The 286,469-nt window shown below is 39.6% G+C and overlaps 21 protein-coding genes across 26 annotated transcripts; 17 read left to right on the forward strand and 4 right to left on the reverse strand.

Annotated features, from left to right (window-relative positions):
- Positions 1 to 17,340: 17,340 nt before the first annotated feature.
- On the reverse strand, positions 17,341 to 19,105 carry mafbb (v-maf avian musculoaponeurotic fibrosarcoma oncogene homolog Bb). The gene has a single exon (XM_053315455.1). It carries the CDS (start codon positions 18,864 to 18,866, stop codon positions 17,880 to 17,882), a length of 987 nt encoding a protein of 328 aa, XP_053171430.1. The 5' UTR covers positions 18,867 to 19,105; the 3' UTR covers positions 17,341 to 17,879.
- A 3,297-nt stretch (positions 19,106 to 22,402) lies between these two features.
- On the forward strand, positions 22,403 to 25,305 carry si:dkeyp-97e7.9 (DEP domain-containing mTOR-interacting protein). Its single transcript, XM_053315454.1, is given in 12 exon segments — positions 22,403 to 22,485; positions 22,581 to 22,702; positions 22,705 to 22,728; positions 22,731 to 22,757; positions 22,887 to 23,010; positions 23,179 to 23,357; positions 23,578 to 23,790; positions 23,876 to 23,956; positions 23,959 to 24,015; positions 24,131 to 24,201; positions 24,933 to 25,037; positions 25,180 to 25,305. Coding segments are annotated over 12 exon segments (1,212 nt in total).
- A 576-nt stretch (positions 25,306 to 25,881) lies between these two features.
- Positions 25,882 to 29,760, forward strand: adnpa (activity-dependent neuroprotector homeobox a). Its single transcript, XM_053316458.1, has 4 exons — positions 25,882 to 26,249; positions 26,751 to 26,863; positions 27,026 to 27,118; positions 27,210 to 29,760. The coding sequence occupies exons 2-4, from the start codon at positions 26,756 to 26,758 to the stop codon at positions 29,553 to 29,555; spliced, it is 2,547 nt and encodes an 848-aa protein (XP_053172433.1). The 5' UTR covers positions 25,882 to 26,249; positions 26,751 to 26,755; the 3' UTR covers positions 29,556 to 29,760.
- Positions 29,761 to 30,706: 946 nt separating this feature from the next.
- Positions 30,707 to 34,546, forward strand: LOC128355487 (bcl-2-like protein 1). 4 transcript variants are annotated; one of them, XM_053315747.1, is made up of 4 exons: positions 30,714 to 30,817; positions 32,481 to 32,517; positions 32,718 to 33,372; positions 33,842 to 34,546. In XM_053315747.1, exons 3-4 carry the CDS (start codon positions 32,848 to 32,850, stop codon positions 33,980 to 33,982), a joined length of 666 nt encoding a protein of 221 aa, XP_053171722.1. In that variant the 5' UTR covers positions 30,714 to 30,817; positions 32,481 to 32,517; positions 32,718 to 32,847; the 3' UTR covers positions 33,983 to 34,546. The 4 variants fall into 4 exon arrangements, with proteins under 4 accessions (XP_053171724.1, XP_053171722.1, XP_053171726.1 ...); XM_053315750.1 differs by lacking the exon at positions 30,714 to 30,817 and adding an exon at positions 30,993 to 31,021; XM_053315749.1 differs by lacking the exon at positions 32,481 to 32,517 and having other exon boundaries at positions 30,707 to 30,821.
- Positions 34,547 to 37,683: 3,137 nt separating this feature from the next.
- gata1a (GATA binding protein 1a) lies at positions 37,684 to 42,178 on the reverse strand. Its single transcript, XM_053316040.1, has 6 exons — positions 42,113 to 42,178; positions 39,650 to 39,872; positions 39,026 to 39,529; positions 38,385 to 38,530; positions 38,115 to 38,240; positions 37,684 to 37,996 (listed from the first exon to the last, which is right to left on the reverse strand). The coding sequence occupies exons 2-6, from the start codon at positions 39,861 to 39,863 to the stop codon at positions 37,709 to 37,711; spliced, it is 1,278 nt and encodes a 425-aa protein (XP_053172015.1). The 5' UTR covers positions 39,864 to 39,872; positions 42,113 to 42,178; the 3' UTR covers positions 37,684 to 37,708.
- A 4,312-nt stretch (positions 42,179 to 46,490) lies between these two features.
- Positions 46,491 to 49,286, forward strand: si:dkey-13a21.4 (uncharacterized protein LOC494576 homolog). 3 transcript variants are annotated; one of them, XM_053315240.1, is made up of 5 exons: positions 46,491 to 46,570; positions 46,907 to 47,033; positions 47,121 to 47,339; positions 48,248 to 48,373; positions 48,450 to 49,286. In XM_053315240.1, exons 1-5 carry the CDS (start codon positions 46,515 to 46,517, stop codon positions 48,552 to 48,554), a joined length of 633 nt encoding a protein of 210 aa, XP_053171215.1. In that variant the 5' UTR covers positions 46,491 to 46,514; the 3' UTR covers positions 48,555 to 49,286. The 3 variants fall into 3 exon arrangements, with proteins under 3 accessions (XP_053171215.1, XP_053171216.1, XP_053171217.1); XM_053315241.1 differs by having other exon boundaries at positions 48,468 to 49,286; XM_053315242.1 differs by having other exon boundaries at positions 48,496 to 49,286.
- A 148-nt stretch (positions 49,287 to 49,434) lies between these two features.
- Positions 49,435 to 63,458, reverse strand: hcfc1a (host cell factor C1a). Its single transcript, XM_053315239.1, has 28 exons — positions 63,320 to 63,458; positions 61,983 to 62,168; positions 61,271 to 61,419; positions 60,084 to 60,244; positions 59,766 to 59,974; positions 59,422 to 59,506; positions 59,196 to 59,302; positions 58,918 to 59,097; positions 58,570 to 58,812; positions 58,302 to 58,450; positions 58,032 to 58,214; positions 57,715 to 57,930; positions 56,231 to 56,335; positions 55,901 to 56,117; positions 55,400 to 55,536; positions 55,139 to 55,286; positions 54,795 to 55,015; positions 53,853 to 54,591; positions 53,447 to 53,595; positions 53,159 to 53,293; positions 52,762 to 52,969; positions 52,360 to 52,635; positions 52,157 to 52,263; positions 51,921 to 52,055; positions 51,652 to 51,837; positions 51,216 to 51,513; positions 51,044 to 51,107; positions 49,435 to 50,935 (listed from the first exon to the last, which is right to left on the reverse strand). The coding sequence occupies exons 2-28, from the start codon at positions 62,161 to 62,163 to the stop codon at positions 50,896 to 50,898; spliced, it is 5,028 nt and encodes a 1,675-aa protein (XP_053171214.1). The 5' UTR covers positions 62,164 to 62,168; positions 63,320 to 63,458; the 3' UTR covers positions 49,435 to 50,895.
- A 7,955-nt stretch (positions 63,459 to 71,413) lies between these two features.
- On the forward strand, positions 71,414 to 73,148 carry opn1sw2 (opsin 1 (cone pigments), short-wave-sensitive 2). Its single transcript, XM_053316187.1, has 5 exons — positions 71,414 to 71,792; positions 71,906 to 72,074; positions 72,187 to 72,352; positions 72,722 to 72,961; positions 73,047 to 73,148. Exons 1-5 carry the CDS (start codon positions 71,414 to 71,416, stop codon positions 73,146 to 73,148), a joined length of 1,056 nt encoding a protein of 351 aa, XP_053172162.1.
- Positions 73,149 to 77,218: 4,070 nt separating this feature from the next.
- LOC128355827 (blue-sensitive opsin-like) lies at positions 77,219 to 79,760 on the forward strand. The gene is made up of 5 exons (XM_053316190.1): positions 77,219 to 77,597; positions 78,521 to 78,689; positions 78,833 to 78,998; positions 79,092 to 79,331; positions 79,656 to 79,760. The coding sequence occupies exons 1-5, from the start codon at positions 77,219 to 77,221 to the stop codon at positions 79,758 to 79,760; spliced, it is 1,059 nt and encodes a 352-aa protein (XP_053172165.1).
- A 5,952-nt stretch (positions 79,761 to 85,712) lies between these two features.
- Positions 85,713 to 87,564, forward strand: LOC128356047 (red-sensitive opsin). The gene is made up of 6 exons (XM_053316478.1): positions 85,713 to 85,818; positions 86,215 to 86,511; positions 86,631 to 86,799; positions 86,892 to 87,057; positions 87,140 to 87,379; positions 87,466 to 87,564. The coding sequence occupies exons 1-6, from the start codon at positions 85,716 to 85,718 to the stop codon at positions 87,562 to 87,564; spliced, it is 1,074 nt and encodes a 357-aa protein (XP_053172453.1). The 5' UTR covers positions 85,713 to 85,715.
- Positions 87,565 to 89,470: 1,906 nt separating this feature from the next.
- On the forward strand, positions 89,471 to 93,863 carry gnl3l (guanine nucleotide binding protein-like 3 (nucleolar)-like). The gene is made up of 15 exons (XM_053316476.1): positions 89,471 to 89,512; positions 89,601 to 89,644; positions 90,219 to 90,329; positions 90,433 to 90,549; positions 90,647 to 90,730; positions 90,864 to 90,999; positions 91,093 to 91,196; positions 91,342 to 91,486; positions 91,767 to 91,854; positions 91,943 to 92,120; positions 92,208 to 92,350; positions 92,443 to 92,579; positions 93,123 to 93,289; positions 93,415 to 93,589; positions 93,773 to 93,863. Exons 1-15 carry the CDS (start codon positions 89,500 to 89,502, stop codon positions 93,838 to 93,840), a joined length of 1,710 nt encoding a protein of 569 aa, XP_053172451.1. The 5' UTR covers positions 89,471 to 89,499; the 3' UTR covers positions 93,841 to 93,863.
- Positions 93,864 to 94,569: 706 nt separating this feature from the next.
- Positions 94,570 to 103,239, forward strand: tfe3b (transcription factor binding to IGHM enhancer 3b). The gene is made up of 9 exons (XM_053316477.1): positions 94,570 to 94,706; positions 97,253 to 97,478; positions 97,561 to 97,785; positions 98,319 to 98,414; positions 99,317 to 99,428; positions 99,577 to 99,633; positions 99,775 to 99,850; positions 100,033 to 100,180; positions 100,753 to 103,239. The coding sequence occupies exons 2-9, from the start codon at positions 97,287 to 97,289 to the stop codon at positions 101,215 to 101,217; spliced, it is 1,371 nt and encodes a 456-aa protein (XP_053172452.1). The 5' UTR covers positions 94,570 to 94,706; positions 97,253 to 97,286; the 3' UTR covers positions 101,218 to 103,239.
- A 4,258-nt stretch (positions 103,240 to 107,497) lies between these two features.
- cxxc1b (CXXC finger protein 1b) lies at positions 107,498 to 113,942 on the forward strand. Its single transcript, XM_053315471.1, has 14 exons — positions 107,498 to 107,608; positions 108,942 to 109,051; positions 109,142 to 109,242; positions 109,351 to 109,490; positions 109,760 to 109,915; positions 111,196 to 111,342; positions 111,436 to 111,543; positions 111,649 to 111,827; positions 112,387 to 112,594; positions 112,682 to 112,792; positions 112,901 to 112,950; positions 113,044 to 113,140; positions 113,256 to 113,408; positions 113,550 to 113,942. Exons 1-14 carry the CDS (start codon positions 107,606 to 107,608, stop codon positions 113,694 to 113,696), a joined length of 1,710 nt encoding a protein of 569 aa, XP_053171446.1. The 5' UTR covers positions 107,498 to 107,605; the 3' UTR covers positions 113,697 to 113,942.
- A 915-nt stretch (positions 113,943 to 114,857) lies between these two features.
- On the forward strand, positions 114,858 to 128,234 carry mbd1b (methyl-CpG binding domain protein 1b). Its single transcript, XM_053316412.1, has 15 exons — positions 114,858 to 114,943; positions 115,561 to 116,126; positions 116,502 to 116,642; positions 117,045 to 117,186; positions 117,277 to 117,563; positions 117,715 to 117,797; positions 117,914 to 117,954; positions 120,442 to 120,582; positions 120,666 to 120,746; positions 121,153 to 121,245; positions 122,479 to 122,640; positions 122,739 to 122,915; positions 123,041 to 123,112; positions 125,239 to 125,349; positions 126,011 to 128,234. Exons 2-15 carry the CDS (start codon positions 115,753 to 115,755, stop codon positions 126,479 to 126,481), a joined length of 2,376 nt encoding a protein of 791 aa, XP_053172387.1. The 5' UTR covers positions 114,858 to 114,943; positions 115,561 to 115,752; the 3' UTR covers positions 126,482 to 128,234.
- An 8,412-nt stretch (positions 128,235 to 136,646) lies between these two features.
- On the forward strand, positions 136,647 to 141,284 carry ccdc120b (coiled-coil domain containing 120b). Its single transcript, XM_053316306.1, has 9 exons — positions 136,647 to 136,713; positions 137,148 to 137,278; positions 137,867 to 137,968; positions 138,063 to 138,183; positions 138,342 to 138,401; positions 138,700 to 138,853; positions 138,998 to 139,099; positions 139,434 to 140,462; positions 141,188 to 141,284. Exons 1-9 carry the CDS (start codon positions 136,665 to 136,667, stop codon positions 141,282 to 141,284), a joined length of 1,845 nt encoding a protein of 614 aa, XP_053172281.1. The 5' UTR covers positions 136,647 to 136,664.
- Positions 141,285 to 146,030: 4,746 nt separating this feature from the next.
- On the forward strand, positions 146,031 to 152,863 carry LOC128356068 (SRSF protein kinase 2-like). Its single transcript, XM_053316501.1, has 14 exons — positions 146,031 to 146,330; positions 146,407 to 146,515; positions 146,612 to 146,699; positions 147,248 to 147,335; positions 147,534 to 147,640; positions 147,781 to 147,946; positions 148,100 to 148,125; positions 148,234 to 148,290; positions 149,333 to 149,699; positions 149,845 to 149,942; positions 150,811 to 150,918; positions 151,029 to 151,098; positions 151,187 to 151,279; positions 152,371 to 152,863. Exons 1-14 carry the CDS (start codon positions 146,099 to 146,101, stop codon positions 152,553 to 152,555), a joined length of 1,794 nt encoding a protein of 597 aa, XP_053172476.1. The 5' UTR covers positions 146,031 to 146,098; the 3' UTR covers positions 152,556 to 152,863.
- A 604-nt stretch (positions 152,864 to 153,467) lies between these two features.
- Positions 153,468 to 158,231, forward strand: comtb (catechol-O-methyltransferase b). Its single transcript, XM_053316505.1, has 6 exons — positions 153,468 to 153,512; positions 154,714 to 154,885; positions 157,175 to 157,292; positions 157,411 to 157,604; positions 157,688 to 157,819; positions 157,898 to 158,231. Coding segments are annotated over exons 1-6 (798 nt in total). The 5' UTR covers positions 153,468 to 153,510; the 3' UTR covers positions 158,078 to 158,231.
- Positions 158,232 to 161,519: 3,288 nt separating this feature from the next.
- grm6b (glutamate receptor, metabotropic 6b) lies at positions 161,520 to 172,828 on the forward strand. The gene is made up of 10 exons (XM_053316499.1): positions 161,520 to 162,056; positions 165,496 to 165,712; positions 166,449 to 166,584; positions 166,753 to 166,907; positions 167,220 to 167,360; positions 167,458 to 167,658; positions 168,418 to 168,557; positions 169,182 to 169,805; positions 169,884 to 170,195; positions 172,601 to 172,828. Exons 1-10 carry the CDS (start codon positions 161,520 to 161,522, stop codon positions 172,826 to 172,828), a joined length of 2,691 nt encoding a protein of 896 aa, XP_053172474.1.
- Positions 172,829 to 174,593: 1,765 nt separating this feature from the next.
- On the reverse strand, positions 174,594 to 178,417 carry traip (TRAF-interacting protein). The gene is made up of 15 exons (XM_053316507.1): positions 178,297 to 178,417; positions 178,149 to 178,206; positions 177,970 to 178,053; positions 177,834 to 177,873; positions 177,617 to 177,744; positions 177,404 to 177,498; positions 177,041 to 177,154; positions 176,851 to 176,938; positions 176,682 to 176,771; positions 176,508 to 176,596; positions 176,253 to 176,408; positions 176,015 to 176,060; positions 175,819 to 175,923; positions 175,666 to 175,716; positions 174,594 to 174,904 (listed from the first exon to the last, which is right to left on the reverse strand). Exons 1-15 carry the CDS (start codon positions 178,392 to 178,394, stop codon positions 174,797 to 174,799), a joined length of 1,350 nt encoding a protein of 449 aa, XP_053172482.1. The 5' UTR covers positions 178,395 to 178,417; the 3' UTR covers positions 174,594 to 174,796.
- A 1,416-nt stretch (positions 178,418 to 179,833) lies between these two features.
- On the forward strand, positions 179,834 to 185,305 carry mon1a (MON1 secretory trafficking family member A). The gene is made up of 6 exons (XM_053316502.1): positions 179,834 to 179,957; positions 180,434 to 180,585; positions 182,062 to 182,427; positions 182,529 to 183,294; positions 183,401 to 183,548; positions 184,189 to 185,305. The coding sequence occupies exons 2-6, from the start codon at positions 180,462 to 180,464 to the stop codon at positions 184,327 to 184,329; spliced, it is 1,545 nt and encodes a 514-aa protein (XP_053172477.1). The 5' UTR covers positions 179,834 to 179,957; positions 180,434 to 180,461; the 3' UTR covers positions 184,330 to 185,305.
- Positions 185,306 to 189,193: 3,888 nt separating this feature from the next.
- On the forward strand, positions 189,194 to 203,481 carry mst1rb (macrophage stimulating 1 receptor b). Its single transcript, XM_053316498.1, has 20 exons — positions 189,194 to 190,396; positions 193,965 to 194,141; positions 194,220 to 194,342; positions 195,520 to 195,690; positions 195,784 to 195,944; positions 196,605 to 196,740; positions 196,886 to 197,022; positions 197,355 to 197,534; positions 197,750 to 197,849; positions 197,968 to 198,186; positions 198,274 to 198,420; positions 199,722 to 199,875; positions 200,051 to 200,140; positions 200,254 to 200,469; positions 200,556 to 200,636; positions 200,862 to 201,043; positions 201,172 to 201,281; positions 201,460 to 201,625; positions 202,362 to 202,498; positions 203,228 to 203,481. The coding sequence occupies exons 1-20, from the start codon at positions 189,194 to 189,196 to the stop codon at positions 203,457 to 203,459; spliced, it is 4,122 nt and encodes a 1,373-aa protein (XP_053172473.1). The 3' UTR covers positions 203,460 to 203,481.
- Positions 203,482 to 286,469: the final 82,988 nt, after the last annotated feature.

The following is a 286,469-nucleotide window of genomic DNA, read 5'->3' on the forward strand; positions in this document are numbered from 1 at the left end:
TATGAAAAACAGTCAAGAAGTCATTTCTCACAGTTGAGATGTTTCAACCACAGAGTTGTTGGCAGTTCTGCTTGATTAAATGAAACATATAGTATTAGTATAAATAAAATCATTTATATGTTGCTTTTCCGTCAATCAACTAATCAATACAGTTCTACTATAAATACAGTTAAACATGCCTAACTGTACATAAAGTAGTTCAATTTAGCTTCACCAGTGACAATAATCCAATGATATATAACAGCATAATGACATAGAGAAAATTTACTTCTAATTTTGATACTTCGGGTACATTTAACTGATGCTTTTATTCAAGTAACATTTTTAATGTAAGACTTTTACTCATAGTATTTTTACATAGTTGTATTGAATTGTGTCTTCAACCATTGATATTCTTATTGATGGTCACAGAGATAGGTTACCCAATATAAATCAATTTAATGATAATGTTATTGTAGTTTCACTCATATCAATATTGACTGATATTATGTCTTTAGGCTTGTTCTGGCTCTGGTGTCTATTTCAGCAGCAGAAATGTACAAAACAGTTATATTTTAATGTATAATATAACATGTATAATATAACACATATATAATGTATGTATGTGTATATATATATGTATGTGTATATATATATATATATATATATATATATATATATATATATATATATATATACCATTCTCTCACATATTACCACCATTGTATTTACTTGTAGATCAATCCCCTTCAGCTGTGCCATTTTACATAATGAATGCAGAGGCTTTTGATGTGTTTGCCTGGTAGGAGATGCACACACCACAGGAAGAGCCGCCGGCTCTTATATATATATATATATATATATATATATATATATATAAAATACTGCAGTGAACTACAACTTTAGCAATTAATTTAAAAACAAGTTTCAGTGTGAGAAATGTTTTTCATTTACAACATGCCACTTTATCGCCACTGATACTTAATACAGCCTACACTTCAAACTATTACATGGCAATAAGGTAAGAACAGCGGGACCTCCGGCGGCTCTTCCTGTGGTGTGTGCATCTCCTACCAGGCAAACACATCAAAAGCCTCTGCATTCATTATGTAAAATGGCACAGCTGAAGGGGATTGATCTACAAGTAAATACAATGGTGGTAATATGTGAGAGAATGGTATTTGATTTTAATTGGCTGCTGCAAAGCAACCACTGACTGTAATCAAGAAAGCAGTGGGGGATCCACAACACAACAGTCTACACCTATTAGGCTCGGTTCACTGGTGAACAGAAAACATCACATATCCCACTTCACGCACATGACAATTAAAAAAACATATCTATGATTTACTTTTTAATTGTTTGTTTTTCTTGATTTAAAAAAAAGCCTCTTTGCTTACTGGAATATGACTCGTGATGACAGTCAGCAGCAACACTAGCAGGCCTCAGCCACCAGAGAGAGCCCTGCCCTTATTTAAAACCTGCCTCACTCCCTTCACAGAGATGTGCTGGAACTCTGGAAACACAAAAGATGTGTTTCTAGTAAACAGCACCATGTTCATAATTTGTAACCTCAAAGACTTTGCTGAGTTATTGCAATTTAATCCAAAACCAGATTCCCATCTCCATTAATTAAAGATGAGTCAGCTATTGATACTTCCTGGCAGCCTCATTGTTCTTTCTTAAAATGCTACATTTTTAAGTTTGTGTGAACATAGCATGAAGAGACAAACAACCGCTGTCTGATGTCCTCTTCAGGTCACTTATGATCCCCAGAGAGCGCTGGTGGCAGAACCTCTCCTGCTGCATGCTGGGTAAAATCCTTGTGGATGTCAGCATGTCTGACAGTAGGTGTAACATTATATCCTACCAAATATGTGTTAAGCTCTAATCCTGTTAGCAAGCACGAGTGTGCTGTGTGCACACTGACAAATCAAAGCCACACAGGTGTGAAATAACCTTTTAATTGCAGGTGTGTAGAAACAGGGACGACAATAGTGATCATTTGTTTCCAGGAGGTTGCAGTATGTGCTGGACGCCAGTGAAACCGTTGCTGCTAGTTCATGTGAATGTATTTGCAGGATTCCATGTGAATGTTTATATGTGTATGTTGTGTTTATTCCTGTTGTAATTCTTAATGTATGACAGGTGCAGAGAATGTACTGTGTAGCATGACAGCAGTATTTTACACTAAAAGACCCTCCATCACCCCCTCACAGCCCCTCAGAGTCCCATAGGACAGTATAGATCAGGATGATGCAGACAGACAGTGCTCTTCATACAATTGATTATTGGATTTATATACATCAACCATGTACATTTATGGAGGGTCTCTTGGTGCATGGGCATGAATACACAGACTTTACTTCTTCTAACTGTAGCACAATGTATTTGTTATGGCATATTTGTCTTCTAACTGAATAATCAATTACAGAAGTTGAATTTGTGTAAAATGCTTAAACTCCTGGAAATACCGAACAATCAAGTTGGGCTTCTGACACTGACTGACAGAGTCAAATGGCTCTCCTGACGCCGAACATAAACCTTTTAATTACAGCAAACATGGCTGATGAGTTTGAAGCTTGATTACTTGGCCTTCATTAGTCAGATTGTGAGCTATAGTGACTCCCAGAGGTGCAATTTGGGATCTCTAAACACTGCCAGTCTCTGTGTTTTGCAATTACATTTACCCTACAGTGCACCCAAACAGGTGTGTGCACCCGAATACACACATACGCAAGCAGGCCCACGCATGTACACTCACTCTTTTTATTATCAGCCTGAACAAGCAGGGCTGGATGGAGGCATTTCAGTCTGTTCTTTAATTTAGAAAAAGGACCTGACTAAAAGAAAACAATGATAAAATGTGCTTAGTGTGCTGAGTCCTACTTTGTTGAACTGTGCCTGTCATAGTGATTTGTGTTTACTGTGCCATCTTGGCTTTGTTTTCCATCAGGGCGGCTGGTGGTTGTCACTACACCGGGCAGGGAGCGTTCTGCCTCAGGCCACGAGATGCTGATAATGAATGTTCAGCTCATTGGAAAAATAAAGTGTGTCTAAATTATGTGGTCAGGAGCAGGCCGTTGTTTGGGTGAGTGAGTCAGACACAGTGACACGCGCGGACGTTCAGTTTGCACAGCATGTCAGTCACTTCCTGCGCTCTAAATGCTGATGCCAGGCTGCAGTTTGGCTAATGCAGGTGGAAGGTATTGTTGGTAGGCTCTTTGTGCTAAACTGCATGTTGAGCTTTAACACGCTGTCCAGCAGCAGCCTTGCCGCTATTTTTAGATGGGTACAGCTGCTCCTTAGCAGCCACCCCTTTAAACCAGCCATTCACCAGAGATTTATGGCACGAGCACATGAGAAACAGGTGTAGCGTCTTGCCACTTGCTTGTCCGAGTTGTGCAAGCTTAGTTTCTATCAAGCATTACATTTATTTTGATGCCTATTCACAGCCGTTGACACAATCTCTCCGGTATGAAGACTAGCTATCAGAGAAGGATGTCTCATGCTGTTGGACATTTAAACCACAAGTCCTGAGCGTCCAGTGCTGCAGCGATGAGTCAGCCTCTGGTCACAACGCCACCTGAGTCCAACACAAGTTCAACACTTGTGGTGAGCTGCTCCCCCACAGCACCATGTGTCCCAGCATGTAAGCTCAGCATACTGTCTTACATCAGTAAATAACAAGACAGTTTGCTCCTGATGAAAGTGACTCTGTGCTTACTCATATTTATGACCCTGATGAGGACGGAGTAAAGATTGCTAGGACTCTGTGTTTGTACAAAAAAAAAACACAGATTTATCCTTTAGTTTGTTTCCTGTTCCCTTTGCACTGTATCTACAGTCCTGCTCACCACAAACTCAGTCTGACCAGGACTGTCACATGATTACAGTTGTGTAAATTAACAGGAAATTGCTTTGAAGCTACAGTAGGCTGTGTGAGTGTGAATGTGAGTGTGTGTGTGTGTGTGTCTATTTGTTGGGGGTGGGCACTAAATACGCAGCCTCTCCAGCCACACTATAGCAGCTCAGCTTAAGTTTAGCTTATCACTGTCATTTTGTTGTCTGCATTATTCAAAAGGACACCTTATCAGCAGGGCTGACGCATATTAGCCTCCTCCACTGTGTACTCCACACAATGATGTTCTACGCTGTTTCACATTAACTCTGGTGTCTATTTCAGCAGCTCTCTATCCATTTATTGATGCATGTCTTCCATTGATCCGAGCATTGATTTGCTATGCAATCCATTACCCATCTGTCTGTTTCAGCGGGCTTTTAAATGATCCGTCAGATTGAGCTATTAAGGGGAGTAGTGGCGAAGTCCAAAGGTTGGTGATACATTCAGAAAGAGAGGGGCGCTCTGTGTCTTTGTGTGTATGTGTGTGTGGGTATTCGGGGGTTGGGTGCAGGTGTCGTCAGGTATTTTGAAGTGTACTACACTGTGATATGATATTTACACAAAAGTAATAATGTTTTTTTTCGTAGTACTAAGTGAGTATACATGATTAGACTAAAAAGAAAAACAATAAAAATTCAGGGTAGAACCCAACTTATGCAATTTAATTTAAATGAGTTGAATTGTGCTCTTGTTTTCTTTGGCTCTATTGTTCTTCTGTTCTGTATCCTTAAAAACTTAAACAAATGATCAAAAGAACCTGTCAAGCTTGCATTGAATGGTCAGATTGTTAATCTCCTCTACTTTTTGATCAGATAGTTTTCTGATTTAAATCTGAATGTTGTATCAAAGAATCCACAAAAATGAGTTAAAAAAAAGGTTTTTCAAACAGTTGTTGAATGTGGATAAATGATTAACATTTAAAATGCTAATATTTGCACAAATATAGACACTTAATGACATGAAGAACTTAAAAAAGGCTTGGATTGTCCACATCAAGAAGTTGACGCTGATGTGTGTCTAGAAATAGAGAAATTGCAGGACGTCATGTGATAAAAGTGTCTTGACATAAAACCATACAAATAAAACAATAATGGGATGCTTTTGGTGCTCTTCATGTCATTGAGTACATGTGCTTGTGCATATTTTAAACAATGATACATTTTGGTAAACATTCACTTAATTACTTTCTTGCTGGGATTTAGAGGAGAATATAAAAGCTCTGTTTTGTATGCTTTAGTATGTAGCTGGAACCAGGAAGTGATCAGCTAAGCTTAGCATAAAGGCAGGAGGAAGCATGGCTAAACAGCTAGCCTGGCTCTATCAAAAAATAATATTATCCCATCAAAAACTGAACTATAAAAAAGAATATCTGTAAACTTATATAATATATTTTAATGGGAAGCTACATGCTGGTAATATTTATTGGAAGAGTGCAGTGATTTAGCCACAGCTAAGCTAATTGCTCCTGTGTGAGTGTTATCAATCTTCTCATCTAATTCTGAGCAAGAAGCATTTCCAAAATATTGAACCATTATTTTGATGAAATAGTGTGGAAATTTGCTATGGGCTTCACTCTCATAAAAACCTTCCAGAACGCAACTGAATAAACTTAAAAATGCTTTGTCATCAAGCTAAAAACCAGATTGTGTCTCTGACATTTCAGAGATTTTCACCTGACAACAGCAATATTTAGGAAAAACACATCCTTCACACAGCACTCTCCCTTTAAGTTCTATAAAAAATTTTACAGTGATGATTTTTCTTTTCTTCCTTTTTTTTATGTTGAGAAAAGTACGTTGAGATTTTTGATGTTTCGTACTTTCTTGAATTATGGTTGGGTTTTTTCAGGGTAACACTTTAATCTTCCTGTAAAAACACACTTTGAGGAAACAAAGAAAATGCCAGCAGCCAAACATGAATGTGAGGGGCTAAGACGGGGGGGTTTTCAGATTGAGATGCAAGATGGATTCATATATATTCATGAATTCAGTCAGAAAAGTCAAACGGAAGCAGTATGATAATCTTGCAGTAATTGCATTTTTCCCTCCAACTGTTTTTGGCAGAGCTGAGAGCCACATCCTGAGACATGCAACGTGGAGTGTAGTCTCGAGGAGTGTCACAGCGCTTGAACAGTGGATACACTCTGACCCTGTACCTAAGGCCAGTCAATCCACAGCAGGGTCAAGTGGTGGTTATGCCAAATCCACTGGATTCATGGGTGATGGGATGGCTATCATTAGCCCTTGGATGGTCAATTATATGTTTAATTAAGCAAGACAGATATCAGATAATTGAACTATTGACTGGCCTCTCTGAGTCACATTTGTCTTCTGATTCAGGGAGGGCACAGCTGAAGTCATATCACATTTATTTGTGGGGCATGAGATCCTGATGAAAGTGGAAATAAAATCAGGCCCTTTCATTTAGTTGACAGATTCATGTTTTGTCCTGACCTCTGACTGAGGAACTTTTTTTTGTAAAATGTTCTGACTGTGCACTCTTTCTCTTCCAGGCCTCGGGAAATGGCATTACGTGCTTACGCAAAAAAAAAGAAACATCCAAAAGGCCATATTTCAAACTATCAAGCTTTTTTTCATACATGTCAGTCTGCTGGATACATGTCAGCAGCCGTCTGAAAAGTGCTGACACCGCTGCCCTCCTGTCCAGCAGCGCGCTCCCTCTGTGTGAACTTGGATTTAGCTCAAGGGTATAGCCACCCTGCTAATGTGATGTAGCTCCAAGAAGGAAACAAATTGGCCTGACGTCTCATACACTGCCTTGTCTTGATTGTGTGATGGCTTCTACTGCTAATGTGTTACGATGGGTAGACCTGCACGGGGAGGGAGACGGGGTGGGTGCATGTGAGAGAGGGAGAGGGAGAGGGAGGGGGAGAAAGAGAGGGAGGATGGGGGGAAGGGCCTCAGTCTGCAAGATCAGCACAAGTGGAATTGCATTGATTCAGTTAACTGCAGAGTTGGAGCGTGATGTGGAATTCTGTTTATCAAGGGTGGAGTTTACACGATAGACTCCATTTTGATCTTATTTTCTACATCGTATTCATAATCAGTCCCTGCTCTCTCACTTTCAGCGATAAAATATTGCATCAGCTTTACACGCACATCTTATTCCCACCTGGAGTTTCATATGCCGAACAAACCGAACATATGTGTTTCATACTAATGTAACATTTTGATTTAAATAGCCATGTAATATTTTTCCTCCCTATCTTTAAACCCAAAAAAAAAAACCCAAATAGAAAAGCTCCCATTGCTCAGACACGACCATGCTGACAGATGCACATTGTAAACAGCATCATAATCTGTATTAATCTACAGGATCGGATGCAAACAACTGACATAATGTTCTGTAAATCACCAGGAAATATGTCGCACATTTCAAGTAAATACTGACTCATGTTTTTTTATTCACACTGAAGCTATCGGCCCAGAAACGACATCTGCTGAATCTTAACAAACTGCTAAATAAATCTCTAACACTCTCATAATTAAAGGGAATAAAGCACAGAATTTTAACTATGTAAAAGGCTGCATCCTATTAACAAGGAGTGTTTGGTCTTGAAATACATAAACAACACTGTGTACTATTGTTGGAAATGATGAAAAAATATCGTTGTATTTATTATGATGAAATTATCAAATAGAAAGTGAAATGCTCCCTTATAATAGATCTGCATGAAATCAGATCACGGCTGGCGTTTTGTGTATCTGCTTCCACACACAGTCCGTCTACATTTCGAGGGGGATACACATGTTATAAATTAATGAGGCTCTGTCTTAAACATATATTTAAAATAGGATTGGCGATGCATATTCTCTCCTTTTCCTCTCTGCCCCTCTTTTCCCTCTCCTCATTTCTCCGTCTTGCTGTGGGGAATTTGTCTCTAAGGGTTTATCATGACTGCCTCATATTTCCCCCCCTAGTTTGTCATTTTGCTGACCCAGACGCTTTTTCATATTTCAGTATTCTTATCATCCACTGGCAGTAAGATGATCCATTTCACTTATTTCTTAGAAGTGTGACTGTAGCCTAAGTCAATATCTACAGAATGAATTCAGCGAACAGGGGGGCTAGCTGAGGAGGGGGCAGCTAGTTAGCGGAGGTGGTGGTGGTGGTGGTGATACTGGTGGCGCAGGACACTTTTTTTATCCAGAGTCAGCAAGGGTAAAATGTCAAGCATTTCTTAGAGAAGCGGCTCCATAGGATTCCATTCGAAGCTTTAATCTTAATTGAGAGCATCGCACATTGATATTCCATAGGCCTCTTTGCCCTTCGCCTCTCAGCTACTTTCATTTAGAGGACAGCCGTACTGCACTAGAGCATGGGGATTGCTTTGTCAGACAGCCAAGAGGCCAAAGGCAAGGTCAACCTCTCTTTGTAATGGTGGCTCACTATGGAGTGAAGGCTTCACCTCTTTGATGCTGTCACCACTTTTGTGAAACATTTCCAAACCTTCCTAAACTAAAACTTAATGAAATGTCCTGATATAGCCATGGAATATTATACTGAGTTTTTAAAAAATATCATATGAGTAAAGTTAGTTAGTTTCACAGCATCCTGACTTAGAGATCTAAACAAGCTACTTCTTTCCCCCACAGCTGGAGGCCAAACAGAATGATGATTTAATGCAGTGTGGAGTAAAAGAAGATATTTGCATATCAAGCAGTCAGACAGAGTTCACCCCAGCAATCTAAGGGATGATTCAATGATTATCTGAATTTATCGTTTGACTCTAAATACGACCTTTTCAAAGAGGACGAGATCAGTGCCTCGTTGGTGTCGGAAAGCTCCCAGTTTTGTGCCCCAGTGTGGCTCACAATGGGTGCAGTAGCATCCCCCTAATCCTCAAACAAAGGGGGAAGGGACTAACTGGCCCGGCAGATGCAGCGATAAGGCCCATGTCATCAAGTAAGGTGAGGAGAGGAGGAAGGTGTGGGACGGCAATGCTCTCGCCACTCCTGTGGGAAGACTCGTCATGCCACCTTTCCAGAGGTGATGAAAACAGATGGAAATAAAGACTCACTATATACACACACACACACACCCACACCCACACAGAAAGTGTTTACAGCTGAATGCACAGCCCTTATCTGTGGCACTGAGGACCGAGCTCGCCTCCATTTCTCATGCTCCTGCCTCAGCCCGCTGCTGACACAGATATACTGTAAAGAGATAGAAGCACAGATAGGTATGCATGTGCGTGTCAAAGTAGGCCTGAGGGTGAGCCGCTCTGCACAGACAAAGAGTGAAGGGATAACATATGATCCATCTGCCACACACTTTTCTCATTAATCTCAAACATTTAGGTGACATTTTAAAGTGATTTGGGAAGCACCGCCCCAGATAACAAGTTGAAGTCATCGCAGCGAACACAAGTGCTTTTTCTGCTGATGAAACACTGAATCAGGATTAAAGGATTAGTCATTTAAAGATTTGTTTTACTGGCACATACTATGAATAACAGGTTCTTATTGAGGGACTGCCGCTTCTGACAGATTTATCAGCTGATCAGGGCTTGATAAAGCTTCAGAGAAGCTGCTCCTATTTCAAAGTCTTCTCCTCCTGGTTCTGTGGGAAAGCCTAGTGCTACTGCTTTCCACTCCTTCCACCAATCAGCCACAGTAGTTTTTTACCAAATGCCTCAGCTGCCACTGATGAATCAACAATGTTAAGGCTGAAGATCTATCTCGACAACAAAGCAACTGAACTCCTCAGCAGGACATTGGGAAAGAATCTTTAAAGAAAGGGTTCACACTATCTTAGGGATCAATAAAATCCATCTGAGCCAGGCAGTGATACCAGACCTGCCAATAATACATAACCTACTTTGTAACTTGTCAGGAGATGTGAGATCATTGTCCAAAATACAGATTTTGTGTCTGTTTCTTTACATTTTCACATTTAGTCACCCCTTCAGAAAAGCACTTTATTTTAAAAGTCACAATTTGACAATAATTGCAAATTTAGCAATGGATTACATAATCATCATCTTAAAATAATTACTGTCGCTAAGTCATATGGAAAGTTTTATTTAGAGTTACCGAATTACAAAGTTTCATTTTTTTTTTTGTGTGGAAAGAGGATGCGTAAGATCCACAAGAGTCAAGGCTGTTCCTCTCTAAAGGATTTAAATATAGCCTCACATTACTGCTGTCACTCACACACACAGTGCCCTTTTGACCTCGCCTGCACAAAAGAGACTTGAAGCTGACACACTCACTCCAAATGTTTTTCACCCGTACAGCCAAACTGAGACACAAACACATTTTAAGATTGTTTTTTTCTTGGCCTTTGATGTTATCAGTCCGTGGTCTGATCGACAGCCAGGGTATCGTTTGCACTCATTTGTCTGATTTATCTGAGGTTCCATCTGCGCTCCAGCAGCAAGCAGTACTTAAACGTCTGAGAGGCTAACAGATACGGGGTTCCCCCAACAATTGGACAGTTGAACGGCTCTCAACACCTGACAGGCAGGCTGAGGTCAGAGTTTGTTGGGTTACAAGTCAGAGGCCACCAACTTGTGTTGTTGTACAGCTTGGACATGTTAGTGGTGCAGGCCACCACTCGGCCACGTGTGGGCGGTGTGTTCCTTTATACACTTCGCTTTCTCTTCTCTCACACCAGACTGCTGCTAACTCAACAACTGCTGCATGGGTTGCCATGAAATCTGGTACGGATATCTGTGGTGTCCTACGAAGCCTAATTACTCTCAAGTCAAAAATGTCACTTATCCAGTGAAATATGTCAACATCTACTTGATGTATTGCCACGATATTCTGTAAAGGCATTCAAGGTTCCCAGATGATGCATCCTAATGACTTTGGTTATACTCTGACATTTTCTCTAACACCATGACACCACAGCATGAGGATGAAATTGGTGGTTCTAAGTGAAATGTCTCAACATCTATTGGATGGATGACCATTACATTTGGCTCACATTCATGTTCACATAAGGATGAATCACAACCATGTTGGTGCTCCTCTGATTTTTCATCTGGTGTTGTCATCAGGTCAAAATTTGGTTTATAATCAAATATAAGCTAAATTAATAAAATTCCCATCAGTCTTCGCTGTACCTTGTACTTAGATCCAATTAACAATTGCTGGCATGCAAAATTCTAAACTAAAATGGATGAACATTCAACAACTAAACAACATATGAACTATATCTCTGTATAATGTGAAAGGAGCTGCTTGTAGTGATGAACCCACAGAGATCTCTGCAGCTCCTCTCTGAGCGTTTTAGCATCTTGGAGCTTATTGTTTTGATTTTCTGGCCTGCAACTTTTCTCTATTGGTTCACTCTCACCACTCTCATCAACATCATTTCCAGACATAGCAGGCAGCCGTTTTTAGCAAAAAAAATACAAAATGGAGCTACCTAGTGAAAATTGTATATTTTATGTAGGCCTATCTAGCAGCTAAAGCACTACATATTTCCCGAACTGCTAAAGGCCAAAAACACAGCGTGAAACAACAGTTAATATAGGACTTCCATTCACAAGGGAGTCTGAAACAACTCTGTGTGAGTGCTGATGTTGCACTGTATTTTCTGGATATGTAAATGAGCAACTATTTGCTAACAGCTTCACCATATCAACTTATAAGACGCCAGTATGTCAATGTTGTGTTTACAGCAGTTCTGCTGCCCCAAAGTGACCCCCAACAATCTGTTACTGCAGGTTTAACTTCAGAAATCAATAAAAATATAACAATTATTAGTTTATATAGCATTTGTCAACATTAATTTGTTTTCCAATAACCATGAGAGATTTCTGTTTGCAGTGTTCAAGACACAGGAAGCATATTTATGTGTCTGCTTGTAGGTTAGAAAATGATAGCGTCTATCTTAATTGTAGTGAGAAATCTTATCACACCCTCAATAAACTTTGTCGTTTACTTATAACCTTTCATTTAATTTTTTCGAGAAGTTAAGATTTCTTTTTCTTCTGCCGTTAAATCTCAGAACAAAGTACTTCCTGTATCCTGACCACAAAAGGAGCAAACAAGTACATGGGTTCACTGGAGTATAAAAGCCTACATCCCCTTAAATAGATTCCTTATAAGCTCTGTGTTGGCCAATCACAAGCTTCTCTCCCTGACAGTCCGACCACAGCACACAGTTGGTTGTTCCTCAGTTGTTTTAGCAGAGGCTTAACATCGAGCATGATGACAAAGATGGCCAAAGAATCAAAGAATGGGCGTGAGAAGACTGTTCTGCCAAATCCTCCAGCTGCATAGAGGGTAGAGATGGATAGGGCTATGCTAAAATCAGCTGAAAAGAAAAAAAACATACAGTACAGCTCAGAGTTCAGCAAAGGGCTTCTGAGAAACATGGAGGAAGAGTTATGACACAAGAGAAATGTTACCATGACACATTAGTGGGAGAGGGACACACCCAATTCCAAAGAGGCCTGTTAGACTTCACCAGAACGTATGAGACTGCTGCCATTTTCTCATGTCAGCGACACCTGCAGAAGCTCATGAAGACGGGTGTTGAATGGCACATCAGCTGTGACAACTGTGTACTTTCAATTTGAAAACCCGTCATCTTTTTCTTCTTTTTCAATTTTGGTGAATCTGTATTTTATCTACTTTATGTTCACTCAAATATCACATCAGATGTCCAAACTAATTCTAATCGAATTCTTCTCTGCAGGTACATTTCCTTGATACTTTTGACTGTTCTCAACCTCGCGACGCCCTCTACCCAGTCCTCCCCAACCCCCACACACACTGACAGTCAAAACCACTAAAAAACATGCTTTCTTTTTCCCTTTTTCTTACTTTCATTTCCTAACGACAGCTTTAACTGTGTGTTTTCTCATCGGCAGACCTCTTCCCTAAACCCCAAAGTCCCCCTGGATGTGAGTATGTTATATACCAGAGACACAATATGGTCCCTAGGGGCTCGACCTGCTTTCCAGGTTACGTTGAACTCGCCAGGGTGCACATGCTGGTATCTGAGCAGGAGCTGACCCTTAATCAGTAAAACTTTGCCAACAGCAACTGAGAGCCACAATTATCTGCCCTATAGATACTGTAGGTAGGCAGTATACTGGGGGCCAGGGGCTATGGAAGGGGAAGAGGCTGTCAGGGGGGGGAAGAGCCTCAGTTAACCTCTGTGGCTCGTGTTTCTACTGTGCACTAATGGGCGCCTGTCATCATTATGGACAGAAACAGGAGGGCGCCTGCCAGCTGCATGACCCCCATAAAACAGAACAGGAAATCCTAGCAGGGAATGAAAGGAAAAGATATCTCTCTCTTCTGTTAAATAATCCTCCCTCCATTTATTTGCCCCTAGATTTGTGCTGTAAAACTGCAGTGTCACTCTCATTAAGCAGGAGAATATCCCGTGTATCCATCATAGGAATGAACAGCAAGGTGTTGAGGGTGGGGGTATTGGAATGTATGTAAAACAATTAGTCACTTTAAGATGAGTTGCACAGTTCTTTTACCCTTGCTGTGTACGGCAGTAAAAAAAAAACAACCCTGTTTTTCACCTCTGTTAAAATGCTCAAGCTGTGTTTTATAGTGTTTCTGTCACGCTGGGAGGAACCTGTATAATTATTACATACAGTGGTTCACCCTTTGGTCTGTAACCAAAGTCCATGGTCTACAATGTGACAGGACTTTGTCACACGTCTCTCAGTGGTGTCCACTGAAACGTGACAAGCTCTTTATCGGAGGGCCTTCCTATCAGATCCCCAAGAGTTCATGCACACACACGTTGAACACAACGTCCCCAGGAAGCCAGATTCCTTATTGCAGCCAATAAGATAGCAAGGCAAGCTTTATTGTAGTGCTGGGGCTACACATTAATCCACTCTGTTGGATCCTGTAGAGCCCATCATGTGATAACCTCAGTCATTACCAGTAGTACAATCATAATTACTGTGGAATCTTTCAGGATGTGTCATAAAAAAAGTTAAGTCATCATAGTTTATGCAGGAGCTAAAGCAATCAAACAGAGACAGACATGTATAATAAAAGAAAAATCACATCACATGATTGCATTTAAAAACGTGCTTGTGTGAGACAGAACAAGAAAGTACGCAAACACATGAATCTGGATTTGCATAAGCATGTCTGCGTGTGTGTATGTGTGCCATGTCCATGGAGACGTCTGTGTGCGTGTGTGATCACTGCATGATTCACAGTGTCACAACTGTGCGCAGAAACGACTGGACATCCTGAGCGGAAACCACAGCCGTCGAAGCTGCGTTTTCCTGCGACACACAACCTAACACTCTCACAAAGAGTCACTTGACTGGACCCTCATATAGGAAGTGAAAGAGGAAGCCTCTCGTTCATCCTGTCCTCCATCCCAATCTCTGCTCTGCACTTCACGTGAAGCCACTCTCACAGACGATCACCAGTGTAGCCTTTTACTATTGCAAAACAACGGTAAAAGAACTGGCTGGAGCTGGAAATCTCTTGTCATTAGGGGTCAAATGTCTGGTCGGTTGACATTTAGCCACACAAGATTAGTGACAATCATCATTGTGAATTCACTGATTGATCAGCAGTGTGTGTCTGATACAAAAGAATATTTACTTAGCTGATCAACTAATGCTTATTTGATGGACGGTTTTGTATCTAATCTCTGACAGTTTTTGTGACAGTGGGTCAGGAGCTCTTTAACTAGATACTTTGTGTTTAGACAGCCGAGCTGGACCAAACCAACACTGTCCAGGGAAGATGGGTATGATATCACAGATGGAAGTGGTGAGTGATGTTTGACTGTGGGGTCTGTTGGCCCGGCCTTCCCTCATGGTTCGAGGCCTCTGGCTGTGTTCATTGGTGTCAGTGTACGTAGCCTGGCAGCCTGCATTCCTCTGCCTCTCCCCACACAATGGTGACTATCTGCAGCATTCCTCTGTCTGTGTCCTCTGTCTGAGACGAAGCCAGGCCTTGGCAAACCCCAGCACGCAGCCAAGAGGCTGGTACCACATTCAACTGATTCGGATGGACATGTTTAAATGTTTTCACTGAAAACCAGCCATCCATCTCATTATTCTCTGTGAAAAAGCTTCTCGTATCTCGTCTTACTGGACACTATGTAATATATAGGCCTCTGCAGGAGAGATTTTGAAATAATTCATGACATGATGATGCTTCCTCTTTAACCTGCTTCATCATTCCGTACATATTTTTTCTGTGGAATCGTTCCTTCTCTCCGCCTGTTTTTAAAAAATGCAAGCATGTCTATTCTAGACTATTTCCGCCGCTCTTTATCCTTCTCCAGCTATTTTGCTTTCTCTCTTGTTCTGATGCCACAGCCGTGCAGACACCTTTCCCTCCTGCTGACTCAGTAGCCAGCCTCAGGCGCTGTGGCTCGGGGTGTTGGTGGCGGGGAGGAGGGGGTTGGGGGAAGTGCGAGGCTCCCACATCAGGCCCACTAGCCTATCACATGCGAGGGAAAAGAGCTGGCTAATCGTTTCTACAATGGCACCCCTGCACACTGTCACACAGTACCACAAACTGCTCTCCTCGCCAACACTTCTACTGTATTACGCCGCCGTTGCTTATAAATCCACATGTGATGTATGCAAGTGCGCAGAACCCACAACCCTGAACAAAGAAAAGCAGTGTTTGAAAGACTGCACATGCATCGATGTACGTAATGTAAAATGTAAGCGAGCATACAGGAACGTACATACCACGCACTCAGTTTCCTCAAGTATAAAATATTCAAATAGTAAAGATAGGTCAGTCTAAAATGCTGTAAGGTTTTGGAAATCTAAAGCTAATGTTAAGCACACTTTTCAACTGATTATTTCATTTACAGCCATGAAAATTAACAAATTATTTCACTAAACTCATTTAATAACAAAATTTATCAATAAAATTTGATGGTGAATTTTATTTGGTGCACAGCAGACATTTGAGCAGTTTTACTGTTAATGATCATATTTACTCGTACACTTTTAAATTCAGCAAACCTCATTTTAAAATTAAACTATGCCTGTAAACATAGTCTTATGCCATGTATATGAGCCACTAATTAATGATGCTTTCCCATGAAGATTAAAATATAGAGGAGTGTTATTAATCGCTGTAAACATCTGGTTATTTTTCTGCTACATCTTCAATGTTCACAAACGCACTCATCTACATCACATACTCCCAATGTAGTGGGCCGACCTACAGGGATTAGGCCTGTTGTCAGAAAGAAAGTACTTTTGCACCTGTGGTGTGATTTTAGAGCTAATTTCCCCCAACAGAGGGGTGAGGTCAAATCTGTCAGGGGTCAAACATGAAAAGAGAACCTGGTTTTCAGGCTCAAGGGTGGTGTCATTTACAGAGCCACCTGCCCAGCTGAACCCTTGTAAAAAGGGGTGAGAACGGTGAGAAAGTCTATTCTGACAGTTAAAAACTCAACGATTTTCTGCACACGGGCCATCACAGAGGTTATAAACTCAATTTACAATGTGACCACTTATCACACATTATCACCACTGCCCTTGGAACTATTATAGTCATCCAAATATTATTGTAGTCCTGAACTGAGAATGATCTGTGTTCAGGAAATTTGCTTGCGGATTACAAAATGGCACCCGGGCCAAAAAACAAGAAAACATATCAAGTGTAAAAAAAAAAAACCCTTAGGAGCGACGAGCAGTGCGCCGCAGTTGTTGTTCCTCTCTTCCTCTGTCAATGAATGCAGAGGTGATGTGTTTGTCTGAGGAAGAGAGCAGAGGGGAAGCCTGATTTCCACTCCATTTTATCTGTGCCCCACAGCCCCTGCCAGTCAGCCCCCCTGTGCTTTCACATGCCGGGGTCCCACAGGAAGCTGCGCTCCATGAAGGGCAAAGGTCAGGAAAGGAGAGAAAGCCACTCATCCTTTCATTCACCAGCAAACCAACAAATAAGCAGTAATGTGATTGTTACTGTGCTCCTTCATTTGACTGTGGAATACTTTCATTTCGTTTACGAGCACTGAGCATAATGATAAAAAAGAAAACTCTGCTCTGGTGCTTCTAAATATTATGTCACATGATAAGTATGTAGATTTCTAGAAACTAACACTGCATTTATAGAGCATATTTAGATTTTGTGAGATCACGTTATAATTTTAGATTCTCAATTAACAGTGGAGATCATTTTATTTGCTTCTTTTCATCTACACTGTAGACAGAGTAATTTAGTATGTATGTGCCCTGTACACAAATGAATATACGTCCGTACTCTAATTTCCTATATTGTATGCTGATATTGTGTTGTATGCATCTGCTTTTATGCATTAATGAAATGTATAACAATGTGTTTATACTGTGAGTGTGATTATAAGATGTTTGAATAGCTCCCATCTCAAAATTACATAATTACGATAAAAGTACAGACAAAAATGTGCATTTGAAGTTTTTGTAGGATAGTAAATTACGCCATCAGCACCAGACACCATTTTAAAAATTCTCAATAGGTTTATTGATCCATAATAAATGAAAAACATAGTAAAAGAAACACAATTTGCAAAACTGTATATTATCTTAAGAAGAACAAAGAACACATCTGTCCAGCAGAATCAGATTCATAAAAATAATAATAATGTAATTTCTAGCATCATTCTTTCCAGTATGTTTTCTTTGATAAAGAAGCATGAGGCTATAATTTGAGCTACAAAACTAAGCAAACAAAATCACTGATATGAAGATTGAGCAGTAACTTAAGCAAAATGATTAAAAATAAGTTGGATATTAATAAAAGGGAATATTCTTTGATTTCAAGTATATCCTTTCAGACAAAATACATATGCCTGTATAAAATAAAAAAATCTCATACATGTCCTGCATGCATGCTTCAGTGTGATTTTCCATTCATAACTTGTTGCCTAGTTGTATCTATTTAAAATTATTTGAGTGAGATCCTTATGTTCAAACGTCCTTGGGATTGTTTGTTAAGAAGCAAGGCGTGCTGTCAACATAAATGTCTCTGTATGGAAAAGAACCAGTTCTGCGGGCAATTCACCAAACTCACATTGAATACTCGGGTGAGGAAGGGTTGTCACTGGTGGACCCGGTTTCGTGGTAACAGTTTGCACCGGACAGTTTCTCACATTTAAGTTTGTATGCATCCCTCTCACGCACCAGTCTGTTGAGTTCATGTTTCAGATGCTCGACCTGTGACACCAGGCTGGTCTTTTCGTGCTCCAAAATGTGCTTCTGCTGGACGCGCTTGTACCGGCAGGACTGTGCGTAACCTCTGTTTTTCAGGGTCCGGCGCTTCTGCTTGAGACGCATCACTTCATCCTTGCTGAGGCCTCTGAGGAGCCGATTGAGCTCCCTGACGGACATGGAAACCAGCTGGTCGTCTGAGAAATGGGAATCGGCCCCGGCTCTCCTGTCTTGGCGGCTGTGCGGCTGCTGGAGATGGTGGTGCGCACCGATGACCTGCTGGGCCTCCGGCGACTCAGGGGACGCGCACCCCATGTCGTCTTTGAGATAGGGGTCTTGGCAGTGACTGCTTGGGATGCCTTGCATGTCGGGGTGACCCGGGAGCCCCGGGTAGTGCTGGATAGGCTCGCCCAGGTGGCCGTACCCGTCATATTCTGTTGGGAAAGGTGGCGGGTGGTGGCCGTGGGGCGCAGAAGGGTGCCCCTGCTGCGCTGTAGCACCGATGAGGGCCTCCACTGCGTCCTCGGGTGTCAGACCAAAAGCTTGAGGGTACATTTGCTGAGGGTAACCCCCGTTGTTGGGTATCCAGAACGGGTCGCCTCCGGGGTTATTTCTTTGCTCGTTTGGATGGAGGTTTGGTGATGAGGGTACCGAGTTACAAGGTGTGCTGCCGGGGGTGGAGGAGACAGAGTCTGGTCTCTGGAGCTGGCTGCACGGCCCGATGAAGGAACGGTCTATTCCCTGCATCGTCTCCTTCTTTACGCCGAACTTCATCAAGTCAAAGTCGCTGACGAAATCCATGGAGGTTTTCTGCAGTCCCAAATGTGAATGCGCCTCAGCGGTCATAATAAATGGTAAGCTCGTCTCTTCAAAGAGCCCCAAATGTTCACCGCTATTTCATGCAGTCAGTCAAATCGCACTCACAGTAATTCCAAACTTTGATTTCGGCGCAGAAGGGGAAAAAAAACACACGTGCGTAAAAAAAAGGCTCCCAGACGATCAAACTCTGAACAGCGAAGTGATTCTGCACCGCGCAGCCTGTTTTGCTTCTGAAGCCACAAACTAAAAGTCCGCTGATGCCAGAGGACTAGACGCACCTCTGCCTGTTCAGGAGAAGCGCACTTTCTTCATAAAGCTGCATTGGCATTATGTCACGCCTTCCAGACTACACCTCCACGCTCCTCTCCAATCAAAACACGCTCAGGAGGACGATTTGCATAAAAGCTGCTACAATTCTGTTTCCACGAGCTGTTCGTGATGATCATTTGACCAAAACCTATAAATTTCGTGCACAGCAGTTCATATTCCTATCTGCATTTTTTTAGGCCTATTGTTTCACTTGTCCTCCATTTTAATTTAGGCCTATTTATTCTAACGGGTGTTTAGCTTTGTCACAGCGTGTGTGTGCGATCCAGTCAAATACCTACACACCCAGATTTGTCTGGATATTTCTTTTATTATTTTAAAGCAGATTCAACATGTGGGCTCACCTTTGTCTTCAACAAATCTATATTAGATAAAACAGAACCATTTCTATCCGCCTTTATTTGGTGAAATTTGGTTCATATTTATTTCTGAATTCGTGGTGGTTTAAACATGTTTGTGATGGTTTCACTTGCACAACAAAAAGGAGGCTGCTGTACAATGCATTTGACACTATTGTAGTTGCTGTGTTCTATACGAAGCAAACAGGTAAATACTGACACCTTGTGGCCATTAGTCTACACTGCGGGAGTCCCACTACACGATCGATATCCACTAAAAGCTCTCTCTTGCATGAGTGCATGAGCAGTCTTCATCATTGTTGGATCAATGCTGATGGAAACATTTGTAAGCTGTCATCATATCATAGAGAAAACATATGCACACAGACGGTGCTCCCTGGTGAACTTTCTGTATCAGTTCTTGTCAGCATCTCCCATTTTTGTTGCTCTTTGGATTTGATTAGTTTGTATTGGAGTCACTTTCTACTACTATGAATTATGGACAATGGCCCCATGCTTGTTGACTTGGCAGTGGGTCAGCAACAGGCCCCGACAGGCTCGTCAGGAATACTCATCAAAGTCTGTGAGTGAGTGGGCACTTGAATTGGATGATGGACCCAGAAGTGTTCATGAAGAACTGGAGGAAGGCTTTAACTAAGAATCCCGCCAGGAATCAGCGCCCCCTCTTTCCCTGGTGACACCTCGTCAACACCTCTGACATAATAAATACCTCTGGCATGTTCAGGATCCTCTGCCTGATTCAGGCCTGTCATTCCCCCTTGGTAACACGACTGCACAGGATATTAAAGGGTTTCGGGATGTTCTGCCCTGAGGTGACCCTCTCAGGCAGCGCTTACTACAAAGATAGTGAAAGCTTCACTGGCAAGATAGAAGACACAAGCCAAAACCAATAGAAAGTGCTGTCTGAGAATGGCGAGTCATTATCTCAGTTGCTTTTATTTGCTGGGAAAAGAGGAACAGAGGAGACTGTGTGACTCAGTAAGGATTTCTCGGAAACAAATTAAAAATGATGCCAGCTGGGCAGGTTGATTCAATGTATGCTAATTAGAGGATGTAAACTTGGATCATTTTTTGCCACGACACGTACATACAGAAACAGACAATTGAAGGAGGCAGAAGGTTTATCCAGCCTGAGAGGAGTGGCTGCCTTACAGGTTAAACTCAGTAGCAGTCCCTCATTAACAAAACACACACCAGACAATATACTGTCATTGACATAAGACAACATTTAAAATGTGACTCAACTAATGCTAACAAGCCACAACATGTGTCTAATAGGAAGCTTAACGTCCATAGATACAACCAACAATACTGATTTCTGTCATTTCATGTTGAAATAAAAATGTCTTTAAATGCTTATGAAGTGCTGCAGTAACACACAACTCTGCGTTAAATTGGACAAACTCAAAAACAACACAACTGCATCCTATAAAAACTGACTAATCAGCACCAACGAACTAATCATTAACACAGGTTAGCACCTGGATTATAGCCCAACTGATTGTGGGTGTTTATAGCCAATATCAATATTTGAAATTTAACGAATTCCACTGTCCATATATTGTCTGATGTTTTTTTCCCCATACATCAAAATAACTAACACATTTGGTTTTGGGTCTTTGGTTATTAAAGAATTGTAACAAAGATACAGTTTGTACTCAAGAGGATATTTTACAGTTACAAAAAGAACTGGCTACTTCTCTTCAATGGCTTTCCTGAAAGATATACCATACACAAGGAGGCTTTCTTCAGACAAGTCACTGTGCTGCAGGACTGCTGCCAAGGCAAGTAAACTGGAAATGAATGTGGCCAAAACAAAATATAGAATACAAACAAAACCAAGTGGATCCAGTAACATCCTCCCTGTACACTCAATAACCAAGTAGAAAAAGTACAACATATTTGAAGTACTTGTGCACAGTCATTGATCAGACTCTAACTTTTAATGAGAACTCAAAGAGCACTTTAAAACAGCTAATCAGCTATTGTTTTTAATCAGGGAGCTGAAGAGCTTTGCATTAGTCGACACATACTTGAATTGGCGGACAGGAGCCTCGTTGAAAGCATCTTATCATTGAACATGACAGCTTGTTACGGCAACTTGAGTGTCAAGAGCAAAAACAAGCGCTTCAAAATTGTTAACATTACAAGGAAGGTGATCAGCGAGTCACAAAAACAACTCTGCAACATATTTGCCAGCGCTGTACACAGGAAGGCTAAACATATAACTGCAGATACTTCACATCCATTACTCAGAGTCTAAGCTGCTGCCCATCTTGCCCTTGATTCAGGGCCTTAGGGGCCAGTCAGAACATACCATAGAGCACACTTTGCTCTATTGTATGTTGTATATTTGTATATTTCTAATAGTGTGTTGCTTCAATCAGGTTCTAAACAAACTCAAACACATCTTTTGCATTCCTGCACAGCAAATTCAGCATCCATTCATTGATCAGCATTCACTGATACCAGTAAATATGAGATATGTTAATAACGGCCTCTCTCTCTCTCTCTCTCTCTCTCTCTCTCTCTCTCTCTCTCTCTCTCTCTCTCTCTCTCTCTCTCTCTCTCTCTCTCTCTCTCTCGACTCTCTCTCTCTCTCTCTCTCTCTCTCTCTCTCTCTCTCTCTCTCTCTCTCTCTCTCTCTCTCTCTCTCTCTCTCTCTCTCTCTCTCTCTCTCTCTCTCTCTCTCTCTCTCTCTCTCTCTCCCTCTCTCTCCCTCTCTCCAGCATGTCTTTGCCTCTCTTTCTCTCTGTTTACACAACATCTCTCTCACTTGACAACTGAGTTCTGTGTGTTTCGGTGGCTGTTTTGTAAACAAAAAGGGACATAACTAACAGTTAGCTTCACTTATGCTCTAGTCCACAGATAACAAACATGGAGAGAACAAGTAGCATTAGGAGAAAAGCCATGGCCAGACAACATAAGGCTGAAGTCATGATTGCTGGAGAACAACTCAGGTATGAAGAGACAGAGGGTGTGTGAGTGTGAAAAGTTGGAAGGTAAGATGTGTGTAAAGTGTGAGGCTTTTGTCTGATTTGAATTACACTTCAAGGTTGAGGCTTCATGATGGAAAACTGATCAAGGAACGACGGTACCACCTGCGCACATATCCTAACTGCTTTGTAGCACAGGAGATCATAGACTGGCTAGTGAGCCACAAGGAAGCCCCGGACCGGCAACAGCAGTCCGCCTCATGCAACACTCATGGATCATGAGATCGTTCACCATGGTAAGAAAGAAGCACTGAAGCAAGGAGATATTAAAGGCCCCTTTGTGGCAGTGAAAAGATTTTTTTTTTATAAAAGCTTCATTTACTCACTCATTTCATGATTTGAAACTGTCTGCTGCCTTTTCATAGTCTGTGATAAGAGGCTGCTGTTCAAGGATGCAAAACTGCTGTACCGCTTCCGCAAGGATGATGGCACATTTTCCCTTCATACAGAGGTGAAGATCTTCATGAGAGGACAACGACTGTATGAAAAGTAAGTGCGGCTGTGTTTGTGCTGAAGTGATCTTGGATGAGTAGGGTCAGCTGACCTCTAAGTGTCAATCATGATCACATATCAGTATGATTCTTAGGTTTGGCTCCTGTAGTGGTAATTCAAATGCTCTTTTTAGTCTGATCTGCAATGTTGTGTCTGTTTCTTTAGTCTGATTGGGGAAAAGAACTCTATTCTGCAGATGAGAGAGGAGCATGGTGTTTGCATATCAGCGCTCTTTTCCCGGCTGCAGCTGATTGACTGGCTCCTTCAGAATGGAGAGCAGAGAGCCGCTGTCGGGGGCCTGGAGCTGTGCCGGGCATTGCAGGAGCATGGCATCATTCAGCACGGTGAGTCCTCATTTGCCCTTTGATGTACGGCACTATAAAATGAGCACGTCAGTGGCTGCTAGCAGCGGGTGGCCAGTCGTGACTTTTGCAAATTCTAAAGCAAATACAGTCATTCACAAAACAAATAATTAAAAAATCCCATTCATTCAAAAATGTTTCCCACTGTTGTTTTGTGCTCTTTGTCTCTCTCTCTCTCTCTCTCTCTCACCCCCACCAACAGTGCTGAAAAAGCATGATTTCTTCGATAGTGGGCTGCTCTATCAGTTCTGCATCAATTTCCGCCGCCGCCGCCGCCTCTCTCAACTTTTACATGAAAGTGAGCAAGACAATGATGAAGGTGTGGCGCCATCGACACAGGAGGACAACCACCATGATAGTCCATTTGTTGTGCGCAAAAACCCACTCCAGGAAGCCAACAATGCTTTCCAGTCAGGTCAGAAACATATTTCTGCATTTTTGTCTGTGTCTGTTAAGTGTGCATGTTACTGGACAATAGATTTACACATAATTTAATTTAGTGGCATCAAATAAAGAGCTGAAACAAGTTACCAGTGGGCGTCGAGGCAGCTTGAACTCCCTTCAGCTTCACTCTGCTGATTTCCTCCTCCTGTCCAGCTGTCTTCAACCTCAGTCCTGAAATGCAATCCTCATCAGGCAAGTATGAACACATGTCTTGCTATATATATATATATATTTCCTGTATTGAGACAAGATTGTGTTTCTTTATCTAAACCTTGGCAGCATATAAATAAGTGATTCTAATGACCTTGCAGTACTTCACAGAACTTTTACATGTGAAGAGTTAATGGCACCTGGAGCACCCTTCATCAAGAGAGTGCTGACGGTGAGTTACTGTAATGATTCAACCTAGGCTATGTAAGAGCTAACATGTATGTCATTCCAAAGATTTTATAGCATTAATTCAATATAAACCTAAATAATAGTGCTGGAAGGCCTGAAAGTGGATAATGCTATTCACAAAATGTAACTAGCCCTTAAAATGGAAAGGTGAGCTTTTGCCTACAGGTCTACTGATATCAACGTACCATCTGTCCTGAAATGGCAAGAAATGACTAACATATTCACGCCCCTTCATACTTCAAACTGGAAATAAGAACTACGTATTTAGAGCTGAAACAATATGTTGATTAATTGATTAGTTGATGGACAGAAAATTAATTGGCAACTATATTTATAATCGACTAATCGTTTTCGAATTCAAGCAAAAATGCCTCAAAATTGGTTCTCAAATTTGAAGAATTGTTGTTTTTCCTTTTCATATGTTACAGTAAATTAAATGTTGCAGATATAGCAGAATTTAGTCAGATAAAAGAAGCAATTTGGAAGACATCACTATGGCCTCTGACAAATTATTAATGCTATTTTCTTTACATTTCATAGTCTAAATAATTAACTGAGATAATAATCATTAGTTGCAGCTCTAAATGTATTGTTTCTTTTTCTTGGGGAGATCATTTTTTATGTGAATTCATGAAGTTTTATTTGCAAAAGTCCATATCATATTATTTCATTTATAGTGGATGAGCAACTTACTGTATTTCATCGTGATCCCAGGTGATAGGAGATGCCCTGGGCTGGGGATTTGTTGTCAGAGGCACTGCTCCCTGTTATGTGCAGGCTGTGGACCCTGGAAGCCCTGCAGCAGCTGGTGGAGTTAAGGTTAGACATATGTTACACACATGGCACTGAAGGAGAATTTAACATTACAAAGAAGAAAGTAGGAGTTGGTAAACAGCACATGTAGGATTTGTCCCACAGAGACAAAAAATAAGACCTATTTCCTTGGCTTCATTGTCTTTAGGTGCGGCAATTTGTGTACCAGGTGAATGGACAGTGTGTTCTCTACCTGGACTACAGGACAGTCTCCAGACTGGTGATGACAGGGCCTCGTACTGTTGTACTGGAAGTTATGGAGCCACTGATATGACATCAAAACATCTGTCTTTAAGTCTCCCTTGTTTTGACATATCTGCATTCTGCTGGAGTTTAAATATAATGTTTATGATTTGTCTTTTCTCCCCCTTCAAATTATAGACATCAGCAATAGCAGAGCATGTGCTCATTTGTGGGAAATGAAAATAATAAATAAATTATTGATCTTGGTTGCAGCAAGAGTATGTCAACTACTAAGCTGTTGCTCCTGCGGTGTTTATCCAGAGCCAAACATTTTGAGCTTGCTCTAGCTTTAAATAAAACACTATATTTATTGCAGTGAATATACAAACTTTTAGCCATGCAGTCATTATCATCTATTTCTCACCCGCATTCCGCGATGACCTGCCTTACTCCGCCTCTGATTGGCTAGTACTCGTTGCCTCAGTTGTTTAGATTGGTTAGGTTTAGGCACGAGGAGTGAGATGATTGGGTCATGGCAAGAAAATCAAAGTCAGAGCCAATTAGAGTAGAGTAAGGGCAGGTCTTGGTAAGGTGCGGTGGGGGGATAGCGCGCCATGATCCAGCTCCCTGCTACGACTTCCGTCTTTTTGTCGTCGCCATTTTGGAATATATGGATAGCTGTTAGCAGGCTGGTTTCACCACCGGTGCACAATTACGCAGCACGTGCGGTGCTGGCCTGTCAGTCATTATATTTTGGGAGTATTACTACGTTCATGAGGTGTGTACGACGTTGTACCGCCTGTAGTGCCTCCGGCTACCTCGCTGCAGCAGGAGAGCAGATGTGACAGCTAACGGTAGCTAGCTCGGCATTAGCTCGGTACTAGCCGTGCAGCTGAGCATCAGCACCGGCTCCGAGGAGAGGGAACATCAGCATCAGTCTGTACGCCCCGACCAGCCCAGTTTAAACCTTTGTTAGACGTTTCATGCAGTAAGGCAGCCTGTGTGAAGCTAGTCTTCACATATAACAACCATAAGGTGAGTGAAACTCAGGGGTTGATTTTGTCTGTTTATATGAAGAAATGAATAACTGTGTATGCAAAGGTTAGCTTTGATGCTAAATAGGTTGACCAAGCAGAGCTAATGTTGGCTAATAACGATAGGGCTAACTTGGTTAGCCTACACCAGCTAACAATATGATCCCATTAACGCAGATATCTGAAAATCATTAGTCATAGTGGAGCAAGGAAGGTCACAGGCTCTCTGTTTCAGCAAGTTAACTTCTGCTTCTTAGTTTGACTGGAAGCATGGTCACTTTAACAGCACCGGGCCTCTGAAGAGTCCTGAACACAGATAATCTGCCAGCATTAGTAAATAGGTTGTGATTTAATGAATGGATGCAAGAGTTGGATGGGCGTATCCCTTGTTTATGAAATTGGTGTTTTATGATGACGTTCACGTTTAAAACGGGGGTAACTAATATTTGTTTGTTGTGAATTTTCTTAAAATGAAGTCAACTGTTTATTATATATTTGTCAGGAGAGATGTATCAACTCCCAGTGAATAACCTTACAAGAATCAGGAGAGCCAGGAAACAAGTGAAGAAAGCACTTGAAGACATTGGACTGGAGTACTGTAAAGAGGCAGCAGAGGTGAGTGTATTTTAGATGCATGTGTTGTGTTGTAGACACTTTTTTAATGAAGTGAGAAACCATTAGATGTTTATAATAGAGCTTATGGGTGATTATTGTTAGTGGTCATGTTTCAAAACACAGTGTTGAAGTGCTTGTGTTTAATCTGCTTTATGTCCACAGGTATTCAAAGAGTTTGGCCCTAATGATCAATTTGTAAAGGGGACATTATGCCTTGATATCTGTGCATGGGATCCATCGTACTCTAAAACACAGGTAAATCTTCTTTTGTGTCTTTTCAAATGTATGTGCCAAAAAATCAGTGTATTTATCTTAATGCTGTCATTTTTTCCCTGATGTCTTTTAGGAATACCGATCAAAGCCATTTTGCTGCACAGAATGCCATTTTTCTTCCAAATACTACTCAGGCTACAAGAATCACTTCCGCACTGTACACAGAAAAATCTTTGAGAACAAAATTCTGCTCAACTGTCCGTACTGCACGTTCACTGCAAGCAAGAGAACTTTGGAGACGCATGTAAAAATATTCCACTTACCAAGTTCAACTCGGCAGAATTATGGGAGCTCACAGGGCCTTGCGCTGCAAAAGAAGGACAAAATGTTTCTTGATAGAGCCAGACAGGGGGATGGCGTGGAGAGAGCGATGTACTATTGCAAAAAATGCACGTTCCGGGACACACTCTACAATGTTGTAAGAAGGCACATCTACAGGGAACATTTTCAGCATATTGTCTCACCATATCTTGGTATGGTTTCCGAATCATCTGTCAAAAATGGTGCTAATTCTGTCAATGGCAACAACATCCTCTGTAAACGCTGCCAGTTTTCCACTCGTAGCTATGAGGCATTAGTGCAGCATGTAATTGAGTACCACGAGCGCATTGGTGCTCAAGTCACCACCATGATTGGACATGCTAATATTATTGTTTCCAGGCCTCAAACCTTACCAGCCGCTTCTCCAAAGGCCCCTATGATGATTAACAGGAGCCACACACTTACAGCTGAGTCTATAGCACAACCAGTAATTGGCTATTTAAAGCCAGCACCCCCTATTGTTAAAAGTCAGTCCTCCATCGCAGCCAGTCAGGTGCGTGTCAAAGTTGCTGGCAGCAACAGCACTGTGGTTGAAAATAATGCTGCTGGGGTAAACACAGCCCAGACACAGAAGTGGAAGATATGTACAGTTTGCAATGAGCTTTTTCCTGAAAATCTCTATAGTGCTCATTTTGAGAGCGCGCACAAGGCAAAGAAAGTTTGGGCACTGGCCAAGTATATCATGAAAATCCACAACTTCACCAGCAAGTGTTTGCTTTGCAACCGGTATCTGCCCAGTGACACACTGCTTAACCACATGTTAATCCATGGGCTCACCTGTCCACAGTGCCACACTAATTTTCACAGTGTTGAGAAAATCATTGAGCATGTGAACCAGACTCACCCTGATGACTTTGTTGGACCTCCTGGTGCATCACCTCTAACCTTTGATCTCACCATCAAACAAGAGAAGTCCAGTAACATACAGCTTGTTGTTCTCACCTTCAACATGAAGGAATCTATCAATGGAAAAGATCAACCCGCATCAGCTCAGAATAGTGTCGTACCTCTGGTCAAGTTAACGGCTCCCAAAATGATAGAGAAGAAGATCGAACCACTCGCAAGAAGTTTCTCTTCACTGCCTTCCAATAGTGAAGTTGGGAAAACTCTGTGTCCACTGTGTTTCACCATCCTCAAAGGTCCCATCTCCGACGCTTTGGCCCTACATCTGAGGGAGCGACACCAAGTGCTCCAAACAATGCATCCCGTTGAAAAAAAGTTGACATACAAGTGCATTCATTGCCTGGGAGTGTACACAAGTAACATGGTAGCTTCCACAATTACACTGCATCTTGTGCAGTGCAGGGCTGTAGGCAGGAACCAGGTAAGCCAAGGCTTCAAGTCCGCTCTCACTCTCAACTCATCTGGGGCTGGATTCCTCAAGCGGCAGCTGCCAACACAGACCATGTCCAACCCCAAGAAGTTAAAACTGACCAAGGACTCAAAGATTTCCTCTACCACCATTGGAAACAAGGCTGACTCTGAAGGCCTCGCTCTGGATCCAAGAAGCTATGAGCACAAGACGTATGAAGCCAGGAAAAATTTCCTGACGGCCTACTTCAACCGGCGACCATACCTCTCACCTCAGGAAGAGGAGAAGCTGTCTGCCAATCTGTGGCTGTGGAAATCTGACATCTCGAGCCACTTTGCAACCAAACGAAGGACATGCGAGAGACATTGTGAGACTGCAAAGGTGCGCGTGCTGCTCGGCTTTGACATGCATGCTCTCAAGAAAGTTAAACACGACTTGATCTTTACAGAGGGCAAGTCTGGTGTTACTTCAGTGGGGAGACCTGGCGTCCTCAAGTCTGGTACTCCAAACACAGACCAAAACAAGCAATGTGAGACACTAAACTGTACCTTAAAGCTCAGTACATGCACTGAGACCATATCCATTGACTCAGACAGTGAACCAGAAATGGTGGATAGACCTACTGAGAATGAAAATGTTGACAACAACCAGCATGAGAATGTAAAATCTCAAGAGCCAGCAGACCTGACAGAAAAGACAGAACCGGTGAACACAGATGATCCCTCAAGAGAAAAGGAGACTTCTTTGCCGGATGAGAAAACAAATGCTTTGATGACTTTCTGTTAAGTGTCCCTGCTTAGCAGTGTGCCTTCGTTGAGTAACAGTTGAGTTTTTTTGGGAGAATACGGAAGACCCAGATTATTTGCATATGAAATAGCCTCAGAGGGAAAGAAACAGTTTCAAGTCACAAACTTTTAGACTAATGGCATGGTCACAAAATATTTCAATTCCAGTTGTTGATCTCATTATCAGTGTTTGAAAGGAGACAAAACAGTTACACTATAGTACACAAGTGTATGGCATATGTACGTGACATTGTATATACTTTATCCATTGTTCTTTGTTAGTTTCCCCATGAATCTGTTATTCACTGGTTAACTCACAGGATTTATGAAGCAAATATGTCAACCTTCTGACTTCCATAGTTGTTTTTTTTTTTTTTTTGTCTCAACTAAGACAATGAACTGTATCATATTGTCATTTCACATTTAGAAAGTGTATTATATGGTAATTGCTTATGTACACGTTTTAATAAATACAATTGTTTAATAAGAATATTGCTGTTTTTTCACCTCTACACAAGTAACACTGTTAAAATGATGTTCTGTTCCAGGTCAATATGAAAACACTTTCAAGAAAACATCTTTTAGGTGAATAACTTTTCAGAAGTTGTCAGTAGAGTGAGAGAATGTGAGAATGTATCAAAGCTTTGCAGACATAGTTTTGTGAAGTGGAATTTATAATCAGCTAGAGGTTAGTTTACTCTTTATCTTTACCATTAACTACTAAGTCACTTCACTTACAATAAGTATGTATACAATATATAACATTAAAAATAATGAAATGCCAGGCTATGGGAGTCTATTAAAATCTGTTTAAATTCAAGCTAAATTAATTAAAATTAAGAAAAATATGTTTTTGCTTTAATTAAGATGTAGTGAGGCAGGTAAAATACTATTATATACACATCCAGCTCAAGTATAACAATATATAAACAATAGAAGAGATATAATATACTATTTTCTGAGTATACAGTGAGTACTGTTTCAGTTATAATAAAACTACATGCTTTTTTCCAGGTATTTTGTTATCATTCCGTGGCGCCACATTTCCGGTCCCTCTCAGCCGCTGATTGGTGTAGGAGCAGGCAGAGACGGGACTTCCGGCTGGTACAGTCACACAATTGGCCAATCGACAGCGTGCATTTACAGTCCAGGCCCCAGAGTCTGTAGCTGCAAAAATGTCCGTATTGTATGTGTATTCACAACTACAGCCTTTAGTTACTCCATAGCTGCACCCTCCAAAGGGAAAACAACATTTAAGCACTTGTAAGTATGACTGTCAACAGTGGTTACCTCATATCACTCCCACGGATGTAGTTTGTGCTCGTTTTTTAGGCGTATTTATAAACCGCTAGTTAGCGCATGTAGCTAAAACTGGAGGCATATCACGTTATAGTTGACTCGTAGCCAGAACTGTAATGTAGATCCAGCTGTGATCAGGCTGCCATCTACACGCACACATCTGGCTCGGTAAAAATCGTAGTTATTTAGTAATGTTAAGCTTCCTGGCTGCTGTTTATCTGATGTTAGTTAGCTCACGGTTAACTTGCTGCTGACGGTGACCAACCCAAACAACATCCACCGATAAAAGTGACGTTAACGGAGAAATACTTAGTGAGCTGTTTACACTGAGCGGAGCAGCTATAAACACCAACTCTTTATTTATCTGACAGTGTATGTGTGACTGCTGCTGGACTGAGAATGATTTAACGTAAATAACTTTCTTTAAGAGCTTTTTTTTGTTTGTTCAAAGTTTGAACTAATATCTCATTTAAAGGCCCATACCAGTGTTTCTGTTGTTTTTTTTAACTTAATGTATTTTTGCTATTTGTAGATTAATTCAGGTTATATTTTATATTTTCCGACTCCTAACAAATCACATGTCACGAAAAGACCAAAACAACACTGAGATGACCTCACTGTCAAGTATTGCCAGTGTAGCCATAGCCTGTTACAGCTGTGCCACAAACAGCTCAGATATCCAAAAACGATATAAAAAACATTATTGAGCCACATTGTTGCTCTCATCATGACATTGTGATAAAAAACATGGACCTTGTAGTTTATTTTGAGTTATTCCCAAGTGAAAGTTGTGCTCATCAAATTCAAAGTTCCCAGTTGTTTTTTAAAATCTTTATTATTATTATTATTAATGACATGTATGTATATTTTAGAGCTGGGTGACATGGATAAAATCAAATACCCCAATATTTTTGACCCAGTGACTCGATATCAATAACCCAACAATGACTATCAGTGATTTCACAGAATATTTACACAATGAGAAGTTTGATAAATAATCATTAGTAATGTGGACATAATGACTAAGTGAGTAAAAGTAAACAATAGAGCAGCTAGAAGAGTCTTAATTTTGCTGCAATACACCAGCGTTTATGCCATATAACTTATTACAATATCCAAAATCTAAGATGATACTTAGACTTTTATTATGATATCAATGTGACGTCAATATATTTCCCAGTCCATATATATATTTCTAATTTGATATTTGAAATGAACTGATGTTTTTGGGCCTCAGACATGGTTGAGTAAGTTGGAGAGGTATTGATATAGACTAACACACTGGCTTTTTGTCTTATGAGAGGGTTAGGGTTACACCTTTTTTGTTTTGTTTACTATTTTCAAATTTATTCCACACAAGTTTGGATACAATTTTCTTACCTATGTAGGGGTCCATTGGTTTCTATTTATGACAGAGTAATGCAGTTCAGACACTTAAATCAATATGCTGTTAAAGTCATAGATTTGACATCCGCTGTGATTTACCACACAAGTGTCAATAGCCTGCTGATAGAAAGTGTATTATATGGTAATTGCTTATGTACATGTTTTAATAAATACAATTGTTAAATAAGAATATTGCTGTTTTTTACACAAGTAACACTGTTAAAATGACGTTCTGTTCCAGGTCAATATGAAAACACTTTCAAGAAAACATCTTTTAGGTGAATAACTTTTCAGAAGTTGTCAGTAGAGTGAGAGAAAAATGTATCAAAGCTTTGCAGACATAGTTGATTCTCACACTGTAATGAACTGGAAATAAAATCTAACCAGAAGATGCTCAAATACAGCATTACCTGCTAAATGTTTTCTCTTGCACAATGTTTGCTTCATGTGCATTTTTCTCATCCATGTTTGCTTCCAGGCTGCTGTTGCTAGCTTCAACATAAGGTGAAGAAGCTCTGATGTGACAGCTGCAGGCTGTGAGGATGGCAGCAGACACAGTGGGGTCCGATTAGACTGGCTGTGTGTTGGAGGTCCACAGTTTGGAAATAATGCCGTACAGTAACAGAGAGCTGGTGGAGTTCTTCATAGGCCACAAGTTGTCTCAGAAGGACTACCCAACCTCTCTGCTGAGGCCCGAGGATGCCAGTGGAAGGACCGAGAAAGACAAGGCCACCACAGCTGCTAGTAATGGCTCCCTGCTCACCAGCAGGAATGGCAGCAGGCAGCTGGGGACATCATCATCCCCTCATGGCGACATAGAGGCTGTGAAGGCAGCGCTTCGGGACTCGGCCGACAAGTTTGAACTGCTCTTCACAGAAGCGTTTAGTGACCTCTCCTCACAGATTGACATCACTCCTGAAACAGCCTACCACAGCTTTAAGAGCGTGATGGACGAAGTGTTCAAGGACGGAGTCAATTGGGGACGTGTAGTGGGCCTCTTCACTTTTGGCGGTGCTATTTGTGTGAAATGCGTCGAGAGGAATATGAGTGACTTGGTTTCCCGCATCGTTGACTGGATGACTATTTACCTGGATGAGCACATCAACCCGTGGATCCAGAGCCAAGGAGGCTGGGTGAGTAGGCAGAGGGATGAACTCAAGATGCTCGTTCATTTATGGAAAACAAAAGAAATACTCCTCAGAAAAAGTAACCTTTTAGTGTCAGATATATATCACCTGCAGGGTTGAAAGTTGGCCCTGAAAAGTTTATAGTCTGCTTCATCATGGAGGAGATTAGATTTAAAGCAGTTATGGTGGATTCCAGTGAGCACCCAGGATACTGACAAAAACAAGGATAACATTAGCAGAATATTACTTTAAACCAGATTAGGATTATATATTAACAATTAAAGCTGTTTATCAAGCAGAATGGTTGTGAGTCTGATGAAAGTTATCTTGCTGTACATTTGTCTCTTTTATTGTATATTCTACATATTGAATGAATCAAAAATGTAACTGATGATCCAAAATACTGCAGGATGTAGAGATCTAGTAACAAAACTCCTCTCCCTCTTTTTGTCTGAATCTTAAATTTCTACTCCAGGACTGCTTCGTTGAGCTTTTCGGGCGTGAGGCAGCCGTAGCGGGAACAACATCTCGGGATTCTCTGAGGAGGTGTCTGCTGGCTGGAGCGGCGCTGCTAATGGGAGTGCTGGTCGGCGTGCTCATTGCTAAGAAACAGTGAAGGTGTCGCATCCTACCCACCGCTGCACAAAGCCCTCGTGTAATGCTACGCCAACATTAAAAAAAAATAAATAAAACCCCCAACAAACTAAACTTAATAGTTAATGTTTACAAAAAGCCCAGTCTGCTTGTGCACTGACAGAATGTGGATTTGGTTGAAGCAGGAGTAAAGCAGTAGGAGTGTCCATCATATGTAGCTTGGTGTGAGCTGATATACTCCTCACCCCGCTTTGTCCTGTGTCTTTTTAATTGTTTTTGTTTTTTTTAACACACAGCAGATTTTCAGTTTTTTTTTTAAAGAGTGTCACTGAAGACTGGAAGTGCTTTAACGAACCTGATAAGCTAAGAGACAGTGACACAGATTCAGCTGGTTTGATGAGACTGCTTTTTTTTTTTTTTTTTCTTTTGGATGTGTTATCCAAGGACCAATTTTTATCACTTAAAATACCAACTTACAGCTGACCGAGAGTATAAGTTATATTTCCTTTTCACTGTGTAATGCTCAGCTCCTTTTTTGTTGGCTGTATTGGAGTTTTAAGCATGCTTCAAAAAAATAAATATATTTATGTTATTCTTTTGTCTTTTGTTTTGTTTGTCTCATAAATTGCATTATACACACTGTATCTCCCAAAGGACTCATATTACATATTTATTTCATGAAAGAAAAGACCATTTCAAACCCAAATTCTTCTCTTCATCAGATACATAGGTATTAGATCTACAACAGGAAGTTTTTACAGGAGCAGATGATGATATTTGGGAGATATAATGCCATATATAGATTGTTTTAACAATGCATACTATCTTGTACATCAGTTCAATACCATCATAATGTGCATCAACAGTGTACATGACAATGTGAGCTACACACACATGAATGAGTGTTATCTCTAAACTGCAGCGTTCAGTCTTTTACATCCTGTGCACACTTGTCAGTTGGGGAAAATGTTGAGTTGCAGTACATAGTTTTATCCATGAGGGGGTGCTTGTGTACCACGTGTTTCAAAAGGAGCATGAAATTACACACAGAGTCATGGTAGTTAAATGAATAATGATTATTTGTAACCTTTAAATAATCTGTTGTTAAAAGTGACACACCCTGGAAACACATGTATGCTCCGATTGAATCTTATTTTATCACCCAGACTTACAAAAGATAAAACACATTATCAGATCACTTGCGTCCACATTAGAAAAGCTTCTTCTACAACCAATGATATCCTATGACAGTCTGAATGGGAAAAAGAGACAAACAATTGAGTAGGAAAGAGAGTGAAGGGCACTAACGGATGGCCCTGAGTGTGAACTGGAGCAGGCCTGTGGTTGCTAATCTATCCCTGTCATTTGTTGCCATTTCCCCAGAGCATAGCTGGCGGCAGCAGCAGATAAACACCAGATAGAGACAGTTAAGGAAAAAGAGTATAAATTATGGACATGCTTGCCAAATTTTTTTTTTTAAATATTTTTTGTCTTTTTTGCGCTCAATTACTTGTTTCGGTGAAGGTTCTGATAACACCTGAGGGGGGAAACATTTCGATTTCAAACATTTCTCTGCTTAAGCGTGATTTAGAGTAAATGTTGAATAGATGGGGGAAATGGATAATGATAGAAAACCCCAAAAAATCTCATTCTGAGACTTCAAAGAGCATCCTTGCATTAAATTCCCATCATCATGCTCCTTGGAGAATTAACATTGGTTGACTGCTAATGAAAGTGAAGAAATTCAACTCAAAATCAACTTTTTTTTCAGGTGTCAAAAAAAAAATAAAAATAAAATCAACATTTCTATCTCAAAGTTCATCACCAGTACTCTCAGAGGTGTGAGTGTGGGTGTCATGCGGTGTCTTGTGTGGGCGGCATGCCCAGATGTTCATTGGGCTCTGCTCAGTAGGCCGAAACCAAATGCATAAATGAAAGTCTTATTTCTCCCTCAAGTCTGCACTCAAGCATGCACAAACCTATGAAAACAAGCTGAGCGACGTGTGTGTGTGTGTATGTGTGTGTTTGTGTGTGTTTGTGTGTGTGTGTTCATTTATAGTCATGTCTCAAGTGAAGTGTTTTAAGTGTGCCCACAGATTATGAAATCAGACTGGGTTGATATGACCCAAACGTGACCCAAATGCTGATACAGAAACTGAACGATTATGAGCAAACAGGTGGAGTGAATGTAGAGGAGTATTGATCTGCTCCTTACAATATGATACTAATAAAACAGCTGTATATATAGTCATAACTCCTTTAAATGTTATGTTAATGTCTATGTTAAAAGTTCTTCAGTGTACGGTGCCCCTCGTAGACTAACTGACAGGGGGTGTGAGAGTGGCGATGCCAGAAGCAGGTGGATGGTTTAGGGTCTGTGGCCTCAGTGATAACTTATCAGTCATCCCCCAGTCCTGAGTGAGCAACCCCAGCCCATAAAACACACACACACACACTACCGTACTGTGTGTACGATGTGGCACTTTAGATAAAGTACTCCCGCTAATGAAATGGCACTTAGAGGCAGTTTTGCAGTTGATGCAAAACTCTGTAAAAGAACTTTACGTAAATAATCTAATCTTGTAATGTTACAAAGATGTGTTTGATCAACATGAAAAGTTATCTCTGGTTCATAGAGTGGGAGAACCTGAATAGAAACAATCACAGTAACCCAACATGACTGAAAACTTAAAATGAGAACTGTTTTTTACACTATACCATGAAACACTCTTTGACTCTTCAGCTTTTTAGGTTTTTGTCTTTGGCCTTTTGGGGAACAAATTAAACTGTGCTGTGATGTGAAGAAACACGTCATGACTTATCATTACGAAGCAAGTTCTTCTCACATTTGCGTTCAAGCATGACATGAGAGCGGAAATTTTATGCATGAAAAAAAATCCCCTCCTTGTGAGCATACAAATAGTTCTGAGTACAATAAATACAAACATGACCTTGTGTGCATGTACGTTTTAACAGTCGCTCATTAACTGGCAGCCGCTTCAGACATAAAAGCAGTTGCACATAAAAGTGTGGCACTTTAGTTGAATGTTTGTCACTTCTGCGGAATGGTGAATTTGCATAACCCGCTATGTACAATTACACTGTCAAAGTGGAGCGCTGCCTGCACAAAGAGACTATTATACCTGTGCAGGGGAGTACAATAACACCACAGATGAGGCTTTGCAGTGGTCAGACCAAAAAAATGAACGGATGAACTAAAAATTCAAATGATATCAAAGACAACAGCCTTCACAACTCCAACCAGTATGAGTCAAACCTTTTATTATTTTCTCTGTAGAACTTCAATTCAATGTTAAATATCAATTCTGGAAATACAAAACAAACCAACACAAAACCAAAATATAATTTCACATTATGAATAATATTAAAGGGGCTAGGACACAGATATGGCAGTCGAATCAGGTATCTCTGTTTGTATTTACAGCTGAGACAATTCCCAATCAGTGTGTTTACATATGTGGCAACCTGAGTAGAGTGGTTTCATCTGACTTAAATCAAACTCTGGATCAAAATATCTACAATATTGGGGTTTCCCCCTTAAAATACAGTGAAAATAAACAGAAAACTTAATTCACATGAAATCCAGTGCAGAAACACATATGTACAAATCCACACAAATAACTGGCAAGCAAGCAAGCGTACTGATTCCTGAATATATATAAAGCATTGCTTGGTAAGAACTTTGTCCCCCCTGCAGTAAAGGTTGTCTGTTTTTTTTTCTTTTTCTTTACACCAGTGTGGGCACCATACCAGTGTTGAGGTGGTGTGTGTAGGGTAAGTTGGCGGAGGCGTGCAGTGGCGACGGTGTTTGGATGAGGTGCGGTGTGTGGCTGTAGGTCAGCAGAGTCCCGTGGCCAAGGGAAAAGGGCCCACAGTTGTCGTCCATAGAGGGTGGCTGGTTCACCTCCGAGTATGACTCCAACATGGCGGCCTTCTTGCTCTTCTTGTTCTTGTTGGACACTTTTCTGTTGCGAGTTTGAATGCCGTCCTTCTTCATGGTGAGGGGCCGGTTGACCTGTGAGGAGAGAGAAATGTGGATGTTTGAATGTTTTACTTCAAAATGGTCCAGATGTAAGACATGGAGCCACGCTGCAGTTTAGGGATGCTTTCATTAACATAGCTAGTGGACTCACATTATGCAGTTTAAAGTAGAGTCCACAGGCGTTACACACAGGTTCTCCATTGGCATTGCGTCTCCACAGTGTTGTTGTGCTTGTGTGACAGTTTGCACACAGTGTGCCTGCCCGCTTGCTGACAATCTGAAACACAGACAAGAAATCATCAGGGTTTCTTTTCCATACAATGAAATGAACTGTTGTTTAATTACTTATTTAAAAAAGAAAGAAGGAAAATATTTTCTTTCATTTAGACACCAAAAGAAGTACCACATCAGTGTGTCATACCAGTCTCTTCTTGGGCCGGATCAAAGGTCTGTTTTGGCCATTCATCTTGTGGTACAGTCCGCACGCGTTGCACAGGTAGTGGCCTGTACCATCCCGGCGCCACAGAGGGGTAGCTGTGGCCCCACAGTTCACACACTCTCTGGCCTCTGTTCAAAAAGCAAAAGTAAACCATTCTTACTTCATGTTTTAGTATAAGGGACAAAACGCCACACACACTTTTTAGAAAAAACTACTTCCAGTAAGTCTTCAGACAATATTTGGAAAGAGATTCTGAACAAACGTCTTACAGTTACTGTTACTGAGGATCCAGTAAACACAGGAGAGTTAATATCTCATTATGGAACAAAGATATTCTCTAGAGATTTGATTGTTTCACATGAGCCCCCCTTAGTAGATGGAGTTTCCCACTTGCCATGTCATTTCTATGACTGTGAAACTCAGTCTAGTTATCTTGAAGATCATGTAATACAATTTAAAGCTCCAGATCAGCCACTTAATGAAACTTGTGGTTTTTTTCTAGAAATCAACCTTCCATCTCAAATATTATTTGTTTAAATTGTTTACCCATCTTTCCTGTTATGTAAATTATGGACATGACAACATACAGACACAGAATATAACATGTCTTGGTGTGCTCTCACCTGGAGTGGATATCCTCATCTTGTTGCGCATTTTAGGGGAGTATGAGGGGCTTATCCAAGCTCCAGGGCTGGAGTAGAGGGCAGAGCTGTAATCCTGAGGCCCACTCATGTACGAGCTATAAGGGCTCAGCATGTGCGGGTGGGAGTGGGATGACGACGTGTACATACTCCCAGCCGCAGGGGTCAGGTTCAGAAAACTGCTGCTGGCCCCTAACCCCCCCAGCGGGCTCATGCGCTCGGCCTTGAGGGCCTCTTGAAGCCGGGGGCTCTCCCTGCCATCTCTACCGGGAGAGGAGTATCCATCTCTGGAGGTGGTGAAGGAGGAGGTGATGCTGGGGGTGTACAGGGAGGTTGGAGTGTGTGAGTGCAGCGGGGTCTTGGTGAGAGGGCTGCTGCTCCAGGTGGAGGGTGGAGGGTTATAGGGTGAGCCCAGGGAGTGGCTGCCCGGCGTGTCCAGCAGCTGGAGGTTGCTGATGAGACTTGGTGAGGTGAACACCTGTCGTACTGTGGACCGAGGGACAGAAGAAGCAAAGTCATCTACAGCTCTCATTAACATTTTGAAAGCATCATGATTGAGTAGGTGGGTGTGATGGAGTGGGAGTGGGAGTGGGTGGGAGCACTGACCCGAGCTGTGTCTGTAGGTGGACGGCGCTCGGCTGTGACTCGGAGTGGAGAAGAAGGAGGGCAGGCTGGTGTAGTCGCTGTCTTGGCCAGAGAAGAAGGCCTCACCCTCTTCTCCTGGAGGCAGCAGGCCTGGCTCAGAGGAGAAAGCGCCCAAATGATCTGAGCTGAGCAGAGATGGAGACACCCAGTGGGACTGTTCTGAGGAATCCTCCATGCTGATAACCTGTGGCAGGACAACCAGACGTGCAGGAATGTGAATAAATAGGTGTTTTTTGGATGTGTGTTAAATGAAACATCAGGTTGATTTAAAAAAAAAACTTTAGTCAGATTATATAAAGGTACGCAGGAATTTAATGCCTCCAGCATCTCTGCTGTCTGATTTTGAACTTTGAACTTTGAGTGAGGCAGATATTTTATCACCACACTCTTCACCTCACAAAAACTAAGAGTGGATTTAGTGATTTCAGGACACCAGGAAAAACGATGTCTTGCTTTATTTTCACCTTTTCTGTGATTGGGAATGCTTGGATTGGCAGTAAGGTAAAACTATTCATTATTAACTATCAATAATAAAACTATTAATACCACACAGTAAAAGCACTGTAAAAAAAGCCCTGCATTTGAATGTTTACTTGAAGTGAAGACTGAGAGAGAGTTATTATCAGCACAGTGTACATAAATGATCTTAACATCTGTTCAGGGTGGAGCTTTTAATTCTAATTATTTTATAAAATACTAGATGTAGCATCATATCTCAACCTGCAATATTACAGTAACATTTATCTGTCTGATAAATGTAGTGGTACAATGTTTCCTCTCAAGTGGAAGTATACAATTGTTGTAAGTATTTTCAGGGTGTTATGAGTTAGAAAAGGAACATAATTCAACATTTTTCATATCTAAACATCATACTAAATATGTGGGTGTTTAGGGCCTCTTTAGTTGGGGAGGCAAGCAGTTGCTTGACTAATGGTTAAGATAAGATAATTCATTATTAATTCTGTAGGGGAGGAATTTGCCGTGTTATAGCAGCAAAGCGGATCAAATGGAAAAAAACAAAAAAAATCTAAAATAAAGTGTACCCCTGACAACAACCGCTATAACTTGAAGTTATCAGGGACAAGATCTCTCGACAGTCGGCTTCTTCAAACTTCCTTTTCTAGGATCCTCATTTGACTGTGGCTGAAAGTAAAAACTAAAAATAAATGGGTCTATAAATGTGGGGACGCAGCCAGTGACCAAACGGTTACTAGTGACCTTTCAACAATAGGTGTGCCAGTTGAAAGAATGCAAAAAAGATATGTCCTCAGGGACGCCCTGCAGGGTGGACAAATAGCACAGCACCCCAACTAAAAAAGAACAACTGTAAGTTGTTGTGGGTTTTTTTTTTTTTTTGGGGGGGGGGCATAGTGTGAACAGGAACCTCCGTTACACTGCTTTAATTATGTAATATACTCACACCAGTCTTCTTAATGTATGAGGTGTGTTTAAATTGTGAATTTGTGAAATTCTAGAGCATAAAGGGCACACTGGAGACTCCTCAAAAAAAGAAACTGACAGTGAAACAAACAAAATGACATGGTGTGAACTACAGTAACGGACACATTGGCTTCATATCTTTAGAGGAAAGAAAAGAGGAAAGAGAAGAGGCTGATAGTGCCTGATAAAGTCTGAGAAAATCTGATAGACTGCATTATTATAATGCTAAATATATCCAGCCCCACTGATACAACACAACCATCATCTCATCTGATTAATAGAAATCTGTTAGACTAGAAATGTGGCTAAAGTAAGAAAGCTCAGTGGAGTGAGACAGCTTTTTAGTGGGAGAGCATCAAATGAGATTGCACTGAGAAAAAAGTAAACAGTAAAAACAGACTGAAATAATCACATTTAGATAGATTCATAATTTAGAATGAATTTTCCTCAGATATCAGCTTTACACAGAAATGATTAATGAACCTGGGGCCTAATGCTTGTTCTTATTGAAGGTTTAATGAGTAGCACACTTATTAGAATTAATACTATTCTTACATAGATACAATATTAAAGTAACCTGATATAAATTGATTCAACTAAGTTATGTAAAAGATTACAGTTAAATACATGCAAGGAGATATGTTAGAGAAAATGAAAATCTAAATAAGGAAAGTTAAATAAAGAAATTAAATTATATAAATAAATAAAATGCTACAGTTTAAGAGAGACTGTCATTTTATTGAGAGGAAAACAGAATCTCTGTCCTGCCAAAGCATATCTTAAGTCCTCACCTCTTGTATCTCCACAAGTCACAGTCAATCAAACAATAAAATACTTGAAGTGATATTAAACCTTCATCAATCCAAGTTTCAAATGCACAAAATATGTATTTGTAACCCAGCTATTCTCTATCAGATCTATGAACCACTGGTGTCCACTGAAGATTAAGAGCGACAGGAAACAAAGAAACGAGGGGTCACCTACCTGAGTGGTCTGAGTGAGGTGAGTTTAGGACTCGGGGGTTAGATTAGTGTAGCCAGGTGGAAGGAGTCTACGTCAGTATGGACTGATGGCTAGAAGAACTTCTCACACCACCAGTGAAGTTTTGGGCTAGGAGACAGTCTGTGGGAGGGGTTGGGGACAACTTTTTTCTTTTTTTTTTTGAAAGACACACCTCTTTGATCCAAACTTGTACAAGGGCAGATGCAGCATATTTACAGCTCTGCATTTTAAAAATGCGTCTAATTCATCTACCAATTTAAAAAAAAAGTTTGAATGTTGGCCTTATGAAGGTCTCATCTGAGGCAAAAGATGAAGGTGTCAGCTTTAAATCTTCCCCTGTCCTTCCTTTATGGCTGTGTCTGATGGTGGTGTAGTAATGATAACATGTTTGTATCTTGAATGATTGCCAGAGGAAGCAGCACATGTTTTAAAAAAAAAAAAAAAAAAAGCATGTGTGTGCAAAATGTGTGCAGTAGATTTATTAGTTTTAATATTTGCACACATACACATATAAATGAAAACCACAGTATGTCACAGAGCTGCTGCTTGATGGGTGCTTTTTGTCTGTTGATGAAATGTGCATACAGTCTCTGATAAGACCAGGCCCACATGGAAAAGAGTTTGACAGACATTTGAACAAAGCAAATATAAAATGCAAAGACTCAATTTCTTTGTGGTCCAGCAAAGCTTAGAGTGGAACACAGTAATGCAAATTGCCAGAGGAGCTGCAATCATGGAGAGAGATATGGTCAGGACACGGCCTGGCCGCGCACAAGCCCCACACTGTCCCAGTCATTTGATAGTCAAAGCAGCCCCCAACTTTCCTCTCTCTTTGTTCACTTACAGTTTTCAGGGAAATCAGGGGAGGAAAACAGTTGGGAAAGAATTGAGGCCTTTTTTTTTATTTTCAACTCTATGCACTTTTTCTACCTTTAAAAAAAAAAACCCAGAGCAGGTGAATTGAAACATCTCCTGAAGGTAGCGAAGGGCAGATAAACTGCATCCGTTAGGCCAGATGCAAATCAATATATAGGTCATCGTAACTGTGGCACACATTTATAATTGAGCCGCCCGTTTCCTTAAAGCTTTTCATGCTTTCTACAGTTACTTGGCATGAAAGTCTCATCCTCTGCCAACAGAAACAAACTGTTGAATATATTATAGTAAAAGCTGGTAAGATCACAGGTTGGAGCGAAGTGGTAGCAACTGGCCAGAATTCAAAGCATTTCATTATATGAGAGGAAAAGGTGACTTGAGGACGTACAAACCTACTGACCTACTCAGAACCACAATCCTAGACACCTCTTTATTTTACATTATTTATATGGCAACAGTTTAAGGTCTCTAAATGTGTGTGCTCTGCTTTCTTTGCATGCAATTGATATTTTCATATGTATACATTGTGCTGCTGTGCTGTGTTACACTGCTGCACAGCCAATCACCCCATGACCAAATATACAGTAACTGATTGTTTTTATTCATTGCATGGCGGCAAGGAGACTACTGTTTATCTTTATTATTAATTAAGCATAATTTTGGCTGTTTTCTTGCCATAACTAGGACCCAGACAGAGTTACAAGTCCTTTGCTTCAAAGTTTGAATGTCAGGTGAACCCTAAATTGTTAGTAAATGTGAATGTGTTTCCAGTTAGCTCTGTGATGCACCGGCAACCTGTGCAGGATGTTTCTCACTTCTCGTCCAGTGCATGCTGGGAAGACTCCAGCATGCCATGACTCTGTAAGCACACATTGAGAAATGCTGGAAAGGTGGAGGGATAAATAGTTTCTAATAGTAATTTATCATATCATCTATCCACAGGAGGTTTATCTCTTTGACACTTATATTTATGCTTTTATCAGCGTGGAGACATTCCTCTGAGGGACGACTGTACACTAAATGAACTGAAAAGAGCGGCGCTTCTCACAGTGAAGCAGCAGTCTGTGTGAATGAGAGTAACATTATGGGTGAAACTGTGAGATGAGTTCTGTGTGGACAGCTGGGCAGGGATGTGGCGGCTGTCACTGTGTGAGCGGGCTGCTCTGCTCTGATAAGACATTATCAAGATGAAAGGAGGAGGCCAGGAATTACATGCCCGCTCTCTGTCATACAGCACCACAGACATACACACAGACCTACAGGACGTTGCAGCATGTCCGTGGTCGTGTATGTCCGCTGGAAAAGGGTACCATACAACCGACACGCAAAGACACACACACACACATGCACAACACGCCTGTTCTTTTGACAGTATCTCAACAGAAACAGTTTGAGCTGACAATGGAACGTCTCGTTGGACAGTTGGGAGGTTGTTACTGGGAGATGGATGGTGTTGTGTGTCACCCGTGGACTTTGGGGACAGCTTTCTAATTCCCAAGAAGCAGGCTTCTGTGTAGGCGGTGGTCTTATCTCTGCCACACAGGGCCTGCAGCGACAGTGGTATACCCAGGAGAACTCTCTCTCTCTCTCTTTCTCTCTCTCTCTCACACACACACAAACATGCACACACACACACACACACAAATAATAACTAATATGTGTGTGCTTTTCTTGGCACATGACTCTGATCCGCACATGATGTTCTGTCTGCCAGCAGTGTGTTATGAGTGTACATCTCTGCAGTGACTAATAAAGTTAGTGGTTGAGCAGCAGTCATCATTAAGACATCATAGCTTTTAATACGGCTGATTTGTGTAATCTCAGTATTGTGATGGCTGCAGACATAGACATGTATACAGAAGCACCTAAGCATATCTGCATGTATATAACTGTGTTTTTCCTCTTTTTTTAAAAAGAAACTTTGTATTTTTAGAGTTTTTGTTTTTTTCTTTAGTGCAGCTGCCTGTTTTATTTCTTGTGTAACATGGGGGCTCGTCGATAACTTTTCAAATTCAATTGATTTGATCTTATCATCCGCATAACATTATTATTTGTGAATAATGGGCTGTTTTATATTACTTTATGTCCATGTCTGTGATTGTCAGTCAATCTCATTATGTTTCTAAACCCTCAACATCAAGTTTTCCTCTAATTTCTCCTTAAGTAGCTTTAAGGCTGTTAAAATGTTCATATTCTACACTGTCTGACAGTATAAACTGCATCAGTTTGTTGATGTTAACTCTGAGTACAATATTCAATCCCAATTCTGTTTTTTAAAAATAGCTGCACTGTTTTTTCAAAATCAATTTATTCTACATTAATTTTGCATAGTTGGATATTGATAATAATTCAGCCTGATATGTTTAGATCTGTACTAAACTTTAAACTAAAGCTTTATTTGTTTCTAATAACAGCATCCGGTCAGTGAGCTCTAAAATCTGTTCATCTGCTGTATAGTTAATACAATAATCGTTAATCTTTTAATATTCATAATATTTGACAGCTTTACTGTGATATTTGCGTAGTGTCGTACTGATGATTTCAAAGATTGAAGTAGTTTATTGAATGCAATAAACGGCTCACTTCTTCCATGCTACTATGGCTGATGGTGAAAACAAACACAATGCAAAATATGTGTGAATATAACCATTTGAATATTTTATATTGTGAGGAGGAAAGTTCTTATTTTAAACATCAAATAAGTTTCACATCAACAAGAAGACTGTTGCGTGAATCAACAGGCATACTGTAGAAAACAGCACCTGGTGACACACCTGAAGGCTATACTGCCCTCTAGTGGGGGATTACAGAAATTAACTAGAATGCGAGTTTTAGTTTTCATTTGAATTAGTCTCAGGCAGTTTCTCTTTTACAATGACTTGAAAGCACTCTATTTATGAATAAAATATGCTACAAGAATGCATAGGAAGTCAAATCTGGACAGATTTCTAGTAAATAACCTGTTTTGTGACTCAGATGACGGGCAAGAGTCAGACATGCGCCAACTAGGCAGAGCAGCTGTCATATGCTGCCTTCAAATGCTATTAAAAAAATATTGTAATAACAACTACAAGGAACATGCAACAAAATCAAAGCGAAAACTGGATTATGTCAGCTAGCTTCAAAACTTTAATTTCCTACAAATATCATGTCTTGATAAAATGATATGGCTTTTAGGTCAACAAAATAAAAGATTGAATGTTTCACTCCCACATTCATTCCTGGGATGGAGGGAAGGCATCGAAACAGGAATATGACCTTCAAGTTGGGAAATAAAAATGATCAACACAAAAAAACAAAAAAACTATTGAAAGGTTGAATAAATAAGAAGTTATGACTTATGAGGGTGTGTGTGTAGGCCTATTGCTGGACAAGAAATCCTTGCTACTTCACTGATTACTGAATACAAAAAAAAGAAAAAGAAAAAGGAAACGGGAATAAAAAGGTTCCCAGCAGCACTTGAAGGCAGCAGCAGCTCAAACCAGGCGGACAGAGAGCAGACGTGAACATGAGCGGAAGAAAAAGCCCAGTTACTCTGAAAATAATCCTCATAGGGAACTCCGGGTAAAGACAATAAACTTCTTTACAAGAAATCTTACTTTACTTATAGAAATCTTTTGATGTACTTGTCCGTCGCTAGTTCTTTCACTTTCATTTTCATTTAGATTGCAGCACCTGTTTGATGTAGTCTACAAATCACAAGTGTATCACTTATTTGCACTCATTTCTCAACGGTAAAGGTTTAACAGCACAGTGACACAGAGGATTACTGTTAAATGTGTGAAGTATGAGATTTGACTGTGTTATACTTTTACCTGGTGTGTATATGTGTTTGTGTGTGTGTGTGTGTGTGTGTGTGTGTGTGTGTGTGTGTGTGTTTGTATGTGTGTGTTTACTCAGGGTGGGAAAATCCTCCTTCATGAACAGATATGTGAATCATCGCTTTACCAACATGTACCGTGCCACCATAGGGACCGACTTCCTGTCCAAATCAGTGAACATAGATGGGGACACAGTCACAATGCAGGTAACTCACCTGTAGCAATAGGACAATTACACGTGCTCCCAGTATGACCTAACTTTGTCTTCAGCATCATGTCTCTGTGTGTCTCAGATCTGGGACACAGCAGGCACAGAGAGGTTCCAGTCTCTGGGCACCCCTCTGTACAGAGGAGTCCACTGCTGCATCCTGGTGTTTGATGTCACATTCAAGGCCAGTTTCTCTGCTCTGGATCAGTGGAGGAAGGAGTTTCTGGTCCAGGGAGAGCCCATGGACCCATCTGACTTCCCTTTCATTGTAGTGGGGAACAAAACTGACCTGAGCAACCGAGAGGTCAGTAAACATGTTGATATTGAAATATTGATCAAAGTATTAATATTGTGAGGAAAAGCTGATGGAAGATATTTCTAGTGAACGCTCCTCTAAAATCCACTCTGGTTAAACTATATATCCTTAGTGAGCTAAATATGGCAAATAACATGTGAGAGGTAATTATTACAGGTTTTAGAAGTTTAACATAACTGTGACCAAGGCAACAAGAACAGTAACTGACTGATAATGCAGCATGCTTGGCTTTAAAAGAGCTATAATAAAATGTATATTAGTCTAATTGTGAACAGAAAACTAGGTTTGTACACAACATATATAATGTGAAATGTTCATGACTCACTCATACAGGTCATATTACCATTTAGAAACCAAGGATTGAAGATGTTTAGTCTCTCAGTTTGAATCACAGCTCAAGATGAAACTGGCAGGTAGTTGATTGAATTATTCTCTGGTTCCAGCTTCCTTAATGTGAAGCTTATGTGTTTTAATCAATGTAAGCCTGAATGTCTTTAGGTTTTGGATTGTTTAGTCAGATTAAACAAGACATTTAAAGACACTTCAGGCTTTCGTAAATGTTAACAGGCCTTCTTAACAGTTTTTTAGACTAATCGATTCATTGAAAAATATAGTTGTCAATAATGAAAACAATCCCACTAGCTTTTAGAGTTGCTCTCCCAAAGTGACCTTTTTTATTTTAGAAGATTTGTCACATTTTCCTAAACGAACTTCATGAACTGTTCTGATGTTAGGAGTGACGTGGGATACAAGATCAGAAATCTACTTCAGGCAAAGACGCATTATTAATGAATTGAGGGTGCTGGAGCTTTAATGTATTACTTTTCTATGTAGTTCTGATATTTTACACATTTCTGACATGAGATGTGCTACCTGCTGTTTGTCTCTCTCTTTAGGTGTCTCACAAAAAGGCACTACAGTGGTGTGAGGAAATAGGAGCTGAGTACTTTGAAGGCAGTGCCAAAGAGGATCTAGATGTGGAGAAACCATTCCTGAGAGCGGCGCAGAGGGGATTACAACAGGTGACTATTTATAGTAGACAAGAGGAAAGACACAACATCCCTCTATGTTTAACATGTTTATTTTTGATGATAAAAGATACATTACTCCCTACAGTACAAAAAACACACATTGGAAAATACAGGACATTTCCAGATAACCTGCGAACAGCTGAGAGAAACTCGCAACAACTGTCAGTGCTGAGAGAGCAGCACTCATCCCAGTGTGGGAGGGAAAGTTCAGAGACACCTCGGCACTGCTGATGATGACCTATCTAACGAGGGTGCAAAAAGAGTGACCCAGCAAAGGTACTGTGGAAGGAAAGGACACAATTGTATACCACATGGAGAGAGGAACAAACTCATTAAATGTTTTTTTTTTTTGAGAACCTTCAGCTTATGGTCTAACTTAAGGCATCACTACTAAAATACACTGCTTTTGCATGCATGTCTAGTTTTGTTCAACAGACACACTGACACGCACAAAATTATGAATGCATATGAAGAGAAAGTTCATTTCTAGAAAGAAATCGGGAGAGAAAAACCCACAAACATGAAGCCAAAAGGTGCGAGCCGTAGAAAAGGCGGCAAGCGAAACCTTTGGCTCGGATCTTCCTGGCCGTTACCATCACAACTGAATCCGCCCTTACAAAGTAGATATACACTCGTGTCCAGTCAGACACCTCCTCCCTGTACAAGTTTGTGTTGTAATGACTCTAGCAGTGATTCAGACTCCTACAGTGAATCAGCTCGACAGAAGCAAATTAGAACAATCAGGGAGACTATATATATTTATATATATATATTTGTTTCTTTTATAAGTAAAGACACAAAAGGCAATCAAGAGATGACCAACATGTAAAAACAGTTTGTTACAGGTAATTATATAAAAGGCCAAGATGTTTTTTTGTTGTTGTTTTGTTTGTTTTATTCTTGCTCTATGAACGAACTAATTTACAAGTGAGTACACTCCGGCTATGTAAGCTTTCTTCCCAAGACATCCCCATTCAAAGACATACGGGTTTAACACATCACAGTTAGCTTGCACACCATCTGTAGTCTGAAATACAGAGTCGTGGAAGGAAAAAAATTAAAATTTATTAAATGGATTCACATACATCAATAGGATAGGGAAAATGTCTACTAATATAATTTGCCATTCTAAAAATTAAAGAAGAGGTGAAATACCACATTCATGAGCATAAAAAGCGTAGGACAACTGGTTGGGATTTTTAAGGGGGAAAAAGGTATGAAAGATCTGATGTTGTCTTCTTCATACACCGTGAAAATTCCATGTTTGGCAAACAAAGAAACACAAGCATTGAGTAAGTTGAAGTAAACAAAAGTAAAAACTCTCCTCTCCCTGGGTCCACTTCAAAGTTCCCTTCAGTCCTATAACCTCTGCGGTTCTACTTTGAACAAATACAAAAGTCTTTCTCTTTCATTACCGTCTGTTAACAACAAGAACATACGACCAACTGAATGAAGGTTTTCTTTTTTAAAAATATAGTGGCAACCTCAACACAGCCACCCATCTTCCCACGAACACAAACTATGGGGATGAACAACAGTTAAAAAAAGTGATGCTTTAAAAATGCACAACATACACATACACACAGGAGGAAAAAAAAAAGCTTAAAAAATACAAAAATAAACTACACAAAAGATCTTCTGCATCATTGCTTGCTAATTTTTTGGGAAGGTTTTGCAAGATTTTTTTTGTGTGTGCTGCAAGTCTCAGTCCTAGCAAAGTCCGTCGTTAATTCTCTACAAATCTCTTCCTTTGTCGTTCTTTTTTTTTGTCCACTTCAAAGTGTCGGCCAACAGTCCTCATCTTGGGGTAAAAAGCGCACAGTGATGACATTACCAGCAGACTGGAGTCCAGTACAACGACAGTACAGACTTGGTTCTCGATGAAGCAAATTTGTTTTGAGCAAAAAAGAAAGGAAAAAATTATGTCCTCTTTCGTTTGAGGACAAGTGCTTTATTTGTTTCCATACCGATTTTTCCTCTCATCTAAACTAATGCCTCCACAGCCTTTTTTTTTCTCAACACTGTACATCATTTCATGTAGTCTCTCTCTACATCCCCCCCCCAGGATTCACAAAACAAAAGACGAAGAAAAAAAAAAAAGGAAAAAAAAAAGGGTAACATTGTTGCGCTCAGGCTGGCTCCCAGTTTGTGAAAGATGTAAATGCTTCTTTATACTGCTCAACTACTGAAACAAGCCAAAAATAGATGTTAAAAGGATGGAAGGGGATGTGACTGAAAAAGATAATGTGCTTCTAAGTTTGTGTTGCTCTAAAAATAGTACGACCAACAGAACGAGGAAGGAGGGTTTTATCTACAGAAACATCTCTCAGATTGACTTTCATCTCGGCTTCATACGGTTGTTCTGCCTCCATTGCTGTCTTGATCTGAGACTTGAGGGTGGAGGATGAGATTAGGATGAGGATGAAGAGGTGGAGGGGTGAAGGTCAGTCTTCCTGATAAAAGGACACCAAGTGGAAAAAGGACAAAAGACTGGGAGGGGTCTCTGGGCAACCTCACTGGTCCGTCCTTGCTTTCTTTGGACCAGCAGCCTTACTGTAAGAGCACACATGAAACCAGAGTAAGTATTGCATGTTTTATTCATCAGTGCCATGTTCATCTCTGGCCTGTGTGCACAGTATGAAGCATGAATACAGTACTTACGTATCGGGAGAGGTGCCTGGTCTTTTGGGGGCCGGTTTTGCAGAGGCAGCGTCTTTACCAGACTCTACAAAGCAGAAACATGGTAAAAAAAGAAGAGAGATCTTTATCTATAATTGCCTTGCTCACTTACTAATAATTGAGTATCATTACTAATGTAAATTAGTCTGCTCACCCTGCAGCCATCGGACTTGGGTGGCGGGACCGTAGCCCTTCTCGTTGCGGGCAGCGATGCGGAAGATGATGGCTGGCTTGGTGGTGTAGTCGATGTGGGCGTTCGAGAGGCTGGACGACTGCACCAGGCAAGAGGGGTTGGGTCCACAGTACACACGCATAAAGGCTAGCTGGGCGGGGGTGGAGGCCTTCGCTTCAGCTGTCTGGTTGCTCTGGATGGCCAGGTACACAGAGTACTCAATGATCTTCCCTGACGTCACCGAGGGTGGCTCCCAGGTCAGATGGGCACCATCTGGGCTCTGTGGGGTGACAAGAAAATGAATATCCTTAGTCATGAAAAGAGCAAGTGTTATTGTCAGCAGGAGTTACTTGGTGTCAAATTATTAATTGGAAAAAAGGAATGACAAGGTGAATAAAAGCTTTACTGGTGTGTTTACCTTGCTGATTTTGATGGCACAAGGTGCACCTGGGAACCCTGGTAGGCAAGTCTTAAACGCAGATATCTCTGAGAAAGATCCACGACCACAAGCGTTGATTCCAGCAACACGGAACTTATAAGCTGTTCCAGGCTGCAGCTCCATTTTCTTCATCTGGCTGTAGTCTGGCATGATGCCAGAGTCATCCTACCAAACCAAAGATATGAGGTTAGATACACTGAACATATCAACATACAGTCATCTAAGCATGAGTCTCCTGAGACACTTACATCTCCTTGAGAATCATCTGCTGGCACATAAAAGTGGGTGACAACCATATTTGTGACTTTAACGATTCCAACATCAAACCACTGGTTCTCTTTCTTTACAACAGGCTTCACTGGGGTTGGCTGAGGAGCTTGTTTCTGCACAGACAGAGTAAAAAACAGTCAAACATTTTCCATTTTTGTTTTCTCTTTAACCTGACTTGACCATCCAGACAGTCAATAACACTATGAGGACTTACCTCTCCCTCAATGCCATTGGCGACTTCCGCTAGAGCAGCTGCTGCTTGCAGCTTGGCTGGACTTGCCACTGATACAGACGGCGCAAACGTACTTGATGGAGCTAGTGCTGTGGAGCAGAAGGTGCCAAAAAAAAGGAAAGAGAGGTCAGTCTAGGGTTTTTCTTTTTACAAAACATCCAAAGTTACTCTCTGAAAAGTCTTACTCTCAGCTGTGGTGCGTGGCAGCAGAGACGCCACAGCACTAGTGACTGCAGCAGCCATCTCATTGTGTCCATTGCTCTCGACAGAAGGATCGTTGAGGCTGTCAGCAGGGGCAAGACCCTCAGTTGGCAAGCTTGTGTCTACGGAGGCCTGCTGGGCAGCAGCCTGAGCCTCCTGCAGCTGCTGCTGCTGCTGGACCAGTGCTGCAAGCTCCTGCTGGGTCAACATGATGGGGATGTTGGTAGGCTGCTGACTCTCTCCAGCTGATTCACTCTCATCTGTAAACATGGAAACTATGTTAGAGTTTATACATACAGCAAGCATGTCAACTTCTTTCCAAACTGCAAAAGTAAAACCAAATGTGCAGTGAAGTCTGACTTTTCAAAAACTATTATTGAACCCACTCATTACAGCTTGCTGGGCAGCCTGGAGGACAGCCTGAATAGCAAGGGCCTGAGCTTCTTCAGTTGCTGCTGCCTGAGCAGCTGCCTCTGCTGCTGCAGTCACAGCCAGCTCCTCGTCCGACAGCCCCGTTACCATCAGCGTGGCTCCCTGGCCCTCAGACATAAGCTCTGAAGGCAGGTTTAAGGCTGTCGCTGCTGCTGCTTCTCCCTGATAAACACATTATAGCATTTCCATCAAATGAAAGCAAAAACGACATTTTAAATTTATGGTCACAAGTGCAATCTGACACAACTGGCCGTGATCGTTTCTTGATCATCATATATAGGAAATGTAAAATGATGGAACAGATTTTCACAAAACAGAGCAAACACTGACTTTGTGTTGCATTGTATTTACCTCTGCTTGTGTCTCCATGGCTGCAGGTCCCTCCTCTGCTGGTGCAGCTTCTGCTGACGCTGTCTCATCAGTCTGCATGGGTTCCTCTGTAGAGCTGGCAGCAGTAGTCACCCCTTCTGTGATTGATGAGATCGACTGGAGAGAAACAAAGACAAAATATTTTGAAGATGACATGTTTCTCTAACATTACACAGTCTGTTTCTGACATGCAGCTCTGAAATGACCACTTGTCAGAATTAGTGTTCAGACAATCTGCTGATTCTGCCAATGAATGAATGTGATTCTTACAGGTACAGAGGGTCCGGGAGCTGGTGTAGATTGAGTAACGGTAGTGATCGCCCTGCCCTGGGTGGTGGTAACCATGGCAGATGCTGCAGTGGAGGAGGCCACTTCTGTGCTGCTGGTGCCTTCTGCTCCCTCCTCCGTCTGTTGGGCTGCTGACAGACACAAAAGTCATCATTTAGACTTGAGTTCAAACCTATAAACTTGTTTCATGCAACACAAGTATCTACAATGTGACAAATCAGCATGTCTAGATGGGACCGTGCTTTTGCCGTTTCTGTTAGAGAAGCAGGAACGTGTTGTGAGATAAGACCGTGATCTTATTTTGCAGACTGGATTTGGGCAGAATCACTTACTTCATGGTGGCTTGTTGTAAATAATCACACAGATATTACAGTACACGTGGCTTTACCTGTGCCTTCGCCTGTCTCCATACTGCAGGTGGCAGTGGTAGCTGTGTTGGTGGTCCCAGTCTCGTGTGTTTCACAGGGTGGGTTTGAGCAAACCCTCTGAACCACGCCTGCTGCTGTGCTGGTCTGTTCTCCTCCCATACTGGAGGTGGCTGTGGACGGGGTGTTGGTGGTCCCTGTCTCGTGGGTTTCACATGGCGGGTTGGAGCACACCCTCTGCACTGTGCCAGTCTGGCCTGCGTTCATGTTAGAAGATGCCTGGGTGGCTGTGTTGGTGGTGCCTGTCACGTGAGTCTCACAAGGTGGGTTGGAGCATACCTGCTGGGTTCCTCCCATGTTAGCCGATGCTGTGGTAGCTGTGTTTGTTGTCCCAGTTTCATGAGTCTCACATGGTGGGTTGGAGCACACGCGCGGTACAGACATGTTCGAAGATGCCGTTGTGGCTGTGTTGGTGGTTCCTGTTTCGTGGGTTTCGCAGGGTGGGTTCGAACACACCTGCCCTGCTCCCATTGCAGCAGAGGAGGTGGTGGCTGTGTTGGTGGTTCCCGTCTCGTGGGTCTCACAGGGCGGGTTAGAGCAGACCAAGGTGACGGTCCCCGAGCCCTCTCCAGCGGCTCCAGCCTCGGTGGAGCTGGGCTGCTCAGAGGTTGGTGATGCCAGGATAGACACTGGTAGATCCTGGACTGGTTGGGCTTCTACACCACTGGGGGTTGTGATCAGAGTCACCTGGGTGGGCTGGTTCTGGGTAAACAAAGCAAAGCAATTTTATAAAATTATACCGCATGTTTCATACTCAAAAAGTCAGAAATCCTTTTACTCACTCTCTATAGATGTTATTCAATTTTTCCTAACAGCAGCTCTGTCAATTAATAAATGAAAGCTCATCGTGCTGATGATGAAATTATTTCATGTTCTAATGACTCTAATGGGCTGCTGGGTCTCACCTGCACTGTGATGGTGGAGGAGGGCAGTGTGGAGGCAGAAGTTAGGCTGGTCTGAGCAGCGGACACAGTTATCGCAGATGGGCTGATGACCTGGCTGGACAAGGTAGCAATGGTTCCCAGTGTGGTGATGGGGGTAACCAGAGATGCATTGGAGCTATCCACAGTGCCCCCAGCCAGGCTAGAAGAGACTGTACCAGTGACCGTCCCAAGAGTGGTGACACCTACAAGGAAGAAAAGTGGCATTTAAGTCTCATATAGATAGACTACATATGCATCAAAATCAATCTCAATGATATCATCCCATAATAAAAACATGATAAATACAAGAACATGATTATTTTTACCAGTAGTCCCCTTGACAACCAGTGTGGTGACAGCAGGCTTGACAGCAGACACGGTCACTGGCGTAACAAGTCGTACACCACCTACTGTGCTCATGGGCACAGTGCGCAAAATAGTTCCCGGCTGCCCAGGAGCACCCTTTAAAACCACCTTAAGACACAATTCAGTATTAGTCTCCTCAGGTGCACCATAAACAGGCAGCTGAAATGCTTTAATATAATCTCTATTATATCTACAAAAGTTGGTGTACAGAAGGAGCTTACCTGTGTCAGTCCCTGCTGGCCAGCTGCTGTGGCAAGTTTGGGCACCGCAGTGATGATTTTACCAGGAGTTCCAGTAGTCATCACCTTTGTGGTGAGGATTGTGATAGGTGTTTTCATTCCTGCACTGCTTGTTACACCTGTGACAACAGCACAAATGCCTGAAATTAGTTTACGTCAGTCAACTCAGGACATATTCCCATAATACCAGACCTTGATTCATGTGCACCTGTAAATTAAGTTCTTGTTGTTTATATCCCTGTTAACTGTCATTGCAAGAAATACATTTTAAAAATGAAATGATCAAACTTGAGACTACATCATCACTAATGCCTTTGTGACAATTACCACTAATCTGAAATACTAACCACCAAGATTATAACAAAATCATTTGATCCAGATGCTTATCTACAATATCATCATTTAGGGCTGATGTCAATCGTGTATATATGTAGGCTGTTGGGTTATGTAGCTGTAACAAATTAAACTTCATTGATTTTGGACCTGTGGCTCCAGGCTGGGTCATGATGGCCGACATGGGGATGGTCTTAATGATTGTGGTGCCCTGTTTAGTGGTGGTAGGAGAGACGCCACTGATGTTGAGGATGGTGGGCTTGTTTCCTGTGCCTCCTGCCTGGGAAGTGGTGATGATGGTTGTGGGCTTTCCATCTGCAGATGTCACCAGCTTCAGAATGGTTCCGGCTGGGAGGGGACCCTTTGTCTGGGGAGAGATGCACACGTTATGCAAACCATCTAGAGAAAGATATCTGGTGCCTGTCTCAGGAGTTTTAAGCAACCACCTGTTTTTTTCCTGCACTCATGCAGATAGCTGACCTGTATGAGCTGTGTGAGAGGGTTAGTGGAAGCCTGGCCTGTAACAGTTGATGTCTGCACTGGCTTGGTTTGTACCACAGACATCATCTTGCCAAGGTTGGAGATCTGCCGACATAGGAGAGAGACTCAAGTTCATGAGTCGCCAGAAAACATCGGACAGTACAGGGAGTTCAGTGGAACAGTGGACCACTAAATCGGTGGCTCTATGAATCATTCTTCACTGGCTTAACTGACTGACAGTCATGCAAAACACTAACATCATGCTCCCTTTTTTTCTAAGTAGAGTTCTCCAACAGTCACTGCAGGCCAACCATAAAGCCTGATTTATGCTTCTGCGTCGGACCGACGGCTTAACTACGCGTAGCCCTCTGTGTCGACGTGGACCCCTACACCGTAGCCTGACGTGCACCTCCAAAAAATCCTAACTACACGTCACGGCAACGCGGACCACAAGGGCTGTGATTGGTCCGGTCAAAACGTCAGTTCTTCCGGCAGTTGCTTTATTTTAATAATGAACAAAAGGTATGTGTTTTCTGTTATTAGCGCAAAGCTACATGCTACTGTGACCGGAAGATAAACAAGGATACAGATAAAGACTCCTCTGAAACCACACACACACACACACACACACACACACACACACACACACACACACACACACACACACACAGACACAGAGAGTCACCCCCTAGCAACGCGTTCCCTCGAAGCAGAACTTCGAAAGGTCAATGACAGAGTAGGGCTGCTCGATTATGAAAAAAATCATAATCACGATTATTCGGGTCAAAATTGAAATCACTATTATTAAAACGATTTTTTTAAACTTTAGAAACATGCTGCATTTCTTGTCCATTCGACTTCATTTTCTCTCCAAGCAGCCGCCTTTTATCTGCCGCTTAACGCAACACACTACAGAAAATGTACAGAGATATTAGTGCTGAGCGTGTTAAGATGACGATAGTTCACACATCACATCCTGGTTTTTAATAATTAGTCAGTAAACTCAGCATCGTCTGACTCAGGCCGGAAACTCTGCACTTTTATTTACAGTTAAAACATTTCGCAGTGTGTTTCAGCTTCTGTCAAACTAAAAGAGCTGCAGCGGCTTCCGGTCTAAGCTTTTCAAAATAAAACTTTTGTGCGCTCTCTCATTATTATTAAAAATCATTCCCCCCGATTTTATTAGTTTTGAGATCGTTAGGCCCCTAAATCGTAATCACGATCAAATTTCGTTTAATTGAGCAGCCTTACGACGGAGTTGGAGCAACAGCGCCGGTCTGACACAGAAGCATAAATCAGGCTTTACTCGCTCCCCGAGTGGTTCAAGCTCAGAGCACGTTGTCACCATCTTGTGACAAACCATAAAAAACAAAATACACACACACAGTGTGTAAAAGCAATTTACAGAACCCATGATTTATGGCATGCGTGTGAAAGCACCAAAGGATGCTCTCTAATATGGTGTTCTGGTATTATTTTCTTACCAGAGTGCCACTGGTGAGGGGACTCTTGACAAGAGTGATGGTCTTGGTGACTCCTCCCACCACAGTGGTTACCACCTGGGCCTGCTGGGCCACTGTGACTGCACCAGACTTGTGCACAGTGATGATGGGTCTGGTGGTGGTGGTGGGAGAGGACCCAGTTGCTGTGCCCACCTGGGCTGCAGCAGTCTTTAGCATCCGGGTTGCTGGGTTACTGACCTACAAGCACAAAATTGTTGTAACAACTGACTTGTTACAACTGACTGTATGATGTTTCACATGCAATACACACAAATGGCATAGTTTAGTGAGATCTGTACCATGACTGGAGATGCCACTTTCATTGTGGTTGTGCCGGGGGAAACCGCTACAGTTTTGAGAATGGTGGCACCTGCAGGAACATTGAGGACAGTGCCTGCAGACGAGGGCGGGATCTTCTGTGTTGCTGCTGCTGCAGCAGCTAAAGCTGCCATGCCACTCATCTGAGGGCTACTTCCAATTGGCTGAGAATGGAAGAAGTAAACAATTGTTGAACACAATTGCTAATCTAATCTTAAACGTATTAAAATGCTCTGCAAAATTACTCATACCGATCCTTGGGTGGTCTGGGCAGGCATTACCATTCGGACACCTGGAGGAAGGGATGTCACAGTGACAGGGGATTTCCCAGGCTGGCTGGGGCGGACTGTGACAACAGATGTACCTGTGGCAGCCTGCGGAGCTGCAACCTTTAATACAGCTGTAAAATAAGGGAAATGAACGTTTAGACTTCATGTGCAGTGCTTTTGCAGCTTTTGCAGCTTTTTACTGTAGTGACAAAGAGGAATTGTAATGAATGATGAGTTACTATGATAATACCTGTCTGTGGTAGGCTCTGAGCAGAGGGTGCTGCAGCAGCTGGTGCGGGGCTCTTTGGAGAGTTCACAGGCTGCGAGGGGCTTGCACTCATGATTGGTGAAGCTGCAGCTGGAGTTGCAGGGATGTCATATTTCTGCAGTTGCAGCAAGTAGGTGTCAGCCGTGGATACGGCACCCCAGCTCACCTCCAGAGAATTTGTGTTGGCACGGACTAACTGCACCCTGGCAGGGGCATGTGGCCGTTCTGGGGGATGAAGAACCAGAAATTTAATATCATTGACATTATTTTACAACCTGAGTCACAGAAGTCACTGATTATGGCAAAAAATAAAAGTTACCGCACACCTACCTGTTTCCAGGTACCAGAGGTCTTTACAACAGACTTGGTTGTTCCAAGCTTTACGATAACCATCACGGCCACTCCAAACATATAGTCTGGAGTTGATTGCCACAGCACAATGGCCAGCACGAGCCCTGGGGATGTTGTCTTCGAGAGTATCCATCAACACTGTCTCCCAACACATCGAGTCTATAAACAAATACGACATAAATATGAACACAACTACAGTCCAACTTATTTAAAACTAAAAGTAAAATGCAGTATAATAAATACAGAGGCAGACATACCTAGATTTAAACAGGCAAGAGTGTTTGTACACTTCCACTCCTTCTCATGTGTGGCCACCTTGACATCATCCATTACCAAAGGAACCCATCCTCCAAAAACATACATCCTGCACAGTGAAAACATTTATCAGTGAGAAGCTGATACGGAGCAGAGACTTTTCTACTGGAAATTCAAACATGTTAAAAATAATTCAAAATTATTAGCAAGGTACAGCAGCTGTCTCACTTGTTTGTGATGGTGGTGGCAGAGTGAAGACTTCTGGGAAGTGGTGCTGTGCCGCTTACTGATGGTTTATTCCATGTCAGGGTATCTGGAGACAATGACAAGCAGTAGGATGTAAAGCAAAAATGCATCAATGTAATCTGACACATGAATTAAGCACCACAGTTTAGGCAAATTTACACACATCATTGTCAAACATCAACTTTGTATACTCCCCTGAGTGTGGGACTCAAAGGTGATTAGGTCCAATCCCCTCTTGCCTGATTGGGTATATACTGATTCTGGCTACTAGTGTGGCTTTGATAATTTAAATAATATCAGTTTTCAATTAGATTTTAGAGACGTACCAATATCAAGTGTCCAAAGATCTCCAAGACGACAACCGCTCATCCCTCCATAGATTATCAGGCGTGATTTCCTGCTTGTCTTTTCTGTGTATACCACAGCTGTGTGGCTCTCACGAGGGGGAGGCAGGACTCCATATGTAATTGGAATATCCCACCCAACCACACTGGAACCCGCACGAAGCTCGAGTGTGTACAGATCATTCAGGTATCTGATAATGAAAAACCCACACATTAGTCACATTCATATTGCTGGTTGAAACACAACCTCAAGCAGTCATATGTCAGAGGGCCCTATCGGCTGCTGGAAAACATCCGTACCTGGGAATGTTGTTTTTTGGGTCTTCACTGTCATTGGCTAATCCACCAAACAGGTAGCATTTGTTGCCCACCAGGGAAAAACTGTGGCCAAGACGAGGACAAGGAGGGGGCCCATTCTTCGGGTTTTTTGCTTTCAATTTTTTCCATTCCCATCTGCTGGCCTAAAACAGACAACAACGTTAAAATTATTAATAAACCAAAGGTTGTCCTCATTCCTTATTCTGATAGTTAGGATTATGTGTCAAAATGGCAGCTTAAAACTTCTTTTTTAAAAGTTGTTTCAATTCTTTCATTTTGTATTTCAGTTTCATTTTATTCTATTTAATTTCCTGATTAATGATTTGAGCTAGGCAAACAAAACGTTATTGGGTCATACCTTCTTTATATCATAAGCACAAAGTTGTGTAACTTTAACTTCCCTCACTGGTCACAGTAAAGCTTTTGCAAGTAGAATAAAAGACATGCTTTAGGTGGAGTGCATAGGCACATAATTAAGGCACAGGATAACTCGTCAAGTCAATAACTTTATTTCATCTCCAGACTTCCCTTCCTCCCAAAAATGTGACGTTTTTGTTTTTATGTGATTGTCTTTAAAGTAGGTGCTGGGTGATTAACTATTTATCCATTTGCTGTAACTTAGTGGACCCTCTTAATTCTTAATTAAGGCATTTTGTAAATCAACTCTGAATAATTTAAGAGAACAATCTCTGAATAAATTACTTCTCTTACTCCAAAAACTTACAACACACTTCTCACTCTGAATTTGACCAATCAGGATTCGTGTTTTCATTCAACCCTGTTCATGAACGTACTATTATTGTTGACAGCTAAACTGAGCTACATTGAGTGCTCTCACATTGTATGCTGTCCTTGTAAATATTTTAACAGCTACAACATATCATTAAACCTATGGGTTTGTCATGTACTTTATGAACCTCTTTTTCATATATTGACAAGCTCAGATGCAGACAGACAAGCTCAAATGTGGCCATGCAAATGTGCAGATAATATCTGATGGCTAAGATCTCGAAACATGAACATGGTACCATGCATATAAAATGTTGTTGTTATGCGTTTTAAGCAAGCTTATCTTTTGTGCTTTAAGATAACAGTTATTTCAAATAAAGCTAAAATATACATTCGTAACTGTAATTGAAAATGGCAGGTTATTTTCCATAGACAGATACCTGTAGTTCATAGAGATCGTTGCTGTACTTTCCATACTCCACCATACCACCAAACACCAGCAATCTTGTGCCATCACAGACAAAACCATAGGCAGCACAACCGGGGGGGATGTCGCCACGGACCGCTGGGATAAACCACTGGTTTGTTGCTTGAAATTTAAAACAATAGTAACAGTGGGAAATCAGTATTATACAAGTATAAAAATAAATGTTTGTGTATATTTACATACATACATACATACATACATAATATAAGTTGATGAAATTCTAACACAAGTTTTATGCTTAGTATAACCTCTAAGCAACTCTCCTGCTCATTATAACATAAATTAAAATCTGCATTTTAGGATGGGGGCACATACAATAGATGTATTGAGTGTCTGTCATATGTGCAGGCAATTGGGGCAGAGGAAATGCTTAAACCAACCAGCATCATCCATTTTATTTTAGCCCGCCTTTTTTAACGTGCATTAAAACCCCTTCTCCAGCAGAGGGGGCCAAACACAACCACAGAGGATCCGCTTGGCCTGCTGAGGCCTGTACGCTACTTAATTTTGCACATCACGGATCTATCTTTTAAAATAAAATTGTGCTCTTTTAAAAGGTGAAGAGTCTGTACAATTATTTTATAATTTTTTTCACATTGTAAAATATGCATTGAGTAAATCATGCTTGCTGTGGACAACAGTTAGATATGTAAAGTTAATCTTACCGGTGTTGTATACATGTAATTCATCCACTATCCCTTCGTTTCCACCGCCAAAGACAACCATGAGCTCCTTAATAGCTACAGCTCTGTGTCCATGTCTGGGCCGGGGGACGGGACCGGACCATCCGAGGACCCGCTTCCACCGCGGCTGCAGGACCGACACCGCGGAACCAGGAGCAGACATGACTTCTGTCGGAGGATAAAAATAATAATAATAATTCATTTAATTTGTACCACACTTTTCATTCATAGTGGAACTTGCTACAGTATTAATAACACAAAACACACATCATAAAGGAGATAATAACAACAATAGTTTAAATGGAAAAAGAACCCATAAATGATCATGTGTTTGCTGAAGTAAAAGGGATATCTTCCCGTTACTGACTGAACAGCTGCAGTAACTTCGCTCACAGTTTTAAAACGGCTCGGATAATGAACACATTCAAAGTCTGGTCAACTTCTATCTTGAAGCTCCTTCGTTTCATCTTTGACACTGAAGTTAAATACTGAAGAATGCATGAAAACCCTCTAGCACTCAAGTTAGTGTGTCAGTTGTTTCCAACCATTGAATTCAACCCATGGAAGCAGCCATCTTGCAGCCAAACAAACCCCCGCTAACGCTACTGCCAGTCTGAAAAATGGCGGAAGCGACTGAAAAAGACAAAAACATGACGGCTAACCAGCTACACGAGCACAGAAATGCATTATAACAAAAAACGCAATCAAACAAATATGTATCGGGCCCACACACAGCTGCATCTCAAGCTTTAAGCCTTAGTTGGAGCCGTTAGGAAGAGTCGGCTGTTTTCATGCTTCTCTGGGAGTCGCCATATTGTAGCTAGTAAGCTATGCTTTCTCCAGAAGCGCTTTACCGCACTTATTAACATTAAACACAGTATTTAAGCTCGCTTGAACACTCTCAATTGTTGTGAAAAACACGCTTCTTAACACCAATGGAACAATTTACTGAAATACACTGTTATTTAAGCACAGTATTAGTGTTCAAACGTATCTTTGCGTTAGCTGCACTCCGTTAGCACTAGCGGCTAGTTGCCGAAGCTAACAGCGTTAGCATCTGTCAGCGCGTCGCCGGGTTTTACAATTAAATGCAATATAATTCTGTTGTGTTTTGACATGCATAAGTTACCTGATACAAACAAAGTTGCAACATAGCTCTTAACTCGCAGCTAAACAGAGTTAAAGTGTATAAACATTAGTGTTATTGTGTTTCATGCCGTATCTGGCCTGGTTCAACAGCTCCCTAAAGAAAAATGGCCGGGCCACAACAAAACACAACAAACTGACTGAGGGCGCACACATTCACACATTTTACCTACTTATTTCGATACAGTAGTCGAAAAAGCACGGATGTGTGGTCTTATCTGGCGGCAATAATCCAAATTCATTCGCTTAGTGAAGAAGTATTTCCTCTCATGCCTGCCTGGAAGCTGCCATCTTCTTGACAACCAGAGGCGGAGGAAGATGGACGAGCTGGCGTCACCCAAAGCAAACATGGCGGCGAACCCGCTCACTAACCGCTTCACACACTAACGCATGCATTGTTTCTGATATTTGACACAAATAACCAGTGGTGGATGCTTTGTATAGGACGGTACTTCAAGGAACAGTTGAAATCTGTATGAAGTAAACGTATTACGAGTTTCAGCAAATTACAAGAAGTTGTGTTACAGCGCTCGGCTTATTGTCCCTTACTAAAGATGGCGACATCCGTACGGGACCCCCTTTTTATTTTAATATTGTAGAGGCTTCTAGTTTCTTTCCGCTCTAAACCTACTTAAATATGCACATAAATGCACAATAATAGTGTTGATGCACTCATTTACAGATTTCGCGCTTACACATATTAAAAGTTGCCACGCCCACATACACCATAAGTGCGCCCTCCACTGACAAAAGTAATATATTACTATATAGGCCTGTTACTTTACTATGCTGGTACTTTACGTAAATGGCACTGTGCATAACTATATATTACTATACATTCCTAAACAGGTACTCTACGTTACTAAAGATTGATATACAGGCACTATACATAACATAACTATATTACTATAGTGGTAGGCTACTAGACACTTTACTATACTGGCACTATGCATTTTATATATTACTTATATTACTGTTACTATGACTATAGCCTACATTACTATATGTTCATCCTTGTAGTCCAAACGGAAATGTCTGTTTCACAATTCCATTTATTTTAAAACTTTCTTTTTAAAAAAATACAGATTGTCAAAAGCAGTAGGCCTACTTTTTTTGTTTTAAGCAAAAGAGAAATAAGAAAGCATTAGGCTATATAATATGGGGATGTGGGGTTATATTTTGCACATTAGGAAGTTCAGTATCCCCACTACATTTCACTGAGTAAGCCCCATCGCTTGTTTTAGATTGCAGGTTGGACTGAATGATATCCGCATAGTTACGGTTATTCCAGTGATCCTGCATACTTGAACCAATATTGGGCACATGAAGATACCACATCCAGAGGAGTAACTACCATTGCACAAAGCTCTCTGTGCTGATGCCAAATGCACATATAAATAACAATAGTGAACAAATATAAATGAATGTGATTCTTGCCTGTTTCCATGAACTTTATGACGTGCTGCCATTTCACTGTTGTTGCATGTGTGGAATATACTAGTTTTTACATTACATGCACTGAAGACCTGTCAACTTCAGAGCTTAGCCCGACTTTCCACTAAAAGTGGGCAAAAAATGTACTATTAATAACAAATTATATTATTATTATTGGTACAATTGCAAATAAGAAAAACACATTTTAATTATGACAAATAAATTGAAGATGACAGTATGCTGCTACTGTCTCATTCAAACGGTTTGGTTTTTGCAATTCCATATTAGTCCCTTAGATGGCAGACTTGTTCTGTTTATGTTTTGCATGTAGTCTGTAGCTCAGTGAGCAAGCTATGTATAAATCCTGCAGGTAAAAATAGAAGATTTTGGTTCTCATCATTAACATATTTTACATGTGTCCAAATGAAAAATATATATTGTGATGGAAAGTCATATAATTAAAAGCTGAAATTAGAATTTTTATTTGATTGTTTTATTTTGAGTATGAAGCTGCAATAGCATTATGATGCCAACACACCACACAATTAATAACGACTGAATGATGAAAAAGTCACAGTGCAAATTAAGACCAGACATCACTTATAATCAGTTTTATTATGCAAAGATTTGCACACTGTATTTATTTGCATTATATTACACGAACATATTTTGTGTGGAAGCAGTTATATGCATATCTACAACAAAACTACAAAACAGATGTTATCTAACAAAGAGGCTGTTTGTATTCTTTTAGTTAACATACAGTGTTCTGTTCATGAGCTTCCTTGTGTCAAGTTTCATGTCAATACAGCACCAATCAGTGCCTAACTGAATGACATGATCATCATGCTAATGAGCATCACAGGAAACTATACCACTTTACAGCATCAAACAACAATCTCTCAAAATTCATGACGACTTGTTAAAACTCAATGATTAGATCAATCTATGGTCAATAATTTATCCATCAATGATAAAATGTGTATATTTATTTATTTCCAAAATGTATTAAACACATTTTTTTAAAAAGTTGTAGGTTGGCTAAATGTGTAGTGACACTTACTCAATTCTATTAAAGGAAATTTATCAAATTTCTTTCTTTCTCCTTTGCTCCTATTTGGCTGGCTGCCTTTACTTTACATTTCACCTTAGTTTTGTACTAACAACAGTCAGGACAAGACAATGACAATGGAAAGGAACTAGAAGGAAGAAACCACAAACTTTAGTACCCATGATCAGTCATTCTCTCACTAAAATGCAATTTGTTTGCTTTTTGCAAAAATGTAGACAGGTTTTTTCTAGGTTTTTAATTCAGTTTGATAATTGATTTCAGTGTCTCCATGCTATATGCTCTGCACTAACAGTTATTTGTGATTTTCTCAAGTTTCGCTGCAGCCAATGTGTGCCACACTTTCCACCATCCACACATTGGTCATAGTATTAAGGTAAGTGGTGTGTGATCACATTATATATTTAATAAGGTGCCCATACAGACGGTCATTTTGCATGTAGGAAAAGCCTCGTGAACCCTGCACATTCATATATGTGAACACAGGAGTAATGTCAGAGCAGGTTACATGTTGTCCAGTTGCTGCTTTTCACAATGTGAGCACACTGAGATATTTGGTCATTGATTAATTGAAAAACAAAATAAAAACAAAAATAACAACAACAACAAAAGCTTCTGCAGTGGGAAACTTACAGGATTTACTTGTCTTGTGATAATGGTGTCTTGACAAATGTAAATGTTATTACAACCCCGATTCCAACAAAGTTGGGTCACTGTGTAAAATGTAAATAAAACCAGAATGCAATGATTTGCAAGTCTCATAAAGTCTCATATTCACAATAGAATATAGAAAATATGAACATGTTTAAACTGAGAAATGTACCCTTTTAAGAAAAAAATAAGGTAATTTTAAATTTGATGGCAGCAACACGTCTGTGTTTACCACTGATGTAGCATCCCCTCTTCTTTTAACAACAGTCTGTACATGTCTGCGATCTGAGGAGACCAGATGCTGGAGGTTTGGAAGAGGAATGTTGTCCCATTCTTGTCAGATACATGATTCTAGCTGCTCAACAGTCTTCTTTGTCAGATGTTTATTTTTATGTATGCACCAAATATTCTCAGTTGGTGAAAGGTCTGGACTGTAGGCAGGCCAGTTCAGCACCCGGACTCCTCTACTACGAAGCCATGCTGTTGTAATAGCTGCAGTAAGTGATTTAGCATTGTCTTGCTGAAATATGCAAGGCCTTCCCTAAAAAAAGACGTATTTTGCTCTAAAACCTATACCATTCAGCATTAATGGTGCCTCTCAGGATGTGCAAGCTGCCCATGCCATAGGCACTAATGCACCCCCATACCATCAGAGATGCAGGCTTTTGACCTGAATGCAAACTGGATGATCCTTCTCCCTTTTAGTCTGGAGGCTGTGGCATCCATGGTTTCCAAAAATAATTTCAAATGACCATAAAACAGTTTTCCACTTCGTCTTAGTCCATCTTAAATGAGCTTTGGCACAGAGAAGACTGCAGTGTTTCATCATAGAGCTTTAACCTCTGTGTTCACAGACAATGATTTCTGAAAGCGTACCTGAGTCTATGCAGTGACTTCCATCTCAGATCACAGGCATCCAATATTGATTTTCGGCCTTGTCCGTTGTGCACATTTCTTTCCAGATTCTCTGAATCTTTTGATGATATTCTCTACTATAAATTATGAGATATTCAAAGTATTTGCAATTTTACATTGAGGAACATTATTCATTATTCAAAGCTCCAAAAACACTAACAAGTGGACCTTGATTTAATTCTTTTATTAAAAGAAAAAAAAAACTATTTAGAACATTGAATTATTTCACTTTGTTCATTGATTTAAGCTTGTTAACATTTTGGTTTTGTGACATAGTTTGCTCAAACCTTACTTGTGAACATAAAATAATCAATCTGGTTGAAAACATGTCAAGGGATTTATTCTGATGTTATGGAAACATATCAAATATCATGGCATGTCATTAAGATAGTGACTGGAAAAGAACACAGTTTAAGCTGAGTCTGCTCACAGAAAAAAATAAGAAATAGCAGCGATATCAGAACTTCCACAAATAATAGTCCATATTTGCCTTTTTTAATGTGTAAGCAGTCTATACAGTTAAAACCTTTACCCCCAAATCCCTTTTAAGCTTATAAGCATCTGTCATATATGCTACTAGGAACAGATTCAAGGAAATGCTTATACCTTCTCTTACAGCATAATGGTCACATAGCCAATTAAACAGTTCATAGTATCATACTGTATGTGTTCAATGGTGATGGAGCTCAGACAAACACCTTGACCTTTTATACCGCGCTGAGCTGCCTGTAAGGGTTTATACATGGTAAGAGCCTTAGGAAACAATCAAGGATGTTGAACACCTAAAGAGATCATGATGTAAATGCCACATTCGTGACATGGATTGAGGATTATGGCAGCAGGAGTTGGAGGTTTACAGGTTTCCACCCACCACATACGTCACAGTTTTGGCAGTGTTTGGCAGAACATCTTCTTGTGGGTTAATTGTGCTATCACATCTATCATATTTTGTTAACATATAGCCAGACAGTTTTAGGGATTTATCATGTTGAGGCACAAGATGAAAGCACACAATGTCTAAATTCTATAAAATGTAATCTTCATATTGTATAGAAGTCATAAGATTACAAATAACACATCATATTCAGAGTCTTGTGCACATACTACTTTAACATTAACAAAAGAATGTTTTTTTTTCTTCAAATGCTATATTTGCAGTAAAACTATAAGGACCTTACCTTTCATGTTGAAGCATGCATCACATAATGTCTATGATGAAAGAATAATGCCAATTAACCTGTTTGCTTGTGTCCCTTGAATCTCAAAACTGTTTAAGCATCAAATACAAAACCTCATTTACCAGCTGAAATATGTATACAATGATTTCAAACTATTTGTTATAGTGATGGTTGCCCAACTTTTTAAATGTCTCATGTTATTGCTTTCAATATTCGTTAGATTTTAATTTTATGCTGGCAGCTGACAGCCATCTAGTTTGGCCTTTGTTTTGTTTGGCATTTTCACTTGAAACTGAACTGTATGTAGCAACCAAGCAATTATGCCAAAACCCAAGACTGAAGTTTGATCTTTAGGCTTACTCTCCCAAATGCGCTATTTTGGCTCCATTGACCTCATATTCCCAATGTTCATGTTTGCTCGTCACAAATAAGACAACTAATAATACCTGAGCAATACATTCAAAATACAAAATGACATATAATGATTCACTTGTCCAGATTATTTGTTTATCTACAGTTATATTTTCAACTTTGTAACTAATGTTATAGATGAAGACTTTTCACACTTTTTATTATTAGCCATTCCCTAGTTAGAGTGAAAAAACCTGTTGTTTACTATATAATACTAATTATAGTATTACACTGAGTTGCCAGTTTATTAGGTACAACTGGCTCAAAATAGTAGTCTACCATAACCAAACGATAAATCCTTCATGAATGTTACAGAGTAGAGTTCAGTTTCTGTTGAACCTGTTTTACAATCTGTGAAACAGGTAAATTGTACTTGTATACTGTGTTTTTCCTCTCATTGATGTAAACAGTTTTGAGCTGAGATCTATACTCAAGATTGGGAATATAATTCAACAGCACCTCAAGCAACAGCACCAAACTGATTATGAAGTTTAATTCATATATTTAAAAACTATTTCAACAAAAGCTGCACATTATAGCCTCTGTTGAACCCTTCACATCCTTTAAAACTTGAATTTACACTAATGTTTTATGGTTACATATTGGCTTCACTTCCTTAAGCAAACAGAATATATGCACCAAACCTTCATGGATACATTTGGCACTCTGTCTGTTCTCCTGAAACACAACAATATCATTCTGATGTTGAAAAACAGATATGCTCTACTTTATGTTGAGATCAATGCACACCGTGGGGTAATCCTTTCTTGATCTTGATACGATAATGAAGGTAGAGCTCATCCATCCTTATACTATCAGTAAGCAGGTTACCAAAGGGCAGACTGAATGTGATTAGCAGTACTAGTACTGATGACTGGATTAGCTGACTTCAAAACAATGTTCTTTCTTTGTAGATTAGATCCCATTGATAGGCACTGAAAGATGAATGCAACTTTAAAGTTTAGTTTAGTGTGCGTATTTGTTTATATCAGTGTGTGTGTGTGTGTGTGTGTGTGTGTGTGTGTGTGTGTGTGTGTGTGTGTGTGTGTGTGTGTGTGTACTGCGTTTCATTCTTTTTGACCAGACATAGCATCTCAGAAATAAGATGAGAGCAGGATAATATCCTGAAATGTCATATTGGCTTCAGTCAGTTTTATATCCCACACATTGAACTACTTATGTTAGTTATGCATATGGCATTGCTTCCTGTGTTTTTGCTGAATAAATCAAGCAATTAATGATTTAATCATTTAATTAATGAAATGTCCAGTCAGCCCATCTTATACATTTACTCACAGTCTTCTGTAATGGACTGTCGTACAGAGCTTCTGGAGGATTTCTGGATCTCCATCGCTCTGGAAACAGACAACATCACGTCTGTCAGCAGCTTCCTGATACCCCAGGACCATCTACGTAGCAACCTAAGGAACCTATATACATGTTCTTTAGATGTACTATGGGTACTGCCATCAAAACACTTCAGTTGCAAGAAACTCCAGTCCCACCTCAACCGCACATTATAATATTAAATAGCAAAACAAAAGTTCAGATGAAAGTGCTCAGCAATGCCATTTTAAGATTGCTGCTTTATACTGTATGTTGATCTTCATGTTCCTATGCATCAACATTTTTTAAAATGTATTCATTTCAAATTCATTCTCTGCCCTGTGATAGAGCTCAATAATATCATGATCAACTTCCTCACACAGACTGATGTATAATGTCCTTCAAGGCATTGTTTTTGCCCCTTTCTATTACACAGTAATCTCAAAATCTTAAGTGCCCAAGGAAGGAGGCAACATGCCAGAAAGGCGACACAAAGACTGTGGTAAACCCGCAGAGTGGATTACAAGGCCAAGATTATCAGATTTAATGTTATTGGAAACCAGATTAGTAGACAAAGACCTGCTGCTCTCTTAGGAATTGGGATTAACCTGTTTAATCATTAGTCTGGATGTCAAGACCAATTGTTCACACGTATCTACGCAGATGCACGGTATACACATTTTTGCATGTGACTTATGATTGTGTGTGTGTTTGTGTGTCCCTTGAGCAAAATCTCAGCAGGCTATGTTCCTACAAAGTTCCAAATCTTGAAATGTGGGCGAAAACACAAATAACACCATATATTTCTCAAATGCTTTCTGTAGTTTTCAATTACCACACCTCATATTATAAAAGTTACAGCTGTTTCCTAAGAGTTGCAGTTGCTGCCAGAGTGGCAGATTGTGACCCCAACAAGCTGTAACATCAGAGTTGCATGCCAAACATTTTCAACCATCCGTGCTGTAATCTCTTGGGCAACACAGACAGAAGTAGAAAATAAATCTAAATTAATTAAATTAATGCATGTAAATCAATTAATTATAAAATCAATTAACTTGTTAATGGGGATAAGTGCTGTTGTGAGGCCCTCTATAAAAGTAAGTCTCCTTGATGAAGACATTAAGGACACTGACATTGCTGCATTCAAGTCTGGTTCTTCAAACTTGTATTGTTTATTTTCATTATATGGTATATGGGATACGTAGGTTGAGTAGCAACATACGCAAGGAAATCACTTCTCAGGTGTGATAGTTTTTGATCAGTAATAATATAAACAGAGCAAAATGAGGGGAAATCGTGGCACGGAACTGCCAGAAGACTTCTGGATACCTGTTGCTCTGGACACCAACAACATCACAGCACTCAGCCCCTTCCTGGTTCCTCAGGACCACTTGGGGAGCACGGCAGTCTTCTATGCCATGGCAGCATTCATGCTTTTTGTATTTGTGGTTGGCACTGGCATCAATGTCCTCACCATTGCATGCACAATGCAATACAAGAAACTTCGGTCCCATCTCAACTACATCCTGGTGAACCTGGCCATGGCAAACCTTCTTGTATCCGGTGTGGGCTCCTTTACTGCTTTCTGCTCCTTTTCAGTGAAATATTTCATCTTCGGACCAACAGGATGCAAAATTGAAGGCTTTTTGGCCACACTTGGTGGTAAGATGTAACGTGTAACTAAGGAACAATGCACACTTTCATGAATACAGCATGGCTCTAAAATATGGAATGATTTGACTAAAAGTTTAAAATGCCTGTTTGTGTCATTCCAGGTATGGTGAGCCTGTGGTCTCTTGCTGTGGTTGCTTTTGAAAGGTGGCTGGTCATCTGCAAGCCACTGGGAAACTTTGTTTTCAAGCCTGACCATGCTATTGCTTGCTGTGCAGTCACCTGGGTCTTTGCACTGATTGCCTCAGTTCCCCCACTGGTTGGGTGGAGCAGGTCAGTACTATACACCAACCCTCAATTTACATTTCTCCCCCTGCAAAGCAATTCATTTTTGTATGGACTAAATGACTAAATTTGCACTATTAAGGATTGTCCTTCTCCCCAGGTACATCCCAGAAGGCCTGCAGTGCTCCTGTGGTCCAGATTGGTACACCACAAACAACAAATACAACAATGAAAGCTATGTGATGTTCCTCTTCGGCTTTTGCTTTTCAGTTCCCTTTGCCACCATTGTCTTCTGCTATGCCCAGCTGCTCATTACACTGAAAATGGTGAGGGGAAAAAAATCACAAAATAGGACATAGAAAGTTTAAATATGCTTAAAACGGTCAAAGAAAAGTTTGCTTGTGTTCTCTTTAGATTGAACTAGATTTCTACTTGAATGCATACCACAGATACAATCAGTGCATCATGACAAATCTATCATACAAACTGATTTAACACTGTACTGTGAAACCTGTTTTAATTGATTTAAAGAGTCGATGTGTATGTTTATCATGCTGTGCCATCAATATAGAGCGGACCCTTACAAGCAAGCATTGCTCTGTAAACCTGCAATCACTACAATCAATGTCCAATGGCTTAGTAAAAATGAATACATCCTGCTCATCATGACACACATCTCCTCTGTCCCTCCACAGGCAGCGAAGGCCCAGGCTGAGTCAGAATCCACCCAGAAAGCAGAGAGGGAGGTGACCAGGATGGTGGTCGTCATGGTGATGGGCTTCTTGGTGTGCTGGATGCCCTACGCTTCCTTTGCTCTCTGGGTTGTCAACAACCGTGGGCAACCCTTTGACCTGAGACTGGCGACCATACCCTCCTGCCTCTCTAAAGCCTCCACAGTCTACAACCCTGTCATCTACATCCTCCTCAATAAACAGGTTGGTTCATTGTTACAGACAGAAGTATTTACTGTAGTATCAATGTAAATTTAAACTATTTATATGATCATTTTCTCTCTTTCAGTTCCGTTCCTGCATGTTGGCAATGCTGGGGATGGGTGGAGGTGAGGAGGAATCGTCAACATCATCATCAGTGACCGAAGTCTCCAAAGTTGGGCCTGCTTAGACTGTGTATCAACACTTCTTTATTTCTCTGTCGCTACCTAGTCATCGATTGTAAATAACTATAAATGTCAATATGTCAATAACAAAATGTCAATATCAATAAGCATATATGCAATGTTGCAATTAAAATCAATTTGCAACTAAATCAAGACATCATGAAAAATCATTCTGCAATGTTAAAAATTAAAAAGAAAATGTAAATGGTATCTCTATGTTCTCAATACTGGAAAAGAAGACATTCACTGGTTTGTACTTATTTTACTCAGTTTCCTATATTGGTATTGTATTGTGAGCCACGTATTATCCTACAGGATCCTGACATGGACAAAAGTCCTGAGTTACAATTAAGTGGCAAGTAAAAAAGAGCAATATGGATTTTCATAGGTCAGTTGAAGCATATTATTTTTCCAGACTTTAAAAAAAGTCCACTCTGGATTTAAAACAGAGCTTCTAACAGAGCTTCGACACAAAACACATAGCCGTGATATTCCAGTATGTCCCTATCCTACTAGTGGAGGCTGTTGGTCCCTGCTTGCTGCCCAGCCAGCCAAGTATCGAATCAAGATGGCTGCGAGGGCTTCTTCCAGGGGTCAGCACACTGGCACAGCCTGTCTGTGTAGCCCTGCACTCTCTGGAAGGAAGCCAGTCCCGTCACTGGTGAAATATTTGTCAGTGGCTTCTACCAGGACACTTAAACCCAATGCCAAATGTCTGGGAGAGGAGGCTAAACAAAGGCAGGTTGAAGGGGAGCAGAGAGAGCCCTATGTGCTCCACCGCCATAGAGAAAATCATACAGTTAGTTAGCGGCAGAGGTCAGTGATGTTGCAGACACAAGCAAGAGGTTGCCATCGTTCAATCAACTGTTTCACATTTCATGTCAGATAAAGGTTAATCACACAACTGATACTACCACTTGTTGACTATGTTGATATTGTTTATCAAAACACTTCAGACACTCATCTTAAATCTCTGACTATATTATTTAATTCCTTATGTAGATTTGTTTTGAGATGTCCTTTTAGAACACATCATTGTCTCATGTTTGATTCATTGAACTGGTTACAACCCAAATCAAGAAGGCAATCTCATTGGTTTCATTTTCTTTTCAAATGTATATATTTGTCAATTTCAATTATTTAAAAGAATTTATGATACCATACAATTCGCCATACCCACTCATATGAACTTCCCTTTTTTCTTTGTTCCTAGATTCTCAAAAGAGGTTGGTAAAAGGTCATTCCAATATAATGCCCCATCAGATTGGAATGACCTCCCTCCTTCTTTGTGTTCTATTACCTCTTTTCATTGTTTCAGGATGTCACTATACTTATAACTTAAAACAAATTGCTCATGTTTTTAATTAATTAATTAATTAATTAATTTATTGTTATTCTTTCTTTCTCCATTTTCGTTATTCCTACTATGTTATTCAATATCTCTATTCTGTTTGTTAGACTTATGTGCACACCAAAAAAAAAAAAAAGGAAACAGGAGGAGGACAAGGAACACCAGATCTGACAGCCCAGGATGGGAGACTGGCAGCAATTATTGGACAGTTATCATTAAGGAATTTGTTCAAGGGATGAGCAATAGAAAACATTAATGAAACACCGGAACAGTTATCGGATGTCCTTGCAAATAGATAAGTGCATGATTTAATGTGTGTGTATGTTAACCCATGATAAACCCACAAGGAAAAGTGAATTATTTTATTCAGTATACATTTTGTAATCAGGCATTTTAAGTTAGCATCAATAAAGATGCTGCATTAAGGTGTAGAGCACTGCCACTCTGCCAACATTTGTGCTTACTAATGGTCTGAGGAAGTTCTAAATTTGTTTGCATTCTGCGAATAAATTTAGGTAAGAACATATTGATTACAGTTTAAGCACAGATTTGTGCATACACACTGTTTGTGAATGAGGCCCATTGTACTAATTTGTAGACCAATAGACTAAATTCTATAAGCTGTAGATATGTTGGATATGGCCATATTTGGGCATGGTTCACTTATGGCATTATCTGTGTGGCTTACTATAAGACTATCATCATGTACTGATTATTCTTTCATTCTCATTGGTCAAGTTTAAATAAACCTTTTCAGCATAGAACATCTTGGACTCCAGTGTACTTTCTCCACTGATTTATGGGCTGCATATTTAAAATCTACAACAGTGAGCACAAAAAAAACCTTCTACATTTAGAAGATTCATGTCAAAGCAATCTTCTAGTATCAAAGTCTGCACAGTGAATCCAAATATCCAACTTAAGCAACAATAAACTTACAAATACATTTTACAGTAAAGCACTCTGTGTTTACGAAATCCATTTACAGACCCCTGATCTATTAGAGGAGTCTAATGGACCAGGGTTCTGTACTCCGATGCAAGTTCAACATTCCCAGAAAATCTTATTAACTGGCAACCAGCTAAGTCAACTAGTTTGACATAGACAACTGATGTGTAGGGGTGAACTGATTGACCAAGTTAAGAGCCCTGTCTTTGCGCACCACTTAATCTGGTCCTCAGTGATGTTCAGGAGGTCATTTGGATGCATTTGGTTCTCAGTAATCAGGGTTGTATTTGTGACCTCCAGTGATTTGATTGGTCAGTGGTTGACAGGTTGCGATGTGAGCCTTTGAAGTCAACCTGCTGCCGGAGCAGGTTAGCTGTTCAGCATAAGTTTCCATGTGATGTACCCTAGTAAGAAGTGAACAACCATCATATGAATGAAAACCCAGAGCTAAACCTGAAGTTACCTCAATAACCCCAACTGCCAAATTTGTAGTACAGGCCCCTAGGGCTCAATTCTACTGGAAAAGAAGTGTAATCATTCCTACAGGATCCTGACATGGACAAAAGTTCCAAGTTACAATAAAGTGACAAATAAAAAAGAGCAATATGGATTTTCATAGGTCAGTTGAAGCATATTATTTTTCCAGTCCACTCTGGATTTAAAAGAGAGCTTCTAACAAAGGGAGGTTGTCTATGACACAAAAGACATAATGATGATTTTAGCTGCAACTTAATGGTGCAAAGTTTATTTCATTCAGTTCAAAATAAAAATGAAAGCTATTGATAGACTCCCATGATTATGAATGCAACATTTGGGTCTGATAGACCTCATAAGTCATTTACTGGTCTAGCATTACTTTAAGTCTTGACATATTCAGAATGGTTTCTTCATCATCCAACAAAATAGTGAAAAAAAACCTCACTCTATAGTTAAGTCATATACTTTTTGGCTATTTATTGTTTCTACATCTTCTTATTCTGTTGTATGATTAAAAGCTGTCATCAATGTTTCACTTACCTGAATATGACTTTTTTCTGTCCCAAACCAGAGCTTTTCAATAGGTACGTGGAATCAGTTTAATTCTATATCATATGTAGGCTACTTTATTCATAGTTCTGATGTTGCTTGTTAAAAACCCTGACTTTTCCACATGACACGCTTGAAGCATGATAAGAAAATGTTGACTGAGCTGGTTGATAACCACCTGACAAAAAAGATATGTGATGAAATTGCGTCATGGTACAGGCCCCAGATATCTCTAAAGCAAACAAGGTAGCTCTTTGAAAATGTTGGCATTGTGCCAAGAGACCAACATAAAATTTGAGATGAACAAATATAACCCAGATTACTGAGAGTAAAATCTAACTGTCAACAACTGACCTGAACATCACTGAGAATCAGATTATGTGATGCACAAACAGAGGGCTCTTAACTTGGCAAATAAGATCATCCTTGCTCTGATGTTTAGATACTAATATCTTTACTAGCTCAATGGTGGTGAATCCTCTAAGAGTGCATGATGTCTGTGCACATACACATGTACATGTGTGTGTAAACCAAAGCTTTAAATCCCTTTCCTGAGCCAATTAAGTTGAGCCTAAGTAATATTCAAAGTTCCTATAAATGCAGCTTTAGCTCCACATCAGACAGACCAACCTCCATTAGAAGACAGTAGAAACCGCAAAATTGCAAATTATTTTTCTAAGTAGAGTGATTTTTTAATATCTTTTTGAAGTTTCTTTTTTATTTAGTTGATACACATACCCATACACAAGAATGAGGGGAAATCGTCCTGTGGAATTGCCAGAAGACTTCTGGATCCCCATCCCTTTGGAAACCAACAACATCACAGCTCTCAGCCCGTTCCTGGTTCCCCAGGATCACCTAGGGAGCACAGGGATCTTTTATGCCATGTCAGCATTAATGTTCTTTCTTTTTGTAGCTGGCACATTCATCAATACCGTCACTATTGCTTGTACAGCTCAGAATAAGAAACTCCGATCTCACCTCAACTACATCCTGGTGAACTTGGCTGTGGCAAACCTCCTCGTCTCTACTGTGGGCTCCTTCACCTGCTTCTACTGCTTTGCCTTCAGATACATGATTCTTGGACCACTGGGATGCAAGATTGAAGGATTTACAGCAACTGTTGGTGGTAAGAAGCATCAGGAGTAATATATATTTTACTAAGTAAAAAGAGAATGCAGTACTACCATAGAGGCAGTAATGTACTGTATGTTATCATGGAGGCAAACATTTTTACACACACGTTTTATACTTATATTTACTATGATGTGTTGCATTAAGACTGCATTCAAGATCAAGTTCAACTTTATTGCCATGTGTATTAAAATAAAAGGAAATACTTGCACTCTGACTTTCTCTCTCTCTGACTTTGCCCTAACAAGACAAGTGTGTCTTGTTAGGGCATAATAACTTTTATTATAAAGCAGGATGTTTTCAGTACTTATTCCCCTAACCTCATTGTTATAATTTTATTCTAAATTCTCTAACAAAATCATGTTATTTTAGCTTTTATAATTATTAAATAAATTCTATTGTGGTTTTATATCTTATCATATCTTATAGCTTATAGCTTTTTTGGTTTAGCTAAGATCTGCACTGTTGGTTTTTCTTGTTGGCTTCAGAACTAAATTTGAGATTTTATTGATCAGTTTTAAAGTTGAGCAGACTCTGCCTATTGCATGTCACACCTTTCAACTATTTATAAACACTCTATTCTAAAATCCTTAGGTGTGTATTACTGTCCAAACTTGTCTAAAACCAAACCTGATGGTCATCCTGCATTAGATCTTCTATTATCGATGTCACCAGTGATAAAAGTCTCATTTGTATAGATAAATACCTGTATCAGGGTTTTATTCCATAATATTAATTAATATTAATGTCACTTAACACTGTAAAACTGTGTTAATGGGTTAGGATTAGGGTTATTTATTCATTGAAAATTAGCCTAATTTTTTTTTTTTTTTTTTTTTACAAATGTGCAATGATATATATTTTAGTGAGGGAAATATAATCAGCCTCAGTCTTGATTTATTTTCTCTCTTCTGTTAGGTATGGTGAGTCTGTGGTCTCTTGCTGTGGTTGCTTTTGAAAGGTGGTTGGTTGTCTGCAAGCCACTGGGAAACTTTGCTTTCAAGGCTCACCATGCTATTGCTTGCTGCGCAATGACTTGGGTCTTTGCTTTAATGGCTGCAGTTCCTCCTCTGGTTGGATGGAGTAGGTCAGTGTTATAGAGCAAACACATGAAGACATATCCAGAAAACTCTTTCTGTTGATATGATTATCTAATAATTGCAGTGCACACAGCAATTGCACAGACACCTACAGTACACATATGTACTGATTGGTTGTCTGTCTCTTCAGGTATATCCCAGAGGGTATGCAGTGCTCCTGTGGACCAGACTGGTATACAACCAACAACAAGTTTAACAATGAGTCCTATGTGATGTTCCTCTTCTGCTTCTGCTTTGCTGTCCCTTTCACTACCATCGTGTTCTGCTACTCACAGCTGCTTATCATGCTGAAAGCGGTAAGCATTGCAATGTGTCCCAGGTTATTTCATGTTTAACTTTTAAAAAAAGAAGAAAAGAAAAGACTGTTGACATCTTCTCTCCCTCCACAGGCAGCAAAGGCCCAGGCTGAGTCAGAATCCACCCAGAAAGCAGAGAGGGAGGTGACCAGGATGGTGGTCGTCATGGTGCTAGGCTTCTTGGTGTGCTGGATGCCCTACGCTTCCTTTGCTCTCTGGGTTGTCAACAACCGTGGGCAACCCTTTGACCTGAGACTGGCGACCATACCCTCCTGCCTCTCTAAAGCCTCCACAGTCTACAACCCTGTCATCTACATCCTCCTCAATAAACAGGTTGGTCCATTGTCACACTATTTTCTCAGATTTAGAAGCTATTTCTTGTCATGATGTTAGCTTTGCATTCACTCTGCTACACTGAATGTTTGAGTTGAAAACAAAAAGGAACAGGCTAGTAGAGCCCTCTGTTGGTCACTTCTGAAAACATACAAAAGGCTTCACCCACCTTTAATTAAAAACGTCAGACTTTTTAAGTTCTTTATTGGATTTTGTGGACATCACAATCATAGTTATGTTGTTACAGCATGTATCACTTTGTATACTGCTTTTATATAACATACACAAAGGACAGCAAACATGCTCATATTGTTTCTCTTTCAGTTCCGCTCAGCTATAAAAGCTCTGCTGGGGATGGGTGGAGGTGGTGATGATGAGTCATCTACAAGTCAATCAGTAACTGAAGTCTCCAAAGTTGGACCTGCATAGGAGAGCCCACGGTTGACTTGAACATTGTAAATAGAACTGAATGGAGAATAATTTGTCAAATGGAATTATATTATTATTACATGTGCAAATGAAAAGTTATGTGCAATGAAAAACGTATAAAAAAATAAAATAAAATACAATAAAATAAAAATGTGTTCAGTCTGAAAATATTGTTTGTTCATGTAGAGTTGAGGATATGTGCTGTTGAGACTGATATTTATGAACTGAGGTCAGTGAAACCCATACTATATTTGCCAGCAAATTCTTATAATTTCTGAGTCATTCTGTGAATTACTTTCAAAAGATGTACTACATCTGTTATGAGGTTTCATGTGTGTAAATAAAAACTGTTGTTTAATATAGAATAAATAAGTGAGCAACAAGTTTGAGAAATTATTACTTACAATGTTAAAACTGCAACACTTTGGGATCAGTTCATCAGACAGTAGAGCTATTAAGATCAATGGGATATATTTAGGAAAAGTAAAGTACATACAGTGCATAAGATTCAATATTATTAACAAGCAAAATGTTTCACATTCAATGTGACACACTGTAAGCTTGCCAAAGTTACAGATGGGTACGTTTTTTTTGGGTCTTTTTTAAAAAGCAGTTATTGGAAGAAAATTGTCCTCACACCCTTTTGACAAAGAGACTCAAGTCAATGCCACATTTCTGCTTCATTTAAACTCTCCAGTTTTTAAATAGTGCTCAATAGAGCCTTAGAACTGCAGCATTTTCTTTCAGCTCAGGGTATACATTTTGAAAGTAAATGTTTCAACAGCATGAAACCATTAGGAGAAAATACACCAATACGAGCATTTCAGAGTATACAACAAGAGCACAACACTCAGAGAGCACACAGGGTAAAACAAACAAACTATCCAAATATTTGACTGGTTCTGTACTGGCACTGAGAAATGTGTTTTAAATAATAGGTGGTTAATTAAAAGACAAACACAGAGTGGTGTCCAACTACTGTTTTCACCATCTGGCACAGCTTCCATTGTCCTGCAGTTCTTCTATTCTTTAAAATCTGAAAGAAATGCCAGGATGGACACAAACGATTTATATTCTGACCTTTCACCCTCATAATTGGCTTCAATATCAAATTTCTGAACCACAAATCACTCATAAATACCTCATCGGTCACAGAGAAATGTGTGTTAATCCTCAGTGAAACTTTCAGAGATCAGAGAGAGCTTAGTCTTTAATATGTATGCTTTTTGTTTATGGTGAAAAACATTTACAATCACACTATGTAATGGTCCTAGTATGAGTGTTTTTTAATTTAATATTTCAGTCGAAAGGAAAAAAGTGTTCAGGGTTTACTGTTCTCTAATGTAAAATTGGGTCAGATATGACCGTGAAAGGTATGCAAGGGTTAAAAGATGTGGCCATGTCCATTATTCGGCCTACAGATGGCGCCACACTTCATAATGAGCCTCCTTCACAGCTACACCATTGCCATGTGTACTTAACTGTACCTGCACAACTGTTAAAATAAAATAAAATAAAATATGGGTACCAGAAAACACTGGTGTTCAATTGTAGTAATTCTGTAAACTACAACCAATTTTTTTATTTAATTTCATATATATTCATTATTTTTTACCTGTGTGTGATGAAGACACACAACTAGTCTCAGATGTGCTTCACAAGTTCACTCATTAACACACACATACACACACACATTTAATATTTGCATACAATGCAAGCATGAATAACTTTTTAATTTAGGACCAGTTTGATCAATGACAATTAAATGCAACAAAGAAATAAAATGTGCATATATGATAAATGGCTCACAGTTTAAAACAGTTTGTCTTCACATGCTAACACAATAAGGTAAAGAGGGTTAGGTGGACAAGATTACCAATTCATCTCTCAGTCTCAGTGTATCACTTAAACAAGTCATAAACATACTTACACATAGAGCAGAAGTTAATGTGAATCAGTAACACAATAAAGGGAAGAGGTATTTCTTTTACCTTTTACCATGGAAGTAAGGAACAATCAAACACAGCTATTTAAAACCTGTCAAAGAAACATGTTTTTCAAGTATTGCAACCAACCCTGTATAGGTAATGTTCATCATGACATTGCATAGAGACATAAATACAGTTCATACAATAAATATGAGCACACAAAGCTATATTGTAACACTTATTTTGAAACATGAGTGTCGCTTTAATGTGAACATTGAATAACATGTTGAATGGAAGTTAATCAGTCAAATCAATACTTGGAACTGTTGACACAATTGCCTCTGGGTTTTTGGCCACCAGTGGTGACCTGTGCAGCAGTGGGAAGCAAAGGAGAGAAAAAAAAGGAAGATTCTGGTCATTACACACACCTAAACAACATAATACACAAGTACACACAAATCTGAGAATAGCATTATTATCTGATGTGAAGTGAACACGAGGAATGCTTTAAGCCACCTAGATCTACATTACCTAATGGAAACAGGAATAGCCTACATGTTGTAGAGGGAAAAGTGTATTTGTAATAAGTATATTACAAACACTATTGTTGACAAATTCAAAAAACAAAATCACTTACCTAACAAAAATCTAAAAAGAGAAGAGCTGGCTGCCTTGAGCACATTTTTACATTCTGAATTTCTGTCATTTACTATGGATTATGACTGTATTAAGAGCTGTTGAGATAACTCCGTTCTTCCCATTCCATTAAAATATAGTCTTCCTTTCAGTCAGTTTTATAGTTTAACACAAAATTTCCAGAAAACTGATGATCTTGACAAGAATATGATGGAGCTAGAGTGTAATCAGCCCTACATTACAATCCTTGTTGTGCATTTCTTTTATATAGTAAACTTTTATCGAACACAAATAGTTCAGATCTAGCAGAATTCCAGATTTAACCTTGAAATGTTAAAGCATCACACAAAAATAAGAATAAAGAGGGCTTTAAATTCACATTTACATACTGAAGTTTAAAAAAACTCTTGATTATTTTTGTCAAAAGGAGCAGTTAGGCTATTTACAGCAATGATGTATGAAACAATAGGAAATTCAGTAAAGCTAAGTACTAATATGCATACAGCTACAGATATATAGGGAAATATTGGGAAGTAGAGGAAACGTTACACATTTCTTCAGTTTCAGGGTCAGTCCTCTTCTTGATGTGAAGTCCTTGTCCCACCTGGAGCTCTTACTAAATGTGCGAGTTACCAGTTACCAATTTACCATAGCATCTTAGTTAACCTCTGTGTTCTCCTGAAGTGAACTGTTATTCCGGACAGATTAAAGTGTTACAGATTGAGCATGCCAGAAGTAATTACTCAGTGTTAATCTGTTTTGAGGAAGAACCTCAGTTGTCCGGATAATGTGCTTTAGTGTGTTGGAGACATGAAAATCCTCACCTTTATTTCACTGGGTCAATTCTGTTCTGTTTAAAGGTCAAAGACTACACTAACACCATGCTGACACTTGCTACTCTACAATGCTTTAATAAAGATAATATCAAGTACAAACTAGTGTAGCTTACATTTCAATATACTAAACTATTTCTTAGATACATATAAGATCACTATTATATATCACTGAACTGTAAGTGAATTACTGAGCCATTCCTCAAGAAAATGACATTATAGTTACATTTGAATCTAACGACCCTGGTAAGTTTGACCGGGAGAAGTGGCGCCGTTTAGATGACGTCTATATAAAGAGACACATTTCCATATTCAGGGGTAGTGGGTTGCCAAAAGTGGATTTTTCTACAGACCACTGTTCACCTCCCACTTCCAACCACGAGTGTCCATAACTATGATTTCAAGTGATCATTTAACCAGTGGTGATTTTAGACCCGTTTTATGGCACCCCTAAATTTGATCTAAGCACCCCTTGAAATAAGCAAATTATTATTGTATTTTTTTATTTGATACAACTTTAATTATTTTGCAAGCCTGTTTATTAAAGATGGGACAAGCACTTATGCTACAGGTTCAAATGGTTTTATTTTAACAGGTCTAATGCACTTTGGATAGTTCTGTCATTAATATTGTCTTTTCCCTAATCTTAGGGTCCTCTCTGTAGAAATCTGATTTATTGATCTGTTTATTCTGAGCCATTATTATAATACATTATAGTAGACCACTCTACTATGTATTGTTGTAATTAATGTTATTCACTGAAATTAATTATTTAGCAGGAGCTTTGAACACTTGCATGGCATTGTATGTCACATTCTCATTAGGAGCTGAGCCCCTCTAAAGGTCTGATCCTAGAATCGCTGCTGATTTTAACCCAAACCATGAACCATTTGTGATATTGCTTTCTGTTGTACACACATAGAGTAGTTGTGTGAGGAATGAAAACGAGCCTGAGAGCAGAGAGAAACCTTGTACTTTCACATCTTCACTTTAAAATTGGTGTGATGGTGGGATTCTGTGTTTCAGAAAGTTACAGTTTTTGAAAGCAGCAATCTGCCATCAGAAAGGGGCTTTTCTGACACTACTAGGTGATCTGACAAGCACTTTGTTTGAAGTATACTTGTATGAAATGATCATTTCTATACAATGACTGCATAATAAATAGATTTTGAGAAGAAAATTATATATTTCTGATATTTTGCTTGGTTAAGTAACATTTTTTCCTAAGATGGATTCAAAATATTTGTAATGAATACCCTCAAATCCAGCCATGCAAATTCAACCTTCCTGACCTACATCAGTTGCTTGGCGTTTGTCTTTACATGCAACACGTGTTGGTGATTATGACACATCCAAAAGACAGACTGAGCTAATAAAGAGGGAAGCAGAGAGTAAAGACATTAATTACGTCTCACAGACAGTAACACATTTCCTAATAACTGGTTGATTTTATCCACTGAAGACACAATATCCTGTTGAGAATACCCAGAAATAAAGATCTTTTACAGGACACAGATATCCCACGGTCACTTTGCCAAAAATTCTGTGCTCAGCATTTAGATGTGAAATTCACCAGTAAGAAAACTATGTAGTGTTCAAATATCCCTAATGTAATCTCTGTAATGTAACTGTAAATATGAAACTTTTGAGTTTCACATTCAACAAATGTGGCCTGTGCTTTAGAGTGAGACAGCAATTAACGAACAGCAGAAAGATTCTGAAAAGGCTTTATGCATTTATGTGTGAGATCTTTCTTATTCCACATATATCAGTTGTTTACCACCTCCACTTTGCCCTTTCCATGAGGACTATGACCTATATGGTTGGATCAAAGTTAAGAAAAATCCTCTGTTCTGAGGTGAACTATCCTTCTGGAGGGATTACAGATGTCTCACTTACCTCAAGTCAACAACTTCGAATAGTTGCGTGAATGTCAACTCGTCCAATTAAGCTGCTTTAACCTGTTCTCTCATGCCAGCCGGGGTCCACCTGTATACCTATCAATACAACATTATATACAACATAAAATTAAGTTGATATGCACAGTTCAAACTTCTGTACTGTTAGGTGTGTTTTTATTTCCCAAATTAACAAATTAAAATAAACATTTGCTCTGGAGTTTAAATGATTATTTGAGAAATAAATTAAATGCTGCTTACAATACTATACTTAATACTAATGTCACCATTCCTACAGATGCAAGAAATAGCTTCAGCAGGACTGAGTGAAGGCATACAGTGCCTAAAATTCCCAATAACGTGTTAGTCAGAGGTCTCACAATTAATCCCAATTTTAGGTGAGTGGAAGGAAATCCGCTTTCAAACAAGATTATTCTGGTATTTTGTGTCTTACCCTAATTAGCTCATAGTTTTAAATACAGTTCAAGTGTATTGCCTTACTGGGTATCACTACAAAGCAATACACTGTGGCTGTAATTTGGTTGAGACTTAATCCTATAAGAGGTCTCTGAAGAATAAGTATAAAAAGCTAAAGTCAGGTGTGTAGCACCAGTCACCCAGAGAGGTTACAAGTGACAGGGACGTCCATTTAAGATCAGAATGACAGAAGAGTGGGGAAAACAGGCGTTTGCAGCCAGGCGACACTATGAAGACTCAACAAGGGGATCTGCCTTTGTTTACACAAACAGCAATCATACAAAAGGTACAGTATTGCCATTTGATCTTATTAATAATTGGATGTGCATGTTCATTTTAAGACTTATAACAATAAATGACGGCAGAACCTCAAACCAGATCAGAGTAAAATAAATCCATCTTTTGCCAGTTGAGTTTTTAATTAGATTCAAATGTAATGATTTATGGCTGTATTTTGCTCACTATTCACACACTGAACCTGTCATCAGAAAGTTGCTATTGTTGATTTGTCAACTTAAACTTTTTAAACTTGGTTGATTGACTGTGTTTGGGAGGTATGTGATTTGTTGGCAGAAAAGTTAGTTCTCTATAGCTTGCAATACTTAACAAAATAAGACAATGAACCACATTAAATTTTAAATTGTGAGACTACATGTGATCTATGTATGTACGTGCTCCCTAGATCCCTTTGAGGGTCCGAATTACCACATTGCTCCTCGATGGGTTTACAACGTATCAACACTCTGGATGCTGATTGTGGTCGTTCTATCAGTCTTCACTAACGGTCTCGTCTTGGTGGCAACAGCAAAGTTCAAGAAACTCCGTCACCCTCTGAACTGGATCTTGGTCAATCTTGCTGTTGCTGATCTTGGAGAGACAGTTTTTGCAAGCACAATCAGTGTATGCAACCAGTATTTTGGTTACTTCATTCTAGGACACCCAATGTGCGTCTTTGAGGGCTACACTGTCTCAGTTTGTGGTGAGTGGTCACGTTTTTCTTTTTCATGAAAAAAGCTGTTTGGTAACAGTTTGCAAAGAGAGGATTCTTGGTCTTACATATTACATTTCCTTTACTGAGTATTGTGCTTCTTTACACAGGCATTGCTGCTCTCTGGTCCCTGACTATCATCTCTTGGGAGAGATGGGTCGTTGTCTGCAAACCTTTTGGAAACGTCAAGTTTGATGCCAAATGGGCCACAGGTGGAATTGTATTTTCCTGGGTCTGGGCAGCTGTATGGTGTGCTCCCCCCATATTTGGATGGAGCAGGTAGCCTGTGTTTTTAGCTTATTGATATTTACATAATAAATATCTGTTGAATTTATCAGTGGACACACAAAGTAAAAGTTGTCTTGCTTCAGGTACTGGCCTCACGGACTGAAGACTTCCTGTGGACCTGATGTATTCAGTGGAAGTGATGACCCTGGTGTCCAGTCCTACATGATTGTTCTCATGATTACATGTTGCTTAATTCCCCTGGCTATCATCATCCTTTGCTACCTTGCCGTCTGGATGGCTATCCGTGCTGTAAGTTATCTTACCTGTTGTTTTATACTTCATAGAAAGCAGCCTTGCAGAATCTTATAATTTGTCCATTTGTCTATCACAGGTTGCCTTGCAGCAGAAGGAATCAGAGTCAACCCAGAAAGCTGAGAGAGAAGTATCCAGAATGGTCGTTGTCATGATCTTGGCATACTGTTTATGTTGGGGACCTTACACCTTTTTTGCCTGCTTTGCTGCGGCAAACCCTGGATATGCTTTCCATCCTCTGGCTGCTGCCATGCCTGCATACTTTGCCAAGAGCGCCACCATCTACAACCCAATTATCTATGTCTTCATGAACCGCCAGGTTGGCACAACAGTCTCATTGTCACATTGATCAACTTCCTCTGTTTGTTTAAATTTTAACAAATTTTTATTCTCTTTCCAATACAGTTCCGCACATGTATCATGCAGCTCTTTGGCAAAGAAGTTGATGATGGCTCTGAAGTATCTACATCAAAGACAGAGGTCTCCTCTGTGGCTCCTGCATAAACCTTCATGTTCTACTTTTTGGAAAACGACCATATGATTTGTACAGTAAATAATTAACTGTTGTCATTGTTATTTGTTTTTTTCTTCTTGTAAATCTAGCTTTCTGGCAAATGAAAAAAACATAAAGCAAATGAATCATTATATCACTAGTCTTCTTCTTTTTATGGGCATAACATCAAACATACTGAAAGTATTCCTTTTGGTGTTTTTTTGAGGAACCACCAGTGCAGAGCTCATTAGATAGTAATGACCCTATCACCCTGTCAGGGGCCCAAAGGTCCACCCCCAGATTCTCTTTGTCATCCATCTCAATGAACTTGGCTGTTAAATGTTACATTATTTTCACAGTTTAAACACAATATTGGCCCTTAAAAACAATTTGATGATGATGAATATTGACTCAAGTAGACTTACCTTTTTGGATTTCACTACCCTGAACTACACCTTTAAAATCAACTGGATCGTAAAAACAAAATCTGTAACCCAGAATCGATTTGGAACTTTATTATAAATTACATGTTTTCAAAATTCTTCCTTTTTTGCTTATGTCCAACTAAACATTTTAATTTATTTTTTTAATTAGATTAGCTAATTTACACAAACAAGTGCTTCTTAGCTGGGTCTCTTATTTACAAGTTTTTCTCCACATAAAAATCTCATTCGGAAAAAAGTAATGTGACGTATTTAATTCATAAAATTTTGAAATTAAAATGGTAATTGAACTGCACTAACCTAGCACCTTTCTAATCTTCCATCCACTCAAATCTTTTTTACACTACAAGTCACATTCACCCATTCTCACACATATTGATACATTGATCGCTGAGGCTGCTACACAGGGAGCATTTTCGGGTTCAATATCTTTCCTAAGGACACAACCACCAGGGGACACATTCAGAGGCAATATTTCAGATTATCATATTACAATTACACAAATACATTAAAGAGAGCACATAAATGAAAAGTCTTAATGGCTTTCATATTAGTGGAATGTTTAATAGTTTGAATATATTATTTGGCTTCATTTTCAAAGATGGAAAAGAGAGGTTTCTGATTAGTGTATGGACATTTGTAGATATGCCATTTGGCTAAATGTATAATATAATAAACAGTACATATTCAAAACAAAAGGAAAAATATGGTTCAATACAAGAAGAAATCAAGTAGCAAATAGCTTCCCATAATTTGGTAGAGGAGGGGCAAGACCAAAATAAATGAAAAACATCTTCAGGGTTTCCTTCACAGAAGGAGCAATTCACATCTATATCTTTTTTGAATCCTTGTAAAAAAAACTTTTGATGGGTAAAATCTGTGAATTATTTTAAAAGATACTTCTTTCATTTTATTATTTATCATAAATCTAGCTGGCAAGTTCCAAATCTTTTTCCAGTCAAGGTTATTAATAAAGGTGTTCCAATAAGTTACCACAAATGGAATTGATACGACATCTTTCTAAAATAATGAGCTTATACGACGATTACTAAATATTGCGTGTTGAAGAGGAACAGGATGCATGGAAATATTGTTTAGAGATACGAGACGTCATTTCTTCAAGTGTCACATGAACGTCAGGTGTGTGTCTGAAGCATAGGTCTGAAGAGAGCGGCAGCTTTCTCGTTGAATCCGTTGTCAGCTGTTACAATATTATAATAACTGTTTGGCAAACACCAGCACACAGATTTGAATTCCTACTGTGTAATTTTTGTATGAAGCCATTTTGTGATAAAATGAGAAAATTCATTTTGACTTAAACGGGATGCCAAAACAGTTTGAGGTGCAGGTGCAGATACCAGTTTTGGAACCAGCTGTTGTGGCCAAAATACAAACTCTTATTTTGACATGTCCCCGGATGTTATGAGTGACGTCACGGTGTGCGCATGTCCACTCTCTAGCCACACACGTGAAGTCGGAGAAGGTGAAGACTCTGCTGTAGCCATGTCAAAAGCTAGTACGTAACTTTTCGAGGTGTACTTGATACTTTCACATAAAATTGAGCGTGAATTACTTAAAATGATGTCGTTTCTTTTGTTTTACAGAACAAAAAAGAGCAAAGCGTCTCGGCTTTTTAGGAAAACAGAAGGTAAGCGCTATCCGACAAATGTTTTCCGAGCTAACTTTGAGTGCTCTCGTCACTCGTGTGCTAACATAATATTCAACGTGTCATGGATCACTAAACTGTGAGTTAGTCCAGCTTATGATACCAAAACGACTCAAATCCCCGAAGGTAATATTATTAGTGATAAACAGTTCCAGGAGTTAGTGTTGCGGACTGGTGCACTGGACAGACAGACATCTACCGAGGTGGAAAATGCACAGTCCCAGCTCCTGTAATCAACATGCTTAGATGTCAATTTAGCATTCAGCAGCACGCTTCTATAAACCATACAAACCATTGTGCAGGGTCAGCAGGTCAAATACTATCACACATACGCTAGATGGTAGTGACATATCAAGTAAGACTTGAGCACACACATAAGTCTAGACAAGGCTAGTAGAGAAACATCTTGTGATAATTCATATTTAGACATCTGCTGACCATGGGGTAAAACATTTTTACTCAAAGTCCGATTTTCAGACAGCTATTATTATTATTAATTGTTCAAAGCTTAAATGAACTGTAAACATTAATACTCAGCATGTTTTCCTGTCTACAGACCAAAGATGGACAAAAAGGAGATGCTTCAGGGCTGACAACGAATAAAGGGCAGTCATCTGTGCAGCATGTCAAGGACCACAGAAAACCAGAGGAAATCAGGAAGCAAAGGGTGACTTTTTAGGAAGTCTTGCCTGTTCTTAGATTATAGTTTGCACTGCAAATTCTTATTATTTTTGGGTTAACCAATTTCTCTCAATATTTTTCCTAATTAGCTTCAGGAACTCCAAGAAAAGCAGAGAATCTCCAGAGAAAGAGAGCTGTTGAAGAGGAGAAATTTGCTAAGCTTTCAGAATGACATCCTACAGCGTCAGAAAGAATTTGAAATTAGGGTAAATGTCTGCCTGTTTAGGGGAAACATCATGAATCACTACATACTACAACATTTCCATTGTTGTGATTTCTCTTTTTTCTTCTTATTGTTCACAGGAGACAGAGATGCAGACTTTGGAGAAGCATGTCAACTTTGAAAATGAGAATTCAAGAAAAGCTTATTACAGAGAATTTAAAAAGGTTTGCAGCTGCTTCATACTTGATGAACATTATCATTTCAGTGTTGTTTTTGTATGAACTGAATTATTTTAGAAATTTGACTTGTTTGGAAATGGACATTGTTTTTTTTCTTTTATTATTATTTTTTTTAAAGGTAGTGGAGGCATCAGATGTGATTTTGGAAGTTTTGGATGCTCGTGACCCTCTCGGCTGCAGATGTCCTCAGGTGGAGCAGGCAGTCATTCAAAGTGGAACCAACAAGAAGATAGTGTTAGTGCTTAATAAAATTGGTAAGTTTGGCAATACAAATTTAAATAGCATACCTTTTAGGAATTGTCTATATATTTATGTCTTGACTTAACATGTTTTTACTGTGTTTGTAGATTTGGTGTCAAAGGAAATTGTGGAAAAGTGGATCAAGTATCTTCGTAATGAGTTTCCTACTGTGGCTTTTAAAGCGTCTACTCAGCAACAGTCCAAGAACTTGGTATGCATTCACACATCTCTATTATGATCATCTTAAATTGTGAATTAAGATTCAATTAATTATAGCTATTACCAATATTTATTATATTAGTATGTTAAATATGAATTTCACATAAACACTATTTTCTGTCTCCCGCTATGGACAGAAACGCAGTAATGTACCAGTGACACAAGCCACAACGGAGCTTCTTAGTAGCAGTGCTTGTATCGGTGCAGATTGCTTGATGAAGCTGCTCGGTAACTACTGTCGCAACCTGGATATAAAGACAGCCATCACTGTAGGTGTTGTAGGTAAGCAAAGCACCACACACAGTAACACAATGCTAACACAAGCAGCACATTTCAGTCTTTGTGTTACATTTGATCCTCAAAATGACTTGTGGAAAGTATGAGTTAAATGTGACTTATAGTGCAGCCTGTGTGAACACCTGTATTGATTAAAATAGGAAAGTATTTGTTCCTTCAGACTTAGAAAATGCAGCTGAAATGTCCTGTGAAGACAAACCTACCTAGATTTTTCTTGTTTACAACGTAATGAGTCCAATAATTTTTGCCACTTGTGGTTTTCTAGGTTTTCCTAACGTGGGAAAGAGCAGTTTGATCAACAGTCTGAAACGCGTCCGAGCGTGTAATGTTGGAGCCACTCCTGGTGTCACCAAGTAAGAATACACTCAACTGTTGATCTGTGCTCCTGTGAAATCTTTCTTGTTTCTTCCCTGTGTTCATAATGACTTTGTTGGATTTCAGGTGCCTTCAACAGGTGCATTTGGACAAACACATTAAGCTGCTAGATTGCCCTGGCATTGTCATGGCGACTTCAACAACTGATGCAGCAATGATTCTTCGTAACTGCGTGAAAATTGAACAGCTTGTAGATCCCCTCCCACCAGTCGAAGCCATCCTGCGACGCTGCAACAAGGAACAGGTATGTTGCCTGCTTTCTAACCATTTGCACATTGATAGATGATGTAAGTCACACACTGTTGTGACATGAATTCTGTTGGGTGTGCAGATCATGGAGCACTATGGAGTGCAAGACTTTCACACAGCTCTGGAGTTCTTGGCATTACTCGCTCGACGTCAAGGCAAACTGAGGAAGGGAGGACTGCCCGACACTGACAAAGCAGCTAAATGTGTCTTACTAGATTGGACAGGGTGGGTAAAATGTAGGATTCTCTATGCTTTACACGTGATAATCAATCATTGTTCTTAGCATTGTGTTAATTTCAGCATGTTGTTTTGTTAAGAGGAAGGATCAGCTACTTCACGCACCCTCCAGAGACACACACTCTTCCCACACACGTCAGCGCTGAGATAGTTACGGAGATGGGTAAAGCTTTTGACTGGGATGAGCTTGAAAAAGGAAATCAGGAGGCTCTCGCAGGTAAAAGAAAACACTCATTTCACCCATATATCAAACTTTTTTTCTCATTTACTTGCAGTAAGAACAATGTCTCAATTACTTAGGACAGACGTCACTGTCAATCATTTTAATTCAGTTACTTTATTACCTAAAGAAATGGCCACTGAACACTTTTTTCTTGTGATAATAGTATGACAGAAGGACAACTGCTGTAATACCATAACAATCAAATACCATGTGTGGAATTTTGCAAGGGTGCACTTGTATGACACACTAATAGACAGGAACAGCCTAGACATATACCAGTTACACCACTGGGAATTATTAAGATTCCCATGTTGTATCAAATTGAATGTACTGAAGCACATTTAGCCCGAAGAACAAAAAAATGTCCAAATGCGTATTGTCTCTCACTTTGATTAGTTTCATATCACTTTCACTGATGAGGACAGGAAAGCAGAGGGTTCCTAAAATGACCTTGACCTTGTAAGATTATCTGGATTGCATTGTTTAAAAGACTTGCAAAGGTGTTTCAAAATTGGATTTGCTTCTGCTGTGTTGCAGTGTCATCTTGTCCTGATGTCCAAATGGGATTCTGCATGGAAACCACTGGAATGACACAAGGTACACACGCTGAACCACCGCCATACCTGGAAATGGAAGGAGAGTCAGTGGAAGAGCCAGAATTTCAAGATGAAACTGAGTGTATGGAGGATGACAATGACCCAGAGGTGTGAAACAGTTCAGTCCCATAGCTCCAGTGTTCACTGAAGTCTAATTTGTTGAGCCTCTGTCTTTCTAAAATGTGATTCATTCAACTCTCGTTATGTCCGATGTTCTGTTCTATTTTAAATAGTTTGGGCCAATGACAGTGGAGATAAAATCTCAGAAGTCAAAGTCTGACTCAGGTGCGAGTGATGCTACACCCAAGGCTCCAAGTTTGAAGGATATCTTGTATGTGGATCCTCTACAGCAGGGCCATGCACTTCTTGCTGCCAGCAAGAAGAGGAAGAAGCAACAGAAAAGAGCTGGTTTGTATAAATATAAGTCTAATCATAAACAAAAACTTGTGTGTGGTGTTTTCAGGTTCTGGATATGAATCTAAAATATAGTTAAAACATTTGGAGTTTAAAATCTTATCACTTTACTTGTTCTGTTTTTAATTATGCAGATTTTAAAGTGATACTTTTTCCCCCTTTTTCTTTAATCTGCAGACAAACTTGCCACCAAACTCTCAGACACCTTGACATCTGCAATGGACTTCTCATTTTCAGACAGTTGATTAAAATAAAAATGTGAAAAGAATGTGTTTTTCCTTCACTGAATGCTGCACCACTTTTCTGTTTATGTAATAAAGATTTCTATGCTCCTGCAAACCTTTGACTTCTTGGAAACCCAATGCCTTTGGTGGATTTTCACTAGGCGGGCTATACTCTGTCTCTGTGTACGAACACCGAAAGTTTTCCCTTTAGTACAAATTGCAGGTATTTTTTGTGTAGTATGTCCTTCTAGTGCACTTGACCCTGATATTCTCACAGCAGGAGACTTGTGTATCCAATATTAACCAGAAAAAAAAAACTATCACAACTTTACATTTAAATACCAAGCTACAGTAAATATAGACTAACATTTTTTTTGTCCCTGTATAGTAAGTGTAAAATGCTAATTATATAGGCCTAAAAAGGATAGAAAATAGCTGCAATTCCCTTTAAACTTTCCTTTTTGTGACCTGCCCAGTGATAAGAAAAACATACTTATCAAAATTAACATATTTACACTGAAGCTGCATAAAGGTGACCACAAAATATTTTTTCTATTGCGATCATGTAACCCTAACCCAAATCACATTAATGAATCAGCCCCCAAATGTAGTATTCCATCATCATAACCGGTAATACACGGTTACGATTTTTCTAGCTTGATGTTACTGAAAATGAGCAAGGGCCAGCGTACCGTAAATGAAACCTCGCTGCTGTCAACAAGTTCCGGGTAACTAGGATGACCTCAGCCCGTTGGACCGAGGTAAACACAGTTAGCCGTGGCTAGCGACTGTTGAAGAGCGCGTATTCACCGAGTTAAAATGGCAAAGAAAACGGAGTATTTCGTGGATTTTTGGATGTGATAACGATAAACAAATCTATATCCACGGTACGTGTTTATTCCTATTTGTCATACATTAATGTAGGGTAGCATTAGCTTGTTGGGAAATTAAAGGGTTCTAGCTGGCTAACGTTAGCTAAGCTACAACTTCCTATTTTTACTTTGCCGTGTCTGTGCCTCAGCAACACGGCTGCTTTCTATTAAAATAACCAAACCCCCTCCACGTGGCTGTTGGTAGTCAGCTTGTTAAGTGTCTACGGTTCAGTTTTTGTCTTTAATTTGTATACACTCAGCGTGTTTATGTGGGCCCATTAGCTAACGCATGACGCGACATTACAGCGCGTCCAAAATAGAGATTACGAAAACAGACATGAGTAAGATACATACACATTGAAGATGCTTGTCTTAATTGCTCCTAGACTGACATGACATAATGGTAGTCAACTTTTTGTGACATAACTCAGTCAGTCAGTACATCAGTTTAGTCTTACACAACTGATCCAGTGGAAGAGACAGTATTGATAGGAAGGTATGCACTCTGCAGAAATGTACACAAAACATCAGCGACAGTCTGTGTGCCAAGGGCTGGCTCACATAAAGTATAGAAGTCATCTCAGATTGTTAAAGAATTACGTTGTTAATAGTGAACAACGTGGTAGTAACCAACGTTCATGCACAGCTGAAGATGATTTCAAGTAGTCAAGCCAAATGCCAAAGATTTTCTAGTTTCTCTTCATAAATTGTGAGGATTGTTTGTATAGTATAGTATGTATAGTTTTGGACTGTTGTTGTGTTGTTTCTGTCATGTCAGGATTTATAACATTGTGATTAATTAACTGTATTTATTGTAGATGAAAAGAAAGATCAATTGTGTTTAACATAACAGCACAGGATCCTGAATAGATCTATATGAGCCTACACAATTTCCCAGAAGAAAAATGTCATAATATCAGAATATAAGAGGATGTACATGTCTGGAAATCTGATAATTATGATTAATTTTTTTTTTATTTTTTTTTAAAGAATTGCTGAGGTTATGGACAGCATAGTACTTGGTTGGAAGTGTTAAGTGTTCAAGGGAATCTAGACTGTGCCTTCGGCAATGGTTTGACACAACCATCTTAAATGACTTAAATGTTGTGACACTCATCCATTAGCGAGAGAGCTTTTATTACAAGCCACTGTCATCAGTTCATGGGGATAATGTCAAGGGGGGCTAGATGATATAAGGGTCAACACGGTATCCATACGATTGTACAGTAATATTAGTTGCTGAACAAATTTAGACCAGGGGAAAGGGATCTTAGAATAGAATAGAAAGTCTTTATTGTCATCGTACAAAGCACAACTAAATTGAGATGCCGTCTTTAAAATGCAGAAACAAAAATGAATAAATAATTACCATTACTTAATGCAGTTTAGTGCATTTATGGTTTTATCACAAAAGCTGTTTTATTAATCTGTTTGTGCGTACTCTCAATGTCCTGTAGCGTTTGCCTGAGGGCAGCAGCTCAAAGAGTGAGTGTCCTGGGTGAGATGGGTCCCTGAGGAAATTGAAATTGATGTGATCAGTCTCATTGACACAGAAAGTAAGATTTCTTTTGACAATGAGCAGCTGACGAAGCATCAGAAAGTTTCACAAGCTGATTAGTGGCGTTGAATAAAATTCTGGTGGAGATGGGGATACTTTGACATTGGACACAAGTTCAGTTGTTTGTGTTTTAATGATCAGACATGTTTCAGTTTAATAATGTAAGCAGCATGTTGTGAGCAGCTGGTTTTGTTAGTGTAGACTCTACATGAAATTGGCTACACTTTAAAGTCAGGCTCATATTTGTTCGCACCACTCAGGACGACAAGGGGAGTCATCTTTGCTGCTGCTGCTGAACCCCCACAAGAGGAAGGTAGCCAGGTAGCGATTGGATCAAAAAAGTCTTTGGGATGACCATTTTTTTTAAAAGAGAGAGAGATAATACTGTATCAGGCTCTCATAAGGTCTCGCAGTCATAACCGCATTGTGTTATACAGTAGGTTGTAATCATAGACTGTATGGTTGTAATTCTAAAACCTGATACTGAGTCAGCATTTTTAGCCTTGAGTGCCCACGCCAGACCAGTATTTTCCAATGTGGTCTTAATTTAAGAGGCTGTGGTTAGCTGAAAGACTAATAACACCCATTAATATCAATCAATATGTCAAATGTGAATGGTGAGGCTGCACAGTGTTTGATTCCTCCATCCATTAATCATTTTTCAGGACGTTTATCCTGATCCAGCTCCCAGTGTATGATTTCTGTTTATAGTTACTGCATGAGTTCTTCAAAAATAGTAAAAGGTGCATCTCTTTGTGAAGAATTTAATACTTAGATCTTATTTTCTGAAATATTTTGGAAGTAACATCTGGATTTGCCTGTAAATCACTAGATTAATAAGGTGAATGATTTTTAAGTTTAAGGTAGTGTTAGAATTTCTAATACCACACAGTATAGTTTGCATGATGCTTTAATAACAACCTAAATTACACGATATAGTATACTTTAAAACACTGGTATGACCCACATATAATGGTCTTTTTGATCTGCTTTGGTTTTACAGCTCCATCCCTAGATCTGGATCTCTTTCCTCAGCCATGTCATCACGTGTGTTGCTGCGGCAGCAGCTGATGCGAGAACAAGCCCAGGAGCAGGAGAGACGTGAGGCCCAGCAGCAGGCCTCTGTTTCTCAGCTCCGGGCCTCTGACTCCACTCCAGCTATCTCTGTCACACTGCCTCCAAATGCGGCCCGTCCACCTCCAGCGCAGGTGCCGGTGGAGGTGCTCAAGGTAACGTTAAGGTTAACCCTTTGTTAACGGTCATGACTTGTGTTTGTATTGCAGTGCCTTTAACAACTGTTTAACCGATCAGGTGCAGACCCACTTGGAGAACCCCACCAAGTACCACATCCAGCAGGCACAGAGGCAGCAGGTGAAGCAGTATCTCTCCACCACTTTGGGCAACAAAGCGGTTACTCAGACGATGGGTGTGTCTCCCGTGCCACAATGCAGTTCTGCCCCTGAAGTTGCCCCCACTGCCAGCAGTGCCCCTAACAGTCCCATGGCTCTGCTCAACATCGGATCCAACAAGGAGGAAGTATGAGAAATTCCTCATTTTATATCAGTGGTTTAAGTTCTCTAGTGTGTGGGTTGTGATTTTTGCTGGCACAGCAGATTACACAGCCTGGATAGTCGCTGCTTTTTTGCAAACTTACACAATTTTTTTTTCTTTTGGAGAAGTTAAATGTCTAACCTTCTGCTCACTTTCAACTTAATTACTTTTTGTTTGTTCTGCAATGATGTGCTCGAAGCTCCCACTGTGATGATGCATGCCTTTTGTCATCGTACTCTTGTTGGCCTGGTGTCACAATATGATGTTAAATACTGCACGGCAGTTTAACGATGCCAGCACTTCTCTTGCATGTGTCTCCACCTTTTGAGATCAGGCCTCTTTAAAACTGTTACATTGGTTTTAAATGTTGAATGTTGACATTCAGTCTTTACAGAAGTCTTTATTTCAAACTCTATATACATACAGTGTAGTACATGTTGATTACTTTCACACATTTAACACTGAGGGCTTCACTCACTTTGTATTTATGCTGTTTTCTCTAATTTGCTTTTATCTAGATTGACGATGTGATCGACGACATCATTAGTCTTGAATCCAGTTTTAATGACGACATCATTACGTTGATTGACTCAGGTCTCCAGCTGCCTAGCACGGTAAGAAGAACCACGCATTTATGTGAGCATAAATACTTCCTTTTTTAAAGTTTCCCTCTTCTTTAACTGCACACTGACAGTGTAATAGAGGATTTCAAGGCAGCTGGATCACTTAATAGCTTTTTACAGACGAAGTGTTTTTTCTGTGAATGGGCGATCTCCTTTATGTGTGGAATGCAGCAGGAATTCAGTGTTGTCGTAGGAGTAAATATATACTTTTGGCACTCGCTTACTATTCGTCACAAAAGTGCTGCCTGGGCGGGGTAAGTGATCAGAGGATACTAGATGGGGAGAAGCGACACAAAGTGGGTTGAGCTCATAAAAAAGTACATTCATTGTAAAGCTTTCAGGGTTAACAAGTCATTTAGGCCAGATAGATAGAAAGCAATCACCTAACTGTTGCCACTGAACAAAAATGAGGATTATGGTGATGCTGTTGGAAGAAAAGAAAAAGAAGCACAGTGAGGTAAATGCATTTTGGGATGTTTTTTTCGTGTGTTTACAGGTATGTCACATTCTAATATAAATGGGTTGAGTTTGAGAAAACATGCTTTATGCTAAAGTAAGTAACTTCTCATGCAAAAAATAGCAGCGTCAATCATGCGACGAGGTTTGTGTTGAAGGCTGTTTTTTTTTATTAGGAGAAATATTTGGAATTGTTGTTATAAAATGTAACAGCTGCTGTATTTGTGTCACTCTTGCTTGTACAACATATAATAACCTTTATGCAATGTGAAAGTAACCAGCTCTGGTTCGGTTTTAAACTGGAGGAAGAACTGGTCGCTCTGCGCTTTTCTAGCTGAAATAGGGAAGACATCCTGTTCACATATTTGCTGCTAGGTTCATGTAAATCAGAGAGCATTTGTTACGTATATATATTTAACCCATTCTGTGTCGTGTAGCTCCCAGGAAATCTGTTGGATGTGTACCATAGCCCTGGAATGGCAGCACCAACTCTCACTGTCAGCAACTCCTGCCCTGCTGATCTTCCAAAAATTAAAAGGGAAATTACCGGTACAGTAAAACACATACTACTTACTTTTATATACAAAGGCCTTTATTGTTTTTTTTTTTTTTTACATGTTCAAGAGAATGTATTTTTGAGTTGGATAATACTTTTGGAATTGTAATATAAAGCACACTAAGAATGTATTTTGTTCAGATTCAGATGCCAAAGCACTTATGAAAGAAAGGCAGAAGAAAGACAACCATAACCTCAGTAAGTCAAAGCTTTGTTTTACATTATTTCAAGCACTTGTGTTTAATGGCATGTAGCCTCCGAACTACATGATTATGCAGTTTTTGCTTTTAGTTTTGTCTCCTACTCCTCTTACATACTGTCGTTCCTGCTTTTCTACAGTTGAGAGGAGGCGGAGATTCAACATCAATGACCGTATAAAGGAACTTGGTACCCTGATACCCAAGTCAAGCGATCCGTAAGTGTGGTCTGATTTTTCTGTGAAAGTTACATTTCTGTTTTCTGAATCACTTAATAAATATGAAAGTATAGTATTTGAATTGAGTCCCTGCAGCTGTTATCTAGTAAAATAGAAGTAATCTCATTTCTGTTTCCTTTCCTCACCGCCTCTGCAATACTTACTGATATTACTGATGACAGCGAGATGCGCTGGAATAAAGGCACCATTCTGAAAGCGTCTGTAGACTACATCAGGAAGCTACAGAAAGAGCAGCAGAGAGCCAAGGATGTCGAGATGCGACAGAAAAAGCTGGAGCAAGCAAACCACAGTTTAATGATGCGCATCCAGGTCAGTATGTGTTGGACAGTCTGTGTAGAAGCAGATATATCCAATTCACAATGCACAGTAATTGGAATTATTTTAAAACTGATGCCTGACAGAAACATTGTAGTTTTATTAAACTCAGATAATTTAGCTGTCGAGCAATATCGGTATTTCACCCTCTGCCAGCACATCAGGATGAGCATGCATGCCGCAAGCACAGCTGATTTACATTACTGCAGAATTAATAGTACACAATTATTAATCCATAAAGGTTGTCTTGTGAATTAAGTGGGAAATGGCTGATGATGACTGTGATTTAAGCCAGCCTCCATGAGTTATTTTGTTTTTATTTTGAACTTAAAATTGATCAGTTTATGTTTTAAGATATTTTTGCAGCATTTTTAGTCCCAGAAATGTGCACTTTGCTCTCCCACACTTTCAAGCTTTAATCAATGCAATGTCTTGCATTTGACAAAGCTTAAATATACCCTTTTTTAAAAGAAGTTATCTTATAGCTGGGAAAGTAAAGACATTTTTCAGTTGTTGCAGGACTTGACATTTGAATGCACATGTGCTGCTTCTTCTCTTCTTTCCAGGAGCTGGAAATGCAGGCACGAGTCCACGGCCTTTCTACAAACAACAGCATCTCATCTAGTCTGAGTTCCGATACCTCTCTGCTTCAGCAGCAGCCAATCCCACAGAGCGGCCAGTCCCTTCCTACCAGCGCGGGAGCCGCCTCCTCCTTTAACCTACTCAGCCTGGGTGCGACAGCTGTTGGACAGCCTCTGCCGACCTCCTTCCTGTCCCCGCCCTCCTCAGACTCTCCTGCGGGAGTCACCATCAGCAGCCCCCTGGACCTGGGCAGCCTGAGCTTTGCAGAGCTAGACGACACCTCCGCCTCAGCACTCTACCCCGACGTGGGCTTGGGAGACATTCTCATGGACGAAGGCTGCACCTTGTCTCCAGAGAGGGGGGACGAGTCGCTGTTTTCTCCTCTGTCACCAGGTGCCTCTAAAACCAGCAGTCGCAGGAGCAGCCTCGATATGGACGAGGACTTGTGATGAGCTCTACATGGTGGTCACACACCAAGAGAGAGACTGTCCATAGGGATAAGAATGTCAGGAAGTGCAGCCTTGCTTCAAATAACGCAAGTCTATTGATAGCACTGTTGAACTGAACTTTATAAAGCAAAGCTAGCAAACATTAAGATCAAAACTAACGAACGTTGCATCAGGAGAAAGTTCTTTGCCATACAGATGAAATTGGAACTGTTCCTGTTTGGAGCTGTTTTAAACGATTATGTCTGGGTTTATAAATGCAATCTTATTAAAAATGGAATTATGGTATAATAGGGACATGCACATAAGCATAAAGAAATTATTACATTCTTAAATAGTTTTTAAGATTTTCTTCAGAGATTTAAGAGGGATATAAAGTTTGTGTGAATTTTATTATGTGCTCATTTATAGGGAAGAAAGCTGTGAGGTTTCTTTTTCATGACATTGGCATGACAAACTGATCGATAGATGCCCATATATATATACATACATACATACATACATACATACATACATACATACATACATACATACATACATACATACATACATATATATATATATATATGTGTATATGTGTGTGTGTGTGTGTGTGTGTGTGTATTCTTTTTTTTTTCAACTGACTGGAATCAGGGTTTGTTAATAGCAGTCTAGCATGCTCATTCTTGTTGGGTTGTTTCACCAGCAGCTACAGAAGGGATCTTTGTAAAGTGAATTGGCACATTGTTGAAATATTGACTTCATATTGTAAATAAGAATATTTTATTTTGAGCAATTTTATTGCACCTTATTTTATGGCAGTCTATGCATTTAATGAAAGCTTTTGTCTGTTTTATTACTATTACACACAGTCAACAGCTAACGCCCGGGATGCATGTATTTGTAATAAACCTTAAGAGCAGCCGAGAATCACTTGCTGCTGCAGCTAGTTAGCCAAAGCAGGACTTCTTCCAGAGTAGCTACGAATTACAAATCAACATTTTTATTTTTTGGAATATATTCAGTGAGTCACTATGAGAAATGCAGAACAATTTTATCCTTTTACAATAGTACTGTAGTTGATCACATATTTTTTTGATACCTGAATAATACTTTGATAAGTAGTTTCTCTTCTCCTGACTAATATCTGTGTTGTCAGTAATTGTCTTCATTAACCTCGGTGATCACTGAGTGATTTTAAATGGTTAGCATGTTCTACCAAGATTGTGGCTTTTTTTTTTTCCTGACCATCAAAATTGATAGAACTAACAATGCATTATCGCTCATTGTAGTATGAACTCAGAGGGCTTCAGCCTTCTTTTACAGCAACCACTATCCTCATGTTATATAGTAAGGTATAACTGTATGCAGTGTGAAACTTTCATTGCATTTATTATTCTTATGAGATTGCCACAAACTTAAGAAAGGCATTTAATTTGTCAGATGCTTAATGCAACCTTATGTACAGTTAATGAATGTGTGTTTTGAAAAAGTACCTGCATATTTGTGTGTCGTTTTGTTTTTTTACACTGATGTACTGTATCTGAGAATTTGCTTTGGCTTAAACACGTCTTTTCAAAGTTATTGATATGCTTGAATTTTAAATTATTTTTGAGCCGTGGTAACATACAAACAAATCAATTGATGCAGCCAAAAAAAAAAGCCTTTTTTTTTTAAAAAAGATCATAATTCTGAGTGACACTGATTAGCATTTACCTTTCAGTGAGGAAAAGTGGCTGATTAAAGGTGTCCTCTCCTGTTATTTCTCAACTTTGAAGGCACATTGTTTTTGAGCTAAAAGCAAATCCACTCCACAGCTCAGTGCCACAAATTGCATTGTTTTTAGCCCCATAAGATTAAATACCAATGGTCAACTTTTTCTGCTCATACTTAACTGCTCTCCATGATATTAACCATGTCTTACCCCTACATCTATTTGAGTGCTAACATGGACTGTTAATCTTCTACGTGATGCAAGTAACATTTGTGTCCTGTCCTTACAACTTGGCTTTCAGAAGATTGTAATAAATAAATGATTCCCACGGGTTCATGTTTGGATGTGATTATTTGCATGCACGGGGATGTTAGTGATAAAGCATTTGAGAGATTTCCATTGCTAAGTCCAGGCACTCAGTAGCCTGAAGGCAGATGTCACAGACGGGACAGTCACAGACGAGACAGTCACACAGGAAGCGTTGGACACTCAGACAGCCGAAGAAGTCGCAGTAGCTGGTGATGGACTTGCAGCCGCACAGAGAGCAAACACACTGGTTGCAGCCTCTCACCGTGGCCATGAAACAGTCCAGTGGGTGGCAGAACAGGCAGGCCAAAAGAAATGAAGCACAAAGGTCTCGTGGAGGGGTAAGGTAGAGATCGAGAAAAGAGAAAGAAGCTTCAGTTGGAGGAAAAAGCTTTAGTAGATAATGTGATAAACAGTGTTACAAGCAACACAGTGTGGTGTCCTTACCCACTCCATCTGATGGCTCAGTGTGGACCGTGGGTTTGAGCTTTTCTTGACTCCTGCTGATGGATGTGATTGGCTGACTCACCTCATAGGCTGTGCAAGCCTCCATGGAAGGTGGCAGCAGGGCACACAGAGGCTGTGGCTGTTTTTTCTTCACAGAGCCTGGGCTACAGATGGATACTACCTGGGTGTCTTTGCTTTTTGGGTAATCATACAAGTTGGATTCAAAGGAGGCCTCTGCATTAGACATACAAATGAACAACACTCGTGAAATGTGTTTTGCAGGGAAATACCCATTAAAGTCAAGTTTACAGGCTAAAGTACCTATTGTTTTATTGGAGAATGCATTCTCAGCAAAGTCACATGAAGATAATTCAGTGTCATCAGTGGAGATATGCTCTAAACTGGAGACTTCAACCAGAGATCCTGTGAGAAGAAATAAGACGGTCTTCATAAATCATAATGATTTTCAAACTTAGCCCAAACAACTGCTATCCATCACTTACAGTATAATCAAACTGGATATACCTGTTTGACCAGCAGTACTGTTGTCAGGTACAGTGTGTGACTCTGAAGCAGTGGTTAGTGAGTTATAGAGCTTTGGTTGATTGCCACGTTCATCATCAGTCTTTTCATTCTTAACTGTGGGATCAAACTTGGCATCCATTGTGGCATCCATTTAAATATGTCATTCAGTGTCTTGGGGAAAAAATGATAAAGATAATCAAGCAGGGCTACAAAAGAGGCCACAAAGAATCAAAATGGTGAAGGAGGACTCCTATTAATATGAGTGCAAATCATTAAAAAAAATTGAGGTAAGATAAAGCATTTTTCTTAAAGTGTAATAATCCACTTATTAGTATTGTAATAAAGAAAATATAACATTAAACTTCACAATTCCGTGTAAATACCACAGACCTGGTGTGGGATCATCAGCTGATGTTTTGCTGTAGCTGAGCTGTTTGTGATGAGTCACTTGGAAAATTACAGCAAAGTTAATCTATTATTAATCTCCAGTTTGGAAACATTTATAATGTAGATGAAAGGCAGCACAGGGATATCCTGACAGCTGTATGAGAATGTGTGTGATCTTGATTTGCTATTTGTTAATAATTCATGTAAAACCTCAAATACATTCCGCTTTATGAAACATTGACATTTGCAGGTGATAACATTTATTTCAGCTACCTGAAATATTTTAGCAAATTTCAAAAGTATTAGTATATGTATACACTAATCAGTGGACAAAGTGAATGAAAATAAATTAAAATGATTTACATTTAATAAACAAATCAATAGTAACAGCATGCATTTAGATTATTACTGCAATGTACAGAAATCATACTGTGTTTATCTCTCCTCGTTGCTTTCTCTAGGTTTAGAGTTTTGTAACAAAGAAATTGTACTTACTTTTCACACCATATTGTAGAAGTTTATGATCAAGCATGAAGCTTTAATCTCACAAACCAGATGCATCCTCTTTTAAAACATTCCCCAACAATCAGCTGTGGTGCTGCATCACACAGGACCGCTCTCCTGTCTCAGCATAATTTCCTCTGGATTTGTGTGTGTGTGTGTGTGTGTGTGTGTGTGTGTGTGTGTGTGTGTGTGTGTGTGTGTGTGTGTGTGTGTGTGTGTGTGTGTCTTTTCATATTTAGAATAGTAAAAAACAGAATCCATAGCAAACATAAACCATTAAATGACATGTTTTCTCATATTCTAAGAAGAAATCTGTGTCTTTTACTTCATCTCTGGAACTCCAGAGCTAACGAGGGTCTGAGGACTGCATCGCTCTGTTTCTGGGCATTTCTTCATCATCAGCCAAGTAACTGTCATCCTTTGGAACTGATGCAGCATATAAACTCATTCTCCCAGACTCTCTGTTTCAGTCTTACTTAAAGATAAAACACAACAATTTGCATATGACACTTTTAATTTGTAGTTCTTGTAGTACTTGTATTGGTAATTGTAATTGTAGTCAGTCTTTGAATACTTTCCTATTCCCCCACCTGATATAGTGAATCATGTTATTGGGAACACTTAACTTTTTTTTAACTTTATTATTATTATAAAGTGCACAACTACCACAGTAGAGACAGCAGAACAGTAGAGCAACATAATGGGGGGGGAATCCCGGACCTATTTCTGCACTGTCATTTTATAGTCAGAGTATGTTTGATTTGGACAGGTAAGATTAGTGCATCCAGGAAGATTTTTATTTCTTTTATCTCAGCTGTTTTTTCATCTGTAGTGAGTGAGTGGGAATTTGTTGGGTTAGGAAGTGTGTTTTGTTTTATGTGTTCATGATTTGGCGCCACCTGCAGTCTTAAAACGGTCTGTCGGTCAGTGTTAGACTGCTTTTCTGCGACACAGACAGGATTTTATTTTATTTCAAAAAATCTTTATTGCGCTCTTGCCTTTGACGACAACATCCGGTCTAAGAATATGAGAAAACAGTGGAGTACAATGGAATTCAATGTTTGATGAAGGCTGATAAACCCTGTAAGTAATGTGCTTTAGACCTAATTTCACAGTCTTAATGTAATCATAATGGTACAATTCTTAAATGGATAATACAGAGGCTTTGGATGGTTATTATTTTTTGTGCCAAAAACAAGACAAATAATAATGATTACAATGTAAATAAAACATTCTTTTAATATATGTTAATGATGAATGATGGCAGGTTAATAAAAAAGAGGAACTTATGGCCTAATAATTTTTCAGTCATTTGTCATTGTGCCCTTAGGATCGTCCTAACTTTTAACCCCCTTATGGCGCCACTGCGTGTGTAAACATCCACACACACACACACACACACACATACACACACACACACACACACACACACAGACTTGTCCTGCTAAAAGTTATTCAATTCCTAAACAATTATTTATAAGATTGACTGATCTTGACAGAGTGCTGCAGAGCCCATGCCAAGCCCAACCTTGTTTGGTAATGTGACATGACATCGCTACTCCAAAGTCTTGTTAACAAACATCTATCTGTTCACTGCCTTTGCCTTAGTTACCTCATCAGATGTCCACTATCCGAAGGTTTCTCATCTTAAAACCTTCAGTGGATTGTAGGCCTACTACTTATTATATATATTATATTATTATATATATTTATTATTATTATTATAATAAACTGTTGGAATAACAATTTTGAAGTTGAGCTTTTTAGAGTGTGGTAGTGGTGATAAAATATGTGTGGCCTTTTCTATCATCAAAGTTTCCCATCCCTGGCTTATGTGAAACTTCAACGTCATAGTGCAGTTGTAGAGGAGGCTATTTATTCACCTGCCAGTGAAAGCTTTTCACTGCAGTACCAGTGAGATGAGATCTGTTGAATCTGTTGAAGGTTAGTCTCACATTTTTAAGTCTCAATTTGACCATTAGTGACCACAACAATTATTAACAATTACAGTTATTTTTAAAGTTATTTTTGCTTTAAAAAATGACTAGCTGGTTGTAGCATGTCAAATGTGAGGATTTCAGGCTTTTCTGTAACATACATGATCGTTAAACTTAATATCTTAGCAAGTTATAACATAGTTTTAAATTAAGCGTTACTATTGTACATATTTAAGTTTTTATTTTAAATATTACTCTACATGGGACTGTGAGAATAAGTTCATCATTTTAGGCCAAGGTCATCGTATGTCTCTCATTTATAGTATGTTGATCAGTGTGCTTTTAAAAAAAAAAAACGCCATTCGCAATACATCCACTAGGTGGCAATATTACAAAATTGGATATCAATGTTCCGTCAGAGAAGAAGAAGAATCGACCAATGACTATTTTACAAATGGTCACGAGTCCAGCCGATTCTGAGCGATGTTATGTCCGCGGAAACGAATCGGTTTACTTAGCTTAGCTGGCTAATAGGCTCGTTGTCTTTCATTGATATTTCCAGAGGAACCTCAGGCTGTACGGAGCTCACATAATGGCAAGTATTTTAAAGAAACTTATATTTTTGTCAAACTCACGATTTGGCTATGTAGCGTTAAGCTAATTGAAGTAGGTCTGTTAAAACACGGCCTAATATACACCCGACATAAGCATGTCTTCCTCTAAGCTTTGGATCGATCCGTCTCATCTCGTTTAAACATAAGCATTGTAAATATTGAATGAGATAAAGGTAAGTAAATGTTAGCTTTTACCTGCGTGACTAGTTACTATGCCAGGCATGTTACGTTCATAAGTTCGTGTGTAAACAAAAGCAGCTGGGTTAGCTGTTTGCCTTGGACTGCTAACTTAGCTTACTAACTCTTCATATTTTGAATAATATCTAACTTACATTCCTTTGTCTACAGTTCAAAACACTTTCATTGACATTTCAAGCTAGAAGTAACGACCTTAATTAACGTCGCTAATCATAAAAACTAGTGTGAAAATAACATTACAAACGTAATACACGCCTACTTTACATTGCAGTATGATAAACAGACTGCAAGAACGGAAAGAGCAGATATACATAGAGGACATTGGATATAATGGCATTACGACGAATATGCTCTTTCGTAATACATTGTATTGGAAGAGTTTGATAGTGGTTAATCATTTTATTTAAGTTTAAACAGGCATTGTCATTTAATTGTCGTCTTATTGAGATCGCTTCTGAGATCTGACAACAACAACAAACACTCATGAACAGAACACAGTCAGCAAATATCAACAACGAATTGATAAAAACGGGTACAACAATCACGAAAAACATCAGACAATAAAGCTTTAAAATCTCCAAGAGGAGTGAAGGACTTAAATTTGAGTACGGTTTGCAGTTAACTTAATTTAAGAGATGCACTGTAGCTGAAACCAGATCTGCAAACATGAGGGATGTCTATGGGTAAGTAGCTACTGATGATGTACTGTAGTTATAAGATTTAAGTGATAGAAGAGATGTTAGGGAATTGGGGAGCTTCAACAGTACACATGAGATCGCTGTTTCTTCTTGACAGTTAGGAAATCCTTTAGCAGGCTCACACAGAGAATAATGATTAAACATTATCGGGCCTGTATTTTGGGCAATACAAAATAATGACTAGCATATGAGAAATTAGTGAACAGCAGCCTGTTCAGACTAACTCTACCTCAACACATGGCTATATTTGACTTAAGATGTTACTGTAAGCAAAAACCCGAAGCGCACCTGAAGCCTTTCACTCGCCTCTGAGATTGAGAAAAACGTCCTGCAGCTCAGGAGTTAGTTATTATTGGTGCTGGGTGTACTGCCGTATGAAGTGATGTGGTTTGTGATACATGTTTGTTGTGTTTTTCAGGACAGTGAAATGTCTGACATTGACCATATACCAGGCCCTGAAACCATGGAGGGGGAGAACGCCCCTCTTTACTGTATCTGCCGGAAACCAGACATCAACTGCTTCATGATGTAAGCTTACACAACCAGTGGTGCTTCAGTCACTTTCTTACTGTACAATGGTGCAACCATGCTTATACAGTCTGCTTCTTCCTCTAATAGTGGCTGTGATAACTGTAATGAATGGTTCCATGGGCACTGTATTGACATTACTGAGAAGATGGCGAAGGCAATCCGGGAATGGTACTGCATGCGATGTAGAGGTGATGATGAATCTTCTCTTACCACAACATTTTAAGATTGCCATGCTTAGCTTTAGATATATCACATACTAGTCAAATAAACATTTTTTCCCCCTTTCTTGTCACCAGATAAAAACCCCATGTTGGAAATAAAGTATAGAAAAGAAAAGAAAAACCGGGAGAAGGAGGTTGACTCTGACAGAGGTGAAAAACAGTACAGCACACCAAGTACTCCAGATTATAAGAGTGAAAGACGGCGTGGATCAAAAGTAAGTTGTACTTAAAAATCTGAAGCCCATTAAGATTCTCTGGACATTGTCTAAAGTTCATACGTGAAAAAGGCTTCAGCTTTTCTTTCTTGATCATTTTGCACATACATTTTAAAGTAAAATACGACAACAACAAAACCCCAAAAAGATTACTCTCATCACAACTCTTACTAATTTTTTAACCATGAGGTCAACCTGCAGGATGTCAAACACCAGGTTTTATGGAATGTTAATGGCTGTTATCATTCATTATTCATTTCCTCTTTCAGGTAAAGCGTTCGGTCCGTATGTGTGGGGAATGTGAGCCCTGCAGAAGGACTGAGGACTGTGCCCAGTGTGACTTCTGCAAGGACATGAAGAAGTTTGGAGGCCCTAACAAAATAAGACAGAAGTGCAGATTTAGGCAATGTGAAGTTCGAGCCAGGGTAAGTGACTTTATCTTTGTCTTGTTTTAAATAGTATAAGTATGAAAAAAGTCTGGATTGGGCAACGTCTACATATGTTGTACATTTGAAAATCTTAATAAGGGCCTGAAAATGACCATTATTCCTGATGCTATTTTCTATTCATTAGTTAGTCATTAGTTATGCTTTAATGCAGCTGAACATTTTACATTTTCATATGCATTCTGAAAAACACAAGCTTATACAGTGACCTTTACTGAAAATTATATTATAATATTCATAATCATAATAAATAGAACTACAAGCAGCAATGATCAGGGTCCAAGATGGTTGAGAAAATAGCAAAATCTGACATTTGTAGAGCAGATGACCAGAGGACATGAGAGATTAATGTAATAAAATAATTTTGACTCAAAGCTGTTTATGAAATAATAGAGAAAACGTATATTTGATTATTGTAGCACCACCTCGAGGTCAATTAATGTTATATTTATCGTAGTAGTGGGTGGGATTTGCAAACCACCTGCTAATTTTTGGTGTTTTTGCTGCTTAAACACTTTCAGCAGAGAAAATAAACTTTCAATTTTGGTAGCAATTGAATGAAGTGGAGAAATTGATGTTAATTGTTTTTGACTTCACACGGTATAAAAGGGCTGAGGCAATAGTAAAGTGCAACATAGCTGTGATGACTAATTTCACCACAGACAGCAACAACAGCAACATTGATGTCTTGTGTTAAAAAGTTAAACTGCCATCAGGACGAAGGACCTGCAGTAATGCTCCTTGTTACACTTTAGAGCTGCTTAAGACCCCCCCCCCCCCCCCCCCCCCCCCCACAGTCTCATGCAGGGGGTGGGAGGGGTTGTCTATGATGGATGTCAGCTTGGCCAACATCCTCATCTCACCAACCTCCTCAATGTACTCTACAGGACACAGCCTGCCCTCTTTACCGTCTTGTTCAGTCTTTTTCTGTCCCTATCTGTGTTTATCCCTCCTCAGCAGACTACTGCATAGAAAACTGCAGATGCCACAACAATGTCATAGAAAGTCCTTAGTCACCTCAGCAGGTGGAGAATAATTTGGCCCTGTGTTATATTTAGTAATGCCACACTCGTACATCTTGCATGTCGTCATTTAAAAACCTTGAAGTTGTTTTCATATTTGAAACTTAAAAGGTACATCTTTTTTTTTTTTCAAATCTTTGAAGTGACTAGCGCTCCCTGATCTCTGATGTATTTGTGCAGTCCCATGTGGCTACTCCGGAAATGTGCAACTTGTTGCCTCTTTGTTGTTTTGTACAGAAAATGCTGCGTGTGAAGGACGAGGAATGCTCTTTGCGAGAAAGGAGGGAGAATTCCTATCACAGACGGAGACGCTACTCTGAGGATTATGACAGCGAGGTGGATCTCTACCAGCAGTACAAGGCAGCAGGAATCAACGACAGCATGGTAGCACTGTCCTTACACTTGTGCTCATTTGTGGATGAAACCATTGTGTCAGTAGATGTATATTGAGCAGCTCTTTGCTTTCTTTTCACTCAGGCATGGGGTAGTGATGATGATGATGAGCTGCCTTACAGTCCTGTCATGCGTAAGAAAGCGGTGAAGGTGAAGCACGTCAAGAGGCGAGAAAAGAAGTTTGACAAGAAAGTAAGATCTCTGTTTACTCCTGAAAAGTACTGCCAGCTGTTAATAAAACGGTGGCGACGCTTGTTCTAATACCTTTTTTTTAAATTAAAACAAACATCTGTGCAGAAAGAGTCACGGCGCCACAAGCAGAAGCAGAAGCACAAGGACAAAAGCAGACACAGCGAGAAGGGGGACATCCGTGATAACTCAGGGCAGCATCAGTGTCTGGGGCCAAGCTGCGTCGAGGCTGCGAGACCCAACTCCAAATACTGCTCTGAGGAATGTGGCATGAAGTTAGCTGCAAAGTAAGAACTCTCATTTTCAACTTTCATGTCAGGAACAAGCAGTCTGCTGCAGGGATAGATGCAGTATTTCAGAGACCTGCTTAAGAACAAACTAAGCCTGAAGTAAATTTAAATACATCTAGTACATTTTACCTGCTACTCACTGGAGTTGTGTCAAAATAAAGTAAAGGGCATGGTCCAATACTGTTTGCTTCTACTGTCTCCAGTATTTGTTCCTATTCAAATGAGTACTATAGCTCCACCTAGTGCCAGAAGGTTTAAATTAACACAAAAAACCATCAGGTGAACTGCTCAGATGTTTTTTTTTTAATCGTCTGTTTGTTATCTTTTGTTTGTTGGTAATTTATGATGAATCTCATCAGATTGTGGGTATAAAAATGTGTTCAGGTTCATAATTTAAGCTATTTATTCTCCTACTTCTTCCTCTGTTATCCTCTATGTTGTGTTTCATGGTCTTAACAGTGTTTCTGATGCTCTCCCACTCCACAATTTAAGTGTGAACCTCATTATGTTGTTTTTTGTTTGAAATGCTCTAATCTGTGTCCATGTCGATCCACAGCCGAATCTATGAGATTCTCCCTCAGCGCATCCAGCAGTGGCAGCAGAGTCCCTGCATCGCTGAGGAGCACGGCAAGAAGCAGCTGGAGCGCATCCGCCGGGACCAGCAGAACGCCCGGCTACGCCTCACTGAGATGGAGCGCCGCTTCCACGAACTGGAGGGTATCATCGCCAAGGCCAAGCAGCAGGCTGTGCAGCAGGACGAGGAGGTGAGTTGTCAGCCGTGTGCCTGCCTGTTCATTCAGTCACACTTGTTGTTATTCTTGTTAATGAAATGCTTGGGTTTGTGTTGTCAGGTGAATGAAGGTGATAGCGAGGACACAGACCTGCAGATTTTCTGCGTGTCTTGCAGTCATCCCATCAATCCAAAAGTGGCCCTGAGACATATGGAGAGATGTTATGCAAAGGTGATTATTTCTATTAGTTGTGTTTTTGCTTTCAAGCATGACATGTCAACATAAACAAAAGCACATGGCCTACTTGTAACATTTCTGTCCTGATGACTATCTCAACAGTACGAGAGTCAGACTTCCTTTGGTTCCATGTACCCTACAAGAATTGAAGGGTAAGAAAAAAAAAAAAGATACCTCAAGTTGCATACAGCAGTTTTCTACAGTTTAGTCCCTTTTACTGATTCTTTTCTTTTCTTCCCCCACAGAGCAACCAGACTCTTCTGTGATGTGTATAATCCCCAAAGCAAAACGTACTGCAAGAGGCTTCAGGTTTTGTGTCCAGAACATTCCAGAGATCCTAAGGTCAGCCAGTTGTGAATTATGATTTCTAAAAAGCAGTTTCTTGTGTGGAGTCTGCCATCTTTCATCTTTGTGTTGTTCTTTTTTTCTCCCCTTCTTCTCCTCCTCTGGTTTCCAGATCCCAGTGGACGAAGTGTGTGGATGTCCTCTGGTGAAAAACGTGTTTGAGCTGACAGGAGACTACTGCAGAGTCTCTAAAAGGAAATGCAACAAACATTACAACTGGGAAAAGCTCAGGAGGGCTGAGGTAGACTTGGAGAGAGTCAGGGTGGTAAGTTAAAAATGTCGACTGTGGATTTGGAGTAAAGAGACATAACTTCTTCCCACATTTGCATATACCAGTCAGATGTAGGTGTGTGTTCAGTTGTCCTGTTCTTCTCCATTAACCTGCTTTTCTTCTTCTTCTCCTCAGTGGTACAAGTTGGACGAGCTCTTTGAACAGGAGCGTAATGTCAGGACTGCTATGACAAACAGAGCTGGTCTGCTCGCTCTAATGCTGCACCAAACTATTCAGCACGACCCCTTGACGACTGATCTCCGTAGCAACAAGGATAGGTAGTCGACCTAGTCTGCTCCAGAACACTTTACATAACGAGATATGAGCGTGATGGTTTTAACTTGTAGAATGTTAACTACCATTTTGATGTGAACTGATTTTTGTATCTAAATAATTATTTTAAATCTTTGTATAATAATTCACTTGAAATGGTAAATGGATATATATTTTTTCCTGACTGTGGTAGATGAATTACTGCTGATTGAAAACTGCTGTTTTTGGTATGAGCGCCAAAATAAAAACCTTTAACTTTGATTTGTTTCATTATTGCTGTTTGCCTTTCTACATTTTATTCATTTTGATTTGAGTATTACAACTTCTGTGGTCTGTCTTTCACTACTAACAAGAAGATTCGTCTTATTTTTCTAAACTCTAAATAAGGTTCGTTTAGATTTTAGATTTTGTTTTGTAGGTTTTATAGAATAATAGTTAAGATTCAGGCAATGACTAAGCATACACAGAAAAGCAACACAAAATGTACTTAACTGACCACGTGTATATTATTTGTTAATTGGCAGAAGACCATGAAATGTTAATATTTACATAACTTTGTACAAAGGTCAATTTCTCTGTAAAAATCATGTAAATAATGCAAAATCTTTTTTTGTAAACCATTTACAAAATTTGAATAATGTTCCCTTCAATTGCCTGCTTAGAGTAAATGATGTTTATTGGAATTTGGGCATGCAAACGATGTGGCCTCAAAACAGACTTTCAATGATAACATGGAAAGGGAAACTGTATCAATGACATATGCCATTCATTTTAATGGCAGTTTCTGTGCGTCTGGTAAGGTTACGCTCTGACAACCAAGCAGTGCAGCCACCTCGCAGGATTATCTCCATCATGACCACGGAGGAGCACAACATTCCCAGTGAGCACACGGCTTTCTAATAACCCGTGAAGGCAGCACACTTAAAAGACAAAGATGAGGCGGGAAGAGAGGAATCACCCCCGTCCAACTTCATTTGCATACCGTGTAATATAAGTGTGCAGTCCACTCATTATCTTATTACCTATTCCTCCTAACATCATTTTATTGTATGTTAATAATTGTAATAATTTGCACAGTCAGCTGTCAACTTCTGTCAATGAACACATCTCTGTATCTGTGGGCGGAGTCAGCCTGAATGCATCTTTGCTATAGCCTCTATTCGCAGCTAGCAACACTAGCCTTACCTCAGAAAGGGAAGTGGTTGTGTGTGTGTTGTGAGTGGAGTACCATGCATCTGAGGAATATCACTCTAAAGGTGTGTGTATGTTTGTTTTTTGTCGCTGTCACTTAATTTACCATTTGCAAAGTGATAGCGATAAACAGCTCTTAAGCAATATGTGTAAAATTAGTGTTTAGTAACCATGAATCAACGCTACAGCGAACGGAGGCTAACCCTACAAGCGTTACATTTTTAGCCTCAGTGTTTCCACTCCAGCTCACCTTACTCAAAGCCTTTTCTTAAGTGGTACTGGTATGTACTGGTGGTATTCTGCGGTATGTCGCTAAACTGTATTAAGAGGTAAACGGCACCAAATCCCAGAGAACCAGAGCACTTTCAGCAGTTAAGGTTAGCTTAGCTAGTGTAGCTAACAGCCGCTACATCCCAGTGCTAGCTAATCAACCATAGGTAAACGACAGCTGCAACCATATAGATATAGATAACGTTTACGAAATTAGGAAGTAAACCTCGTCACCTAAATTAATTTGCATTGCAAATACATCGTAATGCTGTACTAACAATAAGCCTGCTCGTGAAGTCATAGCTGTCGAGTTATCAAACCGACAGTTACTCATGGAGCTAGGTAAACTGCACTAGACATATATCGTGTTTAATCTGTGTTTTAACTCCTCTTCAAAAACCTCTTCTTCCAGGTTCTGGCATGAAAACCTGAACAGCTGCCAAACAATCTGACGGTTCAGCTGCCCAAACATCAAGATACTAAACCCCCCGGACTGTGTGGAAAATACACCGCTTTAAATGGAATGCATGACTGATTGGAAAAAATATCTTGGTAGTCTCCTGGAAAACACCTTGGATTGTTTGTAGTTTAAACTGGTGATTCAATGAACGAGGAACCAGTACAGAGTTCTGGCAAAGAGCCTGTGGAAGAAGATGCGGGACAAAGCACAGAGAAGACGACCACTGAGGCAGAAAACACCCCCGAGGTAGCAACAGCACAGGAGGACTTGGCATCCTCAGACACTGCTGATGCAGAGGAAACCCCAAAGTCAGATCCTGTAGAAACAACCCCAGAAGACACAAAGGAGGAGGTTAAATCCACGGGTGGAGAGCCTCCTGTTGACTGGTTTGAGCCCCTTGAGGAAGATGATGATGTCAATAGCACTAACAATGATCCAGAGGAGGAAAGCCTGGCAGGAGAGAGTGAAAGGAGTGAGAGTGTGGCGGGCAGTGAGAAGACCCTCAAAAAGATTTATCAGTAGGTTGAATGATCTTGGTTTCTATCATATGTCTATATGTTGCTTGTCTGCAGAGCCCATGTATCTTGTAGCAAAATCTGATATTGAGCAGTTTGTCATATAGTGATGGATTATTTGTTTTACAATACATGTGTCTTTAAGTTTAAGCAGTGATATTCAGAAGATATGCCAGTGATAAATCATGGTGTGTCTCAATGTCTTGCTGCTTGTTTCAAGTGTGTAGGCATGTTTGCCTCCATCTTTTGAAAGAAAGTAAATACTTCTACAACATAGGTAACTGTTTCTGTGAATGTGTCTGTTTGTCCTATGTATGAATGCAATATTTCTTATGTCATTTTTAACTTATAACTCCCCACACCCACTCCATATTTCAGGCTTCACGTTCCCCGCCGTAAGCGATCACACCCTGATGAGGGATGGGAGGAGTGCCCTGTACTTGGAGAGGGTTGGAAACGCAAAGAAGTTGTCCGTCGTTCAGGTTCAAGCATTGGCCAGAAGGATGTTTATTACCTGAGGTAAATCTTCTCCAGTTGAAAACAATGCCAGTGTACTGTTGTTTTTAGTCCAAGTGGCAGAACATATTTTATCATATTTTACCTGGTGCTCAACAATGTTCTTAACATTATTGCTGAGATTTTACTTCTTTTGAACTACTTTTTGCCACTTTTTTATTCCTCTTGCAACTACTTCTCGAACACCTTTTAGTAAGCAGTATTCACACAACATTTTGTGCAGTTTTGGGCTGGGCAATTTAATCAGAACTCCCTAAAAGACAATGCTACATTGTATTATATGCTTGCTGAAAGATAAAAGATTAAACTCTTTTCTGAACTGAGTGAACTTGTTGAGTGTGGCTACATTTTGTTTTCTTGTTCAGCTCCTTTTTAGTTGTAATACTTTTTTTTTCTCCTTTACAGTCCGCGTGGTGATCGACTGAGAAGCAGAGTGGAACTGGCTTCAGTGCTGGAGGGAGTTCTTGACTTGTCTAACTTTGAATACAAGACAGGGAAATTCTACAATGGCGAAGCACCACCAACAAGAGTTCGAAACAGAGCGAAGGTACTGGCCTCTGTTAGCACGTAAAAACGTCAGCACTTTAATTGTGTAATGTGTCCTACAGTTAGTTTTCCTTATGTTTATATCCATTAGAGAAAAGTACGGGAGCGTTCTTCCTCAGAGTCCAGCTGGATGGAGAGAGGAGAGGGGGCAGACACTCCAGACTCCCACCACAGGCTCACCCCCAACCAGGGCCCCAAAAACCTAAACGCCAACCAAATAGGTTTTTCCATGCAGAGTATAATGGGAGCTTCGAACCATGGTGCTAGCCACAAGGATGCAGTAGCCGAAGATAAAATTAAACTTCCCCTTCCCTCATCATCCAGATCGCTTCCGCTCCCCTCCATAAATGGAGAAATCGGGTCAGAGGACAGCACTCTGTGAGTCATATATCAATCAATGAGCTTTCTCACTAAAACTTGTTGATGGTAATTTACAACATGTGAGCATTTCCATTCCCTGGGAAATATTTATTTGTTGTGAGTTGCTGATACATGCAGATAAACTGAAGATTATCTTGTGTCTCTACAGGATCTGTGCCAGATGTGGTATTTCCTTTACAGGGACCTGGTATGACAAGCAAAGAAAAAGGCCCTCCTGTCCCACCTGTTGGGGTAAGTGAGTGTTCAGTGTCACCATTCTGAAGAAACAGGGAAAGAAAGAAATGAATTGAGGGTCGGGTTACAGTTTTCCTGATCCCATGTTGTTTATTTCTCTTTAATTCTGACAGCCTCAAAGACAAAAGAACATCCGATGATTCGTTTTCGAAAGGTAAAGCATCGTCTGTCAACAGCTGCATGTTAGCTCTGTGAACTAACCAAAGATTTAGCATATTGTCCAGTGGGCACTTATCAGTGACACAGTATTGCATTGGCCTGAATGTAAGACTACCCTGATTATAAATGACCCCCTTTGTAACACCTGTTTTTGGAAATAGACTTAAAGCACACTTTGACACTCGTCCTGTTGGAAAGCTTTCACTGAGATACTATTGATCCACGGAGAAGAGAGTCTTCCTTCCCTGTAAAAGTGAAACTATAGTATCGAAACAGAATGTAAATCCCACATTTATGCAGCGTTGTCTATTATTTAGACTTCTTTGTCTTTTTTTGAGCTCTTCATCATCTGGGTCTGTTTGCACAAGGGTGGGGCTGAGTTCCACAGATGCACACAGATCCTGTTCACACCTTGCATCAATATGCGACAGCAAGTGAACAGCTCTTAGTATACCAGCTCACACGTGGTATTATCCCAGGGCTGAGAAACACTACTTTAATACATGTCGGGAGATGATTCTCAATAGCAAACTGTTATGAACGAGCTCAAATCGGACATCTGTTGTAATATGATTGAGTCTAATTAGCTAAATATGTGAAAATAAATTTCTGTAGACTTACAACTGACACCAGCCTGCCCCTCCTCTCTCTGAATGATGCCCCATAGCTGTAAACCAGTTTATTGTTAAAGACTTGCAGCCTTTCTGTACAGTAGAGTAGTCTGAGGGCTTCAACCATACATCAGTTCAACAGCATTGATACTCTATAAGTGTACATATTAACATATGATAACCTCATTGGTACAAACAAGTTTACAATAATAATAGCACTACAACAACGAATCGATAAAAATGGAATATTAAAAGTGTTGGCAACGAATTTCATTATTGATTCCTTGTGTTGTGGGATTAATGCGTCACTCGCTACGTCGCACAGCAGTTTATTTCACCAGCAGATGGAGCTGAGCAGAGGCAGAGAAAACGGGTCGCCCGAAATCTTCTAAAATATAGGAGCAGTTCATACTGCATAGAAGTAGAATGTGTATGCAGCATCCTGCAAGGTCGGCATGGAGCGCACGCGCGCATGCACGCACACACAAAAAACGATTGTTTTTCTATGGCTTTTGCACGTCATGTCAATGATATAATATCACTGTGTGGATCAATTAACCGTGTTGCAGATTGCACCCTTCTAGTTTGTGAACTATCAGCTTCTACCTGCACAGATCTCACAGTCAGCAGTAGGAGATGAGGAGAGCATAATTTTGTATGGTAGCCTACTGATGGAAAAAGTTAAACTGGTAACTACAAAATAAACCACATTTCATACTTTTGATATGTAGTTTCACAGACACCGTATTTTTTTCTGGGTTGTGTGTGAAATCAAGAACAATATAAAATCAGTCTGCAGTCTGTTTAGACTTTATTCTTGGTTAACACTGCTGGGGGCTAATATCTGTTCTATTTGTGTGAAACAGTTTTTTTTAATTACCAATATGTTATAGGTCGCAGTATATAACTCATCACTGGATGTTGAAACAAATCCTGTCAACAGTTTCATGGTTTGCATTTTTCTTTATTATGTAAATACCTCTTTTTGTATAGCATACATGTGTAAATGATTTTGTTAAAGCTATCAGACATCAACATTTCAGTTGTTTTGTTAAAATTATTTATAATTTAACTTTAAAAGCTCAGGGGCGTCCAAGCAGTAACCTGTTGTTTGAGCACTTTTTTGCATTGTCAATTTGAAATAATGTTCGGTTTTTGAATGAAGGGGTGGAAATTTAAATTTTTTATTTTTACTTTACTCAACAAAATAATCAACCGATTAATCGATTATTAAAATAATCATTGGTTGTGGCCCCAAATAATACATTGTTTATTGTAGGGATGGTGAATCTTCACATTTATGCATTTGTAATAAAATAATCAGTTATCATATTATAACACAAAAAACACATGATTATCTTGTTTTGAACCTTTGAGGTTTAGTCTATAGTCTGTAATGATCATTATTGTTATCACACCTGTAATTTGATATCGGTGCATATAAAAAAAAAAATGTGTACATTTTCTACGTTTATGTCATCAGCATCATCTTGACATTTCTTACAACTCCAGCTGGGCCTCCACAGGCCTTCTGGTGTCAAAACTCATGTAAATTACTACACACATGACTTGATTGATGTCTGGAACAATTATATTGTAGTTTTAAGGGCAAAAAAAGAGTTGATTTCCTACCCTGCATGAAGATGAAGAGTTCTCTTAAGTTTTACAAAAAAACTGGGAGAGCAACCCCTGCTTCTGTAATACAGGCCAACTTTGTTCTTCTTAAGGCCATTTTAACACTTGTCTGATATCACCAAAGAAACATCTGAACAAATATGCATGAAGAGGTGCTAACGATAAGGTCATTTAATGTTTTGCTGTTTCTTATCAAACTAAAAACAATGATCTATTCTTGTTCATGTCTACTGTAGTGGATTCCTTGTGGGCAGTGTGTAGGATGCCATAACACAGTGAATTGTGGGCAGTGTGCCAACTGCAAGCATGGACTGCAGAGTCCCGAGACCCGAAAACGCATATGCCGGAAACGAAGGTGCATATGTCCTATTCGGAAGGTAAGTTACAACAATTATTTATATCATTAAATAGAAAAAATGTGTTCTAAACATCTGTCTTTTTGGTTCTGTATGTTACGTAGGGTCCTGGAGGTGGAGGCTTCCTGCAGCAGAGGCCTCCTAATGACATTCCTGAAGCATTTGATGACAGCATGAGTTTCCAGGTGAGGAAAGCTTCTGTAATCAAAGTGCACTTGTTTAAATCGCTTGCTGGCATCTGAGAGATCTCCACATTCTGATTTCAAAGGCTTGTGTAGATTTTCATTGGTTCTTGTTGAACTTTATATGCGCTACAATGTGGCAAAACTAAAGGAGGGTCAGAGATACTTAATTGTAGACTTTTAAGAACTGTATCACATGTTTTGTAATTATAATGTGGACTTTGACATGGACTGATTCATTTCATTGATTCACTGAGTTCTAATTTATTTTGCAGAGTGAAGTAATGGACTCGCAGGTAATCATTGAAATTACTAAAATATTTCACAAAATAAAAAACCCATATCTTTTTTTGTTTAAATATGTGTTAAATGTTCTGGTGGTCACTGACAATGTTTTTTACTCCTGCAGCACCCGAGTTTTAAAAGCAGTGACACAGAGAACTTCTCAGTCAATGTGGACGTAGATGACGAGGATGACATGTCAACTGACGATGATGATGATGTGAGTGTTTTTCTTGTTGTTGTTGTTTTTCTTCCATACAGACAGGGTGACATAAAGCAATCCTTCATAGCTGTTGCTCATGTCAGTTACTGTGCACTCCAGTGGTAACACGTTCTGGAACCAAATAGAGCTGCAGCAATCAGGCAAATTTCTATTGATAGAAAATTAATCAGCAGCCTTTTGATAATCAAATAATAATTTTATCATAGATTTGCCAAGTTGTGCCTCCATATGGTTTCTAGTTGGAAAAATGTTGGCCACTCACAGCAGAGGCAGGTTTTTCCCATAGACTGTATAAAAGAAATTGACGTCACCCATTGGTTTGTGGACTGCTGCTCGGAAGCCAATAGTTTCGAATCTAGGCAGCGCCATCTTGAAAATTTCAGGTGCATGCTGGGGAAAAAAAGAACATGGATTCTACTTATATGGGCATGAGGCAGCGCCATGGGTGGAGCCAACGGCGGAGCAGGGAGGTTGTGATTGGTTGCGAGGGCTGGATCTCGAGGACATTGGTCAATCAACCTGTCAATCACGACGTAGCCACGCCCTAATGCATACCCTGCTTTATCGTCAAATATAAAATCAGGGACATAAATGAACATCATACTGCATTGAAGAAGGCTTTAAACTAGGGATTGAGACCATAAACACATTTTGAAAACCATAAACACATTACTGAGGTTAGAAATCAAGTGAGAAGTTGGTGAATTCTCCATTGACTTGTATAGAGACGGAAGTCCTGTTGAACACAAAACGGTCGCCCCCTGGTGGCCTTTTGATAGAATGCAGCTCTAAGTTACTTCCGCGTTGGCCTCATTTCAGAGGACCAGAACTCCCTACCTGGTTTTTCCTAGGCAAAGTCTATAAAAGCATACATTTTGGGAAGAGTGCAGGACAAGTAGCACACTTAATGTCTCATAGAGAAAGTTGCCCATAATATGGTTGTCCTGTGGTTAACTCTTGAGAGACATGAGAGATTATTTGGGTTTCTCCATTGTCGTAAGGGGTTTGTTATTCATTATCCGTTATATTTCATAGCTCAATCTTTCTATTATATAATTTAAAGAATTTTTCACTTATTTAAAAAGTTATTCAAATAATTTTTCATATACATATTTGTCATTTCCTCTACATAACACTTGACCAAAGAATCTAATTAGCGCTCATTTCTTCACTTGATTATCACATTATGTCTTCATGTTTTTGCTTAATTTCTCTTCTTTTTCTTTTCAGTGGCATAAGAAACGGAAGCGACGTTCCTGCGGAGAATGCAAAGCCTGTCTCTGCAGGAAAGACTGTGGCACGTGTGATTTCTGTATAGACAAACCCAAGTTCGGAGGCAGCAACAAAAAGAGGCAGAAGTGTCGACTACGTCAGTGTCAGAGACAGGCGATGGTGAGAGTCTGCTGGACTGAAACGGTTAATCTATCTCTTATAGTTTCTCGCAGTATTGATGTAATTGTGTTGGTTTGAAATCTGCTTACATTCGGCAGAGACACTTGCTGCCCTTCCAGATGGGACAAGGTGACTACGGTGCGGATAACCCGCTGCTGCCAGGCAGGCCGAGGCCTCACTACACGTACAGTCGAAAGTCGGGTTTAAAGAAGAAGGGAACACAACTCGGCATGGACTTCACTGACAATGAAGATGAGGACAGTAACTATCAACCAGTGAGTTGCCAGTGCCTTTGAGTTTAATAAATGTTTTTAAATATCAAGTTTGATCATTTGTTATTAAAGCTCCTATGTAAACAAGGTTGCTCTCTTCTTCTTTTTCTTCTATTTTCTTGCTGCAGATGAATTGGAGCTCCGAGCCCCCCGGTGGCAGCAAACACCCTTACGAGATGAACCACCATTCGTCTATGCAGGTTTGAAAACAGATTCTTATCCACATGTTCTCCTTCGCCTCGAAGCTCATCTCACCAAACTAAAATGCCAACTGAATGCTGTGTCTCAGCAGTAAAATCATTCAGATTTCAGGGCTCAAAATGGGCTGCCTGACAGAGCCCTTCAAAGTTTTATATTCTTCCTGCTTTTCAATTTTGCGAACACGTCGTCTCTGGCGGTAGTGGATCTGTGGTTTTGAAAAGCAGAATGGAAAAGCAACACTCCTCCTGACTTCTTTTTCTTTCTTTGATGCTGTTCTTTTCGCCTTTAGCTCTGGCTCTCCTCAGTGAATCCAGGCCTCGATCCAGCTCTGTTTGACCAGGTCCACCAGTGTATCAGTGTATGGTGTCACGCCTGCACCTCCTGATTTAATTTAAGGTCGTTCACTGAATTTGTTACGCATTCAGACAATCCATACCTGTGATGAGCTGTGGATTTTCTTTTTTTTCTCACCCTTTTCTCAAGTTGGAGTGGGCCCCCTTTCTTACTTTTGACTGCCATGGGGTGGGGCGTAAGTTAGTTTGATCTTATAAAGAAAGCATATCGCTGCCAAGCTGCACTCGTTTCTTCTTGGCCGTCCTTCAGTTTGTTCTTGTCACTTGAACAGACGGAAATATCTGGACACATCAACAGCACCGTCGTGTTCAATCAATGTGTTTGGCAATGGGATACATTTTGTAACAGCTTACACCACAAGTACAGACTGTCAGTGAATGAGTTTTCATAGTGTGACTTATGTTGCAACTAATGGTGCACAGATTTTTTTTTTAGTTGTATTTGTTGCTTTCTAAACAGCCAAAAAAGTACATTGGCTAAAATTCAGCCTTGTCCAGTCCTAGTTTAAACCAAAGCTGGTTAGGCCCCACCTTTCTCGTTGATCAGTAGCTGGAAAATTCCTCTGGATTTGTTTCTCGTTTCCAAGTCGTCTTCGTCTTCTCTGCTTCTGCTTTGTGTTCGGATGACTCGCCTTAAATTTCTCTCCAAGGTTTCAATTTGTAGTATCTTGTTTTGGGTTGCACAAAGTCTTACGTAGATGACATCATCATGGGCTGTCTGTCCATTCGTTCATTTGTACTATTCTTGTGCAATATCTCAGGAACGCCTTGAATTTCTTCAAATGGGGCACAAATGTCAATTTTGACTCAAGGATGAACTGATTCGAATTTGGTGGTCAAAGGTCACTATGACCTCACCAAACACATTTTGGGTAATAACTCAAGAATTTATACACTCAAACAACTAATAGGATAAAGTGATGAAATGATGACATTTTATATCCAAAAAGTCAAAGGTCTACTTCACTTTGACATAATAATGTTCTGTAAAAAAAAGTTTTGTGGCCCGTTATTAAACACCATAACTCAGGAACAGGAGGGAAGATTGTGACCATATTTCACATTTGGTTGGATACTGATTGCTGACACTAATCTTGGTGTCCAAATTGAATCAGTGATAACTGTATAGATTTCTTCTGCTAAAGATGTGTGTGAAGCATCCACCTTTTAAAATGTGTTGCTTCTTTGCTGCAACAACCATATCTGAAGCTTTCTCTGCTGTCACGACTTTATTGGTTAAGCATGTTAGTGAACACATACAGTTCACTGGAATCATACATGTGGATGTAGAGATGATGAAAAAATAGCACTTAATACCTTCAAAGTCTTTACTACAAATATAAGTCTGGACAGACATGGATGTAAACTGCAGCTTGACTTTGCAGTTGGTCACACACTACAATCTATCTACATACACTAATTAAACTTGCCAGGGAAGCAATTTGTCACCCAAGGGCCGAATGTTTGTATGTGATGAATGCTAACATACATTTGTACTGATAGCTTAGACAATGAGCCATCGTCACACACCCAAGTTAGTAATTGTATTTATTCCATGATTCATGGTCCATGATCTAATACAAAATGATAGATGCCTTTGCCACACTCTGCAGTTTAAAGATGATTTGATATATTTTGATGCAGCTAAGATTTTATTTTATTTCCCCCCCCAGTTTGGATATTTTTGATTGCACATGAGTTACATATTGAGATTTGACTGACTGGAGTTGCAGTTAATAGTTATGCTCATGAGATCAACTTTTTAAATCTAGGACCAGCTAAGCAGATGGGATGGAGACAGATCAGGCAGAGATGGTCTAAGGCATGCTGACGAAGAGGATGAGGAGGAGGAAGAAGAAGATGAAGAAGACGAGCTGCCCATGGTGAGTAGGGATAGAATCGAACTGTTTCCTAATCATGGCGAAGCTGCTGGCATCAACAACTAAAACCAAAGCTGTGTGTATTTAGCCTAACTGTTCAGCTTAGTTTTTAACGTATCGTAAAACTAGTCAAATGGTTGTAAACCTATTTCGTGGCTGAGAAAACAGCCCACTTCTACAAACCAGCCCCTCCTCTCTCTACCAGTGGTACCTGCAGGCAGTGAATCACATCAGCAGCAGAGGAAGGAGGCCAGAGGACAGGAGGAATGACTTATAGTGACTGATGTCTGTGTGATGTCAGATATATTATTTATTTTATTGACATGTTAGATTTATTTCTAGTGGGATATTATTAAGTATATATGGAGACATTGTTGTTGTTAATATTACTCTTGCTACTCTATAGATGATATTTAGTTGCATTTAAAATATGAATAATTTCTAATCCTGTTCTGAATGAAGATATTAAAAAAAACAAAGTTGTTGAGTACTGAAAAAGAACTGGACAGATAAGGAGCGTTGATAGTAGTACTGATAAAATCCAAATGATACCCATCAATAATGTTGAGTGTGTAGTAAATGTTAGTTTATATTAGTAGTCTGGATAATTACTCATAGTGCTAAATGCATGTGAATTTTTTTTATGTCATTCTGTTCTCTGCAGATCACACAGATCTTCAGTTTGGCTGATAGTCCAGCTGCGAGTGGTGTGGACATTGAAAACCAGCTAATGAAACTGCTATGGTCTTTACGCTCCTCCGTATTGCCAATCCTATGGTATGCCATAATGGTGGAGGGCCCACAACTCCAGCTTATCCAGTGTGCTAAACAGTCCAACATGGTCGACACCATAGTGCTGATCGACCCCGGCTTTTGCTATCAGGTCACCGTCCAAAAGCAGCCGCTGCTCCCCACCCACCCGCTGTATGATGACTACCCAGCACGATTGACCTCGGTGACTGAAGTGGTGAACCTACTTTTGGGCCTGGAGAAGTACGTTGTATGCCAGGGCCTGCCTCCCAAAGAACCATTATCTAACAAAGACTCAATCACACTAGAGCGTGCATCAACATGTGACTTTTTGGTTAAGAAAAACGTGAGCATCTGTTTTAACTGCAGAGCGCTGAGAGATTGAGAACTTTTAAATTTCTGCAGAGACGGAACAAAAAAAATCTGTGACCACATTGGAGACCACCAGTCCTCTGGTACATCTCTGTGCCGTTTATTTTCATTTTGGTTTCTGATTTTCTTTTGGTGATAACATAGGTCACTTTACAGATTTACCTCTGGACTGTAATAGTATGGTTTGATTATCTGAAGAATCACCAAAGGCATTCCAGGAGCTGTGACATTATAATCAGTTGCATTTCTTTCTCAGATGTTTTTTTTGTTTTTTTCTGTCATGAGTCTAATGTTAGAGTTTGGACGATGTGACGGGTAGAGGTCAAATCTGTCAGCCTGTTGTATGGTTAATGTGCTGTTGGTTGGTACACACTCTTACTTGAGGAATCTGTAGCCCTCCCTAAATTTTATCATTAAATTCAAAAATAACTGCGTGTCCTTTAATCCCATGTGAACAATATTGTCATTCATCCAGATTATGTGTAACATATTGGGTGGAGCTGACCAGCTTGTTATTTGTTTACATCTTGTCCACCTCTTCGGTTTTATAGGAAATAGTCCATTTTATTAATTCATCAAAGGTTTTGATATTTATCTGTGCATTACTGGCTCTGACTTAATGTTTAAACCTCTAAATGATTGTGTATTCCAGTATATGCAAAAATCATTGAAAAAAGAGACTGTGAAATATACTTTTTTGATATTCAACTTGGGGTTTGTTTTGTTTTTTTAGTAAAAATCTCACTTCATGTTAAAAAAAACAAACTGAAAAGGGAAATATAAATCTATACAACTTGACCAAAGTAAATTCAAATGTAAAACACAATGAGTGCCCAAATATTCACCTAAATTATTAGTGAGTCACACTGTATGTTAATTAGAGATCACCAGAGTCTAGCATGCAAAGTCAGTGAACAGTACCAACTGTGAAGGATACAACAACAGTGAATATCATACAGGTCATAAAGGTCAGTTACCATGATCCACTGGGTGAGTTATGAGACAGTGATCAGAAAACAATTGTTGCCTTAACAGTTGCAGCTTAATGTCTGTGAGACAAATCCACTGTTAAAGATAAAACACTAAATGCCTGAAGAAGTGAGTGCCAGAGGACGTGTCAGTGACTAAAGGGAACAGAATTGAGGTTTTTAAGCATTATACTGACAGCTGTTAAAGTTTATTTTCCAGACATTTACCCCAAACAGAAAGTCACAACTATAAACAATGTTGTTAATTTAAGTGTCTGAGTCCAGACCATAGTGCCCTAAAACTCTGACAATACGACAAAACAATATGGCATTAAACCTTTCATTAAAGGTTGGGTTCAATTTTAAAGGTGTTGTGAATAATGTTGTAAACCTGTCGTGACTTTTGAAATGATGAGATTCACTGAACGTTAATCTCGGTAGAAAGTTTCTTTTTTCTTTAAGTATTTTAGTCTTTTTCACATTCATCAAAATTTTTGGGCTGCTGCAGTCAGGGCATGGGCTGGTTTAGATCAGCTGATTCATCATCTAAAATGTGCTGACATTTTACCACAGAAACCAGAATTCCTTTGTATGATTTTTTTTTATTTTTATGTGATACCCTGAAATAAAACTTGGTTTTGTAGCCAAAAGTCTTACAGATGACATTATTTATTAAGCTGGTAAAAGCGTGTGAACCCTCCTTAAATCATGTCCTTCCGTTTCTGTTCTTGACTCATATTATTCTCTGTATTTAATGTATTTTAAACCTTTTGATGGATTTTTAAAACTGAACTATGTAAATTTAAAAAATAAAAAATGTTGGCCCATCCCTTCTCCATTGCAATCCAGTGACTTTAACAATATGAAAGCTTATGTATCCTTAACATATATAAAACTCATTTTTATCACCTCGGGTTCCTCAAGTAACTGTGCAAAATTTGAAATGTATGGGAACAGTTAATTATTCTTTTAGAATTCAAACAGAATGGACATGAAAGGTTTTCAATATTTCCTGTCTTTGTCTTTTTGGAGACAGTGTGAAAATAAACTTTTCTTTCTGAATCCTTTTATGTTTGTCGAATACTGTCTGTTTGACTTCATACATCCCAAAGACTCTTGAGAACAATGTAAAGTTTTATATTCCTTAGTATTAGCATATAGCTGCTGCTTCAAATGTTTATCTAGCTGTTTCATCCTTTGTTTGTGTGTAAGAGACAACAGTACACTGAGCCGGATTATGTTTCAGTTACTGTCAGAGTGAACTAAGTGTTTGAATTATTGCTTTTATTATTCAACAGAGTTATTTCAATGGAAACTACAAATGTGTCTTGACTTGAATTGAGTTGAGCTTAAAGTCAAACATCTCTGCTGCCCTGAGACTTATTGGATTTACAGAATAGCTGGTCATGTAGGGATGAACTATTTTAATAACAGTTTCCTCTTTAAAAAGAAAACAACCTAAAATACTTTTAATTATGCTATACAGTTGAGCGTTATTATGAATATTGTGATTTATGTAACAGTTGGCACCATACCTGGTTTCCAATGCTTAATTACTGCATTAATAGCATGGCTCACAGAAAGAGTTGTATTATTTATATAGCTACTTTAAATTAGAATGTATAATATATTTAATACGCATTTATACCTACTGCAGATTTGTGAGGTTTCCAAAACAACATAGACAACCTATTTATAGCACAGGCATACATGCTGTGATTTATACATTTAAAATGAAAGGAATGAATAATAAAGATGTCCTGCATATGCAATAAAAATAGCCTTATTTAAGTTGTCTTAATTGGAGTAATAGGATCTCCTCAGGGGGCGGAACGGACTACACGCAGGCTACAACTGGATAACGTATTTTTCTTAGTGGATTAAGTGGCGCACATTGAAGGCATGTAACATCTGGGAGGGGCATCTTTGCTGTGACAGTGTCGAGTCAGTTGGCTGTGTAGAATAGAGGGTTTTCATCCGGTGCAGAAGGGAAACCTTTCTTCTTACTGAAAACAGGTCTGCTGAGATGCGCAGCGCTCCGACGCAGCGGAGGTCGAGAGGCTGCTGGTGAATTACAATTGGGATACGAAGCCACCATGAACGAGGGGCATTTTTCATTTATCGCGAATTGCCGCACATTTGATTCATCAGAGCATTCTTCTGAGGAGGATTTCGTCCTGTAGTCTCACACAGGAATGATTTTTTTCGGCTTGGCTTTGCTACAGAGGACCATGGAGACCTCCGGTCATGCTCTCTGGTAAGAGGGGATTCTGCTCCAAGATGTCCTTCTCATCCTCACTGGGCATATGAATGAAAAGCAGTCAACACAACCTATATAATCTCTATAAGAACACCTTGGCCTATATAGGAGTCTACAGAGCGTTACTATGCATTGTATTTATTGAGGCATGTAGTGTCAACCTTATCGTAAAAACAGGGTTTGTCATCGCGTCAGCCAGTGACACACCTGCGATATGTTATTGCTTCCATGAAGTAGTCCGGTGTGTTTCTTTATCAGCCGGTGCTGCCGTCTGCAAAGGCTATGCAGATGAAGGATGGCTGCTGTTGCAGGCTGAGAAGCCGGGCTTAATGTGGGCACACATGCTCTCCACACTGAGCTGAATAACACGCCTGTAAAATGAAATGCAAGGACTGACAGAGACGGGAATGCAATGTGTGTGTGTGTGTGTGTGTGTGTGTGTGTGTGTGTGTGTGTGTCTCATTTGGGGTTGTATTGTTTTCCAGCGCCTGTAAACACAAGAACATATTGTCTGTGGTGTACATTCATTAAAAGGCAGGAAATGCCGGGATTGCAACTGCATCTGCATGAATGCAAACAGGCAGCTTTAAAAGAGTGAAAATCTATGTCATGCTTCTTGGGAATACACAACTTCTCCCTGTTGCTGCATTGTTATGGAGCAGAATAGGCAGAAGCATGCTGCTCCTGCTGCTGTCTGCTGGGCCTTATTGATTTAACTGTTCTCATGCAGCAGTGTAAAGCCCTATTATTAACAGATTCCTGAACAAGGGTGTCTGTCTGCTTCTGAAAAAACTCCTCTAAATCTGTCGCAAGGGTCAGTCAGTGCCTTCAGGCTGATTCACTGCTAGTCCACCTTTGCTGTATTTGGGAGACACGAGAGGGTTTTCCACTTTGCTGCCGAGCATTTTATAAAGTGCTGATTGTTACTATTTTGGGGATCTTGTATTTCCTAGGGCTTTGAAATCATGCCGGACCATTAGACCCTCTCCAAAAACATTTGGCTTAGCTGCTTTATTGCAAGGTAAGGTAGGAGTCCATTTATGCTTGCTTTCATCTGGATCCCTTTGGATTTTAACACATGTTGGTGTTTGTTTTCTCCCTTCTCTGTTCACTGTTGTCTTCAAATCTGTAGCATGGCACTCTACTTGTCTATGAAGCACTCCCTGTGGTTTCCATACTACCTTGAGTGTTACAACTCAATCAAACACTATGGAAGTGGACCTTGACCCAGATTGGCGTAAACACAACACAGTGTTTTTGCCATGTTCTTACACGGAGCACATCAAGGTGACACTTCTCCTTTTATTACGCCCTCAAGACATGGACTGACATAATTTGAGCATCTGGTTCAGTAGTAGTTTACTGACATACACGCATGTTTACACTTTCACAAACTCACCATCTGATCTGAATAGAAGACCTCTCAGCAAACCCTTTTACCTGTACATTGTCATGGATTTAAATTTAAGAAAGGATGCTATTGGTGTCATCCAACGTGTCTTAGTGCTTAGTGTGTGAGCTCAGGGAATCAATTCCCAGACCTTATCAAGTGTTGAAAATACACCAGAGCAGCAGCGCAGAGAGAATTCACCCACATTTCTGCAGTTATAAAGAACATGGGATCACAAGAGAATCAGATCAGGCTGTTATGCATGCATAGTAATGAATGGATGTGTATGGCTGCCGCTGCACATCCTAAGCAGTTCTGAACTCCCTCCAAAACCAACAAAGCGGATTACAGGCACTGTGGAACATGAAGATGTCTATGGAATACATACAGAAATACCTCCAGGTGTTACAGAGCAAAGGGAAAATGTATAGGAATAATCCCCTTGGACGTTAGAGCCACATTCCTTTCTTTATTACTCCTCCCCACCTCAGCTTAGCAGAATCCAGGTGGATGGCAATCACCAAGATTGCTTTGTTTCACCCGCGGTAGTCGTGTGAAATGTGGAAAGGTGAGCATCAAGGCCGGAGAGGAGAAATAGCCAGCCTCATGATTGGTCAGACTGAGCTAAGCTGCCATGCTATGTGCTGATAAGCGTGTTATAAATCAGCACAAGAAGAGATCATATTAGTGACGGGGGGTTGGAGACGGGGTCATCTGACCTTCCATAAGCCCTCTACAGTTCTTTGGTAGGGGTTAGTCAGGTGGAGGTAGTTCAGTAGTAAATCCTCTGAATTGAGTCAGCTGTATGTCCCAGCTGACCATGATCTTCTATTCATACTAGTCATAAATGTAGAATGCCTTTTTATCTTTAGGTTAAAAACATTTGGGTGTTGACATTTCTACTCTACGTCCTCATCATTACAATTTGCCAATGGGTGTATAACGTCTTTGGAGGTTGATGGTGAATGGCAGGGAGAGCATTCAGGCAAAGGTCACATTACTTTTCTCTAACAAATGAAAAAAACAAGATGCAACATGTTCAATGAAAATGTCAATGCTACACAGTCTGAGACACCGTTGATTTTGTTTTAACTCCTCAGCAACAGCTTGGGACTTTTAATGCTTGTCTAACAGGGGCTGAATAGTTGTAACCCTGGTCTGGTTACCATGTGTAAGTTCACAACAGCAACAGCTGTGTCAACACCAACAGTCAACATGGGGGGCTGCCAGCCTCACCTGTCCGTAGTGAACATGAGGTGATACTTCAGCTGCTCTTTTACACGTCAGCTGCTCCAGTTCGCCCGTTGACAGGATTAACAAACGTATTGTGCATCTCATGTAGGTTGGAACAGATGGAGAAGCAGCTACTGTAACATATTAAGACATGCTGTTCTGTAAGTCAAGAATGCATCTCTTCCATAAATGCTGTTGACAACAGTAGGCTGTTCCTGGGACTCTTGGGCTGGATAAAAGCTGACAGCAGAGAGAGTGAATCTCTTTAAAAAAGCTTAGAGGCATCGTGTTTATCAAGGGGTGAGGAAGCTGGATATAAAACTGCTGCCTGTAGGAATTTAGCTTTGAATGTTGAGATCTAATATGCATGACGTCTAAGCAAAACAGAGAGCAGAGGAGTTCCTTGTTTGGACATGGTAGGATTGGACCTACCGTACAGGCGTCGGACTTGAATATTAAACTCCTTGCTGATTTGCATTCGTGTGATGCGAGCAGCACAGGGGCAGCTCACTCATTGCACGCCTCATGTTTTAATCAACATGGCTCCCACGGTGCTATCTGTACTGCCATCCAGCCCCTGATCCTCCCCCCTACACATGCTAAGTCAACATGTGTTTGATGATGGTGTTAGGTTCATATCTCTTGTATTCATATCTCTCACGATCCTTCCTTTGATGCGGGTCTCTGTGACTTATCTGATTCTTGGTTGTCCCCCATGTCTCCTGCAGGCTTCTCTCTGGAATGTGATGTAGTCCCCTGTTGTTGTACCTGTACCTCTGCACACATCTGCTCACCAGATGTTTAAGCAGTTTGAACCAGTGAGCTCACAGATACCCTCAGGTGTGTTATTTGTTAGACTCAGTAGTGGTTAGAGGGAGACCTGTTGCAGTTGATTGATTCTCACTGTTACTCCATCCTTTGTCATTCACTGAGGTGATGCTTGAGTTTGTGACAACACTGGAGTGATGATGCTGTTTGAGGCTATGCATGTTTTGATGTTAAGCTCTCACTACTGTGGTGTTTTTGGGATCTTTTACCAGAGGTTGTGGCTTTTATTGTCATGTAGTTTTTCTTTACATTTCCTTTCCGTCATTTTTCTCTCTGTAGGTGACACCTTTTCAATTTCAGTTTATGTGTAACTATTGCTGCTAGCATAAAGTGGAAGTCATCTTCTGTTGATTCCAAACAGCAACAACTGATTATTAAGTTTTATAAGAAGCAAATGGAGAAGCTTCCAGGAACTAGGTATACTCTGGGTTCAACTAAAGTGAAAGTGTAACTTTTTAAACAGCCGGCAATAACAGGATAATGACAGATGATAATTGTTTAAAGTCTTTTGATTCTATTTTATTGTATTTCTACTTAGTTTATGCTTTTTATTATTATCATTCTAAAAGTTCAATCTCGATCTCTTAACCTAGTTTTAGTCTAGCTTTTGATAAACCATTTCTCTTACTCTTTCTTATTTATTTATTTAATTAATCCCTTATTTGTATTTATTTTATTTACATTTTCTAATCATTTTATTCATTTAAGCTTATCATCCTTATTTTCTTTAAATTTTTGTCCTTTAATGTGTTCTTTGTTTTTGTTCTCCCATTGTTTTTAATTCCTTTTCTTTATGTTTCTTCTTGTTCTGTCCTATTATCAGCTTGTCAATCAGCTGTGAAGCACTTTGAAGTACACTAGCCTGTATGAAAGGTGCTATATAAACTACGTTTGGTCGATTGCTTGATTGCTTGATTGATTGATTGATTGAGACGCTAAAACATAGTGTAAAGTGCACCACATGTCAGCCATGTTGTTGAGTGTCATATCCAAAGATGCCATACAGTTCAAGTCAAAAGTCTGGGCCCACCTTCCCTTTTTCTTTATTGATAAAGTATGTCCAAACCTTCGACTGGTACTGTGCATATGGAATGAGTGTGTTGCCATATAGAGTAGTACTGAGAGAGAGTCAGTATGTCAGCCAACTTACCCAGTAATGTCACTTACACAGCTTTATCTACTTGCTAACATGATCTTGACCTGCTTTATGTTAAAACTGCCTTGAGATAACCTTTGTTGTTATTTGGAGCTATATGAATAAAATTGAATTGAATTGAATTAACATTAGCTAACAATAGCAACCATAAGCAAAACTTTACAGTGTCTTAGAATAAGCAAGAGTGTCCAAGTCGCATATAAATGTAAATAAACCTTTTTATATTAGTAAGAGGGAGTTGTGTTGTTTCTTCTTGAAAGGTTACATAGTCTCTCTTTAAATCACTGTATTAGCAGTCATAGAGCAGCAAAGAAAACATGCATGGAATGGATTGTTAGTTTTATAGAGATAAAGCCCACATTTCAGAGAATGAAAAGGATAGCAGCAACTTTCCAAGCAAATGTTTTGGTTTCTGGACAAAGCCATTCTTAAAAGGCATGGCAGCATTTTGGCTCCAGCATTCAGCTGCCCAGCAACCATCCAGAGGAACACCAAATGTCTGTGTCCGTCTCCTCTTGACTGCCTCTCTCAGGGGGCTCACTGCTCAACGGAGCACAGCCGTGACACTGCTTTCTACATTCCCAGGTGAAAGTCACATGCAGTATTAGATTAACTTCAAATGTGATCATCATGAACCTGGTTTTGTGTAACAGGATTCATGTGAGCTTTTGTCTGAGAGGGCAGTCGTAACTCTGCCACTTGTTTAGTGTGAAAGGCTCCTACTTGTCTGTCAGTGGGAGGTCAAGCATGCTGGGGGTTTTCACACGTACAGGAGCAAACAGCAGTTACTGGTTCAGTTCCAGGACAGGAGCCAACGCAAACTGGGTAGAAATATTTCAAGTATGTCTTCACACAAAGCGAGCCTCACTCTTTATGTTGTTTGAGTCGGCAAAACAGAACACTGTGTCTTACTGACCCCAAAAATCAAAAAGCTGGTCAGTTGTGTGCAGAGCTTTGAGACAGCTGCTCTTTTCAGCCGACTAACTGATAGATAAACGTTTCCTTTTGAAAGATGCGACACTGCCAGAAGCAGTCTTTGGAAGTGTAATTTTGATTCAGCCCTTGAGGCCTTCCATCTAGATTTGTGGGTTGAATGGAGTCATTTTATGATTTACTCAACTGGCAAGGCGACAGCAAGATGCTTGTTTATGGCAGCGATTTGTGAGCAGCATTGAGTGAGGGGCTTTTGGCAGTTAATGCTAACGCTATTTTGGGATGTCAGGTCTCTATTGGGTATTCGGGAAGAGGCTTTGTTTGTAATGAACCTCTATTATGTGGGGAAAAGTGCACATGAAACATTGCTCACTTCCTGCAGTCAATTGAAGGCAACATTTCTTGTCGAGGGTTGTAAAAAAAAAGAAAGAAGTGTTTTATTCAGGTTGATTTTTTCCATGTCAACAGAATTATCCCAGATGATCCAAAAAATAGAAGCCATAAAATACAGTAAAGGTAATTCCTTTTAAAGTAAGCTCCATGTAAACCTGGATATTTATGACAGCAGGAAACCCCACTGAACATTGCATTTATTCCTCGCCTCTGTTATTTATTCCATCACTTTGTTGCTGGCTCCGTTCCTCTGGCTCCCTCTCCTTCTTTGTACCAGTAGCTATTGAGCTGTTGAGACATAAAACATACAGGGTTTAGGTTTCTCCCCCTCATTTCTCTTTATACATTATTAATGTTACTTTTCCTGTCTCATTTTTCCTCCTCTTTGTAAATTAATTGGTCGCTAATTGCATGTGAGAGCTAATTTTAGAGCATTACTCACTTTCAAAATGCTTTAAGGTGCAAGTTAGTTAAGGCTTTTTTGGAACTTTTAATTAATAACTTTTTTTTTGTTTGGCTTAAACTGCTTAAATGCATATTATAAATGTGGCTTTTTATATTGTTAAATTGGGGTTTATAGTGCTTTTAATGTAATGTAATGTTAACAGATTCTCTTTACTGGATACAATATTACAAATTGACTTGCTGTGTTTTTGATGATTTGTGTATACTTAACAGTCATAGAGGAAAAAGAAGTTCCACTGTCTTTTCTCATCAAGTTACATTTTTTTAATCTTTTGAAGGATTCAGCTTTAGACACCTGAGAAGAGGTGCAGTGGCTCCCCCTGATGGTACCTTGTGTCATCTGAAAATAGGAGAGACCCATGCTTATCTACTGCTGACTTGCCAGAAATGCAACCACTGACTCTACACCTCAAGACAACACATGGCTGATACCGCAAGGTTAGAGGGGGACGGAATATGGACAAATGTGCGCTGCTGTTGCATCTCAGCTGTGGTTTAATCTCACTTTCTTTTCATCAGGTGAGGGCGTGCCTGGGAGTGTGAATTGTAAAGTCCCCAGAATTACATCACATGGAGGTCAAAGGACATGTGATCACATCCATGGGTTTGGGGGCTCCAGGTGAGTAATGGTTTCTCGCGGACCCTGGTGTGAAGACACACATTATCGTGTCTGGACAAGCCTGAAATGGCCTGTCTAATCTATCAGTTTGTGTTTTTTCTGACGGTTCAACTGAATGAAAACAAAAGTGTTTTCCTCTTGGGAACAACCAACTAGAAAAACAGCTGTACGTGTGAAGGCCTTTTGTTCACATACTGTCACCACAGCTGTGAGATAATCTTATCAGAACACTCAATAGCTGTGAACAGACATGTTATTGTTAGAAACGGATACTTTAAAAGGCAACCATTGTGATAGTGTAATACATTTCCAAAAGTCTAATTAAATTAAACTATTTTACAGTCATTTTTGACCTTTTGACCAGAATTTTTTGACCCATGTCAATTGTTAATTCAGACTTTCTGAGGATGCCTTGTGTTTCTTGTGTTGTGTAGATGTTCAAGGCTGCCAGGACAGCAAGCTGCAGGCTGAGAGGGTCGCAGCTCTGCAGGAGAGGAAGCAGGCCCTGGAGGCTCTCCTCAACAGCAGAGTGGGAGAGCTCAAACAAGTCTGTTTGCAGGAAGCAGTGAGTAGCTCACTTCTGATCCATATGATAAGTAGTAATCTATTGTGTTTTACCTGATGAGAGTGGCTTAATTACAGTAATTACATGTTTTCTCTGTTCTATAGATATAAAACAGAAAAATCAGTCAATTTTTACTTATGAGCTTAGATGTAACTGCCAACAAAGGTTGGATATTAATATTTTCCTGATTGCTCCTGAGAATATGTCGGCACATCTTCATAAAGCACCAGCTGCCTCCGCTTTTCATTAACAGCTGCTTAACACATCCTGATTTTTTTTCAGCAGGATGTGTAGTGACGCGCTCTCACTGTCTATTCTTGGGTTCACAAGTTGCCAATTTTCGGTGTCAGCGTAGCTAATTTAGAAGTGAGGTGCACTACTCATCTGCAGAGTTACTCTTTTTCTACTTTGGAGGCAAACTATGATAGTAACATTATTTCTGTCATCTCTATTTCAGAGCAGTGAAGCATTTAAAGGATCTCTTATTGGGACTTAAAGTTATCTGTTAAGTGGTTTCATTTTATGGACCTCACAGGCCAGTGTGAAGGTGGATTGTAGTTACTGGAGGCTAATGAATGTCCTCTGCAGGAGCTGACTGGGAAGTTGCCACGTGCTTTCCCCCTGGAGACGGGGGAGAAACCACCGGTGGTGCAGCGCAGAGCTGGCCTGTCGCCCAATAGCAAGGCAGAGGTAAGTCAACACCTTGAATATCAATTGTGTTTACGCAGCAGCTGTGTTGCCATGTGTAATGTGGTCTAACACAGCCTGTTGTCCCCGGCTGTAGGATGAAGCTGCCCAAAGAAAGCAGATGAAAGCCATCTTCACTGGTGCTTTGTACAGACATGTGGAATCAGACCGAAATGTCCCAAATAGCAAGAGGACAGTTCATCGGGGTTGTCATACAGGTAGAACTACACAGCAACTTGATGCACACCTGTACAAACATATGTCAAAAACTGAAAAATCTAAAAAAAATGAATAAATCATGTAACGTTTTACGCTTTTAGTAAATATTTCAGATTTGCTATGTTGTCTGTGAGCTGAATGTCTTGTTGTCTTTTAGAGGACACTGTCATGTCTGAGAGTACAAGCTCCATGTCAGATTCAACGTCCCATGATAATGGTGAGTCAACTGTATGCACACTGTCTTCCAACAGCTGTCTCTTTTTCTCAACATCATAACAAACTCAACTGAAGCATGATCAAACATCATTTCTAAAACAAGCAGTGTTTTACATTTCACATTCAACTTGGCGAGTGGGAGACTCATGAACATTTGTGGCATTAAAGATGTTGAATATGGAATATCATTTAAGTTGTAAACCCAAAATAACCTTGCTGGATCTTCGTGCCTTAAATGAAAGTAATCTGTAAATTAGCTTCACTTCTTTTCATTTGTTTATTGTCTTCTCTTTTAACAGAGTCCTCTCCCAGTGTGGCTGCTGACCAGCGCTCTCTGTCGCAGCCCCGGCTCACTGTGGGCAGTCCTGACCACAGAATCAGCAGGAAGCTGTCTCCAGTTGAGATTTACTATGAGATGAGAACACGTCGCAACTCTGTCACAAGCTCTGTTAGGTACTTTTCTTCAGTGGCAGCTCTGTCTTCTTAATCTGTCTGGGAGTGTACCTACTGTACTGTGTGTGATGTGCACAATCATGTTGTCATCTATTGGTGGTAACTGGTAAATGCATCTATGTACTCTGGTGTTACTTTTCACAGCCCAACCCACTCTTTACCAAGAAGTGCATCTAACGTTGAAGGGAGAAGTGTTCCAGCTACTCCTCTGTTGGCCCGAACTGCTCCGATCAGCGTTCATGTCAGGTAATCTGAGATACTGGGTTGCTTCAGTCTATGCAGCACAGCTACAGTTCCCCCCACTGTGATGAAGACAGTGTTTGGAAATGGCTTGATGAAGGAGTTGAATGAAGACAGAGTCAAGGTTCTAACAACGATTAGTGTCATATTTAGCCACCAGCAAGTGCTTTAGCTCAACATTTGTTCTTTAAGCAGAAAAACTGTGTTCATTCTTAAGTGATTTTCTGTGAAATGCAATTACACAGTTTTGATTAAAAACAACTTTCAATCACTCTTCATTATCCGTAGTTACTCGGAGTCTTCTCCTATTGTAAGATGTTGTTCTCCACCTCTGCCATAGGTCGGATGCGTCTGGGGGTAATGGGTTGAAGCAGTGGTCTGGCAGCCTGGATGTGCCATATATGATTCCACTGGCCCAGGAGGGCTCCTCCTCTGACCGCCGAAGCTGCCCTTACAGCTCAAGGGCCAGACGCAGTAACAGCTCCGAGGCCCTGCTGGATAGATCGAGCCTCCCTGACGATCCAGCGTCCAGAAATGGTATGCCCCCCAGAGGAGGGCCCTACAAGAGCTCAGAGACACTGACTGACGGCAAGCTTCGACACATTCACCTGGGCAGCCCTGAGAGACATGTGGACAGCTCTGTGGAACAGGCCAAGCTGCGCCTGTCCATGGGAGGCAGGGGGGCTGGAGGGGGCTACAACGAGCTACTGATGGACTATATCTGGGGCAAACAGCAGAGGATGCAAGTGCAGCACCACTTGTACCAGTCCACAGGCAGGATCTGGCAGGACCTGCCCTCCCCGCGCTCCTCTACTGCAGCGGTGCCTCCCCATGCCAACGGCTTTTCCCATTCCCAAGTGCACCTACCCAGCGCTGCACCTCCTTACAGCCCCATGGTCCTCCGAGGGTCCCAAGCTGAACTGCGCAGGGTCAAAGTCACTAGAACCAAATCTTGTGGGCCCTTTATTCCTTTGCAGCAACATCCCCAGGATGCCATCCTGCTGTCCGCATATGAATCTCCCCTTCCTGCCTCCGGCACCACCACATCCTCCATCCCCAACCTGCACCCTTACCAGACTGAGCTGTCTGGCACCTCCTTCGGCCGCAGACCCCCACAGTTCTCTCTTCCAACCCCAGAGGACTCGACGCGAAGCCTGCATAAAGCCCTGGCTCTGGAGGGCTTGAGGGACTGGTACCTGAGGAACGCCCTCGGCTATCCTCCTGCTGCCCCAAAGGGCCATGAAGCAGGCATCTCTCGCCTCTCACACCCCCACCCACTTGCCCCGTCTGTTCAAGGTGAATCAGCCAACCTCCACAGGTCTCAGATACCCCAGTCAGCCAGCTTCCACGGTCACCCGCTGCATGGAAGGTCAGTATTTTGTTTGTTGTTTTTTTTTTACCTGTTTTTACAGCTTTATCTATTTTACCCCTGTTTGTCTATTGGCGAGAGTCTGCACAGTGCATTTGCCTTAAGAGTGGGAGAAGAAACTATAAGAATAATAATTTTGGATACCGAGAATAACAAGAAGCATGTCTGCACATACAGTCACTCACTCACTCTGCACCTCTCAGAATTGCTTTAACGTCTGTCTCGCTGGAATCTGGCAGCCGAGGATGGTTCCATTACTCTCACTCCGTCCCGAACCAATCCATCTATCATCCTGTGACTTTTACAGTCTAGGTTGTTTTATTTTTGTTTGTGTTTGGATTTTTGCTCCGTCAGCATTATCTCCTGCCACTGCTGCTGGCTGCCTCATGCCAATATCCAGGCTGTTTGTTTCCTGATCAAAAACACTCTCAGATACAGCTCACAGACTTCAATCAATAACCCAAAAAGGAAAGGAGTCATATTTACACAATGAATAAAATCTATAAAACTTAAGATATCAATTGTGGAAATGCAATAATTAAAGTTTTTTTCCCCCACCTTCCTTAGTTTTACATACATTCGAATTTTCAAGGACATTTATCCCTAAACTGCATTAGAAATAAAACTTTCATTCCATTAAGATGTATTCTCACTGTGGTTTTACCCTCCACCGCATGCCTCTGGTTTGCGGTGTGCTGTATTGATTTGTGTTGCCTCCCCAACAGGTCGATGGAGTTCTCTCTCTATCAGGAGACTCCTCATCCACAGACGCAAGAGGCGACCCCAAAGGAGCCCACTGCAGACCCAGGCACGCTCGTCTGAAGCAGCAGAACACACACACACACACACACACACACACACACACACTCTACATTTATCTGAGCAAAAACAGTATAACCTCACATAGTCACGCACACTTATACAGACAAGTTGATACAGTGTGACCTCAACAGCAAAGCAAAACATGGCAACCTCAGCAGAAAAAAGACTGTAATAAAGGAGAAACTGTAGCTGTACAGTGTGAAAAAGCCTTGGCAAGTTGTGTTATAACTGATCCCACCAATATATGAACTTCAAACCCAGGAGGTGACTTACGGTGCATCTTATGGTCATGCTGTACTTCATATATCAATATTTCTGGTCCAACACAAGCAGTAAGATCCTTCCTAATAACCCTGAAAAGTCTCCCAAGATATACTTTTTTACAGAATATATACAACTCTAAATTACTATTTTGTATCTTCTGAGATATAAAGAACAGTTATATTAAAGAGGTAATTTATTGCTCATTAAACATGTGATATACGTAGATGTTATACGAGCTCATTTGAAAAGTATTAATACATGCCGGTGAATGTGTGTTTGTAATCTATATAAAACGCAAAAACATGCTTCAATCCTCATCTGCCGTTGATTTCACTGTCATTTGTATTCACGTTTGATAACTGGGCCATGAACTGTAGCATATTGGAGTAGCAGATGGGAGTGCCTAAATGTTCTAATGCAGCAACATAAACATTGGTTAGAAAACTTTAAAGTGCTTTCTAATAATCTGTAATACTAGCATTAAGCCTTTGTGAGCTTAGTCGAATCAGAAAACTGAAAGCAGTTCACGATGTCACTAAATTAGGGTATTTGGAATGATGTCATTTCTATTGTGATTTTTTTTTCTCTTCTAGATTCAGCTCGGTGCTGGCTGACAATGTAGCTTTCTCTGTGTCGACCTGGACAGAATAATTAGAATGAATTAGTTTTAGGGAAAAACCTGAGGGCTGTTGTGAGACCTACTGTATGGCAGTGGCACATGACTGTGTGACAACAATTTACTCTGTTAAAATCTGTCTTTCTGCAGTTAGTTGTGGAGGATTTGACTGTCATACACAGCACTTTATGAACATCTTAAGCCTTAATTCCTTATGAAATTGTCACCAAAAGAGATGACAGGCTGTAGGAAGGTTTTGACAGGGTTTATAGCAGGGATAAATTAAGGGAAGTGAGTTCTGTCATCATCTGCTGAAGGTCTATCTGAGAGTTAGTCTGTATATAGTGTGGATTGTACTGATCAGTTTTAAGCTGATATTTTATTCCCGTACTAACAATGTAATTTTTAAACTAACCACATAATACTGTATGTAATCACAAAAGCCCCTTGTCCCCATTCCTTCTACCCCCAAGTGAGCACTATTTAATTGGTTGTAAAAAGTGAGGTTGATGGTGTGAACAGAATAGGGCTGCTGCAGTATTGAATGGTGGTGTGAGCAGGTCTCACACCAGAGAATTTGTTTATGAGAATTCATGCTGGCTGATTTTGTATTTGTATTGATTTTAGCATTTCAACTCATTTCATGTGCTTGGTTTTTGTGACTTTTAAAATCTACTTTTTTTCATCATAATATATTTCTAAGTTTGTAATCAGATTCTTGATAACACTGAAATGTAAACTTCAGAAAAATCAGCGTAAGAAATAAAATCCTATTTGTTGTGGCGTAAAAAGAACTCCACATATTTTCTTAAGTTTTTTTTTTCATTTAATGTACTTGATCTTTGGCCATCTTGGGACTCATTTGAATGTAATTCTTTCTGTGTGTCATACGTCTCATACTGTATGTTGATGATGTTTTCTACTCTGTTACAAACTATAGCACACTGTTGAATGTTACTAAGTTTCTTCTGTTGTCTGATGTGTTCACATCCTCTCAGTATCCAGCTTCACAGAGCTTCTTCCAGCTGGTTAAAACCTGAAATCAAAGACCAAACTGCTGTGCACTGGGGGTCATAAATGTATTTTTCATATAATGTACTCTGTAAGTTGAAAATAAATGATATAAATTTAGCTCTAAAAGCAAATTTATTCAAACTATATTATATTTATGAACTTATAACATTTTGTAGCTATCTACTGTAGCTCTTTCTCATCAGTGCAGGAATTGGTAATGTGTGTTAAAACCATTTCACTCAGCAGTGTGACGTGTTAATATTTGATTCTTCTCTTTTTTTCATCTTTAAGAGCAGCTGTTTTCTCTTTCTCTCCTCTCTTTATAATCAGGCCTATCAAATAAGGCTAAATAGGCCTGCCCTATACTGTATGTATGAGATTGTGCATTCATTCTACTAAATAAAGTGTCATGTTGAAATCAACGCAAAATGTGTCAAACAGATGTATTTATTGTAACGGTTACTGTGCTTTTTGCTGAAGTAAAGTTCCTTTCTGATTTTCTACTTTAAATTGATATTAAAATCAAAGACAGAGGAATAATTTAAACATTACTTCTTTTTATCATTTACCCTGACAGATTGACACAGAGTGGGTTCCTAAAGAAAGAATCTTTCGTAACTTTGGTGAGGTCGTTTTTCGTTTTTTCTTGAGCTCTCTTTATACACAGTCAGCTATGTCAATGAACCAGCAAACAAAACTGAGTGGAGCACAGCCCTGATAGATATTATTAATTATACCTATGGTTTTCCTGATATGCTAAGCCAGCATGTCTGCTGCAGTGTCCCCTGATAACCTTTGTCGCATTTCTAATTTCCTGTCAGCTCTCTACTGTCAGTCAAGACATAAAACTGCCCCAAAAATAATAAATAAGATAAAAAGAACACAGCCTATTCTTGGTATTTCATAAACTCATCAGATTTAATGTGCTAATAAAAGTGATAAAAGTCTTACAGGTAGTGAGTTGTCAATCAAGTGCAATCTGTAGTCATTCATACTGTCCTAATCAGTAAAGCGAACACGTGTTGGTGGGCCCATGGGTGTCAAAGAGAGGGATTCTGCACTGTAGTCCATAATTCCATAATAATCTCAAAGACACTTGTTTAGAAAGAGTTTAAATGAATTTTCTTTTGATACACATATGTATAAGAGTAAGTTAATATTGACCTTCTGTGTTTGAATTTGAATCTGCTGTGGAAAATTCCTTCATGGTGACCTGTAGTATTTACACACTATTAAATAATAAGTGACATGTTCAGCATTAAAGCAGCTCATCACTAGTTAGCCAATACACAATACTATTTTTAATATGTCCATTATATATAGTGTCAAAGGTGCCGGTGTAGCATCCCTCTAAACTCTGTAATTGGATAGGAAAGTCGAGGCTAAATAAAGAAATAAATAGGAGAATGACCTCCTTGCTGCCTGTGGAAATAGAGCTGTTGGCCACATGGTGATAAATGTTGTGAGAACATGCTCTGCAGCAGCAGAAGTGGCGGAACTGTACAGCAGCAGCAACAGGCAGCAACAGCTCAAAAGCAGCATTATCAACAGCAGAAGTGGACAGTAGCAGTAACTCAGCAGCAGCAGCAGCCGCAGACGATAGCAGAATGCAGCAGCTGCTGAGCAGCAGCAGCAGCAGCAGCTATTTCTGGTACTAAGTGTTTTTCAGTCACACAGAGCAGAGTGAGGGGCAGAGCACGCAGCTTAAGGGTCTCTGCTGTCCTCGTTCCAGGGTGGCTTGGTTTATTTCCCACGTTACAAATATTAAAACTGGATATAGGCTATCACTCACAAGGGGGTAAGTAGGCTCCACCTCTAATGTTGTTGAGTTTTTATAATGAGTGAATAAGGCTCACTGAGTATTTGTACTACCCAGTCTCTTCTTTAAATCCCGCAACATGTACAGGACTTTTTCAGACTTCCTCCAAAAAACTTCAAAATAAAACTTCCAAACAATGCAGAAGAATAACTTAACAAAGTTTATCCACCTGTAAGTGTCAAGAATGAACTGGATTGTAAAAACAAAGCTTGATGTAATAACTTTACCATACATTAATATTTGAACACTAAAACGAACCTAAAAAGCTCCAAATCTGAGGTGTGTGAAAATGAGCTCTTACTACCAGTTTCTAAAACATCTAGCTGACTCCATAGGCCTATTTTCCCCAGTCATGTTTTTAATATAGGCAAAGTCAATAGTTTTCATTTACCTAATATTATATTTCTAACACCAATGGACTAAATGGAAAAATAGCAAAGTGGAAATAAGCATGTTTAAATATTTGTTGCCTCTAAACATACTTAAGTTCTTTTGTAGACATCAATACCTCCTGAGAGATCCATTATTGAAAGTATGCAACCAAAAATAAGCCCATTATAAATAAGTGAGTACAGAGAGAGCGGTCTAAAATGAGTTTGTAATAACTTAACTTTCTCAACTGTATTACTTATAAAAGTACTGCTGTTGCCAGTCATCCTTCGAAGAACATGAAATGATTAGAATTGCCAGCCGTTCATGTTTACAACAGAAACACCCACACTGCAACAGTCCAAGCAATATCAGGAAGAGTTCAGTTGCACTTGGGTCAGTGTCAGGGGCTATTTACGTTGACATGCCATTCACCTAGCTAAAAATAAACCTACACATTCATTGGCTCATTTGAAATGTCATTGCAAACAGTCTACTGCAATCAGTGTCAAAAAAAGACACAAACTAACTGCCGGAGACAAACAACCAGTGAACTCTTGTTTTCACGCTTGCTTCATTAAGTATCACGCTTGTTCCATTAAGCGTGATACAGGAACTCCATCCATTGTTGAGAGCGTGTAAATGCATTTCTGTTGTAGCTTTCTCCCTGAGTGCTGTTGTCATCTGGACCCGTCTTCATCTGTGCTCGACCTCATTTGGCTCCGGTTGAACATGTCATCATCATATGCTGCTGCTATATCAGCCCTTCTTTCTACCAGCTCTCCTAATCCATCCAGCAAGCCTAGACCCCATCCCACCCAAGACAAAGTTGGAAGTCCTAAACCTGTCCCCTCGCCAATCGCACCCTCTCACCACCCTCCAGCTGCAGAAAAACAGCCTCAGGAACCTGAGCCTCTAGAGTCTTATGATGAGCAACAGGAGAATCCTGCAGACTACGGGATAGGTAGGCAGCACCCCAACACTAAACCTCCACACACTGGTTAAACTCACTTTGATGCAGACGGCACACTGTGTTGCAGGTGGTTACTACTCTGTAGAGATTGGAGAGATTTTCGTTGACAGATACCAAGTGGTCAGAAAGTTGGGATGGGGTCACTTCTCCACGGTGTGGCTCTGCTGGGATATGGAGTAAGTACACAATTCATTTTATGACTTCATATATACAGTTACAACATCATAGTATCATAAACATAATTATAGACTGCCATAATAATGTGTGCACAGGGAGAAGCATTTTGTGGCCCTGAAGGTGGTGAAGAGTGCTCAAATATTTACAGAGACGGCTCTGGATGAGGTCAAACTTCTGAAATGTGTCAGTAAGAACTTCACATTGTTTTTAGATGTATTCACCTTTTTTCATTTTAGAGTATTCATATGCTATAAAAGTAGTAGACTTTGCTAAAGTGTTGGTAATGTGTGTGAATGTCAGTTCAACACAAACAAAATACTGTTTCCACTGTGGCGACTGTTGTGTTGGAGTGGCACAGCTTTGTTCTTTACACAGCTAAATCTCAATTTTCCTTAGATAGCTGAACAATGTCTGATGTCATTTCAAGATTTCTAGTAAGAGTCAGATTTGGAAACACAAGTCCAACATTATATAAGAAGTTATTATTGTTGACAGACACCTTAGAATTTCCTTATATCTGCTTGTAACGACAATATATCGTGTTTATTAAATGTGTATTCTCTAAGTGTTAACAGTACTTCTCTACATTAATTGTGAAAACATGATTATTTTTAAGGGATACACACCACTTCGACACCACCAGCTAAATCTAAACAGTTCACAGTTGCATCTTTATATTTTGTTAATATTGTGATATATATATTGTGACATTGTGAATATTTGCCCATCAGGTGAGGGACAGTGACCCTAAAGATCTTAAACGTGAGAGAATCGTGCACCTCATTGATGACTTCAGGATCTCTGGAGAGAATGGAGAGCGTATCCTTATCAGAGACACATAACGTCCCCCCCATAATCACTTTCTCTAACTTGTGAGGCAAATTATTTTTTCCACAGATGGAACTATGATTTTTGTCCCACCCACCATGTGCAGTACAGACTGTGTCAGTGTGTTTAAGCTTTCTCCAAAACCCTTATGCTGTATAGTATGAAACTGTGTCCTTAATTCGTCACCAGATGTGTGCATGGTTCTGGAGGTGCTGGGTCATCAGCTCCTGCGGTGGATCATCAAATCCAACTACACAGGTCTCCCCCTGCCCTGCGTTAAGAGCATCCTCAGACAGGTGCTGTGTAAGCCCTCACTCCACCTTTAATCCTCTTCCCTTTCGTTCACAACTGACTGAGCTCTTTTTAGTGAACAGATTATTTTCTATTTTTCTCCACATGGCCAATGATGGTGGCTCTTTTTCCTTCCTTATCGCAGGTTCTGCAGGGTTTAGATTACTTGCACACCAAATGCAAGATTATACACACAGACATCAAGCCAGAGAACATCCTCTTGAGAGTGGACGAGGTTTATGTTCAGAAACTGGCTGCAAACACCAAGCTGTGGCATATGCCTGTGTCCTCTGCTTTCACCAGCTCTCCAGGTTTGTGATGCTGCATTAGCAATCACATAGGTTTGATACAGATCATAGAGGAACATGTCATGTGAATATGCAGAGTCATACACTGATGGACATACTCTTTTATTTCACATCTTGTGTCTTGTTGAGTCTGATTTTGCTTTCTTTCTCTACCAGTCAACAGGAGCTCCAGGGAGAATCAGGTGTGGGACCTGAACATGTGTTCATTATTGAATTCATTTAACTCAGACATTTGTATTTCTTTTACAACTGCTGGATGATATGTCCCTTATCTGCTATGACCCCCTTAGAGCCTGTCCAAGATATTGGGGAAGCTGACCGGGGTTTTCCACACTCTTGGGGAGTGGGTAAGATGGATGTTGTTCTTTTGCTTTTACACTTGACAACCCCTAAAACCTGCAACATGGAGTGCATTTGAATGACATCAGATATGTATCACCTCACTTAAGTCAGATTACAGTCCTAGAGTGCACTGCATGTCTTGGTATGCTTGATACACATATAGTTGTGAATGCTCAATAAGGAAGATGTTTGAATCCTAATCATACACACACATTTATAACTTTAATATTGTAACTATTTCACCCCACTTCATACTGTAATGTGAGCAAAAAATATACAAATAAAAAGCAGGTGTTACAGAAAACCCTATAGACGTTTGGGGACTAAAGTAGGGACTAAAGTATCTTGCTTTATTTTTCTTGCTATCACACTTTGACTGTTAAGAAGCAGTGGAAATCCCTCAACAATTTTGGAGGTTATTACAGTTCGCAACATAAACTTAATACTATATAATTGAAAGAAACATCATTATTGCTCCTTCCTGCACCAAGGGTAGAGCAGGTCACCATGTTAGATAATAATAAGAAATACAAGAAATACAGTATATGTTATATTTTATTGTACATCTTTTATTAAAAATAAAATAATTTCTACAACTATCACAAGTAGAAGCCAAAGATAGAAATGCTGAAGTAGTCCTTATGTATATTTAGCTCGTTTTTCATGTTTTCTTATTGCTAATGTTTTTCAATATGCAGAGAAACACAGCTTCAAACTTTCAGCTTTTTCACATGAAAATTATCAGTCATTATTTGCATACAGAAAACACTTATAGGATAAAAATACTATGAAAAGAGGTTTATGAAATGAGTCCATAACAGTTCATGTAATGCTTCTTTAATTTATGAACGATTGAATGAAAATGTGTTGGCTTGGGTACTCTGTTGTCTGCTTTTTTAACCACAGGGGGTGCTTAAATCTTACATTTTAAAATCCCACACATTTTAGCTTTCATTTGCATGATATGTGCTAAAACATTCACATTGTTTTTGTGATTATTCATTCAGTACTTTTCATGCTCACCTCTGACTGCTCTTCACCCTGCAGTCGAGCAAGGTCTCTAGGACCCAGATTAACCGATTGACAAGGAGGGACAGGAGACGACGGGGACAGGAGAGTGCATCTGACCACAGTCAAAAAGACAAACCTCATGTGGGCTTTGCTGATGTCACAGCTCCCTCTAGCACTTCCAGCTCCACCTGTCACTCTAAGCTTAAGGGTCCTAACCTCACCTTTAGGAGACATACGCTGTTGTTGGAAGATGGACTGGACTCCACTTTGCACAGCCACAGAGACTCCATGTGCTCGTTGCCAGACCTCAAAAAAGATGCTGCGGTCTTTGGCTGTAGATCAATGTTATTACATCAGACTGCAGACAGAGAGCCGCCTCTGCGTTCACCGTCCACCTCATGTGGTCAGTCTTAGAACATTTGTGTTTTTTTATGATATCAGCAATGTTTTCCTCTTCCTTTGGCTACTAACAGTTAGAAATATCTCTGCCAGTTCACCTAGTGTTGATCCTAGCCCTCTTATCAGTCAATTTCTTCTATGTATGTTAGGTATCAGTGACTCTGACGAACTTCTGGACCTACTGAATTCTCAAAATGCTGATCAAATTCTCATCAAGATTGCTGACCTAGGCAATGCCTGCTGGGTGGTGAGTAATTATTCAACAGGAAACTGAAACAAAAAAACTGTAAAATGTTCGTATCTCATCCATGGCATAATCCTCCACAATACATAATTTATTTTCTTACAATAGAAACATCTGGCACTCCTGCACCTCACACTTGTAGAAGCTATGACATGCATCATGCAGTGTTTCATAAATGGCTGTGAGTTTAGTTTATAAAACACCTCCAAGCCATCTTTTTTACACAACCCCATGCAACAGGTGCTTTCTGTACTGACCGCTGTGTTTACTGTGTCCTCCGGTGAAAAACACAGCTGCCATATGTTTCCAGTGAGACAGAACTGCGTGGGCTGATTGAGAGAGATGAACAGTTGAATCTTATGTGTTACAGTTACAGCTACCCAGCACTCATTGTTGTCTTTCTCATTTCATTTGGCTGAGTCAGAAAAAGACACACTTATAACACATATATTTTTACTAGTTTTATACTCATTAATGGTATGCTTTAGTAATGTTTCAAAATTATGGAGTAACTTGAGATAGTATCATTTGCTATTACGCCAAGATAAAGGGGAATAAAAAGTTTGTAATAACATGTAAAATAAAGTTTTTCATTCATTATTACAAGAGCGATCCTTATACATCTTTGCAATGGGAGCTATACATGTATACACTATAATTGCCCACTTTAGGAGAAACATCTGATACTCTTAAAGTGAATAAATTATTTCACTGTCTGTAACCACATCAACTTATTAGGTTAAGTACCTCTTGGAGACAGACTGAATCTTGTATCTGCTGACTAAAAGCCACTTTGTGGAGCTGATTTAATAGTCATAGTTACAGTTGATTTTATAGTGGGATATTACATGTTATCTGTCTTGTCCTTCAGCACAAACACTTCACTGAAGACATCCAGACGTGTCAGTACCGCTCTGTGGAGGTCCTGATAGGTGCTGGCTACAACACACCAGCTGACATTTGGAGCACTGCTTGCATGGTGAGCATGTGTGTAGATGTGTGTTTTTGTAAAAATGTTCATTTCTTTAAAAACAAACTCCAGCAAATGCATTTCTAAATGTGCCACAACTGTCTTTTTGTATACCTTAGGCTTTTGAGCTGGCTACAGGAGACTATCTGTTTGACCCTCAGTCAGGAGGCACATTCTCCCGCGAGGAAGGTTTGTTTTGTTCATCTTGTCATCTGTTTTTTTGTACTCAATTGAACAAAATCTGATTATAATACATTGTCTGCTGGTGTCTCCTCAGATCACATTGCACATATCATTGAGCTGCTGGGTCCTCTTCCATCCAAGTTTATCGTCTCAGGGAAAAAGTCCAAACGGTACTTCAACCGCAAAGGTACAGTAAAATGAACTATTACGCATATTAATACCTTATTACCTAAATTAAATACGTTAATGTAGCGAGAAAGAATTTTGTTGACTGAACTAAATGTAAATATGCTGAGTGAACATGATGTACTGGGGTTATGGTTAGTTAATTACCATGGTTCAGTCCAACTAGATTTGTATAGGTAAATGTAACATATTTACCATAGGTGGATCTGACTTGATTTTCTTGGGTTATTTAAATTTGTATAATAGGATTATGTGTTACTTAATTTAATAGGGTAGTTACAACAATTACATGAAGTTAAGTTTAAGCTTTTAATCATAAGAAAATTAATAATTATTCATAAAAGTCATTTTTGACACAGTGTTTATATAGTCAGGAATTAAAACACATATGTTAATCTAGTTTACCCCCAGCTGGTGTCAAGTTTGGAAAAGAAAAACACAGCAAATTGAATTTGTTGGAATTAAACTTTACCAGAAAAGGCAATACTGACTTAACAACAGCTTGAAAACACAACAAGCAGACAGCCTAAAACTTCAGTTCCAACAGACAGAAAACAAAAGAAAAAAACAGGATAGCAAAAATTGTAGCTGCTGAGTTAGGAAACTGGAGGCCAATGTTTGAGCCTGCCCTCAGTTAACATGGTACTCAAATTCAACATCAGCATTAAATGTATTAATTTCAGTAAAACAGATCTATAGAAACTCAGGTGATGTTCAATATCAAAATGGTTGCTCTTTACCCGGGACAATCCTTTGACCATTACCTGACTGATAAATATGAAATAGAGAGGGGCACTCCTACTTAGGAATTTGCACATTACTGCTCCCTTCTGCTCTGGAGTTGTATGCAGAAGTGATTTGCCATCTAAACCCATCAGGATTAAGTTGTGTTTACATACATTATTCTAGTCAATTTTAAGTTGTTGAATTTTATGCTAAAACTACATGATTGAAAATGGTTCAACTGCAAAACATGATTTTATCTCATAGAAGCTACATGTTTGACTTAGGATAATGTAACAGACACCCAACCCTTTTTTGAGTGTAGTTAACATCCATATTTGCAATATGAATCATTTTCACCCCATCCAGGACAACTGCGGCGCATCTCAAAGCTGAAGCCCTGGAGCTTGTATGAGATCCTGCTGGATAAGTACGAGTGGCCTCAGGATGAAGCCGCCCAGTTCAGCTCGTTTCTCCTGACTATGCTGGAGCTGCTGCCAGAGAAAAGAGCCACAGCTGCACAGTGTCTGAAACACCCCTGGATCACCTCATAGACACACCGGCTCTGTGTTGCTCAGAGATCAAGCGGACTAGTTCTCTGTTCAGGAGCAGCCTCGGACACATCAGATATGACAAGGGACCTGGTCAACTGTGGGAAATACACTAGTAGTGTGGTGCTGGCATCATGAGCACAGCTTTCATGAATATTTACTAGCTTGAGTAAGAGCCATTTATCCACTGGGTTGTTTGTTTTTTAGTATTTTAATGGCAGTCACATTTAATTTAGTCACAGCTATAACCAATTTTGTCTTACAGGGAAAGTGCTTTCTAACATGATCACAAGGTTCTTGAGTTTCAATAAATTGATATAAAATGTCTCTTTTTCCTCAGTAGTTATTTCTAAGACAGTTAAATGATGACCACAACAAAGGTTGCTGCAAATCCGTAGATGGATTTATTTCAACAGCGCTCCATCTCAGAAATGTCAGCCTGAAGGATTACCCAGATGAGTCAACAAGAAAAAGGGCTTGACAGTTTTTGGATTGAAAAGGGACAGGTTGGGGAAGGACAGAATGAAGACGGACGCCATGTAATCAAAATATATTTCTTAAAGTGTTCAGCATTTGCTAAAGCATTCGTTTAAATATCTAGAAATGATAAACAGCATTAGTTGCAACAGCACTCAAAGTAAGCCCTCGTGAATCAGTAAATGTTTCAGTGAATCACAAATTCTTGCTGTGCTTTTACTGATTTACTCCATGTGTGTGTGTGTGTGTGTGTGTGTGTGCGCCTATGTGTGCATGTAAAAGAGATCTAGTCTGTTGTGCATTCCTTGCATGCTTAGATTCAGTAGGCACTGGAGAGGGGGATGGAAGGAAGTGGAGGGAGGAGTTAGTCTCATGTAAACGGAGGTATATGACCGCGTGTTGGTGGGGGGGCTCACAGGTTTTCCTCTAGCAGCGAGGAGAGAGAGGTGAGAAGAGGACAGGGAACGCCGCCTGCCCACACATGTAAGTCTTATATTTTCTGTTTGATTTTAATGAGAGACCCTTTAAGAATGCAGGAGGGTTTGTTTTCCCTGTGCCCAATGTTTGTTCCAAAGGAAACCATGACTCAATCTGGTTTTAATTCCTGTTTTGGGCTGAATTATTGTAGGGAGCCTCCAAATGTTATGATTTCATTTAGTAACAAACTAACATCGTTGGGATACTCCTCAGTCATGACATTTTTCAGTCATGATATTTTGAAAACTAATGATGTGTTATATCTCCAATAATGAACACGTTTGGAGTGTTTCTGATGCATGACCTGCATATTCTTGGTCCCCCTCTTTTTCTTTTATTTGAGAGCCTTTGATGTTGTTTGCACAGAGAACAAATTCAGTTAGTATGCACAGGATGTAACTTTGTATTATGCAATTGTGTATTTCCGTCAAATGTCCCTACACATCCCTGCATTGGTTTCTACATTTGGAGATGATAAAAAGATGTAGCTGTGTGTTTGTAAAGCCGTGCCAGGGATACTCTGCATGTCTGTTTCTGATTCTCTTGGTTATATATATGCTAGTAGAAAGCCAAAGTAAAGGTTAAAGTCCCAGTGCTCTCCCTTTTGTGACACAGCTCTTAACCCCCAGCCAGTTGCCATGCAACTCAAACTCCAAATCACAAGGAATTACTTCAACCACCATTGGTCTTTCTTTATTAGTGCAAGGTGAATCCTTTCCAGCCATGCTCTTCAATGCTTTCCCAAAGGAGTCCTTGTTTAGGATTCTGGCTGTGCTGTTCTCCTCCTTTTCGCTCTGTTCTTCCCCAGTTGATCTGTGCTCAAGATTGCTTAACAGACTAATTGCTTCTGAGAGTGGGAAACCTACACAGAAAGCACTGTGTTATTGCAGCTGATATTAAATAATATACTACAGTGATACCATCATATTGTGATGGGTGTGGGTGTGCAGCTTGGACCTGGCAGCAGCAGCAGATAATGAAAACAGGAGCGGCACACTGCATAGTAAACACCCATCTCATTAGCCCAACACAAAGAGAGAAGTAGAGTGAGGATAGATATGAGAGCTTTCATTTATCTCATGCAGATGTGTTGCTATTGCACTGTGTGTTTGTGCTTTCTGCCTCATTTATCTCAGCCTCCTTCCATGATGCAGCACCATCTCACCATGTTAAATTGATGTTTATGCCCTCTCTTTCTTGTTTGCAGGATGTGGTTGACTCTTGTTTACAGTTGCACCGGTGGAGCAGCTCTCCTATATGCTTTGTACAGATGGGTGATCCCCACCGCTGTGCAGTATCATGGAGGACTGGCGCTGATTTGGCATGATGTCATTGTGGAGCCAATGCTGGACACGCTGACCCAGTCCACACGTCCTCAGGTGTGCCTTCAGAATACAGCAGCTGTATCATCACTCACAAGACTTAACACAAATAATCAGATTAGTGTGATGTAGTCCTGCAAGTAGAGGGATGATGAAATATAGGCTATGTACACATAGGTCAAATGTCAGTGAGTACATGTGCCAACCTACAAGCATGCTCTTTATTTTAAAGGTATTCCATGCAACCATTTTCATAAATATGCTAACAAAATTATATTCACCTTCAACAATTGAATGTTAATGTTAGTGGCCCTGTGAATCTGTGCTTAGAAACAGCTGTGACTTAAGCTACAAGCATGCTAACACAGTGATGTTTATAATGTTCAACATGTTCACAATCTTAGTTTAGCATATAAGCATGCTAAGATTAGCTAATTAGCACTAAACACAAAGTATAGCTGAGGCTGATGGGAATGTCGATTGGACGTATTTGGTCATAAACTGATGATGGGGTCACAGCTATTACAATTCATCAAGAGCAAATCAATGTCTGTTTTATTGTAATACATCCTATAGTTGTGGAGATATTTCATTCAAAACTGCAAATGAGAGCCTCATGGTGGCCCCAGAGGTAAGTATAGAGAAACAAAGTAATATGGATTCATCCTCTGAAGACAATAAATGTCTGTGAAAAACTTCATGGCAATCCATCCATTAGTGAGATATTTGAGTCAACCCAACTGACAGACTGACTCACCAACAGACTGACATTGTCATCAGTAGAACCAGATCACTAGAACCTAAAACCTAGGCTAAACCCTGATTAATGATTTTGTTTCACTACATGAATGTAATCATGTGACCAAATAAAAGTGTACTTTTATTGAAAAGGGAAAACAAAAACTGTCCACCTAGTGATGTAAAAGCTTAGATCTGAGTTTTTATCTAGGCTCTCTTGGTTTTTAAGAGTTAAGGTTAAAACGAGACAGGTGCAGGTCAGGAATGCATTTAACATGAAACAAAAGGCCCTTCGCAGGTGTAACTGACACCATGACAACAACCACATTCCATTCAGATGTCCCACTGCCCTACTTTTGTGCACAGTGCCTCACTGAGACTCTTTGCTGTACAACAACCAACATTAATGTTATTTATTGCACAACCAAAATTCTTTTACATAGTCAGGTGCACATAATAATCTAACTGGTCCTACCTGCATATAGTTGCATTAATAGTGAATCCTGAAAAGTTTTAAGCGACATAATTGTACCAAATAAAATTCAGAAATTGAGAAAATAACAGATACATTTATACAGTACAGAGAGATAACAAATATTTGATGTATTATTTAACAATAAAGCCTTTCATACAAATACATAAGTCCCAGGCAGCATGTAACACATGCACACACCCTTGACACCAAAAAGTACACGGGTACATATTGGTTTATTGTCTCCTGAGAAGTGCTTCTCCGCTTCTTTGTGCTAATGAATCAGGGCTCATTCTTCTTCATCTGTCCCTAATTGCTGGAGAACAAACTCTCTGTACACAAGCCAATCAAGTACAAGTGTTCCCATTATAACATGTGCAACAAAACTACCAAGACGGTGAGGGTATTAGTCAAGTCGGGACTGTTTGCACCCAAGATAAGAAGTTAAATCAGGCAATGTTATGAAGAGTAGTTTTAGATGTGCTCTGAGTGTGTGGTGGTTATAGACAAAACCCTCAAGATGGACTATAAATTGAAATATTTATAATTTCTATAATAATTTCTATACAGTACCAGTCAAACGTTTGGACACACTTTCTCATTGAAAGGAATGGGAAGGTGTGTTTTGGCTGGTACTATATGAGGCAAAAACACACATGAAGGATGTGTCTCCCTGTTTTCTGTCTGCCTCTGTACTTTACTGCTATCCAGTAAAGGTGAAAAAAGAGAGAAAGAGATGGCTAAAATCATATAATAATGATAAAATGGATGACAATAAAATAAATATTGATAATTGTTTATTGATAGAACACTTTTCCAGAGTCAAAGGTGATTAAGGGTGCTGTCTAAATCTAAATCTAATCTATAAGTCTATCTCATGATAAAAGAGTGAAAGTATATTAGTTGTTAAGAAAGGCCATTCTGATATGTGATATCTTTATGTGTGATAACAATTCAGCTTAGTTGAAATTTTCATGTATTTGCCTGTGGAAGATTACATTCCCACTGAATCCTAACCTTTTGGGATCTCCTTTTACCATTTACAACTTATATATTTGGGGGGCAACAGCTAAATGACACCTTAATGACCTTTAATAGAATAACTTGTAAAATATTATTTCCCTCCATTCCTTCAGCGCCTCCTGAGTGCAGTACAGAAGAACGCCACTAGAGGAGACCCTCGCAGCGTGGTCCAAGCCATTGATCAGTTCTGCAGACATAAGGAGTGGGCCATGAATGTGGGGGATGAGAAAGGTACTGAGCAAGTCCTGTTATATGACTGTGTGTGTTCATGTGTAAAATCCTTACCTCACTTGACCCAGTTAGACATTTTTATAACTCCTTTTTCTGTTTTTGTTGCTGTTTGCCACAGGCTGCATTCTTGACTCAGTAGTGTCTGAGATAAACCCAGCCACTGTGTTAGAGCTGGGAACTTACTGTGGCTACTCCACGGTGCGGATAGCCAGCCTGCTTCCCCCTCATGCCAAGCTCATCACGCTTGAATTTAACCCAAACTACGCTGCTATTGCTCGTCAAGTCATTGCTTGGGCAGGCCTAGAGGACAAGGTAAACCCTGTTGTCTTTAAATTAACTGAAAAGACAAATAAAACATTGTGCACGGGTCAGACAGTACATCTCTTTTCTACCAGGTGCAGTTAGTCGAAGGAGCATCTGGTGACTGGATCCCAAAAATGAAGGAGCAGTTTGGGGTGAAAACATTTGATTTGGTTTTCCTGGATCACTGGAAGGATCGCTACCTTCCTGACACAAAGTTGATAGAGGCAAGTTTTTTTTAAATTTTCTTGTCATATTTGATCAAATATAGACTCTTTTTCACACTCACCTTGCTTTGTCATCAGGAGTGTGGCCTCCTCACGAAAGGGAGCGTCCTGCTGGCTGACAATGTCATTTGCCCTGGAACTCCTGACTACCTGGAGTACATCCGTAGCAGCCCACAGTATGAAAGCCAGTACTTTAAATCTCACCTGGAGTACACCAAAGTGGAGGATGGCTTGGAGAAATCTGTCTTCGTAGGGTAGTTTCTAACAAAAAGGTGTCATGTATTACACAGGTACTAATAAATCTGTAGACCTTTACTGTCTTAGGTTGACTGTGCAGTCTTTCCTGATATCATGGGCGAGAGTTCATTTGTTTTTCTAATATGTTGTTGAACATGTTAGCTTGGAATTAAAAGTAAAGTGAAAAAAGTCATTTGGGTTTCTTTTGTTATTGCAAACAGATCATAGGTCAATAGCATGCTTTCTTTTGGTCCACTGCAGTTACACCAATGATGCATCCTCTTATAAATAGTGTCCACTTGCAATATCTGTTCACAACTCACAAAAAGGAATAGCAAGACTGCAAATCAATACATGCACACATATATTTTAGTATATACACAGTACATAGCAATTGCAAGTGGAAAAAAAGAAGTACACAAATAACTTCCTTTAAGTGTGCACAGTTGGAGATTTTGGTACCATGATTTTCTGCTGCAGAGCGTTCAATAAGTGTGGTGTGTTTCCATACCAGCTATTATATCTTTTGCTGCTGTGAAGCTCGTTAACCACAATTGCTTTTGTGATAGTGATAATTACGACTTGGTGCATCAACAGTACTCGAGGCAGCTTTAGCAAATGAATTCATCAAGGATGGTAGAACTATGTAGGAAAGTTCCCGGCATGCCATTAGAGCAAAATGAGCAAAATCTATGACTTATTTTGAATCTATAATGGATCATTTGATGGTTCCTAAATGAAAGACTGACATTTGACTGTGCTAGGTTTTATTTTAAAGGCTACCATAAAGTATTTAAAGGAGGTACTTATTGTTTATGTTCTAATTTAAATGTGTAAAGCCTTCAGACTCCTTCAGCAGTTTTTTGCAGTAATTAAGTTAGAAAAAAAGGAGGTTTTGTGAAAATTAAACTCTTTTAAGTGAGGACTCCCTCATTAATCAGATGACCACCTACAAGAAAGTCATTGTTGTAAGATATTAGAGTATCGTCATGCCAATTAAAGTCGATTTTAAGTCTAAGGCAATGCCAAACTTAACTTTGTCTACTTTTAAAGGGACGTTGGTGTACATGAGTACTTGCAGTCTATGAGGATGAACAATGTTTTCTTCAGCTGACACAGCTCCCAGTTAAACCAAACACAGATGGTACAGACAATGAAAGCAAAAAAAAAAAGCCTTAAATTTGAATTTTGCCTTAAAATTTAATTTGTGGGAAATCATGTATTGTATGTTTCATTTCCTCTGTAAACCCAGATGGTGGAAGTATCTACTTGAAGCATTCTTTGAGATGTCTGTATTGGTACAGTAGGCTGATCTGGGGGCTGCTTTTCCCACGGCATCAACTCAAATCAATAATAAATCTAATCCAGATGCATTCTGTGGTGCAGACATCTATTTTCTGCACTGATATTTTCTACCATTTTGCCAGTGTTGACAGGTGTGTTAAAGAGAGAAAGAGAGGGAGAGAGTCTATGTATGTGTGTGTGTGTGTGTGCGTGTGTGTATGTGTATGTGTGGCATGTTAGTGTGTTAGAGTATGAATCAAATGGCTGCTCATCTAATCTCTCAAAGTGACAGAGTTCCATCATACTGCTTGGGGGGAGGGTTCTGCATTTGGTTCAGCTGTTTGAAAAAAAAAGGGCTAGTCCACCTAGTGCTTTCTTCACAGACGCCTGCATGATAATCCCAATCTGTGGCCATTAGTGCACTGAGAGAGAGAGAGAGAGCGAGGAGAGGGTTCAACGGAGAGAAAGAGAGGGAGAGAGCGAGGAGGGGGGAGTGCCTGGACAGAGATGCACACAGAGGGAAAAGAACGAGAGACAGAAAGAGCTTTTAAGGGATTTGGCAGTGATTTGTAGAATCTCAGTGCTGTAATGTTGCGCTTTTTTCCACTTTTCCCTCATTCTGCCATGATACTGTACCCTCAAGCCTCAAAAGTCAGTGTTTCATTTTGGGTTTTTTTAAGAAATCATAACTACTCATTTTCAGACCATTGTTTTCAGTCAGGTTGTCGTTGTTTTTGAGAGTGCACACAGGCTGTCTGAGATGATAGAGGATTTACTTTTGGTGAGGAGAGGAGAGCCTTGTCTCTAGATATAATCACCATGGATGGAGGCCTGTTTGAAAGAGCTCGTGTGATGGATAATATCAAGACTGGTCAATGAAGAATGGGCAGGTAAGACGTGCCTTTACGTGATCTTTTTTCTACTTGCAAGTTGACTGGAATAAAAGGAAATGTGTCAGTCTGCAGAAGTTGTGTCGCATTAAAAAGCTTTGGTTCTCATTCTGATCTTATTGATTTAAAGAATCTTTTCAATTTAATTCAACTTCATGTGCGGTAGAGAAAACACATCCATAAATAATGGAATGCAATTTAAAAGAAAGTGAATCTGTAAGCATGAAAACTGTAATTATCTGTAAGTTTAATTCATGTTAATTTTGATTTAAGATTTTAACAAAATCAAGTTAGTTCATTAACACTGAAATATTTATTAGAGACAAAATTCTGCCAGGAAACTTTAAAATATATGTGCTCCCTTGTAATTGACAGGTCACTGGATCTGATTCTGCTTTAGTGCAATAGATTATTTTGTGTTTTGTCCACATCTGCATTGCATTGCAGATATCATGCAGATATAATTAACCTGTTCCAGCTTTTGGAGCATGAAATGCTGCGATGGTTCAGTTGATGTTTTCAGTTTTGCAAAATTTATGGTGTTTTCCATCATGGGCTCTCAGCTCTGCATGATAAAAGCTTCAAATATTCAGTCTGTGCCATCGTGCACACTGAAAAAAATCTATTTAAACAAAGTTTTCTTTAAAATATTGCACACAAATAATAGAAATAAAATATAATATATCATATAGAGTATATGATATTCCTGCTTTTCTTTTTTCCTCAACTCTGATGCCTTGTGCATTTGAGAACTAAAGACAATACTCAAACCCACGGAACCCTTTAAAAGATAAAAGAAAAAGAACAAAAACTTGTAAATATGAACTTCTATATATACACAATTCTACTCGAGATGACATTTCTCCAATGATACACAATATTTTATGCAGAATTAAAGGGAAATTTGTAACAATTTAAAATGTCATGTCAACATTAAAGATTGCACTTTGGATGTAAATATTTCTGATAAAGCTTTATTGATGTGATATACCAAACAAACAAAAAAACAGATTATAATGTCATGCGGTCAAACACTGTAGTAGTAAAGCTTATACAACTTTAAAGCTCTTACAGTAAGTGGAAACTTAACGGGAGGACTGGGGACTAGATACAGATGGTTGAGTGACACAAGCGGTTTGACAGTTTTCTTGTTCATCAGATCCACTGGAAATGATGCAAATATATGTTGAGATGATAATCGAACCTAATGCCCCCCTCACCCACTGTCCCCAGGTGTCAAAGGTAGAGGGAGCGGCCTGGTGCTATCAGTACCTCTGCTGGTCATCATCATGACATCAGAGGCCCGCTCATCCCATCAATGCTGCCGGGACCGTACATCATCCAGATACAGGATATGGTTTGGGCTACTGTGGGTGCTGCTGGCAGGCATCAGTCCGGGCTCATGGGCCCAGCAGGGCGCCCAGCCGCAATCCATCAAAATCGAGGGCGACATCAAATTGGGTGGGCTGTTCCCGGTGCACTCGCGGGGGCCTGCTGGGGTGCCCTGCGGGGATATCAAGAGAGAAAAGGGGATCCATCGACTGGAGGCCATGCTGTACGCCCTGGACCAGATCAACAGCGACCCGGACTTGCTGCCTAACATCACTCTGGGGGCCCGGATCCTGGACACCTGCTCCAGAGACACCTACGCCCTGGAGCAGTCGCTCACCTTTGTCCAGGCCCTGATCCAGAAGGACAACTCAGACGTGCGCTGTTCGAATGGGGAACCTCCAATCATCCCTAAACCAGAGAGGGTGGTTGGGGTGATTGGGGCATCTGGTAGCTCTGTGTCCATCATGGTGGCCAATGTGCTCAGATTGTTTGCGGTGAGCTTTCGTTTATTAACTCTCTTTATTTAAAAGTGAACATATTAGGGACAGATCCTCTTTTCAGTAAGTAAGCTGAGGTGAAACAAGGTGAAAGCCATTATCTGTTCCTCTTTTAATCTGTCCACAAAGGAGTTGGAAGTGGTTCCAAACCAGGGATTTTGGACCCCCTATGGGTTCCAAAATACATTTAAGGGGGCCTTTGGATGATGAAAGGGATCAGAAAGAAAAAACATGTCATACAAAATTATTTTTATTTTTCTGACTTTTCCCTTATCTTTTCTGTTTTCTTCTTATTTTATCTCATCTTATCTTAAATGGGAAAATCACACCCATGTCCACACTACAGACCAGTCAAAACTTTGGACCCCCCCCCCCCCCAAAAAAAAAAATACACACTCCCCGTGACAGGGGTCATGGGCAGCATTGCTTCATTTTAAGGAGTCACACCAAAAATGATTAGGTTAGAGAACAATCTTAAACTGTGAGTTAGCTGAGCTGTGCCAAGATAGATGCAACACTTAGGAATATGTCTCTTTTTTGTATGTTTAACATCTTTTTGTGATATCAATGACCAGCTTTGCCCAGAAAAAGGAACTCTGAGCACACACACACAATTTTGCTTTTGAGGCTGATATAGTGATTAAACTGGTTCAGACTGTACAGATCAAGTTCCACATGTGTGTTATTCATGAGTCTCCTCTTAGATGATAATGTGGATCTTGGAAATCATTAAATTCTGTCTCTGAGTGTATTCACACTTATCACTTTTAATATAATCTTATTGAGATACTTAATAACAGGTCCTAATATTGCACATATCATTGTACTGCTGCTACACAGAGACACACATTCAGCACATATTCCACCTGATATCATTTTGGAACAGGTCATTTCTGTATTGCTGGCTTCAGTGGATTGTGAATCTATTGTCACACATGATAATCCGTGTTATGTGTTCAGAGTGCAGTGGAGGTTGTTTTTGTACTGATGATTGACCTTTGATAATTGATTACACTGCTTATAGTGATGATAGGACACTGAGTCTGTGTAAATCCCACATTATGTCATATTCTCATTGCTATACTCACGTAGCCTGCCCGAAATCTAGAAATATCTAAAAATAAATATTGAGGCTGGGTTGAATTAGCCAATTTTTGAGACAAAAAGACAAAGAAAAAAAAAATTCCTGGATGCTACTTGTTGCAGTATCCTTTATGATGGGGATGCGAGATGACAGCCAAAGGGGGGGGCAGCTTGCATACAGGGCAGATGTTAACTACAGAATTATAGATCCCAACCTCCTTTAAGCCCCTCTCAGCAGCTCAGGACCCTGGGCTGAAAATAGAGCATCAGGGCAGCAGGATGACATTGGCTCCAGGATAACAGCAACTTGTAGCCTGGCCGGTGTGGAGTAGATTTAGCTAAATGGTGTATTTCCTCCCGCTGTCCATATGTGCTGCTCTCCAGACTCTGGATGCTTCTAGACTGACGTATACTATACTCTGCATTGAACATCTGTTCTTTACCACAGCAGGAGATGTTTCAGCATCTACCAGATGTACTGTTGTCATGTTGCTTGGTTTCACAAGATGTGAGCACAAACTGTTGGCCTAGCTCGAGAGATAAAAAAAGACAGTATGGGGTTTACATCATAACTCAATAACAATTACAGCACATACTGAATATTTTTTTGGCATCTTTTTTTCCTCAAAACTTTTATGAAATTCCACATTTGTGCTGAAACAATTAGTAAGTCGATCAACAGATCATTAATAAAGCTGCTTTTCTCTGTTTTCGACAATTGTTAATTGAATATATTTGGGACCTGGACCATTAGTTGGACAAATTAAGCAAATTTAAGATTTCACTTCAGAAATTGTAATGGACAATTTTTTACACACAGAAATCAATAAAATAAAACAAAATTTGACAATGAAAATAATCACTAGTGGCACCTCTCTTCACAATAATAGCTTTTAATTAATAGAATGCAGTATTTCAGTACACTCCATCATTGAAGTCATAGCAACAGCAGACTATGATGTTACCATCTAAATCCTCAATATTTCAAGTTTGCTGCAAGGTGCAAAAATGTCACCTGGTATTTAGCTTTCCTGAACATTTCATAATGTGACTGGAAGCTCATTTAATACTTTGAATAAACATGTGCTCATAATAGACCATTCAAAAATAATATAAATTAATTGCTTATCATAATTTCTTTATCTTATACCCTCACTGTATTCTGTCCAGTGTTTATTTAAGTTTAATTGGAACATTAAGTCATAATTATATCTCTCTGGCATGGATCCTAGAATAATAACGGACACTTTTAAATCATGTACTGATGTGTGAGAAGATCTCAGCAGGACTGTGCTGTAAGGGGATCCTTATGTCAGTGATAGGGCTGATTGATTTTAGAGATTGAGTTGGTGCAGATGCTTTCTGTGGGATTAATTTGGAAAGGATTACATGATGTCTTGTTCATTACAAATTTGTACGCAAACACTGATTTGATTGGCCGACAATAACAAAGACCACTGTGGTCAAGGATGTCATATGTCACTTAGTGGACTTGTCAGTCACAAAGAGGTGGAACTTACTCCTGGTTAAGGGTATGGTCTGTGGAGGAAGACCAGTAAATTTGAGCTGGACGGGGTTAACGGAGAGAGGCAAATTTAAGCTGCATGCAGCCATCAGAATTAAATATATTGTATGGCTTACAGCTGAGAAATGCTAACCTTTTTCTAGTCTCTTGATCTCTGTCTCTCCCTCTGTGCTTAACGTAATTTGACTAAAACCCCTATAATCCTTCCAGATAATCTGTGAAATGGTTCTCTCGCTCTTCTCTCCTTCTCCCTTCACTACCCCTTGTGTCTACCTTTCTCTCCTCGTCACTCCAGAGGGCCTGATGTTAAGCCACGCACGGGTACCAGCATTAGCAGGGTCAGGGTTGAGACTGTCGACATAAACTGTGTCATTAAAGAAGTAGCACACCAGTAAATTAATCTTCTCATCCATTTTCCCCCCAAACAAATGCTTTTACAGCTATGGTTCCTACCATCTGTATTTCACAGTGACGTTGTCCATTTCCACAGTCCAAACCAGGTCTGGGCAGGTTGCATGGCTAAGTTGCCTCAATTCTGTGAATTACTGAGAACACAGGCTTCAAGAGATGAACACTCTCTCTGATAGTCCAATTTTGGGATATTAATGCCCTGGAACTTGTTAGCTCATAGTATTAACGTGGAACGCCAGACACTCTTAAGGTTTTTGTCTGTGAGTAAGTGGTGCATCATGCTCTGCCATGGTTCATTGCCTGTCCTTGTCATTCTTTTTACCTACATACTCTCATATTGGCCTAATAATCAGCGCTGCTCATGTTTTCCACTTGACCTAACCCTTTCGTCACCACTGACCCATCTGTGTGTCTTAGATCCCCCAGATCAGCTATGCCTCCACTGCCCCGGAGCTGAGTGACAATAGCCGCTACGAGTTCTTCTCCCGTGTGGTGCCTCCTGACTCCTACCAGGCCCAGGCTATGGTGGACATCGTCAAAGCCATGGGCTGGAACTACGTTTCCACGATTGCCTCTGAGGGCAACTATGGAGAAAGCGGTGTTGACGCCTTCCAACAGATATCCAGAGAAACAGGTTGCGTGTCTGGCTGTGATTTGAATTCATTTTCTGTGACAATGAGGGATTATTCATTTACCAAGCCATGTTGTTCTCACTCATTAAAAGACCAATAAAGGAAAGTAAAATCCTTTAATACGCGAGGACTAACAGGGCAAACAAACCATCTCATGCTGGTTTAAAAGCTCAGTTGCTGTTACTAAAGTTCAAATTCTGTAACATCAAACATCATTAATGCTGTCCAACTCACCTCTACTGGGACAGCAACAGATCTGCACGATCTGTTGGTTCAGTCGGTCTCTTCACTTTGCTTCTGAACTGAAATATCTTAACTATTGGCTGGATAGGCATGAAATTATGTATAGACATACAAGGTCTCTGGATGATTAATCTTACTAAAGTTGGTAATCCCCTGAATTTCTCTATAATACAACAGGTCAAATATTTTCACTTTTCCAGCCAAATATTTCAAACAGACAAGTCACCACAAAATCCTGTACAATCAATCAAGGTCCCCAGATGCTGGATCCTAATAATTTTGGTAACTCCTTGCCACTATGAGTTGGATATTTGTGGTTCTGAGTCAAATGTCTAAATGACTACTAGATTAACTGCCCCCGAAATTTGATTTATGTGGAGACATGATGCATTATTTCAATACTGGCTGAGTTGTGTATATATATTATATAGTGCACAGAGCAGAGGAAATCAGAGAGTACAGTAATGACAATATGTTTCTATGTGTGTGATGCAGGAGGGCTGTCTATTGCACAGTCCATAAAGATACCCAGAGAACCTAGACCAGGGGAGTTTGAGAAGGTCATCAAGAGACTTATGGAGACATCAAACGCTCGCGGGGTCATCATCTTTGCTAATGAAGACGACATCAAGTGAGTCAAACTCTCTTCCACGTCATATCAGTAAAAAAGGAAATCTGACCAATGATGAAATGTGCAAAGAGCACAGTTTCATATTTAATTGTATGTGACTACACTTCCTGTTTGGTAAGCACACTCAATTAGAAATGATGAGATGAAGTGTGATCTGTCTCCTTCCAGGCGAGTGTTGCAGGCTGCCAAAAAGGCCAACCTGACAGGCCACTTCCTGTTTGTTGGCTCTGACAGCTGGGGGGCCAAGAGCTCCCCCATTCAGGACCTGGAGGAGGTGGCTGAGGGTGCTGTCACCATCTTGCCCAAAAGAGCCTCTATTGACGGTAGGGTAAATGTAATGAATCAAAATAAATAACTCCACTTAACCAACATAATACAATAGAAAATCTACTTGACGTTGATGGATAAGTCCAATAACCAAAGCAACAAACAAAGGAAATGAATGATTGATAAGTCTGATAGTGATGTTTCTGCCCTGTCACTGATGCTTCAAAGAGCTAGTGTGGAGTAAATGACAAAATTGAGACACAGCCATCATTCAGTGTGATAGAACCCAATATTATTTTGCAATGATATGCATCAGAGTACTGTATTTCATGAAATATTAAATTCAACCATTTTGTCACGTGGTTCAGGATTTGACCAGTACTTTACTTCGAGATCTCTGGAAAACAACAGAAGAAACATCTGGTTTGCAGAATTTTGGGAGGATGACTTCAAGTGCAAACTGACTCGCCCTGGTATCAAATATGAACTTGGTAGAAGAAAATGTACAAGTAAGTATGATAATGTCATAGGCGATGCATGTTCTCTGAGCAGGTTCATCTGTTCATCATTCATCTCACGTGACACTTTTTTTCTGTTGTCTACCAGGTGAAGAAAGAATCAGTCGAGATTCTCAGTATGAACAAGAGGGCAAAGTTCAGTTTGTGATTGATGCTGTTTATGCCATGGCCCACGCCTTGCATAGCATGCACCTGGACCTGTGTCCTGGCTACATGGGTGTCTGTGAAAAGATGGACCCTGTGGAAGGACGGATGCTCCTCCAGTACATCCGCTCTGTCAACTTCAACGGTGAGCTTTTCAACATTTAATCTGTTTTTCTTTACTCATAATGTGTGATAACTCTGAATTGTTCTGGAGGAAAAACCTTGAACGATGGCAGATTTATGTTGGAGAAAACGTTGCTTTTCTACTACTGGTCATTGGCGCTGCAGCAGATTTAAAGAGAAGAACAAAAAAAAAAAAAAAAAAAAAAAAAATTGTAGAAGAGAGGTCATCTTGATGACGGAAGCCTTGAGATGTTTCTGCTAATGTGCCTAGCTACAGAACACAGGACATTTCTTCAAAGCACATCTCCTCCCTAGGGCTGCCTCCTCTTCCCTATACACAATGCTCCTGCTTTTCATCCCTGTCTTTCATAAAAAAATCAGTTTGGAAAAAAGAAAAAAAAAGGTCTTCTATGAAAGCACCCTATTTACTGCTTTGCTCTTGCTGGATGACCTTGGCTTCTATGGAAGATTTTTCTGATTGAGCGCCTGCAGGGACCTGAGAGGAACATTCAATCACGTTAGGGAAACAGAGCAGAGTGCACTGAAAGACTGTACGCGTGGAGGAGAGCCTTCACTAAAGAGCATCCTGCACTCAGCTTTCCCATGATTGCACAAGACCGAAGAAAGCAAACACAAGCTGTATTCAGCTGTGTGTGGGTGTTTTCTTCCATGGAGGTGCATGTCTCCAGCTTAGTGAATTTGTATTCCTCGTCCCCTATGACTCACTTCTTCGCTTTTTTGACAGTGCACAGGTCATTAAAACTCTGTCTCCATCAAACAGGCAGTGCAGGAACAGGAGTGATGTTCAATGAGAACGGAGACGCCCCTGGTCGTTATGACATCTTCCAGTATCAATTGTCGAATGTCAGCAACCCTGGCTACAGGAATATTGGCCAATGGACAAACCATCTACGACTCAATGTAAATATTGCTTTTGGTCAACTTGAACTCTAAAGTTTGACATTTTGAGAAATACGCTTATTTATTTTCTTGCCAAGAGTTAGATGGGAAGACTGATAAAACTGTCATGTCTATAGGCTAAATACCGTACATGTATGTAGCTAGAGCCACCACCCAGTTAACTTAGCTTAGCATAAGGACTGGAAACAGGGAGAGACAGCTTGCCTGACCCTCCCCATAGGGAGCAACATTTGCCCACTTGTACCTCTAAAGCTTATTAATATGTTATATTACATGTCTTTTATTGAAGTGAAAACACTATTTCCTTACTGGGTACAGTAACTTCCTGGAGCTGGCAAGAGACAGTCTAGCTGTTTCCTTCTGTTTACAGTTTTTATGTTAAGCTAAGATAAGTTAAGCCGCTTCTGGCCATAGAGCTACAGACATCGGCATTGGTGTACAGACATGAGAGTCTTCTCATCTAATGCTCAGCAAGAAAATGAATATGTTTATTTCCCAACATGTTGCATTATTCCTCTAAATTCATTTATGTATCGTGTTCCTTCTCTTCTTGTACTTCTGGTGCTTTATATACTTCATGTGCAGTATTACAAATATTTGTATGTCTTTGTAAATCCATCCCAGTCGGAGGAGATGCAGTGGTCAGGCGGTGATCGTAAGATCCCTGAGTCAGTGTGCAGTTTCCCCTGTGAGATGGGTGAGAAGAAGAAGATGGTAAAAGGCGTTCCAGTCTGCTGGCACTGCGAGCTCTGTGATGGTTACCAGTACCTGCTGGATGAGTTCTCCTGTGACATGTGCCCCTTCGACATGAGACCAACAGAGAACCGTACAGGTTGCCGGCCAACACCCATCATCAAGCTGGAGTGGAGCTCTCCCTGGGCCGTCATCCCTGTCTTTTTGGCAATCCTAGGAATCCTGGCCACCAGTGGGGTCATTATCACCTTCATCCGCTTCAACGACACGCCCATTGTTCGGGCATCTGGCAGAGAGCTCAGTTATGTGTTGCTGACGGGCATCTTCCTCATCTACCTCATCACATTCCTCATGATTGCAGAGCCCAGTACCGCTGTTTGCGCTTTCCGCAGGCTGCTGCTGGGCCTCGGCATGGCTATCAGCTACTCTGCCATGCTCACAAAGACGAACCGGATCTACCGCATCTTTGAGCAGGGCCAGAAGTCGGTAACACCCCCGAAATTCATCAGCCCCACCTCTCAGCTGATTATCACCTTCATACTCATTTCAGTGCAGGTAAGCTTGTGTGTGCTTCTTCTATGGAGAACAGTCAGATCCTTTGTAGCACTCTAACGAATGCTCCTTTCTCGACAGTTACTTGGGGTGTTCATCTGGTTTGGTGTGATGCCCCCTCACACCATCATTGACTACGAGGAGCAGAAGCCTCCAAACCCAGAGTTTGCCCGTGGGGTCCTCAAGTGTGACATGTCTGACCTGTCGCTCATGTTGTGTCTGAGCTACAGTATCGTCCTGATGGTCACCTGCACGGTGTACGCCATCAAGAGCAGAGGAGTTCCTGAGACCTTCAACGAGGCCAAGCCCATTGGCTTCACTATGTACACCACCTGCATCGTCTGGCTTGCCTTCGTACCCATCTTTTTTGGCACCGCACAGTCTACCGAGAAGGTGGGAAATTCACTTTGCCTGTAATTCAAGGAGTTTGAAAATGCTCATAAACCGATATTTACATTTTGAACAATGAAAAATGGATACAAGATTTTACAAATGGAAAAACTGAATCTTTCAACAATTATATAGTGTTTTAACTCAAGCACTGTACTTCAGTGGAATTTTCAGGGTATTTTAGTTGAGCACTTTATATGCTATACTGTTTTATACCTCTCCTCCACTACATTTCAGAAGGACGTTCTAAAAATAATTTCTGAATACAAAAAAAGGGCAAATTCTACAATATGATGTATTTACAGACTGAGCTGCAGCAGCATATTACTTACTAATCCACCTCAACCAGTTTAAACATTAGAATGCTACTTACACATTAATAAATCAATAATAATAATAATCCAGTAATATAATATAACATGAGGACTTTATTTGTGATGATTTAAGTACGTTTTGCTTCTACAGCTTATTATAAATGCAAGACTACATGTAATGGAGAAGTTTTTTAGTGTAGTTTATTTACTTTTACTTAATGAAAATATCTCAATACTACTGTAAGTGTCAAACTTCTTATCTGGTAATAAAAAGTGAAAAAGATTTACATTTAATTAATAAATAAATCCATGAAAGAATAGATGAAAATAAAAGATCCATAATTAATAATTCATTCATAAATTGCTATGGAAATGAATGAATAATTAAAGCAGTTTCAAAAACAGATTGCTACATCTGCAATTATTATTTCATTCAGTGTTTAATTGATGGATTATTTTCTCTTCTCAGAATAGTTGTAAAAAAAAGAAGAGCCCACCTCACCTGAATGTGTTGGCGGGGTTACCACGCGTCCAATTTAATTAATTCTGACAGAAATTAACTCTGCCTCCCAGTCTTTTGTTAATCCCTGCATTTACTCTCCAGTTAATTATCAAGTCATTATTAATATGATCAAATAATGGATTGGTTAATAAATTAGTTTGTAAAGTTGGTAAGTTGTCCCTCATTTTATGTCACATTAAATATCATTACATATTTATATAATTTAAGCATATTTAATATACATAATATATATTAATGTTCATGCTAGTATGAGTGAAGTGAATCAAAATGATGCAACACATAATACTACACACAATGATAGTAAGAGAGTAACACAATCCCTCAGATGTTTAAAGTGAAATCTGAGTTTGTTGCCTGTCATACCAAATTTGCTTCCTGCTGTACTCACAGGACATCCTGCCTCCACTGTACTGAAAGGCAGAGTTTAATTTAGCTTGTGGGCTATTTCTGCTGTTACAAAGTACGAGACTGTTGGGTGAGTATTTGAAAAACAGAGATATGCTTTGACTAATAGAGAGCAGTATTATGAATCAGTCAGGCTGAAACAATTAAAGCCTGCGGTGCTTTCAAAGTCTTTTCACCTCCTCCGAATGGAAATGAAATGAATTTAAAAAATGGGGGGGAGAGAAAAGGAGGTCAGATGAGCTAAGGGACGGTAGGGACTCCTCCTAGACCAATTCATCCATCCCATTCAATTAATCATCACTCAGAAAAAAATATCTAAATATAGAGGCCAACTATTGTCTGGCTCAAGAAAATAGCGGCTGTTATGCCGTCGTCATGTGCAGGACCACGTGTGGGCGAGAAGACGTACCTTCTACCACCTGCTTCATGTCTGTATTTGCATATGGAAGAACCATTCACTGTCTCTCTCCACACGCCTCGGGTCATAAGCCTTACATACAATCCACTTTGCTCATAAATCACCACAGCTCCTTTCACAGACATGGAGAGGTCAGTGAGAGGGACCAATAAAAAGCAGACAAAGATGTTAAAGAAACTGTATGGAGATATCAGGATGTGCTGCTGCTGCTGCTGCTTCTGCCGCTGATATATACTGGGTAGTGTACCTTATAATATGACTTATTTATGACACAAATACTGTATATCTTATTTATGGCACATATGGGTTGATTTATTCATGGCATGTACAGTCTCTTTGAATAATGAGTTTATAATTTATTAGAGGCAGATCTCAAGAGAGGTCACTTCTCATTATTACCTTTGGATTTGCGATAGAGGAAGAGCAATGGCAAGCAGCGGGGGTCAAAACCCATAAATAGAGCCTCCTTTCCTCACTACATATACCAGGTCATAAATCATTCATCAGGGGAAAAACACCACCTCTTGTGCTTTGGAATGAAAACTTTAAAGAGTGCATTGTGACAACCAGTGAGATCCCATATACTGTCTTATCTTGCGTAATGATATGAATTATTGACAACACATGGATGGATCATGAATGATACCCAGAAGTATGTGTGCAGAAATCAATCAATTTTCTCAGGACTTGGAACCATAGGTGGGTGTGTGTGTAGAGATCTCTCTCACCTGTCTTGTTTCTTTTCCAGATGTTTATCCAGACCACCACCCTGACAGTGTCCATGAGCCTGAGTGCCACCGTATCCCTGGGCATGCTCTACATCCCCAAAGTCTATGTCATCATCTTCCACCCTGAGCAGAACGTCCAGAAGAGAAAGCGCAGCGTAAAAGCCGCGCCGGCGGCGACCACCGTGTCCCAGAAGTCCAACGATAAACAGAACGGAGAGTCCAAGATTGTGCCGGACAGATCACAGTGAAGCAAACGAAGATGCACAATGATGAAACTGGGTTCATGTATTTATCACCTAATGTCACAGGCTCCCACACTGACATGACTGATGAGTGAGAACAAAAAAAAATCAGCACTTAGTTTTGGCTGGATTGTTTGTTTGTCTTCTCCCCTTGAAGTAAGAAACATGGATGGAGAAACCAGCAGAGATGTTTCTGGATGTTGTTTCTTTTTACACCTATTTAGAGAACTCAGAGCTATGGAACGTGGAATGAAGCACAAAAAGAACACAGAAAACGATGATCGAGGAAAAAAATATTACTTTTTACACAAGGATGATACTGGGAGGATGTTGAGCCATACTGAACGGACTGTTAGCAACACTGAAGTTTTTTTCTTTTTTTCCTAATAACATATACATATACACCTCAACTTGACATGGAGGTATTGTTAGTATAATTCTCCCTGGGAAAAGCTGTTTAAGGAAAAAAAAAAAGAAAAAAAAAAAGAGTTGAGTTTAAATGGCGACCTTTGCCCTACAGGAAGATGTACATGTATGTGGAATCCCTCGGGGTCAATGAAACATATTGTTTACTGGCTCCACAAGCACTGCATGGATTGTTTGTTTTGTATGTACATGAATGTCTTGAAATATTGTTTGTAAGGGGTGTAGTGACTCTGAACTTTTCTTCTTCTGATTGCACTGGAAGGAAGTCGCTTTTAAAAAATACACCATGTCCTGTTACTAATTTTGAAAGATTCCCCTGGGATGACATAATTAATCACATAATCATGATCACTCAAAGAAAATCATCAATATCCAAATCACTAATGATGCATCTAAGCGTAATATTAGTATGATGTAGGCAATCATGATGGTAAGAAATGGTTTTGAGTGTGGTGACTGTTCGTTTAGGTGTGTGAACAGGATACAAGTAATTATGAACAGGATATTTAAGTTCTACCTGGTACTTTCTCCACGGTGTGAAACAATGTTTGGCATTTCCCCAAATTGTTAAAATATCAAGCGATCTATTTGGAGGCCAGTCTGAATGGCGACATGCCAAACATCACACACAGGATGCTGTAAGGGTCATGCATGGAAACCTTGTCAGAGAGCTTCACGTGATCATCTGCAAACATGACATCATTTCACACAGCTCAATTAACACTCTCCTATTTAGCAGTATATTATTTAGTCTAACTTTTGCTACTTGATCTCAATGTACAACTCAGGCTGACTGAAGGCTTTCATTTTTTTTGGGGGGGGGGGCTGGGGCTGGGGTTTCCTTCTATACTGGCACATCATTTTCAATACAATTGGATCCAGCAGTTACCATTTGCAGTGCATATTTCCTCACTATGCAGGAAAGTCATATCCTGATGTGAGAAAAACACTGTTTGTGCTGCCCTCTGCAGGATAGCCCACCTCAGTGACATGTTAGTGAATAAAAGCACAGTTCAGAGGGAATGTTGTGTAGACCCCACACAAACCTTAATAAAAAAATATTGTTTATTATTTGGAGTCGGTATACATCTGGTAGTACCATTAAGACTAAAAAAAATGTCTCCAGTATTTCCACATGTAGGCATTAGTGTGAAAAATAACAGATTATTTTTCGAAGTATTGAGTCAAACAGCTTTTACTGCAAAATGCATCAACATAATAGAGCACTCACTTATCAAGTTTGTCTCACACACATAACTACAATACTATCTCAGCAAGAAAAAACTGCTTGAGGGTCTAAACACAGTCTCCACACATAGAAGTTCACATAAACACAAATATGAAATGTACAGCAAGTTTGGTGATGTCAAGAAAAACTCGGCATCTGTTGTCAGGTGGTGGGAGTTCAGTTACTGCCTCTAAATGCAGTTCGATCAGATGTTTCTGTTTGGCGCTGAATGGCAGAGCCGCTGCCAGGCTGGTTCTCTGTGCCAGAGCGGTAGAAACATCCTGACCTTCCTCGACTCCCGGAGAGGAACTCGTCAGCATTTACTCGAGGAAGCTGTCCAAAGTCAGGCAAGTTGAAATCTTGGGTGGAGGCCTGGTCACCTTTTTCCTTTTAGCTTTCATCAGTGGGCGAATCTCTGCTAAAGGAGACTGAGGTAGAGTGCTTGGTTAAGGAATTTAAGCAGTTTAGGTTTTACCTGTCATGATCATTTTATCATTTTGCATGACTTTTCTCTGACACCAAGAATTGTTCAAAACTAATAGAGTAAATTATTGCATTTTTATTTTAAGCTGTATTAATTGATTTTGCCACTTGATGCCAGTGGAACAAAACACTGACATCTCATCACCTTTAAAAGTTATGAAAAACTAGTGTATTCACACATCCAGCAGACATATTAACACTCCTTGGAGTTGCCTGGTTACCTCCTGGTAGAAAAAGTCCAACATAAACTCTCATGTAGCTCTGATTTTGAACTCTAGTGACTAGATGCTTCACAGTGTTCACCAGCTTGTTGCTGCCTGCTGTGGCCAGGGTTGATGAGAGCAAAGCTGCAGGCTAAAACGCAAAACTAAAATCTAAAAAAAAAACACACCCTGAAAAGTTGGAGGTGGTTCATTAATACGAGCAACACCTTTCATATAATTTGTTTAGAAAAAATATTGATTAGTGAAGCTTTAATTATTGTTGAATGCCAGGTTTGACTATCCCCAAGCTTATTTACAGTGCTATGATACTGCACTATGACTTGGAAATTTATATGGGTCAATATTCCACAAAATATAAGTCCTGATGCAGCCAAGACAGATATTCAACCCCAAAACTGGTTTAAAAAAAAGAAAAAAAAAAGCTCTATTATCAATGATTAGATTAGAAAGTCACATCATCCACATGACAGAAAAAAGGATACAGGTTGGATGAATTTAGTACGTCCTCCTAATCCATCATAACCAGTTCTTACCTGAAAATAGAAAACATTATCATTCATCAAACCGCTACAAAGTACAGATCACATATCAAAACATGAAACATAAAATGCAGCAGATGGTTTTGTTGTACATACAGCTCCAGGCTTCCTGTGAGGGTCCAACATGCTACCAAAAGTCTTCTTTCTGAAGAGGAGGGAGTTCCTCAAAAACGGATCCATGGATCCATCTTCATCTTGAGCCTGAGGTTACAAATAAATAAATAAAAATAACGTCATGACATGTACACCAGATTTGGAAATGGATTTTGTTGATACTGATTAAAGAACTTACCTTGCTTAAAGATGAAGTTTTCTCTTTTTGTTTGGACACAGATGACCTGAAAAATGAAGCATTTTAAATACAATTTTTACTGTGTTTTCTATTTAATTAATTAATATACAAAGACGTTATTTGTCATCAGCAGATCTGAACACACAACTGTCTTCAGCCATCTGAGCTACCATAGCCACTTTACAACAGATAAACATGGAAACACACACACACACACAATGAGCCACACAAAACTTACGCAGGAGGGTCAAGACGCATCTTCTTAGATGGGACCTGCGTCGGTCTTCTAACCACATTATCTGGGGTGGTGATGTCATAGGTAATGTTGAGGTCAATGTCCTCGCTGTCTGCAGGATGGTGGAGGTGAGGCTTTTTTAGTTCCATTGGAGCCGGGCTGAGAGGAGGGCAGAGAAACCTCATCAGTAAATCCAACATGGCTTATACTTTCATAAAAGATTTACAAAAGTGTTACAAGAATGGTCCAGCGGCTGACCTCTCAAAGACGAGCCGACTCAGGGCTTCATTTGTCCGTGTCGGCGTGCTCAGAGTCTTCTGAAGAAACTCCACCTTCTTCTTCAGACTCTGTGGGCAGATACACATACATGCATCACAAAGATGGAGTTCTTCGATATATAAACTATAAGCAAATTTCTTGGCTTTGCCTTACGGAGATCTCTTTGTCTGCGTGGCACAGATCATTCTGCAGAGACTTCATATCCTCTTTAGTTTGATTCACCTCCATTGTGGCTTTATGGAACTAAAAAGGTACAAAAAAGCAGTCATGAATTGGTTGTTAATGTATACTTTATTATGACCACTTTTTAAAAGAAAACTACCTTGTTGTTTGTGGTGAGCACTTCTCTCTTCAGCTTCTCACACATGTCATTTGAAGACTTTAGGGTTCCTTTTAAATTATCATACTCTCTAAAAAAGAAGGGGAGATAACAGAAAATGTAATGAATGAGGACTGATGTAGCTTGAAAGTGATGTGTTATTAAAAAGGCCAACAAGACTTGTGATCCTCACTTTTTGAGAGAGATGCAGTAGATGGAGAGCTGCTCCACAGCAGCCTGACTGACACCCATATCCATGATCATGGATTCCACCTCTGCTCTCTGGCCCTGTAACAACACATCCAGGCTGGAGCCAAGCACACAGTGTTAGTCCACATTTAGGATTCAAGAAAACACAGTGAAAAGTAAAACTGGGTGATATTAATAACAATATTGTCAAACTAGGCTAAATGGCTGAGCTACAGTTGTCCTAAAAGTATATTAAGTACTATCTAAAACACATTTTCTTACCAGTATATGCAGCATAATTGTGATGATTAAAATGTGGCCCTAGTTAGAAGTGTAAATATGACAATACTTGTTTGACTGTGGATACCTTTCATAGGTTTTCATTTTGTTCCTGAGTCTGCGGGCTTCCTCTTTGGCAGCCTGAACATCATTATGTTGTGTTTCCAGGTATGTCATTTGTTTCTGTAAGAGATCAAATGAAACAAATGAGTATTAAATGCATCAGACCCTCTCAGAGACAATAGGAGAGTTGGATCAGCACAGAAACATGTGTTTAAATGATGAGGAACAGACGGCTTACTCTAAGAGCAGAACAGAACATCTCCTTCTCAGCAATGCCTTTCCGTACACTGTCCAGGTCTCTCTTCTGCTTGTCCACAGTGTCCTTCAAACTGTCTACCACCTTCTGTTTGTCTCGCCAGTCTCTCTCTACCAATCGATTACATAGACAAAGAAGTTATGCTGTGTGTGTTTCACGATCAAGCAACATCGTCTCACAACAGAGTTACAAGTCTTACCTTTAGAGCTTAAAAGAGCCTTCATTCGATCGAGCTCATTCTAAGGACGAGAGAAACACAGTGAGACACAAGATCTTGATTGTTCCAGTAATAAGCTTGAATCTAAAATATTATGTAGATGCTGTAAGTTTTGTACCTGTAAGCTTTCTGGGTCTGTTGTGCCCTCTTCTTCTGCAGCAATGTCAAAGTACAGCTTGCTGATAATGTGTCTAGTGCTGACCTACACACAGAGAAGACCAGTACCTCAGTTTATTCCTCTGTTTATCAGGTTGGTCCAGCCTATGCAGAAGTTGAACGTGTATATGTATACTGTACCTGTTTCCTACACTGTGGACATGTCTTTGTGGGGGCTGTCTGAAACCACTGAAGAAGACTGACAGTAGGAGAGGAGAAAAGGAACAATTAGCCATTTAAAACGTGACAGAAATCTGAGTGGTACTGTTGACCTCCTCTAACATGTTACCATTCATAGTGGAAAGTGTGTCCGCAGTGGATGGCAGCAACATCTCTGGAGTGATCGAAGAAGTCGGAGCATATTGTGCAATATGCTCGGATAGGCATGTTTGTGCCACAAAAACCACCCTGTTAACCATACAGAAAGAGTATTAACTAAACTTCTCAACGTGCACACTGTGTTGCTCTCTCAGAGCACCTATGTTCGTGTATATAGCTTTCTCTTTTTTGTGTAGTTTAGCTAATGCTGTGACATAACATGAGCTAACGAAACGCTAGTTAGCTTTGGCTGACGTTAGCTTCCTTGTAAACAGTCGCCATACTTACCAAATAACGACTTTAAGTTACAGCGCAAAATCTAACATCCTTCCATCAGTCTTTTCCGTTTAAGTGTGACTGTGTCATTTTAACGGATTCTAACACTGACTCTAACAGGCAGCACTCGGTTTGCTAACACAAACACAATAGTGTTTAATACTGTTACTCCATTGCAGCTGTTTCCCCGCTGTATGTTCAAACACACGGTGCGTTCAAGGGCCCGTTGTGCGTTCAAAGACTGTGTGTCTAGGGCCCGTGATCGTCCACCAAAACCGTCCGGGGGAACGCGCGCAGCCTATTAAAGCCTTGGATGTACATCCATGGCTGAGGCTGTATCTGTTGACTGTATGTTATCACCCAGTTTGTATAGTCGACTACAGCTGCTTTATCTGGATCCAACTGTCATAACGATCAAATACACATAACTTTATGTCCATGACAATAGGAAAAGTATTTCTGTGAGACTTTAATGCTTCTTGTAACTGAACTGAAAGGTTGTTTCATTTGCTGTTACCACGGACATAAAGTTGTGTGCATTTGCCTATGGGATTTGCATGTCATGACTGTTTGATCGGCTAAAAGCAGCTGTAAACGTATATAAACTGGGTGATACACCTTTAACAGACTGCGCGCGCTGCCGCGGATAACTTTTTTTGGCACGACATGTGACCTCGCTTTACGCTCAGTCAATGGTTCAAACACACGGTGCGTTCAAGGCCTCCTCGTATACGCGGCTACATTTCTTTAATACCTCTGATACTGCTATTACTAACTAATGGTAATATTAATAGAAAGCGTACTAAATGTAACTCCACATCCATCTTTATTGAATATGAATTTGCCTCACGACTTGTCTTTTATACAGTCTACGCTCACAACTTATTTCAATGCATTAAGTTATTCAAAAGTGGGAACATAGATTTTATTTCAAATAGGCTACAATTTAATAACACATTTATCATCACACATTGCCTTTTCATTACATTTTGTGCCCAGCCACGAGTTTACACAGGCACCATCAAGATTAAATAAATAACAGCACAAATGACCCAATGCAACGTTGAGTAATCAGACGATTTCACACATGTTCAGTTAATGCTTCAATGTCTTTTCATTTTATTTTATTCTTATTAAATTAGGCATTTTTAGTACTCCAGAGCAGAGGAAAACTTCATATCCCACAATTCCTACTTCCGCAACTTTCCAGGGCACGTTGACTAGCAAGAAGAAGAAGCAGAAGAAGAGAAGTCTGTGTAATCTGATCTCTGCTCTGCTAGTTAGCCAGCTACTGTAACTGTGACAAGCGGGTTGTGGAGCACAACGATCAGATGCAGGCAGCTCCGGACATGAAAGGTAAACATCTGGCAATAACTTAGAACGAGTGAAGAAAGAGATTTATCAGGAAGGATGAAGGCAGCGAACCCAAACCGAGCTAGCCTGAGCTAACTCACTGTTTATTATCTGCTATACTGAGCAGTCAAAGTAACCTTTGAAGTTCTGCATCAGCACAGACCTCGCTCCACTGACAGCTGTGAAACACGAAAACATATGACTTCTATAAAACACAACCGTGGAAAAAACGAATGATAAATGTTTTACTCTGAGATAAGTTTTTTCTCTTTTCACACCATAGTAACACAGGAGTGAAACTGTAGCTCAAAAGTTTGGAAAATGTAGAAAGTATAAAAGTCAGACCATAAAATCATAATGACTCACGTGCTTCTAGCCATGTCATAATAATAGTACATCATAAGCAGCTTGATCTTCAGTCATGGTGTCACAAAACTGTTGACCTTTGGTCTCATAGCTCTCTCTGTTTGTCCTACAAGGTTTGTGTCCCTGCCTTCAGTAGCAGTGATGGATGGAGAAGGCCAGAGGGCTGCTGCATCCTGGGAGAATGGTACTCTGGCTCCAGTGGACCGCCTTCGCACTGAGAGGGCGGACAGCCCCACACCGGGCTTGGTGGAAGGAACTGAACCAGGTGAGGCTGGATCACATTCACCCAACACTTTCTTCAGACTGTCAGACCTACAGCATTTTATAGAAATCATAGAAATCTGAAACACTGCACAATGATCATCTCTCTCTCAAATATACTCACATCATGATCTCTCACAAACAGGCGCTTAACACTCTGAGATGATGCCTTTAGTCACAACAGTAAAGTAAATCCCAGCAATTAGACTTTAGATTTTTATTATATATACTTTATTTTTTCTCAAAGGGGAAACTGCAATAGTCACCACATGCCAACATGTATGATATGGTGGGGAAAAAAACATAAAAACAAAGCCAGGTTAAAACAGTACCAGTCACATGGATAAGTTATGTGCTACTAGACAATAAATATATCTGTCTGGAAGTCTTGAGGTCTAGATCAGTGATGAATACAATGAATAAATGAATGTCCTTTTAGTGTCTTGGCTCATCCCTCACAGGATCACAAAGCATTGTTGAATCTTATGTAATAACTCTGCTGCAACACTTTTTATTTCCTCATTGTACAACCAGCAACGATGCAAACATTGCTACTTGAATCAACCACACTTTTTTCTGTTTGCACAATACACACAGAAAATCCATCTCTAGTAATTTAGATTTTTAATGGATACATAATTGTACTGTGCTAAAAAAAGAGAGTATTACATATATGTACCTTCCCTCACGGGTGAACATTATCCCATGAGTTGACTTCCTTACTGACCAGCTGTTGCTAAGCACAAAACCAGATGAGCTTGTTTTTAACTTGTGAATCAAATGTTTAAGAAGTTCTCCATTTGACATCAGTGTGTTTGTGTGTGTGAGAAAGAAGAAGACAGTATGAGTATGCACATCCTGTTTGTGTTTAGAAATGTTAAACATATGATGACAGTGTCTTTTGTTATCTGCGTGACTTACTAACATTACACTTACAGGAGGAGGAGGCCCACTACTTTTCACTTTGTTGGATGGTTGAGTGCAATTTTTGACTTTACGAATTGACAATGAGCACCAGTGAATGCATCATAACTTGTGGAAGATTCAGTGTCTAAAAAAACATAAAAAAAAAAACTCTGGTTCTCATAATACCGACCGTGTCCTGGCTCAGATCTGAAAAAAAGATATGTGAGTATGTCACAGTGAAAGCATGTCTGCATCCAGCTTGAACAAATCCAACCTCTGATGTAACTCTAGATTTACTCTACTTAGCCTGGAGATAAACGTTGCATTTTTGCAGTGTTAGGTTGATGACTCATTATCCGGCTTCCCCTATTCGCCTCATATTTTGTCTAAATTAAATAAGCTGCAACAAGAGGTTCTTAATTTCCTTTTACTGGAGCTCCTCTGAAAAGTTAGAGCTATAAGTAATTCTTCTATGCCTGTTTACACAAAAAGAATGATTAAACAGCTGAATCAAATAGTTATTGAGACTTCATAAAAAACAATATGTGATCATTACTCTCTCTTGTTGATGTAGGTGCTGGCCAGAAGAGTGCTATGTTTGTGCACGCGCAGTCCTTTGAGGATCTGACGGCTGAAGCTGAGGAAGAAGCTCGGAGGGAGACTGAACTGGACAAATCGGGAGAGTGCGCGGATGAGCTCAAAGCGTTGGAGGAGCAGCACAGCAATGACGTTTCATCAGAGGCCAGGACGAAGGAGGAGGATGTGTCCAGCGAGGCGTGGAGGAGCCACAGAAAACACGTGTTTGTGCTGAGCGAGGCAGGAAAGCCCATCTACACCCGCTATGGTACCGAGGAGGCTCTGTCCAGTACCATGGGTGTGATGATGGCCCTCGTGTCCGTCGTCGAGGCCGAGAAGAACATCATCCGCTCCATCCACGCAGGTCAGAATTCACTTGCAAGTAAAGACAAACGTTTTTATGAATTGTGTTAGAAAGGAAATATGTTGAATCCATGCCAACTCTGTGATGATTTTCTGTGTTAGATGGATGTAAGGTGGTTTTCCTCACCAAGAGTCCGCTGGTCCTGGTGGGCGTGTCCCGCACCTGTCAGTCAGACAAGGAGCTGCTGCGAGAGCTCCAGTACATCTACTACCAGATCGTCAGCCTGCTCACCCTCACTCAACTCAACCACATCTTCCAGCACAAGCAGAATTACGACCTGCGACGTCTCCTGGCCGGCTCCGAGTATCTCACCGACAACCTGCTGCACCGCTTGGACCGCGACCCCGGCCTGCTGCTCAGCGCCGTCACCTGCCTGCCTCTGCCCAGCTCCTCCAGGGATGTGGTTTCATCGAGCCTGCAGGCCGCCAAATCCAAAAGCTTGGTGTTCTCCATTCTGCTGGCAGGAGACCGCCTGGTTACTCTGGTGAGGAAAAAGGACCAGTTCCTGCACCACATAGACTTACACTTGGTCTTCAACCTCGTGGGCTCCTCCTCGTCCTTTCGAGAGGGCGAAGGCTGGACGCCGATCTGTCTGCCAAAGTTCAACACTGCAGGATTCTTCCACGCTCACATTTCTTACCTGGAGCCCGCGTCCGAGCTCTGCCTCATCCTGGTATCAACTGACAGAGAGGACTTTTTTAACATGTCCGACTGCAAGCAAAGGTTTCTAGAGAGGCTGAGTAAGCGCACTGCCTACCAGGCCCTGAAAGATGCGCTTAAATGTCCGAGCTACTCTGTGGCGCAGGTCGGCATCCCGGAGCTCAGACACTTCCTGTATAAGTCAAAGAGCTCGGGGCTGTACACCAGGTGAGGAGGATGTCTTCTGATATGTCTTATAAGCATTGTGTTACACTATTTCTTTTAGCTTCTGGGTACAAATCTTCAGCACACACTCTTATTTTTCTTCCTCCAGTCCGGAGTTTCCTGAGATGTACCAGTCTGATGAAGAGCAGGAAAGGCTGATGGGTTTGTACCAGGACCTTCACAGCTGCCTGCACCATCCAACCAGACCTCTCCGCTCCTTCTACCGCTGTAGTGAATCTGAGAACCTGCTGGCATGGGTAAGCTTGGCACTGTGAGATGAGACACTTTGTTCTACATGAAAGTCTTTTAAATATTTTATGAATCCTTTGGCTCAAATTCTCACAACAGAGTTTGAATTTTTAAAATACTGCACACCTATTTTTGGCCTCAGAAATCTGACATGGCACACCAAATGAAAACATCACTTCTCATCCAGTCAGACAGTCTGCAGTGGTCATTTCCTCTTTTCCTGTTCAAATAGTAATGATATATTTTTTTTCTTCAATTTATGTTGAAGTCAGTACCTGAAATGATGTAGAGAGAGAATGGAAAACTTTGATGTGGAACTTTCTGTTGCAAAGGTTTTTATTCAAGACAGTAATTAGACATAATGTAGTTAAATCACATGTATATTTATAGTATAGTAATGCTGTAGTGTTGGAGAACAGATAACATTACATTTACACTCCTGCTGTGTACATTTAATACATTTAAGTGCATGCAGTTTGGTCTTTGTATGTGCATTTTGTGTTTAAAGGTAAGAAGCATCCAGCAACTTAGTTTGTCTCTTTGCATTTAGAGTCTTGCACATCAAATATTATGCAAATTGAGACAAAGCAGTCACTAAATACTGTAACACTCATCACATCCTTGTCTCCTTGTACCTTCTTTCTGCAGGTGACAAGTGGCTTTGAGCTCTACCTCTGCTTCAGTCCTCTCGGGACCAAGGCGTTGGCCGTCTCTGCTGTCAACAAACTGCTGAAGTGGATCAGGAAGGAAGAGGATCGCCTCTTCATCCTGAGCCCTCTCACATACTGAGCCCTCTGCTGCCACCGGCTGACCTCCTGAGACAACAAAAAATAAGCATCACCCTGAACACCGACTGGCCTGGTGCTAATAACGGCTGTAGACGATGCAGTAGTCATTTCAGTGTCTACATATGATTATCAAAGCTATGCATTTCTTGATACCGGGTTCTCTTTGATGTAATTCACATATTTGTGATGGGAGTAGGTATCACAACAGAGATAAATTAAGGCTGTATTTTAGCTGGCTAGGTTTTTTTTATAATTTTTAATTTGGATAAAACAGTTTGAGATGGAAGCAGCATCAACACCATCGCTAACCTAATAACAACATACTGTAAATGATTAGTTTTACTGTAACAGCTTCCCTGAGGATGAAAAATGCTGTCTTTGTTTTTTTATTGCTATGAGCTCAGTTCTTAAAAATCAACAATACAAATTGACTTTGAAAACTGGAATTTCCTCAAGACCTGCCGTAGAATGTATTCTCTTGTTCGCAGTCATCCTGTCTTGATATGAGTTAACCACATTCCTGTTATTCCTTCACATAATGACCAATAACTAAAGGAATCATTGTGTCCCTTTACGTCTATACACTTTCATGTTGCGAAAGGCATTCCCAAGAGAAATGTGTAAATGAGTTTACTGCTGTCAGTTGTATTAAAATAATATGTCGTTGTCAGTGTGAAGGAATCTTAATGTATGAACATTAATCTTCCAGTGTCCATAGCATTTTACTTTGAATATTCTCATACTGATAACAGAAACACTGTTGTGTGAATCTGTCCTGCTAGCTGTCTAATCATAAAGGTTCATTGTATTTTATGAAATCCAGCTTTGCTTAAGCAATCCAGCATTACCTCTTCTGCTTCCACTAATCATGCCTTAACTAATGGCCGTTGTGCAAAGCCAATATATGGCTGTAACAGTGCAGGTTTACTGCTGCCGCACAGTTTCAAGATTATATATTAATAAATGACAAGTAATAAAACCGACTCCTTATCTCTAGCTCATTTTATTATGTTGATGTCTGCTTTTGTTTTAAAAGTATTCATTTATAGACTACCTCACTGTAGTCCCAGTATTATAATAATATTATTATTACTTTACTGTCCTCTTATATAGATTACATATATTTTGGAATAAGGAATAATAGGATTAGTTTCCCTGAGTACCATCATGTCTCAGTAGACCAACATAACGCACACCAGCACACACACTGGGCCTCTTGTCTAAACACTAACTGTAGCTGCAGGTTTCAGCATCATTATTAAAAAATAGTGTTGGTGGCTTGTCGATTGGATGAAACATGCTAATTACACAGTAAGAAAACAACAAGCAGTACATAGTAAGAAATCAGCGGTTGAATATACCCTGCATCAATGTATAGCATCACCCAGGCCAGTAAGGTGTCTGAACCATCACAGAGTGGGTTAATTGGAGTGCTGCTGGGGATGGGAGGAGCCAGCAGGAGCGCAGCTGCTAGACACACCGCTCACTCATACTGAGAGTAAAAGTTGAATCTGAAACCAACAAGTTTACACTCCCTAGCTCTTCCTCGGTACGAGTAGGACCTGTGTACGAGCATATTTATGTCATCTTGAGTTTTGAATTTGAGGACGGATCCATCGTACATCGTTATACAACCAAACCAAGCATCCAAACTGGCGGAGGTTGCTTCCCTGAAGAGGATAGTAAATAACCTGTACAGGTACGTTAAAAAAATCTTTTTAAATAACACTCGCAGCTGCATGTGTCATAGATGTCTTTTGAACAAAACAGAAGTAGTTATAAAGGCAGGTTTGATATTACATATATCACAGGATCATCATACAGCCACCATACATTTAAGTAATCACCATACAATGATACCAGAGCAAGAGAGTCACATTGTTATCAAGTTCGCTGAAGTCATTTTTAGCCTATTACTGTGTACCACCTGTAATGAATCTATCTCATTATAAGTAAATATTTTTTGTTCAAGACACAGGCTGTGGTGTGAAACTGTAGGTTATGTGTGATCATAAGTGAGTAATGTGTGCTGAATATGTTCATATTTGGGGAGGATTAGATGTACCATTGATTATTCAGTTTATAATGTGACAGTGATATGATATAATATGTTAAATGTAGGTATTAAAGTGAAGTTGTGAAGTCGTTCTGCTCAGTGAAGCATGCATAACATATAACAATGGACTATATTTGACTTGTAAAACTCACTGAGCAAAGGTGTAGCTACACCTAACCTTTCAGGTTTTGTGCAGCAGCTCGAATCAGATACCATCACACATGTGGATTGAAGCCAAGCAGGATAAATACTGGCAGAATGAACTGACTGTCAGAATGAATAACAGAGATGTGAATGTGAGATAAGAAGTACAACCAAAAAGATAACAGATCATAGCAGCAAAGGATGAAAACGATGCTGCTTCTGCACAACATCATTTTTCAGAATTGATTTGGCTATTGAACCATGTTGACACAACCACTTCAGACACTGCAGACTGATTGAATGGATATTAAGTGTAAACAAATTGTCCTTATATAAATTAAGATGTTTTAAATTAAAATAAATGTAGGTCTAATGTCTCTGAAGGGTTCTGGTGGTTCCTCACTGGTTTGGGGAGCATTTCCAAATACTGAATCAATATGTCAATCAATGTGTCCTTGGGGTGTAATATGTTTTGACTATTGATTTTATGCAAAGCAGCTCGCCTGTGCATTGACTGATGGAAGAGAGGATATCTTCCTTACTCTAATTAAAGGTCACAAGAGTGCCTGTAAGTAAGGCGCTGATCCAATAAAGTTATTTCTTCTCACAGTAACTCCACAGGGTATTGTTTTATGTATTTCGACACTAAAGTACTGTTTTGTTGTGTTCTTGGAAAATGAGACACGCAAATAATGTATTTACCACGGACAACACACATAACGTGATAATGTAATTGTGTCAGATATAGTAGGATTGAGATTTTAGATTTTAGATTTTAGATAGCGCTGTGACACCACTTTTAATTGACCCGTGAGGAAATAAACCGATGCAGCCTTCAGTCAAACCTGCATGCTTGCCTCTAAATAGCACAATAGCACCATGAATGGAAACTCATTTTCAACCATTTGCTTTATTAACCATGAACATGAAGAAAGTAAATCAGTGCCATTACTATGTGTACGCATGTCCTCCTGGCTTTGAAACTCTAACCTTAACCTCAGTTTCACATAGAGCTGCAAATGTTAAAATGTAACACAACAGTGGCATTCTATGAATTATTGATGCAAAGACACAAAAGTCTTGGCTTCAAATTTTTTAGTATGACTGCCTATAGCATATGACTGCCTATAGCATAAATGACCATTTCTTGAATGAAGTTTGGTCAAACGTTTCTCTGATGCTAACATAAAATAATCAGTGTTGATGAAATTCTCTGGCACGAGCAGATGTGCAGTTTCTTCTTCACCTGGGACTTAAAAAGGAACATCGTCGGATGGCCATCGGTCCGTGCACACCTTTCCTCCTGAAAGGCACGTAGTGGTTGTGACAGGAATGCAAAGTAGAGAGGCCAGGGGTCTTGAATACAGTGTTACTGTGATGTGTCTAGTTAATGATCCACCCAACAACGTCTGTTCATGATGAAGACTAGCCTTTGACTATAAAGCATGGCTCCATTTGGTGGGTTGTTAACTAGACACTGATGAAGATTGGTAAGGATGAAAATCATTATTGGGCGCATTAAAGTTGAACTAAGGCCCTTAACTTGGTCTATTAATATGAGCATTAAAAGAGCATGACTCATGTTTGGAGAAAGAAGAATGACGAATTAAAAAGATAAACATGAGCAGACAGATATGAATGACCTGAGCAGGAACTCTAAATAGAAAATATTTTTATCCACCACCTCCTGTACTGAGCGCTACCAACACAGCTTTGTGGTCAATTATCTAAACATTTCCTCTCAGTGTTTGTGGTGAGTCAGAAAAAGCTTTTATATTCTGTCATCATCTGGCTCAACCAAGATGACAATGTTCGTCACTAAAGATCTAGGATTTGTCTGTTCAAATCCTAGTACATCCTGGTGTTTTTAACAAACACTATTCCCTTTGAGGAAGACCATATGTTGTGATTGAAAACACCCCAAAATTTATTGGACCCATAATTTGGGAAATATACCCATTCACTTTTTTGTAGAGTTAGGTGAAACAATAAAACCACTCTCACTGAAGCTGTCGCCAGGAGACAATTAGCTTAGCTTAGCCTAAACTAAGCTTAGCCTAAAGACCAAAAACCAGAGCAACAAGTCAACTTAGCTCTGTGGAAATGTTAAAAACACTAATTTCTACACTAATAATGCCTCTAAAGTTTAGTAATTAGCAAGGTATATCTTATTTTTGTGTAATCCATAAGAAAACTACAGTGTAGCCTACAAATCACACTGAGAGCAGTGACTTCCCTGATTCTCTGCTGGTTGCCTACCACCCTCATGGAGATAACAAAGAGTCCAGGAAGTCACTGTTCTTCAGCACTTTGTAGAGGTTCAGGTAGGCAGATCCTTTTAAACCTTTGGATGGAGTTGGGTTATCTGTCCCTCCTTGCTTTAAGTTTTGATGCTAAGTTAAACTAACCATAAATCTTCCAATCTAACTCTGTCAAACTATTACTTTCAGGTTCTTTAGTCAAACTGGATTTTTTATGGCCAAGAACTTACACACTGAAGTTTTTGTGTTGTAGAGGATACTTTCTTAATGACTTACTCTATTCTGTCATTTCACTTCATTCAGGTATCTGCGGCTTATGTTAAGGATGCATTTGTCCCGACAACAGACCTGGAGGTAACCAAACGTTGTCTGTGCTGTCGCCCCCCTTGCACCCCGGATTGGAGATGGTCCACTGGACCACACAGTGGGGGACCTGTGTCTGGCTCCAGACTTTAATGGCCTTTGCCTTGGCCAACTGTCCCTCATTGGCCCCCAACCCAGTCAACTTCTCTGTGGTTTACACCATGCCCTTCTTCCAGGCACGGGGCCCCATCCAGAACATTGTCAACAACTCGTTTTACCGGGAGGTCTATGTAGCCTCTCAGAATGTGATCGAAGCTGTCAACAGAAGCTTGGAGAAGGTGTGGCAGCTTCACACTGGGCCAGTGGGAAGCCCAGATTGTCAGATATGTGATTTGTGTCACATTGACAAGGACCCCAACATCCTGGAGGACACAAACAATCAGGTCTTGCTGTTGGATACTCTGTTTATGTCTTTATATTCTTGTGGAAGTTCTCAGTATGGTGTTTGTTATTCACATCAACTCAGGTTAAATGGAGAGCCTTCTATTTCGAAGTGTTTGTTTAGAGAAGATTCAAACTCTGCTGCCTACTGTCCTGACTGTGTGGCCAGTCCTCTTGGTACTAAAGTGACAATGGTGGAGGAGGGTCAGACCGTCTACTTCTTTGTTTCCGCCACTGTCAATGACAGTGTGACCCAACGTTATGGTAGGAAGTCATTATCAGTTCGTCGACCACTGGGGACAGAAGATGGTTTCTACAGTGATGTACGTGGCCTGACTGTCCTTCCTGGCCTACGGAGGACATACCACATCGAATATGTCTACAGCTTTTTCACTCAGGAGTTTGTCTACTTCCTCTCAGTCCAGAGAGAGAGCCCAGACCAGGACTCATCTCCGTTTCAGACTCGCCTTGGCCGTCTCCCAAGGAATGAATGGGAGATGAAGAGATACCGTGAGGTGATCCTGGAGTGTCGATTTGAACCTAAACGCCGCAGGAGGAATGTAGCCAGTGAACCCTATAAGGATGTGGTATACAACGTGGTCCAGGCAGCCCACTTTGGCAAGGCAGGCAGGGAGCTGGCAGAAGAGTTAGGGGCTGAGGAGGAGGATGACATCTTGTATGGGGTGTTTGCTGTTACTGATGACAACGGGGTCACAGAGCATGACTCTGCCCTGTGTGCCTTCCCCATGGACAATGTGAACAAAGCAATTGTAGATGGGGTGGACGATTGCTGCGAGTCTGGACCAGAGCAGCTCTCCAGAGGCCTCTGCCACTTCCAGCCGTGTGAGAGCTGTCCGCATGAGGTCAGTTCACTTAAACACAGCCCTTACAGATTATAGCCATTACAAATGATTAATATGATCTCAGGTTAATTTTCTTTTTGATGCTGTTTTAAATAGAGACAGGCAGGATACTAACAAAGGTAAGTTCGGTAGTGTGTGACTGATACATGGCATGCTGGTATAAGAGAGAACATCTGGAGTCTACTGGAAAATATTAGCTGTCTAGCCATCTCTATATCAGGCAATAAAACATCACTCACTGTCATATTAGGCAGTCACCTAGAATAGAAAACATCAAAGGTGTTAACTCATTCACATGGATAACTATTTGCTGACTCAGTATGCAGGTAACTTGTGGGTACAATAAAGTATGTCTAAAGCACATCTTACATTTTTATAAACATGGAATAAATACAAAACCAGGTTATTGAGACCTTATTATGGCTGATTGAAACCATCATTAGTTTGAAAGGGGGAGGGTAAATAATACCTTGGTTGTAATGGTTCGATTCAAGAATGATAATGACAGAACAGGGCTTTTCTATTTTTTCATGCAAAGAATGAATAGTACACTTGTGTTTTCTTATGATTGTTATGGGGAATGATCAGTTTATTTATAATTGTGTACACCCTTAAACAAAGAAATAATTTAGTCACTGCACTGGCAGGAGCAGCATCAATAAGCAGATGTTGGCAGAGCCAAACAAGACTCACTCAGTGAAACAATGAAAAAAGTATGAAAAGGGTTTTGCAGCTCCAGTTTCTTGTGGTTATTGTGGATAAGTATAACGTGAAGGTGAACCCACTGTCACCAAAAATGTACAGTAAACTTGAAGAATAAATGTTTTGCCCTTAATAACATACCGTACATACCTTACAACAAGGGTGTGTTCATTGGTGAGCTTTAGAGGTGCTGGTAGGCAGATATTTTAAAACGTTTGGGCAGAGCTAGGCTAGCTGTCGGCAGTCCTTGTACTAAGCTAATTACCCCGTGGCTCTAGCTTTATTTTTAGCCTGTATTTATGAGATTGATATCATTATATTTCCTAAAATGTCAAACTATTAATTTAAAGGAGGTGTTCTTCTGAACTTTTCTCTACATTAGTAAATGTCAGTACATCATTGTGGGGAGGTTTTAATTGATGACACACCTACGGTGGCCCTGAAGGGCAAACGACACCAACAAAAAGGAAAACACAACGACATTAACAAAAACACAACGACAAAAAGAAAAACACAACGACAAAAGGGAAAACACAACGACATTAACAAAAACACAACGACAAAAACGAAAACACAACGACATTAACAAAAACAAAAACTGACAAAGGTCACCTGCTTTGCAGGATTTCTGTGAAATACCATTGAATGATGATTTGTATCCCAACAGGCAGAGGACTGCCATCTGAAGTACTTGTATGAGCATCCAGTGTGCACAAACAGTGATATACATAAATATTTTTTATGTAAAAATAAATATGTCTACATACTCACACAGAAGCAGCTGTTGGAAGGAATATTGGACAGAAGCCAGATGGGAGTGAGACGAGTTAGTGTTATGATGTGTTTTCTGCATCAGTTAAGTAGGTTTCTCAGGTCAGACAGGATGTCTGATGTGCTGTCGTGTGAGATAAATAAAGTATGCATCATTCCTTGCTACCATATTAATCCCTGAATAACTGGTGTGGTGTGAGTGTAATCAGTATCCTTGTAAGGCCATAGTTTGTATTTGGATCTATATTTTGACATGGCTCAGAATATGATGGCAGTGGTTTCTTGTATTAATTCTCTTGTGAAAACTTTATTTCAAGGCCCCATGCATATTTCTCATAGTATTCTTTTTTATGTTAGGTTTGTCAGTGTTGGGGACTAGGCAGCTTGTGGTAGAACTTTTTACTAAAGTAAAGCCTACTCGCCAGATGAATTCCTTCATCATGAGGATAGTAACTTTTCCAGAATTAAGTCACTGTAATGAAATACATTTTATGACTCAGAAAGCTGATGTTGTTAGTTGTTCAAGGATAAGGAAAACTAAATATTTAACACTGATTTTCATTTCAGCTGTTGCATTCACATTTAATAAAAGTTTGGAAGAAAGATGCATTTTTTGGATGTTCGATTTTGGATGTTCTTCTCTTGCCTTTCCTTTGGCAGACCTGTTTCTACTTGGACTCTCCCCCCGAGGCGTCTTCTGATGTGTTGTTTTTGGCTGCTGGTCTGAATGTTGAGTCACTGGATTGTTCAACAATCTGAAATCATGGTTTTTCCACTTTTCAGCCCATCTAAACACCTAAGCTGCCAATAGCATCATCTTTGCCTCACAATTTCTGCTTTCTGAGTATGTCATTTAATTACTGAGGCATTGGAAGATCATTGTATTAAATAATGTAGAGAAAACGTTTTTTAACATGGAAACTTGTTTTAATACATAAAATATGTAATGCCAGATTTGTAATAATACCATATGGTTTCTCATCATTTCGGAGGTTTTCCTCTCAAAGGCTTTTTATTTGTTGGTTCTAAATTAATATTTTGACCCTTGTAACTATTTTAATTTTTTTGATAAATCTTTGATTTTTAGCTCACATGAAGGTTTAAAGTTCAAGAGACAGAATTCTTATGTAGGTTATGCTTCTATGGTTGTCCCAGGTTAATGACATCAGTCCAAAGCAACGCTGTTTGTGTTATGTTTGTATGTGACAGTGGATGATGCATGACTTACAGTGTTTTGCTGCTTACTTAATTTGAAAACAGTGTGTGAAAAGACCACTAATATACACCAAGAAAACAACTATAAAATGTCATTCCTATATTTTTACATGCTAGCCTAAGATATACAATCCAGTGTTGACACAAAGACACCCTTTAACCAAACAGTGATCTACCCTGTTCTGTATCTATAGCTACAAAGCAATCTGTCTGTCAGTCATGCAGCACATAGTCATTTATCATGGCCTCTTAAATTATGAAATGATAATCTTATTGTAACAGATTCACTGTGTGCTTCTGGTGTGCAGCTCACATCGTGTTCTCACAAACAAACAGCTGGGTTTATCTTACTGCGTCTGCATAAGTTAAATATGAAACATTATTAGTATGATCCAGGAATGGTCAAGCATTAATTTAAACTACTTTATAAATCAGATTGGATCTTGGAAACTTTGCAGTAGTGACATTAAATGTAAGCTGCTTTACGAAGGTTGCTACTGTCTGGTTTAAAGCTACATGAAGTAAAATGTGTTACTGAATATGTAATAACTCTGGGTACACACTAATTACTAATGATGGTGTGTGTTCTCATTAAGTCAGATAAAACCTCTAAGTAAAATATTTACTTTGCCTGCTAAGTATTTGACAATCACAATTTCACTTATTAGCTCCAGAGCTTCCAGAGCTTTTAACAGATGGACCTGCTGACATGCAAGCTCAGTGTTATGATTTCATAAAAAGAACTTTTAGGACTTCTCGTCTGTCTTGGCTTAAAGTTATAAGTACATAACTCGAAATTATGTTTAGTGTATTTGTGGTCTCACTGTCTACCTCAACCTTTCATTTCCTTGTCTTCTGCCACCTCCGGCCATGGTACTAGAGTATGGAGAACAACGCCACATGCAGAGACCATCCCACCATGGTTTCAAAGCCCTATTACAGAGTGGACCTCTTCAACAGGCAGATGACAGACGTCCTGCTCACCTCTCTGCTTGTCACAACCATAGAGAGCAAGACAGTAGCTCATATTGGCACCTCTACTGGACGCCTGCTACAGGTATACAACAAAACACAGGGATGAGGAGAAATATTTTTAACTGTATTAATAACCTGCTTTTTTTTTGTCTGTTTGCAGCTTGTGTTGACAAGATCAAGTCCCATAATCTTTGCCAATTACTCTTTGGTTGAGAACCAGAGGATCTCATCCATTGCTGCTGTGAACTCATCAGAGTATCTACTTTTCGTAGTTGGAGACAAGGTACAGTAGCAATTACGTGTCTTTGAAAGAAAGAATATGAATATTTCTGGGCAAATGTATTAAAGTGTTTTAGAGGATAATATTGTCATGTGGCTCTTGGGGTCATGCAGGTCAAATTACATTACAATTACAAATGAGTTAGGACTGTGAATGATTATCTGTCCAGGACCCTGTAATACTCAGGAGACTTGTCCCGGGTGCTTTCCTGTCTTCTGCCCAGTGCATGCTGGGATTTGTTGAGACCCCTGTGACCTAAGTGGAAAAAGAAATTCGATAAACATTGTAGTTTGGGGCAGTGGTTGATATTGAAGGCTAATACTGGATCAGTAAGGTCTCTTGGTTCTCCTGTGGGACAGTAGGACAATTACTGTTTTCACTGAGATATTGAAATAGCAGAAAAAATAAGTTCCTCTGAAAACTCCAGAGATCAGCAATCTTATCATTATACCAGGTCTTTTGTTGAAAGATTTGTTGCCAGTGTTCCTTGTTTGCAATAATGTTGAAACCAATATAATCTTTTTTGTTATGATCATGCCTTTGAGTGTGAATCAAAGAAATAAGATCTGGTTTAGTTAAATAGTATTATTATTAATCTCGTATCAATCTGATGAGTTTATTAGCTTTCATTTAGCACCAGGCTGTTTAACAAGTCACATGGTCCTGGTACTAAAATGAAATCAGATGAAATAAAACTCCTCAGATTAATACAAGATGAATAGTAAAAATATTTAAAATAATGCTGAATGAGGTCTATCAGTGTACATGTCTTCTCACTGCTTGCAAGGCATAAATTATTAGAACCTAAATTGTCCTCTTGTGTCTACAGTAGATTTTCAAAAAATGAGCAAGTAAAAAATAAAATCATAATTTTATTGGGACCAACTAAATTTGGTTAAGACCCAAATTTGGCTCATAGGCCACTACATACAAATCAATGAAGGTGTTTTTGGAGGTTTCATGTATATCAGACACCCCCCATGTTATAAGCTGATTGTATTTTCTGCTTAACATGCATGTAAATACTTGAAATAAGTTGAATTATGTAATCCGTTGTTGTCATTAAATATTCTTTTGGTTTTGACACACAATCTGGAGTGAAATGAAAGAATAGGATCAGCAATAAGAAAGGTTATACTATTGGAATGGGAATATGAAAATTGCTGTCCCTCTGTTTCAGATGATTCAGGTTCCCCAGAGAGGACCAGGTTGTCAGCACTTCCTGACTTGCGCCATGTGTCTATCAGCCCCTAAGTTCATGAACTGTGGCTGGTGCTCTGGAGTGTGTTCCTGGGAAAGTGAGTGTCACAGCCGCTGGAGGAATGAGTCCTGCCCACCTGGAATCACTGGGGTGAGACACAATATCCCTTTCTGTAATGATAGATAGAAACATTTAATTTCAGGGTGGTTGGTACTAAAGCTATATTCTGTTTTATTGACGCAGTTCTCTCCACGGACTGCTCCTCCTGATGGTCAAACAGAGCTAACTGTGTGTGGATGGGAGTTCCAGTCGCCCTCAAGACCTCCTATTACCACCAGAACACACCAGGTTCGACTAGGACAAACCGCCTGCATTGTGCTTCCAGTCAAAAGTAATAGCACACAGTGAGTAACCATGCAGGGCTCCTTCTGTTCATACTACAGTCATTTTGGGTAAGATCCACCATTCTTGTGCTGTGAAAAAAACAGAAAAACACTTGTAATTTCTTTCCTTGAAGCTCCCTGAAAAACTGAATAAACTGAGCATGACTTTGCTACACTGTAATGCAATCCATTAAGGCTACTTTTAGAGGAGATGTGAATTGGTATCTTGAACTCAGAGACATTTTCTGTAAAGCCACAAATGACAACCTCATGTTGGCGCCAGAGGGAAATTATTGAAACATTAAGACACATCATCTGGAACCCATGAAATTTTATGTCATTCCATCTTGTGGATGTTGAGACATTTCATTGGACCTGCTGGTGATGCTAGATGAAAACTCACAAGATCACCAAAGTCATTAGGATTCATCTTCCAGGGACCATGAATGCCTGTGAGTCTGGACAGGGATTCGTCATCGCTAAAGCATTTAAGAGCAGATCTTTTTATTCAATAGATTTATTAACAAACTTATTTTAGTAATGATTATCTCATTCACAAACAGACTCATTTTAATTTGAAAGCTGTATGTCAGCAGCAAAGATAACCTGCTCAGTGGTTCTTTGTCTCCTCCACCATTGAGTCCAAACAGTTGACGTGTGTTTTGTTGTGCTTTTCTTTAGCCTGGTGTGTAAGATTCGCTCGGGGACCACTGACCTGTCCAAACCAGTCAACATTACAGTGGAAGTACATGAGGGCAAGGTTGAGGGACGCTACGCTATTGATGGCAAGGCAGAAATATCAGGGTTTACATTTGTGGTAATCTTTGCTATTATCCTCATTACAACATCATCAACTTCAAATATACTTTTATAGCTATTTCAACCATTTACTTTTTTACATTTTGACATTTAACAAATCTATATTTGTTTTATCATAACACTATGATAAATTGTCCCTCCAGATTCCCAACATCACAGAAATCCATCCTAACTATGGGCCCCGTGTTGGGGGCACACTCATCACCGTGACTGGACCTCACTTGGATGCTGGAAAGACCAGAAGAGTCACCCTCAATGATGTACCCTGTCATATAAAAAGGTCTGGAAACACATCTCCAACTATGTTTTCATCTTAGCTGCAATATTTTTTAAGTAAAATAAAAACATTGCTTTACAGCTTTGTGTAGTTGCCCTACTTTCTTGGGGGTTAGGAAGATGAGTTGCTGCTCACAACATTTTTATCGCCATGACCTATTAAGCAAACTTGTTTCAACATGTGTGTAGAACATTGATGGCTTTGGAAACTACAGGTTAACTCCCAGAAAGATCAAATACTGACTTAGAACTGAACTACCATCAGTAGATGTTGCCTTGTTGAACATGCAAAGTACATTTACTGCAGTTATTTACATACATCATGCTTTTTTGCAGAGTTACAAAGCCTAAAGGCAATGTGTCCTCCATCATCTGTCTGTCCCAGCCCATCTCAGAGGTGAGGGATGTCCCTCTCAGTGTTTTCATCGACAAGTCCCCTGTCCTCACCACAAAGGTGTTTTACTACAAAGAAAATCCAAAGATTACAGCCATCCTGCCTGAATGTAGCTTTGACAGGTAGGCCAGTGAGTCCTCCAGTACAAACAGTTGCTCTGTATGCACTCTATCATCCTACAGTATGTTCTCTCAGCAGGGATATTTCTGATGAATTTGGTTTGATGTAGTCTTTTTTTCATCTTCATCACATACTCAGTTGTAAGATGAAATTATCTCTTTTGCCAGATCATATGAAAACACAATTTCTCATATTAGTCTTTGTTCATAAACTCTAGGGGGTCAAAGGTTGTGATTGAAGGAGAGAACCTGGATTCTGTTTACCGCACAGTCATTCGCTTTAAACCCAATGAGAGTTACCTGAAGCCTGTCACAAGGGTACAGTGTTCATCATAACCTACAACTGATCATTACATTAGGATATGTTTATTTTTATTGTTTTGCATTTTACTGTATCTGTCCACTATGGAGTTATGATTACACTGTTTTGTTTCAGGAGTGCATAGGCAAGTCCTTATCTACGAGGATGGAGTGTGTCACTCCTGTGTTTCACAGGGATGAGACAGAGGAAGGAGAGCTTTCTTTTGACATGGATGGAGCATTGGGACTTTGGAACAAAGAGTTCTCTTACCACCCCTATGGGGAGCCTATACCTTTTGAAACAGAGGGAAACGTGCTAAATTTGTACCCTGGGTTTGACGAAGTGTCACTACATGTAGGTTATAGCTTTGTGGGATTTTAATTCACAACCAAATGAAATAATCTGATTTAAAAATAACTTGATTTCCTTTTCTGTATGCAGCATCAGAAGCTGAACCTGGTGAGCTCCTGTATGACCATCATTATGACCGTGGCAGGTGTTGATTGTGATGCTAAAGTCCTGGACAATGAGATTACCTGCAGGATCCCCAAAAACATGACCATTCCCACTGAGGGGCTGGCAGTGAAGGTGAGTCAGGGCTTGGGGATTAGAGTGATGATTAACTCATCACTTACCTGGGTCCAACCTGCACCATAGGGGCCCATGTTTTTGGCACCTCCTGCCTTGCTTGTGATCACTAACGATTGTCTGTATGTCATGCTGCTAAACCTGTCAAGCAGCTGTGAGAAATGATGGCCAAATTCTGCAACAACAACAACATAAAAAAAGCAAAATACATTTCAAAGATCATCAAGGTAATTATAACAAAATTGTCTTAAAAAGCAAATTGTGTAATAAATTACATATTTATCAAAAATAATATCTACATGCTGACAATTAGCTGATGTTTTTAGAAATACACTTCTTTTTGGTGAGAGTTAGATTAGAAGATTGATAGCACCAATGATTGTACTATAAATATTAGGGCCATAGCCAGCAGCAAGTTAGCTTATCTAAGGACAAAGATCAGAAACAACTAGCCTCCCTCAGTAACAAACTCAACCTAGAAGTACTTGAAGCACACTTCTGCTGAACTACATCTTTGTCGGGTACTTTTTAGTTATGGTCACTTTTTGTGAGTTTCTACTGATTCCAGGAAATCATTGCACATGACCAAGAAAAAGGCTAGCCCAACGAATAACACCCCCCCTCCCCATAAAACCACAACTAATCATTTTTACACTTCAGTTTTTGCTCAGATTAAACAAACAGTATGTAACTACCACACTAATTAGTGAGCTTTATACATACTAGTAGGTATTTGCTATATTTGGACATAGCCAGGCTAGCTTTTTCCACTGTTTCTAGTCTTTGTGCTAACCTAAGCTAACTAATTTCTGGTAGTGGCTTAGCATTTACTGTATTGACATGAGTGTGGCCTCCTCATCTAACTCTTGGCGTCTATTTCTGCAGATACTGTGAGTTTTTCTTAAGATCTAGGTACCTATAATGGGATCAGAAGCAGTTGTTTTTGTTCTTATAGTTAATGGTTTAAACCATTCAATTATTAACTAGACTGGGTTGAGAAAGGTGACCGGGTCCAAAAGAAGCATACCTCAATTGATGAAAACTGTCATACTGGTGCATGTTTGATATACTACATGTGTTGTGTTTAATCTTTTCTTTGCACACATGGGAGTCACTCATCCATTTATCCATCCATCCATCCATGACAGAAAACACACCAGTCTGGTGTAAACAGTTTTAAACGTATAATCTATGTTTTACTAAAGTAAAGGTCACACTAAAAACTCTCTCTGCAATAATAGATTAATTTATCTGCAATAATAATGGTTTGTTCATTGTTTATTATGGACTCTGTTGTACAGATCTCCATCAATGGGCAGGTCCACAACGTTGGTACAGTGGTGAGGGTCAGCAACCACTACATGGTAGGGATTGTTCTGGGGATCCTAGCAGCTCTGGTGGCTGGGGCGGTGCTGGCCTTCGTTGTCATGAAACACTTGAGGAAGAAAAAGAAAGGTGGGCTTCTCTCTGTTGTGTGGACCTTGGTCAGATTTGTTTATACAACAGTCACTGGCTGTGGGTGGGAATTTGGGATGTTATTTGAGTCTTTCAACTAGAACATCCCTAGAACATGCATGTGTTCTTCTTCAGTGGTTGATGATTTAAAGGCTCTTGTGAAATGTTTTTTCAGCCTCCATGGTAGAGACACGTTTGGCTCACAGTGCTAACCGCCCTGGTACAAATAATGTGGAGCTGTCACCTGTTGGGGACTACAGAAGAGGTGTCATTCTGGCTAAGCACTTATAACACTCCACTATAATGTTGTGTTGCTAATTTTCCTCTGACATATACACTCATACTTATTAACCCTTGCTGTCTCTCTGGGCCTAATAGTAGTATCCCTGAATCCTCCCAGCCCCTTAGTGGGGACGGTGGTGTTCCCCAGCATGGCCTACGCTACAGGCAGCATAGATCCCACCCTCACTCCACTCATGCCTTCAGAGAAGATCTCAATCTCAAGTTTTAGGCCAGAGCTGCTGGAGGAGGTGAAGGATGTTCTAATTCCTGCTGAGATGCTTATTGTGCAGCACCATCGGATCATAGGGAAAGGTTTGTTATTCACCCCGATGCAATCTGTATCATATTTTGAAGGAAACAGCAGCAGTCCTCTATTATTCTGTGTTTTTTCCCTGCAGGTCATTTTGGAACAGTCTATCATGGCTACTTCACAGACCACAATCGCAGAGAAATCCACTGTGCTGTCAAGTCTTTGAATAGTAAGTAATATTTTCTTCTTGAGTGTTGATTTTTACACTTGAGGAAAGCACCAAAGAGTCTATCCAGTTTGTCTGTTGCAGGAAGATGTTCTCTGAAAACTTAAAAAGCAGGCTCGTTGTACCCTGCAGTTTTTTAATGTGTACAAGTTTGTCTTTCTTCTTTTAGATCTGCATCCATTTTGAGTGTTCCTTACTCTTTTCTCTTTTCCTTGCCTATGTCATCAGGGATAACTGATGTGGAAGAGGTGGAGCAGTTCCTGAAGGAAGGTATAATAATGAAGGGTTTCCATCACACCAATGTGCTTTCTCTGCTGGGCATCCTACTGCCAGAGGAAGGGCTCCCTCTAGTGGTGCTGCCATACATGAAACACGGGGACCTGCGGCATTTCATACGCTGCGAGAAGAGGGTGAGAATGGTGCATTAAAACAGTGGAAATGAATCATCTGATTTATGTGCAACCATCTGTTTACTAACTATCAAACTACATAACATTTCCAACTGTTTTAATTGAGCTTGTTTGTGGGATTTGTTTAGAACCCCACTGTAAAGGATTTGATTGGCTTCGGACTACAGGTTACCAAAGGGATGGAGTATTTGGCTCAGAAGAAGTTTGTGCACAGAGATCTTGCAGCACGCAACTGCATGTGAGTGACCAAGCTATGTTGAGAAATCAGAAATGTATTTAGTGCCACTGGGCCTGAAATGCTCTGAATGAATGTAGGGAGAAGTTATAGGGTACAAAATCAGCTGAGGTTGTTACATCACAGTACTCAGGGACAGTGTTTTGCAACAAAAATATCCATGTACTTCTTCTGTCCTTAGGCTGGATGAGTCATACACAGTTAAGGTGGCAGACTTCGGTATGGCCAGAGATGTTTTTGATAAGGAGTACTACAGTGTTCAGGACCACAGGAAGGCTAAACTGCCTGTCAAATGGATGGCCATTGAGAGTCTGCAGACGCAGAAATTCACCTCCAAGTCAGATGTGGTGAGGATACAAACATCAACCATAATCAAGATGTAATTAAAATAGTGCTGAGGGACACTTACACGATGTTGATGTGTTTATCTTGTGGGCAAGATGAAAAGTATCATGATCTGAAATGTTCACTGAATTTCAAAAAAGTTGCAGGTGTTATCCTACACGTAGCTTCCCAACATTAATTTATTGTCATATTAATATATGTCAATATATTAAAATTAACAGGTCGCACAACTCTTCTCCAGTACACCATACTTTATTCATCAAACATTTGTGTACTAGAGAAGAGTTGTGCCACTCATTTTAATTTTGACTTGCACTGAAGCTCATACTGGTCTGCACCCTGCTGTGTCTTCACTCACAAAGTAGGAAACTGAATAATCAATATATTACCATCTGCTTGGCTCTATGCAGTGGTTTGCATTGTGTACTGCTTGGTTAGATTTTACAGTAAATATACTGGTTTATTCCAGGTCCATTATCCTAACTGCACAGATTTAAGATTAAGAGCCATATTGTCTGTATTCAAAGCTGTACCATTATGCTTAATGAGTGAGGGAGTCTTTCTCTCAGGAAGCAGTGGGGCATTAGACTGCATGAATTACTCAATTTAAAATCTTAATACACAATTTTAAACTTGTCTTTACCTACTGTATGAACACCATTAAACAGGTGCACACTAGTTGATGGGTCTGTATATGTGCCAGTACTTGCTCTATAACTTTTATCCCTCCTTATGCAGTGGTCCTTTGGTGTGTTAATGTGGGAGATGCTGACCAGAGGAGCGAGCCCCTACCCAGAAGTGGACCCTTATGACATAACACATTACTTACTGAAGGGCAGGAGGCTTCCCCAGCCTCAGTACTGCCCTGACCCTTTGTAAGTAACAAACATAAAAGCATAATATTATATTTTATTATATTATTATATTATATTGTTCATTTAAGGAATAACTGTAAACTGTTGATTTCATAAATAAGTAGAACAGTATATGGTAACTTCACACAATTAGGGAATGCTTCAGCAGTATACTAACACAAATTTACAGTTACAAAACAGAGAAGAAAAGTTTCCGGCACAAAGTCCAAGTAGTCACCCAGTAGTGTGAAACCCGTAAATTGTCCACTACTTGGTATTCCAACATGGTTAAGCAATGTCATATAGGAGTTAATGCGTATGTCTAAAACACTGCTTCTTTCACACACACACACACACACACACACACACACACACACACACACACACACACACACACACACACACACACACACACACACACACACATTGGTGTAACTTTAAAGGAGCCGACATGTTTTTGCTGTTTGAAAAAACAAAACAAAAGAATGTAATGGCAAAGCCCATGGCCTGTAAGCCTGTAAGCCCAGTGAATTAAACAATGATAGAGAATAGATAAACCATTAGTACCCCATGTCCACTAAGACATTATCACACATCTGACTGTGGTTCAGGAATCATTTAGACTTTAGACTTCATTGAGTTAAAAAAAAGGCCAACACTGGACATTAACTGATCACAGTATAATTTAATATTCTTGTTATTCTTGCAATTATGTGAGTTCATCACACAGTCTGGCTATGTTTTTTCCAGGTATAGCATTATGCTCCAGTGCTGGGACCCTGATCCCGAGTTGAGGCCCAGCTTCGCTACATTGGTGTCAGCCGTCTCTACCATCTTGTCAGGCCTGGAGGGAGAGCACTACATAAGTCTGAATGTCACCTACGTCAACCTAGACCAGCCACGGCCCTACCCTGCCCTCACAGAGTCTGCCGATGAACATGACTCCACAGATGTTGAAGACTTAGGCTCAATCTCTTCCTGAACCAACTCAAACCTCAACTTAAACTGGTAACGGTGCTAATAGCAAGAGCTCTTCCAGATAACAGCTGTTTGTTCTACCATAAAACATCTGAAACAGGGATAGAGGATAATTGCCTATTGCCTGCTGTGTGTGTGTGTGTGTGTGTGTGTGTGTGTGTGTGTGTGTGTGGGGGAGTGGATTTAGTTAAATGCTTTAAACTGACACCCTCAGGCAGCCATACTGGAGGTTCATCACTTTTGCAACAATAGTTAAACCTTCCAAACTAGGTAATCCCAGAAGTACTACGTAAATATTCATCTTCTGTGTTTTTTCCCCACTGATAACAGATGATGTCACTGAGGATACATCTAATTAGTTTGTAGTACCAGCTTGTTAGTTGGCAAAACATAGCAAGTCTTGTTAACTCTTTCCCATATTATTTAGATACTAACTAGCATAACACAGTTTCTGTGAGGCAGTCCACAGGTTAGCTAGTTAGCTAGCTAGCAATGCTAAAAACCACCTGTTTATTCAGATTAAGTGAGTAAAGTTTTCTAACATTAAACTATAGTACACTGCAGTAGTGACTGGGACACAAAGGGATGGGCTGGAGCCAAATAGGGGACAGCATTTTACTCATTGTTGATGACTTACACCACAGTCTAGTCTTTTTCTGGTATCTGCTCTTTTGTTGCCCAGCTGTTATTGACATAACACATGCACAGTCAGTTTTTTATCTTCTGTATCTAACTGTATTGACAAGAGAGGAGCTTTTGGCTCACACAAAGCATAGCTACATCAAATCAAGTAAACTCTAGTGGTGTGTTTGCTTTCTTTTACTACAAACAGCATCAGCTCCATATTTCGACCAAAGGTTCCAGGAACCAGAGGAACTACTCACAATCCTGTTTGCATTTTCATGGCCTCTGAGGAACCAAATTAGACCCATGAGGAATTTAAAAATGACAGTTGATGCTTGTGTTCACACATGAAGAAAACGCAACACAGATTTGTCTTGTTGTTCTTTGTATTTACTGTTGCATAGTGTACTGTTACAGTAGCAGAGCCCATGTATATATTAAACATTTAGGTATGACATTCCCACATTTGCTTTTAATTATTTTGTTGTCTATTGATTGTTCTGTATATTCGGGATCATTCTGTAAGGCAAAATGTTGACAACAATGTTTTGAAAGAAATCACCCTGTTGCTTGTATTTCAGACTCAATGTCTTTGAATTAGTGTAATAAATTAAAATATTTATTTGTTTATAGATTTGTTCTCATGCTGTGGACTTTGAGTAAATATGAAAATATATGCAAATTCTTCCATATGCAGTTGAATAATGTTACATATTGAAGCATTTTTCCTCATGGCTGCTATATGAATTCACTTAACTTTGTTGCAGTACTCCACTAGAGGTCAGCATTCTGTTAAAAATATCTGCATTGCCACTGATCTGCTCCCAAAGATGTTCCCTGCAACATGGATGCAGCACTCTTTAAGTGTGGAGTTTTCATCATTTTTGCTGTAGCATAGCAACATGAATGACCCAGGTCTTTTCCTCATCTCTTTAAACCAACCAATAAGCCCTCTGGATGCCACATAAGATATTAAAAACAGACCAATCAGACATGTTTTCCTCTTCTCTTCCCCTTTCAGTTGCTCTGCCCTCAGACGTTTGGCAGGAGCAAACAATTGTATTTTCAATTAAAGGAGCTGAAGAAACAGCCAACATAGACAAACAATCTGTCAATCTCACAAATACACCAAACAAACATCTCACTAACATACAATAGTGAGTCCCTGTGCTGTAAACAGATGTCAGTCACAATGAGCACACTTCCCCCCACAACAAAACCAGAGTCAAATAAAAACTACAGGGAAATAAACATCATAAAGTTTTCTCTTTTTTCATGCTGCCAAGAACAAAAGTCAATTCCCCCATGGTGGGGCCTTTGATATAGACAGAGAGAGTGAGCTTAGAGCTTACGTTGTCAAAATGTATGTGTGAGTGTGTGTGTGTGTGTGTGTGTGTGTGTGTGTGTGTGTATGTGTCAGAGAGGTTGCATTTTGCAGGGCAGAGCCCACAGGATCCACAGTAGAGAACAATCAAGACATCCATGATACCCCCCTTTGGCACCTCTCTTTCTCTCTATGTATCTCTTTTTCCCTGATGTATTATCTGGGCTATAAAAACTACAGAACCCATGAAGACTACAGTATTCAACTGTGTGACCATCTGAATCCTCAAAACTTTATGCCTGAGCTGGGTTCACCGTTAGGTCCCAAACTATAGACCTTTTGATGTGCATCATAAACATTCTTCTTTGTCTTTCCTCCTTTTGTTGTGATTGTTTATATGGACTTCAAACCAAATGCGAAGTGTTGAGGCTGGTTGATCATTATGCAGACACAGCATGCTTTATGTCTGTATACTGCATGTGTTATATGGCAGCCTCATCAGAGAAAACATGAATAACCAGTGCATGGGTGCTCTGTCAAGTTTGGAGAACGGGAGAACAATCTGTGAGATTGGCCATCTGAACAAGCCTTTTTGAAAGTGGTAGGCTAATTATTTCCATTGCTATGTTATGATGGCAGACCCTCACAAATAAGCGCTGGAGCAGAGCTCAAGCTCTTGGATTCTGTTCCATTAGAATCTGGCATGAAGGAAGTCCTGTGAAAAACCCTATGGAACCAGTAAAGTGTAACTCATATGTTACACTGTTCATCCTGAAACCACATAAAATGACAAGGAATAAGGACATATTCAGCAACCTTAGTCAAAAAAGTTTATTTTTATCATATCATTATATCTCATGTACCCTAGAAACCCAGCCTGTTCATTTTTTATCTTTTACAATTCACCCTGAATCCCTCCATCATCTGCAAAAAGGTGTCACAGTAATATTGCAGGTACATGCGGCCCCTGTTCATCTCCTTAAAATCGACCCCCTTCATCCCTCTCCTCAACCCTCAATCATCCCACCACACATAACCCCCAGCCAACCCTTCCTGAATCCTCTCACAAAACCAAATAAACTATTTTTATACTGTACACATAGTGTGGTCTTTGTTAGTGAAGTGGCTGTTGGAGGTAGTAGCTCTAACCATAATGGTGTATCCATCTTTCCCTGCTCTGAGGGCTTATTGCTATATTTCAGTTTATTACTTGGATTTCCTGTGACATGAACTACACAACATAAATTACACTGGCTGAATGAGGTTAATGTACAATGTGTCAGTGAGTGGACATGGGTGCTCCTTTCTGTTTGAGCATGATTTTATGTGCCCTATAAACACCTAAAATCTGAACAAATCAGGTACAATAAAATAGGTAAAATACAATAAAATGAAATCATAAGAGACAGTTGAAAGGTGCCTAACCATTTAGACCCTTTGAAAGTAGTAATAGAAATGTAAAACCTCTTCCAACAGAGACAGGAAGCCAATGCAAAGATGCTAAAGCTGGTCTTTGACTTGTTTTTAGGAATATTAAACTTGTCACATGTCCAAATTGCACCAAATTTCACACTGCACTCCCTTGGGTCCCCAGCTCTACACCCAGCTAGTGTGAAGTCAATTGGAAGAAACAGTTCAAGAGATATGTGAGAGACATCCATACATCCATACATCCATACATACGTACATACATACATACATACAGAGATTCCTAGTTCCCCAGAGATAGTGCCTATTCAGAATGTACCTGTTAAGAACAGGCCAACTACTTCTTAGTTCTTGAGAAAATGATATTGATGTATCAATTGACAAACGTATCAATTAAAATTATATCAAATTAATAAATCAAATTATTGAAAAACTTCACCAGTGAGACTAAACTGAGTTTGAACCATAGAGGCAGTTTTTCGGCCTTCCATTGATTGATTCTGCTGCCAATCAAATGTGTCTGCAGTCCTGTTGGCTGTTTTAACTGCATCTGCTTCTGTTTTTTTCTGCTGTGTATGCTTGTTCTTCTCTCTGCTGCATTCAGATATGGAGTACTCGCCAAATGTGAAGCTGATCAGATGAACTGAACTGAGTTATGTGAAGGACACACACACACACACACACACACACACACACACGCACATACAGATTCCTTGCTTTTTAGTTCAGCAGTGCCTGTTAAAAATGTGTCTGAGACATCCTGCAGTAAGTCTTGAACGTACATGCCAAGTTTTGTTCTCAGTACACAGTTCCCCCGTGAAATTACTCGTTTCACTCTCAGAAATTGTCCAGATAAGTCTAAGGAACACGGTTAACGGCCAAATGGCCTGCGCAGGAATAGAACTCGTTTGGCAAGGTTTCGAATGTAATGGACTTTCATTCATACAATTTCCACACTGTAGGTATAAGATGTTTTCAAGACATTATCACTACAGATGTAATCCCACCTCTGACCAATGGCACAGTAGCGCTGTCCATATTTCCACACAGCAGAGAAAAAAGTGTATTTTTATATATTTTGTCAAGAACTGCTCATCCAAATAACTTCACACTTAACACTGCACTTCCTTGGGTCCCCAGAAATACATCCAACAGGTATGAAATAGATCAGAAGGATGGTTTTTGAAATATGTGGAGGACAAACATACATACAGATGGACAGACAGAGATTCCTTGCTTTATATGGAGAGATGAGTCATCCATCAGCAGCCTCAACCTCAGAGCAGTCATGACTAGCTGTGTGTGTGTTGAATGGAGCCCTGCAACCCACAGCGGATGAGAAGAATGCACACTGTTGTTAGGTTGATGTCAGTTCTGCATTGAGAGGAAAAACTTGACTCCCTTGGGAAATCTGGCCTGCATCTTTAATACAAGGCATTAATAATTGACACACCTTTTTTCTCTTTTTTAAAGAGAGAAGAAAAAATCAAACTTTTTTTCTCCCCAGTCTATGTTGACAGCAGAGAGGAGATGCGCTCTGTCAAGCTGATATTGGTCCACTACCTGGGCTTGAAATATAGTGATGTTAAAAGCTATTGATTTTACAGCATCATGCCTGACTTATTTTGCCCAGTAGGTAGAGTACGAGGTCAAGACATACCGCTGATGTTTTTTTCTGGAGGGATTTTGCATAGATTTGAAGAAGGTGAAGGCAGAAAAGTGTGAAAAGTGTGAAAGCTGTTTTGTCTGCTGCTGTATAAATATATTAGAAAAATGGACACAAACAAAATCAGTCTGATTCAAATTCCTGAGTAAACGATGTCCTTCTTGTGGTCATCAATATATTTTACAAGTGTTTGTGAGTATTCATCATATCTTGGGGAAACATGTACCAAGCTCCTTCAACAGTTGTCAGTGCATCTCTTCTGTTTCATTATAAATCGCAATAATTAAAAATAAGCATGAATCGCCCACTACAACACTTAAGCACTCAAGCACTATAAGTGTGGGACTTCTAGCCAGGTCCTGATCAAAAATGGAGGAGGGGATTAATGATTTCCTGCCGCCATGTATCTTTATCAAGTTGTGGCAGGCTTCTTAGTTGTCCCTAGACAGTAGTAAATTGTAAACAGTACAGCATATAAGAGAGTCTTCAGGTCCATTCACACCTCTGTATCAGGGCACAGAGTGTATTAAATCACCGAAGTGTGAACTGTTCGTTAAAATGGTCAGCCGCCCCCCCTGGAATATAGAAATGATTGATAAATGCAGGCTAGCCATTGGTCATGCAGGCTAGCCTCTGGTCATTTTGGTTGAATCAACCATTATTTTTTTAAAAAGTGTTTTTTAAGTGTATACCATGCAAAGGAATCTGACAATAAACTACCCTAAACTAGAGAAGGGAATGGATGATTTGCAATGAATGAATAATTTACTTTGAACTGTTTGCAGTTGAGGAACTCCTTTTTTGTAACACAAGTAGTGTTGCTCTAGGGGTAGTGTTAATGTTGATCAGTGGGGCTAACACTTTGGCTCAGACAGTACTGTATCTCAGCAACTTGGATGGATTGCCATGAAATGTGATACAGATACCCATGATGTTTGGATGATGAATCCTAATGACTTTGGTGATCCTTTACTTTTCATCTCCTGCCATCATGTAATATGTTCAAAATTACATTAGCATGTTAGCATGTTGACTTATCATTTAAAAGCAATGCAGTACAGGCTCACCGAGCTACTAGAACGGCATTAAGACTTTTTTTCCCTGTCTTGTTTGCATAAAGAACGAAATTAATTGGAAAATTTAACATAAACCTATACAAGGTAATATTATTTAATATTTGCTTGTAAATCCTTTGCAGTCAATAACGGAAGTATATGGCCTACAAGCATTACACACTTCATCTGCAGGCCTGTATTGCTACCATCTTCACTGCTTTTTGCATTCAGTCTGGTCTTCATCAAAGTGAAATGACCTTGGGCAGGAGTGTATTTTCATTGCCTTTATTCATACAATGGAGGATTTACATGATGATTTCCTGGGAGGAAATGCAGGCTAGCTCAACAGTAGCCGTTTTATTAAATTACATGGTCAAAACTGTAACATCTAGTTTTTTGGTGTTCCAAAAACATCAAATCTAAAAATGTTTTCTAGTACCATACCAGAGGGTGAAAAACTAGTGTCTACTACTTCTATTCATAAGTATATGATACAGTAGAAGAAGGACTAAAGGAAAAGTGTCTTAGTGTGCACATGATGGCTGGGTTTAGAGAACTTGCTTATTATTTGAATCATTCATTGCCCCAAACAAAACATTTATTGGATCTGATCTTGATTAGAAGTCTCCTCTCCATTAGAGGCTTCATGTAATATTCAGAAAGCCATTACAGCTGTCCTTCGAAGAAGAAATTACCTTGAGGAATATTGAAAAAGGAAAGATTGTAATTTGTATGTCTATATTGTGTACAGATACAGAATCTCGATCTTGCGCGTCTCCTTTGGGAGGAAATAGAACAGGATGTTTTCAGCAGTCAACATCCCATTAAAAAAAGAATCTGCAGCAGCTATGCTATCATCATGTTTGAATGGACTGAAAATCCCTGTGGTAGGTTTTCAGCACCTTGTTGAAACTAGGGTTTCAATAATTCAGACTTTTCTGAGGTTAAAAGTAGCTTCTAGTTAGTACAGTCAAGGTGAACCCAATAAGGTGGAGTTGACTGCAGTATGAGAACACTGAATTATGGTCGGAGGGGAATGTCATGCTGGATAAATGTGAACATGTTATACTCCTGGGTCAGAATAAATAATCCTTCTGGAAAGTCAATTTAAAGTTAAAGGAGTTAAGTTATGTTCACATTTGTTCAAGTCTAAAACAATATTCATTTGCCCACACTTAAATTACACATTCAAATTGCCATAATCATTCCTCCTGTTCATAGTGGCCACCAGCAGATCCATTCATAATGCACTTACAATGTAAGTGACATTTTAAATGTATTTTTATCAAGTAGATATTCTTAAATGTTACAGTCTTTTCAGTGCCAAAGTCTTTTTGTTACTATACTTCCAACACAGCTCAACAGGAAAAGATCGTCTGAGGAAATATAAAGAAAGAATTAGACATACCTAAAACCAGTGTTCATATAGAAACTTGACCATTGTTTTAAGATGGACTTGATAAATTGTGAACCTATCTTTTAATGGGGCTAGGTGGCTAACTCTACCAGACCAAGGCTGACCTGAGCAATGACATCCTGTGAATCTGTAAAGGCTGAAGGAGAGGAATGCAAGGGTTTGCTGAAAAAACAATCTTCACTGAGAAAATAAATATTGAGAAAAGTTTTAGTGTAATACATCACAGCCTTCACAAAATATATTGAATTAAAGATACCTTGCCCAAAGCAGAGCTCGTTTAGAGAACTCTGGTATCAACAATACTTGTACAATCTCATCTTTGGTTTAAAACACAAGGTCAAATAGTAATGAATTGATCAACTTACATAAAAGTCAAACCTTTATAATTCTCTGCAGTCTCCGTCTAGCTGTGTTTATCTCATTACATCTAGCTCCAGGGTCAAGGAAAGTTCAACCTTTCCCCATGTGATGAAACGTATTCTTTTCATTAGTAGTTAGGCCATTAAATTGGTATGCCTTTTGGTTCCAACCTCAGATAAAATCTGATACAGTGCCTTCTTCAAAATACACTGCAATCAGTATTCATCAAATAAAATCTCTGCTTCCTTAGATCTCTGCTAGCAACTACACCAAACTATAAGAGCAGAGCATCAACAAGCACAGTCTCATGAAATATTTTCTGTGTTTAACATTTAGCCATTAACTATCTCGCCAGTTTTTACTGGCTACGATGTGCTTTGTTTGGCCATCAATACAGGAATAAGTCAAGAATAGCCTCCCGTGGCACGAGAGCTTGGGACCAGCAGCTGAAAAGAGAGCTCAATTATAGCAGGCTTTGTGTGAGTTCTATTCTTTGAGCCTTGTATTGTATTTCTTTAGTACATAGCAAAATTAATGATAAATCCATATTTTTGGACAGCTGTGTAACTAATTTTCTGCCACAGGGTGATAACACTGGAACACAATGGAAGGCAAAGAGCACATATATGGCTGTATAATTGTCACACTTGGTAATGGAAGTTCTCAGCTATTGTGCCTTTTTACTTTGATGAAATTTTCTTTTCACTCTACATCTTTTATCTTATAGAAAACTGATGAGGTGATAGTGCCCAATTTTCTCCAGTAATCATATTATCATAGCAGTAAATCAGTGATAACAGAGTGCATGTGTAATGCTATTAGGCTAAATAAGTTTTGTTAGATAGGATTCTACCTCTTGCTCCATCTCTCTCTCTCTATCCATCCATCTATATCCATCAACATTCATGTATTATCAATGCATTCAATAACTTAAACTTCTTCCCCAGAGTTGTCTGTGATTTCTCGTCTCACATGTAACCCGGGGCTGTAGACGTCAGGGTGACAGATATCAGTCCTGGACCTTCTAACTTCAATGATGATTTTCAATGTACTTCTCTCTCAATGTTGATTTTCAATGCACTTCTCTCTCCTATCCTTCCTCTCTCTCCTCTCTACCCTAACCGATCGAGGCAGATGGCCGCCCACTCTGAGCCTGGTTCTGCCTGAGGTTTCTTCCTGTTTAAAGGGAGATTTTTTTGTCACTGTCTCCAAGTGCTTGCTCAAGTGGGAATGTTGGGTCTCTTTAAATTAAACGTAAAGAGTACGGTTTACACCTGCTCTATGTGTAAAGTGCCTTGAGATGACTTTTGTTGTGATTTGGCGCTATATAAATAAAGATTGATTGATTGATAATAGCTTTTTTAAACTGTTACAAACTGTGCGGCTCAAGAGTTGGGATATGTTATTTGCTGGTCAGAAATACATATCACAGTAAATTAACTTTAAAATACAGCCAGTGGAATGGTTATGCTTGGCTTTAAAGATCAGGTATTTTGTTATTTTTGACTAATTTTAAAATACTGAGTCTATTTTAAACTATATATCTGACGTTTTATTCACCTAAAGTTGTTTAGTTGATTTTAAATCCATTTTTTCTTGGAGCTCAGGTTGCTATCTGTCCTCCAGCACACTGTAAAAAAATATGTTGGCTCAACTAAAAAAAAAGAAGTACAGTAACCTGGCTGCCTTAAAATATTGAGTTAAGAGAGCTTAGGATATCTAGTTCTTTACACTTCCATATAAGTTTCTACCATTTATAATAATACATTAACCTCTTAATACACGCCCCTATTTTTTATGTAAACGACATGCCCAAGTTGTGAGCAGCACAGATCCCACATAGTTTGAGACTCAGAGATGTGTCTGGTATCATTGGAAAGGAAACACTCTCAGGATTCTTGTAAAAGTGTCTGTGTGATTCTGTGACTTACTGACAAAGAGTGGCAGAGGTTACAATGATGGGGTTGTTTACTCGCCCATAGGTTTGCCTTTACAATGACATGTGTACAGACATTCAGGGACCTCTCAGTGGGATATAGACACACTGAGGCCAGAGCCACATGTCTTGGCTTCATGCAGTCCAAATTTGGAGTCAAAAGACCAAAAGATGAATTTTTCAGAGTTATTTTTCAACAGGTATGTCCATGCGTTTTCCTTAGGTCCTTTTTGGAGACTCCAAATGGACACTTGGTTACCAAAGCTGTATAACCACAATCAAACACCTATAACTTAACAAAGTATAAGTAGTAATAAGTACAAATAATTAAATAAAACAAACCAATACTTACACTTGAATGAAAAGTCTTCACCTGTTGGTGTCGCCATTGTTGTGTTTTCGCGGCACTGAACAGCGCCGCGCAAAGGATCTTGGGATATGGGAGCATCTGGGAGGCCGCGAAGGATAGTAGCGGTGCATCCTCGAAAAAGAGGGAAAAGAAGGCCGCATTTCAAGGCTGCATTTGAAGGAGTCTTCGAATTGGGACAGCCTTCGCGCGGCGTTGTGACGTAATCGGCCTCTAAATGCGTACTTCGAGGATGCAGCCTCGCAATTAGGACCAAATTGGGACACAGCCTATGGCTCACGGTCGTAAACATCTAGTCACGTGTACTCTGAGATGGACGTGCAGGTCAGGAAATGACGTAAACGGACTGTATATGGTTTGTTATTTCTGTTATTACGTGTTGGACTAAATATATGGACATATTGAGGAAAGTATTTCGGTTTTATGGAAACGGATTTCATATTTCACAAGAATGGATATTTGGCAAGCTGTACAGAAAGTCCTGAGTCATAAGATGATCGTTGTGGATAAAGGGAAGACTTTGAAGGTATGTAGGCATTATAGCTTTTCTCACTTAGCTGAGTGGCTAGCCGAGCTAATCGCTAATACTATTACGGCTGTGAGCAACCATATAAGTCGTGAGTGGTCTTGAATGAATCAGGAGAATCTAAGCTTTCCAACAATGCACGGCATAGATATATATGTTTAAGGGTTGGTGTTTAAAACATTCAGAAGAACTTGTGGCTACCTCCTAATATCCGTCCCGTCCCGTGGACGGAACAGCGTGCGTTGTGAGTAATCTGAAAGTGACAAACAGTTGGATCAATTTGATATTTTAAGTTTAGTCAATAACATGTTTAGTACTACTAACAAGCATATTGAAGTTGTACAGTATGAACAAAATGCCTAGTTGAGCTGTCAATACATTATAAGTCAAACCAACAAAATTGTGTTTCAAGGAAACAACAAATAACAAGTTATTCTAACTAAACACCTTAGTTGAATGAACATAACATTTTAAGGCAGCCAGGTTACGTTTCAGTAAAAGTTGACCTCATCAATGCCTTCAATAGTCAAGTCAACTATATCACCTATCTTCTAAAATGACTGAGTGGAATACAAGAAATCACTTTTTAAAAAACAGTATTTTAACATCTTTTAACATTATATAATATGCACATGCAGGCTATTTCAGAAGCTACATAACATCAGCATTATTAATGACCACCTACTTTGATTAGCTGGAGATGTTGCCCCCACCTTCAACCCCAGCCAAGCAGAATATGACCTAATGAATAATGCAAGTTCCTTCAAGCCACATCTTTACCTGCAGTAATGGCTGCAGGTGGAGACATAAGACAGTATATAGTGATCCTCAGTGAAGGGGAAGAACCTTCTGTTGCACTGTTGAGATTTTAGTAAGATGTTTCAGAGTAGTACGATTGTGTCTAAGGTTACTCATGAAGTAAAAGTCATGTTTCCAAATGTAGCTGGAAGTGGCATGTCAGCATGCCAGTTCACTGCTCCACTTCGCTAACATTATGGTGTTTTTCCATTGTTTTGGGGGTAGTCATGCTGAGCCATGACTCCATTACACAGCACAGCAAAGTTAAATAAGTAGGTTACCTGTTGGAGGTATGCTGGCTTTTTTGACTTCTGTGGTCAAAGAGTACAGGTACGAGAATAACCTCAAACAGTGAAGGTGTGAGCTGGAAAACTAATACAATGAGCTAAAGCATGCTATATTGTCTCTTTCATATTACACTTCATTTGATCCATTGTTTTTAGTTGTTTTAAGTATGTTTTTCTAATAGTACTCATGTACGTTTTACTTAAACCAGCATTAACTGTTTTTTTGGCCACTAGGAGAAGAGGAATGCATTATCATACATTTGGACTCGTGTTTCTCTCCTCCTGGTGAATGTAAGTACAATACTCACCCTCTTTTAGCTATGTTTTTGCTCTCTACCAACTCCTGAGAGAAAAATCTGGCACTTTAGATGCTACATGCTCCACTGCAGTAGTAGTTCAAAAGCTAGACGCTAAATGTGTCTGTTTGCCTTTTTATGCCGACAAGGGGGCTTTTAACAAGTTTTTTTTTAATTTTAATCAAAACAGCTGCCTACTACAGCTGAAAATGATGCTGTGGGAGAAGTGAGAGTGAACCAAAGTTGCAGTCTGGACAGCTAAACCATGAGCTGACACAGTTGGGTGATTTTTCTGTAAGTTTATGACAACAAGCCACACTGCTTGCATTACACATCATAATTTGTTACATTGTTTCTATAAAACAATTGATTATATCAACATAAAACACATCATTTTGGAGGACAAATATTTAAAATGCCTTTATTATATTGACCACCCACTGGCATGGAGCTGAATACTTTTTCAGCACTGGATACATGGCACATTCTTGTGATTTTATTCTGTTTGAGGCCAGTGCTCTAAGCATTAAATATCTCTGGAAGTATCCATAATGCTCATCTGAGTCAGCCTTGCACCACATTTTCTAATGTCTCCCTCTAATCAGAATAACTTTGTGTAAGAGTGAAAGAACTGGATACACAAATACCCAGAGCCAGCTGTATTTCACATGCATGCAAACAAAAGCTGTCATCTTCTCAAATCTCACACATTGAAGAATTGGATAATGAGGAAGTATTTCCTATTCATACTGCCATATACTGTATGTAGGTCTACTGGTATTCAATATTTTAGAGATCTCATCTCAACAAGTTCCCATTTATCATCAGGTGCAGTATGTGTATTTTTTTCTGCTGAGCTGACTAGTTGACACGCACAGGATACGGGCCTCGTAAAGAGAGCATCAATCATGCAAATCTTCCCTGGGGGCCAGCCTGTCCCTTTGCACACTCTGCTCACTCACCATAATCAATAACCCACCAATGAGCTCCACATCCAGAGACAGCAATCTGACTCCTTTTTTTTAAATAATCCAAGTGTGTTATGGCAGCATCATGCTGACATTCTCTCTCACATCAGCATCCATTTTTAATCACGGTATCTGGCCTCGCTGCTGCTCGTCAAGTGCCTCAGCCTCCTGTCAGAGTGTGGGCTTGCAGAGAGGGATAAGAGCTCTTACTGATGCTATGTGGAAATAGATGTGCTGTTGCAACTGCCTACCTCTCCTGGACCATCTGTAGAGTGGCAGTGCTGGGTGACTATTACATAAGGAATTCACAACAGGCCCTCTCTTTCCCACATTATGTTAACAAGTCCTTCAAATAATTTGAATTTCAGTCTCGAAATGTCTTTAACTGTTTTGTTATTCAATGTCTAGTTCTTCCGGCTGAAACTGTGCACTTCCTTCTTGGTTAATGTCTTGAATTTGGCAGATTTGGCATATAGTAAGTTCATGTTTTACATCGAGTCACTTCCTCTGTCACGCAGTAGACATTTTGTATGTATGTATGCTATTTAAAGGATAAGGTTGAGGGTAGTCAGTATTTTTTAGTCAACAAAATTAATTAAAAAGCAACAATGAATGAGTGAATGAACAAGTATTGAATCCAAAGCCTAATATACTGTAGATCATTCATCTGTGCTATAGAGCTTCACTGTTGTCCAAAATCTAATTAAAGCACATTAGTGGACTACTATATTGCAATAGCAGACCATTTCCCACATTATCACAAACACACACACACACACACACACACACACACACACACACTGTAGTTTATTTTGAGTCAATCCCACATACACATCCTGGTGCTGTAAATACTTATTAGAATGACAACTGTGTATTACTCCCAAACAAATGCATTACTTACTCCTGTCTGAGTAACATGTTAAAACTCACATACCCAGCTGTTGTATTTATGTATTTCTTTTTAAATACTTATGTTTCAAGTAGGAACCAATAGACTGACAGCTACAAACAGGCTGGTCAAAGCAAAAAAGTATCGGTGGATTGTTGATTCTGGTCTTTTTATGGCATTAAGTTTATAAAAAGAAAGATCTCTCAGAATAGGTAATAAATATGTGGTGTTCATTCAGTCTGCATACAATAGCACTGAGCTCCGCATCCTCACTGCTACGCTGCTGCCTGTTCTCATAAATGTAACATCCCCCTCTTCCCCAGCCTCCTCCTATATTAGCATTCACAGAATTTGTGTCAAACTCTCTCACATTTGTGCACAGCCACGCTGCCAAACTAAAATTGTTAATTTATTGTTATAATAAATACCTAAAACCTTGACATAAGTGTCCTGAATGAAATACTGATGCTCTCATCTGTCACTAAGAGCACATTTGCTCATGCTGCAGTATTTAGTTGTGACGTCTATTAGTTAGACACTTTAGAGCTAATAGTCAAAACTTTTTGTCCCATATGGCTGCCATCAGCTATCACTGAGGCAATCTCCAATTATTTTGGTACTAAGTAGAGGAAAGTGTGTTATTGAAGGGCAGTCATTAAGCGGAATGTCAATTAGTCCAGTGTGTGTATATGTGTGTTTGTGTGTGTGTGTTGCTACAGTACATGCATAAAGGTTTACACTTGGAGGGACTCATTACGTCTGATAATTACTGTGCATAGTTGTAGATCAGCTCGGGAATATAAGGCTACTTTACACATCCTGGAGCACCCTAGGATGCAAACACTGATCCCTCAAGATGGGCCCATTCTTTAGATAATGTTCTCGTACAAACTGCAAAATAAGTTGTGGGAACACTGCAGAGATGGCTCTGGAGGCTTTTCTTCTGGAAAGTTCCAGTATCCACCATGCAAAACTTGAGAATGTTGTGTGACAACTGCACCAGGCAGACTGAAGCATTTCTGAAGAAAATAGTGGTCCCTCTCCTCATTTAGATATTTATAATGTTACTTACTTAATCCATACCAAATTCAAAATGAATGTGTTAATATAACTGATAATACTTCATTCTTAATAATTACTTTAAACTCTGACATTTTGAAGATTTATCTCAATTTATTGCTCCTATAAATGTTCATTATACAGTGGAAAGATGAGACAGCTATGTGTAAATGGGTTAACAAGGACTAAACATTGATTTCATATCCAGATTAATAAGTCTGTGAAGGCAAAATATAATTTTATTGCTGCTCATACATTAAGGGGAAGTCTGCAGAGAGCTTTGAACAAAGCTATGGAAGTGATATATGCACACACTCAGTAACACAATGTAAATCAACTGATTCTTAGACACATTAAGACTTGTTTGAAATGCTTTAGTCTGGCATTGGTTCCCTCTGACAATTTTCCAATGAGTCCACTGGGAGAGAAGACACTCACAAAAACAGACAGTGTAATTAAAAAGAATGTCTTTCAAGCATAGGTGCCAGCCAATGCCGTAGGAACAAGAGGGAGACAGTGGGAGCCATGGTAACAGCTGATGGATGGAGACAGGAAGAGGAGGATACAGATGATGACCTGTCAAAGGGCCCTGGTTTGTTTGTGCTGCCTCTACGTCTCTGGCTATATGGAGATGTCAGACTGGTCAACAGCAGCAATTATGTGCAACAAATGGCCAAAAATGGACATAATCTGTTCCAAATCCATTGTGTTCTTTCACAATGAAGCTTGTTATGACCTTTACATTGAGTCACAACAACCAGCTGCATCATCAAAGCTTAGACAAAGGCACATGTGCATATTGTAGATGCTCTTTCTCCTCTCTGGGAGCAACACGCTGCCCACGTTTTTTTGTAAAAAGGCAGTTGTGATGCATCTACACACAAGGCCAGACATGTGTGCCTTCCACGCCTTTAAAAAATTAGCACTCATCTCAAAAACTAATGAAAACCTGAAGCTCCTCAAGCCCTGCTACAGCAATTTGCATAATAATTACAACATAGCAAAGAAAGTGGGGGAGGACAGCAAAACAAACCCCTGCCAACTGAATAAGTATAATTCAGCATACTGTAAAAATAGCTGTGGCTTCTTCCTAATAGAGTCAGGCCTCCATATTCTGTCTCGGTACTTGATTACTACAGTTGTCCACAAGACATCTTGAAGGATGTCCATGTCATTATGGAGTTTATTCCAGCAAATTAGTCTTGCACTACTTTAACTTTGGAGGACCCACAAGACGCGGATAAAAAAAGACAAAAATCAACAGAGGCTAAAATATCCTGACTTTTAGTCTCTTTACTGGTCCAAGCTTTAAAACCATTGTACCTTCCACTTCTCCTGATGCAACATGATTGTCATTAGACCCTCCTTCCAACGACATTCCCCCAGTCTGTAGCTAAATAGTTAAATCATATCTAGTCTCAAAGCCCAAGCTGAGACAACTCGGCTGACATCAGGTTATTTCCAGAGTCACAGAAGGCCTTTCACAGCAAACAGGCTTAGTAGTGCTTCTCATAACCAATAAACTGAACTTGATGTTTAAAATGAGTATAGTGCTCCATTAAGTCTCCAGATCTAAGAGTTTGAATCATGAATTCTGAGCAGTGGTGTATAACAGTTTATGCAGAGTCAATGTGTATTATAATGGGTACTTGTAATGAGTTAATATTAGTAATAGGCCAAGTACTGCAATTGAACATGAATTCATTACATGCAGATATGTAGTTATTACATTTTTTAAAGTCTCACCCTAAAATCACTGACTCTGTTCCAAACATTTTAGTGACAGCTGATATTGCTTTGTAGCCTCTTTCCAGACTTCTGTATCACTACCCACATCTCAGTTAAGAATGAGGATATTATCTTCCTACGCTAGCAAAATAGCTACAATCATTGAAAATAGCAACATAAACAACTTGCACAACTGCTGTGTAAGTTGTAGTAAGTCGACCTACATAAATAACTATTCTTAAACTGGGCGATAATTACATTTTTGATCAATTTGAATCAATTTTGGAATGTTTGCTGCTCCTAGCAACTGTTATAGTAAATTCCATGTCAACTGAGAATGACATCAGAGGTCCAGTTATGCCACCTGCTATGGATTGGTTAGGACAAAACAAAGCAAAATACCAACCCTTTCCACAAATATGAACAGCCTAACATGAACACATCATCGGTCTGAAGGAATGACTTAAAAACAAAATGTCAGTCTAGTCTGATTATCAGGCTTGTTGCTGATTGGTCTATTTTTTTTGCTATACCACATAGATGGCTGGGCAGATGCAGAACATGATCTCAGGTACAGATATTCCTAGCTGAGGTACGATAAAATCTGACAACAGAAAAAAAAAGAATACCTTAGACATCAGCAGTAAATGTCAGATCTTGTCAGCCCTGAAGAATCAGAGCTGAGCAGTGGCATCTTTCCAGATTTACCATCAGCAGCATGGAAAGATTCACTGGTGTGGAGACAGAAGTTAACCCACCAGAGACTCAGGCCTGTTCTTTGGAGGTTGTTCTTGGGTAGAAATCACAAACAGAAGCCGAAATACAGAATCTGAAATGAGGTCAGCCTGCAAATACACTGTTCACCCTTTGTACTACTTTTCTGTATCCAAACCTCTTTCTGTTAGTCTGTGATTACCGACCACCACATAAACCAAACAATTCTCTTAGTATGCAGTCCACCAGCATTAACTAAAAGCTGCAGATGACATCAGATGGTTTTACATTAATTGATGATGGACATCACCTATTTAACTGCACAGCAGGAGAGACAGACACTCCAGCTGCATTTTCCTTCGGGTGCTGTTTTAGCAGCGTTGCCTCTGTCGTCTATGTTGGACTTAACGTTCCAGCTCCGCCGACACCTTGCTTCACACAGTCTCACCCCTCTTCTCCCACTGAAAACCCTGCTGTCAATCATCAAGACGATGAGTAGCTGGGAGCTCAGCAACCATAGCTATCTAAAAATCCCACATCATTCCACCTAATCTAGGTTTCAGACGCTTTCTCCTTTGTACCAGACTTAAGCTAAGATGACAATAGTTCTTTGCTATTTAGTAGGTTTTCCCATGGCTATCCTTATGGTAATTATGGAGGATTTGTCTAAATACGTGTGTGTGATCCATGACTCATCTTGTTTTCACTCTTCGTGGAAAGTATATAGCTCTGATCCTTTTAAAGAGTGCTATTTCTGAGATTTCCACTTTCTCAACAACAAAGTAACCATCAAGTATTTGTGTACTGGAGGTTTTAATTTAATAGTAGGAACACAATTTCCTTCCTAGCATCAGTGAAATTATTCTAATTAGTACAGTGGTGAATGACAGGTAAGACAAAAGCACAGCGGGTACAACATCATTACATTTGAGTGAAGCTAGTCTCTGTATCTCTATATTAACAATGGATCAAATCACCATGTGATTGGTTGCACAACCCTGATAATTAAAGTCTGACTGCACAGCTCCCCTCAGCATGATAAAGTGGTTTTGGTGGAGTTTTGAGCAGCTAACCAGCCAGATATTTCCCTCAGGAATTGGTGGAGACCCAAACAGAAGGCTGAGTATTTGATATTCATCTTCATGTTAGCATCCATGCATGCTAATGCAATTAAAATAATTATTTTTTATTCATTATTACTTTTAGATAAGTGAAAAGTTATAGATAGTGCTCTTTCTTTAATTTCTTAAAATAATTCTTGACGACACCTTGAAATCATTTGAAAAAAAAAACAACCTACAGTATAAATTATATAACATTATCAATGGATAGTTCAGCACAGGTTATACTTTCTGTCTTGCTACAGTACGTGAAAATGATGAAATAGTGTGATAATATTCCCTGTTGCAGCAGCCACTTTTTCATTAACTTTGTATTACTCTTTCCTACGTACCAGCACAATTGTCACAAAGATCTGAATAAAGGAGAGATGAACAGCAGTATATTAGGCACACCTATAGATAATACAAATGAAGGTAAATAGAAGAGGCTGTTTTACAGAGGTGAAAATAGAAAACTGTAACTCTAAACTCGCCAACTTTACCCAGCTAAACAATCCTGCACCTGTGTCCATCGCATCCGCAAACGCAGCTCCAAACTCTGCCTTAGACCGAAATATAAGACAGTAAACAATGAATCTACTGTGTCTAGACGAGGCAACAGGCATCTCCACTTGGCAGTTCAGCCTGTTCCTCTTGTTAATTCAAAGATGCCTCAAGCAGTTAGTAAATCTGGCTGCTGATATGTTACTTACAGAGCACTGGGACTTCGTGTTCATCTGCCTGCTTGCTTCTGTCTGGCATTTAAGCCAAAAATAAATAAATAAATAAATGAATAAATTACACAAAGTGTAACGATAATGCAATGCAGTTCTCTACCTCCAGCTTGTATCAGCCTTGGAAAAAAAAAATTAAAACATCTAGTGAAAAACAGATTTTTCAAGGTTGTCTGTACCCAACAACTTGATTCATTTTGCCTTCTTGGAGCTGTCACAAAAGTGTCTCAGTCTCACTACACTTTTCTTTTTTTCTCAAATTGCTTGGTGGGAAGGGGTGGCATGTAATATAGCTTCACTTTGACAGAAGCTTATCAGCTCTAGGGTATAGCACCAGAAGTGCATAAGAATTGTGCTGTAACACAAACATATAATTCATGAGGCAATGTTTACAAGAGAGAGATATCGAGGCTGAAGAAAGGCAATGCATGTGTTTTTGCTCGTTTGTGATTATTTTTGGTGCCGATTGATGTCATAAAGTGTCATGACTGGTATCAGGAGAGGGGTTCTGCTGGACGTTTATCTAAAGGATACTTCAAATGATGCACGTTTGTCATTGTGCTGCAGTAGGTGGCTGCTGGTTCTTCTTCTAGAAAGGAGAAATTCTGTTGCACTGGAGCCTCGGGATTGTGCTTCCGGCAACTGAGAATCAAAGAGCTTGGAAACATGCATTTTTCAAGGGAGGAAAAATTGCTCTGAGAATGATTGCCTTCAAAAGGTATCACACTGTAGATGTAGAATATGAACACTGCCTTGACTTTTCTCTATCTTTTTTTCCCTCCCATCTTTCCAACATTGGGTGCTATCTATTAAGAATGTGGTAGGTGAATCAGTGTTTTTATATTATTGCAAAAAGGGGTCAAATGACATACTGTGAGAGTTTGTGACAGACCCACATTATCACCCAACTCTGCAGCTCCTCTTTGTGCTGTGAAGTACTTGTTTGTTTTTTTCATGCATTTAGCAAGATAGATGAATTTCTCAAGAATCGATGGAGATTAAAAATACATAAAAAGAGAGTGAAGTCTGCCAGAAACACGACTCCCAATGAATACAAATGTTGCTCTGTGTTTGCTGGATGTGTAAATAGGCAACTGCTACCATCACCATGCTGGCCATACGCCAGTATTGAGTCAAAGTTTGTTCTGCTGCTGTAAACTCTCTACTGACACCTATAATAATAATAATAATAATAATAATAATAATAATAATAATGCATTTTATTTAAAGGCGCCTTTCAAAGCACTCAAGGTCACCTTACAAGGCACATATAACACAAAAACAGTACATCAAACAAATACAAATCAGGTGACATTTAGTGCAGAGATAAAGAATAATGAAAGAAAGAAAATAAATAAATAAAAATAAAAATAAATATGAACGTGACTTCAAAGTGCATTAATATAATGAAGATTGCATAGTTAATGGGAGATAGAGTAGGCCACTCTGAATAGGTGTGTTTTCAGGCGGGATTTAAAGGTGGAGACAGACCTATGACCTGTGAGGTGAAAGTCACATGACTGTTGGACATATCAGTAGACCAGGTTAACTTTCAGTAGCCTTGCATTGATAGCTTGTCTGTTTGCACTGTGGAAATCAAAGAGTGAAGAAAAGAAGCGAATAATACAGGCATTTTTAATATGGACTTGAAATGTTTTAAATTGTATATAACATGTACACTTTTTTTCTTTCTTACTGTTACTAAAAGCCTAACTAGGGACTGGAGTTGGAAACTGGTAATAGCTATAATCTCTGTACTTCAGCTTGTTTATAATGAATGGAAGTGGTACTATGTTGTTGCAGTTTATCAAATAAACTGAATTAAAAAACAAGTAAAACTCTACATTAAAGGGAAAATGCTATAATAAAGCTTGTTCAAATTGCCAACATGTCTTTATGCGTTCTCCTCTTTCTAGTTCTGACAAAACTGTGACACAAATAATAGGAACACTATTAGGAACACATTTAAATATAATGCCGTCCAATTTGGCAATCTCAGTAATATTCATAAAGTAGAATTATCACCTTTCTTACAATGTGATAAATTATCACATTTCTGATGATGCTTATATGTCATTCTGAATCACACTTTAGTTTTGCCTAACAGCATGTTGCAGCTCATCAGTGCACAGTATTGAAGTGCGCCCTAAATTCCATAAACACATTTATGTGGATGTTCGATGCAAAATAATGCTAAAAACTCTGGCTCATTAACCACAAGTGAAGTTAAGATGTCATTTCCTAAAGTTGCTAGACAGACAAAAGCAAATGAGTTCCAACATGAAATGATTTATATGAGAAACTCAACTCAATCAAAAGTCTCGATGCAGAAAACCCCATGAGAGTCAGTCCTCTGGCTTGTCATTTCCAAATTGCAGAATGAGTGGCAGATCAGATCATGGGAAGGATGAGCTGACTGTCTCCTGTCACCACTGGACACTGGAAATCTCCCAAATAGCTTTGGACACTCGGCCATCTAGATACCCATGGGGCTATGCTTCCAGGAAACCATCTGCAAATGTGAGATGTCATCCCAATATATTCTATACAACTTCTCCATTGATTTCCATTTGCATTAGTCTCAATTTATCTGTCCTTGTCTTTGCTTACTGTGTGTTAGAATAGCACATTACAGTTACTTTTATGAAATATAGTTAGTTAGTTAGTTAGTTTAGATCTATGATGTGTATAGACTCTGAAAGTGGCCCGGGACAAAATTATCTAAACAGACAATTTTTAAACAGTTCTGTCAAGTTAATACAGTATGTCCCCTTTTTCAGAAACCCCATTATAAATCTGTTCCCTTTGATATGTTATCTTTTCTATTTTCTATTGCATTACTCTATATCTTATCATGCTCTTATTTCTTTCTTTTCCATATCTCATCAGAAACTTGTATCAAAAGAACTCATCTTTTTTCAGGGCTTTAGAGGACGTCTAAAGGTTGTTCTTCTCTTCTGCACATTCTGTCTAACAGTAATCATATAATTAAATGCATTTATTAAAATAATAGGACAAAGGAAATAGATGTAGAATAAAGCTTAAAAATCTATTTCTGGACCCCATCTGTTACTTTCAGTGCAGTTTGGAATTTGTATGAACAGTCTTTTCCATTAGAGGGAGTTTATTGTGAATTTATTATGTACAACAACAGACAGTAAATACTCTACTGTGCAAAAGGTTTAGGCACTAAAAGTAAAGTGTGAAGGCTTTCAAAAATAATACCACAAATAGTTTTTATGTCTCAATTAATAGCATACAAATTTAAGATAGAAGATAGAAGAAGAGGACAGAAGAAAACAAGATGAAATCAGTCATTTTTGTGAGCACACTCTGTGTTTAGAACAGCACCAGCTCTCCTCAGTACACCTGCACACAGTTTTTTAAGGTACTTGGCAGGTAGATTGTTCCTGCATCATGGAGTTGTTGCCACAGCTCTTCTGTGGATTTCAGCATCTTAGCTGCTTGTGTGTCTTCCATTATGTTGAGATAAAGGCTCTGTGGGAGCCATACCATCTGCTCTAGTATTCCTTGTTCTTCTTGTTGCTGGAGATAGTTCTTTATGACTCTGGCTGGATGTTTGGGGTTATTGTCAATCTGTAGAATAAATTTGGGACCGATCAGACGCCTCTCAGATGGTATTGCATAATGGATGAGAATCTAAACATTTAAAGTTCCTAAAACTTTTTCACAGCACTGTATATCCTTTAACTTTTTACACAAAATCCTTCATGTAGCCTCAGATGCTCACTGCCTGGGTGAGGCATATGTGCCAATTTTTGATAGCCTTTAGATAATAGCAGCATAAATTCTCTCTTTTAGCTTGAAGCTGCTCAGGTAATTATTCTGTCTGTTCTGATACTTCAGTGTTGCTGCATTGCCCTCAGCAAGAAAGGAAAGTAAGGAAAGTCATGAACACCCTGTAGTAGGGCAAATGAATGAATGACCCCATAATGAGCAGCTGGTATGATATTGATAAAGAAAATAGAAAAGAAAATTTCTCACTGTAAGAACAAATGAAATTAATATTCATGAAATTCATGCTGTTCATCCGGTGATTATTTTTTTCCTCATAATGATTCTTTTTCACTTCATAGGAAGTGCCATAATGTGACCAGATAGTTCATTTGCAGCTCCAGCACATTCAGCACCATGGATAGCTCCACATCTCTTTTATCCAAGACTGTATGTGGTGGTAATAAACAGAACAGCAGAAGAGAGGTCTGCTTCGTCTAATGTGTATATGGAAACTCCACCTGCTCACTTATCTTTAGCAAAATGTTATTGTTCTCCCGATGAGCCAATTAAAACACTGTCTTTATCCCAGCCAATCAATCATTTGTTAATAACCACATGAGCGAGGCTGGTTTAATTTGCTTAAAGTACAGCATGATGAGTACGCTTGATTTAGCAGTGCCGATAACATCAAACATAGGCAGATCACATTTGACACATGTCTTTCACAACAGAAAATATTCATGAATTAATACAATGCAATAATTACACAATTGACACAAGAGTCTTAAGAGCAGGAACATTGTCAGGGTTAATGAGAAGAGTTCAGTGGGGGAAAATCAATATGATTTGTTGGGAAGGGACCTGTAGTGCCTCCTAGAGGGCATCAGCTAGAAGATGTGGTCAGCAGGGTGAGAGGAGTTTTTTTTTTACTCCTCATTGAGTTTGTGATATATTGATTCAACTAATGGAAAGGGGTTGCCAATATGACTATGTGCTGCAGCTTTTTGCATGTGTGACTGTTCCTGCTGCCGTACCAGACTTTTGTGGATGAAGTAAGCATGCTCTCAATGATATGGGCTTTTTTCGGTAATGTGGATGGATGGATGGTTGCTGATGTGTTTGCCAAGAGGTCTGAATGAGACAGTGATAGTTATGGGTTCTCCTGAGATGTGTATCAGGGTTTTGGGGAGGGGTTGTACCTGAAATGAATTCTTGAATTTTAGATGTGATGAACTGGAGGTTGTTATCAAGGCACCAAGTAACCAGTTGACCTGCCCAAAGTATCGGTCTTCGTTGTTGCTGGTTAGAAAACTCAGTTATGGTTGTGTCATATGCATATTTAAGAATGATGACTGAGCTGTTGTGGGCTGTGAAGTAGTTTGTGTAGAGGGAAAAGAGCCAGGGTGGACTGGACACATCCATTGGGAGGAGCCTGTTCCGAGGGTCAGAGGTCAAGATGAAAGACTATTCATCTTAGGCAGCAGCATCTTAAGCTTAAAATATATGCAGGAGTCAATATTCATGTCCGACAGCTTATTAAGGAGACTTGTTTTAAAGCCGAGATGAAGTTGATGAATAAGATGTGGGCGTAGGTGCTGGGTGACTGTGTGGTGGAGGGCTAAGTTAATAACATCCTCAACAGACCTGTTGGTTCGGTAAGCAAACTGGTAAGTTTCCATTAGAGGTGTAGTGTTGGATTTCAAATAGGAGAGGGTGATATACCATCATGACCATAGATGTTAGGGCTGAAGTCGTTTAAGCAGGAGGTCTTGGTTGATTTTGGCAGGGGGGTTATGGTTGAGTCCTTGAAGCACTGTGGTACTGTACACAGTGGAGGTGTTGAAAATGTAAATAGTGGAACCAGTCGAGCTGCACAGTAGTTGAGTACAGCTGGATCCTGACCCAGTCCAGACCTGTGGTTGTGTTTGTTACCCTGAATGTGGCCCTCACATGCTCCTCCTGTATGTAGACTGTAAGACTGGACACTTTTCACATCTCTGATAGAACTCATTGAGTATTTCTGGAAGGTCAGCATCACTTTGTAGGGGAGGGACTTTTTTTGTAATAATCACCTTTCACCACGTTTTCCAGATGGTCTTGTGTCATTAGATAGAATCTGTTGTTCCAATTTCATGGTGTAGTCTGACTGGGCTTTCCTGATTGCAGATGTTAGCTCATATTTGGCAATAGTGTATTGTTCTCTTTTTCTGTTAATGATAGTTATTTTTCTTGTGTAAAAGTTGAATGTCTTTGGTGAACCAGGTTTTATTATTATTGTGGAGCTTCACTGTTTTGGTGAGGATGCACAGTTCCATACAAATATCAATGTATGATATGACGGTGTCAGTGAGGTGGTCAAGGCTGTCAGCACCTTCACTGAAAATGTCCCAGTTGGAGCAATGGAAACAGCCTCCCAGAGTTTCAGTAAAACACACCATTCCACCAACTGCCATATTTGCTCACATAACAAAACTCTCTATACACTTCCTCTTATATCTGCTCTTTGACTAGATTTTCTCTCATATTCAACCATTCTTATTTTTATGAATTTTAACATGAAATATGACTTTATACATGATTGATGTGTTGATCCATTGCGTTAGACTCACCAGGACATTCAGTGGAGGCAGTGGGAACAGAATAATACAGATGCAGGGTCACAGACAGCAAACAGCCAAGCAGATCTGTATTCTTGTAGAGTCAGCAGCAACACAGAGGATCATGTCAGATTTTCTCTCAAAGTTCATTTTCAAACATGACATTTCAACTCAGTATTCCATTTTTTTCAGTTTTATTATCTGCTCACGATAATGCTTACAGATAACTTTGGCTCAGTTGAGCAGTGATATTGTGTTTTTAATGCACAAAAATGCAGCACTGATTTGGTGTTTCTATACATATATATGCATCTTTTTGATTTAAAAGAAGGCTGAGAATGTGTGGATCTAAGAGATTAGACCAGTACTGAATAAAGTTGGCTGCCTTACCAGCGTGCTTCCAATGTGCTTCTAGCTGGATCATGTCAGACTAAACTGCAAACAAGATAGAAATCAACTTGTACTATACATAGTGGCATGGCCAGGGCACATTACACTTGTGCAGCTGCAAAATGTGATTGTATTAGGTGACAGCTTTATGACTGAGTAATTCTACATGTTGTTGCTGTCATAAAACCAATTTAGTCACGTCTTCAGGGGCTGAGGCTTACACTGTAAATCATTTCATTTCGTCCAACTGAAAGCTTCTGATTACTGAGATACAGCTTGGGATTGTGAAATGCATTCAAGTGTGACAGTCTATATATATGACTGAAACAAATACATTTCAATTTAATTCTGCTTATGTGTTGATGTGCTTTTTTCATAGCTGTGTATTTAGGTGTATAATTTCTTCTTTCACTTGATTTATGGAGGTATGGAATCATCTTTGACTTTTATTGGTGTGTTTCAGAGTCATCAACAGGTGCAAGATTTACAGCGGTTTGTGATTGACACATTTATTTCACACACTGACCACACACTAATTATACAAACGCTTAGCTCAGAGATTTAACTGAAATGTGTGGAAAAGAGGTAACACCGGATACCAAAAAACTAGCTATGTGTTTAATGTGTGTTTTCATTTGTTATGATGAGATTTTTGAGATTATCCTGCCAAGAAAAACAACAGGGTCAGCAAGTTTCGGTGAGTGTCCCAAAGCCACATACAGGTGACAAACTGAAGAAAAAACTGGTAAAGGTCTCAATGTTTGACCTCTACAATGAGGGGATCTGGTGGCTCTGTGATGATGTGGGGGCATTTTGCTTGTATGTTTTGGGTCCACTTGTCCCCTTCGAGGGAAATGTCACTGTAAATCAATACAATGTAGTTCTGAGTGATCACCTTTATCCTATGATGAAACATTTCTATTCTGATGAAGTGGTCTCTTCCAGTGCTCCCATCCATAGAGCACGAGGGGTCACTGAATGGTTTGTTGAGTATGAGAATGATGTGAATCATGTGCTATGGCCTTCACAGTCACCAGATTTCAATCCATTTGAACACCTGTGGGAGATTTTGGAGTGACGTGTTAGACAGCGCAATAACTTGATTTGAGCAATAACAAAACATCAGACTTTAATTTGGGAGATTGCAGTTTGTTTCCTCTTTCCGTCCCACTGGGGGACATGTTGGTATTTTTAGCACACACCAAGATGCTGGTTTCATCCTTAAGGTACCAAAGGTTTTCATAAAACGTATAAAGTATAAAGTGTGGAGCAGTTGTAATATAAAAATGGTAAAAATTTATGCTGCAGGGCCTGAAATTTTGTAGTCTTAAATATGGGTCAATATCCAAAAACGCTGAATACTACAGTTCTTATAATGCAACTCAAGCCCAAGCAGATATACATAATTAATCCTGATAACACATCAGGATGTGTTTGTATGAGCAATACATTAAAACCATTTTACAACTGTTTTCCCCATTATGAGTAAACTAAAATCAGTGGACTACCATTTAAAAATGGGGTCATAGAGCCATAGATCAACAGAAAAAATGACACACTTTTATTGAAAAATTGTATTATTTTTGCAATACTTCATTTGTCCACTCATGCACGTGGAAACAAAATATATATACAGTACCTACTGTACAAAAGTTTTAGGCCACCATTAGATTTATTGTTTTAGCAATGCTATAATTACCATATATAATTATCAGTCTCTTTATTAGAATACAAACAAAAAATACAGGAAATGTGTATGCAGTATTAAAAAAACTGAAATAATCTGAAAAAACAGCTTAGTGTGATGTCCCCTTAAACTTGAACAATTGCAGGAACCTGGCTCTCTTAAACCTAAATGGAATGGAACCCTAATTAATGTCACACCTGTATTTGTCCTCCAATTTCACCAGGTTTGAAGGTATGCTTGAGCAGTACATACACATGTTGTCTAATTCATTGGAAGCTTGCTAATATGTATAAGACCAACTTTCAATCACATCATTCCATTCAAAATGCCATGAAATGCTATGAAATCTCAAAGGAAACTCTCAAAGGAAAATCAGCTTCAATCCACTTTTTTTAAAAAACATTTTGTGTGCATATTTCCTGTATTTTCTGTCTGTATCTAAGTAAAGAGACCAGAAAATAAATTTGAATGGTTATTAACACCTCGCCAAAGCTAGTGGTGGTCTAAGACTTTTGCACAGTACTGTATATACTACACATATTGATTTATAATAATGTGCCAGTTTATTCTTGGTGGGCAACATAAAGCGTTAACATGAAAACTAAGCATATGTTCAAAGATGCCACAAACTAAGATGAACTTACTCAGCCCACAGACCACAGATTTTGGGTAGGTGCTGTTCTTCCAGGCATACATGATGTAGTTTGTCAACATCATGGCTGTTTCTGTGGTGTGTGACAATTGTCTTGGCTCCCTTGTTACTGGGACACATGAGGTCCACACTATGTGATGGGTTGCTAATGAAGCCCACTGTCCAGTACATGTCCTGGAGATATGGTCAGTAGTCCTGGAGATGATGTCTAAGAATGAAGGTGTGTGCAGAGACCAGAGGAGCTGCCTGGCCTGCTACCACTGACAGATCCACACCAAGAAAAACAATTTTAGCTTCTTGTATGTAACAAATGTCACAGGAAGAGAAAGTTTAGCAGCACTGGCTGTGACAAAAGTAACCCACAAATACACTTCCCTTTTTTTCACAGCCTAATGAAGCAAAACAAGACTTTCAAATGTGTGAATTTGCATAATTTTTCTGTTGAGATAACATCTTTTCGATCTAAAGTCTTCAGACACCACATAAAGCTAACAGCTGTGACTGTAGAGGAACATCTGTCGGCTTAAGTGAGCAAACTCATCCAATTACCCCCATCAAGATTGCCCCAGGCATACATGCAGGAGGAAAACACTGATGCACTATTAGATTTTGAGAAATCTTACTACATGTGTTAAAGTCAATGCCTTTAACTTATTATTTTAACTCTGGCAAGGCTCCAGTGAATTATAGCTGCCCTGGTCAATGAGAATCACATCTCTATGAGACCAAAAGTAAAAGAGATGAGTATGTTTCCCTATAACACAGCAACCTCCATGGGTGTTGCTGTGGAGATGTTCAAGATCACAGTAAGAGTGGCTGTACAGTAAATGTCCTTGATTACGTAAATCTATCACACGGCCCCAGCCTCCACGGCACAGTGCGATATGTTTGTCTCCTAAGATGCCCTTATTGTGGTGTGCTTGTTACCAAGGTAACTGCTGTTTTCACAATGAGAATGTGTAGGATGCCAGCAGCAATGCCAGAATTTGGTTCAATATAGATAACCCAGGCTTTACTTGCACATTGCAACAGATTTGTTAAAAAATTGATATCTACTACAAATGGCTCCAGTTATAGTAAGAACATGCAGCCAAGTCGGTTGATTTATGAAGGAATTTCTTCTCAAAACAGATCAAAAAGCCAGTTCTGATTGCTTCTGTGAGAGGAAGAAATGTTGTGAGTAAAGGATTAGGATCACTATGAGGCATACTGTATGTTTAGTGTGCTAGGACAATCTGAACCCCAGGCAAAGATACACCTCTTCTGAAATGCTGATGTTATATAAGCTCTAATGGGTCATCACATGCATTTTTCCCAACAAAAGTACAAAATAACTAGGAAAGTAAATGTGTAAAGTCATTTGTATTGTGACAGTTTCTTTCTCATAAATTCCTAAATGATTTATAGCGTACATCACCCTTCACTGATCCCTACCCCTTTGTTCTAAACTGGTTCTACTCTGTCAAGCTGTTAAAGCTAGCATGGAGCCCACACTGCTAACTAACTAACTGGACACCCTGAAGAAATAGTATCTAATTTTTGGAAAAAGCAGACATAAGTAAATGGACTGTACTTATATAGCGCTTTTCTACTCATAATGTGTTGTCCTGCTAGGAACAGTGGATTTCCTACAGGCTAGTACATAATAAAAGTCAAACGTAAATCTCAAAATTCCCAACGTTCCCAATAAACATAACCCCCCCCCCCCTTTTTTTTTTGGTTTGATGGATAACCTTTTGTTTAATATTACACCCAACCTATTGGTAAAATAGGTTGGGTAGTAAGCTTCCAAGAGAGGTAACTCTCTTAAATCATTTAGTATTTTTTGTTAATGGATAAAAACAATTCATTATTAACACTGTTTATTTTTCTAAATCAATTTTGGTGAGTGCTCCCACTGTCAGTGTTCAGAATGGTCACCAAAAAGTAGGGGTGCAACGGATCAAAAAACTCACGGTTCGGATCGTTCCTCGGATCAGAGTCACGGATCGGATCATTTTTCGGATCAGCCAAAAAAAAATAGACAAGACAAATAAACATGTTTTGTCTTTTTTTGAGTGTTACGTCTGTGTGGTAGGCTAACCTAGGCGACTGGTTTGTGTGGCAGCGCGAGTATAAGGAAACAGACGTAGCACTAGAGGCAGCAGTTATCGTTACAGTAGTCACCGAAGTCTAGCCTACTTTTATTTTCCATGCCCACTGTTCTACATGTTGTACACTGAGGACAATAAATCACAACGAGCCATAGTTTGCTTATTGAAAAGGGAACTGTTGCAGACTTTTACCCAGAGCGTGTTAAGTAGCTCTGTCCCTGGAACTAGCAGGAATGGTTACAGTTGTGTGTGGACTGAACATGCGCACATTTTTTTTTTTTTTTTCATAAATCAATCCGCGTATCATGCGTGTGCCGAACCGAAATAGATGGTCCGAACGGATCACGGACCAATGATGATCCGTTGCAGGCCTACCAAAAAGCATGAGAGACATTTAGACATGGGTCAGTGGTCATTTAGAGAATGTACTCTTGCGCTAAATATTTCTGACTCTAGCTTTGGTCTTTTATGCTTCAACAGTTTCCCAATTTAAAGTATTCATCTAGGATTACAGTCCCAATGTGTTAACAGTAGCTGCTGACTAAACCACAGTTGCTGCATGTAGTCACATAGACTTGGGCCTGAGGACCAAACCAACAAGGAGGTACTTACCCACAGAGGACGAGTGATTCACTGAATAATTCAGCTCAATCAGGCCAGTTTAAACATTAATGGGTGAGTGGGAGTTCCTCTTGGCACCTCCCTGGGGACATACAGTAGTTGAAGAGACACTCTAATTGCTAACTCTTGTCCAGTAGAAGTCTTTAATTAAAGTGAGTGGAGAGTGCTGGAGCTTCCTTGGAGCTCTGCCTGTCGACCTTTGGAGAGTGGCAGAGGGTGACAGGAAAAGTGGTCCCCCTATGGCCTACTCTCTCACAGCCCTGTTAAAATTACATGGAGGGATACTGCCCTTGACTACATTAAGTCATATTAACTGAGTCAATTCTGATGTTCGAATCCAGTCACACCGCATATTATTATGTGGCATGTGCTACACTGGGTAAACGGCAAATCCTAAGGTCGAATCTTCCATAATCATTGCCTCCCTTGACACAGTCTAACTGAAGTCAAATTGCGTTTTCTAGTCTAATACAGCAACATGTCTGCTCTGTATATAACTTGTCCTGTGTTCTCTTGTAAAAAACAAACAAAAGGCACAATTTATATTTGAAATTAATTGAAAACAATGCATTATAACAATCATGAATTTAATAAATAATAATAGTCCGATAGTCAACAAACCATTTACAAAAATCCGGTAGCTGTACATCTTACTGTAAAGCCATGATTCTGTGCTTCTCTGATATTAACATGCATATACATACCCACATTCATAGTGATATGTAGTGCAGGACTTATTAGACGGTCATCATTTATGAAGAAAATTCATCAATATGCCTCTTACTTGCTTACAATTGACTGATTAACCAAACATTAAACCTGGCTTTTTACTATTTTTTTCTTCCTAAAGGTTAAGTCTTTGGGACGGCCGTTGGTGCACTGCTTTTTACTGTTTGTTAACATTTGCTCACATTTATATTAAAATACTGGACAAATTTTAATGGCAAATAACAAATGCCTATTGTATGAGGTCGTTATTTATGTTCAGAACTTTGTATCTGTAATATTGATACGTTAGGAATCAGTCCACACATTAGTACCTACCTTATAGCTGTGTTTTCATATATAACTATAAATGTGGTTTTAAATACATTTCATATGGAGGAAACCAGGAGAGATGTTTGGAACATAGTATCCAATAAATAAATGTAAAGGGAATATACAATTCATCCATGGCACTGTATGCACAAACACTAATGTTTAACAAATGTTCAATGATACCTGCAGAGTAACTTGAAATCAATCATTTATAAAATGATAGAAATAGTGTGAGACAAAGCTCAGAGTTAGACATGAAACAATCCAGTATGCCTGATGAAAGGCATTTAGTACATTTTTCAAGGCTAAACCAGATTTCATCTTTTAAAAACCCATTAACAGCACAAATAACAACTCATAAATTAGACAGCATTTTATGTGGCACAAATGAAATGGCAACGTTTGCTGGGAAAAGAAAAATCCCATCAGGATAATGGCAAATCAATGTACAATCCATTACCAATGTACCTAGGCAAAATGATATCAGTGGTTGCAGGATGTAACTAACGACGGGTGGGAGTTACATTAATCAAACATTAGAGTAAAAATGTACAGAATGCTGCAACAACGCATCACAGGAATCGGTTAGTTTGCTAATATGTGAAAGCTGTGTTGGAGGCGCTGAATGAAACATACAAGAATTGTCACAGTAGGGAATTTGTATTATAGGGTAAATGAAGGGAGCACATACTGTAACTCCCTGTTCAATCATATTGGTCTTAGTTCTAGATAGATTTTATGCAGCATAGTGTAAAAAAGGATAAATGCTTCATGTGTCTTTTGAGCATAACATTAGCATGGTCCAAATCAAACCACCAGCTCAATTCCACAGTAATGAAAGGAAAAGACGTAACACCATATACCAAAAAAACAACCAAAAAACATATTTGGTCTAAATAATTACATGAATTTGCTATTATTGCTTTTCTTTGCTGCTGACTCATGTCCCATTATCTGAATACATTCACATTTTAGTCACGTCAGCTCCAACAATAGATCATTTCAGGTTAACATGCATTCCACAGTCATGCTATAGTAGTAGCTATAATATCAACTATACTATACTATTATTATCTGCTCTATGTCACTGCCTGGACAGCAACGAGATGACCACATTCAGCATACAAACCTAAGTGGTGGTTTACATAACTGTGTGGACTAACCCGAGTAATCACGCTTTGGAGTCATTAAACTGACAGAAGTGCAATGAAGAGCCCTCACACCAACCCTTCCCCCTCCTGAAAAACCATTAGCACCACAATCACCACCTCCACTCCACAGGTCTGCCTACCATCAGATCTGCTACCCACCCACTTTCCCACCCACCCTACACCTCTTTGCACTTTTGACCTCGCTGACGTCAGCTGTTTCTATGGTAACATAACATAAATTTCATGCAATCCAAATCCTCGTCATCCTCATCCTCATAATCACCATCCCCCACGTCGTCATTGTCGTCATCATCATCATCATCATCATCATCATCATCATCATCATCATCATCATCATCATCATCTTCATCATCATCACCACCCTGTTCTCTTATTCTATATGTGGGCTTAAGAAGACACTCATCTCTTGTTGTTTCTGAGTGGCCACTTTATTTTATGGGCTGATCTGAGAGCCTCTTGTGAACTGAGAAAATCATTGAAAATTGATGCTAGGGAGAAGTTTTAGAACACTTGATTACAGATGCCTCTCCCATGCACAGCAGAGATCATTGAGAAGGGTCATGAAGTCCCTGGTCGGTCCAGTGTGTAAAACTGGGATAGTAGTCCAAAATAAATGACCATTCCAAAATCTGAAGTCCACCAATGCTTCAAAACTCATTAGTGATATTTGTTTCTAAAAGCGACAACACATCAACAAATGAACAATAAGCTTTTACGTTTGTGGTTTACTGTGATAAATCTTGAATGAATTCGACCTTTAATTTCCCAAATTTCTCAAGTGAAGAAGCCAAAGCACACTGCTTTACTTTGGTTCTGACCTTGTAGTACGTATATTGTGTAGAAAGGACTTTGTGTCACAAAACACAATCATCTGCAGCTCTCATAGATTTTCAAGTCTATTCAGTGTGTCTCAAAGGAATAGTTCAACGTTTTGAAAGATACACTTATTGGCTTTCTCTTCAAGAGTGAGATGAGAAGATTTTTTTTACCTTTGAACAGAGCCAGGTTACCTGTTGTCCCCCTGCTTGTAGTCTTTATGTTAAGATATGATAATTAACTTCTTGTTAATGCTCTAAACTTAACATACAGAAATGAGAGTGGCATCAATCTTCTCATCTCAGTCACGGAGAGAAAGTAAACTAGTGTATTTCCTAAAATCTTGAACCATTGCTTCAAGTGTAATTTTTCTACAGCATCATCATTAATTACCATACATCAATAATACATCAATAATCCCTGATTTCCCTGATCTCATAAATTTAAAGCATCACTGTGGATTAGTAATTTAATACACAAAAAAATTAATCCACGTTTAAAAAAAAAAAAGTATATTCACAGATCTTTGTTGTGTCTGTGTCAAGAGGATTGGGTGACAGATTACTCTCATTGTTATTTCAGTTCACATGCAGAACAATGGCTTCTGAAAGAGGCGTGTTATCAGTTTTAAACATAAACCTGAAATAAAAAAGAGCCACTGGGCACTGTTTGATGATACTATGGGTGAATCTTGGATTAAGGACACATATAAAAATATTGCCAAAATACTTCAGTTGAAGGAGGGTATTCTATTCAGAGTTTCTGTTTTCAGCAAATGCACCATCCATGTGGCCAAATATACACTAATCTGTTAATGAAACACTAAATGGACAGCGTCCAAAATAACGAATCAAGTGACGTATTTATTCAGCTGTGTAATTCTTGCATCCAACGTCTATTGTCTTTTTTTAGGCAGGGTGTTATTAGCATACTCTGTGTGCATGTGCGCAGGCAAGCTCTATGTATGAGACTTGTTTTGTTCATTTATTAATAATTTCATCATTCAGTTCTGTTTTTCCACTGCCTCCCATAACTATGGCAACCAGCCGCTAAGTCTTGTGGAGAGTCTGGGTCTATTGTAAGGAAGGAAGGAGAAGAAAAAAAAAAATCTGATATTTTCTTACAGCAGATGTTCACTTGTGACCCTTTATTCTTGTCTCCTAGTTCATGTAAACATCCCACATCCTCCATGGTGTTGTTGCAGGACTACATTTGTCTCTTGCAGTGATAGTTGGTATATTTTACTGTGGCAACTCAGAGCTTGAATATGAGCTTTGTTTCCAACCCAAGACCTGCAGGTGTGATTCTGCTGCTCCTGTTTCATTTAGATCAGCATGCGCCCTCACAGCTTACAGGGATCTGGTAAACTTTCAGCCACTGATGCAGATCAGAGCTTTAACAGGTATAGTTGGAGGGGGAGGGGAGGGGGGTCCACTTGTCAAAAACGAGAGCTCCTGGTGGCGTTTGTATGTCGACATTTGTGTCCCCATTTCCCAGCACACAATCATCCTCTGAGGATCAACAGAGGGATGCTCGCAACACGATCAAAATTCATACCTGAAGATAGCACCCCCTGTGGTTGCCATTTGTGTGTTTGCTCATCCTGGTAGGTCACTGGCATTTCACCTGCGGAGTTGAAAGTGACGGGGCTGAAGTCAACAACAGCTTTACACTTTTGGAAATGAATGTTGTTTAATTTACTTGCTACAGGAAGAGTGGCCATGCAAGAGACATAAAAATGTGCTATTCTGAAATTATACATTATATTCAAAGGTCAAAGCAGAGTGGGTGGCGGTATGCAGCGATGCAGGTTAGCTTGGTACCGTATGACTCAGATATAATCACTGCTGTTGTTTCACCCTGGTTTAACTCAGTCTCTACCTAACTCATCAATATTCATTTTATGGTAAATATTTTACTATTTCCCTCCCAACAAATCTGGGTGGGTTTTTTTTGTATTGGAATTTTGCTGCAACAGCACAACAAATGCTCAAATCCTTATCTTCTGCCCACGAGTCTGGCACTGTCTCCTGAAAACAATTTGCCCATTAGTCTTAGATATTAAAGGCAGGGTGCTTTTTTTCCGACCTCAGATCTGGAGCCACTTGTGTTTACCTCATTATAAACGCTTGCGGTTTACATTTTAACAGCTTTAAGCTTATTATTTCAGAGAGTTGGATAAAGGATAAAGGAGTTAAGATGCTCCTTTATGGTTCGATGAGTCTGCACTGAATGTCTCCAGCTCAAATGAATTATGTTTATCCACTAGTAAAACATGCTTTGAAGAGAGGATTGAATATTATTCCATTAACACATTTCCAAATGTGATGATTACAGAAAGCACCACACACCATCCCACACTGTACTGAATCCTGCTTTAGGTATAACCTTAATCTTTTTCATCAACCCTTTCCTTTTTTGCCGCTGTGGTATTGAAAACAAAGACAGAAATTGCACGTGTGAGCCGGTATTAAAATTTCATGGTTAGCATCTGTGGTGGGTTTAATTTGCTGGCTTTATTATGGCCTTGCATTTCTGACAGTCCACGTGGTGAAACATTGGCAATCCTTGTGCTCATTTGTTAATAAATGTTTACACCAATATGTTTTCCAGTGTGTGCTCTCATAATCTGCACCTGCCTGTATTACGCCCCTGAATAAGGGGAGAAATAATCATGAGAGTGATAAGAGTGGTGTTTCCTCAGTAACAACTTTTACTGTAATTCATAGAAAATATATACATTCATTTCCAAATAACATTTATACTACAGGTTAGATGCAGTAGCACACAGTACATATTGTTTTTCAATCTCAACAAAAATGTATTTCTTAGAGACATAACTCATCTTTTTCACTATCACTAGTACATAACATGCAATTTTAGCGCAGCAAACTCTCACAAAACTCATAGTAGTCGTCAAATATGAATTGTTTCTCATGACCATATGATCTTTTTAGACCTCATCACAGCATTTTAATCTTATTACAGACCTTGAAATTGCAATCTTTTTAAACTTATCAGATTATTAGTGTATCATCATTTTAACTTGTCACACCTGAAGTTGAGCAACACTAGAGAAATGGTGATTCAAAAGAACAAACAGGATGTGAGTTGTGCTGTAACCAAAAACTATGTTTAGATCATTTTTTCCCACCACCACCAGTCACTGAGTGGCTGGACAGCCTAAGGGATAAACAGTATTCATGGCCAGTGGGCATGAAGCAAAAGAAAGACACAACAAGTCAACTGGGTCGTAATATCAGCAGAACAGTCTTTTAAAAACTGTTATTTGTTATGAGGCTTAGTATAGATTCTGCCAGAGAGCCAGGAGTCAGAAAGCCAAATGAGGTGATTTTGTATGTTGGTGTTGCATGTATGGCTTGTGGCAGAAATAGATGGAGAAAAGAGAGGAGCAATAGAGAGAGATACACAGGATGAAGGATGATGTTACCCTGAAGCATGTGCCATAACATCGCTGGGTCTAAACAACCTGCATTATGAATGGTTTTGTTCAGTCTAGCTTGTTCATCCTGAGGTTATACCAACAGAGATAGGCTTTGATTCACGACTCTGTACTGGGAGTGCCAATGTGATGATTTGATGCTTTTGACTTGATAAGATCATAAATGTATGGTTCCTGTAAATTCACAACTAAACCCTTTTTTAACAAACCCTGACAATATTTAATTTGCTCTCCTTTTCCTCTTCCTCCTCCTCATCATCCTCCTCCTCCTCCTCCTCCTCCTCCTCCTCCATAATTAGAGGTGTGTTTGTGCAAGTCAGTGTGTGTGTCTAGCCAAAAGGCCTGTTTCTCTAATGTTCCCAGTAGGGAGTGTTCTGTGGTCCGGTGGGTCTCTGCGGGGAGTTAGTGACTGACACCGCTCACCCTCTGGGTTTGCTAGCTAAGCCATTGTGTTCCCTGCTCCCTCGGGCTATAAGCTCAGCTCTCAGTGATTTATCTCTATACTGAGTAGAAGTATAAGGCCGGCACATGCGTCACTTTGTGCATGAAAGATCAGTGCTCAAGCTGCCAGGTTAAATGGGATCAAGACATCAATAATCATATTCAACATGAGGGCAGGATGTATTTTGACCTTGGGGTGATACACTCAGGTATAAAACGGAAATACCATTATAGACAATTAAAAGAGGTAATACATAATCAAGCTATGTCAAGTATTCACTGTGGGGCAAAGGTATCCTGTGGTATGTTTCTGTACTGAGCTAGGGCTAACCCTAACTCTTTAGGGTCATATTCACAGACCACATTGTTGAAGTTGTCAAGCGAGAGAGAAAAAAAACAGGTCATTATTATGCTGATCCTGGTTATAATAATGTTAACAAATGCTGCCTCAGTGAAGCAGCATGTTCAATAAAGTGGGCGGCCAAATACTACTAATACTACTACTACTGCAGACATGTAAGTCTTCAAATCTTATTAATAGAGCAATAATTTTCAAATGGACCACCAGCACACTGCCCGAATTTAGCGACTAAGACCATAATGGCTGTAATTGTTTTAAAAATGAAATGATGCTTTTTGAATGGGGCTCAGCTAAAGACAAGAATTGTTTGGAATCAGCATCTAGCGGCTCTTGATGGCATTACACTTTAACACATTGCCTTAGTCTCAAGGTGTGTCAGTTTCTGCTTGCTCTGTATCCACTGCATGACACAATGATGTTTGAACCCTGACTATAGCTACCTGGATACGTTTCCCAAACTCAACTATACCCACAAAAAATATTGTCAGTGAACATTTTGCAGATCTGAAGAATATTCTGATACATGGAAGAAAACCTTAATCCATTGCCTGTATTTTGCTAGAGTCCCAGTTTATGAGCATAATCCATATGAAATACTGCTGCTTAACCCCATCTTTCTTTGGGGATTCATAGGTTTAACTCTCCATATTCCTGCCTGCTGCCAGATCCTACCTTAAAGGGTTTCTGTGTTATAGAGACACACAGTAGCTCTCTGAGACCGTTGGTTGGAAAAATGTTGGAGTTTTACTGTGCAGTTTATGCTGACAGGTAAATATGCTGGACTTCTGCAGGAAAGAACAATCGATGGGAGTGCACAGCGGTTACTGCATGACAGGTTTCCTCTTACTCTTGTGGATTTAAAGCAAATGTGTAATGAGAATACCAGCAGTGTGTCCACCAGACTAGAGCTTTAGACAAGCTGTGTGGATACATATCCTCTTTCCTGTTGTCATAAAAAATGTCAGACCTCCAATAGTGCTTACTTTACTTTACAATTCTGCAAAATTATTAAGTCATATTTCTGTATGGAATTCCTACCTCTAACGTGTCTGATTTCCCCATCATACTACATTATATATATATAGACTTCTCCATTCTTCTCTTGCCATGTTGTGTGCAAAGATACATGGGAAAATCATTGTGTTTTTATGTGTCAGAGTGTGTGTGTGTGTGTGTGTGTGTGTGTGTGTGTGTGTGTGTGTGTGTCCATTCAGCCTGGGAGACCCATGGGATGTAATCTCCCTTCTTCATATCTACATCCAAATTGAATGTGCCTGGGATTAACAGGCCAATAAAGGTTTATTGATGGAATAGCAGTACTTCACCTCAGCATGCCTGACTGCTATTGGAAGATAGGCATTTATAGATAGGAAATCCATTCCGAGCAGGCATTGTTGAATGATAGGGGCAAAAAGAAAGATGTTTGTTCCCTTAAAAATTCAATTTCTCTGATATCTATAGGAATACAATAAGGGATTGCTGCCTCTTTCTTTCAGTGCACGTGTGTGTGTGTGTGTGTGTGTGTGTGTGTGTGTGTGTGTGTGTGAGTGTGAGTGTGTGTGAGTGTGTGAGTGTGTGTGTAAGAATCAGCAGTCAAGCTATCTGAATCTTACCTCAAGGGGATGTGTTTGTGAAATTGGATTTATCCTTTTATTTGATACATTATCCTCAGCACAATTTGCTCGCACACTGATTCCACTTAGAGCCATATTGAATTTGTTTAAGTATGAAATATGCTGTGTGACAAGGTCAGCATTTACTGGAACATACTGTGCAAGCTGAAATCAGTCCAAAAACAATCTGTGCACACATATTTCTAATGAGACTCAATGGAGACCGTGGGACGCAAAAGATAAGAGGTAGTACTACAGCAAGTGCTGATAATCTCGCTCTGCATGCCGGCATCATTTTGGTTCCCTTAGTCAGTTACTCTTCTTTCACAGCATGCATGCATGTTGTTCCATCACTGAGATAGTTGACAGTTACACACCGGTTGGGTTGGGGAGGTGGGGGAGGGGGAGGGGTTTGATTTTATGGCTGCCTTCTGTAACACTGAAGATGATGGTGATGATGTGCTGATCCAGTCAGTCTTCTCCACCAGCTATGGACAGTATGGCACATACATTTGCTGTGCTGGGTATATGAAGCTCATGATATACCCCCACCCCTCTTAGTATTCACTGAAATATTCATAACTAATCCTGGAAGTTGGTGCAGGTGAAAATTCCCTTTTTTTCTCCACAGGAGCATCATTAAATGAGGAAGTGACAAAGGGCTGAGAGTACGTTACAGCGATGCAGTGTGAGAGTTAAAGTGGTGGGGGGAAGTTTGCGTAGTAGGAAAAGAAGCCACAGTGCTCAGAGCGCAGAGAAACATCTTTTCTCTCACAGGAATTGCTGGTAATTAAGAGTAGAGAGAGTGCCCTCCTCTTAGGTCAGCTCCTCTGCTCCCTGTTTACCATTGAACCCCTCGTTTCTACCCTAATACGCACACACACACACACACACACGCACACACACACACACACACAGGGAGAGGAGCCCTCTATTGCATATTGCCTCTTTAAATCCATGGAAGAATTATTTGTTTATGTGGCTGAAAAAAAAAGCCTCATCACTGTAAGACCTTTAAATCCCAGAATAACATATAATTTGTCATCATTAGCCTGTAACTTGCTAATAGACTTCTCCAAAATGTATAAATCTGGCCGCCTTCTTTCATGATTCAAAACATAATCTCTCCTCACGCTTTATTATAGATTCCACCCAGTCTTTCTAATAAGGAACGAATTATAACCAAACCATAGTCAGATATCAAATGGGTGAAGTGACGGTCATGTGTTAGCGGGAAGGCACAGCATTTTAAAGTGACATTTATACTCTCTCTGTCTCTGTCTTTGTACCCCCATCCCCCAACACCCACCCACCCACTGCCACCAGCTCTTACACACCACACACTACACACACACAACATTTTTGCTTCCCTTTCTCTTCATGCCACCCTCTCTGTTCCCTCTCCTCGACGACGCGCATCATTGCGTAAACGAGGAGACCAGTTGAGAAACGTGACACAGATTCAAACACATTTTTTTTATTAAAGAAGCACCAGATGGCTTTGACAGAAGCTAAACTCTCTCTGCTGCTCAAGTCTGCTGGAAGTCACTTGCAAAGTTTTCGGGCTGATCCCTCCCAACAAATACAAACACACACACACACACACACATGCGCGACTGTAAATTTGTATGCTAATTGTTCTCACTGTTGTCTTACTGAGCACTTTCGTCTGGAGTCTGTATGAGTGATGCATCACAAGCCATCACATAGCAAAGCAGATTATATTCAGACTAATGTCTCTAGTAAGTGAAAACAAGAGTTGATCTTTGACCTACCGTCTTCCGGCTCTCCTTTTTCTGTTTTACCACACTCACCATTAAATGCAATTATTTTTATCTGTCTCTGCACATTACAGAAACATTCACTGCAGGTACAAAGACATAAAGAGGAACACATCAAAGTCAAGGTTGAGAGCATTATGCAACCAGGCTGCCTAGTTGCAGCACCGACAGCCTATCAAGATGCTGGATCCTATTCTCCAGGTTGCCATGGTTGCATCAATAAAGTTGTGCCATCAGATCTGTGATGGTTACATTTAATTGTTGACCCTGATGAATCATCTCTAATGCTGGATACACTGTAATTACATATTTGTCTTGACTTATGAACTACATGACAAGACCCTATAAAGTTTCTGACGCTTTCAATGACGCAATACAAAGACTTGTAGCACATTGCTGTTTGTAATGTCATTTGACAGTCCAGGTAGGCTGAGTGACAGAGAGATAACAAGATAAATCAGTTTGAAAAGTGCACACAGGCAGAAAGAATGAGGACATTATTAGTGAACAATTGTTAATGTTTAATACAGAGGGTGCTGCCATTCTGTAACTGAAGTCGTAAAAATATTACCTGTGGAACTACGATTTTCGACTAAACTGAAATTATAATTTTGGAATGATCAGATAACTTAAATTCACTTCCTGATATGTTGTAACACTTTAAGGCAGCACATGAGTGGCAAGACCTTGATATGAATGCGGTGTACAAAGTATGAACATGAATTTTGATTTACATAGGCAGAATTTCCCTCCACCTCAATAATAATAATCTGTTATCTGTTATTGTGCTAAACTGACATATAGCACAAAGCAGTATAAACTGTCAGTATTTGCTTGTCAGAAGCTCTGTCAGAAATGGATTGATTTGGGTCACATTTCACCGTTAATTTTTTAGGTCTTAGTTGTTTCAGCTGTGTTTTTTAATTGGATAAAGCATTTTAGACATTGGTCATGAATTTTAAGTTGTTTTCAAGAACTGTTCATAGTGGTTCCAGTCATCCTCTGTCCACTGAACAGCCTCAGAGAAACATCAATTTTAACGCGAAACTACTTGCTGGTTTTGGTATGGCAAAAATGTAGAATTCAGTTCCCTGTAAAAAACCTCCTGAACAACAAATTCTGAAGGCATCCATCCAGCTGATGCTCCTCCAGTTTAGACTTTCCCTGATGTGAAAACGGTACCATCTGACACTGCAGTTTCTTCAACACTTGTGGCTAGCAGTGTTCTGGTGGGAAGTCAAATCAACAGCGAGTAATGACCTCCTATTCCCATCTGAATATCTTGAGAGAGGCTGTGGTCAATTGCACTGAAAGTCGTCCTGTCCTGAGCTTGCAGGGGACTCTCCTCTCAAGTCTAATCTCGCCACAATACTTGCCTGCTCGGACACCTCAGTTGGTTACATCAACACACAGTGTGGAAACAGATCGTGCACTCTCCTGCCATTAGAACTCAAAGCCGCATTTTGTCATTGCACTGCTTCATCGCACTGCACAGTCCCTGCTCACATGGAGCGCCTTCATCTCATGTCTAGACTATTACAATTCTCTTTGTGCCTGCCATAATAAATCTTCCTTGGACTGTTTACAAACCATCCAAAATGTTCTTGCTAGGCTTTTAACACAGTACACCAGTTTTCAGAATTCATTTCAAAATCTTGGTGCTCACTCATAGACCCCTACATGGCCAGGCTTCACATTATATTGTGGACCTTCTGCACCACCACATCAATAGCCAAACTCTTAGGTCTTCTAACTAGGGTCTTCTGCTATAAATGTCCCTCAGACACGCTTTAAAACTCAGGGAGATGCACTCCAGCCAGAAGCACCTACGCTTTGGAATAGTCCCCCAATAAATCGGAGGTCTCTGGGGTATATGGACTCTTTTAAAAAGCGGTCAAAAACCCATCTGTTCAGACAGGCAAATACAGTAGGTAGCATGTGGTATTTTAATTATAAACTTGTGTTTTATCCCATGTGCGTTTTATCTGTTGTTTATATTTGTTTTATTTATTTTGACTGTGAAGCCCACTGTGACTGGTATCTATGAATGGTACTATATAAATAAACTTTACTTACTAATAGAGTTGCTCTCACCAGTCTATGACTTATTAAGTAGGTAGCTTTTTATTCCCCTCTTTTGATCGCTTTGAGAGAGCTTATCAAATAATGTTGTCATGGAAACCATCTGTCTGTGAACCACCTCTGCTGGTGAGATGGCTATGTTTCAAAAGCAGCAGTAGGGCAAATCAGATTATTTAACTATAAATTCAGCCCTAACCCTACCCCTAACCCTAACCCATGATCTCAGGAGTGAACCAAACTGTCATACAGCAGACTGCATATAGAAACATGTACCAGGGTCTGGCAACAGATGTGGGTTTGACAAACAGGTTTGGTTGAATCAGAGAGAAATTGAGGATTTAAAAAATGACAGTTCATGACCAATCAGCCTGGTTACAGTCTGTAATAAGATGCATCAGCCCTTCAAGTTTCATCAACTTGACCTGTGTGACATCAGTTTGAAATTTGACTTTTTCTTATAATGCTGCCATTTCCCAAATCATTTAAATAACAGAACACTGTGTCAAATCACATCCTCCCTTTGAGAGTCATGGGTCTCATTTTTCAAATAATTATAGGACACCCACTGAACAAAGCCAATGTGCATCATGTGTAATAATAGTTGGAATTTCATTTTATATTTCAATCTATAATTAACTTGTTGGTTGGTTGGTTGGACAGAGTGAGGCAACTCCACATTCACCCCCTGCATTGATCATGTTTGAAAAAAAACATAGTATGATTCTGCTTGTGTAATGTATTATTATGTGAAAGCAAAGTGTGCACAGAGTTGACATTTGGCGTCGGGGCTCTGATCTCATCACTCCCCATTAGGGAGCATAAAACTCAGCACAGCAGGTAGTGTGGCGTGACGATATTAACTTCTCCCCAAGAGGAAGGGTAGAAGGAAGGGAAGGGAGGGGAAGAGCCTACAGATGGATGCTGTGGTGGTGGTGGGGATTTTGAAATGCCACAAAAACCACAAAAGAGGTGACAGTGTGACCACAAATGACATTAAAGCTTACATGAGAACAATTTTTTAGCAGAGGTGTAGCAAAAGAATAAGCACAACATTTATATCTGAAGTGTGTATGAGTGTAGCAGCTGACTGCCTAAACTAACTTATTAAAACCAATGAGTTATCTCTTAAATTTGTCATTTTCTGAGGTTCACCCAGTTTGAAATGACCATTTCCCCTTTACTCAAGTGTTGGCCTGGAAAGGGTGGAGTCACAATCACCTCTCAGCAGAGAGCTTCACTGAGAGGTTGTAACACATGAGGAGGTTTACACTGTCCTCCTACGCACAGACCCCTGAGACCAAGCAGTAGGGATCACTAATGCAGTGTGACAGACATGATCCTCAATGGCTCCACAGCTACAAACACATTAGTTAGAGCACACTATCAAGCTAGTGAGCAAGTGCCTCTTTAAAGAATTTAACCTGGTTGGTAGGTGAATGATTTGCCACCCAGGCACCCCTAATCTCCACATTTTGCTGTAAAATGTGTGATGGATGAAGCTGTGTTCTCATTAAGTGACTGCTACATGTGTTCCTTTGCCTTGAGCAGTGCTGTAGCAGCAGGGCACAGTGAGAAGCAGCCCATTACCACATGGCTGACCTGCTCTTTGCTGTGGGCCCCGCAGATGGTCGCCATCCAGCAGTGAACACCACTTCCTCCTCACAAACTAGCCCTTTCATGCGAACTCCACACTTACAGTTCCAGACCACAGGGCATTATCACATGTTGGAGTAGATGGATTAGGACTCAGGAACAGGTTGTGCATATATATCTCTGTGAACTGACAACATAGGACACAGACATTTGGTGAGCTGAGTCCTGGTGACATGATCAGACCAGGTTGTTTAACTCTGATGCTGGAAATGTCTGGACATTAAAACAGTCTTGTAAATCGAACCTTTGTGGCTGTTAATCAATATTGATCATGTTTATCAGTGCATGCTGTGCAGTGAGCCAAACAAGTTTCATGAGAGCTCAGTGCCAAAGTCCACCATGCCAAAATTTCAATCTTGTAAATGTTTTGGTGTTGTCGTTCTGTTTAATACAACAGTACAAAAGTTACTCTTTGTGGAATTACAATAAGCACAGCTGTTCCAGTGCAGCCGTTCTGTAGATAATATGGGCCAAGAAACAGTTCTATAGCCATTGTTAGGTGAGTGAAAGTAATGCAATGTGAAATGTAACATAAGCAGCAATCCTCTGGTGATAATGTGGATACCTTTGTGTTTGGTACAAGAGAACACTATTATCTTACTCCCTTGCACACAACAGGATGACAACAAAGCTGGAATATGTCCGATCTTGTGGTATAATGTCAGTCTGACAAATGGATCCGAACACCCTGGCCAGCAGACTGCTGATGACTTTTACAATAGCTCAGCATGGGTCCTCTAGACTTCTTTCCTCTCTAAGTGGTAGCGGGACAGTAGTTAGTGTAATGATTGACATCACTGGCGACTTCCAATCAGTGGGAGCAGGTACCATGAGCTGCCAACATGAAGACGTGGTAGGGGTCCTGATGACAGAGGTGCTCACTACAACTGAACAACTAGAAGAGCACTAAAATGTAATCCCTGTCATGTTTAAAGCTAACTTAATCAACACCTACAACACACACACACACACACACACACACACACACACACACACACACACACACACACACGCACACACACACACACACACACACACACACACACACACACACACACACACACACACACACACACACACACACGGTTTTGCAGACACATCCACAGTTGGAGACACTCACACATCATCTTACGACAACGTCCTTGAAACACAGCCGTTGTCAAGGGAACGCTCGGTAAATGATGAAACCAAGTGAAGTGTCGGTTCTATTTCTTAAATTTTGTGTCATTTCCAGTCTGCTCATGTGGTGTCTTTGTTGTGTAGTCACTATACACTTGTTTCATATCGTCACTTTTAACCACATCACTAACAGCACAGAACTGGGAGATGAGGCCTGTTTACAGGTAATTAACCAGACTGCTGCAGAATCCTGTCCATCCATACACACCTGGACACAGCTGGCGCTTTCTTCATCCCATGTGATGCCAGACAAGCTGTCTGCCATAGCTTACATAAATGGACCTCAGCGTACATGCATGAGGAGAGAATTTGTGTTTTAGGTTGGCCTTAGTTAAGTGCTTAGCAACATAAAAGGAACATTTTATTATCTCCCTCCCTGTCTTTTGATATATTAGTGAAATATAAGTTTTTAAAAATATGTCATTAGCATAATAATTTTAACTTTCTCCCTGTGGAGCTTTATCACAGCAGTGACCATGGGTATTCATTCATATAATCTAAAGTAAGCCCTCAAAGCTTTTGACAAAAATGAGCTTACTGTGTTATTTCAGGGGAGCCAGAAATAGCACAGAGAATCTTGGCAAGTACTGACATACAGTACCTGCCATAAATAAACAGACATGAAGACATTTGAATGTTGAACAGCTCTTCCACTTGGCTGTATGCCTGCATCGAAAAATCCTCTGAGCTCCGTCATTTAAATGTTCGATACAAACACACTTACCTGCTGGAGAGTAATCAGCTTTATAAGAGAGGAATGGTTCCTAATACTCTCCATCAGCTTTTCATTTAAAAGTCTTCACCATCATTCAACCCAAGTTAAAATCTCGTGCTTCTAAGGAAATATTAGAAATATTGAGAGTCTGGGATTTAAGACATTTTAAGAGTTGGCATGTCTAATTCATTTGAAGGATTAAAGGATGTGACACAAGCCCTCAATTTTTATTTCTACATTTTAACTTTATAGAAACAGACAAATAAAATTGGATTGACATTGAATGCAAATACATAGCAAGTCCGTAAAGTTCAATAAGTCAAGAGGTCATTTAACACTCTCACATTGTTCCTTTGCCACTGACATTTTGTACCCTCTTTTGATCTATTTTATAACAGTAAAAGCAGATCCTACACATACTACCTGCAGCCTCTCTGTTCTAAGTTTAATTTAAATTTCACCATTGCCTATGATGCTAAAAAAATCCCAGAATTTGGATGAATCCACAGGCAGTAAAGAGGCTGGTGAGTGCTGTGATGGGCTGTGATAGGGAAATATTCATGCTTCCTCTGGATAGGAGTGACTCACCTCATATAACGGTGTTGCGGAATCATAAAAACTCATATTCTTTTCTTCCAGGAATAACAAAACAAGGTTATTATGTTCGGAGGAAGTGAGGACTTAAAAAAACGATTTTCCCACCAAGTTATTTAAAGTCAGAACGATACAAACATGCCAAAACTGAGATGTGAGACACTGAAAATGTGTGTGTGTGTTTGTGAAAGAGACAAATGTTGGAATTTGTCGATCATTACTATATACTATATAGTTCTTAAATATATTGCAATGGGTTGTTAGAAAGTAAACCATCTGCAACTATTACATACAGTTACTGCATATTGTAAAGTAATTCTTATATTTTCTGCTGATGCCTCTAGGTCTGACCTTTAAATGTGGCAGCAAAGTGTCAGCAGCACCCCCTCTGTAGAGGTGATATCGAATCACACTGTGCCCTTTATGATTTCAAATCTCAGAAGGGCTCCTGTTGAAAAGCTTGTTTCAGGAGATGCTGTCATGCAGTACTTTTCTTCCATTCATGGATGGTTACCAAACAGGGAAGGACATATTATAGTGATTACATCAGATTTAGTGTTCTGGCACATTTCAGTAATGAGGAACAATAACAGGTTGACATTTATTGCTCTTCAGGCTTTTAAAAAGCCTGGTGTTTTGGTACCGCGGGTACAAAATGCTATCTGGTCGGTGACTGATTATAAAATCATCTTTTCCCCATCATCTCCTCAATATGTTCACAAACACAGAAAAATAACCCGTCTGATCATCAGTTGCTATAGCAACTCCAGCTTGAGTGCCGTAATGCTACAAGGCCATGGATGCTGTTGTGATATCAGGCGTTTGCAGTGAAACAGCACAGTCTGTCTGTGACGAAAAGTACTAGGCAGCTTATTAAAAGAAAGCACCAGAAAGACGGTTGAGTATGGCAGTAGCAGCAGAATATCTGCAACAATCTGACTCTTTAGTGAATAAAGACAAAGACCTAAATACTTTCTGTGGGTGGATGGATGAAATAACACACACATTACAGGCACCCTGGACACAAAGTCTTAATTTGATAAGTCTTCTTGATAATCTTCAGCTCTATAACCATGTCTCACAACATGTGCCCTCCAATCACAATCAACCACAGAGAAGTGAACTGATCAGTAAAATCACAGATTCAGCTGAAACTTTTGCACCATTCAAAACTACAGCTCTGACCAAAAGAACACGATATCTTGGCGACAGATGCCCAGCTGTCTCTTCTGTCCAAGTGTTGAAACATGACAGCTGAGTCGACATTCTGCAATAACTACTGCTGTGCTTCATTACATATGATGTGGTCATGACAGGAGACAAAGTGACTGACTGTGAGTGCTAAACATATCAGACATTGCTCCACTGCATTGTTTCACACCTGTCATAGTTCTGCTGTTCTCTAGTATATTCAAATACATCTTTTGTTATTAACATGAGTCAGTCTTGTGCTTCTGTGATCAGTATGCAGCCACACAGCAGAAATGAGAAAGTGGACAGGCAGTATTGAAAGATACACACACACACTCATCACTGTTCAAACTACCCCTGATCGCAATCCAATGAATCAATCTGCCTGAAAGCAAAGGGTCATTCTTCTGTAAAATCAAAAACTGTCCTCCGTCTGGATTAGAAGTTAGTTGAATTAGAGTTCTCATTTAGGAAAACACACCACACACTCATTCAGCAGGATCATTTAGAAGTAACTTTTGACAAGTATTTTTAACTCAAGCTTCATTAGTTAAAATAATTATCTTTTTTAGACATTTTGGGAAACACAGTTATTCGATTTCTTGCTAAGATTTATAGCAATTTTACATTTGTCCATCAAATATGAAGCTATATTCAGCATCTCTAAGCTTAACTTTACATTCTGAACACATGGGGAAAAAGCTAACTAGGTGGGGAAGTCCACCTACCAGCACCCATAAAGTTCCCTGATACACACATATCTTGTTTGTTTGTTAAGAAAGTGGAAAAACAATATTTTCCAAAAATATTCAGGCTAGGCTAGCTATTTTTGCTAAGATAAGCTATCTATCTCCTAGTTGTAGCTAATATGCAGGGCAGACATGAGAGTGGCATCTATCTCATAGCAAGAACACAATTACAGGTATTTCCCAAAAACCAGAACTATTCTTTTAAGTACCTTTGGGGGGAAAAAGAAGCAACCTACACCATTTCCCATAACTTGGTTTTCTGTGATGGCTGAGGTGCATTATTAACGTCCTGAACACAACTCACTGACCCTGAGAAATGAGCGACCCCACTGAGATGCGATGCCTGTCTACCACTCCATCATAGGAGTGACCGGGCCTGGCGAGCACATTGTGGACAGCTTAAGAAGTATGATCCCAGTTGGCAGGAGCTGTAAATGGCCAGTATGGCAGATTGGCTTGCTCTCAGCAGTTGCAGATGGCACCCAGTGATACCAGGGTCAGTGTTCTGTCTATGCCCCGCCAAAAATACTCATCCTGGGTGGGAGGATCCATCTTCACCTGTCTCAGCAGATTTCAGCACATGTGGGTGAGGAGGCAGCAGTGTTTGGAGGAGGGATTCAGTTCTGTTCGCAGGAGGTGATAGAACAGAGATATCTTTTAGTTTTGTGCTATATTGTGCTTGGCAAGGATACAGTTTTAAAAAGCAAAGAATTAGCAACCATTTAATACAGAACTGTTAGAAACCTTTGCCATGTGACTCCAGGTTCTTGAAATTCATTTGACCTTTGATTTAATCGCTCTTAACATATGTGGGGCAACACACAGTATCTGTCACATTGAGGGTAAACCATCTGTTCTCTAAGTATCCAATCTCTGGATCTATGAGCATCTAGTGTTTTTCAGTTTCATGTATATGTTTCCTCTCACGCTTCATTTTGTAATGTGTGTGGACATGTGGGCCCTTGAGGGTTTGGATAAGTCGCAGAATGTTAAGGGCATGATTTCATCTTTAACAACAATCAGATGCATGCCTGCTGCAGATGCTTGAATGTGTAGTTTGAAGAGTATTTTGACCAAATTATGAACAGAAAAATATTTTCTCACCTACCCCTAGAGTGAAAAGCCAGGAAAAATTGGTTTTATTTGGCAAAGTTTAAAGATTATTGTCTCTGACATTTCTGCAGCCATCCCAGTACAGTAAACATGTGTCCTTAACTTCCTTTGGCATTGACTGTCAGTATAAAACTCACTCATTGTTTCTGGAAAGGGATGTTGCTGTTGCATCATAAAGTTTGTGAATTAGTCACTAAATATAATCTATAGATTCATGTACATGGACACGAATTTCCCTTCTTTTTGTAATACTAAGCATGACTTTAAAACTGATGTATTTCAATTGTCAGTTGGGGCTCGGGAGCACAGAAGCTGTATTGTATTTTTATCTCTTTTTTTAAAAAAAACTATAATTGCTTCATAGCTCAACATAAAATCACACGATTTGATTTTTATTTGTATATATAAATAAATGTGTGTATATATATTTTTTTACATTCCTCAACACAAACAACACAAAAGTGTCCTTCATAACTTAATATGATACTGTAGGTTAATGTTGAAACAAAACAATACAGTACAATAAGTGGTGCAGATGAAACATGCTTCCTATTTAAATACATTAGTTTGAAAATTGTGCTGTCACAAAAAAATTAAAAATTCATGTCCATGTACACACATTTTTAGTAATCTACTTTTTCATGAACTGCTGTGAGACAAGGTTGAAATAAGAACTGGCAAACATTTCTGGATTCCATGTTTACTTGTGGAGGAATGTGGCCCACTGAATATGTGCAGTAATGTTTCTCCCACTAGATCTGCCTGTGAGTTCCCATAAACTTTACATTGTGATGATGTTACAGATTTTTAAAATGTTTTTCTCTTCACAACAGAAGGAGCCCTAATTGAATTTGTCTGCTGTTCAATGTATCCTTTTAGCAGTTTTACAGATGTCTCTTTTACAATGGTGGTCTATGGGGAACATGCTTTTTGTGCCACAGGAGGATTTTTTGCTGCAATACTGTGAGTGGCCACTTTGAAAAATTGTGTACAAGGCTGAGATGCAGTGCTGTATCTGGCTCTTGTAATACATCCATGATGTGAACTGATAAAATTAAAGTCCAGATGAAACACCATTTTCGAGAATATCTGACTTCTGTATTGTGATGTATTTCTGAGTGAAACAAGACAGACAGGCCGGACATGACGCCGGGAAGAACTTGATTTGAAAAGTGGAAAAGTGGATGTGTCATAATAAACACAAGCTCTATGCTCTGCTTAAAGTTGAAGATTGATTGATGGGTGGATGTCATTACTGGTTGAAATTGGTTTGAACTGGTTGGTTCAAACATATGTAAGCACACCTCATTTTGTTTTACGGGAAGAAAACATGATTGGATTTTGATGCAAAGTATTTGTTTTTGGCATATATTGGTGCACAATATTACCAGGGATGTGATCTGAAAGGCTTAAAAAGGCATTTTTAATTTAATCTCAACTCGACTTAAATAGAGAATAAAAACAAAGACAAAATCTAATGATTAAATGCTGAGTAATGTAGCCGTACCCCCCCCCCCCCCCCCCCCCCCCAGAGCAAATAACAAATGAGAAAAACAAAACAGCTTCTGTGCTCCTGAGACCTGAAAAAAATTAAAAAGTAGTGCAGACACAAAAGATATTCCAACTGAAATGCATTAGTTTAAAAGTTGTGAACGCTGAATCCGTGTCCATGCACATGAATCTATTATATTTCTAATTACTTTTCAAACTGCTGTGAGACAGGATTGTATTAAACCTGCTATTTTGGGTGGAAAACTGAAAACCTGGAAACTATCTGCATGACTACCTACCACTTGGCTTTAAATGTATAAATGTGAATTAAAAAATTGGTTCACATTTTTTCAAGTCAATCTGAAAACAGTTACACGCTCATAGCTCCCAGCTCCCAGGTCCCAGCTCAGCAAGGAAATGCTGTCCATGAAAACACCAATAGGACATTTTCGCTCCAGATTAGCTTCAACTTTGGAAATCACTTTTACACAAAGTGAGGACTGACTGACCCCTGCCTCACATTAGAATTACACTAGACAGGGATCTCGTATACAGTAGCGTCCAAAAGTCTGAGACCACTTTCTCTGAATTGACAGGAGGAGTAATTACAGGGTCCAAAAGGTGTTTCATGCAGGCATATGAGTGTTGCTTTAATACAAACTTGAAAAAACGTTTAAACGAGAAAGCTAAGTTTTCTATTTTTTTGGGTATACTGACCGACATAAGGAAGTCACAATGACCTAACATTAACTTTTACAAGAAACATTTACATTTTGGCATTCATCCACAGTAATAGTCATGTGCAGGTCAATATGCATCTGTATGTTGTAGTTTAGAGTCTTTTCTAAGGTCAACAGCTTGATATATAATATACTGCATTCAATATATGACCATTAATGGACATGGGACTGAACAGTCATTTTTGAACCACTGAGTTAAACCAGTAGACACTAGTCAGATTAGACAACAGCTGTAGTTGAATGAGTTCACATGCTAATGATGTGAAGTAGTATGTCCAAGTTACATATCATTATCATCATGAAGTTATCATGTATGATTGTCACGCAATGGAAACAGGTTATGATTTTTTTCTTTTAGATGTGATCCTTCCATCAGTTTACTTAATGTAAAAACTGAAATGGGATGCCAAGAAGTGGAATTTGTATATTTTTACAATTTAGAGCGATCCAATCCATCAATCACCTCCATTAAAGACAAAAAGGCTGCTGCTGTATTCACTACAGAATTTGAAGGTTATAATATATCTCTTCATGTTGTACTTTCGAATCCATTAATATTTGCATTTCAACCATGCCATTCAATTGTCCTTCATGCTTTTTCAGTGGGTGTCTTTTTTGTATAGATTATTCATATATTCACCATACTGGCTTTTACTTTCTAATTTTCAAAAAAATTCTTAACATCAGAGAATGAATACTTTACCGTAGTCAATGCAAACGTGTCTGAAAGGGATTTTAGATGATGCTTTGCTGTATGGAGAGTGAGTGACAGTGAATACAGGTGCATCCTCCACCACATGCTCGATTATCAGTTAATTCCCATTGTGCTGAACGTCGCACACTGATTCTGTGAACTACAAAGTACAGTAAGATCAGTAGATTTGGGGATGAACTATCTCAGACTTGTATCTGACCCTGCTCCTCCTGTGTGAGCTGTCCTATCCGCTGTGCGCCCTGGACACTAACCCCCCCTTCCCTCCTCCCTCCTCTCTCCTCTCCCTCCTCCTCCTGCTCACCGCCGGAGCTCGATGCGCTCAGGCACAACAGATGGTACAGTACTACCGACTGCAGGAGCGCAAGAATTTGATGTAGAAGTACTTTTGTCTTTATAAACTTCACAGGAACGTTTAGTGTAATAGGAGTTGGGGGGGCACTCCGAGGACAAACTCGACTTTGGCAGTCTCTGGATCCTACGTTTAGAGGTGCAATTTGGTGTCAAGGTAAGTTGTGATGTTTTCTGAATTGCCGTTCAGATTTCGGGATCAATGAACTCACAGCAGAATGCGCAGGAAAAGCACGCAGCGCGATCACTTGAAATGTTTATTCTTTATCGTTATAAGTCTATTTAAAACAAGAACCCGAGCTGTTTAAGTTTGTTACATAATATTTTGCAGAATGAAGAACAATGAAGCTATGAAATAGCGCTCCGCCATCAATTAGACACCATAAGACCTGATGCATTGAAAAAATCTGATATTTTAAAGGGTTTTTAGACAAACCAGTTGAAGTTGTAGATTTTGAATCTGACTGCACCAAAAACATCCCAAAACTAATATAAACACATCCACACAAACGGTTTCTAAAAATGACACCAAACACAAAGGCAGTGAGATTTGAAAGTATTGTATGTGAGATGTATTTTAATTGCTACTTGACAAACTTTACAGCTGCAGCATTAGTATGTGTTTGAATTAAGAATAAATAGAAACACGAGGCCTCTTCATCATCCCGGATCATCATTTGTAAGGCAGTAAGAGTCTTTTTAGTTCTTATATTACAGCACCTACAGTCTCCACAGTATCTGCTTCACATCTAAGTGCTGATGCTGCAACTCTGTGAGGATGCTGATGGCACAACAGAGAGCAACATTCAAGCACATAATGATCATTTTTAGTGACACAAACTTGTAATAAAAAAACAGACTGCACCATGTCAGAGGTCAGTAATGCCCTCTGACAGTGTCAGTGCAGTTTTTTCATCTGTCTTTGAGAAGTGACTGGGGTTAAAGAGGCTTAGAACAAAGCAACTTGAGGCATGGTTTACAAAATAATTAAGTAAACCATATCAAGACTTGTATTGAAATTGAACACTCTTTTTTATTCTGCTTTAAATATATAATTAGACTTTCTTTGTTTGGTTAATGGTCATCAAATACCACATGCAAAGAAGAATTTTCTTGTTATTCAAAACACATGCACTGATGACCTTTGTATGTACACATGAAAATGAATTAACTTTTTGGAAAAGAGCAGGAATCACTATTTCACATTCTGTGAAGGTGAAAATTCATAAAATTGAAGTCCTACTACGATCAGCATGCAGTGAACACATTAGGCTCTTTTTACTGTAGCAGTCTGTGAGACACTAATCTGTCTGAACTCCTGCATGTTCCCTGCCTCAGAACTACATTAGAGAGCAGAAGCTGACATTTAGTTCAAGGCTTTCAGTAACTGAGAATCATCAAGTCTCAATCTAGCCCATGACATTCATTATTATTAATCTGCTAGTTTGATATTAAGTCAGGTCTTTGCCAGCAGCACAGTTGGATTTACAGAGGAAAAAAAAAATCCACCTTGGGAGGATTTCCACTATAGGTTGACGCCATTCATCCATATGTCACATCCTTAAGGCCCTTTATGATGAGGGATGCGCACTAGGTCACTAGTGAGCTGTATGTAATGATTTGTTCAGTCCCAGAAGAGGTCCAGTCTCACAGTGGACCCCAGGTGGCCTGTGGCAGCAGCAGCTACAGGAAAGCGCAGCAGATTACCACATAGCCTCACAATTTGTACACAATTAGATCTCTGGGGGGGAGCCGCTCGAACTTTGTGTTGCATCCGCTCTTGATTCTATGCGAGCTGCTGGCACTATACAGAAGTGTGGAAATATGAAGATGGCTTTGAAAATGTGATGGCAGATGTACAAATTTGTTAATACTGGTGAGATAATTAGTGATAAATGAATATGAATAAATGACTGGGAATAAATAACTAGTCAGACATCAGAGTGCTGTGTGAAAGCTGTGGCATCAATTTCTGGAAGTCTGCTTGTTCATCTGATTTGATTTTATTCAATTTTTTTTTTTTTTTTCCTCTGTATGCCGCGCACAATGAGCTCACAGGTGGTCCAACTTGTGCAAGCTTCCTTTGTCTATAGGATATTACGCTTTTTTTCCCTTCTTTGCATGTGGCTTTATATGTGCTGCTTTTAAATTTTAATTTAAACTTTATGGGACCTTGGAGAGCATTCAGCCAATATAACTCGTGTGCAAGAGCCACACAATAAACTAATGCCATCATGTGCACTCTGAGTCAGGGAGAGCACTGTGCTGAAAACCTGCACTGTGTGAAGATCAAATAATACACTGAGCAGCAATATTGAGGCATAAATTGGTATGTACTGCAGCGAAGACATCATGTGGAGGGCCAGAAAGATTGCCCAATATCTGAGGAGCGGTTCTTTTCATTTCTCAAAAGCACATTGCTCTGCTCTTACAAGTGGAGACTGTGGACGCACTGACTGCTCCGTGTTCGTTCATCTTGCTATACAGTATGTTTGCTCAACTTTTTACGTGTCTGCCCGGCAGAGATTCATTTTCTCCATGGAGAGTGAAGAGTACACATTTTGACACCAAAGCACAGAAATTGTCACTGTGCTGCTGACATTATTGGAGCGCCACAGATGCTCCCAATGTGGTATTTCCTTATATTGTCAGCAGTGTTGTGAGACAGTAATAGTAGCATTGTGTCTGAGTATGAGTGAGGGACTTGTATTGTACAATACAAGCAAGTTTAATGACTTAAGTCAGAGATAGCATCCAATAAGTGTGGAAGGGTTAGATCTGAAGTAATAAGATAGGACTGGCTCTTTTTATGAGAAATGTAGCGTGTGGACTGTCAGTGTAGTCTCTCGCTTTGAAAAGTAAAATCAAAAGTGTATGGATATTCAGCCACTGCAGAGGCTGAATGTTGTATTGACTTTACATAACCCACATATGAGGTGTACCTCATATATACAGACTTTTGCCAAGTAAACTGTACATTTTACCGTTATTGCTGTACCCACTGAGCAGCCAAATATATTGCAGCATTTGAAATGTCCACAGAGGAAATTAAATTTTGTGATACATGCTTGCTCATGAAAAAACATTTCCAAATAGCCTGCAGATGTGTTTGCTTTTTTAAAATGTGATGTCATGCAAATATGGCCCTTTAAATATCACTTTTTGCAGAGCAAGCCATTTCCTGTAAACTACAAAAATAAGTCATGGAGACTTTCAGTTCTATATCTATATATTTAATGATTCCACCATTATTTCTGATTGAGTATCAACTATTTTAGTTAATGGCCTTCACTTAATTGCTTCTCCAGTTTTACTGCTAATGCTGTCCACCCATCAAACCTAGTTCAACACAGTGTCCTCACATGACTCAAGCAGTCAAGCAAAGATAAATGATGAGCTACACATGGGTTATTTTTTGTAGCAATGCTTGTGCTCACTCCATTTACAGTGGATCAATATCCTGCTGTGTGAAGTGAGTGAGAGTAAAATGAGGGGGCTACTACACTGAATAAATCCTGCAGTGGTACCTGTAGCACTCGCTAAGTAGTCATGCAGCATCTGACATTAAGCTGCTAATCTCAGCATGAAAGAGAAAACGTTCACATTTGTGACAGATTTGGGATAGATGTATTAAAAATGAAGAAAATAAACATGCATGCAATGCATGTGCACATCAGAGTGGTTGATTGTCAGCATGCTTTTTGTAAGAGCTAATTCATGCACATATCTTGGTCTCTGCTTACTCATTAATAAATATCTGCCAGTAAATTTCACTACTGCCTTTACATGAACCATTGTTTAAATTATCCTCTATCTGTTATAGTATTCTAAATATTATTATTATGGGCACATTTGTGCACTCTGAGTACCCTCATGCAGCTTAAAAAATGTTGGTTAGATTTTTCCAATTGATGGGTGCTTAGGTGATCCTGCCAATCGAGGGAATGTATGTGATACTATCAAATCACTACAGTTACTCCCACTTACATCAATAAACAGATTGAGAGAGCAACATGAAGCCATACTTTATTTGTTGTGTAATGTCAACAACATTTCAATTTTAATTTGTAATTAAATCAAAAAACTATTTAGTTTTTTTGCAAACCTTGCAGTGATGATGACATCGTTACACCCAACTACAATTATCAAAGATGCTGGCAGACAAATTTGAAACTTTCAACCACAGTAGACATTGCAACACTGCTTTCCAGACTGGTGAAGGTCAACAAGACAAGGTCCTCAACAACCTCAATCAGCATCGTATTATGAGCGATCATACTTTTTTGGTGGTTTAAACAGACCAGGACTCTGATAGCAACATTTGAATAAGAATCCAGAAACAGCTGTGGAGCTGTTTGCTCATGTTGCCAGACAACTGTCAATCAAACTGGATGAAAACAAACCACACCTATACAGCTCTAATGTGTTTTTGAGTGTTCAACTCCTAATAAAAATACTTTTGTTTTTCAATTTGAGTGTTACATATTTATTAATGAATATTTAATGCTATAGAAAAATATACTGTTGAAGATGTGACACTAAGTTTATAGGGACTTTAAAACAGGCCAGGTCTCTATACTAATAATATTCTATATGCCTTCAAGCTTTGTTTATTTTAACTGTACTGCAGTGCCCATTCAAAACATCTGTTTTGGACCAGTTGCTTGGCCTTCGGGTGCTACTTTACTGCATAGAAAAAATTCACACAGTTGATGTAAGAGTATATACACCAACAACATGAAAGAAACTAACATTATATTATGCACAGATTATATAAATAAAAAGCACTCGAATAGTAAATAAATGTTATTTTCTCATTTCAAGGGCTCCTAAAATAAAGTGGAACAATCGTATACAGTAGGTCTCATAGATTGTTCCTATTTTCTGTTTTGTCACTCAGATTTGAGTGGGTGTGTTTTGCTTTATCTGTCATTCAGACAGTCGCCCCTGAGCTCCACCCTGCCCCTGCACAGAGTAAAGTGGCTTGCTGATCACTGGTTTATTCAAAGTTTATTAACATTGAACGTATTGCTAACCAAATTGCACTAAATTCACACTGTGCTTTCTTGGAACCCCAGCCATTCACCTGCCAAGTGTGGAGTTGATCAGATGAACAGTTAAAGAGATAGGTGAAGTACATCCATACATACAGAGACTCCTTCCTTTAGTATAGAGATGTTATTTATTCTGTGCTGTGCTGCACGCAGTAGTTATATACTGTTTACACAATATGTATCAGGAAAGTCCATTTCTGGCCACAAATGACTGATGCTTCATACTGACCAATGATGGCTTTTACCTTTTCATGAAAATGTGTCTTTTTTTACCTTTTGGTATTGCAACTGTGTCCATTCATTGCAGCACTGGGAAGTTTGTTTTACCATTCAGTGCTGGTGAGGGAGGGTGGTACTGTTTCACATGAAAAAGTGACGTCAGTACAAATCTCCTATAGGACGAGTCATTCTCTCATTTATGCTGTCCTGCCCCACTTGTTAAAGGCATTTGGGAACAAGTTACTGACGCTGTCATTCATTATGGGTTGTATCAGCGGAAGAACAGGGCAGCCTGTACTGTTTATAAAAGGGGAAACAATTACTATCAATTAAAAAAGTGAGGTTGATTAGGAATTTAGACCACATTCACTTATTCTAAATGTGTATAAATCAAACAGGAGTGTGTTCTGCCCTCAAACCTTATCTTTAGCGAAAGGGTTACTTGTGGCACCATGCAGCTTCAAAGAGCCACCCTGCCTAGCATCCACAAATAGAACATTTGAAGGGGAATTTTAAATGGAAATGGATTAATATTTCACCTCAGCATTGATTCATGCTGCCACTGTAGACATTTTCATGTGCGAATGTGTTGCTTATGCAAAGGCATGTGGTGACGTTACAGTGGTCTTGATCTGGCACATCCTCTCCTTTCCACTGTGCATTAGAAGTAATGGGCCTCCTGTGTGGAGCATTGCTGTCATCACCACTTAGTTTGTCACCCCAGCTTCCTGCTCTGTCATTTTCCCATTCATAACAGTGGTAGAGATAACAGGGGTTGAGGCAATAAAGGCTACGGTGAATGGAAGGTATCATTATTATTGATTTGTGGTGTTTGCAGACTTCATCCTGAAGAAATACATGACATTTTCTATGATTGCACATTAGTGAGTAAGGTAATTTCTCAGGTGACATTTTATGTATCAATTTAAGCCGGTAGAATGGCTCTGTTTTATGAAGCAGAACACTGATGAAATGTGCTGAAACTTCCACTGGAATTACTAATAAAGTATATTTCAGTTAGAAACCAAATTCAGTGGAAAAAACATACAAGATACTGTTGTTATAACATGGGAAATATAGACATATTTCTGAGAGGAATAGTGGCACATTTCCATTAAAACAGAAATGAAAGCTTCCAGGTTCTGAGGTCACGTGTCACTCCTGTTATTAGATTTTCTGTCCCTTTTTATATTGTCTCCTCTACATGTACTGTCTCTACTACATGTTGCACAGGTGAAGGACACAGGAAATCTATTTTCATTAAAGTTGCATGATGGAGCCTGAAGACAACTGGCAGTCACATGAACACAATCGATGGTAGTCCCTCATGCTCTGGTAGTTTGTCACCAAGGTGACTTGGAGATGTGCTTTGAGTTGACTCTTGACACAGTACTAAAGGATGTTCAAGTGCCGACCCGCAGAGAAAGACTGCAATACTGTTCTAATTGATTGAGAAGCAGGTTGGAATGTGACCAGGTTTTATGATCTGTGCATTTGCTGTCTGTGAGCTGGATTTTAAGCATGATGACAAGCTCAGTCTGTCTTAAATTTTGAAAAACTGTTGTCAAAAAAAGGAGGAGGTAGAGAAGGAGTTCTGTAGCAGTTAGTTTGCAATTAAATAAAAAAAGGTGGTTTAAAAATCAAAATCAATCATTTGAATGTTTAATTACAGTTTAAAGTGCAAAACAAAGAGCATATATCTGCATCTGCTATTAACTTTATTACCTCAGTAAAAAAAAGGCAATAAGGAAACAGGAACAACACCTTCATGGTTTTCAGATATTATACAGATTGTGTGTTTAGAGTGTTTTGGGATGAAGGATGTCAATATGTGATCTTTTATTGCCTCAGGGCCTTTTCACACCTGAGAGTGTGAACCAAGGCACATGTTTTTGTTACACTGTATACATTGCATCTGGTTAGTTTTGGTTTCACATTGCAATTATTTTAGTGCACAAAAGAGCTTTACATAACATACCTACATCCTGTTATTATCACCTGTGTGGGGGGTGTCTTCCTATACTTGACATTGATTGGTTTGTAGACGGCTGTGTGTCTGATGTGTTGTCAATTTGTTGTTTCAGTTTGAGATAATAGAGAAAAATGAACAGATTAATTTCATTGCCACTATAATAATATTATTGTGGCTAACACCGCTGAAACTGGGGAAGACTACACCACCTTAATGGTTGAGTTTGCTTGGCAATTTGTCCTTCTCACTGGTCGGTCGATGCACCACTTTTTCTAATGCACTTTTGTATACCGCTGCTGCTATCTCCAGGTGACCTTGCTCTCCCGTTCTCTCATATCTTCTCTCTCTCATCCTTTTTGAAAATGCCTTAAAGGTGTCTGCATTTTTTCCAGTTGACTTTTTATAACAACAGTGCTACAGTACAGTGGTTCATTGTTTCTTTTTTCTAGTTTTGAGGATAGCCTGTAGAAGCTTTACTGTAAGTTCGAAACACCCAAAAAATGTTGTCACACTAGATCAAGATTGTGTGGGTGACAGATTTCACACCTGTAAGTTTGGTTCAGATCAAACTGAAAAGTCCAAAAATTCTGGAACAAACAAGGTAGGTTTCAAGGGCCCTTAATTCCACACCTCAGATTAAAGTGTCAAGTACAGTAGACTGCTGTGAAACTCAGTGACTACGTTCTCATTGTGTGTTCCTGTGTTGTACTGTATGTATTGTACAGCGGCTATGAAAGCTTAACGCATGGCAAGAAAACACAAATGCAAAATGCAAATCGACAAAACAGAAAACATCTTAACCAAGTTGGCAAAGTGAGAAAACAAACCCAGAAATGCTGCATGTGGCACAGAACACGAATGAATACTAGTTTATAATCCCCTGGAAACTTCTGTTGTTTTGTAACTAATTTCTGTTGTGTTCAGTAAAAATTGCAGCATTTCTGTATTTGGTTATTTACCCACTTCACAACATGTTTTATTCTCAATGCTGCAAATTGGTGAAGATCTTTTTCTCATTTTTCCTTTTTTGCTTTGATCTATTTGCATGTGTTTTCTAATGTTCCCGTGCGTTGAACTCTTAGGGCCACCGTAGTATTGAGATAAATGAAAGATTTTTCCTGAAGATATTTATTCTAACAACCAACAGTTTTGTGCTACATCTGATTATGCATCACTAATTATACCAAAGTTTACTTTAATGAGATGCAACAGTTTCACATTGAATGAGATCCACTTTGCACTTGTCAGCAGATGAAAGGAGGAGGGAAACTGGGTTGATGGAACAGGTGGTAGACATGAATGAACAGATCAATATTCTAACTAATAAAAAATCATTCAAAACAAACTCTTTCAGCTCCTCTTGTTTGACAGACACAATAGCAGTACTGGTCCATTCTCTTCCAGCTAAAGACACAAACAAACCTCTAGGACCTCCAAAAATGAACAAGAAAAGAAATCATCATGGGTCTGCTAAATTTAGCTATATGCATCATACAACATACACCCTCCTCCAAAGCAAATGATGCTTTTCTCTGCATTGAGCAGGAACAGTACTGTACCATGACGCCACATTGAAGGACTTTGTAACCAAGGCAACCAACAACAGGCACAGAGAATGGTCAGATTAGCCGGTGAAGTGTGAAGAGGAAGCATTTTAGATTTTACACAAAGCAAAATGGTCAAGCTAACTTGCATCAAGGCAGGCTATAAAGAAACAGAAATGAAGCCTTTCACCTCAGTAGTTATTACTTCCAACAGCCTTTAAAACGTTAAGAACACCTCAACAGATTTGGAAGTTACATAAACAAATGCAGCAGCTTCCGCTTGAGAACCAGATCTGCATGTTTTGAAATAAAATGAGATTTTATGCTAAGCACAAATTCACAAAGAAATATTTAAATAGCAGGCTCATAGGCTGAGGGCATGTAGCTGAGCACAAGGCTGGAGATGAGCTAATCACAGACTTCAGGAAAGAGCTTGGTGGAGGTGGATGCCTCCATTAGCGACAAGGATTCACACCTCAGTCATTCATCTCACCACCTCCCACCGCACTGACCCCCTGTCACATGTTCTTAGTCACCTGGCTCCTCGCCACTCCTCCTTGCTTGTTCTCTCAGCATGTTACATGAGTCTTTCTCTCTCTTTCTCTGGCTCTCTCCTTAAGGAGCACGCAGAGAGCAGATTAACTGTATCACTGCCTAGACAAAGCAAGAAAACAGAGGAAAGTATATTTAGGTACAGACTGCTACTATTGACTGGAGAAAGGCCTCAGAGATAGGCTTTTTTCATTCACGTGGGAGGAAAAGAAGCATGAGTCCAGCTTTGTGGTGGATAGTAGGTTTTTGTAGTGCAGTGAGACTGCTCTTCCAACCACATCAACTTATACGAGAAAGGCCAAGCATGCATCAGAGGACCAACCCCATGGGCTTTCAGTGTTAAGGCTTCGATTTTCCCAGCACACATTTGTGCTGTGGACACTTGTTTGCAGCCATGTATAACGGTTTTAAATGAGTCAAGCAGTTTAATTGGCTTTATTGTGCTGGCACAGTTGCGAGCTATTTCTGCCAGGAACAGTGTCGTCATGAGGATGAAACTAGACATAAGACATGCGAGACATGATTTTAATAGAAAGCGACATAAATACAACATACTTGCAAGTTTGTTTGAAATAGAAGAAGTATACAACATGTGCATAAATAGACTGACAAATGTGTTTCTTTAGTAGTTTAATGTTCATTTTTGACAGTCACACCAATGCAACCTCAATATGTCCATTTAGAAGCTATTCTCTGGAGCTTTTGGTCGTACTACTGTACATGGACTTCATTAGTGGATGGGGTTTACCCAGTTCTCACAGTATTGTTGATGTCAGGAAAAAATGGAGATTTGAACAAACTCCCAAGAACATCATGATTTAAAACTCATCGTTATTTGGATATGCATATATTAAATACATATAATTCTACATGTGCAGCATAACAGATTTTTTTGTTTATGGAAGGAAACACTACAGAAGAAGGTGTTGACAGTTGTCTGATGTGATGAACGCCATTGGTGTTTGCTGGGATCAGATGATGATCTGTTGAAGTGGTGTGCATGATTTACACACCCTGCCTAAACTTTTGCTGAGCTCTGTTGGATATAAAGTAGTTGATAAGCTTTCAAATGTGTAATTAGTTTTCTCTCTTCTTCTACAGACTGTCCATTCCTCTAAATTATCATCTTAAAAGTAAATTCTTGTTGATACTGTGCACCTAAAAGTAAAACAAAAGTATAACTATGTGAATTTATTGTATAATATCCTCTGGCATAAACAGTACAGGAAGTGGAGCTGAGTTGCAGTGCAGCACAGGACTGGTAAAGGTTGGACCATGGACGCTTTCCCCTTGAGAAGAACAAATGTGTTCACACTGTGGGTGTGAAACATGCATGAATGCCTAGAACAATTTAAGCAATTGGCTGAAATGCAAACTAGATGACGTTTTTTGGGCTGCTTAGTGTTTGCGTGTTTTCAACAGGAAATGTAGCCAGCATGGGGAAAGGGTTTACTTGGCTCTGCTGAGAAGCAGGTGGGCCAGACTGGTGGGCAGGCGGTGCTGTGATTCCATGGGGACTATCGAGGCCATATGCAGGACAGCCTCCTACCCCTCACTGGTTCTGACCTTACAGTGGGCCACAACACATGTACTCATCCGAGCCTGAGGAGGGAGAGTGTGTGTCCCTTACATGCTAAGTACTTTCTATACCAAGAATATGTCATCTCATGCAGATAGAGGCGGTTCTGTTCTTCTGCCTCACCCATGTGACCATTGCGTAACCATGGAGACAGGGCTGTTATCTTTCATTTACACTAAGTTCAAACTTTTAAGCCTCTGCAGCGCTATTCAGTCTGCAATTAGGACTTGGATTCGATAAAAGTCATTCAGCAGTGTCTCCTACTTCTGTACACAGCAAGAAATACAGCTGCTCTCTGCTGCAATTTGTAAAGCAGCCAGAAATTCAGTGCAAGTTGGTTTCTCTCGCTATGTATCCAAAAGCACGCAGCAGTGACACCGTCCTAATTTTCATGAACATTCTGTCAAAACAGATTACGTATTCTTCATCCTACTGGGTAGTCTTCCCCAGAGAGATTAGCTTGTAAATACTATGAGGCTGTAGAGAATATTACAGAACTGACTTACATTATGAATTAAAAGACTGTAGGTTTTGTGTAAAATTAGAAGCAGAAACCATAATGCATTAGCCTTAAATATTGTTCCTGACAAAAAGAGACAGTAGACAAAAAATGGAATGTGTAATAAGGATTTAAAACCTACAAACACCATCATTTGCAGGTATTTCAATCAGGAGAGACAAGTGAATGAGGAAAAGATAATTGTTTATTATAAGAGATATAGTGATGATTCAGTCTTGTCAGGAGAGTTAGTAAAGACAAGTGCTTATACTCTACAGGGAGATTTTGTAATCAAGGGACATCAGTCCTGAGCAGCAGCAAGATAAATCCCCCGTTGAGTTCAGACATTGGTGGTGGTGGCAGCTGATGAATCTGCTGTGACTGATAAGGCTGATGAAGCTGATGAAGTGATGAAACTGATGAATCTGCAAAGACTAGGTGGTGATGGGGTTGTGGAGGGGCACCCATAACATCAGCATGAATGCACAAAAGGCTTGGAGAGAGAAATATATTTAAAAAGACAGCAGCAAGATGAGGATGAAGGCTAACATTGGGAGTGCATCTCTGTGCTATTGGATATATATGACCAGCTGTTGTCAACAGCTGATTTCTCAGTTGACAGCTTTGCTGGCAATGACAGCAAAGGAAATCATGAGTGCGCATGCGTGAGGGATGTGCGTATTGAACCTGCAGAAGCTGTCATTTTGTAGCCAAAGCACAAACATTAAGAGATTTAATATTCTCAATTTTTACACATTCAGTGAATCAACCTGCTCTCACATAATATGTCTGACAAATCATCTCAGTATGCAATGTTTTAAAGACCTCTGCAAACATCCTGGATACTGCCTTTATTTACTTTATTTACTTAACTGCAGGGGGTACATGGCCTTTACTGGAAGCAGGCTTATATCAGAGAGATGCCTTTATTTCTAATTACTGTTTGATAAGTATGTTTGCTCATATTTAAGTATAAAGCCTCCTTGTTTTCTGATCTTCTTCAGTTTGCACTGTTAAATTTTTGTTCCTGCATTACCAGTAATCCACTTACTCAGACAAGCGGAACAATAATTCCAGCTCTTGAGTTCCATCTGAAACGTTCTGGCAGTGCACCACTTAGCTGTAGCATGTGGATAGCATGCTCACCGATGTATGCTCACAAGCTTAGCCAAGTTACCCTGGTTACCCATGCTCATGTACGTAGTGTTGCTGCTGTCATTATTATTAAATATGCACAGTTATCCCTGTATTTAAACTATATTGCACCTCCTCCGTTCCCCTCCCCCTCTCTGTGACGTTTAGCTAGAGGGCTACACATGTATTCATAGAACTGGGGTTACATTCAGGTAACGACTATTTTTGCTTAACTGCCATGCACATTATATAACAAGCACCAGGAGTTTATCCACAGTTGTTTTTTCCCTGGACTTCATTTGTTCATGTTAACCTTGCCCCCAGACATTGGCAGAGACCCAACTTTTAATTGACTACCGTCTTTTATTTGAAAAGAAATATGGTATCTATGCCCCCAGCTTTCTTTCTGCCGAGAGTCTGTCAAGTTGTGTCTTGTCTAATTAATGACTGCAGCAATTTACCGATGGCTTATTTGTGCATGACCACACAGACCCACGGGTCATATTTTGTGATGATCGCTGAGGTAGAACAGCTAATTTATCAACTTTTATTCATTGAGTAGGAAGTACAAATCCTACCCAGCATGCTGTTTTAGTAGCAAAGATGATCAGTCTCACAAATACACACACGCACACACATGAGAGGAACCACTTATTTGAAAATGTGACGCTTTCTTTACTCCGCCGCTCACAGTTGTGCCAGCAGAGTGTGGCTGTCAGATCAAGGTACTGTACTTTAGACTGATATTACAAATCCTGTCTGCTCTACATGCATACTGATGAGCTTTCTGTCTTAAAGTGCCAGGCCAAATTTTACAGTGTTTTCTTTAAACAGTAGAACTAAATAAATAATACATTTTACAATAAGATGTTTAATGTTGCTGCATGCCAGCCATAGTTAATTAGCCATCATTATTAATTTGGACATTTTTTCACCTCAGCAACTTTTTTATTAATGAAGCAAGCTAAGTTTAATTAACAAAATCTGTTAAAAATAGTTTTAATTTGAAGACAATGACAATGGTTTTAGTTTCAGTTTCATGGTTTTAATTTCATTTTGATCTTTGATTATATTTTGATTAGATATGATTGCTATTTCACTTTGTTTATTTAGTTTCACTTTTCATTAACTATAATTACCTTAAAATGTTGTTATTGTATCAGTTATTGCTTACACAGACCATTGCTGTTTAGAGGTGCAATGTGTAAGAATTGGCCACCTGATCCAAATAAATAGGTGGGCAGCTTACCTCGACCCCACCCTTCCCTTCTAACACATCACCCCACCACCATTATCACTCACTGAATATAATCTGTGAGATATCAAACCTCTACAGTAAAATTACAGCCAGCAATAAGTTAAAGAGCTACACAGATCAGAATGCAGTTACACCACAGAGGTAAGTTACAACATAACTCTAAGTAACAACTAAATATTGACACACTACCTCTATGGAAGGTCAAATCCTAAAATGTCACATAACAACACAGTAATCCAGTAGAGACCTAATTTATTGATCTGATATTTCAATGTCAATCTAGTTTACTATAATGCACTATGATGCCAAATGGCTCATGCCAGTTTATACTTGGCTGGTGTAATACAGTGCTCCGACAACATCAGTGCAGCTTTCCAAACAGGTGTTATTTGGATGGAACTGACCCCATATTGGGAATAAGCATGGTTATTTTCTGAACTGAAGAAATATTATAACTTAATAAAGTGATATATTAACAGTCCTACAGCAATGATTGTAGCATCTTTCGGTCTGGTTCAAAAATATCTGCAACTTAAACATTGTACCTTTAAGCCCATTCATTTTTTGTGATTAATTAACCTTATCAAATTTATATTGAATAGTAATGAGTATTTTGTTTATGAGTTTATGCTCTCCAATACATTATGTCAGCATTACCCAATACCTGATTAATATGTACTTGTCATATTGTTTCATCTAAAGTTTATTATGACCATGCCAATTCAGTGTAACTCGTGCAACAAGGAAAAATAAGCAGTTGTGAAGCATTTCTACCCGACCAGTCAGCTATATTAGAATATTGTTGTTTAAAATTAAAATTAAAAAAAGGTTAATAAAAAGTAAAACAAAAAAGCAGACTGACTGATCAACAGTTCCTACTAACACCCTCTGAAATGCATCTATTGGCATTTTGTAACATCAAAACGTGATCTGGATTCCCTTGATGTAGACTCTGACAAATGCTTTTCCAAACCTGCAAGAGTTTGCAGAGTTGCCTCACCACTAATGAGTGCAACATTAATGTTTAAATATCTCAACCATACTGAAAAGCACCTTTATATTTCAACATGGCCAATGTACATCCTCTAACAAGAATCCATACACATACAGCACAAAGTAAAAGGCTGTTAGTCATTACTACATATATACATTATGTATGTTGTAATGAATAATATGTGTTTCCTTTTGCACATATTGGATGTTATTGTATTATATTTGGATCAGATAGTGGAAACACACCAGCAAATGAAACCCTAGCAATATGCAGTCCCATTATTTGTTTTGTTTGGCAAACAATTCAATTTGAACTGCAACTGAATCACAACAGAGCCACCATTCTGCCAAAAAATGTCATTCCCTATCCTGTTCTCTTTGTCTCTGATATAAAAGCACATTCATTCAAACACATATGCTCTGGTGACTGACTGACCAAGTTACAGTGCAAACATACATTTTCAGTTGTAGACAAACACATGTACACTATGTGTGTATTTGTAACATAACATGGATGACTACATTCAATATTCAAGCTTGAGCTAAAGGCTTTCTGTATACATTTGGCTGAACTACACATGTATGTGCATGAACACACATGCACAGTTCAAACATCTGCGTACAAATGTATACACATATACAAACACCCTGGATGTGGTAAATAAAAACATTTAAAGTAGGATTAGTGAAGGACATGATCTGTCCTTAATATAATTCATATCTCATTCCAACAACTGTGCTGTAGATTTTCATGCTGCAGCACACAACAAAACAGCACAAAAGAGGAGTTGAGACAAGCATCACATTAACTAACATGAACTGATACAATATCATTGTTCCATTTTCTAGGCTTCACTCCAAAGCAGCAAGCGTTAGAGAGAAACTTCTCTTTGATTTCATACCAGGTCCTCAGACAACAACAGCTCTGCAGCAGTCCAACCCAGTATTTTTCATCCACTCCAAGAACCTTGTAACACACTTCTAACAAACAGCAGCATGGTGCCCTGGCCGTGAAGTTGGGTTTTATTTGCTCTCTCTGAATAAAAGAGAGTTTAAATGAACACAAAGATGGCTTTCAAGATTTGACTGGTATGAGGAGCTGTTAAAATCTAAACTGGTTAACTTTTGAACAATGGGGAGGACTTTGCATGCAATTTAATCATTAATGCCTCCTTTGTTTCTATCTGTTACACTGCATTGTGCTGATTTGATGATTGGCTCCAGCTGAATATATACATGTATATATATGAGTTTGCCCTGCTTTTGCACAACAGTGTGAAACCCTTCACTGCAGTATTCCTGTTTTGCTGACTCATTGTTTTTGCTGAATACAAATATTTCCTCCTCCAGAGCTCAAGTTCTGGCAGTTGCAGAACCAAGACAGCACATCCACAGTTGTATTAAAACAATTGCTATATGTCAAAACTTAGGATAACTTTAGTGTCACTGTACAAGAACAAAACAATGAAATTGTTGTTTGGAGAAAGCCTAGATGCCTAATTAGGAATATAAACTATATAAAACATATAATATATGTCAAAATATATAAGAAGCTAGTGTGGAGCTAGTGGTGCAGCAAAGTTGAGATAAATTGCAGAGAACAGATTATATTTGAGGAAGGGGTGAAACAAATAAAGGTCACTGTGGCTCATAAACATTTCATTATTGATTGTATTTTAGAGTCATATAGTATTGTTAGCTTGCTTTTTCTTATGCATATTTAATGTAAATTCCAGCATTATGTTTGATCTTTTACATAACATATTTTGAAGTATTTTGCTAAAAAGTGGAGCCTTTGCACTGCCCCACTCAGGCTATTTCATTAGCAGAAAGACATCACATAGAATGAATATAAACCATGCAGATACCCACATCTTCATCATACATGCATTGCCTTTGAGCAATGTATTCATCATAGCGCATTCGGTTTCAGTTGTGCTGGACTTCAGACAAAACCCTCCAGATCCGCCTTGTTTTAAACATCAGGCTGTGGGTGCAGCAGCACCAGCCCCAGCCCCCCCTCTCTGTCAAAGGCATTTTCATGCTCTGAACTTCCTATTTTCAGTTCAGTGAAACGATGATATAAGAAGCCTCCTCTCCCCGGTGGAGAATAGAGCTGTTCAAACTGAATGAGAAGAGAGAATAAAAGATGGAGCTAGCACGCAATTCTACGCAGAGATACAGTGGGAACTAATGACAGTATTAGACACAATCTATTTACTTTACACAGAGGAGGCAAAACACAACAGATTGTGTGAGAGGACAGGGAGAGGGTACTGGCAAGAATTTGATATCATATTATAGTTCAGGAAAAATGCGCTTTGTTTGTGTGCCTGCAGTCTCTAGAAAAGACCTCGATCCCTTTGCCAGGAAGATGATGCCTGTCATCTGACAATAAATTCCCTCTGTGATGAGACTTTGCTGTATTTTTGCATGGTTCCAGGGATGGAAATATCAGTCTGGTGGATGGTCCACCAGTTTGGTCCAGACTGAAATATGTCAACAACTATTTGATGGATTTCTATGAAATGTTGTACTGACTTTCATATTCTCCAGATAATGAATCATTTGTTCGTGCCCACATGATAAATTCCTTTGTTGACCCACTAACATTTATATACAGACAGTATTGGCACCAAATATTGTACACATTCATGGTCCCTAGAAGATGAATCCCTCTGACTTTGGTGACCCATGAACTCTTTCTCTGTTGCCACTATATTTTTGTACAAACATGCATTGAGCACAGAGGAAGAATTGTAACCTTGGTTTATTATCAAATACCTGCAAAGCTAATGGAATTCCCAATAGTCTCAGCTGTACTTTGTGTTTACTGCTAATTAACAAATATATAAGCATTGTAACAGAGTACATTAAAATGGTGAATGAAGTAAACATTATACCTGCTACATCATTATGAGCATATTAGCAAGCCAATGTTAGCAAGTACAGCCTCTCAGTCTCTTGGTTTTGTTGCCGTTTGACTCTGAACTGACGCTTGTGCACAACAATCTACAATTCAAAGAAAATCCTTTGGTGCAACTACTGGAGCTCATAAAGAACTCACATCTTAGGTTTTTTTTTTTTCTCCATTCTGAGTCATCACTGCTCATACTGGTGAAAGCAGATTTAGGAGGTGGATGAGATTAGAGTCAGAGGTGGCTGTCGCTGCAGGTGAGGACTTGATGGAACCCAGTAGTATGAGAAAAGGAGATAGAATATAGAGTATGTCAGGTGTGGAGCCACAGTACTAACCAGAGTTTCTCCATTCTACTAATGTGATTTGTATCTTTCCAACATCAAGAAAAAACTGTTAATACTATTGCAGCCAGAGCTGGTGATCTACAGTGGATCCATGCAGCTATTCCCTTGCAAGGAGTAGGAGGGACAATGTCTGCTGTATCTGCACTCGCAGCATAGCCCTGAATGCACTATTAAACAGGAACTCAGCGAAGATGTCATTAGAATACCGACTTTATTGCGCAGTGAGTCTAATTCTGTGTCTAACACATATACTGTATAAAGTATTGGATGTAGCTACCATGAGGTCACACACTGGACTCTTGTTCTGAAGCCTCGAGTTTGACAATCTCCATCTAGGTTTTGGAGCCAGAAGTGACCATATATGAATGAAAGGGTAGAGCTGAGGAAGAGCTCGCGAGTGTCCAATTGTAGCATACACTGCTTTTGTCTAAATGGGGCCATAATTTACAAAATTAACATCCTGCTGTCTCCAAGACTTGAAACTAGCGATTGAGGCCATAAACTCATCAGGAAAGAGTCCACTCAGGTAATGAATCAAGTGAAAAATGGGTTAATTTTTCCGTAGACTTCTATTTAATTGTACATCTTTTTAGAGCCAGTGGAGTTGCCCCTTGGTGACTATGAGAAAGATTGGAGGTTTAAATCAATTCTGTATTGACTTCATTTTTCAGATCTCAAGCTTCCCACTTGGTATAACAAGACGATTATGTAATACCTCACACAATACAGAAATGTCATGTATGTGAGCTAATGTTGGACAATATGGAGTTTGACTAGTCTACCATAGCCTAAGGTTGCCTTCTGCTGTGGTTCACCTACAGTGCAACAATTTCACTCAAGCTCGCCACAGGAAATAGTTCATCTGACAGTGGGGGGGTCATTCACTGCGGTGTAGCATTGTTTGCTTTCAAATGTTATCACCTTCCAGTCTCCTCCTGTCAGTTTCATTAATGAGCTTCCTTGAATTTACTGCTCATAATTTGAGCCTCTTTTGCGCCATCAATTTCACAGTCAGCACTCTGAGGGGACTTTCAATTAGTGTGAGCTCGACATTAAAACCGAGCCTGCTTTATTTATCTCTGCCTTTAGATGATAATATTTCATGTAATGTCGATCTTATGTGTGGCAATTAAAGTTTCTGTCCACTGAAGCAGCAGGAACAGAAATCTAATGAGATTGGCTGAGCAAAGACTTCTGTGATTCTGTGGTGAGGAGGAGCTAGGCCACTGGGTCCTCATGTAAACATGTAAAAGACTTGTTTTTTTTGCAGTCAGGAGGATATTGTGCTTCATTTAAATCATGGTTGAATTAAAGTGTGAAACTCTGACTTGAATATTCATGTTTGTATAAATCATAAGGAAAAATACATATACACACCAGCCCAGTAAATATAAGGAAAGAAAAAAAAACTGGCATCATTAAAGTCACTACGTGTTTAATTTGTCATTAGCCGATTTTGAATTATTCAGAATGTGAATGAAAAATGAGACAATCACAGTGCAAATTGGTGCAGTCTAAATGTTGATTTTAGCCTATTCACCTGTCACAGTTTCTTTCTGAACCTATATGTAAGTCATTTTTAATCTAGTAATAGAGTAATAAAGGCCAGATACGCAATACATAACGTAATACAGGTACTGTTTAGTAGTAAATGCAATGATATGAAGAGTTTGTAGTGCTATCTCTGTCTATATGTTGTGTTTTTGTATATGAGTGCATTTATCGACATGTCTAAGTTGGACAGTCAGTCAGTCTCACATCCATGCTGAATCTGCTATCATCACACGCGCTTTGGGCTTTACCTTTAATAATCCAAAATGTGCTGTTAGCACCTTATGCCATGATAAAACACACTCACACACTAAAAATGACGTGAAGGAACAGGAGTTTTGACAGGAGAAACATTTCTTGGGCTAAAATAGTGAAATAGAAATAGTGGCTGTATTCATTGCAAATAGGAAAGGACATAGTACAGTGCAGTATATGGATTCACACTGTAATGCACATATACATGTGTGCATCCAGGCATGCACTCATGTCTGTATGCTCACACACACTATTCTCCCTCAGGATGGATTGTCTCTAGCTGTTTTATCAAAACAAGCTTGCATTTGTTTTCACGCACTCTCTCCATAGGGAAAGCACTTATGTGCCATCTTACCTGAAGAGCACTACACTGTATATATAGGCTGTCCAGGCCACACTGAAGCACCCTCTGGCAGCCATATTGGAGGTCAACAGTGGCCATGCAGGCGTGGGTGGACTGCATTTCTAATCACAATTTGCCTGTCTCAGCAGGACTGTGCTGCAGTCACAGAGATTTTCTTTTTTTCACTTCTGCTTCTGCTGACTTACTGATTACTTAACTACTTAGATATTGAATCATTGGTGTTGCTTGTTAGCTATTTGTTATCTGTAATGCTCAATTAACTGAAACTGTTATCATTGACATAACTATTTTATTTCAAATGTATTTGCATACATTACTATTTAGTAGGATGTTGCAGGATGATTTTTACAGTTAGTAGTCGGTGAGCTGTTCAATTAGCCAGTAAGCACGAGACAGAGCAACCATGCACTGTGCAAACTCCCCTCAAGCTAGGACTCAGTGTTTCAGAAAAAGACAGTTCTGAGGCAGTAACCTCATTTGTACATTATGTGCATCAGTTAATGGTATTAACACAAATGATTTACTGCACATTTATTGTGTTTAGAGCAATTTAAGACAACTGTTATTGTGATTAATCACTGGATTTACCACCTCCTACTACCTAGTTCATTTATTTTTTGATTTATGTATTCTTAATTATCGGTGAATACATCTCAGAATGCGTTGCATGGGTTCAGACATGAAGAGAAAGAAAACGAAAGACTGAAAATAAAAGTTCCAAAACCTTCCATACAGCACATTTTAAATGCAGGAAATGAAATCTGTCCCCCTGGCGAACCAAGCCAAACCCACAATACAATTACCATTCAAGCACCAGTAGCATCGTCAGCTTATCTACCAGCTTGAATTAGTTTAATAATTGATGTAACAAAACCACAGCATCTCATATTCACAATGTCTTCATGATTTGCAGGTTAAAGTATGGAAGCCCATTTCCGCCACTTTAGAAAAAAATTACGAGCTACTAAGTCATAATTATGAGATAGCTAAATCGAAATTATGAGATACTAAGTCATAATTATGAGATACTAAGTCATAATTATGAGATACTAAGTCGAAATTATGAGATACTAAGTCATAATTATGAGATACTAAGTCAAAATAATGAGATACTAAGTCATAATTATGAGATAGCCAAGTCGAAATTATGAGATACTAAGTCATAATTATGAGATACTAAATCGAAATTATGAGATACTAAGTCATAATTATGAGATACTAAGTCATAATTATAAGATAGCTAAGTCATAATTATGAGATACTAAGTCATAATTATGAGATACTAAGTCATAATTATGAGATAGCTAAGTCATAATTATGAGATAAGTCAAAACGAGTTTGCTGTGAGTAACACTATGCTGAACTTTGATGTTACGTAGCCTATGGGGTTTGTTTGAATAGGTCCAGCTGAAGGCTCCTGTCAGGACATAAATCCCGAACAATATTGTGTGATCCACTGATTTATCACTTAGGCCACTTACTTATTATGACAGGAGCCTTCAGCTGGACCTATTCAAACAAACCCCATAGGCTACGTAACATCAAAGTTCAGCATAGTGTTACTCACAGCAAACTCGTTTTGACTTATCTCATAATTATGACTTAGCTATCTCATAATTATGACTTAGTATCTCATAATTATGACTTAGCTATCTCATAATTATGACTTAGTATCTCATAATTATGACTTAGTATCTCATAATTTCGACTTAGTATCTCATAATTATGACTTAGTATCTCATAATTTCGACTTAGTATCTCATAATTATGACTTAGTATCTCATAATTTCGACTTAGTATCTCATAATTATGACTTAGTATCTCATAATTATGACTTAGTATCTCATAATTATGACTTAGTATCTCATAATTTCGACTTAGTATCTCATAATTATGACTTAGTATCTCATAATTTCGACTTAGCTATCTCATAATTATGACTTAGTAGCTCGTAATTTTTTTCTAAAGTGGCGGAAATGGGCTTCCATATTAAAGAGACAAAATGCAACAAAATGCCTTTTTTTGGCCTCTTTAAATCAGCAGCTTATGTGAAGTGCTCCTGCTGGTGTACTGTACTCCACTGTAATGTAGGTGTTTGGTTATCTCTGTCATACAGCTGTTTCTTGTATGAATGTGAACCTGTTTAAGGAATGTTGTTGCAGCTGGCAGATTTAAGGACGGTGATAAAGACTCAGTTCAGTCAAAGGATGCAAATGAAAATCATGGATGATTGTGTTCCATGTTTGAAGTTACTTCTTGTGAGCTGTGGATCCTGATCCAGTCATTTTTGCAGGTACATCATGCCAAAAAAAACAAAAAGCACCACTGCATGTTGCTCTGAGATGATGATTCCACAGGCTGTAATACACACAGGTTCTGAGGAGCTGTTCACTGGCATTGTAATAACATCAATGTAATTGATAACAAAACATTTTGGTGTACTCGCCTTACTAATTAAGCCTGTGCTTTTTGTTTTCCCCCTCTGAAGATGAAAAGTATTGGTACTCTGAGTAACAGGTGTATAAAGGGCAGTCTGCCAGTCCTAGGAGGTGATAAATCAACCATACATGTGACTCTTTTACAGTAGATGTGATGAGATCCTGCACTCTCACCTCCACTTTAGAGGCTGTCGTAAGCAGGGGCTGTAATTTGCTTTGTGACTCTTGCAAGGTTGTGTTGTCGCTGCAACCGCTTCGCCATAGAGGAGCTCCGAGTGTCGCTGGGAGAGAGTGATAACACAGGAAGACAGAGGGAAGTGAGAAGGAAGTGAAGTGGAGAAAAAGCGAGTCTTTTCTCAAGCTCACTCACTGCTTTCACTGCAGTGCACTCCCATTCAGTGAAGAATGCAGAAATATGAGTCAGATACAGAGCCAGCAACTTGTTTGAATGAATGACATCATATAGAGAGATCGTTTTCTAAAAGCGACTGAATGATTAGGGTCCATCGTCTTGAACAAGCTGTAGGGAGGTATAAAAAAACAAAAATAAAATCAATCCTGCGTCATGTCTGGCAAACAAATGAGAGCAGTAATGGATACTTGAGAGATTCACAGTGTGTGAGGCTGACACCGACAAGTAGTGCAGTGCACCAAACTGGGATTAGAAGAGGGCTAAGGAGAGAAGGCTGGTAATTATTACCACACTGCCAGAGCTGCCTTCCTTCTGCTCCTAGCACACTGTTAAGCAAGCGCCTCGGGACACAGCGATTCCTCGATACAAGAAAGACACGAACCGCAGGCCCAGTGAGACACAGTGTGGAAAAGGAGCCTGTCAGCCATGAATAATTAATTCATTTGTGTATGCGCCCACTTTTTAAAAACCTTTGCCACAATCTTCATCCTGAACACATGCTGCTTATTGATGTAACTTTCTATCTATTCATTTATTTCCTATCTGCTGTTATCATCCCGCTCTTCTCCCCTCACCGTGGACCTCTCCGCTCTGCATTCCTCCGCTGGCCCCGCAAAGGTTGAAACAGCAAGCCTAATATGCTGCATTGCAACTTTAATTAGTGTGGTGAAAAACCCACGAGACAGTGCACGCAAACTTTTATGTCAACATTTCCAAGAAGCCATTTCCCCTTAAAGTCAAGTTTAAAAAGACATAATTCTTGTGAGGTGCAGTAATGAGGCGGCGTGATGATGTTGCAGAATGTTGTTTCTTCCTCCCCAGTGAGTTTCTGAGGAGTGCCTCCTTGAATACATTGAATCACCACTGAATTAATGCAGTTTGTACTGTATACTGTGAAATAATATACATATAAAGTGCTTTGATTTGGTCTCCATCTCTGTTGCCCATCTTTTCAGATTATATAGAAATATTCAGAGAGGCACTGCGAGGGCCACGTACTGACAAATTTAGATTTATTACACAACATCAGTATTCCACCTTGAGACCACTGTTCATAGAACAAATCTACAGCACTAATGGATTTGGCCCTTTATCATAGTCAGACAGCTTTGACATTAATGGGATCTTATTGTTTCTGGATACAAGCAATAACAATCAGCAGCATTTTTATTTCTGCACGCCTTGCATTGTGCCTTTTAGAGGATAATAACTGCAAATTCAAAGTAGGATTTTTTATGATCTAAATGAATGATATGATAGTGTTTTTGTTGTGTGAACATCAATTATGGCTTGCCACCATGTTATTTAAATCAAAGCTTATTTGTAAGAATCTGACACTCAATAATTTAGAGCTGTTAAGATGAGCGTCCTGTTCCAGTGGCATTATCCAGTTGATTTTCTACATAAATCTCAAAAGTGAAGCAATTTGATTAAGGTGGTTACTGTATGGTTAGTCTACTGTAAGGTGACCCTCTTAGACCCTCTTTTCTGTGTAAATAATAACTCTGAACTATGGTTGGGTTGCAACTGATGATAATGTAATTAATATTGAGTGATCTTTTCATAATTAATTGATTAGTCTGTAAGATGTCAGAAAATATAATGAATGCCTGTCACACCAGAAACAAGATATTCAATTAACAATGATTTTATAAAGAAAAAAGCAAGGAAATGTTCAAATTGAAGGAGCTGAAATTTCTGCTTGATTAATTACATAAACAATTAACACATTGTCAAAACACAAAATGAATAACCTTTTGCTTGAAGAAGCAACTTATCTTTTCAGCCTTGCACTGTGTCTTCACTACACCTGCACTCCTCTCAATAGGGACCCATACTGTATGTATTATTTTTTAATGTGTTATGTGTCCACGCCTGAAAATGATTTCTTACACTTGCAGTGTTGTTATGTCATTAAAATCTGTGTCACACCTAAAAAAATTCACACCTCTGAGTAAAATCAGATTTTTTGCACAGATAAGATTAGATACATTAAATGAGACTTATGATATATCAAATCATATGAGACTGCATCTCAGTCTGACCTCAGGGTTAAGTGTTGTTCACCTCATACTCCACACATGACATGTATTTGACATCATCATATATAAGCATGATGGAAAAGTTAACACTAATACCTGGATGAATGAAATGTACCTCTCTATGGGTGGGTCCCTGATGTTATATAATGCACAACCAGAAAACAGTCTGAGCTTGCATGCAGCTGGATATTACATTTAATATGCAGCCAGACCACTTCAGTATTTGGTTTTCACAATCAGATTGCACAAGCTTATTTAACATTACATAAAACTTTCTGGTGTGATTTAACCTCTCTTCCAGTGTAATTGTGGCCTGTGTATTATTGGAAGACTTGTTTCTTTCTGCATTTCAGACAGAGCTGACAGCAATATGAACTTGTTATCTTGTTTTCAGTTATCCTCCAGTCTTCATGTTTGCTTCCAATTTAATAGCCATAGTTTCCTTCACCTCTTTACCGGCAACTTTCTTCATGGGAAGAGATAGCGAGTGGAAACAATTTGAGCATCTTTCTCACACTGGTCTCTGTTAAGACACAATAGTGGCCATGCCCATCTCTGTTGACCTTATCTTCTCCTTTCAGTTGAAGGCAAAGTGCTATCACAGCCTCTTGGGCAATCCTTGGAGATCAGCAGGGATGAAAGAAAATGAATGTCAAGGATGTTTATTTCCTAATAGAGAGTCTGTCCTTGTGGGGATAAGGCTCCAACCAATCCCACGGAGCACAGTGAGACAGATGGAGAGGCAGAGAGAGAGAGATGATATTTTAGATGGCTGAGCTGAGCCTTGTCAAAACAGAATTATGAGTACATCCAAAACACTCAAGAGTGTTGCTCAGGGGAATCAACACAGAACAATATGTGGGCAAATGCTCACTTCACCTTTACCCCCCCCCCCCCCCCCCCCCCCAAAATAACAGATTTTAGAATTAGTTCAGTGTTTGGTTTTATAAGGCTATAAGTGACTAGGAAAATCCTGCTTTGTTTAATGCAGTGGTTCTTAAATTGTGGAGCATATCACCTTAAAAATGTGTTGTTCATTCATGCATTCATTTGGAGTCAGATATTTATGCTATTTTTAGCTCTGTTTGGGTCTCCATCCCCTGAGGGAAATATATGTCTCTTTAGCAGCTAAATGCTCCACTATGCTTTCGTGCTAATCTCTTCCATTGTTTGTCTGCTCTGCTGGGTAGCAAACCGTGGGTTCATCTGAGCATTTACATGCTTTAAAACCAATACAGTGACTCAACCGCTCCACAGAACTGAGGTGAGCTGAAGAGATGGATCAATAATTCTCTGTGGGATTGTCATTACAAGTAACAAATGTTTTATAGGAAACATAATGCTAATAGGATTATTATAACATAATGAAGAAAAGTTTATGTAGAAAACATTTCTTGCAATGTATTTAATTTGATTTGACTTGATCGACATGTTCAATATTTACCTCAACCTTAACAAAGTGTTGTCGTGTCCTAAACCTAGAACATGTGGGAGACTGGATACAATCCTCAATTTTTGTGTCATAATCTTGTGCTTTATGCCTAATCATCCACCCTGACATCATGTCCATGACTCCCATGCAGTGTAAGAAAACACACTTTCTGAATTTGACAAAATATTTTCCATTTAACATAAGGCAACAATTTTATCTCTGAAACATATTTGGCATATACTCTATAGTTTAAGTTTTTAGTGAGCTTGCTCAGGTGAATGTTTTTCTTTATAAAATATGGTTTGTACATAATTGTTAAGGCTCAGCACTGCTTGGGTACATCTGGAATGGCCTACCAGCAGCATAAGTGTGATGCATTGTGTCTGATCTTTACTGTGCATCCTCATTTAGCTGCTGAGCCAGAGGGAGTGGAAGGAGGAAAAGGTGAAAGGAGGACGGAGTCAACAACTAAACATTGCATTAATGATTTCCAGAAACAGGCAAAAAGTACTTTCAAGGTGGAGTTAGTGAAAATGGCATTATAAAGGCTATGTACTGTATGCTATGTATGGTAACATTATACCATAGACGCAGGTTAAATAATCATCCTTACTACTGTGTTAAAAAATCTTGACACAGTGCACATAAGTGTTGCATTTAACCTAATCCTAAGATTTTCCCAGACACAGGTTATATAAGAGTTCCTCATTGATTTCAACAAGTACTACAAAAAAAACCTAATTTGCTTATCTCCTCTACTGGCTTTAAGAGATTCTGCACCCTCCCAATAAGCCCAAGATCTTTATCACTATCCATCTTCCCTCCTGTAAATTTTTGATACATCTACAGAAAATCCTTGGTGATATAGCAAGATGCTCCAAACTGGCTCTGCTTGTGGACCCAGATCACAAACAGGCCCATAAAGCATCGTGAGCCATTGATTGGTGCTCCCGGAGGCTAGATAATAGTCAGAACATGAGGTGATAATGCTTGAATGTTGCTGATGGTGGTCTGTCCAAATGGGCCCATTATGCAGCCTCTGTTATGTGATACAGAAAGCATCCGGCTCTTTCCACTTGAAATGCTTCACAAATTCTCTTTATAGTCCTTTACAGTCATTCATGACTTTTATAAAACTGGTGAGGCCAACCAAGATAATATACAGAAGCACTTTTCTTTGCTTTCTCTGAACCTATCTTCCTTTGTTTTTTTTTATACAAATATTCATGTCTCCTTGGCCACTCTTTTATTTGACAGGTTCACCATGAATCTATGAAATGAATCCTCAAAAAACTGGACTCAGAAGGCTTTTCCAAAACCACAGAGAGACAGTTTATTTGCTAGGTTATTTTACTAGATTTATTAGATTTCATCAGCTTCAAATTCCACTCTCTTTCACTCACTCTCTCTCTTCCTCCAAATTATTTTTCCTTCTCAACCACTCTAACACTCCTGTGGACTGTTATAGCTACTTGCTGAATATAAATGCTTTCTACCATAATGGAGATTTTCTCTGACGTGTTTCTTAATGCCTTGCTCCATCTGCCACATCTACTCAGAATAGCTCCATTCAAACTGCTGCCCTGCATAACTTTCCTTTCCTCTTTGCAGTATACCTTCACTGAGAAAAGGCATTCATCACAGAGAGACATGCAGCTACAGTATACTGAGAGTGAGAGAGAAGAGATAGAGAGCCAGGAGAGGTCAGCCCCTCTCACTGACTACACAACACAGACTCAGCGCCCCAGATGAGAAAAGGAAGTTCAGAGAGATCACAGTTTTCTCTTGGCAATTTGAGATGTCTCCATGCTGAGCCTTGTTCATTTAGATTGGATTACGAGTGGGTTCACGGAGCCACAGCAAACAGATTCGCCTTCTTACACATAAGACATTACTCCTCATGCTGGCTTAGCTTATTTACATGTGGACATCCATCACCCAGACTGTTGGCGCAGATGGATGTTATAGTTTGGATATAAATATTTTCCCCCTTTATTCATTTCTTTATTCATCTGGAGAAGTGTTTTCTGAGCAATCATTTGCAGAAATGCCATGCTTTACTTCCAATCAGCTTCATGTATCAGTCAGTATGGCTGCAGTGTTGTACTGAGCAGCTTTACTGGAGTAATGAGCCGTGTTGTGC

Source organism: Scomber japonicus, chromosome 3, assembly GCF_027409825.1.
Source record: "Scomber japonicus isolate fScoJap1 chromosome 3, fScoJap1.pri, whole genome shotgun sequence".
NCBI lineage: Eukaryota > Metazoa > Chordata > Actinopteri > Scombriformes > Scombridae > Scomber > Scomber japonicus.

Excerpts from the sequence above, each read along its gene's own strand:
- mafbb (XM_053315455.1), bottom strand. The coding sequence starts at position 18,866 with ATGACCGCTGAGGCGCATTCACATTTGGGACTGCAGAAAACCTCCATG.
- adnpa (XM_053316458.1), top strand. The coding sequence starts at position 26,756 with ATGTATCAACTCCCAGTGAATAACCTTACAAGAATCAGGAGAGCCAGG. Across the intron at positions 26,864-27,025 it reads ACTGTAAAGAGGCAGCAGAG|GTATTCAAAGAGTTTGGCCC; the intron begins GTGAGTGTATTT and ends TTATGTCCACAG. Across the intron at positions 27,119-27,209 it reads CATCGTACTCTAAAACACAG|GAATACCGATCAAAGCCATT; the intron begins GTAAATCTTCTT and ends GATGTCTTTTAG.
- LOC128355487 (XM_053315749.1), top strand. The coding sequence starts at position 32,848 with ATGCCGTACAGTAACAGAGAGCTGGTGGAGTTCTTCATAGGCCACAAG. Across the intron at positions 33,373-33,841 it reads TCCAGAGCCAAGGAGGCTGG|GACTGCTTCGTTGAGCTTTT; the intron begins GTGAGTAGGCAG and ends TTTCTACTCCAG.
- gata1a (XM_053316040.1), bottom strand. The coding sequence starts at position 39,863 with ATGGAGGATTCCTCAGAACAGTCCCACTGGGTGTCTCCATCTCTGCTC. Across the intron at positions 39,530-39,649 it reads CACCTACAGACACAGCTCGG|TACGACAGGTGTTCACCTCA; the intron begins GTCAGTGCTCCC and ends CTCGGTCCACAG. Across the intron at positions 38,531-39,025 it reads GATGAGGATATCCACTCCAG|AGGCCAGAGAGTGTGTGAAC; the intron begins GTGAGAGCACAC and ends CTTTTTGAACAG.
- si:dkey-13a21.4 (XM_053315240.1), top strand. The coding sequence starts at position 46,515 with ATGAGCGGAAGAAAAAGCCCAGTTACTCTGAAAATAATCCTCATAGGG. Across the intron at positions 47,340-48,247 it reads CTGACCTGAGCAACCGAGAG|GTGTCTCACAAAAAGGCACT; the intron begins GTCAGTAAACAT and ends CTCTCTCTTTAG. Across the intron at positions 48,374-48,449 it reads CGCAGAGGGGATTACAACAG|ATACATTACTCCCTACAGTA; the intron begins GTGACTATTTAT and ends TGATGATAAAAG.
- hcfc1a (XM_053315239.1), bottom strand. The coding sequence starts at position 62,163 with ATGTCTGCTCCTGGTTCCGCGGTGTCGGTCCTGCAGCCGCGGTGGAAG. Across the intron at positions 58,813-58,917 it reads CCTCTGGTACCTGGAAACAG|AACGGCCACATGCCCCTGCC; the intron begins GTAGGTGTGCGG and ends TTCATCCCCCAG. Across the intron at positions 51,838-51,920 it reads CAGATGATTCTCAAGGAGAT|GATGACTCTGGCATCATGCC; the intron begins GTAAGTGTCTCA and ends TTGGTTTGGTAG.
- opn1sw2 (XM_053316187.1), top strand. The coding sequence starts at position 71,414 with ATGAGGGGAAATCGTGGCACGGAACTGCCAGAAGACTTCTGGATACCT. Across the intron at positions 71,793-71,905 it reads CTTTTTGGCCACACTTGGTG|GTATGGTGAGCCTGTGGTCT; the intron begins GTAAGATGTAAC and ends GTGTCATTCCAG. Across the intron at positions 72,353-72,721 it reads TGCTCATTACACTGAAAATG|GCAGCGAAGGCCCAGGCTGA; the intron begins GTGAGGGGAAAA and ends GTCCCTCCACAG.
- LOC128355827 (XM_053316190.1), top strand. The coding sequence starts at position 77,219 with ATGAGGGGAAATCGTCCTGTGGAATTGCCAGAAGACTTCTGGATCCCC. Across the intron at positions 78,690-78,832 it reads CCTCTGGTTGGATGGAGTAG|GTATATCCCAGAGGGTATGC; the intron begins GTCAGTGTTATA and ends CTGTCTCTTCAG. Across the intron at positions 78,999-79,091 it reads TGCTTATCATGCTGAAAGCG|GCAGCAAAGGCCCAGGCTGA; the intron begins GTAAGCATTGCA and ends CTCCCTCCACAG.
- LOC128356047 (XM_053316478.1), top strand. The coding sequence starts at position 85,716 with ATGACAGAAGAGTGGGGAAAACAGGCGTTTGCAGCCAGGCGACACTAT. Across the intron at positions 86,512-86,630 it reads CTACACTGTCTCAGTTTGTG|GCATTGCTGCTCTCTGGTCC; the intron begins GTGAGTGGTCAC and ends TTCTTTACACAG. Across the intron at positions 87,058-87,139 it reads TCTGGATGGCTATCCGTGCT|GTTGCCTTGCAGCAGAAGGA; the intron begins GTAAGTTATCTT and ends TGTCTATCACAG.
- gnl3l (XM_053316476.1), top strand. Across the intron at positions 90,550-90,646 it reads AGAAAGAATTTGAAATTAGG|GAGACAGAGATGCAGACTTT; the intron begins GTAAATGTCTGC and ends TATTGTTCACAG. Across the intron at positions 90,731-90,863 it reads ATTACAGAGAATTTAAAAAG|GTAGTGGAGGCATCAGATGT; the intron begins GTTTGCAGCTGC and ends TTTTTTTTAAAG.
- tfe3b (XM_053316477.1), top strand. The coding sequence starts at position 97,287 with ATGTCATCACGTGTGTTGCTGCGGCAGCAGCTGATGCGAGAACAAGCC. Across the intron at positions 97,786-98,318 it reads TCGGATCCAACAAGGAGGAA|ATTGACGATGTGATCGACGA; the intron begins GTATGAGAAATT and ends GCTTTTATCTAG. Across the intron at positions 99,429-99,576 it reads AATTAAAAGGGAAATTACCG|ATTCAGATGCCAAAGCACTT; the intron begins GTACAGTAAAAC and ends TATTTTGTTCAG.
- cxxc1b (XM_053315471.1), top strand. Across the intron at positions 109,916-111,195 it reads AATGTGAAGTTCGAGCCAGG|AAAATGCTGCGTGTGAAGGA; the intron begins GTAAGTGACTTT and ends TGTTTTGTACAG. Across the intron at positions 111,343-111,435 it reads CAGGAATCAACGACAGCATG|GCATGGGGTAGTGATGATGA; the intron begins GTAGCACTGTCC and ends CTTTTCACTCAG.
- mbd1b (XM_053316412.1), top strand. The coding sequence starts at position 115,753 with ATGAACGAGGAACCAGTACAGAGTTCTGGCAAAGAGCCTGTGGAAGAA. Across the intron at positions 116,127-116,501 it reads ACCCTCAAAAAGATTTATCA|GCTTCACGTTCCCCGCCGTA; the intron begins GTAGGTTGAATG and ends TCCATATTTCAG. Across the intron at positions 123,113-125,238 it reads ACCACCATTCGTCTATGCAG|GACCAGCTAAGCAGATGGGA; the intron begins GTTTGAAAACAG and ends TTTTAAATCTAG.
- ccdc120b (XM_053316306.1), top strand. The coding sequence starts at position 136,665 with ATGGAGGTCAAAGGACATGTGATCACATCCATGGGTTTGGGGGCTCCA. Across the intron at positions 137,279-137,866 it reads AAGTCTGTTTGCAGGAAGCA|GAGCTGACTGGGAAGTTGCC; the intron begins GTGAGTAGCTCA and ends TGTCCTCTGCAG. Across the intron at positions 137,969-138,062 it reads CGCCCAATAGCAAGGCAGAG|GATGAAGCTGCCCAAAGAAA; the intron begins GTAAGTCAACAC and ends CCCCGGCTGTAG.
- LOC128356068 (XM_053316501.1), top strand. The coding sequence starts at position 146,099 with ATGTCATCATCATATGCTGCTGCTATATCAGCCCTTCTTTCTACCAGC. Across the intron at positions 146,700-147,247 it reads AGGTCAAACTTCTGAAATGT|GTGAGGGACAGTGACCCTAA; the intron begins GTCAGTAAGAAC and ends TTTGCCCATCAG. Across the intron at positions 149,700-149,844 it reads TTCACCGTCCACCTCATGTG|GTATCAGTGACTCTGACGAA; the intron begins GTCAGTCTTAGA and ends TATGTATGTTAG.
- comtb (XM_053316505.1), top strand. Across the intron at positions 154,886-157,174 it reads CCCAGTCCACACGTCCTCAG|CGCCTCCTGAGTGCAGTACA; the intron begins GTGTGCCTTCAG and ends CCATTCCTTCAG. Across the intron at positions 157,820-157,897 it reads CTGACACAAAGTTGATAGAG|GAGTGTGGCCTCCTCACGAA; the intron begins GCAAGTTTTTTT and ends CTTTGTCATCAG.
- grm6b (XM_053316499.1), top strand. The coding sequence starts at position 161,520 with ATGACATCAGAGGCCCGCTCATCCCATCAATGCTGCCGGGACCGTACA. Across the intron at positions 165,713-166,448 it reads ACAGATATCCAGAGAAACAG|GAGGGCTGTCTATTGCACAG; the intron begins GTTGCGTGTCTG and ends TGTGTGATGCAG. Across the intron at positions 170,196-172,600 it reads CCGCACAGTCTACCGAGAAG|ATGTTTATCCAGACCACCAC; the intron begins GTGGGAAATTCA and ends TTTCTTTTCCAG.
- traip (XM_053316507.1), bottom strand. The coding sequence starts at position 178,394 with ATGCCTATCCGAGCATATTGCACAATATGCTCCGACTTCTTCGATCAC. Across the intron at positions 177,499-177,616 it reads TGTTCTGTTCTGCTCTTAGA|AAACAAATGACATACCTGGA; the intron begins GTAAGCCGTCTG and ends GATCTCTTACAG. Across the intron at positions 177,155-177,403 it reads AAAATGAAAACCTATGAAAG|CCTGGATGTGTTGTTACAGG; the intron begins GTATCCACAGTC and ends GCTTGGCTCCAG.
- mon1a (XM_053316502.1), top strand. The coding sequence starts at position 180,462 with ATGGATGGAGAAGGCCAGAGGGCTGCTGCATCCTGGGAGAATGGTACT. Across the intron at positions 180,586-182,061 it reads GGTGGAAGGAACTGAACCAG|GTGCTGGCCAGAAGAGTGCT; the intron begins GTGAGGCTGGAT and ends TTGTTGATGTAG. Across the intron at positions 183,295-183,400 it reads AGCTCGGGGCTGTACACCAG|TCCGGAGTTTCCTGAGATGT; the intron begins GTGAGGAGGATG and ends TTCTTCCTCCAG.
- mst1rb (XM_053316498.1), top strand. The coding sequence starts at position 189,194 with ATGGTCCACTGGACCACACAGTGGGGGACCTGTGTCTGGCTCCAGACT. Across the intron at positions 200,470-200,555 it reads CCATCGGATCATAGGGAAAG|GTCATTTTGGAACAGTCTAT; the intron begins GTTTGTTATTCA and ends TTTTCCCTGCAG. Across the intron at positions 202,499-203,227 it reads CAGTACTGCCCTGACCCTTT|GTATAGCATTATGCTCCAGT; the intron begins GTAAGTAACAAA and ends TGTTTTTTCCAG.